Source organism: Trachypithecus francoisi, unplaced genomic scaffold (genome assembly GCF_009764315.1).
Source record: "Trachypithecus francoisi isolate TF-2019V2 unplaced genomic scaffold, Tfra_2.0 Lachesis_group12, whole genome shotgun sequence".
NCBI lineage: Eukaryota > Metazoa > Chordata > Mammalia > Primates > Cercopithecidae > Trachypithecus > Trachypithecus francoisi.
The window spans coordinates 114,112,006-114,324,873 of NW_022681457.1; the positions used below are offsets into that span (position 1 = coordinate 114,112,006).

General features: G+C 43.5%; 1 protein-coding gene across 9 annotated transcripts; it reads right to left on the minus strand.

The window, feature by feature from the left end:
* Nucleotides 1-3,109: 3,109 nt before the first annotated feature.
* On the minus strand, nucleotides 3,110-190,950 carry KIF1B (kinesin family member 1B). Of its 9 annotated transcripts, XM_033228421.1 has the most exons (49): nucleotides 190,662-190,950; nucleotides 165,710-165,890; nucleotides 139,564-139,640; nucleotides 137,210-137,389; nucleotides 133,341-133,406; nucleotides 127,179-127,357; nucleotides 126,481-126,592; nucleotides 122,839-122,916; nucleotides 122,079-122,144; nucleotides 121,337-121,354; nucleotides 118,691-118,766; nucleotides 117,794-117,872; nucleotides 116,036-116,178; nucleotides 115,041-115,082; nucleotides 111,343-111,554; nucleotides 100,527-100,606; nucleotides 99,566-99,641; nucleotides 96,546-96,625; nucleotides 95,943-96,049; nucleotides 95,049-95,132; nucleotides 94,636-94,816; nucleotides 94,461-94,533; nucleotides 71,379-71,472; nucleotides 69,615-69,763; nucleotides 67,278-67,456; nucleotides 66,453-66,590; nucleotides 64,691-64,939; nucleotides 58,462-58,580; nucleotides 56,432-56,517; nucleotides 55,972-56,101; nucleotides 55,642-55,804; nucleotides 52,986-53,076; nucleotides 50,674-50,792; nucleotides 46,624-46,679; nucleotides 43,638-43,746; nucleotides 41,764-41,830; nucleotides 40,553-40,637; nucleotides 37,117-37,222; nucleotides 26,707-26,821; nucleotides 25,583-25,716; nucleotides 23,711-23,772; nucleotides 19,606-19,751; nucleotides 19,202-19,441; nucleotides 14,967-15,038; nucleotides 13,099-13,220; nucleotides 10,216-10,365; nucleotides 9,659-9,851; nucleotides 9,329-9,447; nucleotides 3,110-8,175 (listed from the first exon to the last, which is right to left on the minus strand). In XM_033228421.1, exons 2-49 carry the CDS (start codon nucleotides 165,813-165,815, stop codon nucleotides 8,133-8,135), a joined length of 5,451 nt encoding a protein of 1,816 aa, XP_033084312.1. In that variant the 5' UTR covers nucleotides 165,816-165,890; nucleotides 190,662-190,950; the 3' UTR covers nucleotides 3,110-8,132. The 9 variants fall into 9 exon arrangements, with proteins under 9 accessions (XP_033084312.1, XP_033084315.1, XP_033084314.1 ...); XM_033228424.1 differs by lacking the exon at nucleotides 115,041-115,082 and having other exon boundaries at nucleotides 111,343-111,476; nucleotides 190,662-190,834; XM_033228423.1 differs by lacking the exon at nucleotides 115,041-115,082 and having other exon boundaries at nucleotides 190,662-190,834.
* Nucleotides 190,951-212,868: the final 21,918 nt, after the last annotated feature.

Below are 212,868 nucleotides of genomic sequence, written 5' to 3' on the forward strand. Positions count from 1 at the left end.
TGACAACTCCAAATGTGTGTTTCCAGCCCCAACCACTCCTCTTGAATCCCGCTAGTCCAGCCAACTGTTTTGTTGACTACACATTGGGTGCATGTGTTGGCATCTGAAAGTGAACATGACAAATTATTTTTATGTATTTTTTTTGAGACGGAGTTTCGCTCTTTGTTGCCCAGGCTGGAGTGCAGTGGCATGACCTCAGCTCGCTGCTACCTCCACCTCCTGCGTCCAAGTGGTTCTCCTGTCTCGGCCTCCCAAATAGCTGGGATTACAGGCGCCCGCCACCACGCCCGGTTAATTCTGTATTTTTAGTAGAGACACGGTTTCACCATGTTGGCCAGGCTGGTCTCATCATGTTGGCCAGGCTGGTCTCAAATCCCTGACCTCAGGTGGTCTGCCCGCCTCGGCCTCCCAAAATGCTATTTTTTTTTTTTTTAACAGGGTTTCACTCTGTTGACCAGGCTGCAGTGCAGTGGCAAGATCACAGCTCACTGTAGCTTCCAACTCCTGGGCTCAAGCGATCCTTCTGCCTCAGCCTCCTGGGTATCTGGGACTAGTGGCGTGCACCATCATGCCCAGCTAATTTTTAATTGTTTGTAGAGATGGGGTCTCGCTACGTTGCCCAGGCTGGTCTCGAAGTCTTGGCCTCCCAAAGTGCTGGGATTATAGGCATACCATTCTCAGCTTTTGTTCTACCAACTGTCTTCACCTTAGGAAACTGCAATGCTGTTCCTTTCACTCAGGCACTTACCCTTTTAGTTACTTTCTTTCCAACTCTTTATGAAGTTTCTCAGAGAACTGTTAGTTCTAACTTCAAAATGTACCCTGAATCTGCCCATTTCGTCCTACCTATACTGCTACTACCTTAGTCTAAGCCACCGTCTCCTCTCCTGGAATATTGGGGTAACAATCTTATTTTGTCCCTTTTTTCTACTTGTCCCTGCCTGAGTACAAAGACTGTTTTCCACTCAGCAGTCAGAATGGTCTTTTAAAAACGCAAATAAGCCCCTGTGACTTCTCTGCTCCAAAGCCTTCAATGGCTTCCCATTCACTCTAATGAAATTCCAAGTCCTCACCTCAGCCCTAAATACCCTGGTCCCTGGCTACTTTCTGATGTCTTCTATTGCGCTCCCAGTCCCTGACTCCATACCAGTGACCTTGCTATTTCTGGAACCTACTGAGGACACTCCTGCCTCAAGTGATTCGTTTCTCTACTTGGAGACTTCTTTGCCCAGGGGTTTGCATGGCTTACCTTATCGTTTATTTCCAGAGTCTGCTCAAATGTGATCTCCTAAGAGAGGCCTTCCCTGACTATGCTATCTAAACACATCCCTCCTTCCCACCCCTCTTCCATCCTTTTATTTAGCTGCTTTCCTCCAAAATACTTACGACTGATGTTGTTAATTTGTTTAAACAATGTCTTCCCCACTGGAATGGGAGGGCACAAGTGCGTAGGCTTGCTTTGTTTCCTGCTGAGTTACTGCACACAGCGGCACACCAGGCACAGGGTGGGTACTCAAATATTTGTTGGAACAAATCATTGCTTCTAACCTGAGGGCTGCTCCTCCCTCCCTTCTTCTGTTTCTCCCCAAACACCCAAGACAGTGGCCCCTGCTCATGCTCTGCTCATGATGAGGGCTTGTTAAATTGACATGCTGGAATTTTCAAATCCTCATTTACCCTTCCCCACCCCAAAAAAACCAACATGGCCAGGCACAGTGGCTCACACCTGTAATCCCAGCACTTTGGGAGGCCGAGGTGGGCGGATCACCTGAGGTCAGGAGGTTGAGACCAGTCTGGCTAACATGCTAAAACCCCGTCACTACTAAAAATATATATATATTTTTTTGAGACGGAGTCTCGCTCTGTCGCCCGGGCTGGAGTGCAGTGGCCGGATCTCAGCTCACTGCAAGCTCCGCCTCCCGGGTTCACGCTATTCTCCTGCCTCAGCCTCCCGAGTAGCTGGGACTACAGGCGCCCGCCACCTCGCCCGGCTAGTTTTTTTGTATTTTTTAGTAGAGACGGGGTTTCACCGTGTTAGCCAGGATGGTCTCGATCTCCTGACTTTGTGATCCGCCCGTCTCGGCCTCCCAAAGTGCTGGGATTACAGGCTTGAGCCACCACGCCCGGCCTAAAAATATTTTTTTAAAAATTAGCCAGGTGTGGTAGCAGCCGCCGGTAACTGCAACTACTTGGAGGCTGAGGAAAAAGAATTGCTTGAACTGGGGAGGCAGAGGTTGCAGTGAGCTGAGATTGTGCCATTGTACACCAGCCTGGGCAACAAGAGTGAAACTCTGTCTCAAAAAAATAATAGGCAGGGCACGGTGGTTTACGCCTGTAATCCTAGCAGTTTGGGAGGCCGAGGCAGGTGGATCACGAGGTCAGGAGTTTTGAGACCAGCCTGGCCAACATGCTGAAACCCTTCTCTACTAAAAATAAAATCAGCTAGGATGTGGTGGTGGGTGCCTGTAATCCCAGCTACTTGGGAGGCTGAGGCAGGGAGAATCGCTTGAACCCAGGAGGTGGAAAGTTGCAGTGAGCTGAGATCACGCCACTGCACTCCAGCCTGGACGACAGAGTGAGACTCCATCTCAAAAAAAATAAAAATAAATAAATAATAATAAAAATAAAAATACAAAAATTAGCCAGGCGTGGTGGTACACGCCTGTAATCCCAGCTACTCAGGAGGCTTAGGCAGGACAGTCACTTGAACCCAGGAGGCAGAGGTTGCAGTGAGCGGAGATCATGCCACTGCATTCCAGTCTTGGTGACAGAGCAAGACTCTGTCTCAGACAAAAAAAAAAAAAAAGCCAACACAACACTACAGAATTATTGGAAGGCATACAAGGAGGCTTCAGGAGAAAAACGACAAATCTTCCAGCCAAAACAACCACTTACATCTTTGGGAGAAAAGTACTTTCAAAGAAACAGCACCATATTAGCTTTCTTGTTTATATAAAAACCACCACTTTGAATATCAGAAAGGAACACTTAAGTGATGATATCGTGACTTCTGTCTTAGAAAGGTATTATCTTTGCAAGTCAAGAAAAGAAATCTTTGTGTAATTACCTTTCAAGGGGTGCAAGAATAAATGCACATCGAGAGCCTTCAGATGCACTGGCTGTACCTTTATTATTTTTACCTCGTTCACTAATAGTTCCGTGATGCAAGGTTACCATACACAGTTAGATAATGTCTGCATTGCACATCTAAGGCTATACAGCAAAAGAATCAGAATTAGTACAAATACAAGAACTATATTTACAGTCTGTATACTCAAGCTCCAAACATCAGATAATATTTACAAAATAAAACATGAAAATGAAAATCCAAAATTAATAATGTACATTGTTGCTAATGTGCTCAACTCCTTCACTGGGGAGAGATCAGTTTGCAAAGTCTTGGTTCAAAAAGGCCACTTATGCATTATGGGTTTTGTTGTCATGTGTGAGGATGGTGACAAGAGACTTGCAATCTCAACAGACAAGTACTTTAGAGCCACAAAGTCTAAGACGATGCCTTAAATACAAGAAGGCTGGTGGACTCCTCAGGTGAACTGATGCCAGAATACGCAGAATGAAAAAAAAAAAGAACTCGAAGACATGAAGAACAACACACAACAGCCAGGGTTTGGCAAGAGACCAACCTCAGCTCAGACTTTCCATCCGAGCACAGCCGTTTGGCTGTGAGCTTTTTACATGAATTTTATAGCAACTCTGATTTCTTCCTTTAAATGATTGGAGGCTTTTTAAAGATCCTATGGGGCTCAAATACTAACTTCATAAATGGCCTTTTGAACAATAGCAGCAAATAATCTCTCAGCTGATATTTCCATTTACTAAGGAAGCACAAATTAAAACATTCCTGCCACACAGTCACGGTCTGGCCACACACCGGGGTGAATCACTGGCCCTGGTGAACAACTGTAGTGCACACAAGTTAGAGTCCTATGTAAACACATCCAGCAAACCTTCTGGGAGCAGCAGCAAAATCAATCTTTTCTTTTGAGACAGAGTCCTGCTTTGTCACCTGGGCTGGAGTGCAATGATGCAATCTCAACTCACTGCAGCCTCCACCTCCCAGGTTCAAGCGATTCTCCTGCCTCAGCCTCCCGAGTAACTGGGATTACAGGCACATGCCACCACGCCTGGCTACTTTTTGTATTTTTAGTAGAGACGGGGTTTCACCATGTTGGCCAGGCTGGTCTCGAACTCCTGACCTCAGGAGATCCACCTGCCTTGGCCTCCCAAAGTGCTGGGATTACAGGCGTGAGCCACCACACCCAGCTGATTTTTTTCTTTTTAAGGGGCAGGTTAACAATCACATTTTAAAAGGGAACCAAAAGAAAAACTGAAAGACCCAAGTGAAACAAGCCCTGATACTGTCCCTTGGAACCCGAGCGGGACACAGCATGAGGGAAATGCGGAAAGAGTAGCGATGAGTGTGCACACTGGAGGATCTCTTCTCTCCAATCCACTGTGCAAGTAAGTATAGCTGGATAAATATACATAGACCTGACAAAATTAAATATCCCTGTAAATTAGATAATAAGCAGCAGGCAACAAAGTCTTTGCTTTGGAATATGTGCCAGGCAAAGTCATCTTGTTTTTAGATCCCAAGAGACAGTTCACAATGACTTAGTTCCTTCATCTGAAATGAGCTGAAAAATCCATAAAAAATAGGAGCAGTTATCTGAAGTCTATATGACTGAAGGGAAAAAAAACATATCAAATAATAGTGGTTTTTTAGTTGGGAAACTCACTCCATTGTCCCTTGCGGTCAGCACGTTTAACAACGAGCTGGGGCTCAGGTGCCCGGCCACTGCCACAGGCAGCCCTTGCCTGTGCTCCTGACTAGCGCATGGGCTGGCCGACCCTGCACAGTCCTGGCCTGAGCGCTGGCTGACTCCCAGGAGGGGACACAGACACAGAGAGGGTCTGAGCACTGATTTGGGGCTGGTAGTGAGGCCGTATTTTGCTTTGACGGGAGAAAGGAGGATGAGAGAGAGAGGAGGAGGTGATTAGTTTTAACTAGCACTCATTTCTTTGAATTTGCCTAAGAATTCTCTTTCCTGCCTTTTACATTTTTTTGCTTATTTAAAGGCGTGCTTTAAGAAAATAAATAAATAAATAAAGGTGGTTTCCTTAAGGGCTGGGTTTCTTAACTTTCCCGCCACAACAGCAACAACTAGAGCCTCATAAACAGTTCCTGCCACAAATCTTCTCTGAGAGCTTCAGAGTGGGGATGGTTCTGTCGGGCAAAGGAGCACCCACCCTGGACGTGCTGGGGGCCAGCAGAGGCTGTCTGTACCTGCCAGCCGCAGCAGGGGCTCCCCAGAGGGTGGAGAGCATGCAGAACACGACCACTCTGCTCCTTCTGGCTCCCTAAGAGGCCTTCTTATCCGGGCACGCGATGAACAGACAGTCCAGTTTGGCCTATTCTAATGTCTGATACTTCCAAAGCAAAGACTTACCAAACCAGTTTTGTATGAGTTAGAAGAAAAACCAAAGTCATTTCAGTGTATCTATCACATAATTTCAAACTCTCAGGCTTCTCACTGTCCTGTGTCACAGACATGGATCCTCTGTCACACTTTGTAACAGCAGCATCAATGACTTAATTTTAAAAGTGACCTTCAAATTCCATCTTCATTTCCCTGAAATTAGATTTGATTCCAGTCCAGGCAGCCATCTCTAAGCACCGACAGATCCTGCTGGTTTGAATAGAACCAGAAGGGCATACTGTGTCCATCAGACAATGAAACTTCTAACTACATTAAAAAATCTCACCTACCACTTAGAAAACAAATAACATCAGAGTTAGTGACCTATGTTTTAATGGGAGGAAGAAAATTTAAAAAAAAATCCACCATAGAGTTTCCGCTGGTCACTTTTCAGGTACAGACACAGCCTGTGATTCTATCCTCTCCTTTCTCTCTCCGTGATTCACTTTTCCTCCTCTTCACAATGCAGTGATAAGGAGTGAAGCTGGGAGACCTGTTCGTCAGAGATGAGCCCAACCAGGAAGTGAGAAACCAAGGTGTGGACGACGACACAAGTCTCCCTAGCAACAACTCTGCAGAGGCGTGCGAGGCCCTGGCCTTTGCTGCATGAAGCGAGAAGTCATCCAGCTACCTATCGCCTGAGAGTCAGCAACCTCAAGGCCGAGGACCTCACCAAGTAGGAGCGAGCAGATACCTTCCTGAATGCCTGAGCGATGGTGAAACAGAGAGGTCTGAGCAAGGGAAGTAAAGGATGGTGTAAAACAATCCCAAGACAACTGGCAAAGCAACTGAAGTCTCTGGAGGCTTTCCTTTCCCCTCTCATCCTGGGAAACTTACTGGCAGCTGAAAGAGACAGACTTATCTTCTCTGATGGTCTCAGAAGCCAGACGACCTGGTCTGTCAGAAGGAAAGAAGACTCTGTCCACAGTGAGCACCCTCCGTTCTCCCTGGGCAGTGTTTCCACACCAGATGGAGACGAGCAGGGAATACGCAACAAACCCTGCGGCCCAGGCTCCCGGGACACCCTTCTGTGCCCCTAGGCATATTGTGTTTTGTTTGGAGTAGTGGTCACAGTTAAGTTTTAATCCTCGGATCCAGAAAGCAAAGCCTGCCACATTTGCTTATTTGTGAGTATAGAGAGCATCACTGAAAGCATCTTCCACTTGACAAGCATCAATGAAAATGACTGCTGGATTCAGAGGGTGACTTCCAAGTGTATGCCTGAAAGCTACATTTCTTTGATCAAAGGGAGCTGTAACAATCACAAGGTCACTATTCAGCATTATCTTTTTTTTTTTTTTTTGAGATGGAGTCTTGTTCTGTCACTCAGGCTGGAGTGCAGTGGTGCAATCTTGGTTCACTGCAACCTCCGCCTCCTGGGTTCAAGCAATTCTCCTGCCTCAGGCTCCCAAGTAGCTGGAATTACAGGAGTGTGCCACCATGCCGACTAATTTTGTATTTTTAGTAGAGACGGGGTTTCACCATATTGGCCAGGCTGGTCTTGAACTCCTGACCTCGTGATCCGCCCGCCTCGGCCTCCCAAAGCGCTTGGATTACAGGCGTGAGCCACTGTGCCCAGCCTACCCAGCATTATCTTAATCATAACAGTGACCATCAAGTTTATCACCAGAAAGTGAAACACTCCCGCCTTATGGAACATTTATGTATGACATGGCACTAATTCCAACTGTACCACCACCATCACTAATGCCAAAATCAGAACTGAGACACTCCTAGAAAAGAGCTTCCCTCCCAGCAGAGAAAAAACAGTGGGCAGGAATCCTGCTGTGAGGAGCTACAAGCCTCCCACCGCCTGCTGCCGTCATGGCCCACAGCCAAACCCTGGGGTCCCCTGAAGTCCACCCAAAGCATCGTTGGCATTTCCCTTCACACGAGGTCAAGAGCAGCCACTGTCCCAGGCGCACTGAAAAAGCCTCTCTTCTCCTCTCTACCAGTAAATAAAAATTCCATAATTATGCTCTAAAAAGCCCCAACTTTGACTCAGAATATAACTGTTCCAATTCTATGCTCACCACCACCTTTTCCCCGAATGGAAATGCAGGGATTAGCCTTGGCAAAAAGAGACAGAGGGGGAAAAAACGATTGTTTTTTTCCTCTCAGGTTCTAAAAAGGCCAGATGTCTCCTCCCTTAGTCTCTAAGCCACCCAAGAAAAATTAAAGTGATATCACAAACAGAGAAAAGAAGAAAAAAGTATCATGTTGTCTTCAAAAACAGACAAAGGTGTCTGGTGACAGCAGCACAGACATCAGAGGTGGTCATGATGGGGACCTGTCATACAAAAGGAAGCCAAAGTACACCCACAATTATTTGGAGATTCACCACATCCCCTCAGAGCTTTTGTGTTTGTGTGTGTGTGTTTGTGTGTATTTAAAAACATTTTTTCCTTTTGTTAGGCCACATGCTACTAACAAGATTCTCAGCACAGGAAAAAAGAAAAGAGTACAGAGCAATGGAGATGGGGACGGGAGAGCTGGAAAAGTGCTGGACAAGGAGGGAGAAGTAGTTAAGCCACAGGATTACATACAAGAGTCACCGTCAAGAATCACAAAGAGAAATGAGAGGTAACGTTTTATCTCTCGAAGGCGAGTGAGGGCACTCGGCAGAGTCACTTAGTATTTCGGCTGGCTCGGGCATCTGCGGGAAAGCTTTGACCTATGGGGGACAAACGGGGAGATAGGATTAGAAGTCTGGGTACAAGTGTTGGCCCCTCACAGTCCTCTCCCTCTGAGGCTCCCTCCTGGAGCATCTTCCTATTTGGCACCGCAGGCCTAGGCCTCTAAACTTTCTACTCCGGGACCCTGTGACACAAGCCCTTAGAGAGCCTGAGGCTGAATCACAGGGCTGGAGGTTGGGAGGCCATTAAGATTCTCACTGTCTTGCCTTTACTCTCTGCCCTGGGCCCCATATGCAGACCTCTTGAGAACAAACAGACAAAGAAGAAAAATAATTGGTGCACATGTGTGACCAGAGTCTCCCTGGTGGCTCGGAACATGACGATGTCTTACAAGATGCAGAGGCCTCATTACCACCCCACAACCAATTTACACACCTGTCCTTCCTCTGTTTTAAATTTATTTTGAAAAATACTTCCTTTCAAGCCAGACGTGGTGGCTCACGCCTGTAATCCCAGCACTTTGGGAGGCCAAGGAGGGCAGATCACCTGAGGTCAGGAGTTCAAGACCAGCCTGGCCAACATGGTGAAACCCCGTCTCTACTAAAAATACAAAAAAAATTAGCTGGATGTGGTGGTGGGCACCTGTAATCCCAGCTACTCGGGAGGCTGAGGCAGGAGAATGGCTTGAACCTGGGAGGTGGAGGTTGTGGTGAGCCAATATAGTGCCATTGCACTCCAGCCTGGGCCACACAAGGCGAAACTCCATCTCAAAAAAGAAAAAAAAAAGAAAAATACTTCCTTTCCTATTTATCTTCATATTCCTGAAGCCAAAAGCCAAAGAGAAAGAAAACACAGAACAACTTCTAGACTGGGTGCAGTGGCTCACACCTATAATCCCAGCACTTTGGGAGGCCAAGTTGGGTGGATCATTTGAGGTCAGGAGTTCGAGACCAGCCTGGCCATTATGGTAAAACCCCATCTCTACAAAAAATATAAAAATTAGCCAGGCATGGTGGCGCGTGCCTGTAGTCTCAGCTACTGGGGAGGCTGAGTCAGAAGAATCGCTTGAACCAGGGGCGGAGGTTGCAGTGAGCCAAGATGAAGCCACTGCACTTCAGCGAGATACAGTGAGACTCGGTCTCAAAAAAAAAAAAAAAACCAACAAAAACAACAACAAAAACAACTTCTTACCGTATTGTGCCAGCGAGAAGTGGGTTGAAGGCATACAACCAGTCGTTCATGTCTTTGTCATTCAGGGCCTGCAAAAGGACCCCACGGTGCTTTGTGCAGACAGCAAAGGTGTTTGGTGTCTGAAAGAAAAATGCAGGTAGACAAGAAAGTTACTACAAAGACAGCGATGGGGATTGCCTTGCCATATTCCCAAGGCATATAGCACTTCACAAAGGAAGTTCAAGACCAGAGAGAAAAGGGAAATTTCACTCCACAGAACAGAGAGTGCAGAACTCAAAAGGGAAGGAAGGGCACATGTGGCGATAAGAAACCAAGATAGGCAGGACGGACCTTCACCATGGCCTGCTGGTCCTCGCTGTACTCCACCTGTGCTGTGGACAGGTTAATGATTCCACGCTCCACAGGGTCTTTGTCACTGTTATAGATGAAGACATAAGGCCGACGGACGACAACAAAATGTTTAGCCCAGTTACTGTAAAGTGGCTCCTTGAAATGAAGGTATCCTTTCTTAGAGACCACTGAGCTAAAAAGGACAATATGACATAAAGTTAGTCTCTCACAAAAAGAAAATAATCATGTGCTGAGGACCATCAAAATATGCCACACCTAGGCCAAGATTCAACAAAACAGGCAAATGACCTCTTTGGCCTAGAATCTTATCTGCCAAAGTAATGCAGCAAAAGAGTGAAACCATGCCATGGCAACCTGCTGCGCCAGGGTGCAGATGCATCATGAGACCCAACTGGAGAAACCCGGGCCGGCCCTCTCACCCCAGACTGAACCTGCATTAGACTACAGTACAGACCCCACACAGAAGAGCTGTCCAGTCAGTTCTTCTTGTGGATGTGTTTTTTGTAGACGGAATTCCTGCTTAATATAGTACTCACCCTGGTCTAATTTCTTCAATATCTGGAACAAGATTGAGAAATTCGTTTTTTCCTGCTCGGGCCAAATAGGGCGTTTCCACAGCTGGGACAATCTGAAACTGTTCAAATTCTGCGCAGGGACTAGAGGCCCGGGAATTGGCTTCTGGGGTCCTTTAAAAGAGAGAGATTAGAAAGAAAAGGGTAACAACAGTATCAGTTATGATCAAGGCATACTGAGTACTGTCTCACTGGGAGGAATACAATGCCCCTCCCTAAACCCCAGCTACAAACTTGAGTTTCAGAGAGCTCAGCTGAGGAGACGAGCTAGCTTCAGAAAGTTAACTCTGAATTCAACTGGTATTATCCTTCTGAAGTTATGAAAGGAAACTGATCATTGATGACCACTGGGTCACACAGTCTCTCTGCCTATATTAAAGCCATCTGAACACATTATCTGGAATATGAACTTTATTCCTTTATATGTTTCTTTTTAGTCTCATCACCAAAAGTGATGTTTCTCAAAGTGTGCTCCCAGCCAGCAGCATCAGCTTCACCTGGAAAACTGTTCAAAACCTCAAATTCCTAGACTCCAAGCCAGACCTACAGAACGAGAAACTCTGGGTGGGTTTGAGCCACGGGGGCTTCAACAAGCCTCCCAGGGGATGATGATGTACACTGAAGTCTCAGAGGGCCACTGCCTTAGAAAATGGAAGAGAAAGCAAACAAATGGGAAGACCCTGGGTTCCTGAACGGTCATGCAGAGTAGACCTGTACCACTGACCTGGACCTGGACCAGCCCTCATGACTACTGTGTGATAAATAAATTCCTATACTCTGTATTGTTAGGTATCTTTGTAGAGCAATGTAGCATTGTATCGCACTAATTCTAAAAAGTCAATTTTAACATTTTTTATACTTTATTATCTTTTTTTTTTTTTGAAACCGAGTTGGCCTGGTGCAGTGGCTCACGCCTGTAATCCCAGCACTTTGGGAGGCCGAGGTGGGCAGATCACCTGAGGTCGGGAGTTTGAGACCAGCCTGACCAACATGGCGAAACCCCGTCTCTACTAAAAATACAAAAATTAGCTGGGCGTGGTGGTGGATGCCTGTAATCCCAGCTACCCAGGAGGCTGAGGCATGAGAACTGCTTGAACCCGGGAGGTGGACGTTGCAGTGAGCTGAGATCGCGCCACTGTACTCCAGCCTGGGCGACAGAGTGAGACTGTCTCAAAAAAAAAAAAAAAAAAAAAAAATTGCCGGCGCAGTGGCTCACACCTGTAATCCCAGCACTTTGGGAGGCCGAGGCAGGCGGATCACCAGGTCAGGAGACCAAGACCATCCTGGCTAACACGGTGAAACCCCATCTCTACTAAAAATACAAAAAATTAGCCGGGCGTGGTGGCAGGCGCCTGTAGTCCCAGCTATTTGGGAGGCTGAGGCAGGAGAATGGTGTGAACCCAGGAGGTGGAGCTTGCAGTGAGCTGAGATCGCGCCACTACACTCCAGTCTGGGTGACAGAGGAAGACTCCCTCTCAAAAAAAAAAAGAAATAGAATCTCACTCTGTCACCCAAGCTGGCATGCAGTGGTGCAATCTCGGCTCACTGCAACCTCTGCCTCCCAATCTTCCTGCCTCAGCCTCCCTAGTAGCTGGGATTACAGGTACATGCCCCTATGCCTGGAGGCTCACTGCAGCCTCAACCTCCCAGGCTCAAGCAATCCTCCCACCTCAGCCTCCTGAGTAGCTGGAACCACAGGTGCATGCCATCATGCCTAACTATTTTATTTACTTTTTGTAGAGATGAGGGTCTCCCTATGTTGCCCAGGCTGATCTCAAACTTGTGGGCTGACGCAATCCTTCCACCTCAGCTCTCCAAAGTGCTGGGATTACAGGTATGAGCCATTGCACTCAGCCACCACTTATTAAATTGGGATTCATCTTATAATTGATGGCATGCTGAAGTTAGTTGTCAGTGCTTTTTCTTCTTCGTGACACAGAATAGTCCCTACAGTCTGTGGCATCCTAAATTTAATGAAATTACCTGGTTGTGTTATTTTCTCCAGTCACCTTTGCCTGAGTCAGTGCTGGTACAATAAGATAGACAGGTGGATAACCAGATGAGAATAACTGATGGAGATGCACAAGAGTGAGGGTGTGTTGCAAAGAACAGATTATGATGATGAATCATGGACTCTATAGACTAAATTTGTCTTTTTCTTTCTCTTTTTTTTAGGGACAGGGTCTTGCTCTGTCGCCCAGGGTGGAATGCAGTTGTGCAATAATAAAACCTCACTGCAACCTTAAACTCCTGGATTCAAGCAATCCTCCCACTTCAGCCTCCCAAGTAGCTGGGACCACAGACACAGGCCACCACGCCTTACTCTCTTATTTATTTTTTGTAGAGATGGCATCTTGCTATGTTGCCAAGGCTGGTCTCGAACTCCCAGCCTCAAGCAATCCTCCCGCCTTGGCATCCCAAAGTGCTGGGAACCACCTCACCTGGCCTTGTCTTTATTTTTCTTACCTACATAATTTGCTGTGGAATCAAAATATTTTTTTCCAAAACAGTTTCAAAATATTTTTCCCAAGATAGGACTTCCTATGTCTGTTATTATGACTGGGGAGACAAGTAGCGGTAGGAATGGAGGACAAAACTAGCAGAAAGGGATGAAGAAGATAGTCATCATGAGCTGCTGATGCAGAAGGTTAATAAGCCAATATGTGAAGAGCTGCCAGTAGCTAGCACCTCTCCAGTCACCATGATAGCCAAAAAGGCTCCCACACATTTCCAAATGCTGCCTAGGGAGAAGGTGCTGCCTTCAGTCAAGAACCATTGAGCTAAAGGAAGGTTGACATTTACCTTGGTTCTTTGATTGACTTCTCTCAGTGAAATCTGGGTACTTACTTCTGATCCAAAGAGTTGCTCCTAGAGTCTACCAGAGAGGGGCAGGTGGAAGAGGGAGTGAGGGTGGCACTGCTGAAACTGGACTCAGAGGGATCCCGTCCAATTGGAGAGATATCAGACAACTGGAAGCAAACCAAACACTACAAGTTACATTCAGCTGAAAAAAGCTACCTCTACAATAACAATAGCGAGTTTCAACAACCAGAGCCTCACTTTGATACATCTTGTTTCAGAAAGTCATTTAAGAAAAAAGCCCATAAGTACAATTATTATTTATCAATAAATAAATACATAGATAAAATTTTAAGAGACAAGGCCTTGCTCTGTTGCCCAGACTGGAGTGCAGTGGTGCAATCTCAGCTCACTGCAACCTCCACCTCCCGGGTTCAAGCAATTCCCCTGCCTCAGCCTCCTGAGTAGCTGGGATTACAGGCGTGAGCCACCACGCCTGGCCCATTGTTTTGTTTTGGGTTTTTTTTTTTGAGGCGGAGTTTCACTCTTGTTGCCCAGGCTGGAGTGCAATGGTGTGATCTCGGCTCACCGCAACCTCCACCTCCCAGGTTCAAGCGATTCTCCTGCCTCAGCCTCCTGAGTAGCTGGGATTACAGGCATGCGCCACCACACCTGGCTAATTTTGTATTTTTAGAGATGGGGTTTCTCCATGTTGGTCAGGCTGGTCTCAAACTCCCGACCTCAGGTGATCTGCCTGCCTTGGCCTCCCAAAGTGTTGGGATAACAGGCGTGAGCCACTGCGCCCGGCCCCCTGGGTCCATTATTATTATTTTAAGAGATAAAAAAATACTCTGTCATCCAGGTTGGGGTGCAATGGCACGATCATACCTCACTGCAGCCTCAACTCCTGGGCTCAGGCAATCCTGCCTTGGCCTCCTGAGTAGCTAGGACTATAGGCATGTACCACCACATTTGGCTAATTTTTCAAAAAATTTTTTTAGAGATAGTGTATTTGTGCTATAGTGCCCAGGCTGGTCTCAACCTATTGGCCTCAAGCGATCCTCTCATCTTGGCCTCCCAAGTGCTGGGATTACAGGTATGCACCACCACACCCAGCCCCTGAGTTAATGAGTGGTACTACAGTGGTGCACCTTCCATGTGTTAGGCATTGTTCTAATATGTCAGAGGATCTGCCTCCCTGGAGTTTAAGACAGACAATAAACCACTCACCAAGCACTTTAAAAGCATCAGGAAGTAATTAGCGCTACAGCAAAAAATAAAGCAGGAAAGAGGGGTGGGTAGAAAGTTTCAGAGAGCTGTCAGATTTATTATCAGGTGTTAACAGAGTCCACTCACAGGAGGCGATAATGGAGTAGAAAAATGAAAGAGGTAAGAGAGCCAACCATGGGAATACCTGGAGAAAGGCAATTCCAGGCAAAAAAATAGGTGTGCAAAGACCCCAAGGCAGGAATGAGCTGGGAGGGTTTAAGGTCAAGCTGACTAGAATTGAGTGAATAACACAGAAATTCTCTGAAGTGTTTACTTCACTCTTTGTTGAAGTCAATAAAACTTTATGCCACCAAGAACCTCAGGGTTTCCTTGTACCCTGGCATAGAATAACATACCACCTCCCTATAGAATATTCTCCTCCAAAGGAGTCATGGAAAAGTCAAAATGTTTCCCATCTGATAATCAGTCTAAGAGACACAAAGGAGTACTTTTATCTTCAGAAGTCAGTGTTCGGACACTGAAAAGTTAGAATGACTACCAGAGCAGTATGTCATAAATTTTCAAATACAATGCTATGCCCATGTCAAGTTGCTTAAAAGCAGCAAAAACCAGGAATAGGTAATCTGGGATGCTGTGGAAAAATCAGTTAACACACTGGCTAAAAATTACAGCTTCAATGTGCTCACCTTACAGTCACTGATGCTGCCGTGCACCTGGCTGAATTCTCTGTTGAAAGTGTGGGTGAGAAGTTGCAGGCACTAAAGAAGAGAAAGAGAAGTACAAGCTGAACACAAAATGTCAACAGCCAAGAGCCTCAGGATAGCTGACCACGTGGAGGCTCCTGGAGGGCTGAGTTCCCAGGGAGGGCATGGAAGCTCCACATCTCTCCCTATGCATTCGTCCATCTGCTGTTCATTGGTCTCCTTTGCACTGTCCTTTCTAATAAACCAGTAAATGTAAAAACAAACAAACAAACAAAAACCTCAATGACTAAATGAAGCCCTGGATGCAAGGTAGGAGGGGAAAAAACATGTCCTAAACCCATAGTGCAGCTCAGATGTTGCCCTAACAGCTCTAGAAATTAAGTATATAGCAAGGGAAGTTCTATGTATGTCTAATAAAGATAAAGCAAGCGGCTTAAAAAAGCCTTTCTCAAGATTACCAAAGTGAATTACTAAAAACACCATAGTTTTGGCTGGGTGTGGATGGCTCATGCCTGTAATCCCAGTACTTTGGGAGGCCGAGGCAGGAGGATCACCTGAAGGCAGGAGTTCAAGACCAGCCTAGCCAACATGGTGAAACCTTGTCTCTATTAAAACTACAAAAAATGGGCCTGGCGTGGTGGCTCATGCCTGTAATCCCAGCACTTTGGGAGGCTCAGGCAGGTGGATCACAAAGTCAGGAGATCAAGAACATCCTGGCCAACATGGTGAAACCCCATCTCTACTAAAAATACAAAAATCAGCTGGGCGTCATGGTGGGCGCAGGTAATCCCAGCTACCCTCGGGAGGCTGAGGAAAGAGACTCACTTGAACCTGGGAAGTGGAGACTGCAGTGAACCGAGATCACAGCACTGCACTCTAGCCTGGCAGCAGAGTGAAACTCCGTCCCCTCTGCAAAAAAAAAAAAAACCCTACAAAAAATGAGCTGGCAATGGTGGTGCACACCTGTAATCCCAGCTACTTGGGAGGCTGAGGCAGAAGAACCGCTTGAAAATGGGAGGTGGAGGCTGCAGTGAGCCGAGATTGCACCACTGCACTCCAGGGTGGGCGACAAAGTGAGACTCCATCTCAAAAAAATAAAAATTAAAATTAAAAAAATAAAAATAAATAAAAAATAAACACCATAGTTTAGAAGTACTTAAAAATGCAATAGGTGGCAGGGAACGATGGCTCACACCTGTAATCCTAGCACTTTGGGAGGCCAAGGCGAGTGGATCACCTGAGGTCAGGAGTTTGTGACCAGCCTGCCCAGCATGGTGAAACCCCACCTCTACTAAAAACACAAAAATTAGCCAGGCGTGGTGGCACCTGCCTGTAATCCCAGATACTAGGGAGGCTGTGACAGGAGAATTACTTGCACCTGGGAGGCAGAGACTGTAGTGAGCGGAAATCATGCCACTGCATTCCAGCCTGGGCCACAAGACCTAAACTCTGTCTCAAAAAAAAAAAAAAAAAAAAAGCACTGGGGGCAGTGGCTCATGCCTGTAATCCCAGCACTTTGGGAGGCTGAGGCGGGAAGATCACCTGAGACTGGGAGTTCGAGACCAGCCTGACCAACATGGAGAACCCCATCTCTACTAAAAATACAAAATTAACTGGGCATGGTGGCAAATGCCTGCAATCCCAGCTACTTGGGAGGCTGAGGCAGGAGAATTACTTGAACCCAGGAGGCGGAGGTTGCAGTGAGCCGAGATCGTGCCATTGCACTCCAGTCTGGACAATAAGAGCAATACTCCGTCTCAAAAAAACAAAACAAAACAAAACAAAGTCAATAGCACTCCTTTTCTTTCCTTCTTTTTTTTTTTTTTTTTTTAATTTTTTTTTTTTAGACACAAGGTCTCATTACATTGCCCAGGATGGGCTTGAACTCGTGGGCTTGGGCAATCCTCCCACCTCAGCCTCCTGAGTAGCTGGGACTACAGGTGCATGACACCACAGCCAGCTACCCCTTTAATTCTCAATTCACTCTGGTGCTAAAAGGCGTGAAGGCTTCTGGATGGACATATTTTCCTAAATAAACCAGAAGACTATTTGAGTATTAAAACAAACCAAACATAAAACTCCTCTCATTTTTGTATTTTCAACTGCCCAGAAACCAAACCTGGGAGACATCCTCAACAATCCCTCTGCCTTTTCCCACACACCTCTGCCTTCTTTAGAAAGAAAGCAGTATCCAACCAGATTCCCCTTCCTCTTTATCACACATACCTCTGCCTTCTTTTTATTTTATTTGTTTATTTATGTTGTTGTTGAGATGGAGCCTCACTCTGTCACCCAGGCTGGAGTGCAGTGACGCGATTGCGGCTCACTGCAACCTCTGCCTCCTAGGTTCAAGCAATTCTCTGCCTAAGCCTCCCGAGTAGCTGGGATTACAGGTGTCCATCACCACGCCCGGCTAATTTTTGTATTTTTAGTAGAGACAGGGTTTTGCCATGTTGGTCAGGCTGGTCTCAAACTCCTGACCTCTGGTGATCTCTTGACCTGGTGATCTGCCGGCCTCAGCCTCCCAAAGTGCTGGAATTACAGGCATGCGCCACTGCGCCCGGCCACCTCTGCCTTCTTTAAAATGCTTTTATCTGGCCGGGCATCCACACATCCGTAATCCTAGCACTTTGGGAGGCCGAGGTGGGTGGATCACCTGAGGTCAGGAGTTAGAGACCAGCCTAGCCAACGTGGTGAAACTCCGTCTCTACTAAAAATACAAAAATTAGCCAGGTGTGGTGGCACATGCCTGTACTCCAAGCTACTTGGGAGGCTGAGGAAGGAGAATCGTTTGAACCTGGGAAGCGGAGGTTGCAGTGAGCCGAGATCGTGCCACTGCACTCCAGCCTGCGTGATGGCAGCGAGACTGCATCTCAAAAAAAAAAATTTAAAAAGTTTTTATCATTTCTCATCGGATTACTGTAATAAAGATAAAGAATTCTCCTTTCCTCAGCATATCTCTTCACCATCAATCCATTCTCTTTATTGCTGCTAGAGAAATCTTTTTTTTTGAGACGGCATCTCACTCTGTCGCTCTGGTTGGAGTGCAATGGCGCGATCTCGGCTCACTGCAACCTCTGCCTTCTGGGTTCAAGCGATTCTCCTGCCTCAGCCTCCTTAGTAGCTGGGACTACAGGCGCAGGCCACCACGCTCGGCTGATTTTTGTATTTTTAGTAGTAGACACGGGGTTTCACCATGTTGGCCAGGATGGTCTCGGTCTCCTGACCTTGTGATCCACCCGCCTCGGCCTCTCAAAGTGGTGGGATTACAGGCATGAGTCACCGCGGCTGGCCAGAAATCTTTCTAAAACACAAGTACCTGTTTAAAATAGTTCTGCATTGCTCCCATCATCCACTCTAAACTCTTCGGTGCAATATACAAGATTCTTCACTCTACACCTCCTGTTCCAGTCCCACATGAATTCCCCAAGACTGATGATGCAGGACACCACTGCCTCCCTCCTGCGCATCCTTCCAAGGTCAGCTCATGAATGCCCCCACTACAGATGCTTCTCCTCTGACTCCCATAGCATTTGAAACACACACCTCTATTATATGCTTGTGACCTAATAGTCTGTAAGCCCTTATATTTTTTAATTTTTAAATTTATTATTATTTTATTTTATTTTTTGAGATGGAGTGTCACTCTGTTGCTCAGGCTGGAGTGCAGTGGAGCTATCTTGGCTCACTGCAATCTCTGCCTCCCGGGTTCAAGCAATTCTCTTGCTTCAGCCTCTTGAGTAGCTGGGATTACAGGCGCCCACCACCACGCCTGGCTAATTTTTGTATTTTTAGTAGAGACAGGGTTTCACCATGTTGGCCAGGCTGCTCTCAAACTCCAGACCTCAGGTAATCTGCCTGCCTCAGCCCTGCAAAGTGCTGGGATTACAGGCGTGAGACACTGAGCCTGGCCTAATTTTTGTTTTTGTAGAGACAAGGTCTCACTACGTTAGCCCGGGCTTGTCTTGAACTCCTGGGCTCAAGCAATCCCTTTGCTTCAGCCTCCCAAATTGGTGGGGTAACAGGCATGAGGCAGTGTGCCTGGCCCTGTAAGCTTGTTGAGGGTAGGAACTGAGTCTTACTTTTTATTTCTACATTCACAGGATTATCACAGGCCTTCAAACACCTCAAACAAAGGTGTTGAAAATGAATAAACTGAGAGGCTAGTTTGTGGAGCCTTGTGGGAAGACATTCAGCAAAGAGGAAGGGATTCACACCTTGGTAGCCAGCTCTTTCTCTCGGTCCACCAGGCTTTCGATGTCTGCTGAATCATAGCCACTGCTCTCGCTGGGTGTGATGGCGCTTTCAAAGGTGGTGGTTGAGATCTGAGAGGAGATACTGGTGGAGGTGCTGAGGGTCCCACTGCTGAGGCTGGGGGATAACGAGTCACTCATGGATTTGGGGATGCTGTCACCAAGTCTCTCACGCAGCAGCAAAAAGTGGCGGGTTTTTTCCACCTGAGAAGATCAATACTACTGCTATAGCAAACACAAAGCTCGTTAAGATCTCAGGAGAGAAAAGTAAAAAGCTATGATCACATGCAGCACAGGGAAGGAAGACTGATACTTTGGCAATCTTGTCCCAGAGTTCTTGCATCTGAGCAACCCTGCCCCCTGGATACCTCATGTAGGAGCTCCAGCTTCTCCAGCTCCCACTGGTGCTCAAGGATGAGACTGTCTCCACGGGGCCGCCAGCCTGCTAAGTTCTCTTCTCCCCGCACATATGCCACTGAGGTATCTAAGATTTTTCTTCTCCTTCTCTGCATGCCTAAGATAAGAGGAAACAAGTTTTTGTTTCAGAAAAAAATGCAATTCCAAGTTTAGGTCAAAACGAATTAATAATTCTTATACGTAGCAAACTAAGACAGTTTGGTCTCAAGATACATGGGATTTTGTTTAAATATCAAAGCAACTCTCTGAACGTTTTTAAAAACTGAGTTTTACATTCTTTGATAATTATGAAGACTGGGACGCAATTTAAGAAAATGATAAAATTATGATGTTAGGTGAAAATGTAGAAATATTAAATAGTCCATAATAGTCTATACACTATGGGGCCGGGCACGATGGCTCATTCCCAGCACTTTGGGAGGCTGAGGTGGGCTATCACCTGAGGTCAGGAGTTCGAGACCAGCCTGGCCAACTCGGTGAAACCCCATCTCTACTAAAAATATAAAAATTAGCCAGGCGTGGTGGCGGGTGCTTGTAATCCCAGCTACTCAGGAGGCTGAGGCAGGAGAATCGCTTGAACCTGGGAGGCGGAGGTTGCAGTGAGCCGAGATGGCGCCCCTGCACTCCAGCCTGGACGACAGAGCAAGATTCCATCTTAAAAAAAAAAAAAAAAGTCTATACACTATGATTGCAAATAAATAAAAAGACACCTAGATGAAACAAGCGGGGAAGGCCAGGCACAGTGGCTCACGCTGTAATCTTAGCACTTTGGGAGGCCAAGGTGGGAGAACCACTTGGGCCCAGGAGTTAAGACCAGCCTGGGCAACATAGTAAATAAGACCCTGTCTCTACCAAAAATTTAAAAATTGGCCAGGTGTAGTGGCATGAGCCCAGGAATTGGACGCTGCAGTGAGCTCTCATCACACCACAGCACTCCAGCCTGGGCAACAGTAAGATCCTGTCCCTAAAAATAAAAAATTTTAAAAAGACCGAAGGGAACACACACACGCACATACACACATACACACACTCAGTAGTTCACTGGCTGACAGATGACAGACAGCTTTAGCCTCTATTATTTCCTGTTAAATTTTTAGTATTATGCTAGTTTTACATATTAAATACATGAATTTATATTAATATAAAAAATTCCTCAAGGAACTATCTGGATATTATAATAATTAACTGTTACTTGGATTCATACTCAAAGTCTTCTTTACTTATCTAAGTCTTGCCTGTGGGCGCTGACTTGTTTTCCATGTATATTCTATAAAATGACTCAAACTCACATTAATCAAATGCTATTAGAAAACCTTAACTTTTGTTCATGTTTCAGTTTACAAACACAGAAATGCTAAGTGCTGCTTAAGTTCGCCTAGCTAGAGGAACAAGAGCAGTTTAAAAACACATTAAAAAGAATACAGAACAAATCTGACTTAATAATTTGATTTTTTGCCAGGCGTGGTGGCTCATGCCTGTAATCCCAGCACTTTGGGAGGCGGAGGCAGGCGGATCACGAGGTCAGGAGATCGAGACCATCCTGGCTAACACAGTGAAACCCCGTCTCTACTAAAAATACAAAAAAATTAGCCAGGCGTGGCGGCGTGTGCCTGTTGTCCCAGCTGCTCGGGAGGCTGAGGCAGAAGAATGGCGTGAACCTGGGAGGCAGAGGTTACAGTGAGCCGAGATTGTGCCACCGCACTCCAGCCTGGGTGACAGAGTAAGACTCTGTCTAAAAAAAAATAAAAATCAAATTTTTGTTGTTTTTTTTTTGAGACGGAGTCTCACTCTGTCACCCAGGCTGGAGTGCAGTGGCGCAATCTTGGCTCACTGCAAGCTCTGCATTCCAGGTTCACGCCATTCTCCTGCCTTAGCCTTCTGAGCAGCTGGGATTACAGGCACATGCCACCACACCCGGCTAATTTTTGTATTTTTGGTAGAAAGAGGGGTTTCACCATGTTGGTCAGGCTGCTCTTGAACTCCTGGCCTCAGGTGATCCACCTGCCTCGGTCTCCCAAAGTGCTGGGATTACAGGTGTGAGCCACCGTGCATGGCCAATAATTTGACTTTCTAAAATGTGGGAAATTTAAATTCCGGTCTCATGGCATCTATATACTGCTAAGTCATCTTTGGGCTAAAGTGGGGGGAGAGAAATGGTTATGAAGTTTTCTAAACCAAATTTATTCTTTTTTTTTTTTTTTTTTTGAGACGGAGTCTCACTCTGTCACCTAGGCTGGAGTGCAGTGGCACGAACTTGGCTCACTGCAAACTCTGCCTCCCCGGCTCAAGTGATTCTTCTGCCTCAGCCTCCTGAGTAGCTGGGACCATAGGTGCCCACCACCACGCCCAGCTAATTTTTGTATTTTTAGTAGAGACAGGATTTCACCATATTGTCCAGGCTGGTCTCGAACTCCTGACCTCATGATCTGCCCACCTCGGCCTCCCACAGTGTTCGGATGACAGGCATGAGCCACTAGGCCCGGCCCCCATGAAATTTTTAACTCAAATTTTACTCATAGCCTAGTGATACTGTGATACAATTTTAATACAATTGTACTTATAAACCAAACAATGTTGCAACTCTGAAAAAGGTAACTCCTACCACCCCTCCTCAATCAAACTGGCTTGTTAAAACACACATGGTTTCTAAAAGGTTTTATATCTATCCTACTTGGGTGGACTCTCCAGTTTTTGGGTTTGTTTTTTTTTTTTTGAGGCGGAGTCTCGCTCTGTCGCCCAGGCTGGAGTGCAGTGGCCGGATCTCAGTTCACTGCAAGCTCCGCCTCCCGGGTTTACGCCATTCTCCTGCCTCAGCCTCCCGAGCAGCTGGGACTACAGGCGCCCGCCACCTCGCCTGGCTAGTTTTTTGTATTTTTTAGTAGAGACAGGGTTTCACCGTGTTAGCCAGGATGGCCTTGATCTCCTGACCTTGTGATCCGCCCGTCTTGGCCTCCCAAAGTGCTGGGATTACAGGCTTGAGCCACCGTGCCCGGCCGACTCTCCAGTTTTTAAATACAGTATATTTTTTATTTACTTATTTTTTTTTTTGAGACAGAGTCTCACTCTGTTGCCCAGGCAGGCTAGAGTGCAGTGGCACAATCTCGGCTCACTGCAACCTCCGCTTCCTGGGTTCAAGCAAGTCTCCTGCCTCAGCCTCCCAAGTAGCTAGGATTACAGGCACACACCACCACACCTGGCTAATTCTTGTATTTTTAGTAGAGACGGGGTTTCACCATGTTGGCCAGGCTGGTCTCCAACTCCTGACCGCAAGTGATCTGCCCACCTCGGCCTCCCACAGTGCTGGGATTACAGGTGTGTGCCCCCAAGCCCAGCCTAAAACACAGGACACTTGAAACATACACAAAGATAACTATCACCTCATCAATCCACAAGAGCTTACCTGGACTACCTGTGTCTGACATTTTGCATAAGCTGAGTTCGTAAATGCCAGTGACTCGATTCCTATTTGAAGAAAATAAAACAATTGTTTAATCTCTTACAGCACAAAAACAGGAAGATTTCAATCCATGCTACTTAAAATAGTGTCTTCGCTGCAGGGACTGCAACCCATCCTCAAATGTAATTACAGACATTTCTTGTCACTGCTGTTTTCCTATTTTGAACTTAAGTAGCATACCTTTTCCTAGAGGAGTCTGCTTTCATCTCAATTTTATTTTATTTATTTATTTATTTATTTTTTTTTTGAGACAGAGTCTCACTCTGTTGCCCAGGCAGGCTAGAGTGCAGTGGCACAATCTCGGCTCACTGCAACCTCCGCTTCCTGGGTTCAAGCAAGTCTCCTGCCTCAGCCTCCCAAGTAGCTAGGATTACAGGCACACACCACCACACCTGGCTAATTCTTGTATTTTTAGTAGAGACGGGGTTTCACCATGTTGGCCAGGCTGGTCTCCAACTCCTGACCGCAAGTGATCTGCCCACCTCGGCCTCCCACAGTGCTGGGATTACAGGTGTGTGCCCCCAAGCCCAGCCTAAAACACAGGACACTTGAAACATACACAAAGATAACTATCACCTCATCAATCCACAAGAGCTTACCTGGACTACCTGTGTCTGACATTTTGCATAAGCTGAGTTCGTAAATGCCAGTGACTCGATTCCTATTTGAAGAAAATAAAACAATTGTTTAATCTCTTACAGCACAAAAACAGGAAGATTTCAATCCATGCTACTTAAAATAGTGTCTTCGCTGCAGGGACTGCAACCCATCCTCAAATGTAATTACAGACATTTCTTGTCACTGCTGTTTTCCTATTTTGAACTTAAGTAGCATACCTTTTCCTAGAGGAGTCTGCTTTCATCTCAATTTTATTTTATTTATTTATTTATTTTTTTTTTTGAGACAGAGTCTCGCTCTGTCGTCCAGGCTGGAGTGCAGTGGCCGGATCTCAGCTCACTGCAAGCTCCGCCTCCTGGGTTCCCGCCATTCTCCTGCCTCAGCCTCCCCAGTAGCTGGGACTACAGGCGCCCGCCACCTCACCTGGCTAGTTTTTTTTGTATTTTGTAGTAGAGATGGGGTGTTTCACCGTGTTAGCCAAGATGGTCTCGATCTCCTGACCTCGTGATCCGCCCATCTCAGCCTCCCAAAGTGCTAGGATTACAGGCTTGAGCCACCACACCAGGCCTCAATTTTATTTTTTAGAGATAGAGTTTCCCTGTGTCACCCAGGCTGGAGTGCAGTGGTACAATCACAGCTCACTGCAGCCTCAAACTCCTGGACTCATGTGATCCTCTTGCCTCAGCCTCCTGAGTGGTTGGGACTTCAGGCATGCACCACCATACCTGGCTAATTTTTAAATTTTTTTGTATAGACAGGGTCTCACTATGTTGCCCAGGCTGGTCTTGAACTCCTGGCCTCAAGTGATCCTTCCACCTTGGCATCAAAAAATGCTGAGATTATAGGCATCAAAAAGTGCTGAGATTATAGACATAAGCCACCATGCCCCACCTCATCTCTATCTTTTAAACACTTTATTTCAATAGGGTGAATAAAATTGAATGATAAACTAGAAAATTTATAATATAAATATGAAAACTAAAAAATTGTCTTTTCTTACTATAAGAGAGAAGATATGAGGAAACAACGACTAGAATGAAATGATAATCAACAACTTCTGGGGACTGTGAGTAGTAGGAGGTATAATACTTTCTATCGTATTAGTAACATTTTTTAAGCTGGGTGGTGATACCCAAGTATTCAATGTATTGTTTCTCTTTTTCTTTTCTTTTTCTTTCTTTTCTTTTTTTTTTAATTTTGAGACAGGGTCTCACTGTTTCACCCAGGCTGGAGTGCAGTGGCTCTATCATGGCTCACGGCAGCCTCAACCTCTCAAGCTCAAGTGATCCTCTCACCTCAGCCTCCTGAGAAGCTGGGACTATAGGCGTGTGTCACCACACCTGGGTAATTTTAAAATTTTCTGTGGAGATGGGGTCTCACTATGTTGCCCAAGCTGGTCTCAAACTCCTAAGCTTAAGCAATCCTCTGTCCTTGGCCTCCCAACATGCTGGGATTACAGACATGAGCCACTGTGTCTGGCCTTCACTGTATTATTCCTGACATATTTTGTACACCTTAAATACGCATAACAAATCTTAAAAAGAAGAAAATTTCAATGGTACTCTGTTGGAAATAATAACGATGACATTTAAAAGTCTTTGCAAATTTAGTCTTTGCAAAATTGTTTTAGAGGTGTTCATAATGTAATATTCCTTCCTTCCCTCATAACTCATCCATCCATCAACATTTTATTAAATGTCAGCATACAAGTCTGTACATTCCAGGTGCCAGTTACCAAAATGGTTCATAAACTGTAAACTAACCGTGAGACAGTAAGCCAAGAATACTTAAGGACTAATGATTCCGTTGTACTGAACAAACAAACTGGAAGCTAACTTGTGTGAAAAACTTACGAATCTGGTGACTTCGAGTAGCCACTGCCAAAGAGGCTACGCAGAGAGCGTGGTGGTGAGATCTTGGCATCTCGGGAATAGAAGACCATGCACACATCCTTGGTGATGACAGCCGGCTGGATGCAATGATCCAGCTGAAAGCAGACAGGGTAGGTGCTGATGAAGTGCAGGCAGCGTACTGTGACCAGAGTCTATACACGAATGTATTTGGAAAGCTAGTCCCAGTTGTGAGAACTGAAGGATTTCAGCTCCACGAATTATTTCAACAGTCACCCAATGGATAATATGTGCAAAAGAGTAGGTAGTACTCCTTATAGATGCAATTATTTATTTATCTGTTTATTTTTATTTATTTATTTACTTATTTTTTCTGAGACGGAGTCTTGCTCTAGCACCCAGGCTGGAGTGCAGTGGTGCGATCTCGGCTCACTGCAAACTTCGCCTCCCAGGTTCACGCCATTCTCCTGCCTCAGCCTCCCCAGCAGTTGGGACTACAGGCATCTGCCACCACACCTGGCTAATATTTTTGTATTTTTAGTAGAGATGGGGTTTCACCGTGTTAGCCAGGATGGTCTCGATCTCCTGACCTCGTGATCTGCCCGCCTCAGTCTCCCAAAGTGCTGGGATTACAGGAGTGAGCCACCGCGCCTGGCAGATTCATTTATTTTTATCTGAGGTAAATGTTGTTTCCCCTGATAGGTGAGGAAACTGAGGCAAAGAGAGTTTCTCCAAGGACAAAGAGGAAGTAAGTGGCAGCACAGGGATTTGAACTGACAGGCTGGGTCCTGGGTCTGGGCTGTTAACCACTATTACATTCTGTCCACAACTATAAAAACAAGAGGTAACACTTTCTTAAAAATCACACATTCTTCAAACAGTGGTGATTAGGCTACTAAAGCTGAAGCTGGAATGAAAGTCATGTGATTTTTTGAGTACACAGAACCCAGGAATGGAATCTAATATAATCAGAAGAGTTAGCAAAGTATAATAAAATGAAAAACTTAAGGATATGGAGGAAGAAAGAGGACAAAACAAGTGGAATCTTCGCTGACCACTTCCTGCTGTAACCTGCACAGTGTTCAGGGCTGACTCTTCGCATCAGCTGAAGCTCCGAGTCTCCTCACCTCTAGGTAGGCCGACAAGGTCATGTAGATCTTCTCTCCATAAGGTGTCACTCGGTTCAGAAGAAGGGAGTTATGTAGAGAGCTATCCCACACAGCCTCAAAGCGGTAGAAGGTCCTAAGGTCAGAAAGACAAGAGGGAGTCATCCAAGCTAAAATCACCTTAGCCCAGGTACTGACACTGTCAATCATCCTAAAGAACCCTATGCCAACCAACTGACATTTTCAATTTATCAAACTCCAATAACAGAAAGGAACACTTATCTCCTAGGAGGAAAAGATAGGTCCCCATCATCTTGCCCCCAACCCTAACCATCACTAAGGAACACTTAGTTGTGCCTTTTTTTTTTTTTTTTTTGAGACAGAGTCTCACTCTGTCACCCAGGCTGGAGTGCAGTGGCACGATCTCGGATCAGTGCAACCTCTGCCTCCTGGGTTCAAGTGATTCTCCTGCCTCAGCCTTCCGAGTAGCTGGGATTATAGGCGCACACCACCATGCCTGGCTAATTTTTGTCATTTTTAGTAGAGACAGGGTTTCACCATGTTGGTCAGGCTGGTCTTGAACTCCTGACCTCAGATGATCGGCCTGCCTCGGCCTCCCAAAGTGCTGGGATTACAGGCGTGAGCCACTGTGCCTGGCCAGTTGTGCTTTTTTAAATTTTGTTTTGACAAGCCTGCCACTGCCTATAAACATAAAAATAGTAAGGTCAATCAAAAGGATTAAGATGAAATGGTAAGTGAGTATGGACAGAAACTGAAAGAATAAAGACTAAGTAAGCTCTACTGTCAGTCAATGATGAGAGCAGGAAGTGAATGCTCAGTAATTTGTCAGCTTCGATCTTCACATCACAAGAAGGCTAAACATCATTCAATCCAGTGCTGCTGGGCCTCAGAAACCTCACAGATATATCTGAGGGGATTAATGGTAGAAACTGGGTAGAAGGGTTTAAGTATAGAAAGTCTTATGTTATTTTATTTTTGAGACAGAGTTTCACTCTGTCACCCAGGCTGGAGTGCAGTGGCGCAATCTCAGCTCACTGCAACATCTGCCTCCTGGGTTCAAGTGATTCTCTTGCTTCAGCCTCCTGAGTAGCTGGGATTATAGGCACGCACCATTACGCCAGTTAATTTTTGTATTTTTAATAGAGGCAGGGTTTCATTATGTTGGCCAGGCTGGTCTCAAACTCCTGACCTCAAGCAATCTGCCCACCTCGACCTCCCAAAGTGCTGGGAGTATAGGTGTGAGCCACCGTGCCGGTCGAGAGCCTTATTTTAAATAAAAGAACAAAAGGTTATTCTTAACTGATGTTTCAGTAAAGGAGAATAATTTTTTAACACTAGAGCCAACCAAATATCATTTGTTAGCTTTTTAAAAAAAGCCATTTGAAAAATTAATCTTACATTTATATAACAAATGGAAACTTAATAGATACTCACAAACTGTTTTGCTGTTGTTCTAATATTGTTTTTTTTCTACTGGTAAAACAACATAAACTCTAATTGACATTAAATCTTCCAGTTCTGCAAGTCTAATCTGAAACACGGCACTCAGTTGAAAAGCAGTGTTACAGACCGATTCCCAATTCTGCCCCATGTTTCCCTTCTCAGACCCCTATGACAAGTGGAGGGAAGACGCCGGGTCTGCCCCGCCACCACTAGTCCTCCGCAGATAGAACACAGCTCACCTGATACACCTAGCAGAGTCCGTGCACACTCTTTCCTGCCCAATACATTCCTTTTTACTCCTTTTCAAATGGTGACCTCACTATGGCTGCCTTTTCTAGACTTCCTATGACAAGTAGCTGGCATGTCCTCCCTCTAAACACATCCCCATGTTTCTTCCTCCAGAAACGATCAATCGAGAGAACAATACATTTCTGAAACTGAACCCCATGACCACACCTCCTCTTCCAAGTGGCAGCGTATGAGGTCTGACCATCTAGCATAGCTGCTTCTAGATCTAAGTCTTCTTCAAGTACTTACTACTCTCTCTCAAATGTCTAGCCTTTGAGGCAGTGAGTATGGGTCAAGAAAATTCTCTACAAAGACACAGAAGATAGAGAAGCAACAAGACAAAGACAAAGACACCGAGTGACCCAAACAGGAACAGAAATGACGGATAATGAAAGCCTTTCTATAGTTTCTGGGCTCCCTGGGCACAGGAGGAAACCCTTCAGGTATCCATAAACCTCTGTGTAGAAGAAATTTTTAATTTGGTTTAAGACATATTCTAATATTGGGTGACGATATCCACTACTTCAACAGATGCCACTTGAGAACTATCACTGTGATATCTTTTTTTTTTTTTTGAGACGGAGTCTTACTTTTGTCACCTACGCTGGAGTGCAGTGGCGCAATCTCGGCTCACTGCAACCTCCTCATTCCAGGTTCATGTGATTCTCCTGCCTCAGTCTCCAGAGGTCTGCTCTTTTATTGTGTCCCTGTTTTTGTCAAAGTACCTAGAAGGGGTGGGGCTTCTTTGTCCGATTTCAGAGACTGGATACATCCATGCTAAAGTTAAACAAACCCCTCTTCTTAGAGTGAGGGCACTTATGACTTTGGTGACATCTGACAGAAATTTCTATCACTGCTGCTGCCTTAAGTTCCAAACCGTAACGTGGCACCTCCCAGGACCACTGCTGAGGTTTCATGACCACTGCTGAGGTTTCATGACACTGACTCTTTCAACTGAGCCAAATGTTTTGAACTTGTCAAAAAAAAGCCTCTTCACATTTCTGTTTTCAGACTAAGCTTTCACTTAACGTCAAGAGAAAATTTCACTGGCAGAAACCTGGTTAACACATAGGAAATTTTGACTCCACTAAAGTCTCCCTGTCTCCCTGTATTAAGGGAAAATTTTTCTTTTTTTTTTTTGAGACAGAGTCTCACTCTGTAGCCCAGGCTGGAGAGCAGTGGAGCGATTTCGGCTCGCTGCAAGCTCCGCCTCTCGGGTTCACGCCATTCTCCTACCTCAGCATCCCGAGTAGCTGGGACGAACAGGCGCCCGCCACCACGGCCAGCTAATTTTTTTGTATTTTTAGTAGAGATGGGGTTTCACTGTGTTAGCCAAGATGGTCTCGATCTCCTGTCCTCGTGATCCACCTGCCTCGGCCTCCCAAAGTACTGGGATTATAGGCGTGAGCCACCACGCCTGGCTCATTTTTTTTTTACTTTTGTCAAAAAAAGTTTCTTTTCTTTTTTTTTTTTCTTTGGACTTGCTGCACCAAGTTCTGTTGGAACACCCACCAAAGGTGGTAATTCAATTTTTTTAAAAAATTATTTTTTTAATTAATTTTTTTGAGACAGAGTCTTGCTCTTGTCGCCCAGGCTGGAGTGCAATGGTGCGATCTTGGCTCACTACAACCTCCACCTCCTGGGTTTAAGCAATTCTCCTGCCTCAGCCTCCCAAGTAGCTGAGATTATAGGCACCCAACACCAAGTCTGGTTAATTTTTAAAATTTTGCCGGGCGCGGTGGCTCAAGCCTGTAATCCCAGCACTTTGGGAGGCTGAGACGGGCGGATCACGAGGTCAGGAGATCGAGACCATCCTGGCGAACACGGTGAAACCCCGTCTCTACTAAAAATACAAAAAAACTAGCCGGGCGAGGCGGCGGGCGCCTGTAGTCCCAGCTACTCGGGAGGCTGAGGCAGGAGAATGGCGTAAAACCCGGGAGGCGGAGCTTGCAGTGAGCTGAGATCCGGCCACTGCACTCCAGTCGGGCGACAGAGCGAGACTCCGCCTCAAAAAAAAAAAAAAAAAAAAAAATTTTTAAAATTTTAGTAGAGATGGGGTTTCACTGTGTTGGCCAGGTTGGTCTCAAACCCTGACCTCAGGTGATCTACCCGCCCGGCCTCCCAAAGTGCTGGGATTACAGGTGTGAGCCACTGAGCCTGGCCTGCTTTATTTTTAGAGACAGGATCTTGCTCTGTTGCCCAGGCTGGAGTGCACTGGTGCAGTCTAACTCCTGGGCTCAAGTGATCTTCCCACCTCAGTCTCCTGAGTAGCTGGGAATACGGGCACGAGTCACCACACCCGGCTAATTTTTTTTTTTTTCCTGTAGAGACAAGTTCTACATTGCCCAGGCAGGTCTTGAACTCTTGGGTTCAAGTGATTTTCCCACCTTAGTAGGAAAGTGCTAGTATTACAGGTATGAGCCATTACAGTGGCAATTCTTGAGAGGTGGTTGTAAGAAACACAACAAAGACTGGGAGAAATGTCAATTTAATTAAGCTAGCAATAGAATTTAGGGTTACAAACAGGGCTGAATCCCAAGACATATTTTCCTGTACGCTTCCTAAGGTGGTGAGAAGTAATTCCAAATGGATTTCTCAAGATGTTCTGAACAGCAGCAGTATTAGAGGAAAAACAGGTTTCAAGGTGACTGCTTTAAAGGATATATTCCTTTGAATTTATTATTTATGAACAATTAAAAACCAGCTTCTGGTCAGTCGTGGTAGCTTACACCTATAATCCCAGCACTATGGGAGGTAAAAGTGGGAAGATGACTTGAGGCCAGGAATTTGAGGTCAGCCTGGGCAATACAGCGAGAATCCGTCCCTACAAAAACATTTTACATTAGCTAGGCATGGTGGCACATGTCTGGAGTCCCAGCTATTCGGGAGGCTGAGGCGGGAGGACTGCTTGAGCCCAGGAATTCAAGGTTGCAGTGAGCTATGATCATGCTACTGCACTTTATTTATTTATTTATTTATTTATTTATCTATTTAGAGATGGAGTCTAGCTCTCTTGCCAGCCTAGAGTGCAGTGGTGTGATCTTGGCTCCCTGCAACCTCCGCCTCCTAGGTTCAAGTGATTCTCCTGCCTCAGCCTCCTGAGTAGCTGGGACTACAGACACGCGCTGCCATGTCCAGCTAATTTTTCTATTTTTAGTTGAGATGGGGTTTCACCATATTGGCCAAGATGGTCTTGATCTCTTAACCTCATGATCTGCCCGCCTTGGTCTTCCAAAGTGCTGGGATTACAGGGGTGAGCCACCATGCCGCCCACAATTTTTTTTTTTTTTTTTTTTTAAAACCATCTGCAGGTATAGCTACTACACTCTAGCCTGGACAACAAAGCAAGACCTTTCTTGTCTCAAGAAAACAAAACAGAAACCACCTTCTTACACTATGGTCATATCTGATGAACCCTCTTGAGTTCATTAGGAGAATCTCTGAAATGTAAACTAAATGGAGTCCAAATTAAGGGAAATAATCATTATATCAGTAACATCAGTCAAATATATGAATATGTTTATGGTTTTTCTTTTTTTTTTTTGAGACAGAGTCTTGCTCTGTCGCCCAGGCTGGAGTGCAGTGGCGCGATCTTGGCTCACTGCAACCTCCGCCTCCAGGGTTCAAGCAATCCTCTGCCTCAGCTTCCAGAGTAGCTGGGATTCCAGGCGCCCACCACCATGCCAGCCTAATTTTTGTATTTTTGGTAGAGACGGGGTTTCACCATGTTAGCCAGGATGGTCTCGATCTCCTGACCTCGTGATCCGCCCGCCTCGGCCTCCCAAAGTGCTGGGATTACAGGCATGAGTCACTGAGCCCAGCCCATTTACGTATCTTTTAACATTTTAGGTTATATTGTCATATATCACTTCCTTCAATTTTCTTCCCTAAATGAGATAATTTTTTAAAAACTTCCTTTAATACCAAACCAGGATTTTTTTCTATTCCAAAAGAAGAAAATAAACAGATAAAACAAGTAGCCCTGACACAAGAAAGATAAATGTTTAAAAACATATATAAAATATTTCTCACAGACTCAGCTATCCAAATAGCCAAATTTGTCTCTATTACCGCATAGGACAAAACAGAGAAGAAAGGGAACAGTTTTGCAAGGCTGTAACGGGCTCAGTTTTTTTTTTTTTTTGAGACGGAGTCTCGCTCTGTGGCCCAGGCTGGAGTACAGTGGCCGGATCTCAGCTCACTGCAAGCTCCGCCTCCCGGGTTTACGCCATTCTCCTGCCTCAGCCTCCCGAGTAGCTGGGACTACAGGCGCCCGCCACCTCGCCCGGCTAGTTTTTTGTATTTTTTAGTAGAGACGGGGTTTCACTGTGTTCGCCAGGATGGTCTCGATCTCCTGACCTCGTGATCCGCCCGTCTCGGCCTCCCAAAGTGCTGGGATTACAGGCTTGAGCCACCGCGCCCGGCCAACGGGCTCAGGTTTTATAAAGCAATAAACCTTTCAAGCTTTTGACAGACAGAAGACAGATAAAGAGGAGAACAGAAAACAAAACCTGAGATTCTGTATGAAATGGAGAAACATTCTACTTTGTAATGTAGAAGAGGAAAACTTGAAAGGGCCTAAGAATAAAATTGACAAGTTTAGTAAATGGAATGAGAAAATAATTTGAAACTCTAAAAATCATTTAAGAAGCTATATGCTTCTTAGGGTACAGAACAGGGTCTACTTTATCCTAGGTACAGTAGGTTTACATGGGGAGGGGACTACAAAATTAAAATAGCAATCAAAGCAACATAAGACAGAAAGCATTCTAATAAACTAGAATCCTATGTGCAAAAAAGCGAACAGAAAATACCTAGGAATATCCTTATCAAGAAAGAGCCTGCAAAAACATAGAAAAGGCTTTAGTTAGTGCAGCAAAAACAAAAACAAAAAAAAACAAAATAGAATCAGAAAAAATATATATATAAAAGACAAATTTGCTGATAAGCAAAGTGAATTCAAGTGGACAATTAACAGAGAATCCCATGGAACACAATTCAATAGAGGACTTACAAAAACATGGAACCCTCTCCTGAGACTTCCAACTAAGGAAAATGCCAGACATAGGAGGGAAAGTGGAGACCACCACCATCAATACCCCTTTCAGTGGTGACTTAATATTGAGAATAATAGGAAATTGCTATGGAGTTAAGGGAAAACCAAGTCAATGCATTAACATAAATGTAGGACTGGGAAGAAAAGGAATAATAGTCCCTTGTCAATTATACTCTACTATCAATATATTAGCAAAGCCCTCTAAGATAAATACATAATATACCGAAATTGGAGGTAAGTTCAACTTTAAACATTAAACCTTAGACAAATGGAACGAAAGTTCTCTTAACCAAACTCCATTATGCCACTTACCATATTAACCTACATGTTTTCTATATCCCTAAAATATACAGATTGATGGCTAGTTCTCCTTGAGCATTCTAAACTACAAAGATGTCTCATTTGCCCAGACACTTCACTCTGACGAGTTAAGTTGAGTGCTTATCAAATGTCAGTAGTATCTGGTCCCAAATCTGTTTCTGCCAGTCGTACTTGTTATTATTATCTAACTTCATTAAACATTAGGCAAATCAATGAAAGATGAAAACAAATAATTTTTGTTCCTGTGAAAACTAAGTTGAATGTTTTCAAAAGGTTTGATAATGGTGAGTTGTTTAAAAATTACTGTTAAGGCCGGGCGCGGTGGCTCAAGCCTGTAATCCCAGCACTTTGGGAGGCCGAGACGGGTGGATCACGAGGTCAAGAGATCGAGACCATCCTGGCTAACACGGTGAAACCCCGTCTCTACTAAAAAATACAAAAAAACTAGCCGGGCGTGGTGGCGGGCGCCTGTAGTCCCAGCTACTCGGGAGGCTGAGGCAGGAGAATGGCGGGAACCCAGGAGGCGGAGCTTGCAGTGAGCGGAGATCCGGCCACTGCACTCCAGCCTGGGCCACAGAGCGAGACTCTGTCTCAAAAATAAATAAATAAATAAATAAATAAATAAATAAATTACTCTTAAGTTTGGGTGAGATAAATGTAAAAGAAAGGGGAAAATGATAAAATGTTTAAATGGTAAAATGTTATTAAATGGTAAAAAGTTTAAAGGATTTTGAACTTAGATTTTCTTCACAGATTTCTAATTCTTGCTCCACCAAACTAAAAGTCACAGATAATGAATTACGGGTGTGGTTTTGCAAGAAAGAATCAGAATTCCAGTAAATGACCTTATAATTAAAGAAAAGGCCATGGCCTTCCAGCAAAAGCTTGGTGAATTAATGTAGATTTATATAGTTTAAATTAGAACAGAAATATTTAGGTGTTTTTCTTTTTGTTATTCTTGACTTCAGCCTTTTTTGATCAACTCATTCTAACTCACAAGATAAGCTACTTTTAACAAAGCCAAATTCATTTCTTGTAGCACCTGACCTGTTGTTGGGCATGAATTAAAGGACTTCTCAAAGCTACTCTAATGGAGGCAAACTTAGAATAACCAGTATTTCAACCAAAGCCCATCTTTCCCTGTATATTTTACTAAGTACCCTACGGAAATTTACAATACATTTTTCATAGCTACAAAGAAAATGTGGTGGTACAGATAATAGAACATTTCTGTCATTGTAGAAAGCTATATTGGATAGTGTTAGTCTAGACATTTTTCTTTTTTCTTTTTTTAGAGACAGGGTTTCTCCATGTTGGTCAGACTGGTCTTGAACTCCCGAGCTCAGGTGATCTGCCCACTTCAGCCTCCCAAAGTGCTGGGATTACAGGTGTGAGCCACCGCACCCGGCCACAAAACCAGGGGGACGTTTTTTTTTTTAGTATAATTTTTTTTTTTTTTTTTTTTTGAGACAGAGTTTTACTCTTGTAACCCAGGCTGGAGTGCAATGGACCCATCTCAGCTTGCCATAACCTCTGCCTCTGGGGTTCAAGCGATTCTACTGCCTCAGCCTCCCACATAGCTGGGATTACAGGCATGTGCCACCACGCCCGGCTAATTTTTTGTATTTTTAGTAGAGATGGGCATTCTCCATGTTGGTCAGGCTGGTCTTGGACTCCTGACCTCAGGTGATCCACCCATCTTGGCCTCCCAAAGTGCTGGGATTACAGATGTGAGCCACCGCACCCTGGTCTAGACATTAAAGACATCTTCTTTCTCCATACTTGCACCAATATTTTTAATTATTTTCATTTTTAGTACCCCAGAGCTTTTCTACCCCAGAATAAATGCAGCATCGTTTTTTATTTTAGTATGCATGTTATCATACTGACATCCTTTTTAGTAATTTGCCTTTTTTACCCAACTTCATGTGTTTGAAATTCACTCAGTGAGTATGTAGCTTTGTTCACTTGTTTTTGCTGTTGAATAGTATACCATTGTATGAATATCCTTTATCAATTTTCACACATGGATAGTATTTTTTCAGTTGTTTTTTTTAATTAAAACAAATGCTGCTGTGAAAAAAAACAAAAAAACAACAACAAAAAAGAAAATGTGGTGGTAAAACCCAGCTGAACATTGGCAGAAAACAGAGAGCTATGCAGAATTACTGCAGACTTCAGGGAAATAGTATTGTTCATGATTTTGCCCACGGATAGTTAAAGCACCCGTCTTGATCTCTGCCACTCTCCTCCCCAAACCCTCGTCACTCCTTCCCTCTTTTTTAACAGCCCCTGCCAGCAAACACAGGTTTCCTTTTTCTCTTTCCTATGGTAAACTATAATACAAAAGAACAACAGAAAGAAATTAATCCTGGTCCAAACCTTTCACTCCATTTCTGACTATTGTCTTATTCTTTCCCTCCTTCCTCTCAACACGGATGTAAACAAATTTTTCAGGAGCAGACTGAAGCACAGCAAAGTCCTGTGGTGGGAAGGCACTGTGCTCAGCCCACATTAGAAGAGACAGCCGCTCCTGTTTCCCTGCCCCTAGGATATAGAGACAGAGTCTCTGAGACAATGAGAACTCCTTTCCTGGGTGAGGTAAGAGGACCCCAGCTGGTTTAGTTCAAGTTTTACAAGGGAAAATAGAATGGCTATGTACTTTATGAATTGTCTGTTATCACCCGATTATAAAAGACAATTTTAAGTGAAACATTTAAAATAAAAAACAAAATAAAATCTACTATTTATGGCAGCCAATCTTGGTCGTAAGAGTCCGTATTACGTATCACTTTTGTGCATAAATGAAAACCAAATACTAAGGATAATTGAGCCTATAGCAGTAGCAGCAAAGACTAATAACAAGAGGCTTCATTTTATCTTAGAGGGCACATTTCCATGATACTTAGGAGTGAGAGAAACCCTTCTCTCCACAGCAACAATTTCACAGGAAAACATTTAGTCTTGGCAATAATTAATTTGTACTTTTAAATCCTTGGGGAATATACTGAGTTTTCTTTCTCCAATTTTCTTTTATCACTTGTTACATCTATTCAAACTTCACGTGGGACAGATCACTTCCACTCTCTAATAGTAACTGATCACATACCAATATCTCCAATACTTTCTTTCTTTCTGGACAGCACAGCAGCCAGGTGAAGAAATAAAGAGATTTTTGAAGCTAGAAGGGAGAAGGGAGTTAATTTCTTCGTCCGAACTGGGAGTCAATGAGTAAGGAACCTAACGGTGTACCAATTAACGTCCACAAGTGTGGACTCTTCACACTGCTCTGGGTGTCCTACCTGCTAGAGTTGTGGGAAGACTTCAGGTACTTGGCAGAAATAATATTTAGGGAGAGGATGGCATCAACTGCAGCTTCATCCACCTCAGGTTTATTCCGAATACGACCTAAAAGAAAGGATAAAGAAAACAGAGCACAGACACATTTAAAAACAAAACATGAATTCATTAAGCCAAAAAGAAACTTTTAAATCTATGTGTAAGTTCAGGAGCTGGAAGGGTCATTTGGTTACCTGTAGGGTCCTCCATGGTCTGACTCCATTACTTCCCACATTGAGTTAACTATGAAACCATATCGATTCTTTATTCAAAGAGTTTCTCACATTCATCCCAACTTTTATTTATAATATCATTGCCCTGATCACAAAAGGCCACCTCCTCTCTGATCTGGAACCTGCAATAGCCATTTAACTGGTCTCCCTGCTATTCACACCTCCCCTGTTCCAATCCATTCTACTCTCACCTAATAGCAACTTCTTAAGCCACTGACTGTTTTTTGTTGTTTTTTTTAAATAGGGTCTTGGTCTGTCCCCCAGGCTGGAGTGCGGTGGTGCAATCATAGCCCACTGCAGCCTTGAATTCCTGGGCTCAAGTGATCCTCCCACGTAAGCCACCTGAGTAACTGGGACTTTAGGCCTGCAGCACCACATCCAGCTATTATATTTCACTTTATTATAGAGACAGGGCCCCACTATGTTGCTCAGGCTGGTCTCGAACTCCTAGGCTCAAACGATCCTCCTGCCTTGGCCTCCCAAAGTGCTGAAATTATAGGCATGAGCCACCACACCTGGCCATGCTGACTTTATTACACCCCTTTCTTGCTCAAAATCCTACACTCTGTTTTCAAGTTAACACTAGGGGATGCAGCATTGCATAGAGGTTAAGGACTTGGCCTCCAGTGCTGGACTGCCTGGGTTCCAACTCCTACCACCTGTGAGGCTTTGGGCCTAAGGTTCAACCTCTCTGAGCCTCAGTTCCCTCATATGTCAAGTGAGAATAACAATTCCTTCCATATGTTGTTATGAGGATTAAATAAACTAGTATTTTTGGAGCATTCAGAAAACCACCTGGCACATGGTAAACACTACATCAGAGTTTGTTAATAAACTAAAAATACGGGTTCTTCAGAGAAGCCATAGTAACCACTGCCTCTACATCCTCCCTCTCCTTCTCTGGTCAGAAAAAGCATCTCTTCTGTTTCAGTATTAGTGTTCCATATAAACATTAATTTTGTCAAAGGACATTCAGTGCTTTGTAAATAAAGTTTTAAAAAAACTAAATTAAAAAAAGAAAAATTTATTATGAAAAATCTTGAAAAGCTACGACCACCGCTGCCCCAGACAAGAGAGAACATAATCTCCCTTCCAAGGATTTTTTTTTTTTTTTTTTGACAGAGTCTCACTCTGTCATGCAGTGGCATGATCATGAGTCACTGCAGCCTCGACTTCTCAGGTTCAAACAATCCTCCAGCCTCAGCCTCCTGAGTAGTTGAAACTACAGGCACGCGCCACCACACCCAGCTTATTTGTAGAGAGACAGGGTTTTGCCATGTTGTCTAGGCTAGTCTCAAACTCCTGAACTTAAGCGATCCGCCCACCTTGGCCTCCCAAAGTGCTGGGATTATAGGCGTGAGCCACTGTGCCTGGCCCCAAGGTTCTTAAACTGGTCCAGAGAGACACAAGCACTCTGTGGACAGAATTCAGAGGGTCCTTGAGCTTGGATGGGAAAAAAATTACATCTTTATTTTCACAAACCTTTAACTAAAAATTGACATCTCCTTCAATCACAAAGGAATGCAATAAACCACAGAATTGGCCAGTACCCATGACTCTGTCCCCAGTAGAAACCACAGATGTTTCCACATGCAAAATATCTATTTTTTTATTTATTTTTAGACAGAGTCTCATGCTGTTGCCAGGCTGGAGTACAGTGATACAATCTTGGCTCACTACAACCTCTGCCTCGCAGGTTCAAACGATTCTCCTGTCTCAGCCTCCCGAGTACCTGGGACTACAGGCGTGCGCCACCACGGCCAGCTAATTTTTGTATTTTTACTAAAGACGGGGTTTCACCATGTTGGTCAGGATGGTCTTGATCTCTTGACCTTGTGATCCGCCCACCTCAGCCTCCCAAAGTGCTGAGATTACAGGCGTGAGCCACCGAGCCTGGCCACAAAGTATCTTTTTCATTGATCACTACTTTGAAAGTATGGTAATTAGAATAACTGCTAAAAACTTGTTATTTCATGCATCAATAAAGAAGAGCTTAATGTTTTAACAAGCGTATTTCAATATTATCGGTTTCTTTTGTAATCCTATTTTTCACATTTGAAAACAATTCTAAGCCTTCACCACTGCCAAAGAGGTCCATAGCAACAAAAGTTCCAAACTCCTGCCTCAGACTGTCATTCTAAAGTTCACACTCTCTAGCCAATACACCTTAATTTAATTTCTCCACTCTGGCCATGGGGTTTCTTGTCATTTGCATGTTAGACATATTCCTGACTCTCTTACTCAAAATGCTTGCATCTGGAAAACAAAAAAACAAAACCCCTCTAATTTTTCTTGAATCTATTCAGTCCTCCTGGCTTGTTTTCACTGTTAACTCTCTTAGCATAGATCTTCCTTTGTCTTTATTTTGGTATTTATTCATCAAAGCATTCTGCATATATATATGCTGTCTCCCTAACTAAACTGCAAGCTCACAATTAGTAGAGATTTTTCTTTTCTTTTTTTTTTGAGACAGAGTCCCACTCTGTTGTCCAGGCTTGAATGCAGTGGTGCCATCTCAGCTCACTGCAACCTCCACCTCCCAAGTTTAAGCGATCCTCCCACCTCAGCCTCCTGAGTAGCCGAGACTACAGGTACATGCCATCATGCCCAGCTAATTTTCATATTTTTTTGTAGAGATGGGATTTTGCTACCTTGGCCAGACTCAAACTCCTGAGCTCAAGTAATCCACCCATCTCAGCCTCCAAAAGTGCTGGAATTACAGGCATGAGCCACCACACCCAGCCAGCAGAGATTTCTTTTATGCCCTCTCACAGCCTCTATCACAGAACCATACTCTGGTAACTGAGTTAGTTTGATAACATATCACTAATGATCGAGTGAAGAAACAGGAATACAGAGTTTCAAACTCAAGGCCTCTACAGCTCCATAGTCTATGTTTCCCAACATGGTCTTCCACACATTCCCTGTACCACAAACAGGGAAGAATAACATCTCTAACAGGACACAGTGCCTCACACCTGTAGTCCCAGTTACATGGGAACCTGAGGCAGGAGGATCGCTTGAGCCCAGGAGTTTGAGGCTACAGAGAACTATGATCTCATCATTGTACTCCAGCCTGGGTGACAGAGCAAGACCCTATCTCAAAAAACAAAAAAAAATTCTCTATAAGTCCTGGTTCTGTCCTTGGCTGATGAAATGTACTCACCGACCACCAGTTCACGAACATCCTTCCAATGGAGCTCGCTCCCCTTCTCATGGATGATGGTCACTGTGATCCTTCGCTGGATGCCCTAGGTAATGAAGCAGGGGTGCAATTTAGCTGGAGCAATCTATTATCTCCTCTCGTCTACTGTTTTCTGGGCTGTATGGCATGGCATGGGGGATGAGCAGGAAGGAGAGGCGTGGAAAGAGGGAAAATGCTATCCACATTGTTATTCAAAAAAAAGGGAGATGTGTCAGGGACTAAGGAATAGTCAGGTCTGATACGGTTTTCTTTTCTTTCTTTTTTTAAAAATTCTTTTTCTCTGGCCGGGCGCGGTGGCTCAAGCCTGTAATCCCAGCACTTTGGGAGGCTGAGACGGGCGGATCACGAGGTCAGGAGATCGAGACCATCCTGGCGAACACGGTGAAACCCCGTCTCTACTAAAAATACAAAAACTAGCCGGGCGAGGCGGCGGGCGCCTGTAGTCCCAGCTACTCGGGAGGCTGAGGCAGGAGAATGGCGTAAACCCGGGAGGCGGAGCTTGCAGTGAGCTGAGATCCGGCCACTGCACTCCAGTCCGGGCGACAGAGCGAGACTCCGCCTCAAAAAAAAAAAAAAAAATTCTTTTTCTCTATGGTTTTAAGAATAAAACCATAATCTATCACAGGAGATTAGGTGGCTGCATCCCAGCCCCTTGCATAATAAGTATTCAACCACGCCCTGACTGTATGTCCCAAGTGTACGGTATCCCTAGTCCCTATGCCCACTTGGGTCTTAAGTACTTTTGAACACTGACTGAACCTACTCTTGATTTACCAAAAGGGGACCTATATTTCATAACCAGATTTTTAGTCCATTGAAACCTTCATCCTCTACCCCTATTAAGAACTTTTGGTGTGAAAGCACAGAGCTTCCAAACATCCTGAAAAGTATTAAAAGTGACGTAGGAGCTACACAAATTAGAGTAATTAAATGAAATAAAATATTTTTCAAAATAGCTACTCTAAATACATATAAAAGCAAGGGTAAATATAAGCCAAGGTCTGAGGAAGAAATATCAAAAAACAGACATAGAAAAAAAGAAAAAAATGACAACAGGACAATGCCCCGCCCACCCTTTGAAACAGAGATGAAAACCGAGAAAGAGTTCCATCTCTTATTCTAAACTCTTTTCAGCATTCCCTCCGAGGCCTATTTTGGTCCCTCATTAGTACCTGATGAAGCAAAAATGTCCCCTGGCAAGGCAAGCCTGCTGTATGGTCAACCACAGCTGGGATATACCTATAAAATCAGAAACGCAAAAGAAACAACTAAGTGCTACTTCATCTGCAAGGGTTCGCCCCTGGTGGTCTTTGTTTTGATAAATTCTGATCCCATGTCTTTCTCACCCATGCTGGCATTTAATCATACAGTCATTTGCATTTACTAATCCTTTCCACACATCTGCGTCTCAATCCTCTCTAGACTTGAGTACTCAAAGGACAGTAATATCTTTTGGTTGCGTTCAGCCCCTTGATGTTAAGTATTCAATAAATAATGTAGAAGTGCAATGGCAATTGACAGGAGATAAGAAACACAGATAATTTCAGACTATAGTTTTTTAAGATTCAGAAAGCAATTAATTCAGTAGAAACAATTACTGTAACTACCTCTCCCTCATAATGCAACTTGTAATCACATTATAGGTCTATGAAAAGTCAAATTCCTCAAAGCACTGTCACTACTGACAACCACATACAAGATTAACAGAATCACACTTAACATAGTAGGAACTTAGTGTTTCCTGATGATGACCATGATGGTGGTTCTCAGAATTACATATAGGAGAACATGAGGATAACATTTACCCTTACCCTTTACATTACCGGATACAGCCCCTTGCCTCTGTCCTAAGAGTAACATCTCTTTCATTTGTGTTTTTCCAAAAGCATTTTAGAGATGATTATATACAACAATTATATTAATCACTTACTCTAACTCAGCTCATCGAGACAGAGTAAGCTGATGGTATCATTTTGATCTAGGACAGTGGTTCTCAACTGAGGATTCTCCCTCTGGGGGATATTTGGCAATGTCTGAAGACATTTTTGGTTGTCACAAATAGAGTGGAGCTGCTACTGGCATCTTATGGATAGGGGCCAGGGATGCTGCCAAATATTCTAAATGCACAGGATAGCCCCTCACAACACAGATTTATCTAGCCCCAAATAGTGCTGAGGTTGAGAAACCCTGGTCTAGGAAAAGATTCTGCCCTTCTATGTCCTCCTTGACATTAGTCATGTTAAGTCTTTACCATATTCTATGCAATATGCTCCTTTTGCTTTACTACTGATAAAACCCACTATGATAAAACCCTTATAACAAGGTACCGCCTGGCACAGTGGTTCACGCCTGTAATCCCAGTACTTTGGGAGGCCGAGGCGGGCAGATCACCTGAGGTAGGGAGTTCGAGACCAGCCTGGCCAACATGGTGAAACCCTGCCTTTACTAAAAATACAAAAATGAGCCGGGTGTGGTGGCATGCACCTGTAATCCCAGCTACACAGGAGGCTGAGGCAGGAGAATCGCTTGAACCTGGGAGGCAGAGGTTGCAGTGAGCCGAGATCACGCCATTGCACTCCAGCCTGGGCAACAGAGCAAGCCTCTATCTCAAAAAAAAAAAAACCCAAAAAACAAGAAGATTTGCCTGTCTCCATGATTTTGCTGTTGCTAACGAGAAGGTAAATTATTATGCTAAACAGTCAGTTCTTTGACAAACATCTGATTCAAATATCAAGACCACCAAAAATCAACTCAAAACTGGAATTCGGCCAGGTGTGGTGGCTCATGCCTATAGTCTCAGCATTATAGGGAGGCCTATAATGCTGGGAGGCCGAGGCAGGAGGACTGCTTGAGGCCAGGAGTGGTCAAGACTAACCTGGTCAACATAACAAGACTGCATCTATATTAAAACAAAAACAAAAACAAAATTACCCCTGGAATTTGACAGTGACAATGATTCATGAACCCAAATACAAGAAGATTCAAAATTGCATTTCCTAATTTGAAACATTTTGCCTTATTTAAAAAATTATTAAGTTGGACTTACTCTCCTGTAGGCTCCAGTTCACTGATCTCAAACCAAACCAGGAGGTCATACTTGCTCATGCTCTGGCCAAGGCTGGTTTTGCTCATCGTGTTTAACTTGGTCGCTGGAACTTTGAAAAGTTTTTAGAGTATGTCAAAATCTGGTCCAAGACTACTCAGCAGAAGTACAAGCTTCTCTAATGTCAGTCTTTAAAGACATACTTGGGAAAGGCAGCAAGAGTCAGGGGAAAGATTGCAATGCAAAAGACCCAGAGAAACACCAACATAAACTTTGCAAGTTATTAGTTATCTCTAAATTCAGAGAACAAGGAAAATGAAGAAATCAGTATTTTTTTCCTCAACAAACTGTCTCTAATGATGAGAAAACAGCTTTTGTGTAGAATAAATGTACTCATGAAACCTTCCAATTCCAGAATCTCAAATTGTGTGGCATGCAGAGCATGGGACTAACATGGGAGAGACAGCCAGGTGTGGTGGCTCAAGCCTGTAATCCCAGCACTTTGGGAGGCCGAGACAGGCGGATCACGAGGTCAGGAGATTGAGACCATCCTGGCTAACACGGTGAAACCCCGTCTCTACTAAAAATATATTAAAAAAAAACTAGCCGGGCGAGGTGGCGGGAGCCTGTAGTTCCAGCTACTCGAGAGGCTGAGGCAGGAGAATGGCGTAAACCCGGGAGGCAGAGCTTGCAGCGAGCTGAGATCCGGCCATTGCACTCCAGCCTGGGAGACAGAGCAAGACTCCATCTCAAAAACAAAAAAACAAAAAAAACAAAAAAAAAAACATGGGAGAGACAAGGCTTGGAAAGCCTCACACGTCACAGGGGCTCAATCAAAGCTGGTGTCCTGGAGAAAAGACCCATCCTCCAGCCTAGTGGTTCCCAAACCTCCCTGCACATAGGAGCACCTGGGGACCTTAAAGTCCAGGACATACCCCAGATCAATTAAATCACAATCTCTAAGGGAAGGACACAGTTCTTCCTCCATGAGGGGTAAAGTTTCCCAGGCGATACCAACGTGAGGACAAAGTTGGGTACCACAGGTCTCATTTATAAATACAGGATTCTGTATATGATCTTATGTTACACATTTTCTTCAGATTTAAATTCCATATTCTTTTTTTTTGTTTTTTATGGCGTGATCTCGGCTTACTGCAACCTCTGCCCCCAGCCTCAAACCATCCTCCCACATCAGCCTCCTGAGTAGCTGAGACCAAAGGCGTGCACCACCGCGCCCGGCTAATTTTTGCATTTTTTTTGTAGAAACGGGGTTTCGCCATGTTGCCCAGGCTGGTCTCTAACTCTTGAGGTCAAGCAATCTGTCTGACTCAGCCTCCCAAAGTGCTGGGATTACAGGTGCGAGCCACCACACCCGACCAGATTTAAACTCCATATTCTTAACTGTACTGATGCTATGTGACTTTAGTTAAGCTGCTTAACCTCTGGGAGTCTGTCTCCTCATTTATAAACTGTAGATCCTAATATTTAGCCTACTATCTTGAAAAGCGATCATGAAGATCCACTAACATAATGTATAAAAAGGGGCTTTATAAATCATTTAGCACTATTCACATGTGTACCCTATCACCAGTATTCAGCCCAGCTGTTTCACATGAGTTGGTGATGCTAGTCAGAAAGAAAATAGGGTAAGTGATCCTGGCAGTCATCTAAGGGGTCAGAAAGCAAAACCAGAAGTATTCTAACAAACCATCTACTAGTAAAATCTTCCAAATTAAAAATACTATTGCAAAGAATCCATAAAAACAAATGCAAGGGCCTCCCCCACTGACACGGTGATGTGAAACGGGCACATGTAGAGAAAATGCTTCCCAAATCTCTAGGAAGAAAATGTGATACGACCTTGAAAATGTGCTGAGCTCTACATTCAGCTCAAGTTGCAAACGGAAATGTCAGTGTTTCATATGCAGAGAGCCAGGCTTCAGGACAAGCGCCTGAGGTTGGTTCTACATCTAAGGTGGAGCTAATTCAGCTACTAACCATCTCGTTTGGGTACCCTCTCGCTCTGGCAGCTGGGAACTGGCAGAAAGAGAAAAGGCGGCAATGGGTCAGCCTCATCCTGGAAGATGGCAATAGCGGAGGATGCGAGCACACTGGCGTGCTCAGAAAATGTGTCCAAGACATGCACATTCACATAGCCAGACACGAGAAACCGAATCAGCTCAATCTTTCTCTCATGGTCTGAAGGCAGATGAAGATGGGGAATACATTGGGTGGAGAGTGACCACAGGGTGGGGTGGGAATTTGGCGAATGGGCAATGAGGAAAAAGGACAGAAATAAAGAAAAATCAAAACAAGATCACTGAACATGCAGAATAAATGTACTATGCAAAGAAATGCCCAGTCCCCTGACAGTTATGGGAAGGTACATACAAAGCAGAAAGATTTAGGAACAGAGTGACTATCAAAATCTGCAAACAGAAGACCAGAGAGTTGGTAGATAAGGCCCCCTACCGTTTCTTACTTCTTGTCTTATTTTATTATTTTATTTTATATTGTTTTGAGACGGAGTTTCGCTCTTGTTGCCCAGGCTGGAGTACAAAGGTGCAATTTCAGCTCACTGCAACTTCCACCTCCCTGGTTCAAGCGATTCTCCTACCTCAGCCTCCCAAGTAGCTGGGATTACAGGCGTGTGCCACCATGCCCGGCTAATTTTGTATTTTTAGTAGAGACGAGAGTTTCACCATGTTGGTCAGGCTGTTCTCGAACTCCTGACCTCAGGTGATCCACCTGCCTCGGTCTCCCAAAGCGCTGGGATTACAGGCGTGAGGCACCGGGTCCGGCCTTTACTTCTTATTTTAAATCAGGAACTAGGAATTCTAGTTCCTACTAGATATACACAAGAGGAGCAGGAATACATGTGGATACATAGAAGGATAGAAATTCAAACATGACTTCTATTTGAAGTCATTCAGAATAAGAGATGTATTCACACAGAGATTATCATGCAAAAAGCAGAGTGAGTGCTCACCTGGCTTGGACAGAGGCATGGGTGGAGGGAAGAATCGGCGGCATGGCTGAGGTGGACTGCAAAGAAAGGAAGACAAAGATCAAGACTACAAAGAGTTATTTATTTTAGAAATTCTCCCCTTTGTGCTGGACTGCAAATTGAATTTCCTTCTCTTTAGGCATTTCACAACTAGGAGTGAGAATATATGTAAAAGTTCTGTGACAGTACAGAAGGAAAACGTTTTATGTGTAGCTTCTAAAAGCAGGGAAAAAGAGAGAAACTGTTTGACTTCCACATGCCTATCTCAAGACATTCCATTTGCAGATTTGAGGTTCTGGATTCCAAGCTGGAGTTTTCCAACATTAACGTAAACAGAACCGGCACACAGATGTTAAGATTAACATAATTATTATTCCTCTTGCTGGTCACTACCATCGCTTTATACTTCTCTTGTGTGAATGTATTTAAAAGAAAAAAAATTTTGTAATAACTATTTGCAGTGTAGAAATCAAAAACCCTGTGTTTTTTTTTTTTTTTTTTTTTTTTTTTTTTTGAGACGAGTCTCGCTCTGCGCCCAGGCTGGAGTGCAGTGGCCGGATCTCAGCTCATACAAGCTCGCCTCCCGGGTTCCGCCATCTCCTGCCTCAGCTCCGAGTAGCTGGGACACAGGCGGCCCGCACTCCGGCTGTTTTTTTTTTGTATTTTTAGTAGAGACGGGTTTCACCGTGTTAGCCAGGATGGTCTCGATCTCCTGACCCGTGATCCGCCCGTTCTCGGCCTCCAAAGTGCTGGGTACAGATGAGCCACCGCCCGGCATTTTTTTTTTTTTTTTTTTAAGACGGAGTCTTGCTCTGCCACCCAGGCTGGAGTGCAGTGGCCAGATCTCAGCTCACTGCAAGCTCCGCCTCCCGGGTTTATGCCATTCTCCTGCCTCAGCCTCCCAAGTAGCTGGGACTACAGGCGCCCGCCTCGTCGCCCGGCTAGTTTTTTGTATTTTTAAGTAGAGACAGGGTTTCACCATATAGCCAGGTGGTCCGATCTCCTGACCTCGTGATCCGCCGTTCGCTCCCAAAGTGCTGGGATTACAGGCTTGAGCCACCGCCGCCCGGCCAATAAACCCTATTTTTTCAAGAGAAAGAAAAACACTACAGAGTTGGATGTTGATATCAACAGCATGTTTTAATTCCCTTTAAGGGAGCAGACTTTTAGCCGGGCGCGGTGGCTCAAGCCTGTAATCCCAGCACTTTGGGAGGCCAAGACGGGTGGATCACGAGGTCAGGAGATCGAGACCATCCTGGCTAACACCGTGAAACCCCGTCTCTACTAAAAAATACAGAAAACTAGCCGGCAAGGTGGCGGGCACCTGTAGTCCCAGCTACTCGGGAGGCTGAGGCAGGAGAATGGCGTAAACCGGGAGGCGGAGCTTGCAGTGAGCCGAGATCACGCCACTGCACTCCAGCCTGGGTGACAGGTGAGACTCTGTCTCAAAAAAAAAAAAAAAAAAAAAAGGAGCAGACTTTTGCATTTTCAACTCTGGCATAATACCAGATAATAGAGATAATCCTAGATAGTGAAATAGGCTAAATCTCATTTTAAAAATGTCTCCTTCTAAGTCTTAGCTAATAAATGAAATAAGAAAATTCTTCTGCCAACACCAACACTCTGCCATCATCAGAAAGGCCACCGTTGCCTCCTCAGCAGTTTTGATGACTGTAATTAGAGAGCTTCTATTTCATAAAGCTGTGGGCATTAGGACATTTTTTTTTTTTTTTTTTTTTTTGAGACGGAGTCTCGCTCTGTCGCCCAGGCTGGAGTGCAGTGGCGCAATCTCGGCTCACTGCAAGCTCCGCCTCCCGGGTTCACACCATTCTCCTGCCTCAGCCTCCCGAGTAGCTGGGACTACAGGCGTCTGCCACCACACCCGGCTAATTTTTTGTATTTTTAGTAGAGACGGGGTTTCACCGTGTTAGCCAGGATGGTCTCGATCTCCTGACCTCGTGATCGCCCGTCTCGGCCTCCCAAAGTGCTGGGATTACAGGCTTGAGCCACCTTGCCGGGCCAGGAACAATTTTTAACAATTTTCATGTTATATCCTATCACCTCAAATTTTACCATATTCAAAGTCTCTTCCTATAAAAAGATGGTATGAGATCACCCGGTCAAAATGTAATTTGTTCTATCTAAAATCAGCGATTAGGTAGCTATAAGATGATGGTGAAGTTTTTTTTTTTTTTTTTTTTTTTTTTTTGAGACAGAGTCTCGCTCTGTCGTCCGGGCTGCAGTACAGTGGCCGGATCTCAGCTCACTGCAAGCTCCGCCTCCTGGGTTTACGCCATTCTCCTGCCTCAGCCTCCGAGTAGCTGGGACTACAGGCGCCCGCCACCTCACCCGGCTAGTTTTTTGTATTTTTAGTAGAGATGGGGTTTTCACCATATTAGCCAGGATGGTCTCGATCTCCTGACCTCGTGATCCGCCCGTCTCGGCCTCCCAAAGTGCTGGGATTACAGGCTTGAGCCACCGCCCCGGCCAATAAACCCTATTTTTTCAAGAGAAAGAAAAACACTACAGAGTTGGATGTTGATATCAACAGCATGTTTTAATTCCCTTTAAGGGAGCAGACTTTTAGCCGGGCGCGGTGGCTCAAGCCTGTAATCCCAGCACTTTGGGAGGCCAAGACGGGTGGATCACGAGGTCAGGAGATCGAGACCATCCTGGCTAACACCGTGAAACCCCGTCTCTACTAAAAAATACAGAAAACTAGCCGGGCAAGGTGGCGGGCACCTGTAGTCCCAGCTACTCGGGAGGCTGAGGCAGGAGAATGGCGTAAACCCGGGAGGCGGAGCTTGCAGTGAGCCGAGATCACGCCACTGCACTCCAGCCTGGGTGACAGAGTGAGACTCTGTCTCAAAAAAAAAAAAAAAAAAAAAGGAGCAGACTTTTGCATTTTCAACTCTGGCATAATACCAGATAATAGAGATAATCCTAGATAGTGAAATAGGCTAAATCTCATTTTAAAAATGTCTCCTTCTAAGTCTTAGCTAATAAATGAAATAGAAATTCTTCTGCCAACACCAACACTCTGCCATCATCAGAAAGGCCCACCGTTGCCTTCCTCAGCAGTTTTGATGACTGTAATTAGAGAGCTTCTATTTCATAAAGCTGTGGGCATTAGGAACAATTTTTTTTTTTTTTTTTTTTTTTTGAGACGGAGTCTCGCTCTGTCGCCCAGGCTGGAGTGCAGTGGCGCAATCTCGGCTCACTGCAAGCTCCGCCTCCCGGGTTCACACCATTCTCCTGCCTCAGCCTCCCGAGTAGCTGGGACTACAGGCGTCTGCCACCACACCCGGCTAATTTTTTGTATTTTTAGTAGAGACGGGGTTTCACCGTGTTAGCCAGGATGGTCTCGATCTCCTGACCTCGTGATCCGCCCGTCTCGGCCTCCCAAAGTGCTGGGATTACAGGCTTGAGCCACCTTGCCGGGCCAGGAACAATTTTTAACAATTTTCATGTTATATTCCTATCACCTCAAATTTCTACCATATTCAAAGTCTCTTCCTATAAAAAGATGGTATTTGAGATCACCCGGTCAAAATGTAATTTGTTCTATCTAAAATCAGCGATTAGGTAGCTATAAGATGATGGTGAAGTTTTTTTTTTTTTTTTTTTTTTTTTTTTTTTGAGACAGAGTCTCGCTCTGTCGTCCGGGCTGCAGTACAGTGGCCGGATCTCAGCTCACTGCAAGCTCCGCCTCCTGGGTTTACGCCATTCTCCTGCCTCAGCCTCCCGAGTAGCTGGGACTACAGGCGCCCGCCACCTCACCCGGCTAGTTTTTTGTATTTTTTAGTAGAGATGGGGTTTCACCGTGTTAGCCAGGATGGTCTCGATCTCCTGACCTCGTGATCCACCCGCCTCGGCCTCCCAAAGTGCTGGGATTACAGGCTTGAGCCACCGCGCCCGGCCTAGATGATGGTGAAGTTTCTAAATCCCTCAAAAGATTTCTTCCTTTCCAGCAATTGAGAAACTAAAAATCAAAACAATACCATCAAAAATGTTTGCTTATCTGGTCCAAACCTGTTAAGCTCCTGTCCTTGCAGATGAAGCGGGTGCTGCTGATAATGCCCAAAGACTTCAAATACAATAGGCTTGGTTTTGATGTAATCCACAAACGATTCAGTGATCTCCACTGCAATCTACAGCCAAGCAAGATTAGGAAAAGATTACAAGAAACTACAGATTTCTGCTTCAATCAGAACTTGAGGTATTTTCATTTTTTTTGTGTGTTTGTTTTTGAGACAAGGTCTTGCTCTGCAGCGCACGAACAAGGCTCATGGAGCCTCACCCTCACAGGCTCAAGCAATCTTCCTGCCTCAGGCTCCGGAGTAGCTAGGACTACAGGCATGCACCACCATGCTTGGCTAATTTAAAACAATTTTTTGTAGAGACAGCATCTCACTATGTTTCCCAGACCGGTCTTTAACTCATGCACTGAACTGATCCTTCCGCCTCAGCTTCCGAAGTGCTGGATTACAGCCATGAGCCACTATGCCTGGCCCACCCAACTTTACTACTGCTGAGTGTCCAGAATCTGCTGGGCCTCTTGCAACAAAAAACAGGGGATCCCCTATGTTGTTTTTAATTCTAAAGTAATTTTTCCAAGCTTCAAGTATTCAAGATCTTCCATAATTTGCCTCAACTGATCTTGGCCCCTGTTCCCCTTCCCACGCTTACCATTCTGGCTCACTCACTCACCTGCTGCTCCTTTCACCTGCTCTCTCTTCTGCTGTGCCCAGGACTGGCCCAGGCTGCAACCCTGCCTGGAAGGCACTTCCATACATCCATGCATGTACTGACTATGGCCTATGTGCCAGGCACAATGCCAAGTTTGACACACCTTTTCTTGCTTATACTACATCCTTCAGGGAGCTTCCTATCCCCTTTCTCCCCCCAACTATCCTCCCCAACAAAAAGTAACTATTTTAAGTTAGTTTTCCATTCATATAAATAACTTTCCCTTTCTTCACTCCCACTGCATTTAGTGAATATTTTCTCATGTTCATCTTTGCATGACTGGTGTTTATGTATGCATTTTATTTCCCCTATCGTAATTCGAAGCTCACTGGGAGCATCTAAGATTCATCCGCATTCCCCAGTTGTCAGGCACAATCCTTGTGCAAAGCAGCTGATCAAAGTTTATCAGATACATGCTTGCTTATATTTATATGAACATGAAAAAGAAGATAGCATATTTTGTGTTTGCTTTTTCCATCTTTGAAGTTCTCCTTTCCTCTCTTACTTTAGAGAGCAGACATGGTTAGCAAGAGAATGAGAGACAGTTTCATGTAGTAGTGAAGATCCTGAATGCCAGAGCTACATTTCTCTGAGCTTAAGTCCTATCTCTGCCTCTTGTAACACTGATGAGTAACTTTATTTTTATTACTACTTTTTTTTTTTTTTTGAGATGGAGTCTCGCTTTGTTGCCCAGTCTGGAGTGCAGTGGCGTGATCTCGACTCACTGCAACCTCCCCCTCCTAGGTTCAAGCATTTCTTGTGCCTCAGACGGGACGGGATTTCACCATGTTGGCCAGGTTGGTCACAAACTCCTGACCTCAAGTGATCCACCTGCCTCGGCCTCCAGAGTGCTGGGATTACAGGTGTGAGCCACTGTGCCTGGCCTGATGAGTGACTTTAATTGCTTTATGCTTCAGTCATCTCAGCTAACACAAGGATTATCTTAATCTATGGTATAAAGGGAAAGACTAAATTACACAAAAACTCTCAGAACAGTGACTAACACAAAATAAACTCTCAGTGAATGTTAGCTATTGTGATGAGGATAATGACTCTGGAACACAGCTTGAGTGAAATTCCATGTAAGAGAGGGAAGGATCTGTTTTCTTGCTTCACGTAGGAACACAGTTGTAAAGGGCATTAATGTGTTAATTATACTATCAGTTGCAAGGAAAACAGACTCTAAATCTTAATTTAGCTATAGAAGGTATTTGATATTTTTTATGTTATTTGCAATTGAGCAACGTAAGTATCTTAGGGTTTAAAGGACAATGCATTCACTTTAACAAAACTCTTATTAAGCATGCTTATTTTTCTAGGACAGAAACACTAAAACAACTCATTGCATTCAAACTGATGGAAGATTTTATTGGCAGACCAACCCACATTCCACTCACTAGGCCCATTGTAATACAGACAAGAAGGCTTGCTGCTCAGGCCACTGTGGATGACCTCACCACTCTAGCCACGCCCTCTATTGTCTACTCCTCCCCTGCACAGCCAGAGACTTGTACCTCTTCTTATCACCCTTCCTGGGCTGAGAAAACCAAGGTACCAGAAAAACATACGTTTGGCAAAAAAGTCTGGTCACTTACATTCTGCACATGATAAAAGCCCAGGGGACTTCCTCTGCCATTGTTTTTGAGGGGCTCCGTGGAGAATGCTTCATCATGGCGATGCAAAAAGCTTCATAAAAAAATAAAAAGACTCGTGAACACTGTATTAAATGGTTTTATCAGAATCTGTTTCAAGAGCCCAATGTGGATCCTATAGAAAGAAGCATTTCACTTAAGCAGATTCTTTTATTTACATTTCCTTGTCAAGAACCTTTTCCGTATCGCACAGAGGGTATTTTAGATTTTATTTCAAAAATGACTGAAAAATTAACTGATCCTACTTTAGATTTTATTTCAAAAATGACTGAAAAATTAACTGACCCTGATCACTTAGCTATATGGATGTATGTGCAAGAATGCTTTAACGAGAGTGAAGAGGTGAATTCAATTAACTCTTCTTCCTTTGTAAAAGCTTTTTACTAAAAATAAAAACAATGTCATTTTGTACAGAAAAAAATTAGCAGACTCAAGCTTCCACAGTTAGTGCGAAAGCCTGTGGCTGGCATAGTTACCTAAGAGTCTGTTGTGGATTCAAATGTCACCTCTTCCAGGCAGTCTTTCCTGACTTACCCTGACAGTTCTGTGTTCCCACATTACTAGTAATGTTTTTTTCCTTAACAGCAATGATTTCACTGTAATAATATATTTATATGCCTCTCCCCCCACCAGACAGCAAGTGTTTTCCCACAGGTCTCGACACATAGAAGACACTCTGGAAAAATCTGTTGAGCCAATGGGCTATATTTAGTTATCTTCACAGATAGTGAGATGTTATTTTTTTCTCTCTCTCTCCCTATTTATTAGTCTGAAATAAAAATAACTGCACAGTTAAAGTGGACCCAATACAAAGATTTACTGCCAGATAGAAAAATCCATCAGAAGGACACCCCTTCCGTGAAGAAAAAATGGAGAAAAAGAAAACATTTTCAGTTCGGGGGAGAGACCAGTAGTATGAACTTGTTGTCTTCCAAATTAGTTCACCAGTCTGAGAACACCGGCATGTTTTTGCCAAGTGCTCCAAACCCTGATTCCTGTATTGCTGGCACTGCAGCATTCTTGGGGTTCCCTGGTGAAAGGTAAAGTCATTCACAGTGCTCTGCAGCCATATCTTCCCAGCACAGGCCAGAGGAGCCACTGTAAAAACACGGACGCCTTTGAGGCTGCTTTCAACACAAGCAACATGCCCTTTCCCCCAGAGCTAACACCAGGTGGAGATGCCGCTCTTTTTAGGAGATTGCAGGACAAAGGTCAACTCACTATTATTGTCACTTCAGACATCAGTTAACCAAACAGATGTTTTCCACGAAAAACATGCCTGATTAGAATAGCAACAGTTCCAAAAAACAGATTCATCTGGTCAACGCTATCCTGCCTTAAGTTTGAGGGTATGAGTGAAAACACATTAAATAGGTGACATTAATGCTCAATGGGTAATATTTCAACAATTATGAGTTGTAGCAAATAATATTAGTGGCTTACTATATAGTAATCACATTTAATTTAGATCACATTTAACTCAATTTTCTGTGATAAAACCTGTACAAAAGCTTTATAAACTGCACTAGGACCGATGGGAAGGCCAAGGCACATTCTGAGGGGAGAGGGATGGCAGAACCCAAAGCAGCCTCTTGGTGGCACCAGTAGCAATCTGAGGGCTATAGGTATGGAGGGGTCAGACTTCAATCTCTTGTACTGTGGCCCTTTCCAAGTACTGAAAAGACACATTGAAGTTTGGAGGTATTAAAACTGAAGATTCACAAAAAAGTGTTTTCCTGGGGCAGTCTTGAGAAGAAAGCATCTAGAGCACAGGGTTTGAGAGGGCCGCGGGAAACAGCAAGTCCTATGTGGATGACAAATGAGAAGTGTCACATCTTCTCCACATACTAGCTTTTTTCAGTTTATGTAGAATTTATCCTTCTTTACATTGTTTAAATTTTCCTTTTCCGGAGTATTAAATAGGCATATTGGTGGCCAGATAAGCCACTGCTTTCAGTTTTTTTTTTTTTTTTTTTTGAGACGGAGTCTCGCTGTGTCACCCAGGCTGGAGTGCAGTGGCGTGATCTCAGCTCACTGCAAGCTCCGCCTCCCAGGTTCACACCATTCTTCCGCCTCAGCCTCCGAGTAGCTGGGACTACAGGCGCCCACCACCACGCCCGGCTAGTTTTTTGTATTTTTAGTAGAGACGGGGTTTCACCATGTTAGCCAGGATGGTCTTGATCTCCTGACCTCGTGATCCACCCGCCTCGGCCTCCCAAAGTGCTGGGATTACAGGCTTGAGCCACCGCACCGGGCCCAGATTTATTAATAAGACATTTCAACATGAAAAGAACTAGAAAGACTCATCAACAGGCTTATGTGATCAGACCCTACATTCCTGGTAAAGGGGGACCGCTCACAGCAGAGCCCTGTAGCAGGGTGCACGGCATGCTCCTCCCGCCAGGGAACCCTGTTGCATTCCAGGACAGGTTTCTGGTTCTCACTCCCATAGGAGTGATGAAAGCATTTTCCTTCAGAGACTGGTTAGTCTTTGTCTCAAGAGTGTTAATCCCTCACACACGTAAAGCACTCTACAGTGCACAAGAGATGTCACCTCGGTTAGCAGCTAGCTAGGAGGCAGAGCAAAGGGGCAGCTTACTTGAACTGACAGAAGATATCTGCATACTCTGGGAGGATTCCACTGGCCTGCAACACTGTTACTCGGAAAGTGAAGGCACTGCCCAGTTTCAGGTGGTTGCCAATCTCTTCAGAAAACCCTTCCATTACCATCTTACCATCCAGCAAAGTGCTTGACTTCAAATCTAAAGAGGGTCAAATGAAGACACAGACGGTTCAAATAATGCAAAGAGGAGGGAGTTGGGCATTCTTTCCATTCCTAGTTGACGAAGGCCACTATGTCCCTTGATAACAGTCAATATTTTCCCTTTGTCGAAAATGTCCCCAAGCATAGTAAACTCTGTCTACATACCCAAGTCATTCATTCGATTGATTTCTTCTGGAGGAGTGATGACCTCAGAACTCTGACCCTGTCCTTCCACAATCCTCAACTCCTCCAAGGACAGACCAGAACGAGTCATTGCAACAGACGAAAAGTCACTCTGAAAAAAAGGCAGGGGCAGGTACATGGTAAAGTAGTATAAAAACATATTTTTCCCCAGTTGCCTTACTTCTGTTTATCTGCCCAACAAATAACAGTGACTGGAAAATTATATGGACTGAGGGCTGTCTGAGGAAAGGCAATGAATAAAATATGAATGTTGAGTCTATACACCTTTACCTTCATAATTGTTAGACATGTCCCATATTCTATTGAACTACTCTGTGACAACCAGCACCCTATGTTTTTCAGTTTCACAGGAGAAGTGGTCTCCACTGCTGAATATTCTTTTTTTTCCACAAGGTTTTCCTTCTTCCTGAAGGGTTCTCACCTGATTAAAGTATTCATTATCAAAAGATATTTTAGCCGTTCCTGACTGTCGAATTCCAGAGCCATAATCAGGAGCTTCTTCATCCGCTAAAGCAGAAAAAAAAAATTAGGAAGAATTGAGTGAGACTACACAGCGGGAGGAAGGGAAAAGGCTCTTGCTGGATTATAAACTCAAGTCCTTTGGCATAAGAGAATGATACCAAAGTAGTAACATGGCATAGGCTGCTTCGCACTCTATTCATGTAGACTGATCAACTTCTTCAGCTCAAATGAGACTAGTCAATAAAGAAATGAGACTAGTCAATAAAGAATTGGTTTTAGACTGGGCGTGGTGGCTCACGCCTGTCATCTCAGCACTTTGGGGGACTGAGGCAGGCAGATCACAAGATCAGGAGTTTGAGACCAGCCTGACCAATATGGTGAAACCCCGTTTCTACTAAAAATACAAAAATTAGCCAGGCGTGCTGGCACACGTCTGTAATCCCAGCTACTCAGGAGGCTGAGGCAGGAGAAACCCTTTAACCCGGGAGGCGGAGGTTGCAATGAGCCGAGATCGCACCACTGCACTCCAGCCTGGGCGAGAGAGCGAGACTCCGTCTCAAAAAATTCTGTTTTATTCTTGAGATTGTTCAAATGTCACACCTAGAAATACTGACTGTCTCCATGCTGGCAAGATAATAGTCAATAATACCCAACAAGTATTTGAAAATATTATATTGTACATGTGGAGGAGACTTCCATATACTCAATACTGGTGATTGTGTCACAAGTTTCCATGGGGGAAAGGCTGAAAGGTCACTGGACACAGCACTGCATTTGGCAATTAAGACAGAAAGATTACAGAAAACGACCACATTCTTTCCTCAGAACATAGGCTGGATCATGGAAAAATGGAAAATATCAAAATCTTTTCTTTTTCAATTGTTTTTTAAGAGATGGCGTCTCACTATGTTGCCCCAGTTGGCCTCAAACTCCTGGGCTCAAGCAATCCTACCCCAGCCTCCCAAGTAGCTGGGACTACAGGCATAAGCCACCATAAACAGCTTGTATCAGCTTGACCCGTGCATTACAAAACAGCAGCCAAACAAATGTCTATTATAAGTACTCTGAGAAAAAAAAAACAAAACTAAGGAAGTCAAAGGCCTGACAATCCTTTGTTAATAATGAAGCAGTTAAGATACATTATTTAGGCCAGGCTGGGCACAGTGGCTCATGCCTGTAATCCCAGCACTTTGGGAGGCCGAGGTGGGTGGATCATCTGAGGTCAGGAGTTTGAGACCAGCCTGGCCAAAATGGTGAAACCTCATCTCTACTAAAAATACAAAAATTACCTGGGTGTGGTGGTGGAGATTGCAGTGAGTTGAGATTGTGCCACTCCGCTCCAGCCTGGGCAACAGAGTGAGACTCCATCTCAAAACAAAACAAAACAAAAGGCCAATGACTGGCCGGGTGCAATGGCCCACACCTGCAATCCTAGCATTTTGGGAGGCCAGGGCAGGAAGATCGCTTAAGCTCAGGGGTTCAAGACTATGCTGGGCAACATAATGAAACCCCAACTCAATAAAAAACTTAAAAATTAGCTGGGAGGTGGTGTGCGTCTGTAGTCCCAGCTATTCAGGTGGCTGAGGTGGGAGGATGGCTCAGCCTGGAGGTGAAGGATGCAGTGAGATATGATTGCACCACTGCATTCCAGCCTGGACGACAAAGTGAGACCTTGTCTCGAAAAAAAAAAAAAAGGCCAATGACTTTTACATAGTTAATGCAAGAGCTGTTCTTTAACATGTTTAAGAAAATCTCTTTACCCCATTATTGCAAAATAGCAGTAGTCTGGACTAAGCAGGATCTATTTGTGATACCTGGGAACAATTGCTAGAAAGGAGCAATAAAGGCTTTCTCCAAAGTATGTGTATGTATATTACACATACAAACTCTCCACAGTTTGTGTAATATAAGCGTGACCCACGCGGAACTGGCCTGCTTTGTCTCTAGACAAAGAACTCACAGCTCTCATTTCAGAAGAGGGTCACCTACCTGCGATGGCCTGTACAGCCACACGCAGAAATCCCCGCACTTCACCTTTCTCACTGACGATGGCCACCCTGTGGATCAGGGGCACAGGATACAGCAGATTGCTCAGGTAAACAAATGCCCTGGAGACAGAAACCAGGAGACAAATGTCAGAGCATCCATGGAGAGAGAAACTGCTTTCAGGTTCACTGAGAACATCTTCCTGCAACTGTGAGCTGACTTCTGGCCTTGTCTTGAGACCCCTTCTCAGTCCTATCCTCTCAGATTTGCCTCCAGCTGCCCTTTCAGCACAGATCATGAACAAACAAATGCTTGGCAGAATTGTTGACGAAGACCAACACACACCAAATCACGCTCTAAAACTTAACTACTGTAGGGAGTAAGAGTCACACCTGGAAGCAGACTTTCAAGATATTCCTCTATGAATGCTGCTGGGGGCAGGTTAGAGAAGCCCATTCAAGAGCCTAACCTTTTTTTTTTTTTTGAGACAGAGTCTTACTCTGTGGCCAGGCTATAGCACAGTGGCATGATCTCGGCTCTCTGCAACCTCCACCTCCCTGGTTCAAGTGATTCTCCGGCCTCAGCCTCCCGAGTAGCTGGGATTACAGGCACATACCACCATGCCCAGCTAATTTTTGTATTTTTAGTAGAGATGGGGTTTCACCATGTAGGCCAGGCTGGTCTCAATCTCCTGACCTCGTGATCCGCCCACCTCAGCCTCCCAAAGTGCTGGGATTACAGGCGTGAGCCATCATGCCTGGCCATTCATTGTTACTTTCAGAAATGACTATTATTGTCTGGGCATGGTGGCTCATGACTGTAATCCCAGCACTTTGGGAGGCAGAATAGGTGGATCACCTAAGGCCAGGAGTTCGAGACCAGCCTGGCCAACACGGCAAAACACCATCTCTACTAAAAATATAAAAATTAGCCGGGCATGGCGGCGTGCACCTGTTGTCCCAGCTACTCGAGAGGCTGAGGCAGGAGAATCGCTTGAACCTGGGAGGCAGAGGTTGTGGTGAGCCGAAATTGCACCACTGCACTCTAGCCTAGGTGACAGGGTGAGACTCTGTCTCAAAAAAAAAGAAAAAGAAAGAAATGACTATTATCTTCAGGCAGGGTGACTGACAAGGTGAGGTCAGCAGACACATATGGACAGAGAAGCTCTGCAGCCAGAAGGTTTTGAGTTCTAAGATTAGTGGAGACTCTGAATGGGCATCAAGACAAATGTTAAGGGCCAGGCATGGTGGCTCACGCCTGTAATCCCAGCACTTTGGGAGGCCCAGGTGGATGGGTCACCTGAGGTCAGGAATTCGAGACCAGCCTGCCCAACATGGTGAAATCCCGTCTCTACTAAAAATACAAAAATTAGCCAGGCATGGTGGCAGGCACCTATAATCCCAGCTACTTGGGGGGGCCAAGGCAGGAGAATCGTTTGAACCCGGGAGGTGGAGGTTGCAGTGAGCCAAGATTGCACCACTGCACTCCAGCTTGGAGGACAAGAGTGAGACTTTGTCTCAAAAAAAAAAAAAAAAAAAAAGAAAAAAGACAAACGTTAAGGGAGAAGATGACAGTTGATGCCTAAAAGGTTTGCTTTTGCTCCTAGAGTTCAAAACCTAATTCAGAAATGCATAAGAAAAAGGTAAATTATAGCTCTAACATTTTATATTTCAAGCCAACTAGCAAAGTCCTATCTTTGGTATTTTCTTCTTCTTTCATTATTTTGTAGCTATTACTTTTTTAAAAAGCAATAAAAACTGGTGCTCACAAAGCTAAAGAGTGTTCATTCCAATTAGTGAAAGGGAAATAGAATCTAGTTCCTAGTATGATTCTGGTCTTCCCATTTGGTATATGCTGATCTTCGAACATAAGACAAAAGACAAAGATAGACACTTGTATCAATAAATCAAACAAAACCAAGTGACACACATGCTTATCTGATGCTTTTCCTGCTCTGAAATCTATTTTAAAAAAAGAGAGGAGGAGGACGGACTGGGTATTTGGGATTTTAACTCAAAGTAATGAAAATTATGAAAACAGACATAATACATCACAGAAAAATACATGTTAATATGACTAGAGCATAAATGAAATGCAAATGAAAAATATAACAAAAATAACTGCAAATGAACACTAAATCAGATGAAATAATGCCACTTCCCTTTCAGTCTGCTCCAAAGCAGGAGAGAGAAATGCTAAGAAACAGAGAGTTGAAGCTCTGGTGTAAAAAAATGTAAGAATGAAAAGTTCTAAAAAGTTCTAAACAAAACGATCAAACAACAACTACTGCAACAGAATTTAAAAGACTAAGAATTTGGTGTAAGGTATCAAATGGATAATTTCACTTTCAAAGTCAATGCATACACAGATCACTCTCCTCTACTATGGGCACCCCAGCTAGACTTGTCCATTTCAAGGCCTGGGCCATTAAAGAGCCATTGCACATGTCCCCTGCCTGGAGTCCTCTCTGCACTTGATGCCTACACCTCATGCCTTTGATGTTTTGTGTTTTTTTTGAGACTGGGTTTCACCACGTTGGCCAGGCTGGTGTCAAACTCCTGATCTCAGGTGATCCACTCACCTCAGCCTCCCAAAGTGCTGGGATTACGGGTGTGAGACACCACACCCGGCCTCATGCCTTTGATTTCACATCTTCAGGTCTTATTTCAAACACCACTTTCTCATAACAAGTCCCCCAATGTTATGTGATCTCCGGCAACACACACAACTGTTTCATCATTGCTATAATTTACATTTATTTGTGTAATTATTTAATTTATGTCTGTGTCATCCATCAGACTGTAAGTCTATGAGGGCAGGAACCATGTCTGGTTTTGCTCACCACTGTCTGCAGAGGGCTGGGCCACTCTATAAATATTTGGTAAGTGAACATCTATGTACATAAGGGAACAGGAAAATGATTTCTCTCTTATCTTTAAGTAGAAGTGGAAGCTTTTCCAGAAAAATGGGTTATACCAGAAGCAGAAAAGCAAAGCCATCCAACTTATACTAGGTTGATTTTTCAGAGCCACCTCATACTAGATATTAACTACACAGAACACATTTAGATTCCTAACTATATCTAATTTACTTCAAAAAATAGCTATTCAAAAGCAGGAGTCACTTTTTTTTTTTTAAGAAAGCTTATATTAAGCACACATTAAAGCACTGTTTGCACACACACTAAAGATGAAATTGCCTGTCTGCCTATGGCAAAGGCTAGTCCAAGTGTGGGAGCATTGAAGGCCATTATTATAGATTTCCCTTTTTAGATAATTCTGTAATTCTATGGCAGGGACATCAGCTCCATGACTATACAATCACACATTCACTAGACAGCACCTTGTCATGTTACCAGAATATAGCCCTTAGCTCCAAATCAATGCTATATAAACATTCTATTCTGAAGCTTTTTAAACAGAATTTTCATAATTACTCTGCATTTTTGAGAATCCTTATACTTTGACCTAGCAGACTGAAGGAGAACAGGGATGAGACAGGGGAAAATGTAAAAGATACATTAGTAGAAAGTTCAATGAAGTTACTTCAAAAAGGGAAACAAACTGGTCAACATAAAGATAAGAAAAATTAGCAAAATTACGGTGCTACTTATAGAAAGAATGTCAGTTAAGGAACTTAAAGAGATCACAGAATCATCATCTTTAACCCCCTTTTAACCCAGAAGACTAGCTTCACTATTTTACATGTCATCCCAAACGATGATGGATGGTTCGTAACACCCCAGCATGCCATAAGAGAATAGCTAAAGGGACAAGCTCTTTTCACGTGCAATATCAAGTTTCAGCAGAGGCAGTCATGGCTAAAGAACAAACTTACTAATGGAATTTCACAAGAAACTAATGTTTTTTTCCCCCTAGACGGAGTCTTTGCTCTGTTGCCCAGGCTGGAGTGCAGTGGCGCGATCTCGGCTCACAGCAACCTCTGCCTCCCGGGTTCAAGTGATTGTCCTGCCTCAGCCTCCCGAGGGGCTGGGATGACAGGCACCCACCACCATGCTTGGCTAATATTTGTATTCTTAGTAGAGACGAGGTTTCACCATGTTGTTCAGGCTGGTTTTGAACTCTTGACCTCATGATCTGCCCACCTCGGCCTCCCAAAGTGCTGGGATTACAGGTGTGAGCCACCGCACCCAGCCACAAACTAAAAATTTTACAAGTGAATTATATTTGAAATTATATGCCAATAGGGGAAATCCAATCTTGTGAATCACAAAAACAGGAAACTAGTTACTTTCCTTATACATACAATGACACTACACAACTGGGTGATGTTGCATTACTGTAAATTTTGTTTGTAGAAGAGAAATGTAGTCAAGGGCAAAAATGGAAAGCTATTCTTCACTTTACTGATTGTTATTATATTATTTCACTTTCTCTCCCAGTCCTTTCTTACAAGGTTAGAACCTGGGAATCTAAACAAATGGAAAAGTCAATTCCTAAGCCACAGCTCATAAGTATTTTATGTGAAAATCAAAATAGAGTTGATTGCTTTATACCTATACTTACATCTGATATGATTAAAAGAAATAAAACTATAAAACTAGAGACAAAACAATACATGTATCCTCAGTTAATTTCCACATTAAGCGGGATTGTCTTGAGTTTCCATACAACTTCCTCAAAATACAAATGCTTCTTAGTAGAAGTCTTAACCAGGATATTCATTTTTGCTAGTGTAGATGACAGAATATGAAAGCTGAAAAAGATCTTTATGGCTCTTTATTTCTACCTGTTACTCACTTTACACTTGAGAGCCCAAAAGGCTTCAGTTTAAGTTGCTTGTCCTAGTGACAGAGATGGCCTAGGACCCAAGACTTCTCCTGACAATTAGGTCAGCCTTCTCCTCACTATGTTACGTAAGACGAAGCTGACTACTCTTCACTGCAATAGTATAGAACACAAGCGAACAGTTTTAGAAACTGTGTAATTAGCATTGGGACAAAGTTTATGGCCAGAAACTTTTTGGTTAATCCAATGGGTGCTCTACTGTTGAACTTATAATTTAAATTACCTCAGCATGAAAACTGGAGATGAACAAAGACACTAGTATTAGGAACATGTACATAGAGAGTTCTGCATCACTGACAGATGGATGCACAAACTGAGAGCCAGAGACAATGCCTCAGTTTGGTGAACTACTCTTAACACAAAGCAGTTTCATATAGCACCAAACAAATATTCATTGTTTTTTTTTTTTTTCAGACAGAGTTTCACTCTTGTCACCCAGGCTGGAGTGCAGTGGTGCAATCTTGGCTCACTGCAACCTCTGCCTCCCGGGTTCAAGTGATTCTCCCGCCTCAGCCTCCCAAGTAGCTGGGATTACAGGCACCTACCACCATACCCGGCTAATTTTTTGTGTTTTTAGTAGAGACGGGGTTTCACCATTGTTGGGCAGGCTGGTCTCAAACTCTTGACCTCAGGTGATCCATCTGCCGTGGCCTCCCAAACTGCTGGATTACAGGCGTGACCCAAAGTGCTAGGATTACAAGGGTGAGCCACCGCGCCCGGCCAATATTCACTGTTGATGGGGTCAACAGATGATTTTCTGAGCTTTATCATTATAAACCCTATAGGTTAAAATTGTAGCAGATGCCAAAGATCCGTAGACAGGCTCAGTGAAACTGGCCAAAGAAAGGCATCCATTTTAGGTAAAGGAGAAGCTTAACTTTCCTGATTCTTTTTAGGACTCAGCAGATTAAGCAAAAAATAAACTTTACTCTACTCCTGAATCTACTTTTGTCCTCTGACTCCTGCAGTACCACAAATTCTTCAGCCAAACCTTGGCCTCGCACTGGCCCCTCTCTCATGTTATCTCCATCTGCTTTTTCAATCACAATCCTTTAAAAAGGAAACATCTAGACCATAATACTATTCACTGAACCCACCACATTTGACTCTTAGCTTTACTTTCTCCTTTGGGGTTCCCTTCTTCAGAACAAAATTATTGGACAATTTAAGACAAGGTGTCTTCCATGCAGTCTTCATATACTGCTGCGTATTGTGCTGAGCAGACTGAGGACCTCACACACAATGCCTGAGAACTGTCTCAGCCAGACCAGCACTGACAAAGAACTTGAAGTATTAGAGAACTTGAAAAAGAGCATTCATGAGTTGAATTGGCTAATGCAAGGTTATCCAAAACTGCGCAAGCAGGGAGGCCTTCGGAGCAAGAGCTGGTCCCTTTTCGCCTTTCTCACAATAACCTCACCAACCTTCCCACTAAAATGAACCAAGGGGATCGGTCGTAAAACGGGTCATGCCCGTCACTGAAGAGATCTGATCCCTCCTCCGTCCCTGCGTCAGAGCCGGCGTCATCCACGAATGCCTCATCATCAAAATCCTCCATCTCATCTTGCTGCTCGTCAGCCAGCTCAGTGATGTCGGAATCAGCCGTGGAAAAAGTGGGGGAGGGTGTGCGGTCGGCAAGGCGCTCATTCACACAGCCGTGGAAAATGGGGGAGCTAGACACCAGGTAAGACGCCAATTAACACAGCCAGGGAGAGAGGAATAGTTGGTTAAACAGGAAGCAACAGGTGCCAACAGGACAGAATCCACTGGGGAATCAACACAATAAAAGCAAATGGAAAAGCAAAAGGATAAAATAAGCATAAATCATTTGGGTCAGGTGAAAGGGAACAAGGGCAAGTTGAAAAAGTTATGTAAGGACTGATCCTTAGAATAAGAAAAGCAAAGGAAACACATGAGTAGACCATCCTAGGTAAATACTGTACTATAACACGTTTACATTCTCCAGTTCACATAAAAGATCAGCATCCAGGCCTCCAAGGACCCACTCAACATCAAAGTGAAACAAGAAGGCTTTCAATCTTTACTGAAATGCTCACGTCATCTTGGAGCAGAAACCAAAATGGATGAAATGGTATATGGCAAAGCAGCACATGCTTTGCTAGGGTAAGATGTGTTTGGCCAATTCATCTCTTAGAAAAACTACTTTGCTATCAGAGTAGAGTGGAAAAGATTTACTTCATTTCCACAACACACTATGACTTCAGCAACTCCTTTTTACCCAGCCTCTTTAAAAACCATCACAGGGTTTTCTTTTCCTTTCTTTTTTTTGAGAGGGAGTCTCGCTCTGTCGCCCAGGCTGGAGTGCAGCGGCACAATCTCGGCTCACTGCAAGCTCCGCGTCCCGGGTTCACGCCATTCTCCGGCCTCAGCCTCCCGAGTAGCTGGGATTACAGGCGCCCACCACTGTGCCCTGCTAATTTTTTGTATTTTTAGTAGAGACGGGGTTTCACCATATTAGCCAGGATGGTCTCGATCTCCTGACCTCATGATCCACCCGCCTCAGCCTCCCAAAGTGCTGGGATTACAGGCGTGAGCCACCGCGCCCAGCCCATCACAGGGTTTTCTGCAATTGAAAAAGCAATTCAAATTCTGAAATCATAAGCTCAAAACTTAAATTTCCCTGTTTTGAAAATTCGAAACCTCTAAGAACTTGATTCAATATGGACTCATAGAGGCACTATGTGTTTTCATTAAGTGCTGGAAATAATATATAAAAAATGAGGCTGAAGGGGACTACCAAGGTGCAATTCACCCTTGCAATGACTAAAGTGGGATGAATCGCTTTTTAAAAAAAGGAAGAACAAATCAGATCATGAAGAGATTGTGTCTGATAAAGTGTACTATGAATTTAAACTGTGTAGGATACAGGCATAAGTTTTCTTTTCCTTCTAAATTTATCTTAATTACAGAATACTTCGTAAGTTTAAAGTCAGGGAAGATTTAAATACTTTGGCTGAAAGTTTGAGACTTGAAACAAAAATGCCTGCTGAATATAACTGAAGGGAAATATACCAAATGATGCAGTGGTTGTGAGTGGATAACATTACAGACAAGGCCTTTTTACACTCTTTTTTTTCCACTTAACTTTTTATATTATCTGCTCAGGTTTGTTGAATAAAACTATTCATTATTTTAAAAGAAGATATCAACAAAATCATCACATACCTCCCCACAAGTTTAAACCAGTGGAACCGATCATAGAAGGGATCGCTGCCAGTCACAGTGGTCTCGCTTTCGTCTTGGGCACTGGAGGCCATCTCCCCTGCCCTATCATACATCTCTCGCATCAAATCCAGCCTCTGCCTATTTAGCAAACACAAAGCACATTGGGTTAATATAATGAAATTGCATTAAACTTTCACTTTGGAAGCATCTTCCATTCAAGATTTTCTCAAAAAAAAAAAGGAGTTGCGCCACTATTTAATGTTACTTAAAAAGAATGAAGGCCAAAAGTACAGAAACCAACACTCAGTATCTAAAGTGTCTTGATTCTAGAGATAAGCCATCAAAAGTCAAGAATGGCCACCTATCCTCTACCAGGTGAAAAGTCATAAGGGGAATACTGTAGATCAACTGTATGTGACACCTCAAATACACTGAGACAGGGGGAGGTATCTCATCATACTAAATATAAAAGAAGCTAGATTATAACTTCCATGTTTATTATTGATTATCCTGAGATCCAGGATAGAAAAGATAAGTTTCAAATCTGAAACAGAAATATGATGAAACTGGAAATTTTAAAATTTAAAAGAGGGTCTATGGAGGAGTAAACTTAAATATCTACAAATGTCAGAGGTGTGTGAGGAGTGCAATTTATTCACTTAAAAGAAAATGGACGGTAATACCATTGGCCAGCAACAGCGTTTAGAAAGTACAGGGAAGGAAGCAACGGTGTCCTCAGAGAGAGGAAAGTTGGAGTGAGCTCACTGGAGCAAGTCATTGTTATTTCCTAAATAAAACAATCAGCCTTTATGAATGTTTTCATACTTGAGTTTCTCCAAAGACCAATAGTGTGTTGCTCCATTCTTCAAATCCTGGACTTCTACTGCTACCACTGTGCGAGGGAAAGGCCTGTCCTCGTGAGTTTTTTCCATCTCAGTGGGAAGTAATTCAGGAGGCAGAGGGGAGTACAGTGTGTCAGTCAGCAGAACAAACTGAAACTGCACCTGAATGGAAAGAATAAACCATTGACAAATGGTTTTCAGCAAGCAAGCTTCAGAGATGAGACGATACAAACATGCCCAACGGGAAAGAGGTCAAATGTGCTGTATGTGCTCAACAAATAGCTTGTGACTAACTGAAAAATATGGCCACCTGTTAGCAGTCACAGGGAATAACCCTAACTTCAAATTAAGCTATTTAAGGACTTTGTTTTCCTAGCCTGGCAGTGTTTTTGCATATACTAAAATCTTCTTCGGGGGGAAGGCACGGGGGGGACAAGGTTACACTCCGTTACTCAGGCTGGGTACAGTGGTGCAATCACAGATCACTGTCGCCTCCACCTCCTAGGCTCAGGTGATCCTACCACCTCAGCCTCCTGTATAGCTGGGACTACAGGCATTCATCACCAGCCCAGCTAATATTTTTTTATTTTTTGTAGAGATGGGGTTTTACCATGTTGCCCAGGCTGGTCTTGACCTCCTAAGCTCAAATGATCCACCCGCCTCGGCCTCACAAAGGGCTCAGATCACAGGCACAACCCACCATGCCCGGCATAAAATCTTGATAAATATATTTTGATTGACTGAACGAAGACTTTTAATAGAATTTATACCAGAGACCAAAAGGTGGACCACAAAATGCATATCTAGTCCCTCACTAATGAGAGAGGATGAAAATACAGCAAGGTTTCCCGTTTTAAATTCAGAGGATTGCAACTACTGCTCTTACAAGCGTTTATTTGATTGGGCATGGAAGTTCACACCTGTAATCCCAGCACTCTGGAAGGTTGAGGCGGGAGGATCACTTGAGCCCAGGAGTTCAAGACCAGTCTAGGCAACACAGTGAGACCTTGTCTCTACAAACTGAGCCCAGCCCAGAAGGTGGAGGCTGTAGTGAGCCATAATTGCGCCACTGTACTCCAGCCTGGGTGACAGAGCCAGATCGTATCTCATAAAAAAGTGTTTATGGCTGGGCGCGGTGGCTCAGGCCTATAATGCCAGCACTTTGGGAGGCCGAGGGGGGCGGATCACGAGGTCAGGAGATTGAGACCATCCTGGCTAACACGGTGAAACCCCGTCTCTACTAAAAACACAAAAAATTAGCCAGGCGGAGTGGCAGGTGCCTGTAGTCTCAACTACTTGGGAGGCTGAGGCAGGAGAATGGTGTGAACCCGGGAGGCGGAGCTTGCAGTGAGCTGAGATCGCGCCACTGCACTCCAGCCTGGGCGACAGAGCCAGACTCTGTTTCAAAAGAAAAAAGAAAAAAAGACAGTTACTACCTTTATTTAGTCTACTTGAGGAGAGGGGTGGCTAATAAATAATTATAAAATGAGAAAGTGTGCCGAGATTATGAATGAAGAAGGAGAAGATAATTAATTTCCCCAAAGTCAGGTGGTCCGTGCTCTTACCTACTACACAATATGGTCTTCCACTGTAATCTTAGCAGTGAAGAAACTGATAAACAGTGGAGCGTACAGAAGACTGAATCTAAGGTTTGGTGTGAAGTTTTGGTAATACTTACAAAAATGAATAACATTTATTCCTTTTACCATGCCGGGCACTATTTTAAGTGCTTTATACATATGCCCATTTTCATTCCTCACAAAATCCCTTGGTGCCAGGTACTGTTACCCAACCCCATTATGTAGATGGGGGAATGGAGGCACAGGGCTAGCAGGATCGACACCACTCATGGAGCTAGGACTGGAACCTGGACTGTCTGGGTCCAGGGTGCATGTGTTTGTCCACTACACAACAGTGCCTCGCAGACCCTAGAGGAGGAGCAGATCAATGGCAAAGAGGCAAAGCAAACATAGAGGTGCAAACTTAATAACAGAAAAGCAGAAGAAAATTAAAATTATTCAGAAACTCAAGAGAAGTATTTTTCTACTATTATGTTTCTCCAGTTTTTGTTAGGAATATAATCTATTTGTAAAATAAGCTAGAAAACATCTGTTTTTTAAAAATTTTATTTAACAAAAATGTAAGTAGTACCTGCTATGTTCCAGGCACATATATTAAATAAAGACATATATAAAGCTATTTTATAGCACAAAGCTGCTGAGTTCCCCCAAAGGAAAGGTTAATTTAAGGTGAGAGCCCAGATGCACCCACAGCAGGCTCGGCTTTGCCTCCAGCTCTCCTGCGTCCTCCTGCTCCATACCTTCTTTTTCAATTCCACACTGATGGCATTGGCCTCCTTTAGGTACACGGCATTGCCCCAGAGTAAGTCCCGTAATGAAGTAAACTGATGAGACTTCCATTTCCGGAAGGCCCATTGGGCCAACTCAAATTCATGTTGTGTCCAAGGAGCTGAAATAATGAATGATGCATATTTAAAGGCAATCTTACAACTATATAAAAATTACATCTCTCTTCTAGCTTCTCTCTTTTATCAAGGTGAGGTGTTTTCCAGTTTCTCTCCATTCAGCTGCTTTTGTTTCTTCTTCTTTTTAGTAAAGATTACCAAATTCTGTTGATACTATGAAAGCAATATACACATTTCAGAAAATCTTTAAAAATCTTACTTTTGGATTTATTTAAAATAGAACAACAGAGAAATAAATTTTTCTCTGTTTTTAAAAAAAGGTATGATTATAACATGTGGCCACAATTAAAAAAAAAAAAGAAAAAAAAAAAACTCCTGGCTAGGCACAGTGGCTCATGTCTATAATCCCAGCACTTTGGGAGGCGGAGGTGGGCGGATCACCTGTCAGGGGTTTGAGGCCAGCCTGGCCAACATGGAGAAACCATATCTCTATTAAAATTACAAAAATTAGCCAGGCGTGGTGGCATGCACCTCTAGTCCCAGCTACTCAGGAGGCTGAGGCATGAGAATTGCTTGAACCCAGGAAGCAGAGGTTGCAGTGAGCCTCGCGAGACTGCATCACTGCATTCAAGCCTGTGTGACAAACTGAGACTCTGTCTCAAAAAACAAAAAAAGACAAACTCCTGACCTCTGTTACATTGTATGACTTCATGTATTTCTTTTATTTTTTTCTATTACAAAGAGAAAAAAGGTACCATCTTGCTTATTTAAAAATAAGAAATTGCCTGGGCGCAGTGGCTCATGCCTGTAATCCCAGAACTTTGGGAGGCCATGGCAGGCATATCTACCTGAGGTCAGGAGTTTGAGACCAGCCTGACCAACACGGTGAAACCCCGTCTCCACTAAAAACACAAAATCAGCCAGGCGTGGCGGCGCATCCCTATAATCCCAACTACTTAGGAGGCTGAGGCAGGAGGCGGAGGTTGCGGTGAGCCAAGACTGTACTATTTATTGCACTCCAGCCTGAGCGACAAGAGCAAAACTCTGTCCAAAAATAAATAAGTAAATAAATAAATAAGAAATGTAATACATAACTTAAGAGTTCCTTCAAAGTTAGTTTGAAGCCTTGAGATTGCCAAGAGGTTGGGTGGAAAAATGAACTGTGGTAAGCGTTCATACTGCATTATAAGGCAATAAGTAACAATGAAAGCCCTAACTCAACCAAGAAATGCTGGAAAATGTAAGATAGGCAAACATGACTAAGCAATATGACTAGAAATTTGCCAGAAATGGCTTCAAATTGGACAGACTGTCTTAACCAAGATTAAGCTCTATATTTTTAATAGATATATAAAAGTCATATCTACAGTAATATGAGAGACAGTGCATGTAAACTTTCTGAGGGATTTAAATCAAGATGTGTTCAGAAACCTTTCGAAGGTCTAAGAACACTATCACCCCCATTCCCACCTCATAAAATACAGCCTGGATTCTCAACACTGCACATCTATTCAATCATCTGTAAACTGGCTCAGTAAAATGTCGATAAATGATAGGTCCAACCAAGAGGAATTCAGCTTTGATTATGCATAAATGACTAATTTGATAATATAACTTCAAAAAGATATACACAGGAAAGTTTCAGTCTCTAGATTTCACCTTCTTCCTCCTCTTCCTCCTCTTCAGTTGTTTCTGCAGCCAGGGATCGGGTTTCAACCTGCTTCTGCAAGGCCTGCAATTTACTCTCATAGTCCTGAATGAAAAGAAAGGAGATAACATGTAGGAGTGGGAAGAAATAAGAGAGCAGGGAAAGAGAAATGGAAGGAATATTGGGGGAAGTAGAGAAAGCAAAGGACAAAGAAAAGAGACAAAGGCAGGAAACAATAATAAAAAGACATACAGAGGAATGTTCAGGAAAAAAACCCACAAATCACACAAGATGGTCTGTAATGGATAAATGTGAAAAAGAAAAACCCCACTACAGTATGTTTCTACTCCCTCAAAGACTCAAGAGTTCTTTACCTGGGGTAGTGGTAGGAGAAAGTGGGAATTTTTAAGTGAAATAATGTGTGCATACCTTAAGCATTAGAATATATTCAGGTAATATATCAATAAATTCCAGAGAAAAACAATATTGAAAAAGATTAAAGTCACCAGTATCATAAAAAATCTCAATTATCTAACTCTTTGGAAGGAAAAAAAAATTAAGATTGTAGACTTTGATGCTTCCTATGGGTGAAAAATTACTATCTTTGATCAGTAGGATGAGTTTGGCCTTCAGATAATCAAAAGCTCACAGTGCTATTAGGACTGAAATAATTTATGGACTGCAATTAGTTATTCAAGTAAGACACTTTATTTTCAATATGCAATTATAAGATGGATTACTGACCTGGCGCAGTGGCTCACGCCTGTAATCCCAGCACTTTGGGAGGCTGAAGCGGGTGGATCACCTGAGGTCAGGAGTTAGAGACCAGCCTAACCAACACGGCGAAACCCTGTCTCTACTAAAAATACAAAAATTAGCTGCCGTGGTGGCACATGCCTGTAATCCCAACTACTCGGGAGGCTGAGGCAGGAGAACCGCTTGAACCTGGGAGGCAGAGGTTGCAGTGAACAGAGATTGCGCCACTGCGCTCTGTCACAGAAGAAAAAAAAAGGATTATTGTAATACAAATCAGATTTATCCTTCATTTTTTCATCTACTCCATGCATTTTTCAATAAGGCCATTTTATCACCTCAAATGGCCAAAAAATGGTTCTGAGAGGACGAAAAAAATCTTGGTCTTTTAATATATGAAGTACAAATACATACAGTATACAGATAATGTAGTAAATCTGAGATATTAAACTCTCACGGTGGGGAGAGAATAGGGGACAAATGTCTAAAAAGTTTCCTTAGGTTGTTAATTTGAAAAACTTGAACTTTAGTGAAAATAAAATACATAGGGTTAAGAAAGAGACCTTCGAACAGCACACACAAAATTACGGCAGAAGCATAAGCATTCTAAGAAGGACTGCCAGGGTTTCGTCCTTCTTTTTTGAGACGGAGTCTCTTTCTATTGTCCAGGCTGGAGTGCAATGGCGTGATCTTGGCTCACTGCAACCTCCACCTCCCGGGTTCAAGTGATTCTCTTGCCTCAGCCTCCTCAGTAGCTGGGACTACAGGCACCCGCCACCACGCCCGACTAATTTTTGTATTTTTGTATTTTAGTAGAGACGGGGTTTCACCATGTTGGCCAGGCTGATCTCGAACTCCTGACCTTGTGATCTGCCCACCACTGGCCTCCCAAAGTGCTGGGATTACAGGCATGAGCCACCACACCCAGCCCTGCTACTTCTTTTGGTTCTCTAGCAGTGACCGAATTACAGGCTGTCATGAGACAAAGGGTGTTTAAGTATGACTATCCACTGTTTCCAAACACAGCTCTCCAAGTCCCATATCAAACATTCCATGCATCACAAAGCACTGCTGAAAGCCATTCAGCAAACTCCATTACAAAAGGAGCTCCCAAAGCAATGCTCACAAGGATGCACATATCCTCTATGGTTCTGGTCATCTGTCAGTTATTTTCACAAAGGAAGTGTTCTCTTTAGATGGGCAGGCAGTGACCAAGACCACCAGCCAACTACGCAGCTTTATTAGGTATCTAAACACACTTTTTAGGAGACTACATGTTATGAAAAAAAAGAAAAAAGAAACAAAAAATTAAACAGGTAAAAGGCTTGGGTTTGGGGTCCTGGCACTTGTTCTTACTAGCCTTATAATTCTGAGAAAGTTAAATCCACTCTAACCCTCACTTTCTTCATCTTTAAATGAAGATTTTAGCATTTGACTTGCCTACCCACACAGTACTAGAGGAAGGACCAAGAGATGAACCATTTTAAAAACACGTGAAAGCCCTCTGACATGATAATACAATATCAAAATGTCAGGCAATTTTTTTTTTTTTTTGAGATGGAGTCTCGCTCTGTCACCCAGGCTGGAGTGCAGTGATGTGATCTCGGCTCACCACAACCTCCCCCTCCCAGGTTCAAGCGATTCTCCTGCCTCAGCCTCCCGAGTAGCTAGGACTACAGATGTGCGCCACCATGCCGAGCTAATTTTTTGTATTTTTAGTAGAGGCAGGGTTTCACTATGTTGGCCAGGCTGGTCTCAAACTCCTGACCTTGTGATCCACCCGCCTCAGCCTCCCAAGGTGCTGGGATTACAGGTGTGAGCCACTGCGCCTGGCCTCAGGCAATTTTTTTTAAAGGTTATTTTTTTAAGCATTCTTAGCACCTAGATCTTGGTTTCTAAATGCCAAGGCCACTAAAAGGAACCAGGGCTCCTTGAAAAAAATAGCTGTTTCCAGGTCTGAAGCAAGGAAAGTACCAGGTGAGTCTGAAATATTTTGTGTCAGAAAGGACAGAAGACCTCAAACACTAGGGCCATTTCAGACGGACACAGGATCCCACTGGCCAATAAATCAACAGAAAAATAACATAGTACATTGAATATAGAAAGAATTCGTGACTCCATGGTGATACTGAAAGAAGGAGAGAAAAAGGGGAAACTCTTCTTTAAATAAAAATTTTTTAAAAGCTAGCTAATTACCAGGCATGGGACATGCACCTGTTCATTTCAGCTACTCAAGAGGCTGAGGCTGAGGCAGTTACTGGCCTCCCAAAGTGCTGGGATTACAGGTGTGAGCCACCATGCCCAGCCCCTGGGATCCCTGGAGCCCAGGAGTTGAAGACTGCAGTGTGCTATGATCAGGTCTGTGAATAGCCACTCCAGCCTGGGCAGCATAGCAAGATCCCATCCGAAAAACAAAAATCAAAAAAAAAAAAAGGGTGGCTAATAAATGCAGAAGAAATGACAATTGGAAAATTGCCATATTGCAACCCCAGAAGTAACAACTGAATCAAGCAAGGATCATTAATAAATACTAAAATAGGCCAACCACAGTGACTCAATGCCTATAATCCCAGCACTTGGGAGGCTGAGGCAGGCAAACTGCTTGAGTCCAGGAGTTTCAGACTAGCCTGGGCAACACGGCCAAACCCCACATCTACAAAAGAATACCAAAATTATCCAGGTGTGATGGCACACACCTGTAGTCCCAGCTACTAGAGGGGCTCAGGTAGGAGGATCACTTGAGCTCGGGAGGCAGAGGGTGCAGTGAGCTGAGATCATGCCACTGTACTCCAGCCTGGGCTACAGAGCAAGAGATCCCATCTTAAAAACAACAACAACAACAACAAACAACAAAAAGCTAAAATAATTGAGTAAAAGATGCATGGGAAACAGAATATGCATATGATCCAAAGTCCATGCCCAGATATCTATCAGTAAGAAGAGAAATGAAATATTTACAATGGAGAGCGCTGGGAAACATCACATTAACCAAATTTACCAAACTTTAACATTATCGATAATAGACCAAATTGACATTTTATGTCTACTGATGTGATGCAATGGGAAGTACACAACATCACCATTATAGCAATCTTTTTCCTTTTTTTTTGGAGACAAGGTCTCCCTCTGTCACCCAGACTGGTGTGCAATGGTACCATCATAGCGCACTATAACCTAGACCTATCGGGCTCAAGTGATCCTCCTGCCTCAGCCTCCCAAGTAGCTGGGGCTACAAGAGTGAGCCAACGTGCCTGGCCCCTTTATATTTATAGCATTCCTTTTTTTTTCTTTTTTTTTTTTGAGATGGAGTTTTGCTGTGTCACCCAGGCTGGAGTGCAGTGGCACAATCTCAGTTCACTATAACCTCTGCCTCTCAGGTTCAAGCAATTCTCTTGCCTCAGCCTCCCAAGTAGCTGGGACTACAGGTGTGCACCACCATGCCCAGCTAAATTTTATATTTTTAATAGAGAGGGGGTTTCACCATTTGGCCAGGCTGGTCTCGAACTCCTGACCTCATGTGACTGCCTGTCTCGGCCTCCCAAAGTGCCGGGATTAGAGGTGTGGGCCACCGCACCTGGCCCCTTTATAGCATTCTTAACAAAAAGGTTTAACTTGAATCTAATATTGAGGAAATAATCAGACAAATCAGAATGTGACCTAGACAATTCAAAAATACCAGTATTATGAAAAATTTTAAAAATCATAACCAAATGAAATATATAAACCTTGACTGGATCTTGGATTAAAACACTCTCCTAATTTTTGCGATAATTAGGGAAATCTGAAAATGGACTGTACATGATCTAATATTGAATCAATATTGGATCTGTATTCAATTTCCTAGATGGGATAGTATTAGGAGAATATTCCTGGCTGGGCACGGTGGCTCATGCCTGTAATCCCAGCACTTTGGGAGGCCGAGGCAGGCGGATCATCTGAGGCCAGGAGTTCAAGACCAGTCTGGCCAACATGGTGAAACCCCGTCTCTACTAAAAATACAAAATTAGCTGGGCATGATAGCAAGTGCCTGTAGTCCTAGCTACTTGGGAGGCTGTGGTGGGAGAATCACTTGAACCTGGGAGGCGTAGTTTGCAGTGAGCTGAGATTGCGCCATTGCACTCCAGCCTGGGTGACAGAGCAAGACTCTGTCAAAAAAAAAAAAAAAAATTCTTGATTTTAGGAGATAAGCATGGAAGTATTTGGGGTAAACTGTCATGATATCGGCCGGGCGCGGTGGCTCAAGCCTGTAATCCCAGCACTTTGGGAGGCCGAGACGGGTGGATCACGAGGTCAGGAGATCGAGACCATCCTGGCTAACACGGTGAAACCCCGTCTCTACTAAAAAAAATACAAAAAACTAGCCAGGCGAGGTGGCGGGCGCCTGTAGTCCCAGCTACTTCGAAGGCTGAGGCAGGAGAATGGCGTGAACCCGGGAGATGGAGCTTGCAGTGAGCTGAGATCCGGCCACTGCACTCCAGCCTGGGTGACAGAGCGAGACTCCGTCTCAAAAAAAAGAAAAAAGAAAAAAAAAAGAAAAAAAAAAAAACTGTCATGATATCTATAATTTTCACATAATTCAGGAAAGGTATACAAAAGTTCATTATAGTATTTATTTCAGCTTCTCTGTTTGAAATGTCTCAAAAAGCTGGGGAGTAGGGGAAAAACTATACATTACACGGAATTATTTTAGAAAAAAACAGAAATGCTGCTGTTTTACCTAAAAATCATCAGGTAGAAAAAAATGTTAATACTTTATCTTGAGGATTTCTTCAAGAATAAGTGGACAGGCTGGCCAAACTACCAATGAACACAAAATTCTCAGACTCTGACAGTTAAGGAATGAGGATGACCTTCCCTAATAGCTGTGGCCGTGCTTTAGTAACCAAAACTAACATGAGAGATTTCCCATAGCCCTATGAATCTAAAAACATTAACTGGGCCAGGTGTGGTGGCACATGCCTGTAATCCCAGCACTTTGGGAGGCAGAGGCGGGTAGATCACTTGAGCTCAAGAGTTTGAGACCAGTCCAGGCAACATGGTGAGACCCTGTCTCTGCTAAAAACACAAAACTTAGCTGGGCATAGTGGAGGGCATATGTAGTCCCAGTTACTCAGGAGGCTAAGGTGGGAGGATCACTTGAGCCCAGGAAGTAGAGGTTGCAGTGAGCCAAGATTGTGCCACTCCACTCCAGCCTGGAGGACACAGTGAGACCCCATCTCAAAAACAACAACAAAAACAAACAAACATAAAACTTTAACTGCATTTTGACCACAACTGATAGTCAAAATATCAACATCATCTACTGAATTGCCCCCTCCCCAAACCAGGCTACTTATGAGCTTTTAAAAAGGACACTATATCATCACCATTTCCCCCAACAAATGGCTAATGAGATTCACATACTATTGTTCTGTTCATTTTGTGACAAAAACTAATTATGGAAGGCACATTAAAAAATAACACATTTTGGCTGGGCACAGTGGCTCATGCCTGTAATCCCAGCACTTTGGGAGGCTGACGCGGGTGGATCACCTGAGTGAGGAGTTCGAGACCAGCCTGGCCGACTGGTGAAACCCCATCTCTACTAATAATACAAAAATTAGCCAGGCGTGGTGATAAAAGTCAATTTTTTCCGTAGGCATTTATGTTTATAAGAAATCCTAATGGCCGGGCACAGTGGCTCATGCCTGTAATGCCAACATTTTCGGAGGCCAAAGCAGGTGGATCAACAGGTCAGGAGACTGAGACCATCCTGGCTAACAAGGTGAAACCCCGTCTCTATTAAAAGTACAAAAAATTAGCCTGGCATGGTGGTGGGCACCTGTAGTCCCAGCTACTTCGGAGCCTGAGGCAGGAGAATGGTGTGAACCTGGGAGGCAGAGCTTGTAGTGACCCGAGATCGTGCCACTGCACTCCAGCCTGGGCGACAGAGAGAGACTCCATGTCAAAAAAAAAAAAAAAAAAAAAATTCTAACTAGTTCAAAATAAGCCCCATATTTATAAAGGCACAGCACTGGCTGTTCTCTCTACTAGTATGTTCTCTCCTACCTATGTACCCTGGTTTTTAAGCTTATTTTGTATCAGGAAGTGTTCTTAATGTTAAACGTGAATTATTACAATCTTCCCAATAACCTTATAAAGATGGTACTAGGCTAGGCATGGTGGCTCATGCCTGTAATCCCAGAACTTTGGGAGGCCCAGGTGGGCAGATCACCTGAGGTTAGGAATTCGAGACCAGTCTGGCCAACATGGGAAAACTCATCTCTACTAAAAATACAAAAAAAATTAGCAGGGCGTGGTGGCATATGCCTGTAGTCTGAGCTACTTGGGAGGATGAGCTACAAGAATCGCTTGAACCCGGGCAGCAGAGGTTGCAGTGAGCCGAGATCGTGCCACTGCACTCCAGCCTAGGCAACAGAGCAAGACTCTGTCTCAATAAAAAACCAAAAAACAAAAAAACAAAATAAAGATGGTATTATATAGTCAGCTTCATGTTAAAGAGAAAGAGGTTAAGCAAATGCTAAAAATGGAACTTGAGCCCAGACAATCCAGAGCATGTTTTTTAAAACATTATCCATCCATCCGCTCAGCAAATACCTTTTGTGCTCCTACTATGTGCCAGATGCTAGTGGTCAATAAGACAGGGTTCCACTGACAAGGGAGACAGGGATGATAAACAGTAAACAAAATATACGCTGATTTTAGTGGAGAGTACTAGTATGAAGAAAAATAAAGGTAGGGTTAGAGACTACCAGGGAGAAGAATGGGAGACAGACTTCTAGACTGAGTGGTCTGGGAAGGGTTAAGCAAGCATGTAGAGGTCTTTGGCAGGGGTTATTCTACTCAAAGTAATAATAACAGCAAGTGCCAAGGTCCTGAAATGGAAAGGGGCACCATGTACTTCAGGAAAAGCAAGAAACTTGTGCGGATGGAATGGCAGAGTACGGAGAAGGGTAAGAGATGCAGCGGATGTAATCAGGTAGCAAATGGGGTATGGATGGCCTTATAGACCATGGTAAGGTCTGGGGATATATTCTAATGGAAACTGCTGGGTGGTTTAAAGCTGGGATATGTTTTAAAAACATTATTCTCTGTGGGACTTAGGAGGAACTATGGAAATAAGAAGAATGGTCACGAGGCTGTCACAGCACTGCCCAGCACTGTGGTGGCTTGGACCAGGGTATTAGCAGCAAAGGTGGTGAAAAGAGATGGAGTCAGAATATGTTTTACAGGGAGAGCAAACAGGATCTCCTGATGATCTGATCATGAGATGTGAAGAAAAACAGAAACTAAAGATGACTTGGATTTCTGGCTTAAGCTAGCTGCTCCTCCAGTTCAAATGGTTCAAATGCAAGGTGACTGCCTGCCAGTGATTTGGATGTCAGGTAGTAGTTGCATGTCAGAATCTAGAGCGCAGGGCAGGGGCCCAGGCTGGAGAGAGGACACCTGAAAATCAGCAGAAGGCGAGGTGGGGCAGAGGTTTGCAGACAGAATGACTCCCTGGGACTGGCTCTGGCTCCCCCGCTGCGTAGCCGTGTTACACTGGGAAAGTATGTGAAAAGGGAATAAGCAATACCTACCTCACAGAAGAGGGGCGTTGTGAGGACTCGATGAGTCAATACATGTAAAAGGTTTATGTGTATTAATACACGTAATACATGCTCAATATACCAGTTCTCATTATCTTCATCATCAGTACAAAAATGGAAGGGGGAACAGAGAAACATACAGAAATAGCCAAGGTCTGTGGCCAGAGACCATGATGGAGCAGCTAGAAAGGTCCAAGGAAAAGAAGAAGCCAAGAGAAGAAAGTGTCTCATGAAGAGTAGGCAACTGTGTCAAATGCCAGAGACATTCAGTAAGATAAGGACTGAGAAAATGCACTAAATCTGTCATCAAGAAGAGCTTTCATGACCCTGATAAGAGCAGCTTAGGTTGTGAGGGGAGAACAAGAGTCTGACTAGATGAGTTCCAGTAAGAATGAGGACAGGAAATAATGAAAAGAAAAAATGGGGCCAGGAGCAGTGGCTCACACCTGTAATCCCAGCACTTTGGGAGGCTGAGACGGGTGGATCACCTAAGGTCAGGAGTTCAAGACCAGCGTGGCCAACATGGTGAGACCCTGCCCGTCTCTACTAAAAATACTAAAATGAGCTAGGTGTGGTGGCGTTCACCTGTAGTCCCAGCTACTCAGGAGGCAGGAGAATCACTTGAACCCGGAAGGTGGAGGTTGCAGTGAGCTGAGATTGTGCCACTGCACTCCAGCCTGGGTGACAGAGTGAGACTCTACCTCAAAAAAAAAAAAAAAAAAGAAAAAAGAAAAAAAAAAAAAAGAATGGCAGGTGGGTAAGTGGGAAGTAATAAGTACAGAAAACTTTTCCAACTGGTGACATGTTTGCCTGCTGGCAGCAATAATCCAGGAGAGAAACTGATGACGTAAAAGAGAAGTGGGTAAATGTTCAACAAGTTCTTGAGAGGGTATGGAATGCAGGGAGCAAGGGCTGGGCTAGGAGAGGATCAAGGACAGTTCATCCACTAACAGGGGGGAAAGCCCAGTACAGGTATGCAGGCAAAACTAGACAAAGGAAGAAAACCAAGTTTTCTTCTGATTGCTTTTTTTCCTCAGTGAAACAAAAACACTGTCAGCTAAGAGCAATAAGAGGCCACCTTTCATTCCCAAAGGCACCCGTTAAACCCTTTCAGAGCACCTTGTATTTTTCCATCATGGCACTTGTCACAAATGTACTGACTCACTACTGGTGTGGTTATTACAGCTGTCTCCCTCCACAACTCTGAGAACTTTATGAGGCCAGGGACCACACATTTGTCACTTACCACTTATCCCAGCAACTGACATATATCTGTCTTCTAGATCATATACACAGTCACATACTGATCTTTTAGATAAATATTTATCAGAAGTAGCTACCTTCTAGATCGGGGTCGGCAAACTAGGGCCTTCGGGCTAGATCCAGCCTACTGCCTGTTTCTGTAAACACAGTCTGACTGGAACACAGCCACCCTTGTTCGTTTCCATACTGTCTATGGCTGCTTTCCTACAACAACAACAGAGTTGAACAGTTTCACAAAAAAGACCACATGGTCCACAAAGTCTAAAATATTTACTATCCAGCATTTTACAGAAAATGCTTACCAAGCCCCCATTCCAGATCACTGGTTATCAAAGGTGGTTACTGGACCAGCAGCATCAGTATCACCTAGGAATTTATCAGATATGCAAATTTATCAGGTCTCGCCCCAGACCTAGTGAATCAGAAACTCTGGAGGTGGGCCCAATAGTCTGTGTTCTCGTAAGACCCCAAATTCTAATTGACATAACAGTTTGAGAACCCCTCTTCCAGGTAATGGATTTATATGACTGGCGAAGTGAGTAAGACAGATACGGCATTTATTCTAGGTGAGTTTACATTCTCATGGAAGAACCAAACAAGTACAAAGAAAAGATAATTACAGGCCATCATTATTAAAACAGTGAGTCAACTTGTGGTGGGCTGCGCAGAAAGAGCTCAGGAGCTCAGGTCTGGAAGGGGAGATAAGCATGATGGAAATGGGCTCCAGGCTTGAGAAGTACAAGAGCCCAGAGGTGGGAAGAAACTTTGCATATACAAGGAACAAAAGGGCAGACAGAGTATCTGTGGTGTGAGAGTGACAGTGTTAAGAGTGGTTGGTAAGCAGCCAAAACATGTAAAGCCTTGGAGACTACAGTAAGACTAAGATTCTTTCATGCAATGGAAAGCCCCTGAGGACACTGATAAGATATGATTTATGTTTTTAAAAGATTATGTTGGTTGCTATGTGGACAATGGATTACAGGGGTCAAGAATAGAAGCAAAGAGACAAGTTAGGGTACTGCAGTACTCTCGATGAGAGAGGATGGTGGCACAATTAAGGCACCTCTGAGACGGTGATATTTAAGGTAAAATCAGTATCACCATTCTGAGTTTTCCGGTTAGGCTGTTTTAGACATTAGAGGCTTGGCTCCTAATGGCAGATTATAATTAGCAAGCAGGAGCCAGAAGGAAAATATCCACACCCAAGATGACACCCCAGTTGTTGACAACACTTAACTTAGCTCCTCACCACTAGCAGCACTGTGTGGTCACAGTCTCATCAGCACAGTGTCACTACACATATCACACTGTAATCTTCTGTGTCACCCTATAAACAGTAGGAACACTGCAACTTTTCCATCAGTTTCTCCAACAGCAGAGGAATACAAAGTACCTGAAGGAAAAAGGTATGAGGCCGGAAGCAGACTAATTCAGGCATAACAATTCTCTGAAGTTTCAGATTTCACATTAAAAACTCATGTGGATTTTGTATTCTACCCCATCATGCATGATTACGTTGCTTCTAAACATTAAAAAACAACATCAGGTACAAATTTTCATCGAGACCAGTGGTCCATTCCAGAAAAATATTCTGCTTTGTCCTGTTTCCTCTCTAATGTACCATTGATACTCTGGGTGAAGAAAAGCAGAGGTTAAAGGAGAAAGAAAAGCTGCAGAGTCACTCAAAACTTTTTAGAAATTTAGTTTCTACCTATATAAAGGGAAATAAATAATTTCATTTGAAAGAACTTCAAACCAAAAGTATGTAGAGAAAAAACTAAAAACATGGTTAAACTCAAATCAGAAAGTAATATCCTTATTCACCTTTTGTAAGAAAAGATTTTATGTAAGTGAAATGTGGCATAAAATAGGGCTGAAAGATCTTGTTTAGGACAGAATTTTGTTAAACAGAAAAGAGTAGCTAAAGCAAAAGCTTTAAAACTAATCAAGTCAACGTAAAAATATTAAAAAGTCAAAACCAGGTTTAGTTAGCATTACCTTGCTTTCCTTTTCCCTCTTCCCAAATAGAGAGAAATCACACTCTTAAAAGATGACTTCAACTTTTATTGAATGAGGTCTTTATTTTATAACATTACAAACTAACACTCCCTTTCTGAAAAGGCAGATCTTACACTCAAAGACAATCTTCAAGCATTTTTTTGTTATTGTTAAGAAATTGAGGGGGGAAATCCAGTTTATTAACAAGAAGATTCAAAATTTCATTTTACAGTAATAATGGGACAACAACTAATACATTTCACAATCAAAAGTGGTTCAAGCTAAGAATATCTATAACAGATTTTAAAATCTGGGAAAGATGACATAAACTGGACAATTATCAGTATTGCTCATCACAATTTTGGCTCTAACAGTACAGAACAAATGCTTGTTTTGCACTGCACCTAAGACGGCTCCTTCATTAAGGTTCACCAGGACACAGGCAGCATCCCCTCCTCCCAGTCATTTATACAAATCATTAAGGCGAGTCTACAAAGGACCAGTAAGGCACTGGGGGCACAGCAGCTGACTGCAGGAAGTCTATGTAACTTCCTGTAGTAAAACAGCCTTTAATGCAGACATAGGTGTGACAAATTCAGTGTTTTGTTTTTTTTCAGCGTCAACCTGCACCTAAAGCACAAAAGGTCACTTCAAGTCACTTCAATGTAATAAACAATTCCCATTCACCACATTACCAGTGAAAAGATAAATAATTCACTGGGCTAGAAGGAATTAGAAGCAGGAATAAAGAAAATGCCCTTTGGTTTAGACTTACTAAAGAGAATGTCTTTAACTCTCCAAGGAATACCATTCTGCTTTGTGACATCATACCAATTAATTAGGACTCCTCTATATTCCCATTAACGTCAGATCATTACATAACTTCAATAGCATAAACACTTTTTCCCACTTTGCTATAATAATAGCTAGGGATACCTCAACAATATAATAATGGTTTAAATTATGACCATTTCTCTTTGGCCTTGTGGTATTTAAGCTTAGAGAAAAATCACATTTAAAAAACAGGCCAGGCGCGGTGGCTCACGCCTGTAATCTCAGCACTTTGGGAAGCCGAGGCAGGTGGATCACCTGAGGTTAGGAGTTCAAGACCAGCCTGACCAACATGGTGAAACCCCATCTCTACCAAAAATACAAAAGTTGGCTGGGCGTGATGGCACGTGCCTGTAGTCCTAGCTACTCAGCAGGCTGAGACAGGAGAATTGCTTGAACTCGGCAGGCAGAGGTTGCAGTGAGCTGAGATTGTGCCACTGCACTCCAGCCTGGGCGACAGAGCAAGACTGTCACTAAACAATAACAAAAACAAAAAACAAAGTAGTATGGGCCATACCAAGAGCTCACAAAAGCATGGCACTAGTTACTTATTTAGTAAGAGATTCAATTTTAATCATACAAAGTTATTCTCTAGGATAAGCATTTGCTCAGAAATGCATCATGGGACATACATAGCAGTCAATAAAGTCCCGGTTAATTTCTTCCTGGTCATCTGTGAAATTAAGGGATCCTTTAACTATCTAAATATTTCAGCAACATGAGGACACCTGGGATTAACAGATGAAGCACAAATATAAACCCAATTCTTTGGAATATCACTGTGGACATAGTCCTTACCACAATCCACAGCTGTAAATGAATATATTATATAATTCTTCATTGTACAGTGTTACCTAATCACCAGCGGAGAGTAACTCATTCACTCCCATGAAAAGACCTCTATAAGAAATGAAAATATATGGACCTACCCTATGTTATCTCAAGTCAGGGAAATGAGAGCCCATTTTTGCTACAGAGTTGAAACCTGAATAATATAATAAATAAATATATATTTTTTAAGACAGGTTCTCACTCTGTTGCCCAGGCTGCAGTGCACTGGCTATTCAAAGGCAAGATCCCATTACTGATCAGCCTGGGAGTTTTGGCCTGCTCCATTTCCAATCTGGGCTGGGCTCACCCCTCCTTAGGCAAGTCTGTGGTTTCCCGCTTCAGGGAGATCACCATATTGATGCCAAACTTACACCCAACCGGCATAGTGCACCACAGCCCAGAATTCCTGGGCTCTAGGGATCCTCCTGCTTCAGCCTCCCAAGTAGCTGGGGCTGTAGGCGTGTGCCACCAAACCTAGCAATTATTATTTTTAATCTTAGAAAATAAATTGTGTCTAGAAAGGAATAGTTAGCATATTTATGTCTAAAGAGGAATAAAAAAGGATAACCGGGTTTACACAAAATGCATTGAAGTGACTGATTTGAAGCAGCCTCTCAAGTGCATTCAAACCAAATGGCACAGGAGATTGTCATCTCAGTAAGTCAACCCATTACAGACATCATTTACCCACGTCTCATCTGCCATAAAACCTCAGTTGAAGACTTCAACTGTTCTAGCTATGAAAGCAAAAATATCTCTCAAAGCTTCTCTTTTTAAGGGGAAAAAATATTAATTGGAAGCAACTTTCTGTGCATTAAGAAAGTATTTTCTTAGAGGCAAAGAAAAAATACTATGATTAAAAATAATGTGTTCTAATAAAGCACAGTGCCCACACGCAAAGGAAAAAAAACATAATCACAATCTTTAAGGCTTCCTTGAATGCTAACTGCTATCTTGGCTGTAGTTTTTCACAACATTTGGAAGACAAGTGTTTGATAGATGATTTCATGTGACTTAGGAATCTTCCAGAACATGAAGTCAGGCAATTTCAGACATCTCTGGCTCTTCACACTGCCTCTCAGAAAAGTTTTTGACAAACTCAAGAGATGAGGAACGATGTAGAAAAATAATTCTTTTCTTCCCATTAAAATCCATCTTTCTTAGTGGATTCTCCAGTGAAGCAAACTGAGACCATAACCAAATAAAATGAGGTATTGATACAATAAATGATCGATCATCAGGACTTCGCCTTCCTTGTTTGAGTGTCTACGAGCATTACTACTGCTAACCAAAGAATAGTTTATTATGTATCATCTCCTTTATTCCAAGCCCAACCAAAGTTAACTTCTATCTCACTATTTCATCAACTATTGGAAAAAAGCAGCCCCACAGAGCCATATGCTGTAGCTTTGTCCCCATGTCCCACTTCTTCCCTCTCTAGGCCAAATAACCTCCTTACAAACTATACAAGTTTTTTGCTGGTATTTCTGTTGGCATGATTTTGGTGAATAGTTCACTTTGTGTGCATGTGTGTCAAATGACACACTGAACTTCAAAATGCAAACCACAAACAGAATCCCGGACACAGTGCCAATTTATAGATTCTAGTATGACAAATTTCATACATATTCTGACACATTCAAAAGAAAAAAAAAACATTGTATAAGTTTCTTGTAAAATACAGAATAAAAGAAGACGTGGAAGTTCTGTGGAAGATGCAAAGCTATGTATGGCAAGATATGTTTGAAGACCTTTAGTTTTGGCTTATGAAAATTCTAATTATATTTTAAAAAGGGAACAGACGTGGATGAGAAATCCAAAGCTGTGCCCACCCAGTTGCGTGTTATTATTTTTAAACCAATTTCTAACATTTATGAAGAATAACAGACATTTAATTCTGCTTATCAAATTCTCCTTTTGAATGTCTGCATAAACTAAGAGGCAGGTCTTTCTGGATGTCAGATTAATTTATAGGCATTATAAAAACATAACAAACTTACATCAAGATGGGACAAGTCTGTGTAAGTAAGTATATTAATTATCTAGGCACTAAAAAGGAGGAACGTTTCAGAAAAAGGAGTTCTTGATGCTTTATCCAAAATTTCAAAAACTGCCCATTTATGGTATACAAGCAAAAGGGAGGTGTTGAAACTTTTACCAGTGTTTTGTCTTAACAATATAAAACCAGTTAATATTTATAATGTAAATAATAAGAACTCAAGGCCAAAGGTAGAACCAAATCAAATCATGAGCTAACACTGTCTGTTTCTTCCACCACGATTTCAAGTTTGACCAGTAACTGATTTATACTGTGGTTTCTCGACCAGCTTTGAGATTGGGTGCTGAGAACTGTCTCCTCATCCGCGGAGGTGTCACAAACTGGCTACAGTGGCTGGGTTTGTCAGTCTGCCTCTGACAGGAAGTGGCCGCACTGCCCTCTAACTGACCTCCAGTGTTATAATTACAGTAAGACTGACGGTGTTGATGAATATGGCGCTTTGCCTGGAAAGTCTGCACATCAGCAGTGGGGTGACCACTGTGGGAGTTTAATGACTCCGCAGAGGCAGATGCCTGGCAGCGCGTACTTTTCGGCTGGCCATTATTCAGAGAATTGCTTCTCCAACGTAGTTGAGGTGGCTGTTGCTGATTATTAATGTGCTGCTTGCTAACTTGGATATGATCTTGACTTCTCATTCCTTGAGAGCCCCATGGAAACTGGGAATCCTTAAAAGCTCCTTTACCCCCTTTTTCTTGGCTCTCTTCTTTATTCCCTTTCCTTGCTTCATCGTCTTTTGGAATCCTAAGCTCTATAACCTCATCTTCTGTTATGATGATATGTGTCCCAGGACTCCAAGAGTTTCTGTGTTTAGGGTTGCTCTTAAAGGGGAAGCGGGGCTTCCGGTTCTCAGGAGGGATGAACCTATGAGGTACATTCTGCCGACGAAGCTGCTTTGTTATCTCCTGCTGTTGCAAGTTCTTAAACCGAATTTGCTCTTGCCTCATCCAACGCAGACGTCCACGTCTAAAAGCTGGATCCCCATTCATCAGCTGGGAAACACGTTCTTCTTTTGCAAGTTCTCCATTGTCTCCTTTACTTACATTATTCTCAGAGGTGCTACTAACACCAGCACCAACAGGCTCCTTTGCTTTGTGGTTTCCTGGGCTTTTCTGTTCCTGAGATCCAATCAGTGGCAAGACTTTTTCCATTTTGAGCATTTTATTTCTTAAGACTTTTATCTCCTCATCTTTCATGTTATTTTGCTTTTTGACTTCTTGCAAAATATCTTCCAGCTTGTCTATATGAACCTTGAGATCATCTACATCAGTGCTGCCTTTCCCGGTGGCCATGACGTCTTCGATCTTCTCATCCCCAACACCGACGGTATCCCAGACGTCCCTGGCCACTGCCCTCCAGGAGTCTCGTTCATTGGGGTCTTTCTTGCCATACATGGCACAAAGCTCCTTCATCTTGACAATGGCCAGGGCTTCAATCTCCTGCCGACTGTGCCTGAAGTCGTTGAGAGCAACCTCATAGCAGATCTCTTTGACAGCCTGAATTTTAAGATCTGAGATCGTGACCCACTTGGAATCTTTACTCAAGCGTCTTCTTTGGGGTATCTGATACATTTTAATTGGTTCACGTTTCTTCCCACTGCTGGGGAGGCCACATTTTTTAACAATGGTTTGCAACTTGCTGGGAGGTAGTTTTTCTCTCAGAGAAGTAATCAGTTTCCAGCTCTCTTCACACGACCTCTTGTCAGAATCGTCCCCGCTATCAGAATCCGCGTCCTTTGAAAAAACAAAATCAAAAAATGGCCCCAAAATAACCAAAATTAAAATGTAAAAAAGGAAAATTAAATTGAAGAAAAAGCAAGCAAAAAAGCCTTAACCAAATTTAAAAATAAAACCAAAAAAACTAAAAAACAAAACAAAACAAAAAACCCCTCAATAATGTGGAAGTCTATTAAGACATATGCCTATGTACATTTCTATTAATATAAAGATTTGTTTATTTGGTGTCCCTAATCCAAATTTCCACTTTCTGGCTTAAGTGATGAAATTTGTCACCAAATTTCTTAGGAGAATTGACAACAGGGGTGAGTTTGTCACCCTATGGTCATTCAAAATTATTCAAATGGCGTGCCTTAACGACCTCACTATCTGAAGAAAATGAAGTAAAACCTAGGCCCCACACATCATGCTAACAACCCATGCAGACACTTCCCCACATTTGCCTTGGTTATTGCTGTTGCTTCTTCCAGAATCTCTCTCCCCCATGAGTGAGCACAGATGCCATACAAAGATGTGACGAGCAGGCGGATTAACAAAGGTTAGTAAGGCTGTAGGACGCCAGGTTTTGTTTAGCTTTACTAAAAAGAGCAGCCCTAGAAAAAAGTTAGAAAATGAGAATGTAGAAAAAGAAGCAGTCAAACAGGGATGATGTTAAAAATGCTAAGAATCCCTATTAGGAGACCATGTCAGTTCTTAGTCAACCAAACGTTTTCTTCTGTAAGACAAGAGGGTTTGAAAATCACCTTTCCATGAGCAGAGGATTTGCTATTTTTTGTCATGTTAAATTTATCCATTTCAATTGTAAAATTAAAGTGTGTTATCTGGATAACCAGAAAGCTTTTTTTTTTTTTTAAAGGATCCTCATAGCGGGTGTGTTTTGTCTTGTTTTTCACACACACAAATCAATAAATACTTCACCTCCAAAATTTTGAGAAATAAATTACCAGAACAAAAATTAAGATGGGCAAATATACTTCCACTGAATATAATTTAAAATTCCCCCAGTCACATTTTAATAAGTACAACTTGGAGATATTTTCTATTTAGAAAGCCCAGGACATTTTTAGCTAATTGAGGAGTATCACTTTAAGTGACAACTCTTCCAATAAACACATAAAACACAAAGATTATATTCTGGTTACATAAAATTGATCCACTTTAAAAGGTACCTTTAACTCTGTCTTTCCAGCTGTCTTTGCACCATTGCCTCTTTTTCAGAAAACCTTACCTAGCCCTAAAACAGCAGCCTGACTTCACAACAACGTAATTTCAAGGGCTGTTTGGATAATAACCAATAGCTCTTAACTAATACAAGCAAATCTTGATAATACAGATCTCTATGAAAGCAATGTTGGATTTAGAATTCCAAATAATAAGTGGGATTAGAAAGAATTTCTATCCGGGAGATAAAAGTTGCTGGGAAAAGAAAATACTCAGCTGCTCTGCCTATGAAGTAGCCATTCTTTATTCCTTTACTTTTTTTTTTTTTGAGACAGAATCTTGCTCTGTCGTCCAGGCTGGAGTGCCCAATCTTGGCTCACTGCAACCTCCACCTCCCGGGTTCAAGTGATTCTCCTGCCTCAGCCTCCCAAGTAACTGGGACTACAGGCGTCTGCCACCACGCCCACCTAAGTTTTGCATTTTTGGTAGAGATGGGATTTCACCATGTTGGCCCGGCTGGTCTTGAACTCCTGACCTCAGGTGATCCGCCCGCCTCAGCCTCCCAAAGTGCTGGGATTACAGGGGTAAGCCACCGCACCCAGCCTATTCCTTTACTTTCTTAATAAACATGCTTTCATTTAAAAAAAAAAAAAAAAAAAAAAAAAAAAACACCTCAACTCATAGATGAGCAGTTCAAGGCAGCCTAGTAAATGAAAATAGTTACTGCATAGTCAATCTTTTTCTCACTGTGGTTACCAAAAATATCTCTAGAGGAGTTTGTTTGCTTGAAACTAATAGTACCTTGCCTCCTAGACCAACGTTTGTTGTTTTTGTTTGTTTCTTTGTTTGCTTTGTTTTTTGAGACAGGGACCCAAACAGGTCTCAAACACTTGTGCTCAAGTGATTTTCTTGCCTGAGCTGGGACTGCAGGCACACATCACTACACCTGACAAAACCAAAGATTTGCCTGTATAGTCACTTACTAAGGAACGAAAAAGTAACTTTCAACAATAATAATAATAATTTGGCCTCTGAATTTAAAACCTTGCCCCTGATTTGTATCATTTCTATTGACCTACAAATGAGTACTAAGTCCATTTATAACTCCACCTCTTTGATAACTTAGCAACAAAAGCTTGCTACATTTATACAGATTCTACATTAATTTTTTTCATTTTTAGTTTTAAAAATCAGAATGGCTAATTTTAAGTGATAAATATGACATTAATAAATATTAAAGAAAAAACTATGTCTGACTCCTGAAGAGGATTTTTTGCAAATATGTATAAACTGAACTTAACAGAACATAAACAAATTCTCTCTGATTCTTTCCCACATAACTAACAACTATCACTTTTTTTCCTGGCTGTTTTTCTTTTCCTCTTCAAATTGCTTAAGGATGAAATGAATATTACCTAATTCAGGAAATGACAAATATTCTAAGAATTGTTTTAATATCATGTTTAAGAGACAAAAGTTATCTTTAAACTCTAAAATCAAACATAAATAAGTCTACGTAAATCTAAAAGAACTCAAGTTAAATCTAGCCGCCGTCATTTTCTTTCTTTTTAAAATGCTGCCATTTTGACTGTGTAGAATACGTCCTCTTTAAAGTTCACATGTATCACCCTGTCACATATTGATGGTGATACTAAAAACTATATGCAAAGTTTATGTGATATAAATCCTGTCTCCACGTCAAAAAAAGAAATGTTTATATTTATTTACATTATTATTATTATTTTTTTTGTTGAGACTGAGTCTAGCTTTATCGCCCAGGCTGGAGTGCAGTTGCACGATCTTGGCTCACTGCAACCTCAGCCTGCTGGGTTCAAGCAATTCTCCTGCCTCAGCCTCCCAAGTAGCTGGGATTACAGGCGTCCGCCACGACGCCCTGCTAATTTTTGTATTTTCAGTAGAGACAGGGTTTCACTATGTTGGTCAGACCGGTCTCAAACTCCTGACCTCAAGTGATCTGCCAGCCTTGGCCTCCCAAAGTGCTGGGATTACAGGCGTGAGCCACCGTGCCCGGCCAAATTTTTAAAATATTTAGATTCATTTATTAAGGAGTTGGAAAAGCTACTGAGGTCTGGTCAATTCACATGTCACAAAATGATCCTTCGGCTTTCATTAAATGCCAAATGCAAAGCAGGCTCCTAAAGAGACTCTGCAAGGAACTTATGCAAATAAGAAGAGGGAAGATCCCTAAACTGAGTGTAAAAAGCAAGCAGAGAAAGGACCAGGGTATCCTAGAGCACTAACTGAAGAAAACGCTCAGCACCCTAACAATGTGAGGCATTTGGGAACTACCAGAGTAGAAAACACATGAGCCTGATTTCCATTGTTTAATGCTGACATTATGCAAAAAATGACTACATATGGTAAATATTAAATAAATATTTACTGATTAGTAATTCCTTTGCATTCTCTCAATGTTTATTCACAGGGTGCATTAGAAATATATCTGTCAGTTGACCAATACAGGGTAATATATAAAAACATTCAGTATTACTACTGGTAGATATTCTTCAGGCTAAAGTGTTAGAAATCAGCTCCTCCGTTAAGTCAAGAAATGAAAGTGGAAGAGACAGACCTTTGAGAGGAAAGCAAGTTCCTTGCTTTAAGGAGCTGCTCTTGAAATCCTGGCTTGCTTTCAGATACACAGAGCAAGCAACAACCAGAATCTGATTATCTGCAGGCTATATACATTCCCTAGAAATGGAATACGTCTTAGACATTCACTTTCTCTTTATTTAGTGGCCATCTTTATTTTAGGGCACAGAATGAACACCGACTCTTGGTTAGGGACAGCACCAGGCATCCTTATTCTGCCGTGCCTAGTTCCTCTAAGTGAGGTCCCAGGATCAGCAGCATTGGCATCACCTAGGAGCTTGTTGGAAATGCACACTCAGGTCCCAACCCAGACTTAGTCAATCAGTATCTAAATTTTTTTTTTTTTTTTTTTGAGATGGAGTTACGCTCTTGTTGCCCAGGCTGGAGTGCAATGGCGCAATATTGGCTCACTGCAACCTCCACCTCCTGGGTTCAAGCGATACTCCTGCCTCAGCCTCCTGAGTAGGTAGGATTACAGGTGCTTGCCACCACATCCAGCTACTTTTTTGTGTTTTTAGTAGACATGGGTTTCACTATGTTGGCTAGGCTGGTCTCAAACTCCTGACCTCAGGTGATCCACCTGCCTCAGCTTCCCAAAGTGCTGGGATTACAGGCGTGAGCCACCGCGTCCAGCCAAGTTTTGGTTTCCTCAACTATAAACTGGAGGTAACATTACATATTTTACTTATACATATGCATAAATAAACAAAGAGGGTTGTTTTGAGGATCAGACAAATTGATGGATGTTAACGCTCTGTAAATTATAAAGCACTATACAAATACAAGGCATTATTGTTAATAATAGAGTTTAATTACACCTGTCCTCATTTGATCTCTCACAGACCATCAGAGGCATGTTATTAGAATGTACTACATTATTAAGATAAAAGACTTCTTCTTGTGTCACAAACCTTTCAAGCCACTAATCACACTGTAGCTAGTCCCTTCCGTTTTCATTAAAAACTTAATGCTAAAAAGGCCTCCTAAAGAGCCTCTGTCGGTAACACTGCTATTATCTTGCCCCAAACCCTTGATTTATTCTTATAATCCATTCTTTTTAGGGCTTTACTATAATTTACAAGATAACTAACTGGTTTAATCCATGCCCATGCCTGAGAACTGAGGTGCTCTGGAAAAGGTTGCTTTTGCTCAAGTCCTTCGCTTTTCTGGCCCACTTAGCACTAGCCCCTTCTTTTCCAAAGCACAGAGCATGACTACAAGGCTGTAGTTTACTTGCTATATTTTATACTAAGGTAAGAAGCCAGTGCCTGAACTTTCTCCCTAATACCCCCTTACCTTAAAAGAAAGATAGGACTGAATCTTAAAAAATGAGAACTTCCTAAACTGCATCCACAGTATCCAAAGGTTAGTTATATACTTTATTCTTACATATCAAATGAATGCTGAAAAGGTTCTTATAACCATGGCTCTGTTAACCAAAATTGGTTGGTTGGTTGGCTTTAGAAATGAAAATCTAACTAATGGATCAACTTATTTATTCATGTGATTCAGTTTCTATCAAATCTAGGAAATCAACTACCATTATAAAATGCTGAAGCCATTAGTATTATATCAATAGCTGGGACCTTAAACAGACTTTTTCCAGCTGCTCACCCAAATCCTCCTTCCCTCAAAGGAAGCAGCCCTTCTGTCCTGTCCGGGCTAGGTATGCAGCCTCTGCTCCCACCGCTACCACACATGCCACTGAGAACCTGATTGAGAATTCAGACTCCATGCAGGGGAACAGGAAAGGAGTAACACATGCAACTGTGCAGCAACACTTTTAGACACAGTTTAACTTAAAAAAAAAAAAAATCTGCCCAGCATAAGAACAATCCCAAAGTCAGCCCAAGAGCAGAGAATTAGTACTATCAAGTGATCAGAAACAAAACCAAGGCAAACTCCCACCAAATTCAATATTCAGAGCTACTATCATTTAAAGAACCACCACTGATGCAAATTCCAAAACCACTATCAAGAGGCAAAGGCTACCAGAAAAGTTCTATTTCCTTAAAAAGCACTTGGTTGTAATAGAAAGATTTGGCTTTAAGATATAAAAAGCCCAAAAGAGTACCTCTATGGACTATTTTTTCAGGCTAAGGCTACCGGGACATTTAAGTTCATTCTCCATTAAGGAAATCAAAGAATAGTGCTTGGTATCCTTGAGAGAAGCAATTTGGGTGAGTGCTGCTCTGCAGAACAGGGAAAGTATGGGAACAAGCTGCCCTTTTCCCAACAGTTTAGCAGATTCAGGACTCCTACCAGTCTCTGCTGCTCCAAAAGAAGATCTGCTTCTTCCTTCTCCTTTTTGTATAAGATCTCCATTTCCTGTAGCCTAGAAGTAAAAAAAAAAAAAAAAAAAAAAATTCAAGAATGCTAATAATATTATGTGTTTAAAAGAAGAAACAGTCATGTGGGCTGCGTAACTGTGCATTACCTTTTCTCCATCTCTTGTTTCATATCAATTCCTTGTTTTTCCAGAAGCTCTCTCTGGGCAAATGTCCAGTCCACAGGCTCAGATGGGGTCTCAGCAGAAGGAGTCTTCTCTCGCTCGGCTCGTGCTTGTTCCGGGTGGTTAAAGCGGAAAACATGGTTTTTACCCATGATGATACGGTTTCCTAGCACAAAACAGAAAAATAGGGTTAAGAAATAATTTTTTAAATATATAGTATATATTTAATAACCTCACCCTTCCCTAATGTGAAAAGACAGCTTTCAGAGCTATTGTTTTTCACAAGAACAAAAATCCTAATGCTGACTATTACTTTATCCTTTAAACAGCCAAAAATTAGAGTGGTCACAGAAACCATGTGCACGTTGCTGAAGACAGCAAAACTCTCCCAGTCTCACCTGAGCGCAGCTGAACAGGCTGGGACACCCTCTTGCCATTTACGTAGGTTTCTGAGCGCTCACAGGGCTCTAAGGTCACGATAACTAAGAGGAACACAAACTAATGTTATCATCACAAACCACTGGAATCAAATAATGGAAAGCAGTTGCTTATCAGGATTTGTGGTAAGTAGAATAAATCCCTGCAATCAATCAAGTGGCTGAAGATATCTACACAGTAGTTCATTTTGGGGTACCAGAACTAGTTCCAATGGAAGAGGCTCTCTGGGGCTATGGCTAACACAGGAACATTTAACTCTATTTGATAAACCTAAGAAGATGATAGGAAATACTAGTTTCAGTGATCTCTGACAGTTCAGTCAATAAAATTCAAGACTATCAGAAATTGTAAGGATGAGACATAGGTAATATCCAGAAACTAAAGATTGAAAAGCTAATATTTTGATAAGGGAATGAGTGAATTATATAACACAAAAATATCATTAAATTGTTGTTTTGTTAATAACCCAGGCAAAAATCAAGACTGAGTTTTTCTTCCCTTTTAGATAAAAATAAATTCTGCTGGGTTAAGATTTAATGTTCTTCAAATCTCCTATTATCCAGGATATTTGCTATTTTCTTACTTTTCTATTAAATAATTAACATTCCAGACCAAGCCTAATTGCCTATGTCCTTCTCAGTTCTTGGCAGTAACAAAAGGGCTTCTTTTGTCCAAGCTATTTTCATGTAAAGTAGCCTTGTCCATCTCTGCATTCATAAGCAGCCTATGTCTCTCCATTTTTCAGAATTAGATTGTATAAGAAAGAATTACTGATAGAGAATACAAAGTCTTAAGGATTTCTCCTAATATAAAATGAAAAGGTTGTTGCTGAAGCTGCAGCCAGGAATGCTCACCTTCCCCGCTGTTGTTTCTCTCACTCCGGAAGATACAATGCTCTTCTTTAATGTGAGCCCCGCTCAGCACTATGTCCTGGCGCCGCTCAGCATCTGCTTGGCCAACCCTGAACACAAGAGAAAAGTGTTTCCCAGGGAAATTCAGACACAGAAAGCACTACAAACAATGAACCTCTTTATTCCAAAGAATATCCTTTGGTATGTACAAAAAAGGTATTGCCTTGTTGCATCAGAAGCTTTCAACTACGAATTCTATCCTCACATATGATCAACCTCTCTACATCAGAATAAGAAACAAGGAGCACTGATACACCAATGTAACTCATACAGTATTATAAAAAGACATTGAGTCAAATAAAATCCCTAAGGAATGTATATTTGTTAAAGGAAAAAATTTATTTAGGGTCTTCAGAGAAAAACTACATGTTAACTGGCTCCACTGGCAAAAACACATTATTTGGAAAGAGAGGATAGTTTGTAACTATTTCAGATAAAAAATACAGCAAATCATTACATTAATTTTTTCAACTCCTTCCCTTTAGTTATTCAATTATCTAAGAGGGGGGAAAAACATGAAGTGACCAAAACAAGAAAGAAATATACCTTGTAATTCCATCTTTGATGTAATAAAGTAGGCACTCAGACATTAGTGGGTCTTCATTGAGGTTAACAAGATGTGGGGTCTGAAAAAGATTACAGATGATCAATTTGGAGCAGGGCACCACGAGAGAGCTGTGGTAACAACAGGGGCCTACAGGAGTTCAGGCTTCTCCAACTCTCCACAGAGCCCAGAGAGGGATTTCTTTTTATCCCTAGTTGCGGTTCCATAATAAAGAGAAAGCACTCTCTTTAGGCCTCACCAAACGGAACCAATGCATTCTATTTTAATTAATTAATTAGAGATAGAGTATCATTCTGTCTGGAGTGAAGCAGCCTGATCTTGGCTCACTGCAACCTCCGCCTTCCAGGTTCAAGTGACTCTACTGTCTCAGCCTCCCAAGTAGCTGGGATTACAGGTGTTCGCCACCACACCTGGCTAATTTTTCTATTTTTAGTGGAGACAGGGTTTCACCATGTTGGCCAGGCTGGTCTCGAACACCTGACCTCAAGTGATCCACCCTCCTTGGCCTCCCAAAATGTTGGGACTATAGGACTGAGCCACTGTGCCTGGCATTCTATTTTAAAACATGAGTTCTGGGATAAAAAAACAAGACCCAATTTTTGATAAGATCAAAGTACAAGGAAAAAATGAGGACAGGCCAATTCTCTGAATGGAATAATTATAATTTTTGTAAATACCTGCGTAAAAATCTCAAGAAATATTTACTTTTATTAAAATGTCCTCATATCCCCCACTACTTCCCACTATAATTTTTATCAGTTCTTCTATGATCCCAGTTATTAATTTATTAGTATTTACCTTAAAAGACTTTAGTTTATTAGTCTTTAAAGAAAAAATTAAAATTACTGATATTCAATAATATAAACATCTTCTAACAATCCTCTTCATCTAACTCTAATATTTCTAAAATCTTTTTAAAAAAACCAACCTTCTTTGGTGAAAATACCCCACTGGAATCCAAAAATAAGTCACATGGTCTTGAAGCCAAAATCTACTCAAGAGAGTGCCAGCAAATGCGGAAGAATGAAAGAAGAGTCAGATGAGGGGGTCAGAAAAGGGACTATAAAAGATGGTTAAAGAGAAATTTGAAAAACCTCCACATCTTCCCAACTAGCATCCACCTTTGTAGTTGAAGAACTTGACTGGTTTGAGAAAGTCAAAGCCCTTTATGGGTAGCATTCCTTAAAGCACATCATGATTTGAAAAATGGAATCTCAGAAACAGGTCCTAAGACTGAGTTTGGATGTGGTCACTGGTATATCCCTTCCTTTCATGAAGAAGTCTAGAAAGCTAAAACAAAAATTAAAGTAAGAAAAAGCTTTGGAAACAGAGATCTCACTTTGGAATTCCACGCAGTTTACATCTCAACATTTGTTCAAGTTATTTATGATTTATGTTAAATGCCATAATAGATTCACTAGTTGTTATAATAAAAATTTTCCAGCCAGGGGCGGTAGCTTACGCCTGTAATCCCAGCACTCTGGGAAACTGAGGTGGGCGGATCACGAAGTCAATAGATCGAGACCACCCTGGTCAACATGGTGAAACCCTGTCTCCACTAAAAATACAAAAATTAGCTGGGCGTGGTGGCACGCACCCACAGTCCAGCTACTCGGGAGGCTGAGCCAGGAGAATCGCTTGAACCCGCAAGGCGAGGTTGCAGTGAGCCAAGATCGCACCACTGCACTCCAGCCTGGCGACAGAGCGAGACTCCATCTCAAAAAAAAAAAAAAAAAAAAAATCCTCACAGGTTTAACACTGTAAGATGTTATAAAACACCTTTAGATATATGCATAGGCACAATTAAATTCCACCAAAACTGTAACTGCTAAAATCTATATAATCATAAGTAACACATCTGAATAAATGCATGTCTTACTGAAGGAAAACTATTAAAACTGTGGAAACCACTAACCTTTCATAATATAAACATATAAAACACTTACTGTTCTATTATACAATATGCATCTAAAATGTCTTTTACATCAGTCTTTTCTGTTGAAAATAACACATTGGAATTTGAAAAGAAAACAAAAAGTTATGTGGCCATGATAGAAAAACCTAACCAGAAGAATTGTAGCGAAAACCATGGGAATATTTCATATCACATAAAAGTACCAATTCAAAACTCACCACCCCTTGTATCCTAACTTAGAGAGATCATCATCAGAACCTAGTTTAAGTCTCCTATAGCCAATGTAAGGTCACTTGAAATAAAGGATAATTTACTAGTAGCATAAAATCATGCTTTTGTACATCAATATATGTTCTCCTATTCTCTGACACATAAGCACACAAAATAACCATTTGATTGCCATTTTCCAGTATCCAACAATAAGTTGTAACTTAGTTTAATTAAAAAAAAAAAAAAAAACCCTTACTATTCTAATTAGCTAAAAGGTACCTAACTACGTTATAACTATGATTATGTAAAAAGGAAGGTAACTATTGGAGACACTTTTTAAAAAATGAAGAAGGAAGCAGAGGAGTCTAGAAAGACAGGGAAAGGAATTGCTTTACTCAGTACAAGGGTTGTCTATAATACAAATTGCAGAGGCAAATGGAAGCAGTATTATTCTCCACAAACCTGTACAGCTGAAATTGATTCCAAAAAGTTATAAAGCAGGGTAGACGACTTCTGTGGGAAAATCTACATGAAAGAGTAGCCAAAACTGAAAGTATGCTAGGTTAGGCTGGGAATTGAAGAGAAAGCAACAAATAAAGATGACTAAACAAACTGAATCATGGCCAAAAGTTACAGATATATTGCCTTAGGTTTTTTCTTCTGTAAATAGTAAACAAGATAGGCATTTTAAAAATAGGCTGCCTTTGTACTATAAGACCATGCTCTAAGATGAAATCAGAAATATCTGAAATTAAGGCAAGTATCAAGATAATAAGGGGGAGACAGAGTAGGTCCTGAAGGACATGAAGTGCCCCAGTAACAAAGACAAACAAAAAGTGTCTCTGTCTGATTAGGTTTCACAACATTGTTTCCTACCTTTTTAGGTGAGAAAACCCCTAGGGTTCCTCCATCTTCCCGAATGGCAACTCCCATCTCAGCCAACAAAGCCTCTCTAGGAAAAAAACAGGTAAATCAGAATACTAATACCAAAATGTCAATTAAATCAGTCTAATATGAATTAGAAAATAAAGCCTGCAAAGCAAAAGCAACTGGCCATGTTTATAGTCAATAATGCAAACATAAAATAATGTGCTTATCTCTCATCATTAATGAGAAGTTATTTCTAAAAGCGATATCACATTCGAAATAAATTAAAACTTGCTTTGTCAAAGTTATATTCACTGAGATAAGAAATTTGTCTCAACTGACTTTGGAGATAGTCAATATTCATAAATGATATGTATATTAATATAAAAAAGAAAGGCTATTCCTTTTTTTTTTTTTTTTTTTGAGACAGAGTCTTGCTCTGTCACCCATGCTGGAGTGCAGTGGCACCATCTCGGCTCACTGCAAGCTCCGCCTCCCGGGAGTCACGCCATTCTCCTGCCTCAGCCTCCCGAGTAGCTGGGACTACAGGCGCCCACCACCACGCCCAGCTAATTTTGCATTTTTAGTAGAGACGAGGTTTCACCGATAGCCAGGATGGTCTCGATCTCCTGACCTCATGATCTGCCCGCCTCAGCCTCCCAAAGTGTTGGGATTACAGGCATGAGCCACCGCACCTGGCCAATATGTTCTATTTTCTATGAATCCCTAGCAACATGTAATATGGTAACTATTAAACCTGTGACTCCCTAGAGAATATTTAAAAACGTAGATGTCATTTCAAAGCATAAATTCAACTGGCCATAAATCCCTGTCCATTTTATTTGGTTTCGTTTTGTGTTTTAGAAGGGCAGATTCTTCCATTTTAATTTACATTTTATCTTTTCTTACTATAAAGTAATCCACATCCCCTAGAAAACTTAGAAACATTTCTAGATTTTAACCTCCTGACCTCTCCATTCTGATGGCCTCTGTTTTACGAAGCTTCTCTTCCCAAGTTTCATTCAACTCAGCAATGATCTTCTCTGATTCCTAAGGAAGGAAGTGCACAGTTAAAGGGGCAAAGAGTCTTATAATTTAACAAACTGCTAGAAAAGCAAGAAGCAAATCATGCCCTTTGAGGAAACGGGCCAGAATTAAAAGTAATGAGATCTGTATGTTATTAATATGTAAGATAAGAATCATAAAGACTAGACCTAAAACTGAATCAACTCTAAACAAATAAATCCTCTAAGTCTTTTTTTTTTTTGAGACGGAGTCCTGCTTTGTCACCAGGCTGCAGTGGCGTGATCTTGGCTCACTGCAACCTCCGCCTCTGAGGTTCAAGTGATTCTCCTGCCTCACCCGAGTAGCTGGGACTACAGGTGCGTCCCACCACGCCCAGTCAATTTTTGTATTTTTAGTACAGATGGGGTTTCACCATGTTGGCCAGGATGGTCTCAATCTCTTGACCTCGTGATCCACCCGCCTCAGCCTCCCAAAGTGCTGGGATTACAGGCGTGAGCTACTGCACCAACCAATCCTCCAAGTCTTAATAAAAATATCTTAATAGGCTGGGCACAGTGGCTCACGCCTGTAATTCCAGCACTTTGGGAGGCCGAGGCAGTCAGATCACGAGGTCAGGAGTTCGAGACCAGCTTGGCCAACACAATGAAACCTCGTCTCTACTAAATATACAAAAAAAATTAGCAAGGCATGGTGGTGCGCACCTGTAATTCCAGCTACTTAGGAGGCTGAGGCAGGAGGGCAGGAGAATCGCTTGAATCTGGGAGACAGAGGTTGCAGTGAGCCAAGATCGTACCACTGCACTCCAGCCTGGGTGACATAGTGAGACTCCATCTCAAAAAAACAAAACAACAAAAAAAACACCTTAATAGTGACTCTGTCTATATGTATGTATGCGTGTGTGTTAGAGGAGGAAGGGTAATATTAACATTCCAAAATGAAAGATTCTTTTTCTGACAACCACTTCTATAAAAGAATAAAGGCCGGGCATGGTGGCTCACGCCTGTAATCCCAGCACTTTGGGAGGCCAAGGTGGGCGGATCACGAGGTTAGGAGATCGAGACCACCCTGGCTAACACAGTGAAACCCCATCTCTACTAAAAACACAAAAAATTAGCCGGGTGTGGTGGCGGGCACCTGTAATCCCAGCTACTCAGGAGGCTGAGGAAGGAGAATGGTGTGAATCCAGGAAGCGGAGCTTGCAGCAAGTAGAGATCACACCACTGCACTCCAGCCTGGGCGACAGAGCAAGACTCTGTCTCCAAAAAAAAAAAAAAAAAAAAAAAAAAAAAAGAATCAAGTTCCCAAAAGGTATTTACTGCTTTTGTTTCACTACAATTTCGCCATGACACAATAACCTCCTGAACACAACCCAACAGTCAACACAGAAAGGTTTAGTATTAAATCTCATCTGAAGGCACACAGCCACTGAAGTGACAATTTACCAATCACTAGCTGAGTGTTTACACTTATATAAATATAAGAACCTAATTCATACGGGGCTTAAAACCTAGATAACGGGTTGATAGGTGCAGCAAACCACCATGGCACATGTATTCCTACGTAACAAACCTGCACATTCTGCACATGTATCCTGAAACATAAAGTAAAATTTAAAAAATAAGCAAATTAATTAATTTAATTTAATTTAATTTTAAAAGAACCAAAACATGTTTCCTGCTCTCAAGGAGGTTACTATATACTAGAGAGACAAGTAAGTGATGATATATTCATTCAATACTTACATATAACCCCATTACATATCAAGCCTTGTTCAAGGCACCTATGGATATGGCAGAGAACAAAATCTCTGCCTTCATAAGATTTACATCATAGTAAGGAGACTGATATAATCTTATTTATTTATTTGTTTTGTCTGTCTGTCTGTTTGACACAGAGTCTCATTCTGTCGTACAGGCTGGAGTACAGTGGTGTGATCTTGGCTCACCGCAACTTCCGCCTCCCGGGTTCAAGTGATTCTCCTGTCCCAGCTTCCCGAGTAGCTGGGACTGCAGCTGCCCACCACTATGCCCGGCAAGTTTTTGTATTTTCAGTAGATACGGGGTTTCACCATAATTGGTCAGGCTGGTCTGAAACTCCTGACCTCAGGTGATCCGCCCGCTTCAGCCTCCCAAAGTGCTGAGATTACAGGTGTGAGCCACCATGCCCGGCCATGATATAGTCCATTTTAATCAATAAGTACACAGTATGTCAGATAGTGGCAAGTGCTCCAGAGAAAAAGCAACAAAAGGAAAGAACACACGGGGAAGGGTAGGTGAGGGAGCAATCTGAAGTGAGGTTGTCAAGACAGGCCTCACAGACTCAGTGATATATAAGCAGAGATCAAAGAACAGAAGCTGGGTATGCTGGGAGTGGGAAAGTACCTTGAGTTTTCCAGGAATAATTGTGTTGCTAGAGCAGTATGTCTGAGGATTGAGAATGGATACAGTAGGAGATAAGAGAATAGTATACTAAGAACTAGAACTGGAGTATTCATAGGTCTCTGTAACATACGTGAATCAAGGCTGAGTGAGGTCCAGACAGAGAAATGAAGGACAAGTAGCAATTAACTAGACAAATAATGGAAGGAAAAGGAGTACAAAAAGGTGGGACGAGCATATGCCAAAACAGGTGAAAATGCTGGTCATGGAGACGAAGTAAGAAAGTCAGGCCAGGCGCGGTGGCTCACGTCTGTAATCCCAGAACTTTGGGAGCCTGAGGCAGGCTGATCACAAGGTGAGGAGATCGAGACCACGGTGAAACCCCGTCTCTACTGAAAATACAAAAAATTAGCCGGGCACAGTGGCGGGCACCTGTAGTCCCAGCTACTCGGGAGGCTGAGGCAGGAGAATGGCGTGAACCCGGGAGGCAGAGCTTGCAGTGAGCTGAGATTGCGCCACTGCACTCCAGCCTGACGGACAGAGCGAGACTCCATCTCAAGAAAAAAAAAAAGAAAGTCAGATGATGACAATGAAATGATAGTAATGATGTTAATAGTATTAACAAGGAAAAGTGGCCGGGCATGGTGGCTCAAGCCTGTAATCCCAGCACTTTGGGAGGCCGAGACGGGTGGATCACGAGGTCAGGAGATCAAGACCATCCTGGCTAACGCGGTGAAACCCCGTCTCTACTAAAAATACAAAAAACTAGCCGGGCGAGGTGGCGGGCACCTGTAGTCCCAGCTACTCCGGAGGCTGAGGCAGGAGAGTGGCATAAACCCGGGAGGCGGAGCTTGTAGTGAGCTGAGATCCGGCCACTGCACTCCAGCCCGGGCGAAAGAGCAAGACTCCGTCTCAAAAAAAAAAAAAAAAACCAAGGAAAAGTGTTATATGTTATAGTTCATCAAACACTTCAATGTATGATTCATATAACAGGTCACTAAAGAAGTCTGTGGCCCCAAAACATAAATATCTACACGGAAAGGACTTGTGAGTAATACAATAAACCTTAAGTTGTCTAGTGTTTGACTTTCTGAATCTCTTGGACTTCCAGAATATTACATGATTAGATGTCACCTCAAAACAAAAAAACATAGGCTGGGCACGGTGGCTCAAGCCTGTAATCCCAGCACTTTGGGAGGCCGAGGCGGGCGGATCACGAGGTCAGGAGATCGAGACCATCCTGGCTAACACGGTGAAACCCCGTCTCTACTAAAAAAATACAAAAAATTAGCCGGGCGAGATGGCGGGCGCCTGTAGTTCCAGCTCCTCGGGAGGCTGAGGCGAGAGAATGGCGTAAACCCAGGAGGCGGAGCTTGCAGTGAGCTGAGATCCGGCCACTGCACTCCAGCCTGGGCGACAGAGCGAGACTCCGTCTCAAAAAAAAACAAAACAAAACAAAACAAAAAACATACTAAAGGCAAAGGAACACATGAAAAAAGCAAGAGTGAAGATTCAAGGCGGCAGCTGAAAGTAGTATATGAGTTTGGTGGAACAAATAGGAGGGGATGATTTAAAATAAAATTTAAAAAAAGAAAAAGAAAGATGAAGAACAACAACCAGCAGCAAAGGCAGGCAAAGAGCAAAACAGATTAAAGCAAGAACCTGGGCATCAGTAAGGTTTACATCAAGGCAGCCATGTAGGAGGTACTTTTTCAGAAAAGAGTTACACTTACAAAGTGGAAGAAGCTAGAACAAGTCTGTGGTTGGGGGTGGCAAGGTGACAAAAAACACCTGAAATGGCTCTCATTAGGCTTCAGAACACACACAGAGGCTGAAAGGCTAAACAACTACCTGAAAGGCATCTCTACAGTCCTCAGCAGAAATGATTGCCATGCAGTGCATGTGCCGCTCCACAAGTGGAGAACCAAAGTGTCATGCTAGAGGCCAGTGACCAAGACAAATCCACACAATTCCACAAGGAATGAGAAGGCCAAGGACCAAGTTTTCAATAGTTTATCTATAAAGCACCACAAAAGTTATTCAACAATCACTAAGAGTGGTGTTAAATGCTTCTGCATAAAAGTGAGCTATGACTGCACCACTACACTCCACCTGAGCAACACAGTGAGCACCTCTTTAAAAAAAGAAAATGCTGGCTGGGTATGGTGGCTCACATCTGTAATCCCAGCACTTTGGGAGGCCAAAGCAGGCAGATCATGAGGTCAGGAGATCGAGACCATCCCGGCTAACATGGTGAAAACCCGTCTCTACTAAAACTACAAAAAATTAGCCGGGCGTGGTGGTGGGTACCTGTAGTTCTAGCTACTCGGGACGCTGAGGCAGGAGAATGGCGTGAACCCCAGAGGCGGAGCTTGCAGTGAGCCGAGATTGTGCCGCTGCACTCCAGCCTTGGCTACAGAGTGAGACTCTGACTCAAAAAAAAAAAAAAAATGCTTTTGCAATGACTGTTTTTTTCCTTTTTCTTTTCCTCCCAGCCCCACCCTGCATATGATTTTAAATAGGCAAGTGTAAGACAAGCTGATGACATAACCTACATAATTTTAAGGTCTATTAAAGATAGCTGGGTAGAAATCTATACAGTCTTCTCAAAGTGAAAACCTTCAACAAACAGGACAATGGGATACACCCAACCTAACCAAGGTATCTTGACTAGTACTTATTACAGTGTGGTCCACAAACCACTGTTGATTATGGAATACAAACTGACATGAGATATTTCAAAAATATTTCTTCCTAGTTGATTACCTTCAGAAAAAGGTTATTTCAGAGTAGAGGATTATCTGGTCATATTAAAGCCACCCTATTTTGGGGCAACTGTAGAACTCACTCTAAGAAAGCAAAATTACTGTCTAGGAATCCTCTTACCATTTTGCAGCCAACTCTAATATGACTTATCTAATTTTACTTACCATCTGAAGGGTAAATCAGAACATGATCTCTTTGTAGAAAAGAGATTTAATGAGTAAGGTACAACTTTTATTTTTATTACAGTTTTCAGCTGCAATTTTGAGGTTGTCTAGAAAGCTATTTTTAAAAACTCTGAGGGAAACTTAGAGAAAATACTAACTGTGAGTCACATTAGCACAACTTCGGGGCCAAAAAAAAGCCTGTGAAATCATTTATTCTGGAACCATTCTAGAGATAAGAAAACTGGACCAAAGACAGGCGTTCAAGACCAGCTGGCTAACATGGCGAAACCCCGTCTCTACCAAAAATACAAAAATTAGCCGGGGGCAGCGGCATGTGCCTGTAGCCCCAGTTACTTGGGAGGCTGAAGCAGGAGAATCGCTTCAACCCAGAAGGCACAGGTTGCACTGAGCCAAGATGGCGCCACTGCGTTCCAACAGACCAGAGAAGCTAAGTGAGGTCACACTACTCACTGAGCCAGGTCTAGAGCTATTTGCTGACTCACTGTTCTTTCTTCAAATAAAGCACGATCAACAGGCTTTCAAGTAAATATTCTATGAAACAGTTCACCCTAAGTTAAGAAAATGTGAGGGATATTCTGTTCAAGCCTAAGTAGCAAACTTAGTATAAATAAAATAGGGAAGCCAAGTGCAAAACAGCATCTAGTCTCAGGAGCATGAACTCATTCTGCCAGCAGGTAGGCATTCTGGCGTCCAGGGCTTCCCATACCCCACTCTAGGGGCCTAATACAAGATGAACTTGAAATGTGGATTCATGGTTCAGAAATGACGGGTTGAGGAGATAAACCTTTAATCCTCCTCCCTTTGAGAAAAAAAAAATTCCAAAAAACAGAGGGACACCAGGAACTCTTCTTTAAGCTCTGAGGAATGCCAGGCTCAGGTGTCATTCACTCTTTGGTCTCACATCATATTTGTCTGCGTCTCTAGCGAGTTGTACAGCACTGGTTAATAAATTACGTTCATATAGTTAAACAATTTAATCTCTTCTTGATGATTTAGTTAAGGAAACAGAAAAATCACCAGGACAAGTCAGAAATATTTCCATGAAAAACACTTACTGCACAGAACATTTGTTGAAGCCACTGAATCACCAAGGTTTTACCGTACTGAACATAGCATGCTTCCTAAGTGGGTTCCAAATGTGGCCTTGGGTGCTTAGCGCATTTGCCCTTGCCTGCTTCTGTAATGGATATTTGTGGATATTTATAGGCTAAGTCTAAGCAACGGCACTCACAGTACTGACTGTGATGCCAGACTAATAAACACGAGAGCTATGGCTACAGCTGCATGTTTAAAACCTTATTCGACAGGAAGACCGGGCATGGTGGCTCACGCCTGTAATCCCAGCACTTTGGGAGGCCAAGGCAGGCAGATCACCTGTGGTCAGAAGTTTGAGACCAGCCTGGTCAACATGGCGAAACCCCGTTTCTACTAAAAATACAAAAATTAGCCAGGTGTGGTAGTATACACCTGTAATCCCAGTTCCTCAGAAGGCTGAGGCAGGAGAATTGCTTGAACCCAGGAGGCGGAGGTTGCAGTGAGTCAAGATCGCATCTCTGCACTCCAGCCTGGGGGACACAGCAAGACTCTGTCTCAAAAAAAAAAAAAGAGAGATTTACAATGGTGTGACGTGCATACCTAACATACGGAAAAAGGCTATTCAGTGAACAAAGCCACAGCAACATCGTGTGTAAAAACAGTATCCAATCAACTAATCTTTTTTAAAGTCAAAAAGAAACAAAGGGAAATAAAATGTTAGGAAAATGAATTAACCTCCTCTACTGCTGTTTTCCAGTATAATATTTTTCTCCTGCAGCACCATGCCTTAGGAACCCAGTTCCTAGATATTCTCAAGCATTTCTATTGTACAAACATTGCCCTGGAGCTTTGGATGAAAGATGTTATCTGCCTGCAGCATTAAAATGCAGGTTTACCCGAAAGGAATTCTCACCACTCACAAAATAAGAGCAGAACTAAGGCGCTTATGCTTCAGTGAACTACCACACTGCATTAAAAACCCAAGACAACAAAAAGCCCTAAGGAAGCTCTTTTCTTTCTAGAATAAAACTAGGGAAAACCAAAGAGTTCTTTATTTTGGCGTAAGAAATAATTAAAATAAAGAAATTTGTTTTCTGATTGAAGTAATACAGTTTTGTTTTGTCTTGCTTTAGTGGGACATAGGGAAGCTGGAGGAAGCGTTCCCCGAATAATGACAGTGTTATTCCCTAGAAATGATCTGGAAGACACTGGGTAACCTGATTCTTAAAGAGTCTGGTTAATGTCTTGACTCCTAACGTGACATTATTTTCAATTGGTCCCACTTGGCAGTTAGGGAGAAATTTCTCCTTTACATCACGATGAACGTCAAAGGAAAGGGTAATCTCAAGCGTATGCGCTAACGCTTTAATAAGCAAATAGTTACGATTTAAAATCCCCAAAGAAAAAGAACATTTTATATTAAGGACTCAGTAAGTGGGAGTTTTACTTCTCATTCCCAAGGAACTCCCTATTTCTTACTCTGGTTCTAAAAAGAGCTCTGCAAAGCCAACATGGTCACTGACGCCTATAGTGAGAAAATGTGTGGAGTCTTATCACTCCTCTTCGTTAAGGTCTTTAGTAAAATTTCAAAGTCAATTTTACCAACAGCAAAAATTACCCTGCAGCCTACAACATTTAATGGAAAGATTTCTCACTCCTTCTCCCTTTGCTAGATATTGCAGAACTTCACCACTTTCCACTTACATGTTCTGAAGGAAGAAACAAGAACATTATTTTTGTTTCTTTTTTTTTTTTTTTTTTGAGATGGAGTCTCGCTCTATTGCCCAGGCTGGAGTGCAATGGCACAATCTTAGCTCACTGTAACCTCCGCCTCCTGGGTTCAAGGGATTCTCCTACCTCAGCCTCCCAAGTGGCTGGGACTACAGATGCAAGCCGCCATGCCCAGCTAATTTTTCTATTTTTATTTATTTATTTTTTGAGACAGAGTCTCACTCTGCCGCCCAGACTGGAGTGCAATGGCGCGATCTCCAGGCCCTGCAACCTCCGCCTCTCAGGTTCAAGTGATTCTTGTGCCTCACCCTCCAAGCAGCTGGGATTACAGGCATGCGCCACTGTGCTCAACTAATTATCTTATTTTTGGTAGAGATGGGGTTTCACCATGTTGGCCAGGCTGGTCTTGAACTCCTGACCTTAAGTAATCTGCCTGCCTCAGCCTCCCAAAGTGCTGGCATTACAGGCATGAGCCACAGCGCCTGGCTTAATTTTTTTGTATTTTTAGTAGAGACAGGGTTTCACTATGTTGGCCAGGCCGCTCTTGAACTCCTGACCTCAGATGATCCGCCCACCTTGGCCTCGCAAAGTGCTGGGATTACAGGCGTGAGCCACCATGCCCAGCCTTATTTTTGTTTCTAAAGCGTGCTTTTTTTTTTGCTTTTGTTTTTGTTTTTTGGGACGGAGTCTCGCTCTGTCGTCCACACTGGAGTGCAGTGGCCGGATCTCAGCTCACTGCAAGCTCTGCCTCCCAGGTTTACGCCATTCTCCTGCCTCAGCCTCCTGAGTAGCTGGGAATACAGGCGCCCGCCACCTCGCCTGACTAGTTTTTTGTATTTTTTAGTAGAGATGGGGTTTCACCGTGTTAGCCAGGATGGTCTCGATCTCCTGACGTCGTGATCCGCCCGTCTCGGCCTCCCAAAGTGCTGGGATTACAGGCTTGAGCCACTGCGCCCGGCCAAGCATATTTTTTTGAGATAGAATCTCACTCTGTCACTCAGGCTGGAGTGCAGCAGTGTAATCATAGCTCACTGCAGCCTTAAATTCCTGGGCTAAAATGATCCTCCTGCCTCAGCCTCCCAAAGTACTGGGTTTATAGGTGTGAGCCACCATGGCCGGCCCATACTATACTTTTGAAATGAGTAAAATGTCAAGGGAAAAGGTAGGCTGATTAAGAAAGAAAAAGCAGACCCTCTTTCTTCAGATAAAATGTTTTCCAGCCTCACGTGAAAAGTAAAATAAGAGCATCTGACATATTCAATTGTCAAGCTTAATTCACTTTAGTGTTAAAGTGTTAATAGGTAAAAAGCAAGCCTTTTACCTATTAAATGTGTCACTGTTCTCTAACATCCTTGCATGAGTGGCAGTCAAGGGGAATACCGAGTGAACGTGAAGAGGACTGCTGGCTGGCAGCATGACTGCAACTTCTCAGACTCTTCAAAAGTGTTCCTTGTCCTCCCGTGTCCCCTATCCTAGCACTCTTGAACACAATGGTTAAAAGGTATGGGTCAAACTATCTTCATGGAGGTGACAAATAGGGAAATAAAAAATATTTGCTTCGAAGCAGACGATACTGTCACAGCCATCTGATGGGTGGTAGGATTCCTGCACAGCTTTCAGCACTGCTGGTGATAACTGTCTGTGCATTGAATTAACTGAGGAGTAAGAGAAGCAGTTATGAGTCAGAAAGCCCTGTTGCTCTTAACTTTCATATTCATACAGAGAGGTGAGATCGAACCTCACAGAGCCAGCAACAGGCTGGAAAATACCTCCAACAGCAAAGCTCGGAGCCATAGGCCAAATCTGCATACATGCAACACTATAGTCCTGTGACCGCATGGATACCAGTGTAGGAGGAGATAACCTTCCTGTACAGTTATCATAGGGTATCAATGTTTTCTGTGAACCTCTAGAAGATATAATTTAATAAGTATCTGAATAAACCTGGAAAAGCTACTCAAATGTTCAAACTTTTTTTTTTTCTTTTTTTGAGACAGAGTCTTGCTCTGTCACCCAGGCTGGAGTGCAGTGGCGCGATCTCGGCTCACTGCAAGCTCCGCCTCCCAGGTTCACGCCATTCTCCTGCCTCAGCCTCCCGAGTAGCTGGGACTACAGGCGCCTGCAAACACACCTGGCTAATTTTTCTTATTTTTAGTAGAGATGGGGGTCTCACTGTGTTAGCCAGGATGGTCTCAATCTCCTGACATCGTGATCCGCCCGCCTCAGCCTCCCAAAGTGCTGGGATTACAGGCGTGAGCCACCGTGCCCAGCCCAAACTTTATCTTTATTAACAGAAGCATGGCTCTATACAGAATTCCATTTTCGAATGAAATCAAATGTTTCCAAATAAATTTCTAACAAAACAATTTCACTGTAACTTGATGAACTACCCCAGAATTAATGTACACATCTATTAATCCATTACTATGCCTTGCCAGCCTATGACCTGCCCATGCACCTCTCCCAACTCTGCCTGACCATGTCAGACTCAGGCATTCTAGTGAAAAGAAATTAACTTACAAATCAGAAAATTCAATTTTCAGGACACCTCTAAGAGTCAGAGAGTTCTCCATATGCTGAATCAAAATCTTAGTGATTTTTACTCCTAGTTCTTCCTTGTGGAGCTATATAGAATACCTTGTATTCAGTCTGAACTATTACTTACCTTTAGACGTTCAATAGCTTCCTCTCCTCCAGGTGTAGACATGATCCTCTCTTGAATACTGGTCACAGACGTCAAGCCCACCTGACTATTGAGTGAGCAGGAAGATGGGGATGAAGTGAGGGACCCCATGGATGCTGTGGAAAAATGGCCAGGGCGTTGATTCTCAGAGGCTAGCAAGTACCTATGCTTATTGTTCTGAAAATCTTTCAGATCTGGGAGATAGAAAGAAGAGAAGGCAGAAAAAGTAGGGAAAAGGGAAAGAAGCAGAAGAAAAAAAGACAGGAAGGAATATTGTTGTAAGAAAGGACAGCATTAAAGCGCCAAGACAAAGACAGGCTATAATACAAACACAGGTTACAACTGTTCTAGATGGCAGTTCTAAAACATGTCTGTCTTTAATAGTGGTATCCTAGAGGTTCAGAATCATTTCTGCATTTACAAACTAAAAGATTCCAATGTAGGTTAACACTGTATCTTGCAGGGGGATAAACCAGAGCCTCAAAGGAAACTGCTTAGGCACTCTCCCTAAAAAAACCAAAATATCTTCCATTTCATCCTTCTAGTGCTCCTAGTCTACAATGTCTTCAGATTTACACTTTTTCAGTAGTTTGTAACAGTAAGGGGAAAACAATGAGCATTTATTTATCAATAATAATCCATACTGGTCTGGCTCAGTGTTTTACGTAATTCAGCAAAAATGTCCAAGAAAATGTTATGGTTAAAACAAAGTTTGTGCATTGAGTAATATGCTTTGTATGGCAACATTTCAACATGCTAAAAGGATTTTTAACATGTCTTTAAATAAAAAAGGGTAATTATAGAAATGAGAGGAATTTTGTATAAGTCCTGGTTAAAAATTCAGGACTTGCCTCAACAGGGAAGAACAATTAGCAGATGAATGAGTTTTAGTGCAGGTTCCATTCTTCGGTCAGAGCAAGCAAAAACTAAGGCCGATTATTTGTTAATTTAAGGCCCTTAATTAGCCTAACAGTACAACTGTGGGTCACTGCTAAGCCTGCTTCCTAGTATAAAATGCAAGTTTTAGGAACATACTTCCATTTACTAAGTCTCTAATAGAACGGTTAATTTTGCTTTTAAACTCAGTATTGGTAAAAGAAAAAAAAATTTAAGCCACAAACAACAAAATTCATTGATTTGCTGTTTGTACTTTCTTTCATTAGTCATCCTTCGCAAAAAGATACCAAAGGTAAACAATAAGTATTGGTGCAATCCAACTTTAAAATTAGCTCATTTTTAAATCTGAGAAATTAAAATTCATATCAAAACTAAGTAAGTTTTCCTTAAAGGAGACGAGTCAATACACACAGTTGGAAAAAATGCTAGTTAGTTCTCCCTGGGCCTACTCATCTCTACTATTTAATTAAAGCCAGTTTTTTAACTTCCCTTAAAGGCAGTGGTTGCTTCAAGACAGTTTGAAAACCACCATCTGCAAATACAGAACACAGGGAAACAAGCAAAGAGGCATCTTTTAAAAGGGGGATAGGGATTAGAGCAAAAAATTAACTATCGGGGGAAAAGACCAGGATGGACAGAGTTTAGGTCCAATGGTCACATGCAAGCCCTACAAGGAATTAAGAGAATTAAATCAAAATGGAAATTGAGAAGTAGTCAGGGCTGCTTTCCCTCAGGAATACAGAATTAAAACTTAGTCATGCATGGTGTTTCAGGAAATGCTGCAGCTGCTAAGAAAAGAGGTAGGCAACAAGCTGGCAGCAGCAACACCTTGAGCACAAAAGCAAAAAGAAGAAGGTACCTTTTCCACACCAGTATCGCTGAGCTTTGGAAATCTCAGACAGAGCTGCTGCAGTCCAAGAGTCACTTCTTTTTTTTTTTTTTTTTTTTTTTTTTTTTTTTTTTTTTGAGACAGACTCTTACTCTGCCGCCCAGGCTGGAGTGCAGTGGCTGGCTCTCAGCTCACTGCAAGCTCCGCCTCCCGGGTTCACGCCATTCTCCTGTCTCAGCCTCCCGAGTAGCTGGGACTACAGGCGTCCGCCTCGTCGCCCGGCTAGTTTTTTGTATTTTTTTTTAGTAGAGACGGGGTTTCACCGTGTTAGCCAGGATGGTCTCGATCTCCTGACCTCGTGATCCGCCCGTCTCGGCCTCCCAAAGTGCTGGGATTACAGGCTTGAGCCACCTCACCCGGCCTAGAGTCACTTCTGTATCAGGACATTATAGTGTCTTTAAGCCCTAACCTCATAACCACAGCCAGGGCTATATGTGGTTTCTCCTATGCATTTTCTCACTGTCTGCCAAGCCTCATTACATGCCTTACTGTAGAAATAACTCAGGTGGCCGGGCTCAGTGGCTCTTGCCTATAATCCCAGCACTTTGGGAGGCCAAGGCAGGAGGATCACGAGGTCAAGAGATCGAGACCATCCTGGCCGACATGGTGAAATCCCGTCTCTATTAAAAATATAAAAATAAGCTGGGCGTGGTGGTGTGTGCCTGTAGTCCCAGCTACTCGGGAGGCTAAGGCAGGAGAAATTGCTTGAACTCAGGCAGAGGAAGTTGCAGTGAGCCGAGAGCCCACCACCACACTCCAGCCTGGTGACAAAGTAAGACTCCATCTCAAAAGAAAGAAAGAAAAAAAAAGAAAAGATAAAAAAAAAGAAATAACTCAGTACGAATCTAAAAATTAACCCCAAAATCAAGATATTTTTCTTCTAAGATAACAATTTCTTGATGAATTACCTTAAAAGGGTAAGAAATAATTTCCTCACCAACTTAAGATATATATGGAGACAATAACAAGGTTCATGTGATTCTTTAAAAATGTTTGAGTCATTTTAGACACCTAAGTTATTTTAATTTGTGACTTATGAAAAGAGGAAAGGCTGGGTGTGGTGGCTCACATCTGTAATCCTAGCACTTTGGGAAGCCGAGACAGGAGGACTGCTTGAGGCCAGGGGTTCCAGACCAGCCTGGGAAACATAGCGAGACCTCCATCTCTACAAACAAAAAATCAAAAAATCAGCCAGGCGTGGTGGCAAACAACTGTAGTCTCGGATACTCAAGAGGCTGAGATGGAAAGATCACTTGAGCCCAAGAGTTCAAGCCTGCAGTGGGCCATGATCACATCATTACACTCCAGCTTGGGTGACAGAGTCAGACAGTCTCAAAAAAAAAAAAGGAAAAAATATTTATCTAATCATCTGAGGCCCAAGATATGGAGAAAAGCAACTTAGCACAAGCTCCCATGAGTCTCAGCCCAACATTTACAGAGCTCTTCAATCATAGATAGTTTTGCAGACTGAAAATGATTATTGGTAAAATGGACATAACGAAATATTTTCAGAGCCATTAACAGAATTAAAAGAGACTATATTCAAGGTGCCTAGAATAGGGCCTGGCATATTATGCACAATCAGTAAGTGCCAGTTGCTATCATCATCTGTGATTTTTGGATTTAATTTAATCACACTGGGAAAAACTGAAGAGTAGAAGCAGCAAGAGATTCTCAAGCCTTTCTACTTCACTCAAGCCACAAACTGAAATTCAGCAAAAATTAGTTTGCTAAATGAAGGGCAAAAATAGGATTATTTCTGATTCTATACTATGCTCTGTCTGGGATTTCTCTGTACGGATTGCTGGCATGCAAAGCTCATTTTAAGGCTGATCCAGCAGAGGCAGATTAGCAAGTCAGAGTACTGGAAATAACCAATATGTGAAATACACACATTTGCTTCCACTTCCAGAGTAATCATCGATCAATGGATCAACTGAAGGTAAGCAGGAGGGAAAATACGAGAAGGGTCAAAGTTCAGGTTCAGCAGTGACACAGAGAGGGAACAGAGCATTTTTTGGCATTTGGGGAGATGAGAAAGTTAATATTTAGAATATGGTATTATTTTTACAAATGGTATTCATCTAAACTCAGACTCTAATCAATAAGAAGAATTAAACCAGAAGAGGCCTTGAAAATCTTATTAGAACTTTAAGGAATATAATATTAATTTTACACTCAAAAAATAAAAATATGCTTTACTAAACCAACCTATATTCATATATGAATAATCCATTTTACTCACTTTAGAGAACTTCTGAATAAGCCATTGTATAGGCACATCATGAGATTTTTTTAAGATACATTTTAATACAACATTGTAAAACAATATTCTCTGGAAGTGTAGTTCTTGAACTTCATAGGAACTGAACTTTTCCCCTTCATATGTTCATAGACAGCAGGGGGCAATCCATCATTTTACAGGAGGAGGGGGCCATTCAAAGGAGAATCTTATCTGAAGGTAGGCTTGAATGGTGCATTTCTTGTATTACTGCCACTACACTAATCCAGAGTAACCCATGAAACAAAACCCAAAATTTCAAATAACATTTCTATGAAGTAATTAACTGCTCAGTGATAACAGGTTTAAAATTCCAAATAAACTTCATTGCTGATCTAAAACAGAATTCTAACAAAAATACTAGCGACATATTTGTGATTTAAAAACTAATTTCATGAGTTCAAATGGATAGCCTGGTATATGCTATATAAAGGAATCTAGAGATCATTTCCATTGAGTTTCTTAAGAAAAACAAAAACAAAAAACATTTTCACTACCATTTAGCTTCATCATGTTCCTTAACTTGAAGTTTATTAAATATAAGAACACTGAATAAGAAACCTGAAGAAGAAAGGATTAGATTTTGTAATGATCCTTAATTCACTTACTATCAATAATATCTCCCAGGCCCTGAGCACGAAGAAGGTCCTTCAGCCGTGTCACCTCCTCCTTTAATTCACGAACCAGTTTGGCATTGGGGTCCTCATTGATAACAGCATTGCATTTAATTTGTTTTGCACGATCTGCATATCTAGATCCAAAAAGAAAATTCATTCTTGTCATTTCTCATATGTTCTACTTCTCATAAGTAACATACTATTATTTCTAAATCAAATATCCTGAGTGTTTACATTTTATGAGCCTTGATAATAATACATCTGTATAAAGCTTTATAGTACCTATTAAAGATGAAGAAAAAGGCTCAGATGAATTTAAGTGATTTGTGCAAGATCACAATGGAAATAAATAACACCGAGAGGACTTAAACCCAACTTATGAGACTGTATAGTATTCACTCCATTATATCAAGTGTCTTTCATGGAAGAAGGGTAGAGAGTTCCAGACTAAAGTAATGAAACCTACTCATACATAAAAAATAGGCCTCAGGAGGCAGCTCACACCTGTAATCCCAACACTTTCGGGGGTCAAGTGGGGAGGATCACATGAGGTCAGGAATTTGAAACCAGCCTGAGTAACATAACAAGACCCCCGATCCCTACGAGAAATTTTTAAAAATCAGCCAGGCCTAGTGGCATGCGCCTGTAGTTTTAGCTACTTGGGAGGCTGAAGTAGGAGGATCACGCGAGCCCAGATGTCTGAGGCTGCAGTGAGCTACAACCTTGCCACTGCACTCCAGCTTAGGCCACACAGCAAAAGAGTCCATCTCAAAAACAAAAACTAAAAAACAAAAAAAACTTCTCAAGAACCTTCTGTTGTGTAATTTTTTTTTTTTTTTTTTTTTAAGAGACAGAGTCTCACTATGTTGCCTAGGCTGGCCTCAAACTCCTGTGCTCAAGTGATCCTCCTGCCTCAGCTTTCCAAATAGCTGGGACTACAGGTACACACCACTGCACCTGGCTATGTTGGTAATTTTTTAATATTGCTACATATTCCTATAATTTTTATTACTTATTATGACTTCAGCATTTCTTTTTTTTCTTTTTTCTTTTTTTTTTTTTTGAGACAGAGTCTTGCTCTGTCTCCAGGCTAGAGTGCAGTGGTGCCATCGCGGCTCACTGCAACCTCCGCCTCCCAGGTTCAAGTGATTCTCCTGCCTCAGCCTCCCGAGTAGCTAGGATTACAGGTGCATGGCACCACGCCCAGCTCATTTTTGTATTTTTAGTAAAGACAAGGTTTCACCATGTTGGCCAGGCTGGTCTGAAACTCCTGACCTCAAGTGATCCACCCACCTTGGCCTCCCAAAGTGCTGGGATTACAGGTGGGGGCCACAACGCCCAGCCGACTTCAGTATTTCTATAACAACAAACACTACAAGCAGGGTGGCACTTCTTTTTATAGAAATGAGTATTATAAGAAAATGTCACTATTATCTAAAAGTTACCCAAAAATCTCACTTGAGCAATTTAAAAATCTTTCCTATGAAAAAGTTCCTGCGTTACCTAGGAATCTGTAAGGGATAAAAAAATAAAAAGTTCATACCTTTCCCAATGAAACGGAAAACCATAAAGAGGTAAATTCTATTTATAATACAAATCACTTTTTCCCTAAGTTTTCCCTGTTATGAGAGGAAAGGAACATTATTTACATAAATAACTACCCAGACAGCATAAAAACATCCATGGTATCACAAAATGACATCTGATGGCAATGTAGTCTATGTTGCTACTGAGATCAAAAGAAAGTACCTCAGAGTGCTCAAAGTCTCATCATAGTTGATATCCGCGGGGCTCAGAGCAGCAACCATTGCAGTCCGAGAATTGCCACCTAAAAAGATTAATCATGAGTATCTCAAGTCACACTCATTTTAAAAGAAAGAAAAATTTCATGGAATGCGTCAAATCTGAGGTTGCGATCTCAAATCCTAAGATTTAATGTCAAATTTCTTTTTTTTTTTTTTTTTTGAGAGGGAGTCTCACTCTTTCACCCAGGCGGGCGGATCACCTGAGGTCAGGAGTTCAAGACGAGCCTGGCCAACATGGCGCAATCCTGTCTCTACTAAAAGTACAAAAAAGTTAGCCAGGCATGGTGGTGTGTGCCTATAATCCCAGCTACTCGGGAGGCTGAGGCAGGAGAACTGCTTGAACCCGGGTGGCGGAGGTTGCAGTGAGCCAAGATTGCACCACTGCACTCCAGCCCGGGCAAGAGAGCGAGACTCCATCTCAAAAAAAAAAACAAAAAAGTAGGAGAAGTGAATGAAGAACAGTGATTCGAAGGTCTGAAAACATCAGCAATGAGGAGGAATAAGGGTTGGCAATGTCTCATTTTGTGCACCTCAGAGGAGCATGGATTTTTGAAATAACTTTGAAGAAAGAGCAATAATCTGAAGCAGGTATGGGGAGTTGGGAAGACAATCACACAGTTCATGCCCTGAAGTAAATGAGCTATGGGAGTACACCCTGGCTTAAAACCAAGGGAATCCAACCAGCTGAAATTAGGAGTAAAAGTGAAGGCAGGCAAGGAACACTCAAGTAGTAACATGAATATCTAGAGATTATTTGTCTCCAAAACAGACATAGGACAATTAACCACAAAAGATAATCAAAGTGAAAAAGATAACTACTTTTCACCAGTGGTCAACATACCTAAATTTTCTCGAAGGAGCCAAGTAAGTACAGAATCCCTGTAGGGAATAAAATCCGTTTTCTTCTTCTTTTTACTCTATTAAAGGGAAAGGAATGGTCTTAGCATTTTTTGTTAGGGAAAAAAATTCCCAAGAAAGGCAAATCAGTCTAAAATTCCCAAGTAAATTAAATTACAGTACAACCCCAACACTGTGGAAGTTTATCATTCATAGTTTCAGTTCTTCGCAATACCAAAAACTCAGCAATAAGATAACTTTTTCATTTTACATTTTATTTTGAAAACTGTGTAACATATTCAACAGCTGAGAGAGCAGCATAATGAGCTACCATACCCAACATGCAGCTTCAACCATTATCAATACTCTGCCAATCATCTTTCAATTATCCCCAAAACACTTTTCTACAACTTTTTATTTTCCTGACCCATTCTGAAGTCAGTTGCAGACCTCATCTCCATTTACCCCTAAACACTTCAGCATATAAGAACATTGTCTTACACAGAAAACAATGACCAAGTTCAAAAAATTAACGTCAACACAATACTATTACCTAATATCCTGTCCATATCATTTTTTTCTTTTTCTTACTGTGAAGGAAAAGGTCATGTTTTAAAAAAAAAAAAAAAAAAAAAAAAGCCACAAGACCATTATCACACTTACCAAAATAAATAATAATTCCCTAACATCATCTAATACGCCATCCTCAATTTTTATTTTTGCAGAGGGGAGAATACTCATCCTGTGCATTCCAGGTTGGATGTGTTGGAACAAGTCATCTAGTTAGTGAATTTACTTGGCCAACCACCATGTCATTGGGTGGGTTGTTGCAAATCTAGCAACTCCTTTTTTTTATTTTTTTGAGACGGAATCTTGCTCTGGAGTGCAGTGGCGCCATCTAGGCTCACTGCAAGCTCCACCTCCCAGGTTCACACCATTCTCCTACCTCAGCCTCCTGAGTAGCTGGGACTACAGGTGCCCGCCACCCTGCCCGGCTAATTTTTTATATTTTTTAGTAGAGACGAGGTTTCACCGTGGTCTCAATCTCCTGACCTTGTAATCCGCCCGCCTCGGCCTCCCAAAGTGCTAGGATTACAGGCGTGAGACCCCGCGCCTGGCCAAATCTAGTAACTCTTGTAAAATAATACTCGTTTGGTCTCTTTGAAAGGAAATTATGCCAAAAATAATCCAATTATTAAAGCAAAGACTAAAAGTAAAAAGGTCTAAGAAAGTGATATGATTTGCTAATTTAGAAAGGTGAATGTTCTATTAAGTCTACTTATTCCGCTTTCTTCATGATCCTTCTTATTACCACAGGATAAAGCAAAAAGCACCAATGAAAAGGCAGTGCTGAAATGAAAAAAAAATTATATTTTCTAAAAGTAAAAATTAATGCAAATGCTTTACAAGTAACAGCTATTCAAATATATGCTGGCTGATTACTGCGTTGTGACACTTTAAGAAGCTACTAAGGGGAGGCCGGGCACAGTGGCTCATGCCTGCAATCCTGGCACTTTGGGAGGCCAAGGCGGGTGGATCACTTGAGGTCAGGAGTTCAAGATCAGCCTGGCCAACATGATGAAACCCCGTTTCTACTAAAAATACAAAAAATTAGCCAGGGGTGGTGGCAGGCGCCTGTAATCTCAGCTACTTGGGAGGCTGTGGCAGGAGAATCGCTTGAACCCGGAAGGTGGAGGTTGCAGTGAGCCGAGATCGTGCCACTGTACCTCCGCCTGGGCAACAGTGTGAGACTCGGTCTCCAAAAAAAAAAAAAAAAAAAGAAGTTACTAAGGGGAAAGGCAGGGCCTCACTGATAAACACCGCTCCAGCAAATCAGCAGTTTTAAAATCCAGTCCTGGTATAATCCAAGGTTAAGCTAAGGATGATCCTACTATCTGCACAAGCACTTTTTCTATTCAGAAAACGAGTACTACGTGGCTGGCCTCTTAGTGGCTGGTCTTGTGGGGTTTGTGTTTTTTTTTTTTTTTTTTTTTTGAGGAGGTAAGGGAGTAGGCAAGAAGCATCTCTTATCAAATACGTCCACATCATCTCATTCCACTCTACCCACAGACACATAATCCACCAATCAGAAAGTCATTTCCAATAGCAGGTTCAATTTTAGATTGCACAGACCTCAAGGGAGAATTAAGCCTTTCGGTCATTCAGATTAGTGGAACAAACTTTCATTCCACTATGTTATCCTTGAGGCCTAAAACCTCAGTTTAAAACCTGTGAACAGTTGGGACACTACGGGCATGTGCCACCGCGCCCACTTAATTTTTGTATTTTTAGTAGAGATGGGGTTTCACCATGTTGGCCAGACTGGTCTCGAACTTCTGACCTCAAATGATCCGCCCGCCTCAGCCTCCCAAAGTGCTGGGATTACAGGCATAAGCCACCATGCCCGGCATTGTTCCTTTATTCTTAATTCCTTCTCCAAAGCATATCATGTTCTATAAATTAATTTTGGTGTGAAATCTCATGATTTGTGGTCACTCTAAATTTACAGCCACTCTAAATTCCAGAGCCAGAAAACAAATGATGAAAAGATTTTTGAAGGTTCCATTCCTACTTATGTCACCATACATCCTGGTGAAGATTTAAAACATAAAAGTCAATTCTAGTTTATCTCTACCAATTCCCACCATACCTTGCTAGTGCAGTTATCCTACAGGTGAAAGCATTTAAAAGAGAAAACAAGAACACAGGATAAGCCTCCAAGTAGAAAATGAGATTTTGTTTAAATTTCATGTCATAGATTATGACTTCTCCAAGGCAAGCAGGAAAGCATTTCATAATTCTTGGCAATTAAAATGAGGTTTTAAACTAAACTAGAACACACAATGACTAATTTAAATAATGTAGGCAATGAAGCCCCTAATTAAAAAAAGAGAGTTTTTGTTTTAGCTTTACTGTTCTACCATTAAGGAGTAGGAAAAGAACAAAACTATTGGGAAAAAAACAAAACAAAACAAAAAAACCTACTACTGGCTCTCAAATCAACAGCATTCACCAAAGCCAAACTGCTCAAAATACTCCAAAAGATACTGCATCCTACTCAGAAAACATTACACAGGAAAAGAAGAGACAATAAATCGACTTGGTTTTTGTGATAGACATAAAACAAGGCTCAAAAAAATCAGTCAAACCTTAGGTGTTTGCTCTAGTTTTTACAGATCTATATTTACTTTTGTTCTCCTTAGTCTCTTTTACTTGTAGTACAAAGTCAAACTGTTTTATACCTAGTACCTTATCTGAAAAGCTCTAAAAGGAGAAAGGCAAGATTACAGAAAGGGCCACAAAAGGGCAGCCTTCATAAACAATCATAAAATATCATCAAGTATATTTGCTGAACAGACACAACTCCCCTTATAATGAAGTATAAAACTTACCACCTCAGCCAAGGCTGAAATGACTTTGCCCAGAGTTGTGAGAGACTTATTAATATTTGCTCCTTCCTAAAATAAATACCAAACATGAAAGAATGATGATGAAGAATTTCCACTACTGCCATATCATATACAACATAAAACATGATTTGCCATATGCTAGCATATTTCTTTATTATTACAAGTTCTAAAAACAACCTTTAGTCCTCAATCTGTCCTCTTCTCCACTTGATAATAACATGCTGAGACCACAGGCCTAACTGACAGTCCTAAAGTATCTTTGAGATGTTTGTGCTCCAAAAGTTTACAGATGTGTGCAGCCTTCTTCCCTCAACTCATCAACATGAAACTTCTGTTCTCACATCTGAATACTGTATATCCTATTCCCATTGCCATCTCTTAATTCCATCTAGCCAAATTCTGCCTGTTCCTTAAAATGCAATTCAACTCTCACCCTGACTATGATGTCCTCCCTAAGTATTTAGTTAGATAACTTATCCTTCCATTGAAGTTACAGATCAGGAGTCAGCAAAATTTTTCCATAAAAGGACAGATACAAATTATTTTAGGTTTTGGGGGCCATATGGTCTCTGTCACTACACTGCCATTGCAGTGCAAAAGCAGCCATAGACAATACATAAACAAATGTATGTAGCTGTGTTTCAATAAAATTTTATTTACAAAAACAGGTGGTGGCCATGGTTTGCTGTCCCATGGTACAGAACATTTATTGATCAGGCCATTTATTTGCTAAAATAAATACCTTTAATCGAGTCCCTTTGGCACCAGTTGAATCGGCTCGTTCACTTCCTGCTAGATCCACCAAGCTGATTTTACTGACCTGATAAAGAACAATAACATGGGGGCAATTCAAAAATAAGCAAGATAGCGGCGGGCAATATTTAGAGGCAGAATGCTTTTTAAAAGATTAAGGTATGGAGAAAACTAAAAGTATTAGAGCTTTTAAATACGGCACAAAAAGATCAAGACAACATCTATCAGAGTCAGGTGAAACAGCACACACAGCAGGCGCAGTGGCACACGCCTGTAGTCCCAGCTACTCGGGAAGCTCCTTTGAGCCCAGGAGTTCAAAGCTGTCTACTACACTCCAGACTGGCAACATAGAAGACCCTGTGTCTTAAAAAAATAAATTTTTTTTAATTAGAAAAAAAAGAGCAAGCACAAAATTCATAGCAATTATCACGATTCAAAAAAAGTAACTTTAGGATAAACACAACATAGTTTACTAGAGTATGTTATAAAAATAAGTAAAACTCATCAACTCATTAAATGGCATACTAAAAATGAAGCTTTAAGCAACTGGAACTCTCACATATTGCTGGTGGGAATGTAAAATGGTACAATCACTTTGGAAAACAGTTTGAGGCCGGGCGCGGTGGCTCAAGCCTGTAATCCCAGCACTTTGGGAGGCCGAGACGGGCGGATCACGAGGTCAGGAGATCGAGACCATCCTGGCTAGCACGGTGAAACCCCGTCTCTACTAAAAAAAAATACAAAAAACTAGCTGGGCGAGGTGGCGGGCGCCTGTAGTCCCAGCTACTCGGGAGGCTGAGGCTGGAGAATGGCGTAAACCCGGGAGGCGGAGCTTGCAGTGAGCTGAGATCCGGCCACTGCACTCCAGCCCGGGCAACAGAGCGAGACTCCGTCTCAAAAAAAAAAAAAAAAAAAAAAAAACAGTTTGATATTCCTTTTTTTTTTTTTTTTTTGAGACGGAGTCTCGCTCTGTCACCCTCACCCAGGCTGGAGTGCAATGGAGCGATCTTGGCTCACTGCAACCGCCACCTCCTGGGTTCAAACGACTCTCCTGCCTCAGCCTCCCGAGTAGCTGAGCTTACAGGTGCCCACCACCACGTCCAGCTAATTTTTTCTTTTTGTATTTTTAGTAGAGACGGGGTTTCGCCATGTGGACCAGGCTGGTCTCAAACTCCTGACCTCATGATCCACCCGCCTCAGCCTCCCATAGTGCTAGGATTACAGGTGTGAGTCGCCACGCCCGGACTTGACATTTCTTAAGGAGCTACAATAAGACTCAATCATCCTATTCCTAAGCATTTACCAAGAGAACAAAATCAAATGTCCACACAAAGACTTGTACACAAATGTTCACAGCAGCTTCATTTGTAATAATCAAAAACTGGGAACAGTTTAAAAGTCCATCAACAGTTGAATTAATAAACGGTGGTGTATCTGTATAATGCAATACTCATCAACAATGAAAAGGAACTACTGATAAACACAACAACATAGATGAATCTCAAAATCACTATGCTAAGTGAAAGACTCCAAACAAAAAACAGTACATACTCTATGATTCCATTTATATAAAATTCTAGAAAATGTAAACTAATATATACTGACAAAAGGCAGGTCCGAACTGCCCAGGGACTGCCGTAGAAGGGATATAGAGAAAGACTACAAACAGGTATGAGGCAACTTTTGAGAATAATAGAAATTATCATTATCTGGATTGTGGCACTAGTTTCACAGGTATACAAATATGTCAAAACCGACCAAATTTTACACTTTAAATATGTGCCATTTACTGTATACTTCAATAATACCTCAATAAAGTTGTAAAAAAATAAAGCTTCAGGAAAGTTTAGACAAAAGTATCCAAAATGGACTACCAGGAAAGCTATGATTATGGGATTAACATTAATTTTGTAGATCTGACATCATGGGAGAAGGGCAAAAAACATTTTTATATACAATGTTCTTTGCTGGCATTCAGATAAATACTAACTAATAAATAGCACTAACATTATAACCTCTGGCTAAGCAAGTTATTTGATCACCTACATAAGAATTTTGGTTTTTTTTTTTTTTTTGAGATAAAGTTTCGCTCTTATCACCCAGGCTGAAGTGCAACGGCACAACCTCAGCTCACTGCACTCTCCGCCTCCCAGGTTCAAGCGATTCTCCTGCCTCAGCCTCTGGAGTAACTGGGATTACTGGCACACACCACCATGACCAACTAATTTTTTGTATTTTTAGTAGAGACTGGGTTTCACCACGTTGACCAGGCTGGTCTCGAACTCCTGACCTCAGGTGATCCTCCCGCCTCAAACTCCCAAAGTGCTTGGATTACAAGTGTGAGCCACGGTGCCCAGCAGGAGTTTTTTGGTTTTTGTTTTTCTTTTTGAGACAGAGTCTCGCTCTGTCACCCATGCTGGAGTGCGATGGCACGATCTCGGCTGACTGCAACCTCTGCCTCCCGGGTTCAAGTGATTCTCCTGCCTCAGCCTCTTGAACAGCTGGGACCACAGGCATGCACCACCACGCCCAGCCAATTTTTTTGTATTTTTAGTAGAGACAAGGTTTCACCATGCTGGCCAGGCTGGTCCTGAACTCCTGACCTCCTGATCCGCCCACCTTGGCCTCCCAAAGTGCTGGGATTACAGGCGTGAGCCACTGTGCCCAGCCTAGCAGGAGTATATTTTTAAAAATCATTTTCAGCTAGAAATAAGTCAACAAATAAAAGGTGATTCTAATAATTGGTGACAGTGGTATCTAAAGTACTCATTTTATAAGGCAAAGGTTCTTTTATAATTGCCAGTACAATAAACCTAACTTCAAGTTTAAAAATCCAGTTGCATCCTTCTTAGGAACGTAGATAGAGTAGTATTTAACATAAATTTTTTATTACTAACAATAAGATTGATATTACTGAGTGGCTACTCTGTGCCAGACATTATTGTATGCACTTAACCTATATTAACATGTAATTCTTTTAACAATCCTATCAGGCTGTTATGGATGGGGAAACTGAGGAACAAAGAGGTTAAGTAGTTTGCGCAAAGTAACATAGCTGAAGAGTGGCAGAATAAGAATTCAAAGCAACAATCTAACTCTAAAGTCTGTGACATTTAACCACTATAGAAAATGAAAAATCAATAAGCAAGAAAGGTATCTGAAGAACATCAGAACTGTTGTGGAGTTACTTTCCAGGAATAAAACATATAATTTGCTTAAACATTTAATCCCACTATAACAGCATCATAGCTCAAAAAAAAAAAAAAAAATACACATACCAAAGGCAACTAACATGGTAATAATAAAAAGGTTCAGTCAAGAAGAAGAAAAGAAAGAACTTTCTCCCATAAGACTGCTTAAATGTCTTGTATCGAGTAGTTTTTGAGACCCAAACTCCTGGATTGTTTTTTTCCTAACTCTATTCTCTATCTTGCAACTTCATTTAAGAATCTACACAGAAAACTGGTGTAGGGCGGAAGAAAAATGATAAGCAGAGGCTATAAAACACCCTCCATCAAGTAAAAGAGCACCCCCAACACTCCGCCTTCCACAAAAAGCAGGGAGCAACAAAAGGGACTTCTCAAAATCTCTATCCTTCACAACTCAGACCTACAGACCGAAGCTCTCCTACCTTCTCAGTGGAAAGGTTGGTCTCAGCATCGTGTTTCTTCTGGGTGAAAACAATCGTAAACACAGCGTGGGAACGGCTACTTGTTTCATTCATGTTCGTAGCTGCCACTGTCCTAAATAAACATAAAGGTGACCACGTGACAATGGAATTCTTAGATGAGAGTTGAAATGGACAGCAGGCTCCACATTATAAGCATAACAATCACAAGCAACAGTCTTACACTTATTCACAGATTGCAAGACTGTCACTTACACAACTGCTCTCAATACTGCCTTATTTGTGAGCCCATCAAGTTCCAAAGGCACCCCATCAGAATCATTTTTCATACTCCAGCTATCCCTTTAGAAACCAATGAAGCATTTAATTTTTATTCTTTATTGGTGCTCATTTATTCCAGAATCAATTACTACCATAGCCACATATATACATGGTAACTAACATTTTACCATGACTTGATGAAAACCTAAGAGTTAAATTTAACCAGAGCTCTAACATGTTTCAGTAATGCACTGTTTAGATGGAAGAAAGATACTTAACCCAACACGGTGAAGCCCTGTTACAGCACAGTCAAAGGATCAGACGACTCTACAATAAAAGCAACTTTCACAGCTATAAGTGTGGCTTCAAACCCTTAACTGGGAAAAAAGGACCTCAAAAGGTGCCAAAGACTTCAGTCATTACTCTATTTCCCACCATACCTGGCTTTGTTCCCAGCATCCATGAGGTCAGCAATGTCTGTGTAGGAAGTAACTGCCAACTTGGACAGATCCTCCACATAGGGTCCAAGAAGTGGGTGTTCACGCACACGCAAATTACCCTTGTTTTTTGGATTCAGCAAATCTCGTACTCTCTCACAGTAAATTTCCATGTAGCTCACCTATGAACAAATTAGCAAAGTGAATTCGAGAGAAAAAGGAATCACATACAGAGGCCGGGTGCGGTGGCTCACGCCTGTAATCCCAACACTTTGGGAGGCCAAGGAGGGTGGATCACTTGAGATCACTCGAACTAGGAGTTCGAGACCAGCCTGGCCAACATGGTGAAATCCCGTCTCTACCAAAAATACAAAAAGGAGTCAGGTGTGGTGGCGCATGCCTGTAGTCTCAGCTACTCAGCAGGCTAAGGCAGGAGAAATCACCTGTACCTGGGAGGTGGAGGTTGGAGTGAGCTGAGATCACGCCACTGCACTTCAGCCTGGGTGACAGAGTGAGACTCTGTCTTAAAAAAAAAAAAAAAAGAAAAGAAAAGAAAAAGAAAACAAAAGAAATCACATACAGAAAAAAATTTTTAAACTTTTATTAAAAGTTCTAAAATTAGAGATCAGCAACCTTTATAAAGTTAAATCCCATAACCCTAGGCCCTTTTATTCTATTAACAACATACACAGATCGTCACACTGCATAGGGTAGAACCAGCCTTCAGACTTTCTCTGTAAGGGAGAGGTAAACAAATTATCTTTGGAATGTAGTGACTGCTAAAAGATATTTGAGAAGCAATTTATCAGTTATCAATGTTTTTTAAAATGTATACTGTTGTCAGTAACTGGGATTTGCATTGAGGTTACTCCAAGAACTTGGAAATAAGACTTCTATTAGAGTTAAAACCAAGGAACAATATCAATATTACAGAGCAGAGAAGACAAAACAGACAGGTGATGTTAATTCTTTAAGGCTCACCAGACTGTTAACTATGGACAATGTATCCACCAGAAGGGATGAGGGTTGACCAGCATGAAAGCTGGTGGTGGCAGGACCTATCCAAGATTTGTGAGGCAGAAAGAAGCCTCAGACAACACCTTCATAAATTCTTGTCTCATTGGCAGGACCATTCGATCATGGTGATTAATGCATAGCTATCATTTCTTAACCTGGGGCAATTAAACACGTATCTAAGCAACTCCTCTCCCTCTAATTCCATGCACACCAAACAACCAACAGGGTTCCAACAGAAAGGTCTGTCCACAGAAAGATAATATATTAAATAGTCTTGCAAATGGCTTGAGTGTTCTAGCCTTAGTAATAGTTATTTCTCATGGGAAAGTTAACAAACCAACAAGCTGGTTTCATAATATCAGTCAAATGAGCTTTACTCAAGTCTTAACTTTTAAGGAGAGTCCTTTTCTTGATGAATCTACAAAATCAGACTTCTAAGCAAACAAGGCTCTGAACTAGGGTAAATTCATCACAATAGGCCACATTATGATGCTACCCAGGAAACAGATCCTTCTGTATCATGGAGCTATTCAAGATTATACTACAGCTCCTGCATTTTTAAACTTTAAATGTCTATGGACACATTTTCAGAGTATCTGAAATGGAACCTTAATTCCATTTCTATTGCCGTTTTCTTTCATTCAGTCTCTAACTACTGTGTTTTATTTTTATTTTTATATATTTTTTGAGACTGTATCTTACTCTGTCACCCAGGCTAGAGTGCAGTGGCTCAAACACGGCTCACTGCAGCCTCGACTTCCTGGGCTTAAGCAATCCTCCTGCCTTAGTTACTGGAGTAACTGGGACTACAGGCACATAACACCACACCTAGCTAATTAAAAAACATTTTTTTTGCAGAGACACGGTCTCACCGTGTTGCCCAGGCTGGTCTTGAACTCCTGGGCTCAAGCAATCCTCCCATCTCAGCCTCCCAAAGTGCAGGGATTACAGGCGTGAGCCACCGCACCCGGCCTTATTTTGTATTTTAAAATCAGTTAAAGGTCGGACCTGTTGGCTCACGCCTGGAATCCCCGCACTTTGGGAGGTCCAGGTGGGCAGATTGCTTCAGCTCAGGAGTTCGAGACCAACCTGGGTAACATGGTAAAACCTCATCTCTACCAAACATACAAAGAATTAGCCAGGCATGGTAGTGTGTGCCTGTGGTCCCAGCTACTTGTCAGGCTGAGATGGGAGGATCACTCAAGCCCAGGAGGCTGGGGATGCAGTGAGCCAAGATCATGCCACTGCACTCCAGCCTGGGTGACAGTGAGATTCTGTCTCTAAAAATAAATAAAAAATAAAATAAAATAATAAAATCCATTTTTAAAAATTGAGAACTTGGCCAGATGCAGTAGCTCATTCCTGTAATCTTAGCACTTTGGGAGTCACGCACTGTGGCAGATGCTTGTGGTGCAAATAACTCAGGAGACTGAGGCAAGAAGATCACTGAGCCCAGGAGGTCAAGGCTGCAGTGAACCCTGTTTGCACCATGGCATTCCAGTCTGGTTAACAGAGCGAGACCTTGTCTTAAAAAGAAAAAGAAAAGAAAAAAAAGTCAGGTGCAGCGGCTCACACCTACAGTCCCAGCACTTTGGGAGGCCAAGGCAGGTGGATCACGAGATCAGGAGTTCAAGACCAGCCTGGACAACATGGTAAAACCCTGTGTCTACTAAAAATACAGAAAATTAGCCAAGTGTGGTGGCAGGCGCCTGTAATCCCAGCCTCTCAGGAGCCTGAGGCAGGAGAATCACTTGAACCTGGGAGGCGGAGGCTGCAGTGAGCAAATACCGTGCCACTGCACTCCAACCTGGGTGAGAGTGAGACTCTGTCTCCAAAAAAAAAAGACACCCCTGAAAGCTAAAGTAATTAATCTATTCTGAGAGTAAAATAACAGAACAACAAATATCCTTTCTGACAGCAAGTCATCCTAGAAAGTGAGATGATTCTTCAATCATTGCTGTGTACTTAAATGTGTACATACAATCCTGAATCCCTGGAATATATTACATCTTTTGGAACACTCGTCCCTTTTCACACAAATGTGAGACAAAGAGAACCCAAATAATCTGGGTAAAAGTTCATGTGCTTCATTCCTTATTCTCTGATATGTGAATCCATCCAAAGCCATCATTTCTTTTACTTCTGCACTAACCATTCCAGATGCCACCTGGCAAATCCAATTCACTGAGGACTGTTCTCTTATACGCACTAGGCAATTGGTATACATCACTAAATAAAACAGACAAAGAACCCTCCCCCAGTGAGCTTATGCTTCTAGCAAGGGACACTGATCATAAACAACAAACATAAAAAATAAGTAACTGAGAAAGCATGTTAGAACATGATGAGTAAGATGGAAAAAAGAAAATAGAACAGGGGAAGAGAGCTCAGGATGTGGGGTAAAGGGCAAGACACAGTATTAAATAAGGTAGTCAAGGTAAGCCTCACTGAGAGTGTGTGATTTAAGCAGACTTGAAGAACGTGAGAAACTTAAGTCAAAATGACATACAAGCGAACAACATTTCAGGCAGGAGGAGAAGTAAATGTAGAGGACTTGAAGCAGGAATGTTTCTGGCATGTTCTTGAAACAGCAAAAAAGCCAGTATGGGTGAAGCAGAGTAAACAGGGAAGGAAGTAAAAGAGGCAGGTAGAGAGGTCCCGCAAATGTAGCAAGAAACCACAGTGTCAATTAGGAAGCTATGCTCCACTCCAAGTTAAGCCTGGGAACTCAAATAAGAAAGAAAAGAGCATCTTCTTTTGTTATCTGTAAGCTCAAAAATTATATCACCTGATTCAAAAAAAGTATAACTATGGGACAAGCTATTCAGAAAATTCATTTTAATGCAAAATATGCTTAGGGCAGCACATTCTCTTTTTGGTGTATGACAGTCACAAGACAGAATTCCTTAGAATTTACACATTTATGCAACACCTTACAGGTGAAGAAAAAACTCCAAAGCAATTAAATGAATTAACCAGGAATGAAATGCTGTAAGCCTTCAGAGAATCACAACATATGCCAAAAAGAAAAGAAAAAAAATCTTGAGATTGCTTAAAAGGCAGCCTATTTTTTCAAAACAGACTCATGGTAACAGAACACTTTATTTTTTTTTTTTTTTTTTTTTTTTTTTTTTTGAGACGGAGTCTTGCTCTGTCACCCAGGCTGGAGTGCAGTGGCCAGATCTCAGCTCACTGCATGCTCTGCCTCCCGGGTTTACGCCATTCTCCTGCCTCAGCCTCCCAAGTAGCTGGGACTACAGGCGTCCGCCACCTCGCCCGGCTAGATTTTTGTATTTTTTAGTAGAGACGGGGTTTCACCGTGTTAGCCAGGATAGTCTCGATCTCCTGACCTCTTGATCCGCCCGTCTCGGCCTCCCAAAGTGCTGGGATTACAGGCTTGAGCCACCGCGCCCGGCTGGTAACAGAACACTTTAATAATTTCAGTTACTATGAAAGTGAATACCAAAAAAGGGTGTGGTGGCGGGGGGGTGAGAGAGAGAGGGAGGGAGAGAGAGAAACAGCAGCTACTTTTTTTTTTTTTGAGACAGACTCCAGGCTGGGTGTACTGGCATGATCTCGGCTCACTGCAACCTCTGCCTCACCGGGTTCAAGGGATTCTTCTGCCTCAGCCTCCTGAGTAGCTGGGATTACAGGTGTGCACCACCACAGCCAGCTAATTTTTTCGTGTTTTTAGTAGAGACGGAGTTTTGCCAGGTTGGCCACGCTGGTCTCAAACTCCCAGCCTCAAGTGATCCATTCACCTCCCGAAGTGCTGGGATCACAGGTGTGAGCCCCAAAACAGCTTCTTAAAGCACATACAAAACAGAAAGAATATTTATCAAATAAGCAAATGTGTATAAAGTAATTCTATAGACTTCATGAAAGAGCCAGGGTAAACACAGGATGGATAATTACTTTCCAAGTTTTTATTAGCAATTTAAAAAGTAGGAAAGGGGAAGATTTGATTATATATATTTAAAACCTATGCCTGTCAAAAACTATTATTAACAATATTAAAAGAGAAGAGTTCCCACAAATGAATCAGAAAAACATTGTGAACCCAATGCATACAAACAGGCATATGCATAATTTTTTTTTTTTTTTGAGACGGAGTCTTGCTCTGTCGCCCGGCTGGAGTGCAGTGGCCGGATCTCAGCTCACTGCAAGCTCCGCCTCCTGGGTTCACGCCATTCTCCTGCCTCAGCCTCCCGAGTAGCTGGGACTACAGGCGCCCGCCACCTCGCCCGGCTAGTTTTTTGTACTTTTTAGTAGAGACGGGGTTTCACTGTGTTAGCCAGGATGGTCTCGATCTCCTGACCTTGTGATCCGCCCGTCTCGGCCTCCCAAAGTGCTGGGATTACAGGCTTGAGCCACCGCGCCCGGCCAATATGCATAATTTACAAGATGTTCAACCACACTAATAATCAAAGAAATTCAAATTTAAGTAAGAGAATACTTACATTATCAAATTAGCAAAGATTAAAAAACTGAAAAATGTTGGCAAGGACACAGTGGGTGCTTACAGCCTCCTGATATGATTGAAAACTGTCACACAGCATTACTTTCCAAAAAGGCATTTGGCAATTCAAACGTATTATTTAAAAACCAAGAAACATACAAAAGATAATAACTGAAAATAAATGCACAGACTTATGAACAAAGATTTAACTGTGGCTGGGCTCAGTGATTCACACTGTAACCCTAGTACTTTCAGAGGTAGAGGAGGCAAGATTGCTTGAGCCCAAGAGTTCAACACCAACCTGGGCAACATAGGGAAACTCCATCTCTACAGAAAAATCAATTATCCAGGGGTGGTGGTGGCACACACCTGTTGTCCCAGCTACTTGAGAAGCTGAGGGGGTAAGATCGCTTGGGCCCAGAAGGTCAAGGCTGCAGTGAGCTGTGATCACGCCACTGCACTCCAGGGCCTGGGCAAGGGTGAGACCCTGTCCCCACCGGGCACTCCCCCAAAAAAAGATGAAAGCAGGACACTATTCATTATACCCAAAACCCAGAAATAGCCTAAAAGGACAAAAATGAAGGAATGGCGAAGTGATCTGTACCACAGTCATAATTTGGAGCCATTTAAGTGATGCTTGAGAGAATGGAAAACAAGGGCCTGTGGTGTCAACCCACGGCTGTACTCACCTCTACAGAGTAAGACATTTCTTCATTACAGTTGTCATTGATTTTCTCAAAGAGTTCTTCACATAACTAGGGAAGCAGAATGAGAGAGGCATGAATAGCCCAAATGAGAGGAGCACTAAGTTATCCATGCATGCTCAATGAATTAGCCAGACGTCCTTTCTCACTCTGTCTCAAAACATATTAAGTCATAAACATCAAGATATGATTAATGCTTGGAATAAACTCAGTCACGTACCGCATAACCATGATTCGGCCAATGATGGACTGCATATATGAGAGTGATCCCCCTAAGATTATAAGAAAGCTGGAAAATTCCTATCACCTAGTGATATCTTGATGATACTGACCTTGTGTAGGCCTAGGCTAATAAATGTGTGTCTTAGTTTTTAACAAAAAAGTTTAAATTTTTTTTCAAAAATTAAAAATTTGGGCTGGGAGTGGTGGCTCATGCCTGTAATCCCAGCACTTTGGGAGGCCAAGGCAGGCAGATCATAAGGTCAGGAGATCGAGAACATCTTGGCCAACATGGTGAAACCCCATCTCTACTAAAAATACAAAAATAGTCCCAGCTATTCTGGAGGCTGAGGCAGGAGAATCGCTTGAACCCTGGAGGCGCAGGTTGCAGTGAGCCAAGATTGTGCTACTGTACTCCAGCCTGGGCAAGAGGAGTGAAACTCTGTCTTTAAAAAAAAAAAAAAAAAAAAGGCCGGGCGCGGTGGCTCAAGCCTGTAATCCCAGCACTTTGGGAGGCCGAGACGGGCGGATCACGAGGTCAGGAGTTCAAGACCATCCTGGCTAACACGGTGAAACCCCGTCTCTACTAAAAAATACAAAAAATGGCGGGGCGCGGTGGCTCAAGCCTGTAATCCCAGAACTTTGGGAGGCCGAGACGGGCGGACCACAAGGTCGGGAGATCGAGACCATCCTGGCTAACACGGTGAAACCCCGTCTCTACTAAAAAATACAAAAAACTAGCCGGGCGAGGTGACGGGCGCCTGTAGTCCCAGCTACTTGGGAGGCGGAGGCAGGTGAATGGCGTAAACCTGGAAGGCGGAGCTTGCAGTGAGCTGAGATCCGGCCACCGCACTCCAGCCTGGGCGACAGAGCCAGATTCCGTCTAAAAAAAAAAATAAACAAAAAAATACAAAAAGCTAGCCGGGCGAGGTGGCTGGCGCCTGCAGTCCCAGCTACTCGGGAGGCTGAGGCAGGAGAATGGCGTAAACCCGGATGGCGGAGCTTGCAGTGAGCTGAGATCCGGCCACTGCACTCCAGCCCTGGCGACAGAATGAGACTCCGTCTCAAAAAAAAAAAAAAATTGGCCAGGTGCAGTGGCTCACGCCTGTAAATCTCAGCACTTTGGGAGGCCAAGGCAGGCAGACCACTTGAGGCCAAGAGTTCAAGACCAGCCTGGCCAACACTGTGAAACTCTGTCTCTACTAAAAATACAAAAATTAGCCAGACGTCGTGGTACCTGCCTTTAGTCCCAGCTCTCAGGAGGCTGAGGCACAAGAATTGACTGAACCCAGGAAGCGGAGATTGCAGTGAGCAAGACAGCGCCACTGTACTCCAGTCTAGGTGACAAAGCAAGACTCTGTCTCAAGAAAAAAAAAAAAAGTAAAAAATACAAAAAAGCTTATAGAATAAGGATATGAAGAAAGAGAACATTTTTGTACAGCTGTACGATGTGTTTGTGTGTGTGGTTTTTTTTTTTTTTTTGAGACGGAGTTTCACTCTTGTTGACCATGCTAAAGTATAATGGTGCGATCTCCGCTCACTGCAACCTCCGTTTCCTGGGTTCAAGCAATTCTCCTGCCTCAGCCTCCCAAGAAGCTGGGATTACAGGCATGCACCACCATGCCCGGTTCATTTTTTTGTATTTTTAGTAGACATGGGGTTCGCCATGCTGGTCAGGCTGGTCTCGAACTCCTGACCTCTGGTATCCACCTGCCTTGGCCTCCCAAAGTGATGGGATTACAGGCGTGAGCCACCATGCTGGGCCTGTTTGTGTTTTAAACTAAAGGTTATTATAAAAGGATTAGAAAGTTTAAAAATTTTTAAAGTTTATAAAGTAAAAAGGTTACAGTAATTCAACTAAGGTTAATTTATTATCGAAAGGAAACTGCTTCTAAAACTAAATTTAGTGTAGCCTAAGTGTGCAGCACTTATAAAGTCTACAATAGGGTACAGCAATGTCCTAGGCCCTTCACAGTCACTCACCACTCACTCACTGACTCACCCAGAGCAACTTCTAGTCCTGCAAGCTCCATTGTAAGAGCATTATGCAGGTGTGCCATTTTAAATATTTTATATCATATTTTTACTGTACTTTTCTAGTTTAGATACACAAATACTCACCATTCTATTATAATTGCCTATTCAGTACAGTAACACGCTACACAGGTTGACAGCCTTGGAGCAACAGGCTATACAATGTGGTCTAGGTGTGGAGTAGTTTATACCTTCTAGGGTTTGTGTAAGTACACTCTATGATGTTTGTACAACGACAAAAGCACCTAACAACTAATGATGCATTTCTCAAAATGTACTCCCACCCTTAAGTGATGCATGACTATAAAAGGAAAATTTTAAATACAATTTTCTCACTTAATCTTTTTTTTCTTAAGTTTTTAGGCCCCGCACAGTGGCTCATGTCTGTACTCCCAGCACTTCCGGAAGTCAAGGCAGGCAGATCATCCTGAGCCCAGGAGTTTGAGACCAGCCTGGACAACATGGTGAGACCCTGTCTCTACAAAAAAATTTTAAAGGCTGGGCATGGTGGCTCATGCCTGTAATCCCTGCACTTTGGGAGGCTGAGGCGGGCAGACTGCCTGAGGTCAGGAGATTCAGATCAGCCTGACCAACATGGTGAAACCCCGTCTCTACTAAAAATACAAAACTTAGCTGGGCATGGTGGTGGGCACCTATTGTCCCAGCTACTCGGGAGGCTGAGGCAGGAGAATCGCTTGAACCCAGGAGGCGGAGGTTGCAGTAAGCCAAGATAGAGCCACTGCACTCCAGCCTGGGCAACAGAGCAAGACTCCGTCTCAAAAAAAAAAAATTTTTTTTTTAAATTAAAAAATTAGCTAGGTGTGGTGGCACATGGCTGTAGTCCCAACTACTCTGGAGGCTAAGGCAGGAGGATCACTTGAGCCTGGGAGGTCAAGGCCTCAGTGAGCCATGATCACACCACTGCCCTCCAGCATGAGCAACAGAGTGAGACCCCGTCTCAAATAAAAAAGTAAATAATGAAGTTCTTTTTAAATACTTATGTCTTTCACCATTAAATCCTAAGTGAAACAAACAATGAAAATAAAAATAAATAAATAGCTATGTCAGAACTCTTCTTCATTCCCAAACAATAAAGGATCAAATCCAATAATATTAACTGCTCTAAAAAAAAAAGAGGGAGAATCTCAGAGTGTTTGACGTTTAAAGTAATAGTATTAAATTAGGAAAATAAAATGAAAGTATCTCCGAATAAGGCTATCAAAAAACAAAAAATAATCACATTCTTCAGAGGTGGAATTTGGAAAAAACTCAGCTCAGGGATATTCCCCAGGGATCTCCAGGACTTAGAACAGAGCTTTAACAAGCTGGTAACACTTTTCAAATGATAAAATAATATGGCATTGGATATATGGCAAAATCATTACAAAACACTGACTTTCCCACCTTTAATGACAGACATGTGTACATGTCAATCCTTCCCATTCAACTGTAAGCTCTTCTGAGGGAAAATAATGGGTTGTTCATCTTTGTGCCTGACATAAAATAATCCCCGAATAAATGTTCGTCAAATAAAAATAACTGTTAAAGCAATTTAAGACTAACAGTAATAATGAACAGAAGATTTGTGTTTTGTTTTTCACCTGTGGAATGATGCCAGCCTGGCTTTCTTCTTGTTTACCCATCATTGTATAAGATTTTCCAGCACCAGTCTGCCCATAGGCAAAAATACAGACATTATATCCCTCAAAGGCATGTAAGAGCATTTCCTTGCCAATGTCATTGTACACACGGTTTTGAGATGCAAAACAGGGATCTTCGGGCTGTAAAGAGTAAAAGGAGAAATAAATGACCTTTTATTCATATTTCTTCCTATACTTACTTGATTGCTTCCATAATAAACAAAAGCGTCTGGAATCAGAACAGTCACCTAAAATTCACTACACATTTTTTAAACCCCCTATACACAAGTTTACTTTTCTCATTAAATACACACACGCACACACACACACACTCACAAACACATGCACTATTACAGTCATCCAGGTCAGTCATACATAAAAATATCTATATAAAATTATCTGGCATGATTACATTTCATTTTCTATAACCTTAAAAGTATCACTCTTTCATTTGCAGAGCCAAGATTTTCTTAAGTGGAAAATGACAATAAAAGACCAAAGGTCAAGTCCACATATAAAAATACTCTTTGAACTCACTCCAGCTACTGGGACTGTTTCTCAATAAACATAGCTTTCAGGAAACAGCGTTTCCAATCCCCTTCTCAGTCCCTTCCCTTGACAATTAGGTTTTGTCAATAGTTTATTGACATCTATTCCCCAGGGCCGGGCACAAGTGGCTCATGCCTGTAATCTCATCACTCTGGGAGGCCAAGGTGGGCAGATCACTTGAGGTCAGGAGTTCGAGACCAGCCTGGCCAACATGGCGAAACTCCATCTCTACTAAAAATTCAAAAAATTAGTCGGGTGTGGTGGCACCCGCCTGTAATCCCAGCTACTCAGGAGGCCAAAGCAGGAGAATTGCTTGAACCCAGGAGGCGTAGGTTGCAGTGAGCTGAGATCACGCCACTGCACTCCAGCCTAGGCAATGCAGTGAGACTCAGTCTAAAAAAAATAATAAATAAACACAAAACAGGAAAAACAAAACCAAAAACATATAACAAAAAGATGAACGATACAGAAGTAAACTCTATCAACAATCCCTAAGAAGCAGCAACATTTGGGGTTCCACACTGAGTAACGGTGCCAGGAAGGGCCCTCCCTACTCTGTATTTTCCTAAATATTGGTAATCTTTTGTTTCCCTTGTGGATCTGCAGCCTCTTTCTTTTTTTTTTTTTTTTTGAGACAGAGTCACGTCCCGTCACCCAGGCTGGAGTACAGTGGTGCGATCTCAGCTCACTGCAACCTCCACCTCCTGGGTTCAAGCAATTCACCTGCCTCAGCCTCCCAAGTAGCTGAGATTACAAGGACCCACCACCAAGCCCACCTAATTTTTTTCTTTTTTTTGGAATTTTTAGTAGAGGCAGGGTTTCATCTTTCAAAATGTTCAAAACCCGCATTGCTCTGCCACAATTAAAAAAAAAATTGGCCAGGCGTGGTGGCTCACGCCTTCAATCCCAACACTTTGGGAGGCCAAGACAGGTAGATCAGGAGGTCAGGAGTTCAAGACCAGCCTGGCCAACAACAACAACAAAAAAAAACAATTTCTTTGTGGTCATTCCAATCTTGCTGGCCATTCCCTCAAAATTCAACTTAAAATTAACAGTACTCTAAGCAATTTTAATTTGGCATTTCCGGCCAAGAGCAGTGGCTCACACCTGTAATCCCAGCACTTTCGGAGGCAGACACGGGCAGATCACTTAAGGTCAGAAGCTTGAGACCAGCCTGGCCAAAATGGTCAAACCCTGTCTCTACTAAAAATACAAAAATTAGCTGGGCATAGTGCTGCGCGCCTGTAATCCCAGCTACTCGGGAGGCTGAGGCGGCAGAATCACTTGAACCTGGGAGGCGGAGGTTGCAGTGAGCTGAGATGGCTCCACTGTACTCCAGCCTGGGCGACAGAGTGAAATTCCGTCTCAAAGGAAAAATAATAACTATTATTATTATTTGGCATTTCCTAAGATTAATGGGCAATAATGTTGGTAATGAGGATCCTAAGATACTGATAAATAAATCTTTCAGAAATGTCTAAATCAGTATAAATTTAGTGTACATTCAGTATAAATTTGGTGCAAACTAAATATGTTCTATATGTATATATGTGTATATATTTATGTATAAATGTGTGCATAAACTTTCCATCAACCCAAATACTTTATGAATGAAAATACTATATCACTATATCAAAGAATGAACTCATGCTAGACAACACTTAAGAGGCAAAACTTGGAACCGCTCAGCCAAGAGAAAAGACAAATTGGCAAGGAAAGAGGAAAGGAGGCAGGAGCTGGAAGCGCTGTGGCATGAGGGTACTCACCGAGGTATGAGACCAGTAGGAATAATCGAAGCTGAAGGACTTTGGAGCTTCCTTTGGATTCTTTGGGTTAATAATACCTAGAAGATAAAAATGTTTCATCGTATAAGTCACTCAATTACTAGTTCTTTAGTTAAACACGTTATTTTGTGTGTTCAAAATATCCCAATCAGTAAATTCATACCACTAAATCTGAATAGGGCAACCAAAAATTAATAGGCTTGGCTCAGTGACTCATGCCTGTAATCTTAGCATTTTGGGAGTCCGAGTTGGGCAGATCACTAGAAATCAGGAGTTCAAGACCACCCTGGGCAATATGGTGAAACCCTGTCTCTACAAAAAAATACCAAAAAAAAAAAAAAAAACTAGCTGAGCATGGTGGCACACGTCTGCAGTCCCAGCTACTTAAGAAGCTGAGGTGGGAGGATGGCCTGAGCCTGGAGGTTTGAGGATGTAGTTAGCTGTTATCAAGCCACTGCACTCCAGCCTATTTTGAGACCCTGTCTCAAAAATGAATGAATGAATGAAAATAATCATAGTTTTAAGAGGTAATTTATACATGGAACTTGAAAAACCAGACCACCAGCATTAACTGCGTGTTACCAGTATTCAGAACAGACCCTGCTATAAAGTAGATGTCCAGTAAATATTCTGTGACAATGTTTATCCTCCTGAGATAAGTTAGCAGCCAAAATTTGGAAATGAACCACATTTCTATTTCTTTTCTTTCTGAAGACAGAATCTTGCTCTATCCCCTAGGCTGGAGTGCAGTGGTACGATCTCGGCTCACTGCAACCTCCATCTCCTGGGTTCAAGAAATTATCCTGCCTCAGCCTCCCAAGTAGCTGGGATTACTGGCACCCATCACTACAACTGGCTAATTTTTGTATTTTTAGTAGAGACAGGATTTCACCATGTTGGCCAGGCTGGTCTTGAACTCCTGATCTCAGGTGATCTGCATGTCTCGGACTCCCTAAGTGCTGGGATTATAGGCATGAGCCACTGCACCTGGCCCACATTACTATTTCAAGGTACCTGTTAAGCCTTGAAATATTGGAAAACATCAGAAATGGGGCTGGGCGCAGTGGCTCACACCTGTAATCCCAGCACTTTGGGAGGCCAAGGCAGGTGGATCACTTGAGGTCAGGAGTTCGAGACTGGCCTGGCAAACATGGTGAAATCTCGTCTCTACCAAAAACACAAAAATTATCCAGGAATAGTGGTGTGTGCCTATAATCCCAGCTACTGGGGAGGCTGAGGCAGGAGAATCACCTGAACCCAGGAGGCAGAGGTTGCAGCAGAGGTTGCAGTGAGCTATATCAAGGTATTGCACTGCAGCCTGGGTGACAGAGTAAGACTTCATCTCAAAAAAAAAAAAAATGAATGAATCCAACCACTACTTGAAAGAAGCTTTTTTTGTTGAGACAGAGTCTCGCTCTGTCGCCCACGCTGAAGGGCAGTGGCACGATCTCGGCTCACTGCAAGCTCCGCCTCCCAGGTTCACACCATTATCCTGCCTCAGCCTCCGGAGTGGCTGAGACTACAGGCGCCCACCACCACGCCCGGCTAATTTTTTTCTATTTTTAGTAAAGACGGGGTTTCACCGTGTTAGCCAGGATGGTCTCCATCTCCTGACCTCATGATCCGCCCACCTCGGCCTCCCAAAGTGCCAGGATAACAGGTGTGAGCTGCCGCGCCTGGCCATGAAAGCTCTTTTTTTTTTTTTTTTTTTTTTTTTTTTTGAGACGGAGTCTCGCTCTCACCCGGGCTGGAGTGCAGTGGCCGGATCTCAGCTCACTGCAAGCTCCGCCTTCCGGGTTCCCGCCATTCTCCTGCCTCAGCCTCCGCAGTAGCTGGGACTACAGGCGCCCGCCACCTCGCCCGGCTAGTTTTTTGTATTTTTCAGTAGAGACGGGGTTTCACCGTGTTAGCCAGGATGGTCTCGATCTCCTGACCTCGTGATCCGCCCGTCTCGGCCTCCAGAGTGCTGGGATTACAGGCTTGAGCCACCGCACCCGGCCGAAAGCTCTTTTTAAAGATCTTACTATGTACTTCAGAAAAGCATTTGGTAATGAAGCATTTATTTATTTATTTATTTATTTATTTATTTTTGAGATGGAGTCTTGCTCTGTCGCCCAGGCTGGAGTGCAGTGGCCGGATCTCAGCTCACTGCAAGCTCCGCCTCCCGGGTTCACGCCATTCTCCTGCCTCAGCCTCCCGAGTAGCTGGGACTACAGGCGCCCGCCACTACGCCCGGCTAGATTTTTGTATTTTTAGTAGAGACGGGGTTTCACCGTGTTAGCCAGGATGGTCTCGATCTCCTGACCTCATGATCCGCCCGTCTTGGCCTCCCAAAGTGCTGGGATTACAGGCTTGAGCCACCGCGCCCGGCCATGAAGCATTTATTATACATACAGTGTTATTTCCGAAATCTAAGGTTGATGAGTATATAAATGATTAGTGTGTGTGTACGTATGTAATGTAGTATATAGGGGAATCACAGACTAAGTAATTTTGGAGTGTAATTAACTGCGTGTTACCAGTATTCAGAAAAGATCCTTAGTACATGCTCAGTAAATATTCCGTGATAATGTTTATCCATCCCAGGTAAGTTAGCAGCCAAAATTTGGAAATGAACCACATTACAGCAAAATTACTTTTTTGACTGAAATGCATGAAATCTCACCACCCATATTAAAAGTGATTTCTCGTGTCATTAATCCAGGCACACTATATTTCAGGAACTGACTATGAATGCTAAAGCTTAATCTTTCTCCCTCACTCATATACACAAAGCTTTAGCTCCTCAGATTTCACATGAAACAGAATCTTTATGGCATGTGGTCACGAAATCTCCTCAAAGACTGGACATCTCAACCAATCCACTCCTTTGAGGGAAGGCCACATCCCAGGCTATTAGTGAGATCAGGATTAAAAAATAAATCTGTCTTGGACAGCTGTTGCTCAGTACACAAATAGCAACAGTTGCTATGGTGCTTAGTTCTCTCTCTTGCTGGATTCCACTGGGCATAGCCACGCACTTATGTTCCAACCTCAAATGCTGACAGAGATTAATAAAGCTCACACTGTACATAATCATGTGACAAGGAGACATGGTTCTAGAAAGAATATCTCTCCACATGCAAATGGTAATCCAAGCAAAGAAGTGTACTTCTAACCAAAGAGGTATTAAATACAGGATTTAAAAACCAGCTAACATTCACAGAACACTTACTCTGAGCCATAAGTACTTTATGTCTACCAACCTTTTTTTTTCTGAGACAGGGTCTCACTCTGTGGCCCAGACTGGAGTACAGTGGTACGACCACAACTCACTACAGACTCAATCTCCTGGGCTCCAGTGATATTCTGTGTCCCACACAGCCTCTGGAGTAGATAGGACCACAGGTTCATGCCACTACACCTGGCTAATTGTTTTTATTTTTTGTAGAGATGGGAGTCTCACTGTGCTGCCCAGGCTGGTCTCGAACTCCTGGGCTCAAGCCACCCTCATGCCTTAGCTTCCCAAAGTGCTGGGATTACAGATATGAGCCACCACACCAGATCTACTAACCTATTTGATGCTCCCAAGCACTCAATGAGGCAGATGTTTCATTACCCCCATTTTACAGATAAATAAACCATCATAGAGAGGTTAGATAAGTTATTCATGGCTCCAGAGCTAGCTAGTGGCAGATTCAGGATGCAATTTTGGAGAGTTTGGCTCCAGAGTTCACACTCTTAGCCAAGACACCATCATTTAAATGCTTATTCCCTATATGTGGCATGGTCAAGGCTAAAGGCAGGAAGGCATTTTCATGGAAATACATGTGCACACGTACATGTACGTGGCCACCCCACTAAAATCATACTATAGGCATTGTTTAAAACTCTATAGGGCCGGGCGCGGTGGCTCAAGCCTGTAATCCCAGCACTTTGGGAGGCCGAGACGGGCGGATCACAAGGTCAGGAGATTGAGACCATCCTGGCTAACATGGTGAAACCCCGTCTCTACTAAAAAATACAAAAAACTAGCCGGGCGAGGTGGCGGGCGCCTGTAGTCCCAGCTACTCAGGAGGCTGAGGCAGGAGAATGGCGTGAACCCGGGAGGCGGAGCTTGCAGTGAGCCAGGATCCGGCCACTGCACTCCACCCTGGGTGACAGAGCGAGACTCCGTCTCAAAAAAAAAAAAAAAAAACTCTATGGGCCGGGCACAGTGGCTCATACCTGTAATCCCAGCACTTTGGGAGGCTGAGGTGGGCAGATCACCTGAGGTCAGGAGTTGCAGACCAGCCTGGCCAACATGGTGAAACTCCATCTCTGCTAAAAATATAAAAAATCAGTGAGGCGTAGTGAGGCACACCTGTAATCCCAGCCACTCGGGAGGCTAAGACAGGAGAATCACTTGAACCCGAGAGATGGAGGTTGCAGTGAGCCAAGATCACGCCACCATATTCCAGTCTGGGCAAAAAGAGCAAAACTCTATCTCAAAAAAAAAAAAAACTGTCTTTATGGCCTGGCTCGGTGTCTCACACTTATAATCCCAGCACTTTGGGAAGCTCAGGCAGGAGGATCACTGGAGTACAGGAATTTGAGACCAGCCTGGGCAACATGGTGAAATCTCATCTCCACAAAGAATACAAAAGTCAGCTAGGCATGGTGGTGTGTGCCCGTACTCCCAGCTACTCAGGGGGCTTAGGCAGGAAGATCACCTGAGCCCAGGGAGGTCCAGGATGCAGTTAGCCAAGATAGTGCCACTGCACTCCATCCTGGGTGACAGACTAAGACCCTGTCTCAAGTAACAACAACAACAAAAAAAAAACCCACAAAAACAAAAAATTCTCATTTAAAAGTGGAAACTGATGGCTGGGCACGGTGACTCACGCCTGTAATCCCAGCACTTTGGGAGGCCTAGGAGGATGGATCACTTGAGGTCAGGAGTTTGAGACCAGCCTGGCCAACAAGGTGAAATACCATCTCTACAAAAAATACAAAAGTTAGGGAGGCGTGGTGGCACGCACAGGTAATCCCAGCTACTTGGGAGGCTGAGGCAGGAGAATTGCTTGAACCTGGGAGGCGGAGGTTGCAGTGAGCTGAGATTGCACCGCTGCACTCCAGCCTGGGCAACACAGCAAGATTCCATCTCAAAAATAAAAAAAAATAAAAGTGGGAACTAGGAGGACTGTAGTTCCCAAAAGATGAATGACCACACAAACTCTACCAAGAAAACGGAAATGAGTGTCATATTGTGTGAGTCAGATTCTAGGTTTCAGTGGCTCAGCAATAAGAACAATGATGAGACAAGGCATGCCTTCTGAGGTAGTCCTCACCGCTCAAAAACATGGTTATAATAAACACTCCTAGGCTCTAGAAATTTTGCTGTCAAAAAACTTTTAGGCCTCTGCACCATAAGACAGGGCCAAAAAATAAATGATAAAGCTTTTTTTTTTTTTTTTGAGACGGAGTTTTGCTCTTGTTGCCCAGGCTGGAGTGCAATGGTAGGATCTCGGCTCACTACAACCTCCGCCTCCTGGGTTCAAGTAATTCTCCTGCCTCAGCCTGCCACGTATCTAGGATTACAGGCGTGTACCACCACACCCGGCTAATTTTGTACGTTTAGTAGAGACAGGGTTTCTTTCACCATGTTGGTCAGGCTATTCTCAAATTCCTGACCTCAGGTGATGCACCTACCTTGGCCTCCGAAAGTGCTGGGATTACAGGTATGAGCCACCGTGCCCAGCCAATAAAGCTTTTAAGCCATATTTCACTCAGCCTTTTAGCTACCAATTCTACCAAGAATGACTGAAAGACTACTCAGATTTTATCCCTTTGTTCTCTTCTCCTCAGTAAAAAAGAAAAAAAAAAAGAAAGAAAAACTACACCAATGAGCTAACTTCCTCAATTCACAGGAAATCCTTTTCCTCTTCCTCAATATTCCTTTCTCCCAGACTTTTGAAGCTTCTGAAACTAATAGATTTTCCTAACTTACATCTTCAAAGCCAAGTTGATTTTATTTATTTATTTTTATTTATTTATTTTTTTGAGACAGTCTAGCTCAGCTGCCCAGGCTGGAGTACAACGGCACGATCTCGGCTCACTGCAACCTCTGCCTCCTAGGTTCAAGTGATTCTCCCCTCTCAGCCTCCGAGTAGTTAGGATACAGGCAGCCACCATCATGCCTGGCTAATTTTTGTATTTTACTAGAGACAGGGTTTTACCATGTTGACCAGGCTGGTCTTGAAATCCTTACCTCAGATGATCCACCTGCCTCGGCATCCCAAAGTGCTAGGATTACAGGTGTGAGCCACTGCACCTGCCCCCAGGCTGCTTTAAAAAAACTGCTTCTATCAACAACAAATCCAATTTTTTTCCCCCAGACAGTGTCATAGTGTGTCAACCAGGCTGGAGTGCAGTGGCTCAACCATGGCTTACTGCAGCCTGCAACTCCTGGGCTCAAGTGAATCTCTCACCTCAGCCTCCCAAGCAGCTGGGCCTACAGGCGTGTGCTACCATGCCAAGCCAATTTTCAAATTTTTTTGTAGAGATGGGGCTCTGCCATGTTGACTGGGCTGGACTGAAACTCTTGGCTCAAGCAATGCTCTTTCCTTGCCCTCCCAAAGTGCTTGAACTATAGACATGAGCTACCATGCCTGGCCTAATATTCTAAACATATGAAAGAACAATTTAAAAATACTGTATTATATTTACAAAAATTAGCTGGGCATAGTGGCAGGTGCCTGTAACCCCAGCTACTTGGGAGGCTGCAGCAGGAGAACTGCTTGAACCCAGAAGGTAGAGGTTGCAGTAACCCGAGACTGCACCACTGCACCCCAGCCTGGGCAAGACAGTGAGGCTCGGTTTCAAAAAAAAAAAAAAAAATTTTTAAGAGATATTGTATTTAGGTGTTTTTTGTGACCTTGGGTATGACTGCACTTGTGTCCTCTCTAAAATTGAGGTAATACCTAGTTTACAGAATTAAATGTGTGAAACACACATACGTTAATTTTTCTTAAATAGGTATTTTACCTTGTTTTAAACTCTCAATATTCAGTAGGTATGATAGTATTCCATTTGATCTTTAAACCAAGGTAAGAAAAACTGACTAGGCCCAGGTTCAGTGGCTCATGCCTGTAATCTCAACACTTTAGGAGGCCAAGGTGGGAGGATCATCTGAGCCCATGAGTTCGAGACCAGCCTGGGCAACACAGTGAGACCCCATCTCTACAAAAAATAAAAAACAACAAAAAAAGAAAAGTTCACTAATTGATAAACTAAAGCACAATGTAAGGATTCTATTTCTTTTCTCTTTTAGAGAGAAGTTCTTGCTCTGTCACCCTAGGCTGGAGTACAGTGGCAAGATCACAGCTCACGAAGTCATTGACCTCCTGGGCTCAAGTGATCCTCCCACCTCAGCCTCCTGAGTAACTGGGAGCATATGCATGTGCCACCATGCACGGCTAATCTGTTTATTTTTTTGTAGAGACAGGGTCTCCCTAGGTTGCTCCAGCTGGTCTCAAACTACTGGGCTGAAGTAATTCTCCTGTTTTGGCCTCCCAAAGTGCCAGGATTACAAGTATGAGCCACCATAGCCAGCCAAGAGCCTATTTCTTGGCAAGAGTCAAAATACGACACTCAAGACCTTACTTAAATGTGTCCACAAATCTCTGGTGCTCCCCCGACATCATGTATCTTGAAAGTGCTTGGACCATGTCTTATGGATCCTCTACACTGCCCTATACCAAGGACTCAGATGAATGCCCTCCATGTGTCATGTACAATTCTGATTAAATTCCATACCATTTTCAAGAGCATAAAAAGAAAAACAGTGTATGGCTGTGCAATATATACATAAAATACTAGTAGATTTTACCAACATTCACAGAAAAAAATAGAGACAGGATTGTATTACTGAAAGACTGGGCATAATTAACACAGTAGTTCTTGTATCAAGGTCAACTGAGCTAAAATAGTATGTTGGACTTCTAATTTGTTTCACAGAAAGCATGCACATAAAAATGGAATTATAGGCCAGGCACAGTGGCTCACGCCTGTAATCCCAGCACTTTGGGATCACGAGATCAGGAGATCGAGACCATCCTGGCTAACACAGTGAACCCAGTCTCTACTAAAAAATACAAAAAATAGGCCGGGCGCAGTGGCTCAAGCCTGTAATCCCAGTACTTTGGGAGGCCGAGGCGGGTGGATCACAAGGTCAGGAGATCGAGACCATCCTGGCTAACACGGTGAAACCCCGTCTCTACTAAAAATACAAAACAATTAGCCAGGCGTGGTGGCAGGCACCTGTAGTCCCAGCTACTTGGAAGGCTGAGGCAGGAGGATGGCGTGAACCCGGGAGGAGGAGCTTGCAGTGAGCCAAGATCGCGCCACTGCACTCCAGCCTGAGGGACACAGCAAGATCCTGTCTCAAAAAAATAAATAAAAATTTAAAGAAAAAAAATGGAATTATAGTAATTAACAAACACATTCAACATATAAACAATATTTTCACCCACAAGCTGTTATGAATTTAGTACCCACTCCCAGGGTTACATGGAATCAGCATGTAGGCTTTGTCTAGGACAAGTCACCACTTTTCCTAAAAGAATAGACTACAGGAATATTTTTGAGGACTAGAGTCAGAACATAACTCTTTTATAAGTATTACAGACTTCATATTGTTTTACCTCCTATAATCCACCTTTTCAAGCTGCTTTTCAAGGCCTCTTTTACAGCTTCTGTGCCTGAGGTCTTTTCTTCAATCTAGGTTGCTCTGGACACATAGCATACTCCCGACCTGGACCCTACAAGCAACTTTCCACAGATGACCTGGGAGCCATCTTTGGCTTTTTTCTTTCATCCTCCACATCTGATGTATCCTATCAGTTCTACTTTCCAAATATGGCTTCTCCCCACCACCATCGTGACCACCCTGGTTCAACCACCACCTCTCTCACTTGGATGACTGTAATAACTCCTAACTGGAGTATGGCGGCTAAACTGATGAAAGGCATGAGTGGAAGTGCAGAGCCCAGATGACAGAATACATCAACCACTGCAACATGTTTGGGAACTTTGCTTTCCATTTGTATAACATAAAGACTCCCATGAGAACTACATCTTTCATCATCAGAAATCCATGAGTCCCAGTATCTGGTGTTGCAGGGGAAGCAAACAGATGAGTCCATTCCTACATCAAAAGCATTATGTCAGCTGAGCACAGTGGCTCACACTTGTAATCCCAGTGCTTTGGGAGGCTGAGGTAGGAGGATCACTTGAGCCCAGGAGTTTGAGACCAGCCTGGGCAACATAGTGAGATCTTACCTCTACTACAAACACAAAAAAATTAGCCAAGCATGGTAGCATGCACCTGTAGTCCCAGTTACTGAGGAAGCTGAGGCAGAAAGATCACTTGCACCCAAGAAGTTGAAGGTACAGTGAGCCGATACTGCACCACCACATTCCATCCAGCCTGGGCAACATAACGAGACCCTGTCTCAACAAGAACAACAACAACAAAATTGACCCAATATTCAATGATCAAAAGGTAAAATGACCTAAAAAATATTTCTAGAAGACATTTTCAAAGATTTTACCAATGAAGTAGAATGCTGTAAAGCAGGGGTCCCGACCCCTGGGCCACAGAACGGTACTGTCCATGGCCTATTAGGAACCAGGCCACACAGCAGGAGGTGAGCAGCAGGTGAGCAGCTGTCAGATAAGTGGTGGCATCACATTCTCATACCAGCACGAATCCTATTGTGAACTGCCCACGTGAGGGATCTAGGTTGCCCACTCCTTATGAGAATCTAATGCCTGATGATCTGAGATGGAACGGTTTCATCCCGAAACCATATGCCCTCACCCCTATCTGTAGAAAAACTGTCTTCCACAAAACTGGTCCCTGGTGCCAAAAACGCTGGGGACCACTGCTGTAGAGGCTTTAATGTGGTCCCACTCTAAGTATCTAATGTCACCCTAGGTTCATCTATAAGCATGAATAAACTCTGTAAGCCTTAATTTTAAATTTTCTTATCTGTAATATGGGCATAATAATAATAGTGCCTAACTATACAAAACTGTCATTAATTCTTACATTTTGGCTCAAGGTCTAGCATTAAGTAAATGTTCAAAATATTCTTTCATTTAACAAATACTTGCATGTCTACCATGGCCCAGACCTATAAATACCTAGTGAAAACAAGTCCGTGTCCACATGGAGCTTACATTCTAATAATGGCATCAGACAATTAACTAATAGAAATAGCATAATGTTGGAAAGAAAAATAAAGCCAGGTTAGGAGATAAAAGATGACAGTGTAAGTGGTAGAGGGGGCTATTTTATTTAAAAGCAAGCAAGCTGCCACCTCTGAGGAGGTATTTGAGCAGGAACCTGAATGAAGTTTAAGGAACAACAAAACCAGCAGTGTAGCCAGGTGGGCAAACAATGATCAAATGTGCAATCAGATAGCCAGCCAGAGGCCAAATTCTGTAAGGTTGTGTGGCCACAGTGAGGATTTTTAGTTTTATTCTAAAAGTGATAATGACTGGGCACAGTGGTTCACACTTGTAATCCCAGCACTTTGGGAGGCCAAAGCAGACATATTGCTTGAGCTCAGGAGTTCGATACCAGCCTGGCCAACATGGCAAAACCCTGTCTCTACTAAAAATACAAAAATTAGCTGGGTGTGGTCGCACACACCTGTAAGTCCCAGCTACTCAGGAGGTTGAGGCATGAGAATCGCTTGAACCTGGGAGGCAGAGGCTGCAAGTGAGCCAAGATCGTGCCACTGCACTCCGGCCTGGGTGACAGAGCAAGACTCTGTCTCCATAAAAAAATTACAATTACAATTAATTAAAATAAATGTGACAGAAAACCAGTGAAGAATTTTAAGCAGAGGGGTGACATGATCTGATAGCAAGGGGATGACATAATCTGACATATATATATACATATATATATATATTTTTTTTTTTTTTTTTTTTTTTTGAGACGAAGTCTCACTTTGTTGCCCAGCAAGCTAGAGTGCAGTGGCACGATCTCAGCTCACTGCAAACTCCGCCTTCCAGGTTCAAGCGATCCTCCTGCCTCACCCTCCTAAGTAGCTGGGACTACAAGCATGCACCACCATGCCCAGCTAATTTTTGTACTTTTAGTAGAGACGGGGTTTCACCATGTTGGCCAGACTGGTCTTGAACTCTTGACCTTGTGATCCGCCACCTCAGCCTCCCAATATGCTGGGATTACAGGTGTGAGCCACTGCACCCAGCCCTGATGTATATTTCTAAAATATGACTAGCTACTGCATGGGAACAAGGGCAAAAGCAGAGAGACAGGAGGCTATTGCAGTACTGATCTGGACTAGGGTAGAAAGAGCAAAAAGTAACTGATTCAAGATACATTGTGAAGGCAAAGATGGCAAGACTTACTAATTGATGTATGCAGCCTATGAGAAAAACGGAAAAGGTAAGAATGACTCCAATATTTCTGGTCTGGGCAACTAAAAGAATTGATAAAAATAGCCGGGTGCGGTGGCTCAAGCCTGTAATCCCAGCACTTTGGGAGGCCGAGACGGGCGGATCACGAGGTCAGGAGTTTGAGACCATCCTGGCTAACACGGTGAAACCCCGTCTCTACTAAAAAATACAAAAAACTAGCCGGGCGAGGTGGCGGGCGCCTGTAGTCCTAGCTACTCGGGAGGCTGAGGCAGGAGAATGGCCTAAACCCGGGAGGCGGAGCTTGCAGTGAGCTGAGATCCGGCCACTGCACTCCAGCCCGGGCGACAGAGCAAGACTCCGTCTCAAAAAAAAAAAAAAAAAAGAATTGATAAAAATAAAGGAGGGGCCACTTTGGGTGGTCAGGAAGGGAAACAACAGTTCTGTTTAGGACATGTTGAGTTTGAGATGCTTCTGTAGCCTTCAAGTAGAATTCAGTTGGCAGCTAGGTAGAGAAGTCTATACTTCTAGAGAGAGGTACAGGCTACAGAAGTGAATCTGGGAGTTATCATCTCAATGACATTTAAGCCCCAAGAACTAGAAGAAATCATCTAGGGGGTCTCTCTTTTCTGGAGAGAGAGATCTGAGGACAAAAGCCTGGTAGACTTTTAACCTAAGGAGGTAAAGAATAACCAACCTGGGAGGAAGGAAGGCAATTAGGAGAGTATGGGGTACTAAGAGCCCAGAAAATGAACTGTTTGAAGTAGGCAGTCACGCTATGTTCCCTACCATTATTACAATGATTATCATCATAACCACTTGCAGGACTCTCTAGAAGAATGAGTTCAGACTATCTCCTGATTTCCCCAATAACTTGCTCTACTCACTCTCACCTGTGGGCCTTGCCTCTAGGTTACCATCCAAATCCCATCTGGTTTCAAGGTTGTTTTCCTAAATCCTCCTTCATAAATCTGAAAGGCAGCTTTAACATCTAAGACCTGAATGTATCTTTTCCCAAGTCCAAAGAAAAGATGATCCTTCCTTTATCCTCTCCATACAACTTTTGTACCTTTTCCCTTTTGTCTTCAGGCTTTTTTATTCCTAATGGTGTAGCCAATACAAACCTTAGGAGGTCTGGAGAAGGGCAGGACACTATAATTTCCATAAAGGCTGACTTGAACAAGATACTTTTATCCAAGATAAACGTCAATGCCTTCAAAATGACTATCACAAAATGTTTCAAAGGTCTTAGTTTACTAATGAACCACAACTATCTCCTCTTTCTTGGAGAAGCTTCAAGTCAAGACTTAGACAGTCTACTAAATTCCCTAATTTAACCCCCTTTTCTCCCTACCTTATTCACAACTTTGCTACTTTAGCATAAAGATGCAGAAATAACATTTTAATTACTGAGCCCTAGAAAATAAGGCAGTCAAAACAAGATTAGTATTTAAACGCCTTTTAATTCTCCAGAATAAATTTAATATCTCAGTCTCTAGTAATTATACTGTTGTTGGCAACCTACTAACAATTTTGCCTACAACTATAATTAACGTATCTGTGTGGCAACACTGTAACTTTATATTAAGTTTAGTAACCAAGCATGTTTAGGGCTTGTTAAAAATCCCAGTGATATCTTCAGCACAATCTTCTGCCCTAAAAGCCTCCTACAGCAACAATTAAGAAAAGTGGCAGCTGGGCGCGGTGGCTCAAGCCTGTAATCCCAGCACTTTGGGAGGCCGAGGCGGGTGGGTCACGAAGTCAGGAGATTGACACCATCCTGGCTAACACAGTGAAACCCCATCTCTACTAAAAATACAAAAAATCAGCCAGACATGGTGGCGGGCGCATGTAGTCCCAGCTACTCGGGAGGCTGAGGCAGGAGAACAGCATGAACCCGGGAGAAGGAGCATGCAGTGAGCCGACATGGCGCCACTGCACTCCAGCCTGGGCGACAGAGCGAGACTCCGTCTCAAAAAATAAAAAGAAAAAAAAAAAAGAAAAGTGGCACACAATAAAAATATTTTATATACTGCTTATAAAACCAAAACCCATAGGCAACTCCTTCCCCTCGTCCCCTCCTCACAATATAGGAAATATAGTAAAACCTACGGCCATAAAGAAGATTTACACAAAAGATCTACCATCATAAAGTTCCTTAATCATTTACAACAAATTTAGTTTCCTATTCTTCATAAAACAAGGATAAATGTACTATATATGTTCACTGTCTACTCAATCCCAGAGTATTAAAAAATATACAATAGGAAAATAGGAAAAACAATTATAACTCTTCTATAAACATGCTACTTAGTGTACACATTGAATAAACTCTCAGTTAACAATTCTGTTCTTCCTAAGCAAATTTTGAATGATTATAAACAGAGATGATTTGGAAGGCCTAGATCTCAACCTAAGATGCCCAAAGACATGTAAACTGATTACCATCTACCCCTTCCTCCCAGCTTTTTCCTCGTAATTTCCCTCCATCAAGAAAATAAATCAAAATAAATTTTAATCTAACAGTTAAGTTCAAATTAAGCATAGATATTCAGCATTACTGCACAGAATAGTAAAAATTACTTAATAAATATTTTGAGAGTTGATATGCTCTCCAATAGTAAGGGTTCTGGAGACAGCTCAACTTCATTTTCTACTTCCCTCAATTAATAGATATGTGAGCCCAGGCAAGACAGCCAGTAATACCTCTTTGTCTCAATTCCTTCATCTGTGAAATGGGGAAAGAGTACCTGCCATATAATTATTGCAAGGATTCAGTAAGTTAAAATCTGCCTAATTGTGCCTGGCACAACGTAAGTGTTTGTTGTTGTTAATTACTAATTATGGTATTTTTTTTCCCGCACTAAAAGGCAATTGTTTTTTGAGATGGAGTCTTGCTCTGTCACCCAGGCTGGAGTGCAGTGGCATGAGCTTGGCTCACTGCAACCTCCGCCTCCCAGGTTCAAGCGTTCTTCCCACCTCAGCCTCCCGAGTAGCTAGGACCACAGGCACGTGCCACCAGGCCCAGCTCATTTTTTTGTATTTTTAGTAGAGACCGGGTTTCACCATGTTGGCCAGTCTGGTCTCGAACTCCTGAGCTCAAGTGATTCACCCGCCTCGGCCTCCCAAAGTGCAGGGATTACAGGCGTGAGCCACTGCACCTGGCCTAAAAGGCAATTTTAAAATCTCCCATTTTGCCTCCTCAAGTTTATTCACAGCTAAAGGAATTCTTCAGTAACAGACCAGAACAATGTGGTATGGAAAGAGTAAGTGTAGTTAAATCATTTCCTCATTGAGTTGCTTCTGATACTTCTGGCCCTACAGTTTTCTGAGAAGCCAAAACCAAAAGGGCTCCTCAGACATGACTTGTCTTTTCCTGTCATCCCTCTCAATTACAAGTCATGCACCGCATAATGACCTGTCAGCGGGCTGAACACACGAAGGTCCACATATATGAGTGGTCCCATAAGATTATATTAATGGGCCGGGCACAGTGGCTCACGCCTGTAATCCCAGCACTTTGGGAGGCTGAGGCGGGCAGATCACGAGGTCAGGAGTTTGAGACCAGCCTGGCCAACATGGTGAAATCCCGTCACTACTAAATACAAAACTTAGCTGAGCGTGGTGGTGGGCACCTGTAATCCCAGCTACTTGGGAGGCTTAGGCAGGAGAATTGTTTGAACCCGGGTGGCGGAGGTTGCAATGAGTCAAGATTGCACCACTGCACTCTAGCCTGGGTGACAGGGTAAGACTCTGTCTTAAAAAGAAAAAAAAAAGATTATATTAATAATATCATATTGTTACTATCATATTTGTACCCTTTCTATGGTCAGATATGTTTAGATCCACAAATACCACCACTGTGTTAAAATTCCCTACAGTGTTCAGTACAGTAACATGCTATTCAGGTTTGTATCCTAGGAGCAATAGGCTCTACCACAGAGCCTAGGTATGGAGTAGGCTACACCCATAGGTTTGTGTAAGTACACTCTATGCTGTTCACACAACAAAATCACCTACCGACACATTTCTCAACACATGACTGTATTTAGACGCCCTTTCTCGGTGCTTTCCTAATAGTCATCACATTGCTTTGATTATTTATCTCTATCTAAGATAATACTAAAATCTCTCTGAAAGCTTTTACACCTAGGCTTGCTGAATAACAAAAACTAATTTCCTATAGGTGCTCTCAAAAACCTAACTTCATATTTCTTATTCTTATCACCTGTATGTATGTACAAGGCATTCATCACTAAACAACACAACTAAGAACAGCTTTCACCTATACAGTGCACATTCCTTGATAAACTACCTAAAACTGAACTATGAATGCCTGCTTTGTCTAACAGAGAGCCAGAAGTAGCATCCCTTTCACAGTCTTGTGAACTGCATTCTAGACTTTGCTAGCTGCCATTACACCACTTCACACTTCACTAGGCAATTACCAAAAGCAATCACCACCACGATATTGGCTAGACTTTTTAAAATGAACTCCAAAACACCTCTTGAGAGTTGCCAAGAAGGCATTTAAAAAAAAAAAAAATTGGGCATGGTTGCTGTCTCCGATGAGAAACCAACAAATACACATATGAAGGCAGCACAAAGTTTACTTTGGATTTTAATTATGACAATGTCAAAGACTACAACAACAACATTCAAGCAGCAAAGAAAGAGGATGCTGCCACCAAGATGATTTTACCCAGTATCTCTCTTAGCCATTTTGATGTGAAAGATATTTATTAGCTAAAGAAGCTTATTAAATTATATCATGCAGGCCGGGTGCGGTGGCTCAAGCCTGTAATCCCAGCACTTTGGGAGGCCGAGACGGGCGGATCACGAGGTCAGGAGATCGAGACTATCCTGGCTAACACGGTGAAACCCCGTCTCTACTAAAAAAATACAAAAACTAGCCGGGCGAGGTGGCAGGCGCCTGTAGTCCCAGCCACTCGGGAGGCTGAGGCAGGAGAAGGGCGTAAACCCGGGAGGTGGAGCTTGCAGTGAGTTGAGGTCCAGCCACTGCACTCCAGCCTGGGCGACAGAGCGAGACTCCGTCTCAAAAAAAAAAAAAAAAAAAATTATATCATGCAATAAAAAGAATATCCAAATACACAATAGTAAAAACTCCCTCCAACTCAGTGATAGGTTCAATTATTTCTGCCTTTAAACTTATATTCCCACTGAAAATTTAGACATTAAAATTAACCACAGGCTTGGCATGGTGGCTCATACATGTAATACTAGCACTTTGGGAGGCTGAGGCAGGAGGATCCCTTCAGCCCAGGAGTTCAAGACCAGCCCGGGCAATATAGTGAGACCCCATCTCTACAAAAAAATTAAAAGTTAGCTGGGTGTGGTAGCTGTAGTCCCAGCTACTAGGGGAGTGAGGTAGGTGGATCACTTGGCCCCAGGAGGTTGAGGCTGCAGTGGGCCATGACTGTGCCACTGCATTCAGTCTGCTCAACAGAGCAAGACCTTGTCTCACACACACACACAAAACTAACCACAAAAACAACTTACATAATTTTTCAAATAGTATGCTATATAGTATACATGATTTCATTTGATCCTCGCAACCTAAGACAGCAGACTGGGAAGGCATCAGCCATATTTCCACTCAATAAATGAAGAACCGAAGGCTCAAATGTCTGATAACAGAGGATGAATATAAATGAAGTATGGTTCATAAATAGAATGGAATATTAAGAAGCTACTGAAATCATGTTCTTGAGAAATATTTAAGAAATGAGGGCCAGGTGTGGTGGTTCACACCTGTAATACCAGCATTTTAGAAGGCCAAGGTAGGAGGATTACTTGGGGCCAGGAATTCAAGACCAGCCTGGGCAACAAAGTGAGAACCCTGTGTCTACCAAAAAAAAAACACAAAACTACCCATAAATTCTTAAATACATTCAATCCATCTTTATATTGGTTTTTCATGTTATTGAAAGTAATGGATATATCATAAGAAGAAAACAATATTTAAGGTAATTTCCATAACACCTTCTAGCCATCCAACTCTATGCAATCCCCTTTCTGCACTCTGAGTGCTATTAGAGATGGCACTTCTAGATCACTATGGAATTAAAAATGGTTCAGGCCGGGTGTGGTGGCTCATGGCTTTAATCCCAGCACTTTGGGAGGACAAGGAAGGCAGATTACTTGAGGTCAGGAGTTTGAGACCAGACTGGCGAACATGGTGAAACCCCGTCTCTACTAAACATACAAAATTAGCCAGGTATGGCAGCGCCCACCTGTAGTCCCAGCTACTTGGGAGGTTGAGGCAGGAGAATCGTTTGAACCCAGGAAACAGAGGTTGCAGTGAGCTGAGATCGTACCACTGCACTCCGGTCCGGGTGACAAAGTGAGACTCCGCCTCAAAAATAAATAAATAAATAAGGTTCGGCAGGGTGTGGTGGCTCACACCTATAATCGCAGCAATTTGGGAGGCTGAGGCAGGCGGATCACGAGGCCAGGAGTTCAAGACCAGCCTGGCCAACATGGTGAAACCCCCATCTCTACTAAAAATACAAAAATGAGCAGCCAGGCATGGTGGCTCACGCCTGTAATCCCAGCACTTTGGGAGGCCGAGGCAGGCGGATCACAGGGTCAGGAGACCAAGACTATCCTGGCTAACATGGTGAAACCCCATCTCTACTAAAAATACAAAAAAATTAGCCGTGTATAGTGGCAGGTGCCTGTAGTCCCAGGTACTCGGGAGGCTTGGCAGGAGAATGGCATGAACCCAGGAGGCAGAGCTTGCAGTGAGCTGAGATTGCGCCACTGCACTCCAGCCTGGGCGATAGAGCAAGACTCTGTCTCAAAAAATAAATAAATAAATAAAATAAGCCAGGCATGGTGGCAGGCGCCTATAGTCCCCGCTACTCAGGAGTCTGAGGCAGGAGAATCCCTTGAACCTGGGAGGCAGAGGTTGCAGTGAGCCGAGATTGTGCCACTGCACTCCAGCCTGGGTGACAGAGCAAGACTGTGTCTCAAAAAAATAATAATAAAATAAAATAAAAAATAAAAATGAAAACGGTTCAATATCTAGGAACACATTTGTGTTCTAACATTTGTCCTGAATATTAAAGCATATAATTACACTTTTAAAAAACCAACAAAACTAGTTGTAATATACCCGTATTACAAAATTTCAAAAGTTGTATAGAAAAATAGTAACATTAAAAATATTAGAAATAATTTGTTCAGCAATAAAAAAATTAGAAGATAGAAAAAGCAAACTAAAAAACAGTACATATAATCCAATTACGTAAAAATCTTATCATGTGTAAAGTGCAAGGAAAAGACTGGAGGACTATAGATCCAGATGTTAATGGTAGTTCTCTCTGCATGGTGACATTAGAAATAATTTTGCTTGTGTCAGTATCCATCAAAACTGAAAGAACGGGCAGATCACTTGAGCCGAAGAGTTGGGACCAGCATGGGCAACATGGTTTTTTGTAGAAACTCTCTCTACAAAAAATACTAAAATTAGCCAGGTGTGGTGCCACACGACTGTGGTCCCAGCTACTGGAGAGGCTGAGGTGAGAGTACTGCTTGAGCCAGGGAGGGCAAAGCTACAGTGAGCCAAGATCATGCCACTGCACTCCAGCATGGGTGATAGACCCTGTCTCAAAAATACCAAAGACAAAAAAACTGAAAGAAAAAAGTACCAAAAAAAATCCATCCAAAGCAGCAGTACGCTGTGGTTAAGGAGGTAAGAATACAGATGACTTTTCTTTCGCATTTCTTTATTATTCACAATGTTCACAATTTACATGCATTTACATTTATTTTCATGTGGTTATAGTAATTTATACTAGAAAAAGTATACAAATTTAAATGCATTACTTTCTTTTGGCTTTTTTGTTTTTTGGATGGGGTCTTACTGTCTCACCCAGGCTGGAGTGCAGCGACACAAGCTTGGCTCACTGCAACCTCCACCTCCCGGGCTCAAGAAATCTTCCCACCGAGTAGCTGCAACCACAGGCGCGCACCACCATGCCCAGCTAATTTTTTGTGTTTTTGGTAGAGACAGGGTTTTGCCATGTTGCCCAGGCTGGTCTCCAACTCCTGAGCTCAAGCAATCTGCGCATCCCAGGCTCCCAAAGTGCTGAGATTACAGGCATGAGTCACCACACCTGGCCTAAATGCATTACTTTCTGTATTTTTATTTATTTATTTATTTTTTGAGACAAAGTTTTGTTCTTGTCGCCCAGGATGGAGTGCAATGGCACCATCTCAGTTCACTGCAACCTCTGCCTCCTGGGTTCAAGTGATTCTCCTGCCTCAGCCTCCCAAGTAGCTGGGATTACAGGTGCCCACCACCACACCTGGCTAATTTTTGTATTTTTAGTACAGATGAGATTTCACCATGCTGCCCAGGCTGGTCTCGAAATCCTGACCTGAGGTGATCTACCGGCCTTGGCCTCCCAAAGTGCTAGGATTATAGGCATGAGCCACTGTGCCCAACCTAAATGCATTACTTTCTAAACTCTCTTTCCAAATCTCCATTTTGCCCTTCCTCCATCCCAAATTTTCTTTTTCTTTCTTTCTTTTTTCCTGAAACAGTGTCTCACTCCATTGCCCAGGCTAGAGCACAGTGGCGTGATCACAGCTCACTGCAGCCTTGACCTCCAGGGATCAAGTGATCCTCCCACCTCAGCCTCCCTAGTAGCTAGGACTACAGGTGCGTACCACCACACCCAGCTAACTTATTTGTATTTTTTGTAGAGACAGGGTTTCGCCATGTTGCCTAGGCTAGTCTCAAACTCCTGGACTCAAGCAATCTGCCTGCCTCAGCCTCCCAAAGTGCTGGGATTACAGGCATTGAGTCACTGCACCCAGCCCCAGATTTTCAATAGTGGACGTGAAATCATCATTTCTATCAGTTACGCTGTGAGGCATTTGGTTTAGAAATGTATGTGTGAATGAAAAAGCCAGTAAGACATACATAAACAGGAAAAAAGAGTCAGAGCTACTTCTATCCCAACCAAGATTGGGCACTGGGGGAAAAAAGATCCTGGCAAAGGAAGGTTGTTAAATATATGAATGAAATTCACCAAAGGGCAAGAGACAATTTGTGGGTAAAAATAAAGTAAAATAGCACAGTTCAGTCACTTGATGGAGTGTACCTCATATTATATGTGAAAACCAATTTCATCTACCTCTTGTTTTTGAGTGCATTTATATAGGTTTAATGTCTCCAGATTTACACAAATAACCTAACCATAAATGTAAGTGGTTAGATCGTTCACTTTGGCTCATTTCCCTTTTTACCAAGTAATCAGACAATAAGAAATGCTTCTAAAGTGGGAGAACCTTGGAATATAATGGGATATTATTGAACAGAGCTATTTGTATGTGCTTGGGACTCCAAATGTCAAGGCAGTAACATTTATTTTTGCCATGGAAAATATTTCCTCCAAGACCAGAAAGTGCTTAAATAAAATAGCTACTTCTCAGTTTTCAGATTTAGCACATTCCCTAAAGTACTCTTCATACTCTTCGACTTTTTCATAAGAGTTTATGGCAGAAATATTCTAGTGCATTCCATCTGCAATCAGTTATAATCCTTGCGAGCAGCAGTCCAGGCCAGTTTGCCAGCAAAGCAGCCTTTTTAATGCAGCTAACACATGTGTATAGCATATTCATTTCCAACAAGTCTATGTTCAAAATGCATGCCCACTTCCAATCTAAGCCCAATGGTGTTTAAAAAAAAAATAATAATAATAATACTTTCTAAACATAGCATCTTTCACACAAATGTTAAAAATCTCTCACTTAAAAATTATTTGGCATACATATTAGCCAAATTACTAAGAAATTGCCATAGAAGGCTGAAAACAGAAACAGAAAACAAGTAGAAAACGGAAAATGCAAATATTCTACAGAAAAAAGTTCCTCACACAATAGACATAATGGTTCTCATATGATTAATTGCTTTCGAAGAACAGATACCTTTCAAAGGAACCAAACTGACTGTAAATCTCCGAGCCAGGACAACGTATTTAGCTAGAAAACTAACCGCCATTTTTGCAAGACTGATTAACCTACTGAGGATTTTTGTTTCAGTAGACTAATGCTAATTTAAAAGTCACAAATTACTCCTGCCGAAATTGTACATGCAAGGAAACAATGTGTTATAATCAGCTGAGGGTAGGAGTACCATTATCTAGTCCTAACACTACCACTAATAAGCTCTAATAAGCTACAATTCTGAAATTTTTCCCAAATATACCATATGGTTTTGTTTTTTTGTTTATTTTGAGATAGAGTCTTGCTCTGCCACTCAGGCTGGAGTGCAGTGGCACAATCTTGGCTCTCTGCAACCTCTACCTCCAGGGTTTAAGTGATTCTTCTGCCTCAGCCTCCCAAGCAGCTGGGACTACAGGCGCGCATCACCATGCCAGGCTAATTTTTGTATTTTTAGTAGAGATGGGGTTTCACCATATTGGCCAGGCTGGTCTCAAACTCCTGACCTCGTGATCCACCTGCCTCGGCCTCCCAAAGTGCTGGGATTACAGGCTTGAGCCACCATGCTTGGCCCAAATATACTATATGTTTAGTTTAAATCTTACATCCCAAGGTCCAGTTCAAATGGAATATCTATCATCAATAAATCCTTACATTTGCTCTTTGCCAAATTCACATTTACACCTTTTTTTTTTGAGACAGTGTTTTGGTCTTGTTGCCCAGGCTGGAGTGCAGTGGCTCAAGTGAATCAAGTGATTCTCCTGCCTCAGCCTCCTGAGCAGCTGGGATTACAGGCACACTCCACCATGCCCAGCTAATTTTTTGTATTTTTAGTAAAGGCAAGGTTTCATCATGTTGGTCAGGCTGTTCTCAAACTCCTGACCTTGGGTGATCCACTCACCTCGGCCTCCCAAACTGCAGGGATTACAAGCATGGGGTCACTGCACCTGGCCTATACTTTCTAATAATCCTTTTTTTTTTTTTTTTTGTCTGGGTGCAGTGGCTCATTCCCATAATCCCAGCACTTTGGGAGGCCAAGGCAGGTGGACTGCTTGAGCTCAGGAGTGGGAGACCAGCCTAGACAACATGGTGAGACCCCATCTCTACCAAAACTACAAAAATTTGCCAGGCATAGTGCTGCACACCTGTGGTCCCAACTACTCCAGAGGCTGAGGGGGGAGGATCTCTTGAGCCCAGGAGAAGGAAGTTGCAGTGAGCCGAGATGGTGCCACTGTACTCCAGCCTGGGTAACAAGAGTGAGATCCTGTTTCAAAAAATAAAATAAAATAATCATCCTTTGTTATGACAACTACCACTTTGATCACTTTTTATCCTGTATTGAAATTATCTTGGCCGAGCACAGTGGCTCACACCTGTAATCCCAGCACTTTGGGAGGCTGAGGCAGGCGGACGACCTGAGGTCAGGAGTTCAAGACCAGCCTGGCCAACATGGTGAGACCCTATCTCTATTAAAAATACAAACATTGGCCAGGCGCAGTGGCTCAAGCCTGTAATCCCAGCACTTTGGGAGGCCGAGACGGGCGGATCACGAGGTCAGGAGATTGAGACCATCCTGGCTAACACAGTGAAACCCCATCTCTATTAAAAAATACAAAAAACTAGCCAGGTGAGGTGGCGGGCACCTGTAGTCCCAGCTACTCGGGAGGCTGAGGCAGGAGAATGGCGTAAACCTGGGAGGTGGAGCTTGCAGTGAGCTGAGATCCGGCCACTGCACTCCAGCCTGGGCGACAGAGTGAGACTCCGTCTCAAAAAAAAAAAAAATACAAAAATTAGCCAGGTATGGTGGCAGGTGCCTGTAATTCCAGCTACTGGGGAGTCTGAGGCAGAAGAATCACTTGAACCTGAGAGGCAGAGGTTTCAGATCAGGAGTGGGAGACCAGCCGCTGGTCTCCCAGAGACCACACCACTGCACTTCAGCCTGGGTGACAGAGCAAAACTCCATTTCAAAAAAAAAAAAAAGAAAAGAAAAAAAAGAACTTATTTTAATATGTCTAGTCTCTCCAACCACAAATTTTTAAAACTATTTAAGGGAGGCTGGGTACAGTGGCTCATACCTGCAATCCCAAGACTTTGGGAAGCCAAGGCGAGGATCGCTCGAGCCCAGGAATTCAAGACCAGCCTACACAATACACTGAGCCCTCGTCTCTACAGAAAATAGGAAAAAACTAGCTGGGCATAGTGGCACATGCCTGTAGTCCCAGCTACTTGGGAGGCTGAGACAGGAGGATTGATTGAACCTAGAAGGTCAAGGCTGTGGTGAGCCATGATTGCACCACTGCACTCCAGCCTGCGTGACAGAGCGAGACCTCGTCTCAAAAACAAAAAAAGAAAAACCAAAAAAACAGCCAGGCGCGACAGTTCATGCCTATAATCCCAGCACTCTGGGGGGCCAAGGCAGATGGATCACTTGAAGGCAGGAGTTTGCAATGAGCCTGGCCAACATGGTGAAACTACGTTTCCACTAAAAACATAAAAATGAGCCAGGCATAGTGGCGGGTGCCTGTAATCCCAACTACGCAAGACACTGAGGCAGGAGAATTGCTTGAACCCAGGAGACAGAGGTTGCCGTGAGCCAGATCACACAACTGCACTCCAGCCTGGATGACAATGTGAGATTCTATCTCAAAAAAAAAAAAAAAAGTTCCTTAAGAGCAGGGTCCCATGGTATAACTCTGTGATCCCTACAGCCTAACATTATAGCAAACTTGCAAATCGGATAGAAGGGTTGGAAGGATACTCAAGGCAGAGCAGAGCCACTCAGCCTATTGTCTAGAAAGGTTTTGGACAAAGTATGGTGGAAAAGCCAGTAGGCATTCAGCATTGTACTGAAAACAACCCTCTTGGTAGCCGTATATAAGTAAAATATGTAATATTACCTCCAGTTTATAGCTGAGGAAACCAAAACTTGGCCAGGCGCGGTGGGTCACGCCTGTAATCCCAGCACGTTGCAAGGCTGAGGTGGGTGGATCACCTGAGATCAGGAGTTTGAGACCAGCCTGGCCAACATGGTGAAACCCTGTCTCTACTGAAAATACAAAAATTAGCCAGGTGTGGTGGCAGGCCCCTGAGATCATGCCTGCACTCCAGCCTGGGTGACAGAGTGAGACTCCATCTCAAAAAAGAGAAAAAAAAACAGCTTTATTGAGATACAATTTATATACCATAAAGTTCACCGGTTTAAAGTATCCAATTCAATGTTGACTTTTGCATCTCTTTTTCTTTGACAATTTTTCATAGGATATAATTCCCAGAACTGTTGGCAATATTGACATGGAAGAGTGAACTACAATGGTACAATTATTTAGCCTTCCACTTTTAAGTTTTTTAAAATATATATATGGGGTGTCTCAAAAACAGACCCTTTTTTTTGAAGCAGGGTCTTGCTCTATTGCCCAGTCTGAAGTGCAGTGACAAGAACACAGCTCACTGCAGCCTCAACTCCTAGACTCAAGTAATCCTCCTGCCCCGGCCTCCCAAAGTGCTGGGATTACAGGCATTAGCCACCACACTCAGCCTTCAAATATTTTTTTAAAAAAAGATTGTTACAAGCCCTTATCTGTCAAGTTCAGAGAAGAGTATAAGCAATGGAACATTCAAAGTTGTATGTGAACTACCTGAAATGTGGGCTGCAATATCTAGCTAGATTTTGGTGGAATAAACATTTCCACCAGTGAAATCCTCTACACAGAACATTGGCAAATGGAGCACAAGCTAATGAGGTTAGAATTCAGCATTAACTTGTGTCTGAAAGGGTGATGATTCTTCTGTATCACAAAATTACAGATTTAAAGTCAGTAGAGCCTACCTCTATTTTAATTGATAATTTGCCTATGAACCCATATCAAGAAATTTGGTAGTGCAGGTATAAAAAAAACAACAATTCATTTTTTCCCTAAGCAATTCTACAGAGAAACAAACTATGAAGCAATTACTGATAATTTTAGTAATCATGTGTAAGTTTACTATATATTATATCCATTGCCCAACTCAAAATCACTGAAAAGTTCTCAGATCATCTTGGCAAAATCAAGTATCATTTAAAATCTAGAAAGAAAAACAATGGGCCGGGCGCGGTGGCTCAAGCCTGTAATCCCAGCACTTTGGGAGGCCGAGACGGGCGGATCACGAGGTCAGGAGATCGAGACCATCCTGGCTGACACGGTGAAACCTCGTCTCTACTAAAAAAATACAAAAACTAGCCGGGCGAGGTGGCGGGCGCCTGTAGTCCCAGCTACTCGGGAGGCTGAGGCAGGAGAATGGTGTAAATCCAGGAGGCGGAGCTTGCAGTGAGCTGAGATCCGGCCACTGCACTCCAGCCCGGGCGACAGAGCAAGACTCCGCCTCAAAAAAAAAAAAAAAAAAAAAGAAAAAGAAAAACAATGAATCTTGCAGCCTCGATAGGTATATTTCACATTAGGACTCAGCAAAAAGCACTGTCTATACCTTTATTATCATTAAAATTTCACTTTAATAAGCATAAACACTTGCTAAATTAGTTCAGTTATTCAGGGTTTCTCAAATGTACGGGATAAAATAAATAGTCCATATTTAAATATACTACAGCAAACACCACAGAGGGGAAAACATTCAATGGATCATTCACAATAGCAAAGTTCAAAGTGTTAACATACAAATGTTCATCTATTCTGAACACAGCAAGAAGACAGGGAAAGGAAGAAAGGAAAGTAAGATACACAGCTGAGAGAAAACATGTACTCACTGGTCGAGTTGCCTTGCATCTGAATGATGCATTTGGATTCCTTGCTGGTCTCTCGAGAATTGAAGGGCCTTACCCGGACAGCCACCTTCACTGAGGCTCCCGACATTTTAATGGCCTTGTTATATATATGCAGTCCAGAAATAAAGAACCAAATCTTCTTTTGAAGTTATAGCCAAGTTTCCTTTGAAAAGAAAAAAATTCCATATGAGGTAGTCAGAATTAAAGCAAGCATGGGCTAACTTAAGCATAACAACTACTATCTTAGTTCTATTTCTGTTTCCATTTATAAAAATGATGTTCATCCCATTTCTCTCATGCAAATCTTTTTTTTTTTAAATTTATTTTAGTTTATTTTTTTTGAGATGGAGTCTCGCTCTGTCGCCCAGGTTGGAGTGCAGTGGTGCGATCTCGGCTCACTGCAAACTCCGCCTCCCGGGTTCACGCCATTCTCCTGCCTCAGCCTCCCCAGTAGCTGGGACTACAGGCGCCCGCCACCTCGCTCGGTTAGTTTTTTTGTATTTTTGTTTAGTAGAGACGGGGTTTCACCGGGTTAGACAGGATGGTCTCGATCTCCTGACCTCGTGATCCACCCGTCTCGGCCTCCCAAAGTGCTGGGATTACAGGCTTGAGCCACCGCGCCCGGCCACAAATCCTTTTTTGTTTGTTTTGTTTGTTTTTCAAGAGACGGGGTCTTGTTATGTTGGTTTTTGAACTTCAGGGTTCAAGTGATCCTCCTGCCTCAGTCTTCTAAGTAGCTCGGACTACAGGCACACACCACTGTGCCTGGCCTCCCCTACAAATCTTATATTCCCAACAGTAAATTATTACATAGAAAATTGAAGACTAAAATTTGTTTTCCTTTTCTATTATCTCCTTCTTATACCTGAAAAGTCCCTACTTATTAATAAAAAATGGGCCGGGCGCGGTGGCTCAAGCCTGTAATCCCAGCACTTTGGGAGGCCGAGACGGGCGGATCACGAGGTCAGGAGATCAAGACCATCCTGGCTAACATGGTGAAACCCCGTCTCTACTAAAAAATACAAAAAACTAGCCGGGCGAGGTGGCGGCCGCCTGTAGTCCCAGCTACTTGGGAGGCTGAGGCAGGAGAATGGCGTGAACCCGGGAGGCAGAGCTTGCAGTGAGCTGAGGTCTGGCCACTGCACTCCAGCCTGGGTGACAGAGCGAGACTCCGTCTCAAAAAAAAAAAAAAAATGTAACTACAAAGTAACACGTATCTCTCTCTCTCTGTGTTTCTGGATCAATCTTCAATAATAAATGAAAACACACAATGTTTAATTGCTAAAGAAGTTCCTTAAACAGATAACTTTCCATGGGCAAATCACTTACTACTTCTCTTTAAAGAAGGGCGTTGGGCCAGATGTGGTGGCTCATGCCTCTAATCCCAGCACTTTGGGAAGTCAAGCTTGGTGGATCACCTGAGGTCAGCAGTTCAAGACCAGCCTGGCCAACATGGTAAAACCCCATCTCTACTAAAAATACAAAAATTAGCCAGGCATGGTGGTGTGCGCCTGTGATCCCAGCTACTGGGGAGGCTGAGGCAGAAGAATCGCTTGAACCCGGGAGGTGGAGGCTGCAATGAGCCTGAGATCGTACCACTACACTCCAGCCTGGGCAACAAGGCAAGACACCATCTCAAAAAAAAAAAAAAAAAAAAGTGCACTGAACTCTCTATACGTTAATTATAGTTTGAAACATTTGGTTACATGATGTATATACTGTGTAATTAAAGAGCAAAGGACAAAGACACTTTCTACTCAATTCCTTTAACTATGCACTGATTTCTTCTAACTTCTAGGTTTTCTTTTGTTTTTTGTTTTTTTAAGACGGAGTTTTGCTCTTGTTGCCCAGGCTGGAGTGCAATGTCACAACCTTGGCTCACTGCAACCTCTGCCTCCCGGATTCAACAATTCTCCTGCCTCAGCCTCCCGAGTAGCTGGGATTAGATTACCAGCGTGCGCCACCACGCCCAGCTAATTTTTGTATTTTTAGTAGAGATGGGGTTTCACCATGTCAACCAGGCCAGTTTCGAACTCCTCACCTCACATTCACCTGCCTCGGGCTCCCAAAGTGCTGGGATTACAAGCGTGAGCCACTGCGCCCAGCCAATTTCCTTTAACTTCGAAGATCCCTCAGATATATCACTGACTCGTGGCAGAGTCAAATCATTACATTTCACTACTGAATGAAGTAATAGGAAAAACGTGAACATTTTTTAGAGGACTAGTTTCCCTCCCAACAGAAGAAAGCCAACACTACTATGTGAAAAGAATCCAAATAAGTAACTTCTGTAAGAAACAACTGGCAGGGTGCGGTGGCTCACGCCTGTAATCCCAGCACTTTGGGAGGCCAAGGCAGGTGGATTACTTGAGGTCAGGAGTTCAAGACCAGCCTGGCCAACATGGTAAAACCCTGTCTCTACTAAAAACACAAAAATTAGCCAGGTGTGGTGGCACGCACCTGTAATCCCAGCTACTTGGGAGGCTGAGGCAGGAGAATCGCTTGAACCCAGGAGGTAGAGGTTGCAATGAGCTGAGATCGCCCCACTGCACTCCAGCCTGGGCCACAGAGTGAGACTCCATCTCAACAAAAAAAAAAGAAAGAAAGAAAGAAAAGAAACAACCAGCCGGGCGCGGTGGCTCAAGCCTGTAATCCCAGCACTTTGGGAGGCTGAGGCGGGTGGATCACGAGGTCAGGAGATGGAGACTCTCCTGGCTAACATGGTGAAACCCCGTCTCTACTAAAAATACAAAAAACTAGCCGGGCGCGGTGGCGGGCGCCTGTAGTCCTAGCTACTCGGAGGCTGAGGCGGGAGAATGGCGGGAACCCAGGAGGCAGAGCTTGCAGTGAGCCGAGATCGCGCCACTGCACTCCAGCCTGGGCGACACAGCGAGACTCCGTCTCAAAAAAAAAAAAGAAAAGAAACAACCAATTTTTCTAGTCAGAAAAAACTCTACACTGTATCCAATATAGAATCATTTTCAAGAATAACCAAAGGAAAAATCTAAAAAAGAAAAGTAATTACGAATCCAATTAACAGGAACCATTACAGAACTTAAATCTGACCAATATTTTTTCCAGATAATTAGGAATGCTAACCTCCAACTACACAACACTATAACCGATGTGTTCCCAAGAAAAGGAAAAATAAATAAAATAAAAACCAAAGTCACTCTCTACCTCAATGCTACCTGTCCAGGCTACCGTACAGTGGCACAATCATAGCTCACTGTAACCTTGAACTCCTGGGCTCAAGTGATCCTCTCACCTCAGCCTCCCAAATAGCTGTGACTATAGGCACACACCAACACACCCAACTAATATTTTATTTTATTTGTAGAGACAAAGTCTTGTTATGTTGCCCAGTCTGTTCTCAAACTCCTGCCTCAGGCTTCCAAAGTGCTGGGATTACAGGTGTGAGCCACCATGTCTGGCCCCTAATTTTCTTAATAGCATCATCGCTATTTGAAATTCTTGTTTTTCGGAGCATGTCTATTGTCCATCTCTCACAGTCTCTCACTCTACCACTAGAATGCTCGGAGATCTCCTGTCTTGCTGGCTAGCACTTACAACAGTACCTGACATAAGAGTTCAGTAAATGTTGATGAAATGAATTTTTGGAGCATGTCTATTGTCCATCTCTCACAGTCTCTCACTCTACCACCAGAATGCTCGGAGATCTCCTGTCTTGCTGGCTAGCACTTACAACAGTACCTGACATAAGAGTTCAGTAAATGTTGATGAAATGAATTAATGAAATATATTTCCCAGTTGTGAGAATTATCTGTTTAAGTCCTTTGCCCAGTTTACTGATTATTTTTTCAAATGTTTACGTATTTTTATATTAATCTTTTTCTATTTGCTACAATGTTTTTTCTAGTCTGTTTCCCATTTTATTTTACATTAAACTGATGGTTCTTTATTTAAATATCAAATATTTTTATGATTACATGCATCAAATGAGAACTTAGCATTTATTAACCTTCCCAATAAATATAGCATGACTTATATTCACTAGTTGAGTACTATGCTGAGAATGAATGATGCATTCAGAAAAAGCAAGACATAAAACACATTCCAACCTCCCAGAGTTCCCTTTGAAATACAGCCATCATCTTAACTCTCCTCTTGTCCAAAAACCCATTATCTTCTCCCCTAAACTAGCAATCTCTGCCAAACTACCCTTGTCTATCAATAATACTCTCCCAAGCCCCAATACCATAAATGTTGGAGTCATCTTTGTCACTACTCTTTTAAACCTTGTATTATTACCAACATTATTCACAAAATGCCATATGGAAACCTTTAAGATATAAAGTTGCTTTATTTTATCCCTTCCTTACTCTCATTTCCACTGACATTACCTCAATCCATGTCCTTACTACCACATACCTAGGATACTCATAATAGCTGGACTGTTGTTTGAGCTTTTAATCTTTGATCCAATAGTCCTTAAACAGAGTTATATGAAACAGAATGACACGGGGGTCTTTTGAAAAACAAAGGAGTCTAGACTCCCCTAGTCTGGTATTCAACAGTTTCCAGACGGGCCCCAGACATGGTTTGTTGATTTGGGTTAATTTTCAAAGATTATGTTACAAATACCCAGCTAAGAAGCACTGCTTTAAACCACTGCTTAACCCTGTTGTAAGATCAACCCCTCTAAAGCGTGACTTTCAACGTCACTTCCAATAGCAAGAACGTTTTGTTGTTCCTAATATGTAAAAAAATGACTGCAAATTGATTTTTAAAAACCAAATCTATAAATTCGTAAGTTTATGATACTTTTAAAAAAATTCATTAATATATCAATGGTTACAGAGAGAAAAAGACGCATTATCCTGAAAACAGCAAATAAAACAGAAGTAAGCATACATTTAGTCTGTATAGCCTGTATAAAATATTCCAGGATAAGCAAATAGTCAATGAGGGTAAGTTCTTTTTTTTTTTTTTTTTTCTTTTCTTTTCTTTTTTTTGAGATGGAGTCTCACTCTGTCACCCAGGTCAGGCTGGAGTGCAATGACATGATCTTAGCTCACTGCAACCTCCTTCTCCTGGATTCAAGCAATTCTCCTGTCTCAGTCTCCTGAGTAGCTGGGATTACAGAAGCCCACCACCACGCCCAGGTAATTTTTGTAGTTTTAGTAGAGACGGGATTTCACGATGCTGGCCAGGCTGGTCTCAAACTCCTGACCTCAGGTGATCTGCCTGCCTCCGTCTCCCAAAGTGCTAGGATTACAGGTGTAAGCCACCGCACCTGGCCGAGGGTAAGTTCTTTAAAGAAAAATTCTAGCTAATAAATGCAGAAGAAATGAAAGAATTATAGAATGTTACCTTTTCCCAACTCTTTTTTTTTTTTTTTTTTTTTTGAGACGAAGTTTCGCTCTTATTTATTACCCAGGCTGAAGTGCAGTGGCACGATCTTAGCTCAGTGCAGTCTCAACCTCACGGGTTCAAGCAATTCTCCTGCCTCAGCCTCCCAAGCAGCTGGGATTACAGGTGCCCAACACAACACCAGGCTAATTTGTGTGTTTTTAGTAGAGATGGGGTTTCATCATGTTGGCCAGGCTGGTCTCGAACAAAGGAAATACACAGCTTAGTAAGTATTCTTGCCCCACTCCTCTTAAAATAAAAACTTGTTAAAAAACCAAACCCTGAATAAAATCAAGCTTTAGATCTGACTACCAGTTTAGAAGACATATAGGGAGGAAAGAAGCAACTTAGATGGCACATCAAAGATGTTAACAGGCAAATTCAGTATATGAAACAATCTCCAGAACAAATCAACCAGTTTCTTCAAACAGCATAATCGGGGAGACAGGGTTTTATAACCCTGGGCTTGTTGGCCAGGCATGGTGGCTCATGCTTGTCATCCTGGCACTTTGGGAGGCTGAGATGCGTGGATCACGGGGTCAAGAGATCGAGACCATCCTGGTCAACATGGTGAAACTCCGTCTCTACTAAAGCACAAAAATTAGCCAAGCGTGGTGACATGTACCTGTAATCCCAGCTACTTGGGAGCTGAGGCAGGAGAATTGTTTGAACCCAGGAGGCAGAGGTTGCAGTGAGCTAAGATCGCAACACTGCACTCTAGCCTGGTGAGAGAGCGAGACTGTCTCAAAAAAAAAAGACACTTGTATTATTTATCAACCAAGTACAATGTTTTTGTTTGTTTGTTTGTTTGTTTGTTTTTGAGACAGGGTCTCACTCTGGTTGCCCAGGCTGGGGAGGGAGTGCAAGGGTATGATCTCAGCTCACTGCAGCCTTGACCTCCTGGGCTCAGGTGATTCTCCCACCTCAGCCTCCCGAGTAGCTGGGATTACAGGCACATGCCACCATGCCTGGCTAGCTTTCTGTATTTTAATAGGGACAGGGTTTTGCTATGTTGCCTAGGCTGGTCTCGAACTCCTGGACTCATGCAATCTTCCAGCCTCGGCCTTCGAGTGCTGGGATTACAGGTGTGAACCACCACACCCTACCTAAAAACACATTTTTTAGATAATCAGGGTAGTCTGAAGACAGGCTGGGTATCAGATGATATTAAGGAATTTGTTAGGGGATGACAGAACAAGATTGCCAAAATGTTGATAGTTGTTGAATACTGTAGATATTTAAATTTTAAAAAACAAAACAAAACTTTTTTCTTTTGTATTCTACCTAGGACCTACCAAAGTGCTGAAACCTCCTTGGTGGGCTTTAGATATAAAGTACTATGTATTTGTAACTATGAACCAAAACACTAACATCTCTAATAACGAATGTCCCCATACATACGTTTTTCTACAGACTATCTGACTCCTCTACCTAGCTAGCCTTCCAGCATTTCATTCAGTCTCACACAACTCAAGCCAAAACCTCTCTCCCCCAAAACAATACCAGCTCTTTGACCTCCTTTCTATTTCTTTTTAATGTTCTCACCATTCTGCTGTTCTCACACTGGCTAAAAGCTTGCTTTGTCTATCCATCTAATCAGTCACTAAATTACATGACATATCTATAAAATCTCTCCATTTCTACCACCACCTTTACCTCTTAGGCTTTCAATACTTCTCACCCAAGGCCTTCTTAACCAGCTTTCTCTCTCTTCTTCCTACCCTATCCATACTACACAATATCCCCATTTTCTTTTTTTAAAATCTTTTTTATTATCTTTACCACAGTTACCCAATTAGGTGAATTATCCCTTTTCATCTGCCCTACCTGTACCACACAATACTGCCAAGATTCACCTTCCTGAAGTACGGACCTGTTTCCATCACTGTCCACTTCAAAATCCTCCAAGTTCCCCTCCTGTCTACCAAGCAATGGCTGAACTCCCCACAATGGCATTCAAAGTGTTCTGCAACAGAAACCACCTATTTTTACAAGCCCACATGAACACTGCCTTCCAGCCACATTCTTTTACAACCACCCATCAGAGGGCTTCCAGAATGCATCCCAAGTTTTTCTGCCCCTGTGTTTTTGCTCCAACTTTCCCTTTCCCCACTGTGTCCTTCGTCTTGTTCTTTTCAAATTCCAGTTTATTCTTTCAGGACCTTCTCACTTGCTCCTGTCTAAAGTCTTGATAGATTCTCCCCATCCCAAAACCAAATACAATTGCTTCTCTATTTAATACTTTTCAAATCATTGACCTTACTCAAGGGAGAATAAATTACTTTTTTTGTTGTTTTGTTGTTTTTTTCAGACAGGGTCTTGCTCTATCAAGGGAATCATGGCTCACTGCAGCCTCAACCTCCCAGGCTCAAGCGACTCTCTTGCCTCAGTTTCCCGAGCAGCTGGAGCTACAGGCGTGCACCACCATGCCCGGCTAATTTCTTGTTTGTTTGAGACAAGACCTCACTCTGTCCACCCAGACTGGAGTGCAGTGGAATCATCTCAGCTCACTGCAGCCTCAGCCTCGAGTAGCTGGGACTACAAGGCACGTCCCACCACACCAGGCCTTAGTCAAGTTTCTAATCCCCTTCAAGAGGGGTCCTCAACCCCCAGGCCACAGAGTGGTACAGGTCTGTGGCCTGTTAAAAACCAGGCCACACAGCAGGAGGTGAGCGGTAGGCAAGTGAGCATTATTGCCTGAGCTCCTCCTCCTGTGAGATCAGTGGTGGCATCAAAGTCTCATAGAAGTGCAAACCTTACTGTGAACTGTGCATGTGAGGGATTTAGGTTGCACGCTCCTTATGAGAATCTAACTAACGCCTGATGATCTGAGGTGGAACAGTTTCATCCTGAGACCATCCCCCCAACCCGTCCGTGGAAAAACTGCCTTCCACAAAACCAGTCTCTGGGGCCGAAAATAATGGGGACAGCTGCCCTACAACACAGGATGGGTCTTGAATACAATAGTTAATCTTTTTGGTTGAATTCCTATTTATTTGATGCCAACAAACTAACATTTAAATAGCATTAAATAAAAAACATAAATTGGGGCCAGGCATGGTGCCTCACGCCTATAATTCCAACACTTTGGGAGGCTGAAGTGAAAGAATCGCTTGAGGCCAGAAGTTCATGACCAGCTTGGGCAACATATTGAGAGACACTCTCTACCAAAAAACATTTTTGTTTCAATTAGCTGGGTGTAGTGGCATGCACCGGTAATCTCAGCTACTTGAGAGGCTGAAGTGGATAGATCACTTGAGCCTAGGAGTTGGAGGCAGCAATTAGCCATGATTCCAGCACTGCACTCCAGTTTGGACAATAGAGCCAACAACATCTCTTAAAAAACACAAAATAGGCCGGGCGCGGTGGCTCAAGCCTGTAATCCCAGCACTTTGGGAGGCCGAGACGGGCGGATCACGAGGTCAGGAGATCGAGACCATCCTGGCTAATACGGTGAAACCCTGTCTCTACTTAAAAATACAAAAAACTAGCCGGGCGACGAGGCGGGCGCCTGTAGTCCCAGCTACTCGGGAGGCTGAGGCAGGAGAATGGCGTAAACCCGGGAGGCGGAGCTTGCAGTGAGCTGAGATCCGGCCACTGCACTCCAGCCTGGGTGGCAGAGCAAGACTCTGTCTCAAAAAAAAAAAAAAAAAAAAAACACAAAATAAGCTGGGCGCGGTGGCTGACGCCTGTAATCCCAGCACTTTTGGAGGCCAAGGCAGGCAGATCACAAGGTCAGGAAATCAAGACCATCCTGGCTAACACGGTGAAACCCCATCTCTCCTAAAAATACAAAAAATTAGCCAGGCGTGGTGACACGTACCTGTAAACCCAGCTTCTCGGGAGGCTGAGGCAGGAGAACCGTCTGAACCCAGGAGGTAGAGGTTGCAGTGAGCTATCGCACCACTGCACTCCAGTCTGGGCGACAGAGCGAGACTCTATCTCAAACAAACAAAAACCATGGTTAGGGCTGTACACTATGGCTCACACCTGCTGTAATTCTGGCAACTTTCAGAGGCCAAGGCAGGCAGATGGCTTGAGCCCAGGAGTTCAAGATCAGCCTAGGCAACACGTTAAACCCTATTTCTACAAAAAAAAAAAAAAACTGAAAAATTAGCCAGGCATTGTGGTGTAGTAATAACATCTATCCTTTTTAGAAGTTTATATCTAATTACTTTCCCAAAACAACCTAAACCTAAATATTTTTTCTGATTTGGCCGGGCGCGGTGGCTCAAGCCTGTAATCCCAGCACTTTGGGAGGCCGAGACGGGCGGATCACGAGGTCAGGAGATCAAGACCATCCTGGCTAACACAGTGAAACCCCGTCTCTACTAAAAATACAAAAAATTAGCCGGGCGAGGTGGCGGGCGCCTGTAGTCCCAGCTACGCGGGAGGCTGAGGCAGGAGAATGGCGTGAACCCGGGAGGCGGAGCTTGCAGTGAGCTGAGATCCGGCCACTGCACTCCAGCCTGGGTGACAGAGCAAGACTCCGTCTCAAAAAAAAAAAAAATATTTTTTCTGATTTTACTTTCTCATGGTAAAACCTTCAGGCCAGGCACAGTGGCTCACACCTGTAATCCCAGCACTTTGGGAGGCCGAGGTGGGCGGATCACGAGGTTAAGAGATCTAGACCATCCTGGCCAATGTGGTGAAACCCCATCTCTACTAGAAATACAAAAATTAGCTGGGTGTGGTGGCACATGCCTGTAGTCCTAGCAACTTGGGAAGCTGAGGCAGGAGAATTGCTTAAACCTGGGAGGCAAAGATTGCAGTGAGCTGAGATCACACCACTGCACTCCAGCCTGGCAACAGAGCGAGACGGCATCTAAAAAAAAAAAAACTTGCAACCATCTTCAAAATTTAGTGAAAAATTTATCCAGTCATTGGAAGCTACAGTTAAGTGGACTACAGAAAGTTATCCTGTTACTTCTCTACTACTATAAACAGTATCTCTATTATAATAGACATCCCTTAAAGAATTACAGCTTTAAAACTCCTTGCTCCTTTAAAGAATTACTTATGTAAGTCTGAAATCAAGTTTAAAACCCAGCAAGAAACAATAATTTTACAGAGGTGTTTTTTGTTTTGTGGTTTTGTTTTGTTTTTGAGACAGAGTCTTGCTCTGTCACCCAGGCTAGATGAAGTGCAACAGCCATCTCAGCTCACTGAAACCTCTACCTCCCAGGTTCAAGCGATTCTCCTGCCTCAGTCTCTCAAGTAGCTGGGACTACAGGTATGTTTCACCACACCTGGCTAATTTTTGTATTTTTAGTAGAGACAGGGTTTCACTATGTTGGCCAGGCTGGTCTCAAACTCCTAACCTCGTGATCCGCCCACCACGGCCTCCCAAAGTGCTGAGATTACAGGCGTGAGCCACCACACCCGGCCTACAGAGTATTTTTAAGAAGTTAAAGGACGGGTGGATCACGAGGTCAGGAGATCGAGACCATCCTGGCTAACACCGTGAAACCCCGTCTCTACTAAAAAAAAAAATACGAAAAACTAGCCGGGCGAGATGGCGGGTGCCTGTAGTCCCAGCTACTCGGGAGGCTGAGGCAGGAGAATGGCATAAACCCGGGAGGCGGAGCTTGCAGTGAGCTGAGATCCGGCCACTGCACTCCAGCCTGGGCGATAGAGCGAGACTCCTTCTCAAAAAAAAAAAAAGAAGTTAAAGGAAAACAATACTTCTCAATAATTAGCAAAACAATACATCTTCCAAGCTTTGAAAACCAGAGCAGAAAGACAGGTAGAAAAGGTAACCACACATACTCTAAATCACTTACACAGCCTGAGTTCTAAACTGCTCCTCTGACCACTTTTCCTTATGACATACAATTGGAAGCATTAGGAAAGTGGAATGGAGCAAAAATTCCAGAAGCATTTACTAACATTAAAGAGACAATAAAACATTTAGGTCTAATTCATTTGAATTTTTCTCAGTTTTTGCCCAATTGCTTTATTTTGATCTTACAGAATTCCCATTTGCCCTCAAAGGCACTTTGGATTACAAGGAATCTAAGGAGAAGACTCAAATAGGTCTTTCAGCAAAGTGATAAACAAGAATGAAATAATAATAGTTTTTTGGTTGGTTTGTGTTTGTAACATCCCTTTTCTTTTCTTTTCTTTTCTTTGAGACGGAGTCTCGCTCTGTCGCCCAAGCTGGAGCGCAGTGTGAAACCCTGTCTCTACTAAAAAAAAAAAAAAAAAATACAAAAAACTAGCCAGGCGTGTTGGCGGGCGCCTGTAGTCCCAGCTACTCGGGAGGCTGAGGCAGGAGAATGGCGTAAATCCGGGAGGCGGAGCTTGCAGTGAGTTGATATCCGGTCACTGCACTGCAGCCTGGGCGACAGAGCAAGACTCCGTCTCAAAAAAAAAAAAAAAAAAAAAGATCAGTTCATGCCATTGCCTCTCCTTAAAAACCTTCAGTTGGATACCACAGCCTCAGAGCATAACCTAAAAATTCAAGGGCCTTCACAATCCAACCTACTTCCCCTGTCTCAGCTTTCCCTGCCTAACTCTAAGCCTTCTTCTCCACTAGCCACCACCTTCCTACACTACACACATGGATTCCTAGAAGCCCAATCTCCCTTCTCAACCTATTACAAGTCCACATCTTTCAAGGACAAGGTCAAATGAGACCATGGAGCAGGAAGCATTAATTCATTTCTTAACATCCATCTGCTTTTCTGAGTAAAAAGGAATATCTTTTTTTTTTCCTTTGCTCCATAAAACTGCTCTACTGATTCCTCACTTTTCCAATTATTTCATTCTGCCCCTATGTTGCAGTCAGTAGTTCCCTTACCTCTCATATACTGATACTTTAATTCAGTACGTTTGTTAGAATTAAGCAGAAATGCAGTCTTTTAAATTCCATATTAGAATTAGCCAGGGAGGGGCCGGGCGCGGTGGCTCAAGCCTGTAATCCCAGCACTTTGGGAGGCCGAGATGGGCGGATCACGAGGTCAGGAGATTGAGACCATCCTGGCTAACACGGTGAAACCCCGTCTCTACTAAAAAAAATACAAAAAGCTAGCCGGGCGAGGTGGCGGGCGTCTGTAGTCCCAGCTACTCGGGAGGCTGAGGCAGGAGAATGGCGTAAACCCGGAAGGCGGAGTGTGCAGTGAGCTGAGATCCGGCCACTGCACTCCAGCCCGGGCGACAGAGCGAGACTCCGTCTCAAAAAAAAAAAAAAAAAAAATACAAAAAACTAGCCGGGCGAGGTGGCGGGCGCCTGTAGTCCCAGCTACTCGGGAGGCTGAGGCAGGAGAATGGCGGGAACCTGGGAGGCGGAGCTTGCAGTGAGCTGAGATCCGGCCACTGGACTCCAGTCCCTGTGACAGAGTGAGACTCCGTCTCAAAAAAAAAAAAAAAAAAATAGAATTAGCCAGGCATGGTGGCGCATGCCTGTAATCCCAGCTACTCAGGAGGCTGAGGCATGAGAATCGCTTGAACCTGGGAGGCGGAGGTTACAGGCAGCCAAGACAACTCCAACCTGGCAACAGAACGAGACACTGTCTAAATAAATAAATTAATTAATTCAATATTAGCACAGTTTGTCATACCAAAACCAATTTGTAACAAGTAGCTATTTAAAGATAATCTCTTCCTCTGAATTACATTTTAAAGCGTGAATTATAATTCAAAGAATGAATAGGCACCCCAAAATAAATTTTTGTAGCTAGAGATCTCCTTTTGAGATGCTATGATGAAGTTCTCCTTATATCACATTTTGCATCTCTCAGTCCAATACTTTCCATGAAGACCAAGCAGGTTTTCGGACCAAACACTGTGCTGCTGACAATGGATATACTGAGAAAATGGCCCCCCACATTTTAACAATTGGGGGGTGTGTGTGTGGGTGGGGGTGTGTGTGTGTGTCTGTGTGTAGTCACTATTTATTCTTGATTTTTGACTGTATGGATAAAAGTTAACCATGGGCCATGCTGTGGAAGTTCAAAATGAATCATATATTAGAAAAGCAGGCCGGGTGCGATAGCTCATGCCTGTAATTCCAGTCCTTTGGGAGGCTGAAGTGGACGGATCATTTGAGGTCAGGAGTTTGAGACCAGCCTGGCCAATATGGTGAAATCCCATCTCTGCTAAAAATACAAAAATCAGCTGGGCGAGGTGGCACATGCCTGTAATCCCAGCTACTCAGAAGGCTGAGGCAGGAGAATTGCTTGAACCTCGGCAGTGGAGGTTGCAGTGAGCCAAGATCGTACCATTACACTCCAGCCTGAGTGACAGAGTGAGCCTTCATCTCAAAAAAAAAAAAAAAAAAAAAAAAACTTCTTTCTGTATTCTAACCCAATCCAAGGATCAGTATACAAGAACAGTCTCCTGACACATCAGATTTTCAATCTCCAATATGGCTAAACAGGCTCAGTCACGCTCCCCAAATGTTTTAACTACTATCTGGCCAGGCACAGTGGCTCATGCCTATAATCTCAGCACTTTGGGAGGCTGAGGCAGGTGGATCACTTGAGGTCAGGAGTTCGAGACCATCCTGGCCAATATGGTGAAACTCCATCTCTACTAAAAGTACAAAAATTAGCTAGGCTTGGTGGCAGGCACCTGTAATCCCAGCTACTCGGGAAGCTGAGGCAGGAGAATCACTTGAACCTGGAAGGTAGAGGTTGCAGTGAGCCAAGACGGTACCACTGCACTACAGCCTGGGCGACAAGAGTGAAACTCCATCTCAAAAAAGAAAAAAAGAAACAAAAGGGGTCTCATTTTTTCACTGCCCAGGTTGGAGTGCAGTGTTGTGATCGTAGCTCATGGCAGCCTCAAACTCCTTGGTTCAAGCAACCCTCCCACCTCAGCTTCAGGAGTAGCTGGGTACTACAGGCATGCATCACTGCCCTGTTTATTTTTTACTTATTTTTTTAAAGGTATTTGAAGAACATTTCTTTCTTTTACTTACAGAAGCTATTGAAAACATTTAGTACATATCTAGCTCTCTAATCTATCTATCTATCTATCTATCTATCTATCTATCTAGGGGTCTCACTCTGTTGCCCAGGCTGGAATACAGTGGAACAATCACAGTTCACTGCAGCCTCTATCTATCTATCTATCTATCTATCTATCTATTTATTTATTTTATTTTATTTTATTTTATTTTTTGAGACGGAGTCTCGCTGTGTAGCCCAGGCTGGAGTGCAGTGGCCGGATCTCAGCTCACTGCAAGCTCCGCCTCCCGGGTTTACGCCATTCTCTCGCCTCAGCCTCCCGAGTAGCTGGGACTACAGGCGCCCGCCATCTCGCCCGGCTAATTTTTTGTATTTTTTTTTGAGACGGAGTCTCGCTCTGTCGCCCAGGCTGGAGTGCAGTGGCCGGATCTCAGCTCACTGCAAGCTCCGCCTCCCGGGTTTTATGCCATTCTCTCGCCTCAGCCTCCCGAGTAGCTGGGACTACAGGCGCCCGCCACATCGCCCGGCTAATTTTTTGTATTTTTTTAGTAGAGACGGGGTTTCACCGTGTTAGCCAGGATGGTCTCGATCTCCTGACCTCGTGATCCACCCGTCTCGGCCTCCCAAAGTGCTGGGATTACAGGCTTGAGCCACCGCGCCCGGCCATTTTTTGTATTTTTTTAGTAGAGACGGGGTTTCACCGTGTTAGCAAGGATGGTCTCGATCTCCTGACCTCGTGATCCGCCCGTCTCGGCCTCCCAAAGTGCTGGGATTACAGGCTTGAGCCACCGCGCCCGGCCTATCTATCTATTTATTTATTGAGACGGGGTCTCACTCTGTTGCCCAGGCTGGAACACAGTGGAACAATCACAGTTCACTGCAGCCTCTATCTATCTATCTATCTATCTATCTATCTATCTATTTATTTATTTATTGAGACGGGGTCTCACTCTGTTGCCCAGGCTGGAATACAGTGGAACAATCACAGTTCACTGCAGCCTCAATCTCCCAGGCTCAAGCAATCCTCCTCCTTCAGCCTCTGGAGTTATTGGGACTACAGGCACATGCCACCACTGTTTTTGAGATAGAGTTTCATTCTTGTTGCCCAGGCTGGAGTGCAATGGCTCGTGATCTCGACTGACCACAACCTCTGCCTCCCAGGTTCAAATGATTCTCCTGCCTCAGCCTCCCCAGTAGCTGGGATTACAGGCATGTGCCACCACACCCAGCTAATTTTGTATTTTTAGTAGAGATGGAGTTTCTCCATGTTGGTCAGGCTGGTCTCGAACTCCTGACATCAGGTGATCCACCTGCCTCAGCCTCCCAAAGTGCTGGGATTATAGGCATGAGCCACCGCACCCAGTCACTGAAAATACATATATATATATATATATATATATATTTTTTTTTTTTTTTTTTTTTTTTTTTTTGAGACGGAGTCTCGCTCTGTCGCCCGGGCTGGAGTGCAGTGGCCGGATCTCAGCTCACTGCAAGCTCCGCCTCCCGGATTCACGCCATTCTCCTGCCTTAGCCTCCCGAGTAGCTGGGACTACAGGCGCCCGCCACCTCGCCCGGCTAGTTTTTTGTATTTTTTAGTAGAGACGGGGTTTCACCATGTTAGCCAGGATGGTCTCGATCTCCTGACCTTGTGATCCGCCCGTCTCGGCCTCCCAAAGTGCTGGGATTACAGGCTTGAGCCACCGCGCCCAGCCGAATATATTTTTAATAGAGGTGAGATCTTGCTTTACTGTCCAAGCTGATCTCGAACTACTAGGCGCAAGCGATCCTCTCACCTCGGCCTCCCAAAGTGCTGGGATACAGGTGTGAGCCACTGTCCCCAGCCCTAGTACGTATCTCTTTACTTTTTATTTTTAAGATGGAGTCTTGCTCTTGTTGCCCAGGCTGGAGTGCAATGGCACGATCTCGGCTCACTGCAACCTCCACCTCCCGGGTTCAAGCGATTCTCCTGCCTCAGTCTCCTGAGTAGCTGGGATGATAGGCATGCACCACCAAGCCCAGCTAATTTTGTATTTTTAGTAGAAACGGGGTTTCTCCATGTTGGTCAGGCTGGTCTCGAACTCCTAACCTCAGTGATGCACCAGCCTCAGCCTCCGTAAGTGCTGGGATTACAGGTGTGAGCCACCGTGCCTGGCCGTACATATCTCTTTATATCAGGATGTTTATATCAACTTTCTCTTAGAACGCTTTCTCTTTAGAATTTAATACTAAGAAAAAATGTTTCTCTTGACAAACTATTAGGCTTTCATTTACCAGAATGAAAATTGTACAATTTATCTTTCCCTTTTTGCGTTAAATTCCATGCTTCCAAATTAAATTACAATAACCACATTAGCCTAGGCAAGCTATACATTTACTTTTTCTTGTTACATAAATTTTTACTTCTTATTTATATTTTAATAGCCTCACTGTATATATTTGTGGTAAGCTGCTCAAATCCTTTCTAGTAGTAACTGATATAAATTATAAATAAATACTTACTGTAATAGCCTATTCCGCTACATTTAACACTGTAAATATGTCGTGTAGTCAAAGTTCTAGTTCCTAAAAACAAATAAAACCAAACAACACAGCAAGCTTTTAAAAGTTACACAAAGATCGGCTGGGCATCGTGGCTCACGCCTGTAATCCCAGCACTTTAGGAGGCCAAAGCAGGTGGATCACTTGAGGTCAGGAGTTCGAGACCAGTCTGGCCAACATGTGAAACCCCATCTCTACTAAAAATACAAAAATTAGCTGGGTGTGGTGGCGCATGCCTATAATCCCAGCTACTCAGGAGGCTGAGGCAGGAGAAATCAACTGAACCAGGGAGATGAAGGTTGCAGTGAGCCGAGGTCACACCACTGCACTCCAGCCTGGACAACAGAGCGAGACTCTGCTTCAAAAAAAAAAAAAGCTGTACAAAGATTTGTGTTGAATGAATTTAATAGCCATGTGAGTGGCCAGAAAAACAGCAGGTTCAGAAGGCTGAAACCAGCCCACAAACAGAGTAGCCAAAAGTTCAAGGAAGGAAAAAAGGAAATGAGTAACATACTTAGTACTGCGAAAGTATGAAGTGTGCCTCCTGGTTTCGGCAATAAAGGCTGGAAACCAGAGCAAGGGCAGTATCCATGAAGTGGGGGGCAGGAGGGACACTGAAGCCAGTCTGTAGTGGGAAATGCCAGTATCCATAATACTGTCAGAGCCTGGCTATGATGAGCAGGAGAGAGCAAATAGGAATGAAGGATTTTACTGGAAGGCACAGAAACAAAGGAGGGCTTTTCCTCCCCCCAGCCCTTTATTTATAATAGGAAAGACTGCACATTTCTATACTGTATTCAATAGCTATTTACTGGGTGCCTACGATGCAACAGGCTGTTCCTGGAAAAAATAATCAGTGAACAAAAAAGATAAACCTCCTTGCCATGGAGGAATGTACATTCTAGTAGGGAAAGGGAGGAATTAAAAATAATAAATCCCTATAGAGAATCAAGAATGTAATCAGCATGATGGAGGAGTATAGCAAAGTCGGGGGGATCAAGAGTATGGTGGGAAGGAGTGCTGTGTAGGTACATAAATGAGGTTAGGGTGGGCCTGCTGACATGCTGAGATTTAAGCAGACTTGAAAGAGGTGAAGGAGTTAGCCAAGCAGATTTCAGGGAAAAAGTATTCCAGGCAGAACAAAGAGTAAGAGCGGCCGGGTGCGGTGGCTCACGCCTGTAATGTCAGCACTCTGGGAGGCTAAGGCAGGCAGATCACCTGAGACCTGCCTGGCCAACATGGTGAAACGCTGCCTCTACTGAAAATACAAAATTAGCCAAGTGTGGTGGCAGGTGCCTACCATCCCAGTCGCTCAGGAGGCTGAGGCAGGAGAATTGCTTGAACCCAGGAGGCAGAGGTTGTGGTAAGACGAGATGGCACCTCTGCACCCCAGCCTGGGAGACCCAGCAAGTCTCTGTCTCAAAAAAAAAAAAAAAAAAGAAAAAGGAAGAGTAAGAGCAAGGGCCCTATGGTAGCACTATGCCTGATGTGTTCAAGAACAGTGGAAAAGGCAGGGCACAATGGCTCACACCTGTAATCCCAACATTTTGGAAGGCCGAGGCGGGCGGATCACCTGAGGTCAGGAGTTCGGGAGCAGCCTGGCCAACATGGTGAAACCCCATCTCTACTAAAAAATACAAAAATTAGCCGGGCATGGTGGCACACATTTGTAATCCCACCTACTCAGGAGACTGAGGCAGGAGAATTGCTTGAATCCAGGAGGCGGAGGTTGCAGTGAGCCAAGATCAGGCACTCCAGTCTGGGTGACAGAACAAGACTGTCTCAAAAAGAAAAAAAAAAATAGAACAGTGGGGAAGTACTGCAGGGAAAAGAAAAGCAACCAATACTGCAAGTTCCTAGAGATTAGAAGAGTGCTATCCCTGACAGAGGCCAAGACAGAGTAACCTCTGTCTCACACTGGGGGAAAGAATGGAAGGAGGAGGGCAGAGAAGTTTGTAAGTAGAGGAAGGGAAAGCTCAGGGAGTTCGTGCCATTTTTTCCTACGAGGTGGCAGGCAAGGTATTCTGCCAAGCATGGGGCAGTGAGAGGTTTGAGTCACGGAGTGCAGATTTTATAATAGCAACTGTGGAGAAATGGGGAGGGAACTAAGCAGAACTGCTCCGGTGGGGACCAAAGACAGATTTAAGGGAGACCTCAGAGTACACATTAATTGTGGAACTAATTCCCAGCACTATGTAGATTTCCCCATGACACAGAGTAAAAATGGAGGATATGGATGGTAGGGATGATGTGAGGCTGGCTTCTGCATAGTAAGTCCTGAAGAATAATAAGAAAGAATAAAAACTGCAAGCAATGCAACCCAGAGGTTGTAGTATAGAAAAGGAAGTAAAAGAAGTAAAATCTGGAAGAGACTGATGGATTACGAGGCTTAGGGTGGGAGAACACGCATAAAGTGATTAGAAAGTGAAAGCTACCAATTATCACAGTTTAAGACCTGAAGGTGAATTTGAGACCTTAACATGATGACAAGTTAAAAGATGTGGCCATAATACTAAACAAGTGGAACAGAATGAAGCCAATGTTTGCTTGAGCTGAATTCAAGAAATTTTACAGTTAAGGGTAGTTACAAAGGAAACTTAGCATAGTGGCTACTTACTAGTACTAAAGATCTTGAGGAAGTCGCTTGGCCTGTTTTAATTTCATTGTAAAATGGGAATAATAATAGTATCTATTTCATACGGCTGCTATTAGGATTAGTTAATAAATGTAAAGTACTTAGAAAAAAACCTGGCACACAGAAAGTGTTCAATATGAGTAAGCTATTTTATCACTATTGTTGTTTCTGTTATTGTTTATACAGTCATTGACATCTGCCAAGATGATGTCAAAAATCTGGATGAAAGAGAGAACTCAGTCAATAATATGGTAATCAAAAAGAGCAATGGGGCTGGGCACAGTGGCTCATGCCTATAATCCCACCACTTTGGAAGGCTGAGGTGGATCACTTGAGCTCAGGAGTTCAAGACCAGGTTGGGCAATATAGTAAGACCCCTATCTCTACAAAAATTTAAAAAGTAGCTGGGCATAGTAGCGCATGCCTATAGTCCCAGCTACTCGGGAGTCTGAGACAGGAGGATCACTTGAGCCCAGGAGGTCAAGGCTGCAGTGAGCCATGACTGCGCCACTGCACTCCAGCCTGGGCAATACAGTAAGACTCTGTCTCAAGGGGAAAAAAAAGGGCAATGGTAGAGGATAGTATGGTTGAATGACATGCTTTGGTATAAACAATATGATATTCCATATAAAAAAAGTTTTTTTTTTGTTTTTGTTTTTGTTTTTTTTGGGACGGAGTCTCGCTCTGTCGCCCAGGCTGGAGTGCAGTGGCCAGATCTCAGCTCACTGCAAGCTCCGCCTCCCGGGTTTACGCCATTCTCCTGCCTCAGCCTCCTGAGTAGCTGGGACTACAGGCGCCCGCCACCTCGCCCGGCTAGTTTTTGTGTTTTTTAGTAGAGACGGGGTTTCACCGTGTTAGCCAGGATGGTCTCGATCTCCTGACCTCGTGATCCGCCCGTCTTGGCCTCCCAAAGTGCTGGGATTACAGGCTTGAGCCACCGCGCCCGGCCATAAAAAAATTTTTAAATACATCAAACATTTACAAACTTGTGACTTAAAATACATACACCAAAAAACCACAAGACAATCATTAAGTACTAACCGAGTATTAGATAATAACTACAATATTATGTATATACAACATTACAAAGAATTTTGAAAATGCTCTGACTAGAAATCACGGAAACCATATCAGGACACTAAATTGTATGAAAATGAAAAGGAGTTGGAGTTAACTTTATCTCACCGTTTCTATATAGAAATGGTAGCCCGCGCACGGTGGCTCACGCCTGTAATCCCAACACTTTGGGAGGCAGAGGCAGGTGGATCACAAGGTCAGGAGTTCAAGATCAGCCTGACCAATATGGTGAAACCCCATCTCTACTAAAAACACAAAAATTAGCTGGGCGTGTTGGTACACGCATGTAGTCCCAGCTGCTCAGGAGGCTGAGTCAGGAGAATCCCTTGCACCTGGGAGGCGGAGGTTGCAGTGAGTCAAGATAGCACCATGGCACTCCAGCTTGGGCGACAGAGCAAGACTCCATCCCCCCAACAAAAAAAAAAAAAGGCGGGGTATGGTGGCTCATGCCTGTAATCCTAGCACTTTGGGAGGCTGAGGCAGGCGGATCACAAGGTCAGGAGTTCGAGACCTGCCTGGCCAACATGGTGAAACCCCATCTGTACGAAAAATACAAAAATTAGCTGGGCATGGTGGCGGGTGCCTGTAATCCAAGCTACTCGAGAGGCTGAGGCAGGAGAATCATTTGAACCTGGGAGACAGACGTTGCAGTGGGCTGAGATCATGCCATTGCACTCCAGCCTGGGCAACCGGGCGAGACTCTGCCTTTAAAAAAAAAAGGCCGGGCGCGGTGGCTCAAGCCTGTAATCCCAGCACTTTGGGAGGCCGAGACGGGTGGATCACGAGGTCAGGAGATCGAGACCATCCTGGCTAACATGGTGAAACCCCGTCTCTACTAAAAAATACAAAAAACTAGCCGGGCGAGATGGCGGGCGCCTGTAGTCCGGGAGGCTGAGGCAGGAGAATGGCGTAAACCCGGGAGGCGGAGCTTGCAGTGAGCCGAGATCGCGCCACTGCACTCCAGCCTGGGCGACAGAGCCAGACTCCGTCTCAAAAAAAAAAAAAAAAAAAAAAAAAGGGAAAGAAATGGTAAAGTGTGAGTTCCTTGAAGGTAACGAACTAAATCTCTACATGCACCCTCAGTTAATGGGTAATGCCTACAGTAAAAGAGCATCAATGAATCAGTGGCCCATTAACCAAACAGTTCAACTCCGAGAAGTCCAAGGCATCTTTTTATTTTCAGCAAGCAAGGTCTGAGCCCAGAGTGAAGTGCAATGGCGCTGTCATAGCTCACTGTAATCTCTAACTCAAGCCATCCTCCCAACTCAGCCCCTGAGGCACTAGGACTACAAACACACACCACCCACACGCAGCTTTTTTTTTTTCTTTGGTAGAGATGGGGGTCCTGCTATGTTGTCCAAGGCTTGTCTCAAACTCTTGATGTGAAGCAATCCTCCCGCCTCAGCCTCCCAAAGCACTGGGATAACAGATATGAGCCACTGCATCCAGCCCAAGGCACCTTTTGCAGGTTTTTCCTACCACAGTCACCTCTGCTTAATTTCACTTCTATCCTGATAAGCTGCACAAAAAAAGTTCAAGAAGTGTACATATTTATTCACACTCTTTCATGGAATCCAGATATTCACCAGTATCTGTTCAAACGAGGCCATCTTTCAAAGAGAAATACACGAAATAGACATAAAATATCTTTAACTTTAGAGCATTATGAAATTATATCATGTTAGTTTACAAGACCAAAAGGATATGCTTCCTCCTGGAAAAGATCTACTATGATTAGCAGCGTGGGAAGGGGATTACAAACAGGAAGGCAGGGGGCCCATTGTCCTTTACTTTGTACCCAGGACAAGACCACAGTGGGAAAATGGGCTAAAAAGCTTTGGCCTTAAGAAAGACTCCGTTGGCAGACTTTCTTGGACACTTATTCCCTGCACAAAATCAAAATGGGAAAGAAGAGAGAAAAAAGGAAAAGTGCATTCATATCTGGTCTTGAAAAGGAAAAACAGTCTGTTCTAAGCCTTAAAAGCTGTACTTAATTGGATACATTTTGGAAAAACACTCATCAGAGCAGAGCTACACATACTCACAAAATCTAGCCTCCGTATCAGATTCACAATCAGGTCTGATTTTACCAAATGCTGAACTTATTGTTAATCAAAAATGTTCAGCTCTTTATACTAATAAAGTAACTCGAAAAATTAAAAACTTAGAAATATTTCTAACTTAGGGTATGGAATTTCAAAACATTCTGTATTTCTCTCATATTAGTGTAATGCAAAAAACATTAGTTTCTGTTGAAGTTACATTTGATTCAACAAGTTTTAAAAGTAAAGCTTGATAACAAAAATAAAAAAAAGTGTTAAGACTTTGCTTAGTAAAACCTATCCAAATTTTTTAAATTTATATATATACATATATGTGTGTGTATGTATATACATATGTGTGTGTGTGAATATATATATATATATTTTTTTTTTTTTTTTGAGCCAGGGTCTTGCTGTTGCCCAGGCTGGCCTCAAGCAATCCTCCCACCTCAGCCTCCCAAATAGCTGGGAATACAGGCATGAGCCACCATGCCCAGGTATTTATTTATTCTTTTATTTTTGTAGAGACAGAGTCCCACTGTGTTATCCAGGGTGATCTCGAACTCCTTAGCTCAAGGGATCCTCCTGTCTCAGCCTCCCAAAGTGTTGGGATTATAAGCCATGAGCCGCCGCACCCAGCCCAAAATTTTTTACATAGTTCAACCTGAGAAGTTATGAGAATTTATTAACAAGTTGAACTTGAATGAAAGCAAAGGCCACAAAGAAGAAAGCAGGCATGCCATCTCTCAGGTCCTGTCCACATCTAGGATGTAGGAAAGAACAGATCTACAGACTCATGCTGAACCCAGTTATTGATCGTCTCCAGACCTGCTTTACACTACCAACCTATGTGCAATTCTCATATTCCACCCTCAAACGGCACATTCACAGCTCCACTTGCTCTATAATCCAACAACCATACCAACTTAATCAGAAAGCACCACCTCACTTCTTAGAGGAACACAATAACTAGATTTTGTTATGACTAAACTCAGGAGACAAAATGCCAGCCTTTAAATAAAATATCCACCATGATATCACCTCTTAAGAGTTATTCAAATCTCATCAGCACACTGTCATCAGGCTCAGAGAGGCGCATCAAGACACAAAGCAGAATGTTCAATGGTGGCAGAACAGCTGCCCAGAGCAGTAAGAGATATGAGCAAGGGATATGTTGACAATCTAATTTCAGCTACCTCGAGATTCCACAAAGACGACAGCCTGCATCCTCAGAAATGCCGCCACTAGCCTCGCCCGCTATCAGAATACTCTGGTTTACTTCTTCTGTGCAAGTTGAGCAACTCTGAAAATCTATCCATCCAATGCTCCACGTCTACTGAGGTCTCCATACTGATACAGCGGCCTTAGCAATCCTCAGATCGGCCTATGCACATGTAAAGAATCAGCGGGCCTTCCACAGCCCCCGCACTGGACGCACAAGATGAATAGAGAAACACGGAATTTCACCCCAACGAGAATGGAATCTTGAGGGCAGTTTACCTTGGAAGCTCATTTAGCAATCAAGGAAAAAAAAACTGATCTGGAAGCTCTATTCTGGCGTTAGGAGCGGGAATGTTTTGTGTTGCACGAACAATGACTAGCTTGCTCAAGCAGCCTCCCAACCCCCACAACTTGGCTTCTGGTCTGGCCAGTCACCCTGAAAGCTGCCAGGGCTGTCACTTGGTGCCTTCCAGCAACTGGACTTGGCTCCTAAAGGATTTGTCAGATCATCCTCCCAATATGGCTGCCCGAGTAATCCCAATCGGCTGAACGCCGAGACCACACCAGCCTTCCTCACACCTGGCCAGCATCCAACAAGCCCCCTCCCTTCCCATCGCACCCCTCTTACCAGGCCTCTAGCCCTCGGCTCCCCCAGCGTCAAGCGATGACCTTTCCTATCTCCATCTGGCAAAAGGGCACAGCAACATTCCCAGCCGAAGCCCGATGCCCACCATAAAGGGGAAAAGGGGAGAGGGGAAATGAGAAACGATGGCTTCAAACGGAGCAGAGACGTCTCCCTGGGCTGCAACGTGCGCGCAGCCCAGGGAAGAGCCAGGCAGCGGCGGATCTGGCGAGCGCTGGACACAGCCGGGGCCTGGCAGCGCGGGGGAAACGGAGGGCCGGTGCGGGGCACTGCGGGGGCCCCCGCCGGCCGCTGGACGCCAGCCCGGGACTCACGGCTGGCTAGGGAGGGGTCCCCTCCCCCGAGGGCGAGGCTCCTGCACCCGGCGCCCGCCCCGCGCTACCTCCCCTCAGACCCCGCCCGGACCCCGGCCCGGCCGCTCCTCCCCACGGGAGCGGCCCCCTCCCCGGCCCGGCGGCCGCGGCGTCAACCGCTGACCGCCCCGCCGCCTTACCTCAGCCGCGCTGCAGACCGAAGGGCGGTCCGGATCAACAGGAGCCGCGGCGCGCGGCGGCGCGGGGAGCCGGGCACCGACGCACCTCAGCGCGAGCAGCTGCCGCCGCGAGCCGCAGGGCGCCGCTCCGCAGCCCCATCACGCAGCAGCCTGGCACCGCATCGAGGTGGGAGGTGGGCGGCGGGCAGGAGTGCGCGAGCGCGGGAGGCCAGGGCGCGGTGACGGCTGCGGAGGACGGGGAGCCGCTCCGACGCGCGCGGGCGCCTCCCAGGACCGCTGCCGTCAGACTGCCCCGCGTAGGTCCTAGCGAAACTCCGCCTGCAGTCGCCGGCGCGGGACACCGCCCCAAGCGGGGCCGCTGCGCGTCACCTCAGCCCGCCCCGGCGCCCGCGACGGACGTGGGCTGTGACCAGTCAAAGCACAGAGCTCAGGGCGGCCAGCCAATCGCAGGGGGGAGCCGGGGCTTCTGCCGGGGGAGCGCTGCAGGGACACCGAGCGCCCTCTGGTGGCCCTGGGACCCGCGCGGTGAGGGGGTGCGGGGTTGGCCAAAGGCGGAGCCCGGAGTTCCCTCCCGGGTGACCCCCAAGGGCGTTCGCCTGCACCAGCCGCCCCCAGCCACCCCGATAATCCGCCTTGTACGGGGACAAAAGATTGACTGAGTGGAGCGGGGCGGGGCCCAGGGGGCCTGACGCCCGCAGAGGAGCTGGGATCAACATGGGAGGCGCCGAGAGTGGAGTCATTGTCCGTCGGAAAACATCGCGCAGGCGGAACCGGCCGAACGCGGCGCGGTGGAAGCGGAACCCCGCGAAGGGATGAGCGCATCCCGCGGGAAGCTGCCTGGCCTATTCTTACCGAACCCGAGCACAACACCTCCCACGCGCCACCTCGGGAGAGAAGGCGGAATGAGTAATGGAAAAGCATGACTTGGGGTGGGCATTCCACTTGTCTCCTTGGGAGACCGCAGAAGGGCTGTGAGGAGAGGAACAAACGCTTTGCACCGTCCCTGAGTTAATGAGCCCAGCCCCCTTCTGGGAGATGCCCTTGAAGGAGGAAGAGTGGAAATCAGAAACCCAGAGGACACAAAAGCACGAGCAGTGATTTTTTTTTAAATCAGATTTAGGTTCAACTCGAAAGAAAAATCTCACTGTTCAGAAACAATTCAATTCAGTACTTAATAAAATATAATCTTCAGTGATAATACATTCAATTATCAGGCCCAGGCCGAGCACTATTACTTTATAAGGTTGTGAAATTGTTTTTTACTTACTAGCAGACATTGAAAGTAAAATCACATTTCTTCCCTGGAATTAAATACAGCATTATTGTGAGTAAAAGGTATTATGTACAAGCATCTGCACTAAAACATCGACATTAATTTTCTACACTAATAATTCTGGAAAATCTCTACCACCACTCAAGTCCTCAGACACTTCATCCGCTTTTATTGATCACTTCTCATTTTATTTAGAATTTAAACTCCACCTGCCGGCAAAAGGATTTGACATAGCTTACACTAAAGCATACAGCAGTGAAATCGTATAGGATTAAAATAGGTGTAAAATTCATAATAATAAAAGAAACGAGACTATTTTAAAAAGCTGTTTGAATAAGAGGCATGCCTAGAAATAAATTTTTGTTTTGTTTTGTTTTGAGACGGAGTTTTACTCTCGCCCTGGCTGAGCGCAGTGGCACGATCTCAAATCACTGCAACCTCCACCTCCTGGGTTCAAGCGATTCTCCTGCCTCAGCCTCCCAAGTAGCTGGGATTACAGGCACCCGCCACCATGCCTGTCTAATTTTTGTATTTTTCGTAGAGACAGGGTTTCACCATGTTGGTCAGGTTGGTCTTGAACTCCTGACCTCAGGTGATCCACCTGTCTCAGCCTCCCAAAGTGCTGGGATTACAGGCATGAGACACCTCGCCTGGCCAGATAAATAATATTTTTAAAAACCAGAGTCAAGGAAATAAATATGTTACCACTGAGCACAGAACTCAGCTCTTAGCTTCCTGAAGGCTAAGGGTAAAATGAAGCTATATAGGTTAATAAACAGGAGCTCATCAATTCAACAGTAGACACCACTTCATCCTAGCATGGACCTCCTTGCACAAGTACTGTGATGAGCACCATGGAGAGTTACAAAAACCTGGGTGGCTGTATTGTTTCAGCTCTCAGTGGAGCACAATCTAAAAAGAATCTAAAACATAGTGAAGAACCGAACGCGGTGGCTCACGACAGTAATCCCAGCACTTTGGGAGGCTGAGGCTGGCGGATCGCTTGAGGTCAGGAGTTCGAGACCAGCCTGATCAACATGACAAAACCCCGTCTCTACTAAAAAAATACAAAAATTAGCCAGGAGTGGTGGGCACGCCTGTAATCCCAGCTACTTGGGAACCTGAGGCAGGAGAATCACTTGAACCTGGGAGGTGGACAAGGCGGCGGTTGCAGTGACCTGAGATCGCACCACTGCACTCCAGCCTGGGAGATAGAAAGAGACTCAGTCTCAACAAAAAATTAAATTAAATTAAATTAAATTAAATTAAAACATAGTGAAGAGAGTGTGATAGTGATTGGCAGGAGAAGAAGCCAGCCGAAGCGCACAGAGAAGGGTCAAGAAAGGCAAAGAAGGCTGCTCCAGGATCCAAGGCCAAGCAGCCCACTCTGTAAGCCTTTTGCCTCTCTGACAGAAGAAGTCACTCTGCCCAGCCAGTTTCTCAGATTACAAATTCTGTACAAAAGCATCTCTTTAAAATAATAAATAAATTACTAGAAATTTGAATGTAGCCATGATCTGGTAGGGCTGTCTCTGGTTGCAAGGATACAAGAACATCAGAAGGTCTAGCCATGTGGTGCACTACCACACGCCCATCACAATCACAATCACAACCAGGTTTCTGGATACAAAATCAATACACAAAAATCTGAGTTTTCCATTTTTATAAGAAGATTTTATTATTATTATTATTATTATTTTAAACAGGGTGTCACTCCATCACCCAGGCTGGAGTGCAGTGCTGTGATCACAGCTTACTACAGCCTCAACCCTTGCCCCCTGGTTTAATCCATTCTCCCACTTCAGCCTCCAGAGTAGCTGGGACTATAGGCACATGCTACCACGCCCAGCTAATTTTTCTATATTTTGTAGAGACGGCTGGTATCCAACCCCTGGACTCAAGTGATCCATCAACCTCAGCCTCCCAAAGTGCTGGGACTACAGGTATGAGCCACTGAGCCTAGTCTTTATTGCTATTTTTAATGGGATCTGTTTTTTTTTTTTTTTTTTTTGAGGCAGAGTCTCGCTCTGTTGTCCAGGCTGAAGTGCAGGGGCGCGATCTTGGCTCACTGCAAGCTCCGCCGCCGGGTTCATGCCGTTCTCCTGCCTCAGCCTCCCAAGTAGCTGGGACTACAGGCACCCGCCACCACGCCCAGCTAATTTTTTGTATTTTTTAGTAGAGACGGGGTTTCACCATGTTAGCCAGGGTGATCTCGATCTCCTGACCTTGTGATCTGCCCGCCTCGGCCTCCCAGAGTACTGGGATTACATGTGTGAGTCACCGCGCCCGGCCAATGGGATCTTTTTTAAAAATCAAGTCTTCCTGGCTGGGTGCTGTGGCCCACGCCTGCAATCCCAGTAGTTTGGGAGGCAGAGTAGGCTGATCGCTTGAGCCTAGGAGTCTGAGACAAGCCTGGGCAACATAACGAGACCCTATCTCTACAAAAAATACAAAAAAAAAAAAAAGTAGCCGGACGTGGTGGTATGCACCTGTAGTCCCAGCTGCTCGGATGGCTGAGGTGGGAAGATCAATTGAGCCTGGAAGGTCAAGGCTACAGTGAGCTATGATTGCACCACTGCACTCGAGCCTGAATGACAGTGAGATCCTGTCTCAAAAAAAAATAAAAATAAAAATAAAAAAGCAATAAAAACTGTTTAATAGTTAAGAAAAATGCACCTGTAATCCCAGCACTTTGGGAGGCCCAGGTAGGTGAATCACTTGAGGTCAGGAGTTTGAGAACAGCCTAGCAAACATGGTGAAACCCAGTCTCTACTAAAAGTACAAAAAATTAGACAGGTGTGGTGGCGCATGCCTGTAATCCCAGCTGCTCAGGAGGCTGAGGCAGTAATCCCAGCTACTCTGGGAGGTGGAAGTTGCAGTGAGCTGAGATCGTGTCACTGCATTCCACCTGGGCAAAAGAGCGAGATTCAGTCTCAAAAAGTGTAATAAATAAATGAGCAAGACCTATATGGGAAAAAGGTATACAACTGTACTGAAACACATTAAAGAAGCCCTGAATAAATGGAGAGGTGTTCTTTATTGTGGGACAAGAAAAAAATAATAATAAAGATGTCAGTTCTAAGCAAGTTAATCTATAAACAATGTAATTCTAATCAAAATTTCAACATTTCAAATTTTCTATGGAATTTGACAAGGTGATGGTAAAATTTATATGATAAATATATTCCATGTCCTTTTTTAAAAAAATCATATAACAAAGCTGCCCATGGCAATTTTGAAGAATGAGGTATAGGGACTTGCCCATAAGCAAGCAAGAGTCTCAGTAACATTGTGCTGATTAGTGCTCTGTTGTATTTACAAGAATATAGAAATATAAAAATGGAACATCCTGGCTACTCAGGAGGCTGAGGTGGGAGAATTGCTTGAGCCCAGGAGTTCGAGGCTGCAGTGTGCAATGATCACGCCACTGCACTCCAACCTAGCAACAGAGACAGACCTTGTCTCTAAAAAAATTGAATAGAAAAGAACAGAAGAGAGTTCAAAAACAGACCACATGGGTGAATGATCATAACATGACTGCATTGGCATTACAAATTAGTGTGGGGAAATGGAAAATATAAATGATAAGTAGCACTGAAATGATTGCTTAACTACATGGTTAAAAAAAAAAAAAAAGTCCTGGCTGAGTGTGGGGGCTCATGCCTGTAATTCCAGCACTTTGGGAGGCTGAGGCAGTAGAATCACTTGAAGGCAGTAGTTTGACACTTGAGCAACATGTTGAAACCCTGTCTCTACAAAAAATACAACAACAACAACAAAAAATTAGTTGAGTGTAGTGGCATGCCTGCGGTCCCAGCTACTCAGGAGACTGAGGCAGGAGGATCACCTTAACTCTGGGGAGGTGGAGATTACAGTGAGCAGAGATTATGACACTATAGCCTGGGTGACAGAGTGAGACCCTGTCTCAAAAAATAAATAAATAAATATGCCAGGCTCAGTGGCTCACACCTGTAATCCCAGCACTTTGGGAGGCCGAGGCAGGCGGATCATGAGGTCAGGAGATCGAGACCATCCTGGCTAACACGGTGAAACCCCGTCTCTGCTAAAAATACAAGAAATTAGCCGGGCATGGTGGCAGGCACCTGTAGTCCCAACCACTCAGGAGGCTGAGGCAGGAGAATGGCGTGAACCCAGGAGGCGGAGCTTGCAGTGAGCCAAGATGGCGCCACTGCACTCCAGCCTGGGCGACAGAGTGAGACTCTGCCTCAAAAAATAAATAAATGAATACATACATACATACACACATACATAGATAAATACATAAATAAATAAATACAAATGTTTAAAGTGCAGGATAATAGGTGCAGGACAGTGGCATTTATACATAAAGTCTGAAGCATGCATATGAGCACTATACTGTTTAGGACTAAATTTATGTATAGTCAAGTGTGGAAACATGGATGACAATGACAATCATCAAATTCAGGATGAGATTAACCCACAAGAGAAACAGAGGAAAACAAAACAAACATAAAAAGGGAGCATGACATGAGAATCTGCAACTGAATCTGTAATATTTTATTTCTTGAAAAACAAAATAACAGGAAGATGGAAATGTTGAGTTGGGTGGAAAAACCAGAGAATTTATTGATTTGTCTTGAACTCCTTATTGTCATTTCATTATCATTATTTTTTGTTTGTTTTTTGAGATGGAGTCTCGTTCTGTCGCCCAGGCTGGAGTTCGGAGGCACTATTTCTGCCATTGATGATTTTCTGCCTTCCATTTTCTTATCTGGAAATGTCTATTGTTGATTGATTGATTGACCTATTGATTGATTTAGAGACAGAGTCTCAGAGTCTCCCTTTCTCACCCAGGCTGGAGTGCAATGGTTCGATCTCAGCTCACTGCAAACTTTGCCTCCTGGGTTCAACGGAGCAATTCTCCTGTCTCAGCCTCCCGAGTAGCTGGGATTACAGGTGCCCACCACCACGCCCAGCTAATTTTTGTGTTTTTAGTAGACACGGGGTTTCACCGTGTTGGCCAGGCTGGTCTCGAACTCCTCACCTGAGGTGATCCAACCCCTTGGACCTCCCAAAGTGCTGGGATTACAGGCGTGAACCACCACGCCCAGCCCTGTCATTATGATTATTGTCTTTTTTGTTTTGTTTTGTTTCGTTGGGAAAGAGTCTCACTCTGATGCTCAGGCTGGAATGCAGTAATGCGATCTTGGCTCATTGCAACTTCTGCCTGCTGGGTTCAAGCAATTTTCGTGCCTCAGCCTCCTGATTTAGCTGGGATTACAGGCATGTGCCACCACACCCGGCTAATTTTTGTAATTTTAGTAGAGACAGCAGGGCACAGTGGGTCACGTCTGTAATGCCAGCACTTTGGGAGGGTGAGGCGGGCGGATCACATGAGGTCAGGAGTTCAAGACCAGCCTGACCAACATGGAGAAACTCCGTGTCTACTAAAAATACAAAATTAGTTGGGCAAGGTAGCACATGCCTGTAATCCCAGCTGCTCGGGAAGCTGAGGCAGGAGAATCGCTTGAACCCAGGAAGCAGATGCTGCAGTGAGCCAAGATCACGCCATTGCAATCCAGCCTAGGCAACAAGAGCAAAACTCCGTCTCAAAAAAAAAAATTTTAGTAGAGACAGGGTTTCACCATGTTAGCCAGGCTGGTCTTGAACTCCTAACCTCAAGGGATCCACCCACCTCGGCCTTGGCCTCCCAAAGTGCTGGGATTATATGCATGAGCCACCGCGCCCACCCTATTGCCATTATTTAATACAGTGTATGTGGGTAGATATCATGTGAGTTTTTTTTGTTTTGTTTTGTTTTGTTCTGTTTTGTTTTGTTTTGTTTTGCTTTTTGAGACGGAGTCTCGCTGTGTCACCCACGCTGGAGTGCAGTGGCTCGATCTCAGCTCACTGCAAGCTCCGCCTCCTGAGTTCACGGGATTCTCCTGCCTCAGCCTGCAGAGTAGCTGGGACTACAGGTGCACACCACCACGCCCAGCTAATTTTTTGTGTATTTTGAGTAGAGACGGGGTTTCACTATGTTGGCCAGACTGGTCTCAAACTCCTGACCTCACGATCCGCCCGCCTCGGCCTCCCAAAGTGCTGGGATTACAGGCGTAAGCCACTGTGCCTGGCCATCATGTTAGTTTTTATACTTTACTGCTTATTTAAAAAATATGTATGTAATTTATGCTGGGCAAGGTGGGATGCACCTGTAGTCCCAGTTACCTGAGGTGGGTGGATGTCTTGAGCCCAGGAGTTCTAGGTTGCAGTGCACTTTTATTGTACCTGTGAATAGCCACTGCCCTCCAGCCCAGGCAACACAGCAAGACCCCATCTGTAAAAAAGTAAATAACTTCATAACTTAAAAAATGATAGCCCGGGCTCAGTGGCTCACACCTATAATCCCAACACTTGGAGGGGCTGAGGCAGGTGGATCACCTGAGGTCAAGAGTTTGAGACCAGCCCTACCAACATGGTGAAACCTCATCTCTACTAAAAATACAAAATTAGCTGGGCATGGTGGCACATTTCTATACTCCTAGCTTCTCGGGAGGCTGAGGCAAGAGAATCACTTGAACCCAGGAGGCAGAGATTGCAGTGAGCTGAGATCAAGCCATTGTACCGCAGCCTGGGCGACAAGAGCGAAATTCTGTCTCAAAGAAAAAAAAAGATATTTGTCCAGAGGCATCCCAGCTGTGATGCCACCAGTAATCCTCTGCAGACTAGGTCAGCAGCTACATCAGAGGGCAAGGGACCGATCCCCAGCAGCTGAGCCATGTGTGAGGAGCCGAGCGGGTGGGAGACAGCAAGTCATAATCCTCTCTCTCTGACCTGGTTTTCAGATGCCCTAGTCTCACAGCCTGCACTGTAAAAGGCCACCGCGTCTCGGCCACACATTTGGTAAATGTGTTGTGGAAATCCCTTCCTGATGGCGTCCGTATTCACTCAAAACTTCTACATGCCGACCCTTGCACTGACAGAAATGTGGGAAGAGCCCGGTTTCATTTCTGGCAAAATCCTCTACAGGACCATCCATGACCATAAAGAGAATTACTTTCCAGTTATTTTAACCAAGGTCAGGTAACACGTGTACTTGAGTCCTAGATCATGTTGCATGAGTGAAAATAGAAACTGCTTATATTTTTGGACTTAAGAGCCTAGGCAGTTCTCTACCCCATTAAGTCTAGAAAATACATGCTTTCCGATACGAAGTCCTTATAAATATTTATTAATGTCTATTTTATGTAAGGATGTATCTATTAAACACTGTATTAAATAATGACAATAAGGAGTTCAAGACAAATCAACACATTTTCTGTTTTTTTTTCCAGTGAATCCTTTAACAAACAGGATGCAATCTGGTTTAACTTATTAATATTAATGTACAGTGGCACCACTTATGCCAGGGTTATTTAGAATCAGAAAATCAAAACTGGAAGATGCTTTAGAACTGGTGTGCTACCTAGTCAGGAAATAAGCACGCAAGTCTCTAGTTTTCTGAGGACCGAATTTTTTTTTTTTCCTCTGAGACTGAGTCTGGCTATGTCGCCCAGATTGGAGTGCGGTGGCACAATCTCGGTTCACTGCAACTTCTGCCTCCCGGGTTCAAGCGATTCTCGTGCCTCAGCCTCCCTAGTAGCTGGGACTACAGGCACCTGCCACCACGCCTGACTAATTTTCTTATTTTTTTAGTAGAGATGGGGTTTCACCATGTTGGTCAGGCTGATCTAAATCTCAGTGATACACCTGCTTTGGCCTCTAAAAGTGCTGGGGTTACAGGTGTGAGCCATCATGCCTGGCCTAGGACTGATTTTTTTTTTTTTTTTTTTTGATGGAGTCTCGCTGTGTCACCCAGGCTGGAGTGCAGTGGTGTGATCTTGGCTCACTGCAACCTCCACCTCCCAGGTTCAAGCAATTCGGTCTCAGCCGCCCGAGTAGCTGGGACTACAGCTGCCCACCACCACACCTAGCTAATTTTTGTATTTATAGCAGAGACGGGGTTTCAGCATATTGGTCAGGCTGGTCACGAACTCCTGACCTCAGGTGATCTCCCTGCCTCAGCCTCCCAAAGTGCTGGCATTACAGGTGTGAGACACCGCGCCCGGCCTAGGGCCAATTTTTATATGGTGGCTTCAACTGCCTAGAATCCAGAAGGAAGGAAAAGAAAATTAGCCCAAGAGATTACAAAGCTCATGTACCTTCTTCACTGGAAAGTTCCTCAACCTGCGTTGAATGTCTCTTTATTGATATTTTACCACTAATTCTAACGTGCTGCACTGCTGGAAATCTTAGCTAACCAGATTGATAGGGCAAAACGGAAATGGGGGTGGGGGCAATGCTGGAAGAAGTCTTATTCCAACAAAGATTAAAATTTTAAAAGCATATGTAAAATTTCAGAAAACATAGCTATTTGATGATATGTGAATCCAAAGGAGGTCTGGCTTTTTTTCTTTTTCTTTTGAGATAGAGTCTCTCTCTGTCGCCCAGGCTGAAGTGCAGTTATGCCACCTCAGCTCACTGCAACCTCTGCCTGCCAGGTTCAAGCGATTCTCCTGCCTTAGCCTACCAAGTAGCTGGGATTACAGGCACACACCACCACACCCAGCTAATTTTTGTATTTTTAGTAGAGATGGAGTTTCACCAGGTTGGTCAGTCTGGTCTCGAACTCCTGACCTCACGATCCGCCTGCCTCAGCCTCCAAAAGTCCTGGGATTACAGGCATGAGCCACCGCACCTGGCCGACTTTTGGCTATTTTTAAAAACCAAATTAGGCCAGGCGTGGCGGCTCACATATATAATCCCAGCACTTTGGTATACCAAGGCAGGAGGATCACCTGAGGTCGACCAGCTTGGCCAACATGGTAAAACCCCATCTGTACTAAAAATACAAAAAAAAAAAAAAAAAAAAAAAAAAAAAAAAAAAAGCTCAGCGTGCTGGGACATGCCTGTAATCCCAGCTACTCAGGAGGCTGAGGCAGGAGAATTGCTTAAACTGGGAGGCAGAGGCTGTAGTGAGGAGAGATTGCACCACTGCACTCCAGCTGGGTGACAGAGCAAGACCCAGTCAAAAAAAAAAAAAAAAAAAAAGAAGGAAAAGAAAGGAAGGAAGGGAGGAAGAAAGAGAGAGAGAAAGAGAGAGAAATAGAAAGGAAAGAAGGAAGGAAAGAAGGAAGGAAGGAAGAAAGGAAGGAAGGAAGGAAGGAAGGAAGGGAAGGAGGGAGGGAGGGAGGGAGAAAGAAAGAGAGAGAAAGAAAGAAAATAAATTTCTATATCCCTACAGGCAGTAGCAAAATCATCTGGTGTCATTTTTTTTCTCTTTTCCTCCAGTGCTCAATTATATTTAAATTAATGTCATTTTACCAAGTAGTATATTCATCACACTTCAGGTTAGTCAATCGCAGAGATCACCGTGACCCTAAGGACCACATAGTAAATACCAAACAATCCAGACAGAAAAAAACAAACCAAGGACCAAAGAGTCTTATTTTTTTAAAGACTTAAAGAGTGGGAATTATTTTTTGTTTTTTTGTTGTTGTTGTTATTGTTTTTGACGGAGTCTCACTCAACTCACTGCAACCTCTGATTCCGTGGGTCAAGCAATTCTCCTGCCTCAGCCTCCTGAGTAGCTGGGATTATAGGCACGCACCATTACGCCAGCTAATTTTTGTATTTTTAGTAGAGACAGGTTTTCACCATGTTGACCAGGATGGTCTCTATCTCCTGACCTCATGATCTGCCCCCCTTGGCCTCCCAAAGTGCTAGGATGACAAGCTCACGCACCCAGCTGGGAAATTTTAATTTGGTGTGTTCTCTTAATTTCCAATGATAAATTTGAGATTTTGTTTTCATCAGCTGTGGGCTCTTTGCACACACGGTCAGCCCTGTAATCAGCATGTCTTGCTGTTTTCCCTGGTCCTGACTGGGGAGCTATCATTTGGGCCAGGTAAGAATACTCTGTATAGATTTCCTTCTTGTGAATTGCAGTTCGTGCATCATTTTTCTGTAACAGGCATTTTTACTAATTAAGAACAAGCTCATATCAATTAACTTTGGTCTTAAAGCCATGATTAAGGAAACCAAATTGTTGTTTACTGAAATTGTTGTGCCAGTGACAGATGGCCCTGGAACACTTGGGCAGGACACAAAGCCTGAAATGGGCTCCCTACAGCATCAGAGTGAGTTCAGTTGCCAGGAAGGATCCCAGAACATAAGAATAGGGACATTCTAGGCAAAACAGAGAGCTTGGAGCACGACGCCTACAGCTGAAAACACACAGCAGAGTCATGGTGTCTCAGGTGACCATATCGACTCCTCTGTTCTCCAAATCTCCCATCCAGGGAGATGATCCCAATGACATCACTAACCCTATTCGGCTCCAGCTCCCAGTCCCTCATAGGAACTCAACTATATATATATGTATATATATTGAGACGGAGTCTTGCTCTGTCGCCCAGGCTGGAATGCAGTGATGCAATCTCGGCTCACTGCAGCCTCTGCCCTCCGGGTTCCAGTGATTCTCCTGCCTCAGCCTCCTGAGTAGCTGGGATTACAGGCACATGCCACCACACCTGGCTAATTTTTGTATTTTTAGTAGAGACGGGGTTTCGCCATGTTGGTCAGGCTGGTCTGAACGTTATATTTCTCTTGCTTAGAGATGAGTATGTAATTCATGCTGACAGAAAGCATCTACTAGAAAGAGGGCATTAGAGAGGGCTTGAGAGCACCTGGTCGTTCCAGCTGGACTGTTTGGATTCTAATTCTGTCACTTGCTGTGTGCTGTGGAGTAATTGCATCGCTTCCATCATCCTGTTTCCTGGTCTCTAAAATGGGAATGAAGATAACACCCACCTCACCCTCACATGAGAATCAAAGGAGAGTGTGACTGTAAAACGCAATGCCTTCTCATGTTCATAACTAGAGAGCCATGGTCTCCTTCAAGTCAAGAGACCGGAACTCAGTAAACCCTCTCTCTGCGTGTCTCTCTGTCTGTCTTTCTGTCTCTCTCATCCCTTATCACTCCTGTGAAGAGCTATCTACGGATTACAGAATCACAGTATCTAAAATGTTATAAGGAAATGAACCTTGGCCGGGCGCGGTAGCTCAAGCCTGTAATCCTAGCACTTTGGGAGGCCGAGACGGGCGGATCACGAGGTCAGGAGATCGAGACCATCCTGGCTAACATGGTGAAACCCCGTCTCTACTAAAAAATACAAAAAACTAGCCGGGCGACATGGCGGGCGCCTGTAGTCCCAGCTGCTTAGGAGGCTGAGGCAGGAGAATGGCGTAAACCCAGGAGGCAGAGCTTGCAGTGAGCTGAGACCCGGCCACTGCACTCCAGCCTGGGCGGCAGAGCGAGACTCCGTCTCAAAAAAAAAAAAAAAAAAAAGGAAATGAACCTGCTACCTCCTAGCTGTGGAGTCATGGGCAGGTCAATATCCCTGGACTTCAGTCTTTGATCTATAAAATAAGGCAATTGAGTAGATGAATTGAATTCTAAAGTATATTCAGACTCTAATATCTTAGCACTCTGTACTGACTGTATTTTTTTTTCTCCCTATCCATAGAGGGGAAGGATTTAAGTTGATGCTGATGACAGTAATGACAATGGCTGGTATTTATTGAGCATTGGCTATACACCAAGAACTGTATTAAGCACTTCACAATTAATTATCTTTTTTTTTTTTTTTTTGAGACGACGGCTTGCTCTGTCGCCCAGGCTGGAGTGCAGTGGCGTGATCTCGGCTCACTGCAACCTCCACCTCCCGGGTTCAAGCGATTCTCCTGCCTCAGCCTCCCAAGTAGCTGGGACTACAGGCATGCACCACCACGCCCAGCTAATTTTTTGTATTTTTAGTACAGTTGGAAACCCCAGGATGATGTTACCCAGGATGGTCTCGATCTCCCAACCTTGTGATCTGCCCGCCTTGGCCTGCCAAAGTGCTGAGATTACAGGCATGAGCCACTGCGCCTGGCCTTAATGATCTTTTATAATCTTTACAGCAGCCCTACGAAATAGATCCTCTTATTGCTGCAAATTCCCATAAAAGGGAACTCAGTAAAGGTTATGGAGCCATGGTTGGGCACAGTGGCTCACGCCAGTAATCTGAGCACATTGGGAGGCTGAGGAGGAAGATTGCTTGAGCCCAGGAGTTCAAGACCAGCCTGGGCAACATGGTGAAACCCATCTCTACAAACAACAACAAAAACAGAATTATGGAGACTAAAAAATGTCCTTCCCTACAACCCTACCAAAGATACCAGGTCCTAATCCCTGGAACTTGTATATTACTGTATATAAATTAGGATCTTTGTAGATGTGAGTAAATTAAAGTTTTGACATGGCGAGATTAACTGAGATTATCAAAATGAGCCCTAAATGCAATCACATGTAACCTTATAAGGGGGAGGCAGACACTGGAGGCCAGGCATGGTGGCTCATGTCTATAAACCCACATTTTGGGAGGCCAAGGCAGGAGGATTGCTTGACTCCAGGACTTTGAGACTAGCCTGGGCAACATAGTGAGACCTCATCTCTACTAAAAAAGGCTGTGTGTGGGGGCTCACCCCTGTAATCCCAGCTACTCCCGAGGCTGAGGTGGCAGGATCACTTGAGCCCAGGAGTTTAAGACCAGCCTGGGCAAGATGGCAAGACCTTGTCTCTACAAAAAATTTTCAAAAATTAACCAGGCATGGTGGCGCACTCATGTAGTCCCTGCTATTTGGGAGGCTGAGGCAGAAGGATCGCTGAGGCAGGAGAATCACGTGAACCCTTGAGGCAGAGGTTGGAGTGAGCCAAGATCAAGTCAGTGCACTCCAGCCTGGGTGACAAGAGCATAACTCCATCTCAAAAAAAACAAACAAACAAAAAACAGAAAAAGGGCCTGGCGCGGTGGCTCAAGCCTGTAATCCCAGCACTTTGGGAGGCCGAGACGGGCGGATCACGAGGTCAGGAGATCGAGACCATCCTGGCTAACACTGTGAAACCCCGTCTCTACTAAAAATACAAAAACTAGCTGGGCGAGGTGGCGGGCGCCTGTAGTCCCAGCTACTCGGAGGCTGAGGCAGGAGAATGGCGTAAACCCGGGAGGCGGAGCTTGCAGTGAGCTGAGATCCGGCCACTGCACTCCAGTCCGGGCGACAGAGCGAGACTCCACCTCAAAAAAAAAAAAAAAAAAAAAAAAAAAAAAAAAACAGAAAAAGAATACGTGAAACAACAGAGATTGACTAAGTATTAACTAACAAAAATAAAGAAAGAAGGAGGGGCCAGGTGCAGTGGCTCACGCCTGTAATCCCAACACTTTGGGAGGCTGAGGCAGGAGATCACAAGGTCAGGAGGTCAAGACCATCCTGGCTAACACGGTGAAACCCTGTCTCTACTAAAAATACAAAAAATTAGCCGGGCGCAGTGGCGGGCGCCTGTAGTCCCAGCTACTCTGGAGGCTGAGGCAGGAGAAATTCAAGGTCACAGTGAGCTAGGATCATGATCATGGCACTGCACTCCAGCCTGGACAATAAAGTGAGACCTTGTCTTAAAAAAAAAAAAGAAAAAGAAAAAAGGGCTGGGCGAGGTGGCTCACGCCTGTAATCCCAGCACTTTGGGGGTATCACTTGAGGTCAGGAGTTTGAGACCAGCCTGACCAACATGGTGAAACCCTGTCTCTACTAAAAATACAAAAATTAGTCAGGCGTAGTGGTGCATGCCTGTAATCCCAGCTACTCGGGAGGCTGAAGCAAGAGAATCACTTGAACCTTGGAGGCGGAGGTTGCGGTGAGCCGAAATCGGGCCACTGCAGTCCAGCCTGGGCAATAGAGAGAGACTCTGTCTCAGAAAAAAAAAAAAAAAAAGGAGGCAGAGGGAGATTTTACTACACATGGTGGTGTGAACGTGGAGGGAGAAATTGGAGAGATGAGGTCACAAGTCAAGTAACTCTGGCAGCCACCAGAAACTGGAGGGGTGAGAAACAGATTCTCCCCTAGAGCCTCCGGGGCATGGCCCTGCCAGCACCTCGATTTTAACCCAAAATACTGATTTTGGACATCTGGCCTCAAGAACTATGAGAGAATAAAATCCTATTGTTTCTTTGTTTTTTGTTTTTTTTTTTGAGGCAGAGTCTCGCTCTGTCGCCCAGGCTGGAGTGCAGTGGCCGGATCTCAGCTCACTGCAAGCTCCGCCTCCCGGGTTTACGCCATTCTCCTGCCTCAGCCTCCCGAGTAGCTGGGACTACAGGCGCCCGCCACCTCGCCCGGCTAGTTTTTGTATTTTTTAGTAGAGACGGGGGTTTCACCGTGTTAGCCAGGATGGTCTCGATCTCCTGACCTCGTGATCTGCCCATCTCGGCCTCCCAAAGTGCTGGGATTACAGGCTTGAGCCACCACGCCCGGCCAAATCCTATTGTTTCAAATCACCGAATTTCTGGTAATTTGTTACAGCAGCCACAGGAAACTAACACAGAGGTTAGTAATTTATTTATAGTCACAGTCAACAGTGGTGGAGACAGGATTCAAATCCAGGAACCCCTGGCTCCAAACCTCAGACTCTAAAGCACAACACTGGATTTCCCCTTAGAACATATGAAACAGCCAGACACAGTGGCTCACACCCGTAATCCCAACACTTTGTGAGGCCTCAGTGGGTGGATCACCTGAGGTCAGGAATTTGAGACCAGCCTGACAAACACGGAGAAACCCCTTCTCAACTAAAAATACTAACGAAATAAGCTGGGTGTGGTGGCGCTTGCCTGTAATCCCAGGTACTAGGGAGGCTGAGGCAGGAGAATCGCCTGAACCCAGGACTCAGAGGTTGCAGTGAGTCAAGATAGCGCCACTGCACTCCAACCTGGGAAACAAGAGCAAAAAACTCCGTCTCAAAAAAAAAAAAAAAAAAAGAGGGCCGGGCACGGTGGCTCACGCCTGTAATCCTAGCACTTGATGTCAGGAGTATGAGACTAGCCTGACCAACATGGTGAAACCCTGTATCTACTAAAATACAAAAAAAATTAGCTGGGCGTGGTGGCAGGCACCTGTAATCCCAGCTACTCGGGAGGCTGAAGCAGGGGAATTGCTTGAACCCAGGAGTCAGAGGTTGCAGTGAGCCGAGATTGGGCCACTGCACACCAGCCTGGCAACAGAGCAAGACTCTGTTTAAAAAAAAAAAAAAGAGGGCCGGGCGCGGTGGCTCAAGCCTGTAATCCCAGCACTTTGGGAGGCCGAGACGGGCGGATCACGAGGTCAGGAGATCGAGACCATCCTGCTAACATGGTGAAACCCCGTCTCTACTAAAAAAAAAAATACAAAAAACTAGCCGGGCGAGGTGGCGGGCGCCTGTAGTCCCGCTACTCGGAGGCTGAGGCAGGAGAATGGCGAAACCCGGAGGCGAGCTTGCAGTGAGCTGAGATCCGGCCACTGCACTCCAGCCTGGGCAACAGAGCGAGACTCCGTCTCAAAAGAAAAAAAAAAAAAAAAAAAAAAAAAAAAAAAAAAAAAAAAAAAAGAGGCCAGGTGCAGTGACTCACACCTGTAATCCCAGCACTTCGGGAGGCTGAGGCGGGCGGATCACTTGAGGTCAGGAGTTCGAGACCAGCCTGGCCAACATGATGCAACCCCATCTCTACTACAAATACAAAATTAGCTGGGTGTGGTGGCACATGCCTGTAATCCCAGCTATTTAGGAGGCTGAGGCAGGAGAATCACGTGAACCCTTGAGGCGGAGGTTGGAGTGAGCCAAGATCAAGTCAGTGCACTCCAGCCTGGGTGACAAGAGCATAACTCCATCTCAAAAAAAACAAACAAACAAAAAACAGAAAAAGAATACGTGAAACAAACAGAGATTGACTAAGTATTAACTAACAAAAATAAAGAAGGAGGGGCCAGGTGCAGTGGCTCACGCCTGTAATCCCAACACTTTGGGAGGCCGAGGCAGGAGATCACAAGGTCAGGAGGTCAAGACCATCCTGGCTAACACGGTGAAACCCTGTCTCTACTAAAAATACAAAAAATTAGCCGGGCGCAGTGGCGGGCGCCTGTAGTCCCAGCTACTCTGGAGGCTGAGGCAGGAGAATGGCGGGAACCCGGGAGGCGGAGCTTGCAGTGAGCTGAGATGGCGCCACTGCACTCCAGCCTGGGCGACAGAGCGAGATTCCATCTCAATGAATGAATGAATGAATGAATGAATGAATAAATAAATAAAGAAGGAGAAAAAAAAGCTGAAATTCTATCCATAGCAAGGTAACATTCTAAGTGGCTGATTCAACCACATTCATCCTCTCTGCTGCAAACATCCCAGCTTCAGATGTGTTACTTTAAAAGTTAATTCTCCTGCACACTTTACATCAAAATTAGGTCATACCTGCATCCCCGCCAAGAATGGCCAAGAATGAGTGCACTTAAACAAAAGGATACAGTTTGTAAAAAGAAAAAAGATGAAATATTTATGGCTAAAGAGGTTACTTGGCAGTAATTTCAGGCTCTTAGTCCACTCCTGGCAAAGAGAAACAGAAATTGCTTATCTTTTTTTAAAGATTTGTTTCCTTTTTCCCCTTCAACTGGGACTCTGTCCTTAATTTTGTCAAAAGGAAAATTGGTGAGAACTAAGAAACTTGATTTTTATTCCCCTCACTTGCTACCTTCCTGACTGTGTGAGTTCCCAAGCAAATCAATTAATAGGAAAGTTGAGATTTGGGGTTTGAATTTGATCCGGGTTTATAATGAGCCTACATTTTTCTCTGCCGGAATGGACCCTCAGTTCCAACTCTGCACACACATTAAAATCGTCCAGTTTTTACTAGAAGTCTCTTATTTTCATCAGTGCATGGCTCCTAATCCACCAATTTGATTCATCTCATCTCCCTCCATCCCCTTTTTTGCCATTTAAATGATATGCACCCTTCCTTCCTTCCTTCCTTCCTTCCTTCCTTCCTTCCTTCCTTCCTTCCTTCCTTCCTTCCTTTCTTTCTTCTTTCTTTCTTTCTTTTTCTTTCTTTCTTTCTTTTTGAGATAGAGTTTCACTCTTGTTTGCCAGGCTGGAGTGTAACGGCACAATCTCCACTCACTGCAACCATCGCCTCTCAGGTTCAAGCGATTCCCCTGCCTCAGCCTCCAAGTAGCTGGAATTACAGGTTTGTGCTACCTCACCCAGCTAATTTTTGTATTTTTGGCAGAGATGAGGTTTCACCATGTTGGCCAGGCTAGCCTCCAACTCCTGACCTCAGGTGATCCGTCCACCTTGGCCTCCCAAAGTGCTGGGATTACAGTCGTCAGCCACTGCATCCGGCCACAAAAATTTGAGATAAACGGTCATACCCTCAGGCCAGCCTGCAATGCTCTAGGTGAAATATTGTTTGCACCCTAAATTTATAGGACACAAAGCAATAAGCATGGAGAGACCTGCAGATGAGGCTCCTTTGGCTGCCATAGGATTTATCAATTATCCTAAAGAAATCAACTGGTGCTGAGCACAGTCATTCACACCTGTAATCCCAGCACTTTGGAGGCTGAGTCAGGCAAATCACTTGGAGTCCAGGAGTTCGAGACCAGACTGGGCAACATAGGGAGACCCCGTATCTATGAAAATAATTTTAAAAATTAGCCGGGCGTGGCCGGGCATGCTGGTTCATGCCTGTAATCCCAGCACTTTGGGAGGCTGAGGCAGGCAGATCATGAGGTCAAGAGATCAAGACATCCTGGTCAAGATGGTGAAACCCTGTCTCTACTAAAAATACAAAAAAATTAGCTGGCGTGGTGGTGCGCACCTGTAGTCCAGCTACTTGGGAGGCTGAGGCAGGAGAATCACTTGAACCCAGAGGCGGAGGTTGCAGTGAGTCCAGATTGCACCACTGCACTCCAGCCTGGGCAACAGAGACCCTGTCTCAAAACAACAACAACAAAAAAACCCTGGCAGGGCACCGTGACTCACACTGTAATCCCAGCACTTGGGAGGCTGAGGCAGGCAGATCATGAGGTCAAGAGATCAAGACCATCCTGGTCAAGATGGTGAAACCCTGTCTCTACTAAAAATACAAAAAAATTAGCTGGGCGTGGTGGTGCGCACCTGTAGTCCCAGCTACTTGGGAGGCTGAGGCAGGAGAATCACTTGAACCCAGAGGCGGAGGTTGCAGTGAGTCCAGATTGCACCACTGCACTCCAGCCTGGGCAACAGAGACCCTGTCTCAAAACAACAACAACAAAAAAACCCTGGCAGGGCACCGTGACTCACACCTGTAATCCCAGCACTTTGGGAGGCTGAGGAGGAAGAATCACTTGAGCCCAGGAGTTTGAGACCAGCCTGGGCGACAGAGTGAGACTCTCAAATAAAAAGAAAAACGTTTTTGCATCACTAGATTGTATGCAAAGACAGTAAAGCACAGCCCTGTAAGACAGGCAACTCTAAGGAAGAAGCTAAGCATTTATTTATTTTTAATTTAATTTTTTTTTTTTTTTTTTTTTTTTTTTTTTTTTTTGAGACGGAGTCTCGCTCTGTCGCCCAGGCTGGAGTGCAGTGGCCGGATCTCAGCTCACTGCAAGCTCCGCCTCCCGGGTTTACGCCATTCTCCTGCCTCAGCCTCCCGAGTAGCTGGGACTACAGGCGCCCGCCAACTCGCCCGGCTAGTTTTTGTATTTTTTAGTAGAGACGGGGTTTCGCCGTGTTAGCTAGGTTGGTCTCGATCTCCTGACCTCGCGATCCACCCGTCTCGGCCTCCCAAAGTGCTGTTTTTAATTTAATTAATTAATTTTTTTTTTTTTTTTGAGATGGAGTCTTCCTCTGTTGCCCAGGCTGCAGTACAGTGGCGCGATCTCGGCTCACGCAACCTCTGGCTCCCAGGTTCAAGGGATTCTCCTGCCTCGGCCTCCCGAGTAGCTGGGATTACAGGCAGTGCAACCACGCCTGGCTAATTTTTGTATTTTTAGTAGAGATGGGGTTTCACCATGTTGGCCAGGCTGGTCTCGAATTCCTTACCTCAAGTTGATCCGCCTGCCTCAGCCTCCCAAAGTGCTGGGATTACAGGCATGAGCCACTCACCCAGCCTAAGCATTTAGATCTATAATATTTATATAAACAATTGACTGTTTATAACTAAAAATTAACCCTGCTTATTTTTTATTTTATTTTATTTTATTTTTTGAGACGGAGTCTTGCTCTGTCACCAGTGGCTGGATCTCAGCTCACTGCAAGCTCCGCCTCCCGAGTTCACGCCATTCTCCTGCCTCAGCCTCCAGAGCAGCTGGGACTACAGGCGCCACCACCTCACCTGGCTAGTTTTTTGTATTTTTTAGTAGGTTTCACCGTGTTAGCCAGGATGGTCTCGATCTCCTGACCTCGTGATCCGCCCGTCTAGGCCTCCCAAAGTGCTGGGATTACAGGCTTGAGCCACCGCGCCCAGCCAACCCTGCTTATTTATAGCAGGCTTTTCCTTACAAGAGCTCAAAGTTTTTTAAAAAGTGATGACATCAGCAATTTCCTTCTACACCTGTGATCTTGACAGGTAACATGCTCATTTTACAAAAAGACTGAAAAGTAGACAAATAATCTCCAAAGAGTCTGCAAACCCATCAGTGCAGGGAACAGAGACCAGAGACCTAGTGACCAGATAAGCCCTGACGATCAACGAGCTCTCTCTCTTTCGTTTTCTCTCTCTCTCTCACACACACACATGCACACACACACACACTCCTCTCTCTCTCTCTCTCTCTCCACCAACACACTTTCGAGGTCTCACAAGGTTGGAGATAGCATGTTCAATCACAATCCAGTCTGCCTGTTCCCTTTTTACTTTTCCGTTACTGGCCATTTCCCCAACGTGCTTAGCTTTCAACAAAACAGCATAAATAATTTAAACCATCATAAAAAGCAATACGCGATACAGAAGGACGGAAGATTTAGAGACTGCCTGCTGGAAACCGGCAACACGACAGTTTCTTTATTCATCCTGGGATCCCACAGGGGTTGGAAAGATGGAAGCAAAGCTCTCGCTGGTATTTCTTTATTCTCCCAAGAGTGGCTTAGAGCATTTGGGGGCAGGGAGAAAAGGCTGAGCTGCAGTGATTTCATTGGGAGGCTGTGTGGTCGCAGGCAAGTAACATAACCTCTCTGAATTTTGGTTTCTTCATCTGTAGAGTGAATATCTACCACAAGGTTCTAGGGATTATTAGATGGAGGGTTTTTTTTGTTTGTTTTTTGTTTTTTTTTTTTGAGATGGAGTCTCACTCTGTCACCCAGAGTGGAGTGCAGTGGCGTCATCTCGGCTCACTGCAACCTCCGCCTCCCAGGTTCAAGCAATTCTCCTGCCTCAGCCTCCTGAGTACCTGGGATTACAGGCACATGCCACCATGTCTGGCTAATTTTTGTATTTTTAGTAGAAATGGGGTTTCACCATGTTGGCCAGGCTGGTGTCAAACTCCTGACCTCAAGTGATCTGCCCACCTCGGCCTCCCAAAGTGCTGGGATTACAGGCGTGAGCCTCCAAGCCTGGCCAGATGGAGTTGTAATCTATACCACTGAAGTGGAGAGGTCAGAACAGAGAGGGAGGCAGATGGAACTGAGAAATCACATCGAAACTGAGAGATCCTGAGGAGAAAGAGGCATTTGGGTTCTGGGAGAGGAGGTGGTAGCAGCTTGGAGAAGAATGGGTGCAGCTTTGGGTGGAACGGAAGCTGGGAGAGGGTGTCTTCTGCCTGCCCCCATCACCCTATAGTCCTGCACCTCTCACAAGTAACTCAGGGTGTAGGAGGAGCTTCAGGGAGGCACAGATGTGTTGAGAGGAGCAGAGAGATGGCCAACATCAGTAGATAGGCTGACCCAAAGCGTCCCCTTCTCTCCATTCCCTAAGGACCAGCTGATTAAACAAATGGAAGGCCAGGAGCGGTGGCTCACACCTGTAAACCCAGCACTTTGGGAGGCCAAGGCGGGCAGATCACTTGAGTCCAGGAGTTGGAGACCAGCCTGGGTAACGTAGT

What these genes read in the sequence shown, in the direction of transcription:
- KIF1B (XM_033228421.1), bottom strand. Translation starts at nt 165,815, where the DNA reads ATGTCGGGAGCCTCAGTGAAGGTGGCTGTCCGGGTAAGGCCCTTCAAT. An exon ending in AGGCTGGCATCATTCCACAG is followed by an intron (nt 133,407 to 137,209) that starts GTGAAAAACAAA and finishes CTGCTTCCCTAG; the next exon opens with TTATGTGAAGAACTCTTTGA. An exon ending in GTGTGGAATTGAAAAAGAAG is followed by an intron (nt 67,457 to 69,614) that starts GTATGGAGCAGG and finishes CTTTCCATTCAG; the next exon opens with GTGCAGTTTCAGTTTGTTCT.